The 241,653-nt window shown below is 50.4% G+C and overlaps 5 protein-coding genes across 10 annotated transcripts; 3 read left to right on the forward strand and 2 right to left on the reverse strand.

The window, feature by feature from the left end:
• Positions 1-37,040: 37,040 nt before the first annotated feature.
• Positions 37,041-52,877, forward strand: LOC144727422 (uncharacterized). The gene is made up of 4 exons (XM_078606244.1): positions 37,041-37,538; positions 43,619-43,908; positions 46,180-46,301; positions 50,334-52,877. Exons 2-4 carry the CDS (start codon positions 43,782-43,784, stop codon positions 51,693-51,695), a joined length of 1,611 nt encoding a protein of 536 aa, XP_078462370.1. The 5' UTR covers positions 37,041-37,538; positions 43,619-43,781; the 3' UTR covers positions 51,696-52,877.
• A 24,020-nt stretch (positions 52,878-76,897) lies between these two features.
• On the forward strand, positions 76,898-94,876 carry HHAT (hedgehog acyltransferase). Its single transcript, XM_078606252.1, is given in 13 exon segments — positions 76,898-77,003; positions 77,006-77,057; positions 79,362-79,666; positions 80,318-80,385; positions 80,570-80,683; positions 81,638-81,832; positions 83,621-83,914; positions 84,649-84,871; positions 85,482-85,632; positions 87,679-87,714; positions 89,579-89,783; positions 90,237-90,381; positions 90,929-94,876. Coding segments are annotated over 13 exon segments (1,983 nt in total). The 3' UTR covers positions 91,018-94,876.
• Positions 93,008-154,999, reverse strand: PPP4R4 (protein phosphatase 4 regulatory subunit 4). Of its 2 annotated transcripts, XM_078606251.1 has the most exons (25): positions 154,856-154,999; positions 154,247-154,386; positions 149,418-149,491; positions 118,586-118,688; positions 117,094-117,241; positions 114,935-115,008; positions 113,594-113,700; positions 112,430-112,537; positions 111,298-111,419; positions 110,494-110,616; positions 109,897-110,132; positions 108,993-109,112; positions 107,879-107,956; positions 107,193-107,267; positions 105,510-105,692; positions 104,377-104,482; positions 103,343-103,490; positions 102,564-102,708; positions 101,913-101,954; positions 101,380-101,451; positions 100,440-100,515; positions 99,784-99,898; positions 98,829-98,917; positions 97,647-97,797; positions 93,008-96,752 (listed from the first exon to the last, which is right to left on the reverse strand). In XM_078606251.1, the coding sequence occupies exons 2-25, from the start codon at positions 154,334-154,336 to the stop codon at positions 96,728-96,730; spliced, it is 2,610 nt and encodes an 869-aa protein (XP_078462377.1). In that variant the 5' UTR covers positions 154,337-154,386; positions 154,856-154,999; the 3' UTR covers positions 93,008-96,727. The 2 variants fall into 2 exon arrangements, with proteins under 2 accessions (XP_078462377.1, XP_078462376.1); XM_078606250.1 differs by having other exon boundaries at positions 154,247-154,999.
• A 251-nt stretch (positions 155,000-155,250) lies between these two features.
• CFAP70 (cilia and flagella associated protein 70) lies at positions 155,251-193,635 on the forward strand. 4 transcript variants are annotated; one of them, XM_078606248.1, is made up of 29 exons: positions 155,251-158,134; positions 158,541-158,623; positions 160,314-160,391; positions 161,095-161,281; positions 161,714-161,812; positions 162,134-162,216; positions 163,077-163,253; positions 163,682-163,864; positions 164,256-164,350; positions 164,686-164,785; positions 165,253-165,387; positions 166,069-166,206; positions 166,887-166,955; positions 167,580-167,671; positions 168,443-168,503; positions 168,630-168,824; positions 169,494-169,625; positions 170,168-170,293; positions 171,019-171,152; positions 171,843-171,958; positions 172,784-172,975; positions 173,499-173,747; positions 174,372-174,595; positions 176,280-176,432; positions 176,986-177,147; positions 179,760-179,849; positions 180,673-180,774; positions 185,406-185,453; positions 192,432-193,635. In XM_078606248.1, the coding sequence occupies exons 3-29, from the start codon at positions 160,314-160,316 to the stop codon at positions 192,510-192,512; spliced, it is 3,501 nt and encodes a 1,166-aa protein (XP_078462374.1). In that variant the 5' UTR covers positions 155,251-158,134; positions 158,541-158,623; the 3' UTR covers positions 192,513-193,635. The 4 variants fall into 4 exon arrangements, with proteins under 4 accessions (XP_078462374.1, XP_078462373.1, XP_078462371.1 ...); XM_078606247.1 differs by lacking the exon at positions 158,541-158,623; XM_078606245.1 differs by lacking the exon at positions 155,251-158,134 and having other exon boundaries at positions 158,356-158,623.
• A 22,164-nt stretch (positions 193,636-215,799) lies between these two features.
• Positions 215,800-230,844, reverse strand: DDX24 (DEAD-box helicase 24). 2 transcript variants are annotated; one of them, XM_078606253.1, is made up of 12 exons: positions 230,664-230,842; positions 227,609-228,404; positions 226,983-227,225; positions 226,531-226,653; positions 225,879-226,202; positions 224,677-224,830; positions 223,364-223,620; positions 222,599-222,875; positions 221,662-221,737; positions 219,916-220,104; positions 218,973-219,102; positions 215,800-217,945 (listed from the first exon to the last, which is right to left on the reverse strand). In XM_078606253.1, the coding sequence occupies exons 2-12, from the start codon at positions 228,171-228,173 to the stop codon at positions 217,659-217,661; spliced, it is 2,625 nt and encodes an 874-aa protein (XP_078462379.1). In that variant the 5' UTR covers positions 228,174-228,404; positions 230,664-230,842; the 3' UTR covers positions 215,800-217,658. The 2 variants fall into 2 exon arrangements, with proteins under 2 accessions (XP_078462379.1, XP_078462380.1); XM_078606254.1 differs by lacking the exons at positions 215,800-217,945; positions 218,973-219,102; positions 219,916-220,104 and adding an exon at positions 220,280-220,477 and having other exon boundaries at positions 230,664-230,844.
• Between the last annotated feature and the right edge of the window lie 10,809 nt (positions 230,845-241,653).

Genomic DNA, 241,653 nt, shown 5'->3' on the forward strand with positions numbered 1-241,653 from the left:
GATGACGATTGCTTGTGTTGCAGTCGAAACGTGAGAATTTTATTGTTTTATATTTTTATTACTTTATTGTTTCCCTTCTACGTGACTTTACCGAAAGAACCAAGAATATGAATCCCTGCAGTCACGAAAGCTTTACATCAAAATTCAACCCGCAAGAGTTGCCCTTTACGCAACCCACGACGATGAGTATGGTGGCGAATGGCGAAACATGCCCCATAGACCGAGAGAGGCCTTCATCCAGCAGTGGATTGGCAAAGGGTTGCAAGCAAGTGTTACATAACATGGGTGAATTTTGTCAGTCTTGTGCCTACGTTGAGAGGTGCAGCAGGAGCCCTGCACTCCAGATAATTTATCAACCTCGATTTAAAGCTTTTAAAGCTTTCGTGACTGCAGGGATTCATCTTCTTGGTTCTTTCGGTAAAGGCACGTAGAAGGGAAGTAATACAATAATAAAAATAAAACAATAAAATAATTCTCACGACGTTTCGGCCACAACGCAAGCAGCCGTCCTCAGGTGAAGACCAGGTCTGTCGGGGAGACAGTTTCAGACGCTGTCTCCCCGACAGACCTGGTCTGCACCTGAGGACGGCTGCTTGCGTTGTGGCCGAAACGTCGTGAGAATTATTTAATTATGTTTCATTTTTATTATTTCATTACTTCCCTTCTACGTGACTTTACTGAAAGAACCAAGAATATTAATGTATCCGCTTCATCGTGCTGGAAGATTTTGGTTAACTTGTTTTGTTACATTACCAATGTTTGCGCCAGCTTTAGGAATCGCAAGACTCGGGTTTGTTTCGTAACTTTTCTTTTCTCGGTCTCCGAAGCCCCCAGAGTCTTTTTGTAAATGTAAAAAAAAGGAGCGGACGTGGCAACCCGAGGCCCCTCGTGTGTATGGGGGGTTTTTTTTCTTTCTCTGACATGAATTTCTCCTCCCAGCTGATGTTTTAAGTCACGTCTTGTCACTCTCATTTCCCCTTTACGGAGGTAGCCCTTTGTCCCCCAGTTAAAGATGTTCATTAATATCAAGGGAGCCGCGGCGCGCTTTAACCGTTACGCGTTTGGAGATTCCCCACTCCGAGACCACGTGCAAGTGAGCTGGGCCTTCTGCCTCGTAACCAATCAAAGCAGACCGCAAGGAAACTCTTAAACCCGTTGGGTGCATACCTCCCAGCTTGGGAATGGGACCACGTTGACGGACTACGCCCAATAGCTGTTTGCTAAACCAAACCTTTGTTTTGAATGTGCGCGTGTGGGTGTGTGTGTTCGTGTACGTATGGGGAGCGGATCGTGTAGCGGTTAGCGCGCTGCGCTACGAACCCGGGCTAACCGAGTTCGATTCCCGCTCACGGTCAACACCAGTGACGATTATCTGAACCGGTCCTGGGCCGCCTCCCCTAGGTCGACTCGGTCTCAAATGAGTACTTGGTGCCGTGCGTTGTTAACATCGGACGTGGTTTCTGGCCACCCACCCCCTCGTGTGCCGTTCCGGCTTTCATAGATACTCGCGAACAGCACTTGCCCCAACAGTCTGTTAAGGCTATACGGGTGATCTTTGTCTTATGTATGGGGAACGGTTGTGTAGCGGTTAGCGCGCTGCGCTACGAACCCGTGGCGCCCCGAGTTCCATTCCCGATCACGGCAAAAAAATCCCGTGACGATTCCTCGGTCGACTCAGCCTCAAATGAGTAAACCTGGTGCAGTGCGTAAAAGAAACATCATCACTGGGGAGACAAAGGCGATCGGGAGTTTTTTTTATTTATCCTGGCCACCCACTCGTGTACCATGCCGGCCTTCATAGGTGCTCGCGAACGGCAACTTGTCCCAAAAGTATGTTAAGGCTACACGGGAGGTGGCGGGGTGGAGGGGTCTTTGTCTTTTGCGCGTCCGTGGCGTGGCGTCGCGATGTTCTAGCTGGAGTGCGATGCGGGCGGTTTTTTGGTCTCCGTTCTCTCTCTCTGTGTGTCTCCCGCGCGGTGTTTTAGGGAGGGAGGCTTCTCGTGGCATTCCGCTGTGCAAACAAGTCCCTTAAAAGCAAAAAAATGGGGAGGGGGGGTTGATGGTTACGGTATTAGCGAAAGCATTCGAGCTCGCAGCGTAGATGGCCTCCCCTCTTATTTCTTGCCGTCATGTATACGCTTACAAGCGCCTGTCCTCCGCAGTCTAGACGGTGAAATGAGAGTGGGAGGCAGATTTTTTTCTTTTTTGGGCCGCTGCCCGCAACACAGCCAACTTCGCCTCCCATCCCCCACCAACTCTTTCCCCCCTCGCTTTCCACCCAACCTCTGGCTTCCAGCTCCTTGTCTCTCTCTCTCCACTCTCTCTCTACCCCCTCCCCTGCTCCCCGGCTCTCTGCCACTGCACTCTTGCCGCACGCACGCACGCACACACCCCCCACCAACCCTCCACTGGCCTCCCTTTATGCAACATTACACTGGGCTATATACCTCAACAACTTAAATGGCCGAAAGTTCAGACGGCAGGGAGAAATTCCAGCAACTGCCCGCGTGCGCGCGTGTGTGTATGTTATATATTTTGTCATCTTAACCCTGCGTCTCGGAACTCGTGCGTATCTGCCGTAAATATTTTGGCTAATTTCCACGGTAACGAAATTACCGCAGAACGCGATGATCGCACAATGTAAGGGCATGCGTCACTTTTGCCGCTTTTATAGTTTCGAAATTATTTGTTGACGGGGGGTGGCGGGTGAGTGGTTGGAGCCGGTGGTTTAGTGCGCTGCGTTGTGCACTCTGTTCCTCTTGAGTTCAATTCCCGGCGATGGAGAATCATCTTTAGCTGAACCAGTCCCTGGGTCGACGCCTTCACCAAACGACACTGACCAACGTCCCATTGACCTACAACGGCTCACACAGCGATGGATTTACAGAGGGTTTTATAAATGGTCTTAACACAGCAGGCTGGGGAGAAAGAAAAAAAAAACCTCTCCATCTTTCTTGTGATATCCTTGCCGAGGAAAGATTAATGTAATGTACATTTTTATTTTCAACTACATTTGACATTGTGTACTGTTTTGACATGTTTTTTTCAAACCCTACCACAGCTTAATTTCTGCACACTCCGGTGGCCAAGGTGTGAAAGGTGTAATGCTGCAATGATTTACGGATCGGCGCCTCTCAACGTTGCTCACGTTTGCCGTTCTGCACGCTGATCGGTTGCGATGGACGACTTCCATAACAACGAATAACCCACCCACTTAGGAGTTTTAACGTAAACAGACATTCAGCTTCAGGACCACTAATGGGTGATAATCAGTCGTCCAACAACTTAGCATTGGGACAACTCCTGTTCATTAAAACAGAATCGTGTACATCGAAATTAGGCTATACACAATATGGAGTGGTATATACTATAGCGGAGTGATGTACACACGTGGACTCTTTGGTTCTTTCGGTAAAGTCACGTAGGTATTAAATAACATAAATCACGACGTTTCGGGCGCAACACAAGCGTCCGTCATCAGGTGGTAAAGCATGGCCTGCTGCTGATGCAGACTGTTTTAAAACTGTCTTTCCGACAGACATGTTCTTCACCTGAGAACGGCTGCTTGCGTTGTGGCCGAAACGTCGTGAGAATTATTTTGTTTTATTTTTATTATTTCCCTTCTACGTGACTTTTCCGAAAGAACCAGTCTGCATCAGCAGCAGGCCACGCTTTGATGCGGCGTCCAAAGGGGCTCTGCCGTGGCAGTGCTGGCGCGGTGTTTCGTGTAATGATGACACTCAGCCTAATTAGTCACTGAACGTGTTCCAGATTTGCCTGTAGGCGATAGAAGGGTGGTGCTTGACATATTTTCGTTGTCTTGGGTATGTACGTACCTGGCTAAAATCCCCCGCACCTCCGGTTAGCACCGTTGGCTACGTACGGCGCGAAAGAAGTTCAACGTACAGTGCATAAAATGAACCCACGCATACACTCCACGTATGTCGTCCACGCGTGCGTATTACACAAGAGCAGCACTGCACGTCTCAAATGTCTGTCACGTGATTTCAATACAGCGGTAAGTGTGCAGTGCTGCAATTGGCTTGTTCGTGTCCACGACCGGCGTCAGGGCCTCAAACTCGAGAGGGCCCCTCTAGGTCGAGTGTATTTGGCCTACTCGTCCGCGACGACGGGCAGACGCCTGGAAAGAGGTTCAAGCACCCACGCTCAACCTCACCAGGGCACTTGGCGACCTGCTCGCTGACACGCATCACCTTTCGTAAACTTACCTATTGTCTCGACTGCCCGCACCGGGGTTGGCAGGTGCTGGTGGTTGGTGGTGGGGGATCGAAACGGCGACCTTTGACCTTTGCAAGATCGGCGAGCTAAACCATTAAGCACAATGTCAGAATACACGATTTAAATATGAGGCGAGCGAGCGAGAGAGAGGAGATATAGCGGATTTACATAACTATTGCCATCGGGGACAATTTATTGTTCGGCAGTTACAACCGTGCCGTGCAAGCGAGTGGTCTCACTGCGGAATAAAGGTGGCCCCCCTCGCGTGCGCCCACCCCCCCTCCCGTCCCTATGCCCCAGATCTCCCAAACCCCTATGTGCGCCTCCCAAAGTTCCCGTCCCACCCAGCCCCACGGTCTGACAATCCCTGCCTTAACCCACGCGCTGTTGTCGAGTGCGAGCTCGGGGTGGTGGGCCTCTCTCTGTGTGTGTGTCGGGGGGGGGTCATCGGTGGGGTAGCGGTTAGCGCCACGCTGCGCTACGAACCCCGGACACCCGAGTTCGATTCCCGCTCACGGCCAACACCAGTGCTCGATTATCTAAACCGGTCCTGGGCCTCCCCTAGGTCGACTCGGCCTCAACTTAGTAACCCGGTGCGGTGTGTAAAAATCGCCACTAGGGAGACAAAGGCGGCCGGGCGTGGTGCTGGCCACCCACCCCCTCGTGAGCCGTGCCGGCCTTCATAGGTGCTGCTCGCTAACAGCACTTGTCCCAGCAGTCTTGTTTAGGCTATACGGGGGGTGGGAAATCTTTCTCTTCGATTGTCGCGTCGTGGTTAGCGCGCACACTGCATGCGCTCCGAACCCAGCGAGCCGAGTTCGACTCCCGGCCACGGCTAAACATGGGTCGTGGCTATTTAAATCTGAACTGGTCGCAGGCCTCTCCCTCGGCTGACTAGACCTTAAATTCGTTTTTGTTGTTATTGTTGCTACTGCTGCTGTTGTTGTTGTTAAACAGCAGCGCCGGGCGTTTTGGTGTCTTAACCACCATCGTTCCGTCCTACCGCCTTTTCGAATCTGTGCTCACTGAGAGAACTCGCCCACAAGGAGATCTTTGCCTTTGTACGGTAACATCGCCCCCCCCTCCTCCTTACTCCCTCCCCTCGCTCCCCTCGCCCCGTGTCTCGCCCTCATTTCTCCGTGGCCCTCCCCCCTCTTCACCACCACCACCACCCGCCCCACCAATCTGCCCGTGGAGGGCTCACGTGTACCCCCCCCTTACCCCCCCCCCCCCATTGTGGAACTCTTCTTTCGCACTGCGCGTGAATAGCAGCGTTGCGTTCAGCGGCGCTGCGGCGGCGGGGGCGGGGGGGTGCGGAGATGGATTTTTGAGGGTTCGATAGCCACTCCAGAAGTGGCGCGAGTCGATCTCCTCCAGCAGCCCCAGATACGAGGGGGAGGGAGGGAGGGGAGAGGCGGGGCGGGCGGGCGGGCGGGCGGGAGCAGGGAAACAGCGTCCCCGGTTTCATTCCTTTCACGAGGGCCCATGGCCAAGCACTCTCCGCCAATGGATTTAACCACCGTAAATGTACCCGGGAGACCAGTACACTTGCACAGATACACATGGACGCGCACATAGACCCATCCATAGACGTACTTCCACATACACCCAGACTTACGGAGACCCATATACACCCAGACTTACGGAGACCCATATACACCCAGAATTACAGAGACCCACATACACCCAGATTTGCAGAGACCCATATACACCCAGATTTACAGAGACCCTCAGACTTACAGAGACCCATATACACCCAGACTTACAGAGACCCATATACACCCAGATTTACAGAGACCCATATACACCCAGATTTACAGAGACCCATATACACCCAGACGGACGGAGACCCATATACACCCAGACTTACAGAGACCCATATACACCCAGATTTACAGAGACCCATATACACCCAGACTGACGGAGACCCATATCCACACATAATTACAGATACCCATATACACCCAGACCTACAGAGACCCATATACACCCAGACCTACAGAGACCCATATACACCCAGACTTACAGATACCCATATACACCCAGAATTACAGAGACCCATACACACCCAGACTTAGAGACTCATATACACCCAGACTAACAGAGACCCATATCCACACATAATTACAGAGACCCATATACACCCAGACATACAGAGACCCATATACACAAATAATTACAGATACCCATATACACCCAGACTTAGAGAGACCCATATACACACAGGTTACATTTAGACACAGACCCATCCAGTGTGCTTTCACAGGCACCAATAGACTTACCGAGTGGGCCAGATGGGCTGCAAGTGCTCCAGACGCAGAGCATTCATTGTACCAGGACCCAATGCATCCATACCGCGATGCTGCATTATATGGCAACGGGGCACGATTGTGGACACGTGGAGTATTGGGTGTATCGAGTAGGCAAGCGACAATGCATCATTGATTCGTGGCTCCAAATTTATTCTCACAGCTCGCGTGTACGAGCATGCGTGCGAGAATCGATTACGGTATTGGACACGTACAGTACGGTACATTTAAATGACGTGGTGATGTTATTTTTAGGCTTGTGGAGGGCGCTGCACAATTGTACAAATGGGCACGTGACAAGGCAGAGGAAACTACACGAACGAGAATGTCACGTGGAGACAAAAAACAAAGCTAAAGGTTCGAACGTTCAATCAAATCGGGACCCGAATCGTGACAATTCATGGAACTGCTATTGGGTGGCCCCAGTATCTTTGATGGTGGGGCCCTCTGCGAATGTGTGCATGGGGGCCTGAATCTTTACTGCAGCCTGCAACCCCCATTGGTTCTCAGAAAGGGCATCTCTCACGCCCACTGGGATGCGTGCACCCCCAGGTTAAGAACCACGCTGGTTCAAGTGAAAGGCGCGCTCTGTAATTCCTCACCGTTTTCACATTCGTGGCCATCGTGGTGTGTTTTTTTTTAGTTCTCTCCATTTGTGCATCGCGAGTCTCCAATCTGAGCGCGCGATACAATTTAGGGACGCGACGACCTGTGTTTGCAATGCTGCACATTTCGATTTAAAGCTTTCGTGACTGCAGGGATTCATCTTCTTGGTTCTTTCGGTAAAGTCACGTAGAATGGAAATACGTCGTGATAATTATTTTATGATGTTTTATTTTTATTATTTTATTATTTCCATTCTACGTGACTTTACCGAAAGAACCAAGAAAATGCTGCACATGTGTAGCGTCGCGAATCGACGTCGTCTCGAAGGCCCTCTCGCAGAAACGGTTCGGGAGAATATATATTTGATGGAGAAAAATCAGTCGGTCAGAGAACGGAAGTCTGTGGGTTCATCCGTGTGCTGGTGGGCGTTTGAGTCTGTGGGTTCCTCCACGTGAGGAAATGCTTCCGGTGACATGCGTCTATTGATCTCCGCCGTGACTCCACGCGTCTCTGTCGTGAGAAGGCGACGTGGATGTGCAAAGTGTACCATAACCATCGTATAGCTGCAAACGCGTCGTCGCAAAAAACGCCGCACGCAAATTAAGGGGGCAATTTTCACGTGTGAGATATGCATACATAAACCGGCCACTTATTGGCAGACGACCAACAAAAATGAACGTCTTAGAGGCTGGACTTGTACCAGGGGGCAGGGCATCGACAGCACGGATGACGGGGGTGGTAGCGGGTGGCGGGGGGTAGAACCCCAGTTGTGTTACGGTCGACGGCGTTCCATTGTTCACTCCACCACATCCCCCCCTCCCACTCATCCGCCTTTACCCCCCGCCAACCGCCCCCCCATGACTCCCCTCCCCCCACCGTGTTCCACCTCCACCGCACTGGGTCCCGCGGGTAACGGAGCCAGATTTCGAGCCATTCCTAATCGAGCCGCGGGCTTTACCTTGTAGCTCTGTGCTCGTGAACTGACTGTTAAGGAGCAGAGCCAACATGTGCCATAGCCCCCCCCCCACACATCACAACCCCCACCCCCTCCAGCAGCCGGTCCCTCCCCCCATCCCAACCTCCCATCACCTCCGCTCCCAACACCCCCCCCTCCCACCCACCCATCATCCTTCCTTCCCTCAACCTCCCAACATCCCCATCCCCCATGGCCACCCCAACCTCACCTTACATCCTCCCTCGCAGACGCAACCAAGCACCCACCCACGCACGAACGCACGAACCGACGCACACGGACCCACATCCGTGTATGTAGGTGCTGGTTAACAGCACTTGCCCCAAAAAGCCCCTGAAAGGCTATATGGGGGATCTTTGTTTTTGGACTTATATGGGGAGCAGTCGTGTTATGGTTAATGATGCGCTGGGTACCCGAAACCTCGGAGTTCGATTCCAGGCCACGGCTAACGTCAGGGGTTGATTATCTGAACCTGTTCTGGGCCTCCCCTAGGTCGAATCAGCCTTAAATATACACCTGGTGCGGTGTGTAAACATCAGCACTGGGGATACAAAGGCGACCGGGCGTGGTGATGGCCACACCAACCCCCTCGTGTGCCGCGTTCCGGCCTTGATAGGTGCTCGCTAACAGCACTTTCCCCAACAGTCTGCATGGATCCTTGTATATGTAGAGCCCCTTTGTCAATCCGCTGCTGGCTGCAGGCTTCCACACCCAGCGCGTCGAAGGGGGGGGGGGGGTTATTTGACCATACTTCATCACGCCGGTCAGTGTGGGCCTGGTGAAGGTGGGGAGCGTAGAAGTGCAGTACAACAGCGTGTGATTACGCAATCCCCCCTCCCCCCACCGTAGCCCCAGTAGCCTCGTCTGAGCATTGTGGTCGCCCATGCAAGCAGTATCCAGTTTCATATCTGCTTAGCTTTCGAGATCTGATGTAGTCGGGCACATTCCAGATGGCTTGGTCGTAGGCGCATTTATGTTATGTACGGAATAGCATGTTTAAAAGCATGGTCATTCATACACAAATCCAAACAATGCCACCATCAAAGACAAAGATCCCCCAGTGTAGCCTTAAGAGACTGTTGGGGCAAGTGCTGTTAGCGAGCACCTATGAAGGCCGCCACGGCACACGAGGGGGTGGGTGGCCAACACCACGCCCGGCCGCCTTTGTCTCCCCAGTGACGATCTTTTACACACTGCACCAGGTACTCGTTTGAGGCTGATTCGACCTAGGCGAGGCCCAGGACCGGTTCGGATAATCGTCACTGGAGTTAGCCGTGGGTGGGAATCGAACTCGGGTCGCCGGAGTTCGTAGCTCAGCGTAACATTAACCGCCTCACGACCACTCCCCACACATACAAAGACAAAGATCCCCCGTATAACCTTAACAGATTGTTCGGGCAAGTGCTCTTCGCGAACACCTATTAAGGCCGAAACGGCACACGAGGGGGTGGGTGGCCAGAAACCACGTCCGATGTTAACGCACCGCACCGGGTACTCATTTGAGACTGAGTCGACCTAGGGGAGGCGGTCCAGGACCGGTTCATATAATCGTCGCTGGTGTTGGCCGTGAACGGGGAATGAACTCGGGTGGCCGGGTTCGTGGCTCATCGCGCTAACCGCGACACCACCGCTCCCCACCATCACATGCTTCTGCACAAGCAGCCGATGAAAAGATACCTTTGCTCGACCCATTCGGATTGAGCCCTCTGTTGCCAAACCAGAGATGGTCATGAGCACACTGTCCAGGTACATGAACGCCTCGATCTTCTCTTTCTCCTACAAGCACACCATCACTCATGGGGGTTCAAATGGTCGGCGTGTTCGGTGCTACATTATCCGAGCAGATGTATTGTTTTAGTGGTTGCTGATGGTCAGGCGTCAGGTTCAACAGCAGAACCGCCGACTCCTCAGAGTGAGCATCGATTTACCAGACCATCAGCAAACGTATGATGGTTGACCCAGCATTGAATCCATCTCTCGACCGCACACGGGCATCCCATTGTTTCAGGTTGATTTTGTTTAACGCAATGCGAGAAATCAAGAGACCAGGATGAGTCTCATTTGCAAGAGTGACCTGGGGTCCACCAAATTGTCAAGCAAAGAACAAAAAAGGGGCATCAATAAATGTCCATCCGCCACAAATGATTTCTATGCGCGCCTCTGCTGACCCACTGGTAGAGCCGTCGAAGGCTTCTCGAAATACAGGGCCAAACGCATTTTTAAATTGTACGGGAGCCACGAGACATGAGGGTGGCCACCCCAAGATGGACAGGGAATTTGCTCAGAATCCCGGCCACGCAGCTTCATCTGGACCATCACGAACATCCTTCAATGATCGCGAGCAAGGGGAGTCAGGAGAAGGTCAAAGCAAGAGGAATAAACCCAAAGCCGCGGCTTCTGAATGTTATCGTAGACCTTGACCAAATCAATAATGCAGAGGTGCAGGTCCTGGTTGAAATTCCTTACACCTCTGCTGTAGCAGATGGACAGAGGTTACGGATGGCGTCTGTACAGGATGGTATCTGCCTGAAGCCACAATGTATAGGGAACACTTGTGGGATAGACAAAGACAACGATTCCCCCGTATAGCCTTAACCGACTTTTGGGGAAAGTGCTGTTTGCGAGCAATTATGACAGCCGGTTCTCGGTATACTCACCCACCAACAACACATCTTCCTCGCACAACAACAACCGCTTTTCGCCACTAAGTGGCGGTGATGTCACCACGGCGCCTGTGCCAGGCTACGTGCACTTTAAGGCCACGTGAAGTGTCGAACATCCCGCTGACAGGAAGTCACGGGACAGGCCCAGGTGCCATGGGCCGAATGATTGCGATGCCTGGCCTCGCATACTCCCCCCAGCCCCACACCTACCCACACAACAGACCACACACACACATTCACTCGTACATCCTGATCTCTGGACTGCAAATTGCACTACATCGCACTACCACACCGGTTTAAATATCTTATTTCTTTAAATACTTTATTTAAATAATATTTTACATTTTATAATTCTTGACTGTTGTTTATTTTAAGTCTATTACATTTTTGATTATTTATCTTGTGTTGATCGCCGATTGTTTATTGTTTATTTATGTCTGTTAATTGTGATTCATTTTTTTAATTGCTTGGTTGCACCGTGGGACCAAGAGAGAGGACTGTAATTTCATCTGTGTTGTATGTTATGCATGTAACACACTTGACAATAAAGTGACTTTTGACTTTTTTAAGATCCACCTTTTTGTTGGGGAAAGGGTTGTTAGCGAGCACCTATTGAGGCCCATTGCTGGTGTTCAGGCCCCGCAGCAGTCGAAATCGCGAAGGCTCAGTACCCTGTTTGCAAATCACTCACCACTGATGTTGACCATGTTTGAGAATCAGCAATGCGCTCACCCCTAGCCCACCATTCACCACATACCGTGCCAACCCTACACCACCGACACACACCTACATACGCACAAACGCACACATCTATACACAACCTACACGTCCTAGCCCCATATATATACACACATCTGTATATGTACACACCATCTATCTACCTACCCTTCCTCCACCACACCCCCGTAACAACACACACACACATACCTCCAAAGACATACACGTACGCACACCTACCCCCACCACCACCACCACCAACACACAACTATATACCACAACCACACACCCGTGTGCACACCAACCCCAACCCACTTAACCCAACCTACACACATACCTATCCACCCCACACACACACACATCTACCCACACTTACACACAAACCCCAACCCACTTAACCCAACCTACACACATACCTATCCACCCCACACACACACACATCTACCCACACTTACACACAAACCCCAACCCACTTAACCCAACCTACACACATACCTATCCACCCCACACACACACACATCTACCCACACTTACACACACACATCCCAACCCACTTAACCTCCCCTCCCCCTGCTCCGCACACAGATCTACTCCCACCACCCAAAACAGGTCAACGACAAAGATCCCCCATATAGCCTTGCACAGGCTGTTGGGGCAAGTGCTGTTAGCGAGCAGCTATGACGGAAGGTGCGATACACGAGGGGGTGAGTGGCCAGCACCACGCCCGACCGCCTTTGTCTCACCAGTAGCGATGTTTACACACCGCACCAGCTACTCATTTGAGGCTGAGTAGACCTAGGGGAGGTGCAGGACCGGATCAGATAATCGTGTTGGCCGTGAGCGGGAATCGAACTGCCCAATGCGCTAACTGCTGCACTAAATCTACCCCTCCCCCCCACACACATCTCCCTCCCCCCCACACACCCCACACACACACCCCACACACACACATATACACCCCACAAACACGTCTCCCTCCCCCACACACACACCCCACACACACACATATACACCCCACACACACATCTCCCTCCCCCACACACACACATAACTACCCCTCCCACTCACACATACACATATACACATATACCCCTACGCGCACACACACATATACATCCCACACACACACAACATCTACCCCCCACACACACACATCTCCCCCCATACCCACCCACACATCTACCCCTCCCCCACACACACACACCGCACACACATATCTCCCTCCCCCCCACACACATCTCCCCCCATACCCACCCACCCATACATCTACCCCTCCCACTCACACACACACATCTACCCCTAACACACACACACGCATTTAACCCCGCCCCCCCACACGTCTACCCCCCACCACCCCATATAAAACAAGACAAAGATCCCCCGTATAGCCTTAACAGACTACTGTGGCAAGTGCTGTTAGCGCGTATCTCTTAAGGCCGGAATGGCACACGAGGGGGTGGGTGGCCAGCACCACACCCGGCCGCCTTTGTCTCTCTAGTGGCGATGTTTGCGCACCGCACCAGCTACTAATTTGAGGCTGAGTAGACCTAGGGGATGCCCAGGACCGGTGCAGATAATCGTCACCGGTGAAGGTGGCCGTGAGCGGGAATCGAACTCGGGTAGCCGGGTTCGTAGCGCAGCAAGTTACCGCTACGCTACATCTACTACCACCACACACACATCTACTACCACCACACACACACATCTACTACCACCACACACACACATCTACTACCACCACACACACACACATCTATTACCACCACACACACACATCTACTACCACCACACACACACATCTACTACCACCACACACACACATCTACTACCACCACACACACATCTACTACCACCACACACACACATCTACTACCACCACACACACACATCTACTACCACCACACACACATCTACTACCACCACACACACACATCTACTACCACCACACACACATCTACTACCACCACACACACACATCTACTACCACCACACACACACATCTACTACCACCACACACACACATCTACTACCACCACACACACATCTACTACCACCACACACACACATCTACTACCACCACACACACACATCTACTACCACCACACACACACATCTACTACCACCACACACACACATCTACTACCACCACACACACACATCTACTACCACCACACACACACATCTACTACCACCACACACACACATCTACTACCACCACACACACACATCTACTACCACCACACACACACATCTACTACCACCACACACACACATCTACTACCACCACACACACACATCTACTACCACCACACACACACATCTACTACCACACACACACACATCTACTACCACCACACACACACATCTACTACCACCACACACACACACATCTACTACCACCACACACACACATCTACTACCACCACACACACACATCTACTACCACCACACACACACATCTACTACCACCACACACACACATCTACTACCACCACACACACACACATCTACTACCACCACACACACACATCTACTACCACCACACACACATCTACTACCACCACACACACACATCTACTACCACCACACACACACATCTACTACCACCACACACACACATCTACTACCACCACACACACACATCTACTACCACCACACACACACATCTACTACCACCACACACACACATCTACTACCACCACACACACACATCTACTACCACCACACACACACATCTACTACCACCACACACACACATCTACTACCACCACACACACACATCTACCCCCCCCCCACACACACATCTACTACCACCACACACACACATCTACTACCACCACACACACACATCTACTACCACCACACACACACATCTACCCCCCCCCCCCACACACACATCTACTACCACCACACACACACATCTACTACCACCACACACACACATCTACTACCACCACACACACACACATCTACTACCACCACACACACACATCTACTACCACCACACACACACATCTACTACCACCACACACACACATCTACTACCACCACACACACACATCTACTACCACCACACACACACATCTACCCCCCCCCCCCCCACACACACATCTACTACCACCACACACACACATCTACTACCACCACACACACACATCTACTACCACCACACACACACATCTACTACCACCACACACACACATCTACCCCCCCCCACACACACACATCTACCCCCCCCCCCCACACACACATCTACCCCATACCCACACACATCTCCCCCCGACATGTACATCTACCCCCCCCCCACACACACATCTACCCCCGACACACCCACACACATCTACCCCCCACACATACACACACTTCTGCCCCTGACACACCCACACACATCTACCCCATACCCATACACATACACGTCTACCCCCCAGAACCCCACACACACCCACACATCGAGCACACACACATACACATCTACCCCCCAGAACCCCACACACATCTACCACACACACATACACACACTTCTACCCCTGACACACCCACACACATCTACCCCATACCCATACACATACACGTCTACCCCCCAGAACCCCACACACACCCACACATCGACCACACACACATACACATCTACCCTCCAGAACCCCACACACATCTACCACACACACATACACGTCTACCCCCCAGAACCCCACACATACACACACACACACATCTACCCCCGACACACCCACACACATCTACCCACCCCCACACGCATACACATCTCCCCCCCACACACATACACGTCTACCCCCCAGAACCCCACACACACACATCTACCCCCACACACACATACACATCTACCCCCCAGAACCCCACACACACACACACATCTACCCCCACACACACATACACATCTACCCCCCAGAACCCCACACACACACACACATCTACCCCCACACACACACACACATCTACCCCCCCCCCCACACACATACACGTCTACCCCCCAGAACCCCACACACACACACACATCTACCCCCACACACACATACACATCTACTCCCCAGAACCCCCCCCACACACACACACATCTACCACACACACACACATCTACCACACACACATCTACCACACACACACACATCTACCACACACATACACATCTACCGCCGACACACCCACACACATCTACCACACACACACATCTACCACACACACACAGAGTCACGCGCGGCTGAACCCCCCCCCCCCGCAGGGATGTGGATGCTTGCTCGTTATCCCTCCAACACTCGACATCTGCGACATCGAGCACTCTGCAATACAGCCACCGTCGCAATAACACAATCACATTCAACCAGAGGCCATGTGATATTGACACCTACACGCCACGACTACGACCGGACTCGCCTATAATTCGTTGTATACAACACGATAATTAAAGAGACGGGGGGGGGGTCACAGTAGTTGCGACTGGTGGAAAATGCAACACGAACTCTAGACCAGTATTAGACAAAAACACAGATGTATAACGGACTCATAGAGACACACGGAGATACTCGAAGAGAGACAGACAGAGATGTAATTCTAGATTTGAAGCTTTCGTGACTGCAAGGATTCATATGCATGGGTTTTTCCGGTAAAGTCACGTAGGTAAAAAAAATTAAAATTAATAAAAGTAAATAAATAAATCATTGAAAATTTTAATTAATAAAAGTTAAATAAAAATAAAATAAAAATCAATTATTTTTATTTAATTTTTATTTTACGCAGAGACTCGTAGAGCAACATAGAGACCTCGTAGAGATACATTAAAGGCACAAGCCACGTGAATGCGATTGTGGCTATGCAACCCAAGCTACAGTAACACCACCCACTATGGTCTCAGCTCCTTCAGCGGAGGAGGAGGAACAGCGAAACGACACGACCTCGTGTCTCTCTCTCTCCGCGTGTGCTGAAGCCCTCTCATCGTGGCCAGCGGCAGACCTCCGGCGTTGGCGTTTAGTTCTTGAACATTTTGCCTTCATTCACAAACAGAATACGAATTAACAACAACAAACTCAACACATGCGTCGATGACACGCTTGTGACTTTAAAAAGAAAGATGCGGAAATAAAAAAAACAAATGTATTTTTTTCATAGCCCTTCATGTGCTATGAAGGTCCATTGGCCGAAACGTCGCCTATGGTATATATCTTTTTGTTTTCCTTTTAAGGCCACGCGGTGTTACTGTTTTTGCTATTTGTTTAATGTTTCTTGTCCAGCACTCCCAAAGCAACAGCACCGCCAAATAATTTATGCCACGAAAAGACAAAGATCCCTGCCAGTATTCGCCCGTTACCGAATTTTTATTCTTTATTTAGTCCAAGACGCACTTCCGCACCCACCGCCACACCCGATGCATTTTGAATGCAACACTCTTTGCTCGGCGCACCGCCTTGTAACCCGGCAGGAGTGTGCGAGGCCAGATTCGTGCGAGTGGCTGACAAACCCGGCGCGTCTTATTTTCCGCAACGTTTTTATAAATCCTGAGAATAAGAGAGAAATATGATGGGAGGGGTTAAATGCTACTTCGTTAGCGAGCGCCTGTGACGGTAGCGCCGTCACAGGCGCGCACAAACAAAAGGATAGGCCGTGTAGCCTTCAACAGATTTGGCAATAATTGTGTGCGAGCGCCTATTAAGGACGGAGCCGCGCATGTTGGAGGCGGCGTGGGCAGGACGCAGTGCGCACGCGGACTTTGTATATCCAGCGTGGCTGATGTTTACAGAACGCACCGGGTGATCACTCGTGGCTGAGTCGACCTATCGGTAGCCCAAAGACCCTTGTTCTGATATCACTCGCCACCGATGTTACGTTAATATATAGCATAGTCACACAGTATATGCAGTCTATGATTAATTTGTGTAGCGTGTGTAGAGTGTGGCGAGCGGTGGTGTAGCGGTTAGCGCACTGCGCTACGAACCCGGCGACCCGAGTTCAATTCCCGCTCACGGCTAACAGCAGTGACGATTATCTGAACCGGTCCTGGGCCTCGCCAAGGTCGACTCGGCCTCAAATGAGCACCTGGAGCGGGTGTGTAAAATATCGCCACTGGGGAGACAAAGGCGGTCGAGCGTGGTGTTGTCCACCCACCCCCTCGTGTGCCGTGCCGGCCTTCGTAATTGCTCGCCAACGGCACTTATAGCCCCAACAGTCTGTTAAGGCTATACGGTGAATCGTTGTCTTTTCGAGTGTGACGATCCACAATCGTAAAGAAGCTTTGTTTGAAAATACCGCAGCTACGAATGAAAGGACACAAATTGACCGACGCGTTTTTTTTTCATTTTGTTTTTATTTAATTTAATTCTCCACTTGAATGCGACCGACAACCCCCAAGTGGAACTCGGGTGGTCTGCGCAACAGTGGGATGTGTTCCTCATTACCCTGCGTATTATGCAAATATTAAACCGTATCCGTTACTGCGTCAGTTCAGAAGACCCTCACATGCCCGCCTCGCTACGCCCACCAGATCGTACCGGATCCCGAAAGCTAAGCAGGTTTTTTTTGGAACCTGGCCAGTAGCTGTACTTGTATGAGGCTAACGACCCCCAGTGCTTGCCAGGTGTTGTAGGCGTGTCGGGGCGGTGGGAGGGGGTAGCTAGCAAGGTGTGAGGCATCAGGTGGCAGTGCCTAAGTGTCACCCCCATCTCATTATGGGCTGGGTTTCGTTCCGGGTTCTCCCTCATTAATGCAATTGGCCACACACAGTCCACAAGGCAGCAGGTGCTTTGTAGCCTTTTGACAATCCACTGCTGAATGAAGCCGACTCGGTCGTGGGGGTAGGGGTGGGAGGAGGGGTTGGGGAGGGGTTTGACCATACTTCACCACGCGGGTGAGGGGGGAGGGGCGTGTTGGTGAATTCATAATGTAGAACAACTCTACGGAAGCAAGGATCTTGACAATCAGTGAAGGGGAAATAATTGGCATTGTAATTGGCTGTGCGAAACGCCGTCCATATGCGTGCAGTTTTGGCACAAATTCGCTGCCGGGTTAATTAATGTTTCAAAACGCAGTGTGGATAGACGATGTCTGATGATAATGATGATGAAGGCGACGATGATGGTGATGATAACGATGATGTAATAGTAATGCAATATCCTTTATTTAATCAGATGGGAACTCTTGATATTGATATCGCAGCTGGTGTTGTTTATCAAGAAAATGTTACGTAACTTATTTTTGCTTCGCACAAAAGCCCGAGCCTTGCCTGGGGCAACGGGAGAGAAGAACAAAAATCATTTAATGAGCCAAGATTTCGGGCAGTAGCCCCCCCCCCCCATCTAGAAAAGAGCAGGGGGACGGAAAGATTTGAGTCACATTTGGAGAAAACGACTCTTGATCTTGGTCATACATTTAAATTTCGATGTAAAGCTTTCGTGACTGCAGGGATTCATTTTCTTGCTTCTTTCGGTAAAGTCACGTAGAAGGGAAATAATAAAATAATAAAAATATAAAACAATACATTTATATATTTAGAGCGGGTGGCTCGCACTCGGGAAGGTTGCGAGTTCAAATCCTGGGCCCCGCGCTAAATGCTTTCAAGCTATATTACTATAGTACTATACTGCCTTCAACGTTTATGAACGACTGGGTGTTTAAGGTTAGCAATTTGTCGTATTATCTGGCTGTATTGCAAATGAAAAAATACAATTACTTTACTATGCAAGTAAAAAATTTGTGTTTCAATATGTATGTGTTTTTTTTTTATTTAAGGGCCCCTTTATAACATATGTTACAGGCCCGCACTAGCTTAGTCCGGCACTGCTCAGCCCATCATCCATGCACAATTGATAAAAAAAAAATTAGTACCACTTTTATGGTAGGGAACTCAATAGTGCCTGCCCTATGGATAAATTAATCTCAACCTGCCATGGGAACGTGGAATTTCCACCACTGGCTTAGGGATGTAATTAGAAAATAAGCACCGACTCAATGCTCACTTGAGCAGAACATCGCAGGCTTAAAGACAAAAAAAACACCAAAATTTGAGTTACTAAATGCCATTAGCCACAACGTTAGCTGTTGGGGTTTTTTTTCTTCTTCACAAGACCGTGTTTGCCAAAAAAACAATCGTGGGAAAATGTTTTCGTTGCGGCAATGATCGTCTCCATTAGTGATGCTCAAAACCAGTGGTGGACATTCCACATTCCTATAGCCCAGACTAGTCTGGTGTAGGGCAGTTGTTGTGCGTACCGAATGCAGTGCTTTTTGTTGTTGTTGTTGTGTATCACCGCCTTACTCAGCCGCCTGGGTTTTTTTGTAACAATAATTTGGCGTGTTCTAATTTTACATTGCCTTCCCGTATGCGAAAACACGTGCGGTGCATACGTAATGTGATACAAAGACACAAATGCTTACAGACACGCGCGCACAGACACACACACACAAGATCCCCGGATAGTATGAACAGACTGTTGGGGCGAGCGCCTATGAACGCCTGCGTGACGCACGAGGGGGTGGGTGGCCAGAACTACGCCCGGCCGCCTTTGTCTCCCTAGTTGCGTTGTTTAGACTCATTTGAGGCCGAGTCGACCTAGGAGAGGCCCAGCACCGGTTCAGTTATTCGTCACTGGTGTTGGCCGTGAGCGAGACTCGAACTCGGGTCGCTGGGATCGAAGCGCAGCGTGCTAACCGCTACACCACCGCTCCCCACCCCATTGACACACGCACACACAGACACACACACACGCTGACACGTACACAGAAACGTACACAAACGGACGAAGACACACACACATACGAACACACACGAATGCATATACACAGCCACAGAGAGCGACAAAGACATACACATAAAACACATTCATTCGCACAGCTGGATATACTTACATACGTAGAAATATACACACACACACCTATACAAGAATACACTCTGGCGCACACAAAGACACTGACACTCCTATCCGCAGACACACAAGAGGAATAACACAGACACAACGGCGTTGACACAAACATACACAAACACACCGACACAAAACGGTCATGCGCACAAGAGGAACATGCACACATCCCCCGTGCAGTCTTACAGTCTGTTTTGGCAAAGGCTCAAACTAACAAAGAAACACAGACAAAGATCCCCCGTATAGCCTTCACAGACTGTTGGAGCTGTTAGCGAGACCGGCACTTTGGCGCACGAGGGGGTGGGTGGCCAACACCACGCCCGGCCGCCTTTGTCTCCCAAGTGGCGATGTTAACACACTGCAACCAGATACTCATTTGAGGCTGAGTCGACCTAGGGGAAGCCCAGGACCGGTTCAAATAATCGTCACTGGTGAGCGGGAATCGAACTCGGGTGGCCGGGCTCATAGCCGCAGCGTGCTGACCACTACACGACCGCTCCCCACAAATAAACACACACACAGCACCAGGTATATAACAATGCATTGATTAATATCGTTTATTGCAAATCACGGCACAGGCAATGAAGTGTATTAAAGAGTCGATTATTTACGATTTACGCACATTTTGAGGCAATATAATTATATTATAGGCGGCCGGCCGTGTCGCCCCGGTGCTCTCGTTCATAATAGGTGCTCGCACACACAAAGACTCCCCGTGTAGCCTTAACAGACTGTTGGGGCAAGTGCTGTTAGCGAGCAGCAGCCGATATAGGCCGGTTCGGCACACGAGGGGGTGGGTGGCCAGCACCACGCCCGCACACAAAGACAAAGATCACCCGCATAGCCTCAAGATATTTTTGGGGCAAGTGCTGTTAGCCAGCGCCGATGTAGGCCGGCACTGTGGCACACGAGGGGGTGGGTGGCCAGCACCACGCCCGCACACAACGACAAAGGCCACCCGCATAGCCTTAATATAATTTTGGGGCAAGTGCTGTTAGCGAGCGCCTATGAAGGCCGGCACGGCACACGAGGGGGTGGGTGGCCCACACCACTCCCGCACACAAAGACAAAGAACACCCGTATAGCCTTAAGATACTTTTGGGGCAAGTGCTGTCATCGAGCGCCGTTGAAGGCGGGCACTGTGGCACACGAGGGGGTGGGTGTCCAGCACCACTCCCGCACACAAAGACAAAGAACACCCGTATAGCCTTAATATACTTTTGGGGCAAGTGCTGTCAGCGAGCGCCGTTGAAGGCGGGCACGGCACACGAGGGGGTGGGTGTCCAGCACCACGCCCGCACACAAAGAGACACACACACAAAACAAAACAAAATCTCACCCACATAGAGCAGGGCGCGGGCAAAACAATCACGGACAACAAAGAGCAAACAGCCGTGGCGGGGAGTCCGTGTTCGGATCGAGTCGATGTGTCTGCCAGGTCGGTCCCCTTGGCTCGGGAGCCGAGCCGAGGGTGGTGGTGGGGGGTGGGGGGTGGCGATCGCACCGCGGCTTCGGGGAGCCTCCGGCAGTGCTAATTGCCACCGATGGCGTGAGAAGCCGTCGGCGCTAATTGAACGATCGAAGTAGGGGTTAATTGATTAATTCGTTTAATTTGGGGGCCCCGCGGGCGCGTGTGAGAGCCAACGGAGAGCAATGGGCGCAGCTGTCCGATCTCTCTTCGCGCATGCGGAGGCAAGGTCGGGCACATCTACAACACTGGGGCATGGCGATGGTGGTGTCGGGGATGGGTGGAGCGGTGGCGCGGTGGTTAGCGTACTACGCTGCTCACCAAGTTAACTACCCGAGTTCAATTCCCGGCTCACGACTAACATCAGTGGCGAGTGATATCTCCACCGGGTTCGTCTCCACAGCCACATTTTACCAACCCGGCACTGACCGGCGTGGGGAGGTATGGTCAAACGGTCCACGTGACCGGCACGGCGTGAGCAGACCCTTCATCCAGCAGTGGATTGGCAAAGCTATAATTAATCGATTGAAAGTAATTATTATGAACACGGTGCAATGCGTCGATTCAAGCGTGAAATTTCATTAATTCGGGAATATTACTGCTGTACTGTACCGATAGATGACGTATATTGCTACGGGACCAAAATCAAATATGATTATTATTAAATCGAATCGTATCCTCAAGTTATCACAAATAATCGAATCGCGTGTCTGGGAGGGGTGACGAGGGATGTGCAAATTGAAGAACATCGCCGTCGATACTACGTGAATCCAGACAACCCATACTGCTTAATATGCGACGGATTTGGTGATGCTGCGCTGGCAGTGATACACACGCAAAAAATAAAACATTCGTTAATAACTCTAATATAAATATGTTGTAAAGAAGGGCCATGCCCCGAAACGTCTCATTATGCATATGTTTATCTTTCAAGGCAATGTTTTTAAATTTAATACGCAAAAGCCATACACTCCAGTTCCGATGTTTTCGAAAGATCCAGTCCGGCTTTCCGGGCTTACAGGCAACCGCGCGCGTGATGAGTCATTCCCCGAACGTGGGCTTCAATGGGAGACCTTGGTAAACAGGCAAACACGGAGCACGCGGAAACCATGGGAGTGGAGTTAGGGGAGGGGGATATAACGATGCATCGATTAATCGTCATTTCATATCTGTTTTTTTCAAGAGCAGGATACGTGGCATGGACTCACGCGTGTAAAAAATAATATATACGTTTTTAGATTCATGCTTATTTTATGTAACGAATTAACGAGACTTCTGCATCAGCTAGAGGCCGCTAAATCTACCTAGAAAATGTAATGACGTCTTTGATTATGAATCGAATCGATTGGTGACCAGGGACAGATAATACTTTTGGCCCCTTTGAGATGAGGCTTGTAACGCTTGGACAAATTGCAATCAATGTTCAATACATTTTATAACTTAATTAAAGATCGTACAGATGTGGCGTGTGTCTCACGCATGAAATCCAGCGTCAAAATTAACTCATGATACGAATCGAAAATCATCGACCTCTCATCAATCACGCGCCACACAATGCGTAAAGCATCGTGAGCGTAATCATCGATTCGCTTGGGATGAGCTGATATGGGGGAGGGGGTGGTGGGAGGGGGGGTTAAGGGTGGGGGGGAGGGGTGATAGGAGGGAGGGGAGGACGGTACGAATGCGGTAGAATAATTCACATCGGGAGGTTTGTGACGACTCACATGGAAGCAGGAGGAGGAAGGTCGGGGGTGGGGTGGGGAGGGTGGCTGGGCGGGGGGATGGGAAGGAATTGCTGGGGATCATTGTGGGGAGGGGGGGGGTAGGGAAGGTATCTCATTACCCCCCCTCCTCCTCCCCAGTTACCGTCCCACCGCGCGTGAGATTGCGAGCACAGGCAGCGCGCATCCCCATGCGCCTCTTGGAGCCACGGCGACATTCCTCCTTCTCCTCGTCGTCGTCGTCAACTCGAATCGCCTGCGAATTGCCCTCGCATCCGCACGCATTGCCCGTAAAGGTGCCCGATCTCGTGGCACGCTCGGATGCTGAAGCAGCAGGGGTCAAGCAGCAGGGGTCAATCCTGGCCAGGACTTGGACGAGTGACCACCGTCGAGGCTTGCCGGGTGTTGTAGGTGTGTGGGCAGCGAGCGGTGGCCAGATGATGGTAGCGCAGCGTGTCGCCGCCTCGTGTACAGCGGTTCGACGCTGGGTTTTCTCCGGTCTTTCCTACCACACGAAGACACAAACTCTCATGACCATGGAATTAGCCAAATATGCACCGCCAAATGTATGTGCGTTGAACTTCTTCGGCGCCGTGCGTAGTCAGCCGTGCTTATCGGAGGTGCGGGGGAAAGACAACAAACTAAACACAACGCGCAGTTACAGGACCAGGGCTGCATTTTTTTACGCGATATTCATGGAAACGCTGCTTAAGCTGGCTCTGAGTATGGATGTATAGGCGTAAGGCACTGCCACTGGATTACAATGTAGACTTATACATAATGATCCTTTATTACGGCACCCTATATTCGGATAATCATATGAACAGGTTATTTTTTTCTTTCATGGAAATGCTCGAATATCCACAATCCATGCGGCGTGCCGACACAATTTCCCACAACAGCGTTTCACGCAGCTCTGGTCCAAACGAAGCAGTGACCAGGACTCTTCACGCGCATCGAACACGGTGTATGTTCCCAGCAATACACACACACACTCTGTATGTATAAACAGACAAACACCCCCCCCACCCCACCCCCGTATAGCCTTAATAAACTGTAGGGGCAAGTGCTGTTAGCGAGTAGCACCTATGAAGGCCGACACGGCGCACGAGGGGGTGGGTGGCCAGCACCACGCCCGGCCGCCTTTGTCTCCCGAGTGGCAATGACACCGCACCAGGTACTCATTCGAGGCTAAGTCGACCTAGGGGAGGTCCATGACCGGTTCAGATAATCACCACTGATGTTGTTGGAATCGGAATCGAACCCGGGTCGCCGGCTTCGTAACGCAGCGTGCTAACACTACCGCTCCCCGTACACAGTGTGTACACACACACACACGCGTGTGTACAGGCTAGAAACATTATCGGCTTGTCAGACGTGATGGGCCCTTGTTTGAACTGTTTCACACTTTCAAACGGTTTCAGCTTGACATGAGCAACACTTTGTGATACACAGTAAAAAAAAAGATCAACCCACCACTCCACCCTAACCCACGCATCTTTACAGTTGCCAATCATCGTCACAAGGTCATGGCTAATCGACTGCTGGATGAAGGCCTCCCCCAAATCCGCCGTCACTTCTCAAAGTCCTTTGAAAAAGAGTTTATGAATACGCATGATGATTTTGATGATACTAAGAGTAATCCACCAAGCATCAAAGGCGCGGTGGTTCCCAAAATTCCAGCATTTCTGAATAGGGCCCCACATCAATAAACGCGACACGTGCAGTGTATTTTCGCCATTAAATATCGATAAATTATGTAAGATTTCTCGACAGATCTGGCTGTCGCCTGATGATGCTGGTTGCCATTACTGGCGAAACGTCGTACTCGGATTGTAAATGTTGTGGGTTTACTCTCCAACACACCGGTGTGCTGTACTCGTAACGAACGGGCATGCTCTGTTTACGTGACCCACCTTACTTAACTGGCTGTGTCGGGTGGTGGCGGGTTTACCGACACATATTTTCGCGATCTAGCTCAACAACCTCGATCATGGATCTATAAAATAGCCCATCGCCTCGCGCTTCGCATCCGTCACTGCTGAACCTAGCACCTGCGCGCAATATGATTTTATTGAATCGCTCCATCTCGCGCGGTGGATTTGCAGCCTATCTCGAACGCGTTCCGTCCCTGAGCTGCCAACTTCTTTGTGGCCATTCTAAGGACGCAGCAAATGTAGGAGGAGGAGGGGGGGGCACCACCGGATTTTGGAGGGGGCTCCCATATCTCCCCCCCCCTCCTCCTCCCACCCCCTGCCCACTCAACATAAAGACTTCAACAGCCACGCAATCTGGCAGCAGGGAGGAATCGATGGCGAGGTGTGGGTGGCACCAACAGCGTTCTCCATGATCACCTCGTTATTTTAAAAGTTAAGTGCTCCGCGAGCCGCTCAGAATATGTTCACAGCCGTCAGCCCACGCACGTGGCTTTGCCTCTGCGTGTCGCTGACGCCACTTGCCCCCCGCAACGCGTGGAGCCTACACGGGGCATCTTTGTCTGTTTTCGCGCGGCGTTGGTAGCGGCAGCTGCCCCACGAAACCGGCGACTAATACCGGTGACGGTTTTATCTGAGTCAGTCCTGGGCCTCCCCTAGGTAGTCTCGGCCTTGAATGAGTGGCTGGTGCAATGTGTAAACATCGCCACTGGGGGAGGGGGGAGACAAAGGCGGTCGGGCGTAGTGCTGGCCACCCACCCCCTCGTGTGTCGTTCCGGCCTTCAGAGGTGCTCGCTAACAGCACTTGCCCCTACAGTCTGTTAATGCTATATGGGGGATCGTTATTACCTCTATATGTTGCGTGCATGTGTGTGGTGCTTGGGGAGCGGTGGCGTAGCGGTTAGCGCTACGTTGCGCTATGAACCCGGCGACCCGGGTTCGATTCCCGCTCACGGCCAACACCAGTGACGATTATCTGAACCGGTCTTGGGCCTCCCCTACGTCGACTCCGCCTGAAATGAGTACCTGGTGCGGTGTGTAAACATCGCCACTGGGGAGACAAAGGCGTCCGGGCGTGGTGCTGGTCACCCACCCCCTCGTGTACCTTTCCGGCCATCATAGGTGCTCGCTAACAGCACTTGCCCCAACAGTCTGTTAATGATATACGGGGGATCTTTGTCTTTGGTGCTTGGGCAGAGGAGCGACGCTCACAACAACGAGCGGAGCGCCGGGTGGCTAAAATACAAGTTGGCACCGTACGTAGGAGGGTACAGCTGGGGCATCTACCGGTCACCTGAGTCAGACAACCCCATGGCACCACCTGGGTCTGTCCCGTGACCTCGTGTCAGCGAGCCCTCGGACACTTCACGTGGCCTCAAAGTGCACCTGGCCTGGCACAGACGCCGAGGCGACGTCACCGTCACTTCTTGGCGAACGGCGGCTGTGTTGGTATTGGTGCGTAGACAACGCACGTACCTCCACGCACGTGTACGTACTTTGCACGTGTACGTGCGGATACCGTCTGCGCCCTCGCCTCTCCCCTGTAATTGGTTTAGCTGCGCGCATCGCAATAAGCGGTGGGACCTGGGGAGGAGACGGGTAGAGGAGAGTGGGGCGGGTGGGCGGGGGGGGGGGGAGCAGGGGGTGAGGGGGAAGAGTGGGAGTAGGGTGGGGGTAGATGGCAGCAGGGTGGCAAAAAATTGGGAGCAGGGTGGGAGAAGAGTGGGAGCAGCGTGGGAGCAGCGTGGGAGCAGGGTGGGAGTAGGCTGGGAGCAGGCTGGGAATAGCGTTGAGGGCAGGGTGGAGACGGTGGGAGAAGAGTGGGAGAAGGGTGATGGAGGAGTGGGAGCAGGGTGGGAGCAGGGTGTGAGCAGTGTGGGATCGGGGTGGGTAAGAGGTGGGAGCAGGGTGAGAGAAGGAGGAGGGAGGTGATATGTGTAGCCTCGGCCGCTCAATGCGCGCATCCTGACTGTAAATTAACAGGGTTCTGATGCTGCCGACGTGACGAGGGAGGGAGGGGAGGGGGAGCGGGGGGTAGAGGGGTGGGGGGGACGGTGCGGGGGGTGAGCCCCGCCCCCCCCCCGAATCCCTCCTCGCCTCGCGCGCTTTGTTAATAGGGATCGAATCTGCCCTGGCGCTCACCACTGCGAGTGTCAGCTGATCATCATCATCATCCTCGATTGTCATCACCACGATTACCGCTGCTACGAATCATCATGAACATCATTATTATTAGTATTACTCGAATGCATTATCACGATCATCATCCTCATCGCTGTCCGAGCATTATCATAATCATAACAAGAACGCGTTGCTATTGACATGCATTAATCATCACCGCCACCATCACTCGCCTGCACCGCTAGTCGGCATCGACATCATCATTATCCCTGTAATGCATTATTATCATCACGGATTTGCATTAATGAGCCTCTTCAGGAACATGCGTCACCCCCCCCCCCCCCCAATCATCACGATCAGTATCATCATCATCACGAACTCCTCGCATTTTCACCACCACCACCGCCACCACCGCCACGTCTACCACCCCCGTCACTGCAACATCACGACAGAGGCTCCTCATTAGGGGCAAATCTGTCTCGAACACGGCTCCTCTCATAGTCCTCCCAGCATCATTCACGTGTGCACGTTGCATTACAATGATGCTTAGACACGGGGCTTAATTTATCACGGAATATTTTCACCCCCCCCCACCACCACCACCACCCCCGCTCCACCTCCTCCAACAGCGAGAGGGGAGTAAGGAGGGCGGGGGTGGGACGTTATTTTCCGGAGTTCAGCCCCGGGGCAGCTCCGGCTGAAATGAATCCCTGCTTAGGCATGGGATCATCATTACAACGATGCTCAGGCATGACTGGTCGTTATTCGATTGCACACGTGATGTGATGTGTGTGTGCGTGCGTATGGCATATTGGCATGCGCGGTTTGACCGCACCGTTATATTCTAGCCCTTGTTCCGTTATTAATATCTGGCTCTCGCAAAGCAGATGAGCACATGGCAATAGATTTTTTTTATCGTCACGCTCGGTGTTGCTAAATCCACTGCTGGATGGATAGCCCTCCCCAGTCTCCTCCTCCACGTCTCCTCCTCCGCGGGCGAAAATCTCGGACGCGCTCCACTCCTTCGCCGCCGTTGCGCGATGGACATCTGCGAGAAAAGAGCTTTGCGGCTCATCGGATTTATCCAGTAACAAATGTAAACAACGACAACAACAACAACAACAACAAGAAGAATCTGATTCTGTGATGACTCCTCGCCGTCGTCAGTCACCCCCCGCGTTGGCGACGTGGCCCTGCCCAAGTCGAGTTTACCCTTCTCGTCCCTTATCGAATGACGTGGCGTACATTTGTCTTTGTTACAAACAAACAACAAACTCAGGAACAGAATCCGGTCGTTGGTCTGCGACGGGCAACTAAGAAGAGGGGGCTATCAATTGTCACGCTCGACTCACTGTGCTCCAGTACTCGGAGCACTAAAAGTAATCTGCCTTAAAAAATATATAATGGTATCATAATACAATGCGAAGATGATGTGTATTGCGAGGATTTCACGAATGTAAAATGTTCTCTAGGATTTATGGAATGTTCTCGCGAAGAAATTGATTTGATAGGAGCACAAGTTGAAAAGTTTGGGCAATTGTATTCGTCACTCCCACCATTACTTCTTCTCCAGCACGTTTTAATTCAATTCCACATCTATTTGTTAGACGGAAAAATCCCGCTACAGCCAGCTACCCAGCTAGTTTCGGTGGCAACCTGCTGCAGCCCATTGACAACAACGGAGTCGCTGTTGGTGGTTGGTGGTGAGGAACCCAGCCAGAAGCCAGCCAGAAAGCTTGATGCAAAGATTTTCATAATAGTCGTATGTTGGTTTGATATGAGCATTGGCGCACTGGCTAACGCGCTAAGTAATAAACTAAAAGTATAAACTAAACTATTTCTTAGATGTAAAGCTTTCGTGACTGCAGGGATTCATATTCTTGGTTCTTTCGGTAAAGTGACGTAGAAGGGAAATAATAAAATAAAAATATAAAACAATATTATTTCCCTTCTACGTGACTTTACCGAAAGAACCAAGAATATAAACTATTTTTTATTTTACCGGGTAAGGCCCCACTGAACTATATCGCTCTTTTTCAGAATCGACCTGGCTATCACAAACGATCGCTCAATGAAGTGGCTTATCACGTGGAAATTCATAGCAGCCAAATACTCTGAACGAGTGATGTTGATTTTAAATGTGGAGCGGAAAAAAAACCGGAGGACCCTGGGAGAAAAATCCACGCGACCACGGAGAGAGAAAGACGTGACATCTCCAAATATACAGCAGCAGGCGTCAGGGACGGCATCGAACCCACGACCTCCTGTATACCAAGCGAGGTAGTTAACATCTCGCCACCGTGGCGCCCTCACCTGGTTACGAACCAGGTTACGAACCAGGTGACCTGAGTTCGATTCCTGAATAATCGCTGAACCCCTCCTTGCATCCCCCCCCCCCCGCTTTGCACCAACTCGTACGAGCCGCCCTCGACCTTTGGCCCCCGTCTCCTAGTCAAGTGACGTCAGCTCTCCTCTGGCCACGTGCGCGACCTTGAGATCCGAGTGTGCAGGCGGTGCAACTGCACCGGCACCCACGTGGCCAAACTGTCAAAGAGGGTGGGGGCGAGAGGGGCCACTATTGCATCCCTTGCACCACGGTCCATGCCAACCACGTGGCCCTATTGGCCTTACAGAGAGCTCCATTGCCGATGGGATCTTTTTTTTTTGCCGGTACAGGTGTCAAATTGATGACAAAAGAAGAAATTCCCATAGATACAACTGCTCAAGCCCAGCTAATAATGCTTTAATCTAGATTTGAAGATCTGCCGTGCTTGCGTCTTACTTGTTGCCTCCACTCCATACTTTTTGTTTTTTTCGGTAAAGTCACGTAGGTAAAAGCAAAAATTTGAAATGAAAACAACTAAATTAAATCACGATGTTTCGGAAGCAACACAAGCCTCCGTCTTCAGGTGGAACCGCCACAGCAAAATTGCTGTAGTGAATAAAGAGAGCTGTTTAGAGAATCGTGATTATACTCTCCCTACCCCACACCCCCACCCTCCCTGTCTCCTCCCCCCCCCCTTCTCTTACCTATATAGCCTCTTGTTGCAGCAGCCCCTTTTGCCCACTTCAGCAATTGTTTCTTGCTGTGGTTGTCCCACCTGATGACGGACGCTTGTGTTGCGCTCGAAACGTCGTGATTTAATTTATTTTATTTAATACCTACGTGACTTTACCGAAATAGCCACAGAGTAATAATGCTTTGCTCTGATATACGTGCGTTGACTTTGTGCTGTTCGCCGCTTAGGGGTTGTTCTCTGGTCTTAACACCGGTGGCGAGGCAAGGTCATATCAAAGCATGTCTGTTTGCACATGTTGACACAAGTACGTGTGGTTAATGCAAACTTGATGCCTTGCAATAGGTATCTATTTGGTGTTTGAACATCTTAACACCTCCTGTTTTATTGCCGGAAAGGGCTAAAGCCGATTATTTTTTTCTTCACCAATTTATTTGCAGAAAAACACGTCGACCTACGCACACACCCATGAAGCTGCGCAAAGACTCGCCGACTTACAACGTGAATCCATCGACATGCACAGACACCCATAGACCTACACAGAGCCTCATGCGCTTGCAGAGAAACACGTGTGCGCAGACACCCATTGACTTACACAGTGGCGTAACTTACTCTTAGGTTTTTTCGGTAAAGTCACGTAGGTAAAAATTAAAATTAATAAAAGTAAAATAAAAAAAATTCGATTTAAAGCTTTCGTGACTGCAGGGATTCATCTTCTTGGTTCTTTCGGTAAAGTCACGTAGAAGGGAAGTAATAAAATAATAAAATCCTTGCAGTCACGAAAGCTTCAAATCTAGAAGTAGCGTAACTGTCGAGTGTACAGGCGGTGCAACTGCGCCGGGTCTCATGCCACCGCGATACGCCACGAAGCCTCGAGTAGAGTTTGGTCTTCACGGGAATTTGAGGGAATCAGCGGCACCAAGGCCATTCGCCTGCCTTACATGCAGGGTGGCCTCTGTGACCACAGTTGGGGCATTTGGTTTGCGTTAGGCGCGTGAGTGCGTGAGTAGATGCCGGCTTGGTATGCGGAGTCGATCTCTGCGTGTGTGTCCACGTGGGGAGCGGTGGTGCAACGGTTAGCGCAACTGCGCTGCAGAACCCCGGCAACCCGAGTTCGATTCCCGCTCGCGGCCAACACCAGCGACGATAATTATCTGAACCGGTCCTGGGCCTCGCCTAGGTCGACTCGGCCTTAAATGAGTACCCGGTGCTGTGTGGGAGACAACGGCGGTCGGGAGTGATGCTGCCCACCCACCCCCTCTTCATAGGTGCTCGCGAACAGCACCTGCCCCTACAGTCTGCTGAAGGTTATGCACGGGAGGTCTGTCTTTGTGTGAGCGTGGATATGCGGTGGTGCGGTGTTGGTGTGCTGGGGTTGGTGGGTGCGAGTGTAAGGGGAGGCGTGTAAATGTGTCTGTGCCTGATGTGAGTTGGTGTGTGTGGTGGGGGGGGGCGTGAGTGGGTACGGGTGCGTGCCTGTGTGTGTTGACGTGCACGTTTCTTCAGCGAAGAAAAAACATCACTCCGGAAAATCATGGAATTCAGACTCCAAATAGGGGTTCGTCTCAGTTGAGTTCGATGCCATGCGGGGGCATTCATTCGGGGGTCCGTGCCCCCCTCTCCATGTACCCCCCCTCCCCACATCGCTCCCTATGCAGAGGCTGTTATATATCTCACGCCAGGTGTTATGAACACATTGTGGTTTATTGACCATACCTCACCACAATAGTCAGGGATGTTTAGTCATTTAACAGCCGTACGAAAGAAGGAGAATAAGTCATTTGACGCTTTCCAACACGAGGTATAAGATTGTGGTGCAATAATATGTTTCGATAAAACAACTTTGCACCACTATCGTGTTTTTGTACTGCTTGCTGTTGCAACGTTCTTGCCCCGTGCCCCCTACTGGACATCTGTGGGAAAAAAAAGCTTTATAGCTCATCGGATTCCTTCTGCAGTATAAATAAAATAATCAGATTCTGATAAGCCTCGTCGGCCAAGGTGATGACGTCACAAGGCGATGACGTCACACGTCACACGATACACGGGGAATGGCTTTCAAAGTTGTATACTCCTGCAGATGTAGATGCCACTGGTTCTTTACGTTCTGCAGATGTAGATGCCACAGGTTCTTCGCGTTCTGCAGATGTAGATGCCACTGGTTCTTCATGTTCTGCAGATGTAGATGCCACTGGTTCTTTACGTTCTGCAGATGTAGATGCCACAGGTTCTTCGCGTTCTGCAGATGTAGATGCCACTGGTTCTTCACGTTCTGCAGATGTAGATGCCACTGGTTCTTCACGTTCTGCAGATGTAAATGCCACTGGTTCTTCACGTTCTGCAGATGTAGATGCCACTGGTTCTTCACGTTCTGCAAATGTAGATGCCACTGGTTCTTCACGTTCTGTAGATGTAGATGCCACTGGTTCTTCACGTTCTGTAGATGCCACAATCTCCATCTATTGCGCGGCGGTTGAACTTACGACTCTCGGTCCGAACAGGCAACTAGACATACGGACAAGGTTTGTTCGTATTTCTGAAAGTTCGTAAGTCGAATTGTCGTAAGTCGAGGAGTCCCTGTACAGCACCTCCGAGGACAACACGCACGTTGGGACACATTATTATGAAAGTCGTGCGCACGCAATGATATTTCTTCCTTGCTCATCGAAAATCGCCACCAACCACCACCAGAGGCGCAGTGTAGGGCAGAACCATTAATCGATTTCAAATCTAAATTTGAAACAATGCGATTATCAAATCGCAAAGGCTGCGATTTGAAAATTCATCTTACTTTCTTATTGGAGTTGTTTTATTTTTAATTATTATAACTTTATTTATGTAACTTAACCATTGTGCTATGTTTGATTGTTCTATTTAAATTAAAACTTTTTCATAAGTACATCCTTGCATTAGAATAGATAGAGCAGTTCATATTTTGAATGGTATCACGTGGTAATGCTCCATCACATGTTTAAAATCTATTACACAGTGAATATTGAACTGAAGCTTGACTTACATTTTTTTATCGCAAATCAAATCGCAATCGCAATATCTGTCAGAAACATCGCAATTAGATATTTCCCTAAATCGTTCAGCCCTAGCATAGTAGCCGCAGTGCACTTTATTGTGCTGAACCGCGTTCGATTCCCGGGCACGGCAGATAACCGTCATCAGTGTCGATGATCTGAGAGCGCTTCGCTTCGAACTCGCACTTGAACCGGCGTGGTGAAGTATGGTCAAATTTTCCCCCCCCCCCCACCCCCTCCTATGTCAACCCTTCGAGTGAGGTGGATAATTGCCTCGAGGAGGCCGTGGACAATAATAGCTACCGCTTGGGGAGGCATTCATCCAGCAGTGGTCTTGACAAAGGAGCTGTAGATTAATAATATTCATTATTAAAATGCACGAAAAGACGACTGAAGGCCGTTGGCTTGGGGTTATGTATTTTAATTCGAACCGAAAGTGGTCGATAACGTTATTCCGTTACAGGGTTGGACGCGACTAGCAGTGCAACTGGGATGGTCCCGCAGACAAATGTCTTGGCTCGGTAATGTCCACGTTGTTTAGTTCGCTCTGTGACCGCAGAAGGCTGCCTCACCACCGATACAGTGCGGTTGGTCATGCGTGCAAGTCACATACGGAACCACGCCACCCACGCCGCCTCTGCGCCACCAGTGCTGATTCCCACCACCAGTTCCAGCACCAAAGACAAAGATAGCCCGTATAGCCTCAACAGGGCAAGTGCTGTTAGCTAGTAGCACCGATTAGGGCCGGAACGACACACGATGGGGTGGGTGGTCAGGACCACGCCCGGCCGCCTTTGTCTCCCCAGTGGCGATGTTCACACACCGCACCAGGTACTAATTTGCGGCTGAGTCGACCTAAGGGGGGACCGGGACCGGTTCAGATGTTCGTTCTAACCGCTACACTACCGCTCCCCAATCACCACCACTACCAGCACCACCACCACTGCCGCCCATATCGTTGTTATCACGTCCACACCACCATAATCATCATCATATCCTTCCATCTTCATCACCACCACCACAACCACCACCACCACGACTGCCCGTATAATCAAATATCACCACCATCATCATCATATATCACCAATAACTCTACCACCATCACCACAACCAGGACCTCCCATACATGTGCTCCACTCCATCAGCACCTCCAACATCACCACCAACACAAGCAACGCCAGGATTCCTCCGCACAACAAAGATGCCCCGTATAGCCGTTAACAGACTTGGGGCAACCACCACCACCACCACCATCAGAACGTCTACATGCACCACCACCCCTCCACCCTAACTCCACCACTAACCACACTTACTCCACCACCACCCTTACTCCACCACCACTATCACCACCCTTACTCTACCACCACCCTTACTCCACCACCACCACCCTTACTCCACCACCACCACCCTTACTCTACCACCACCCTTACTCTACCACCACCCTTACTCCACCACCACCCTTACTCCACCACCACCACCCTTACTCAACCACCACCACCCTTACTCCACCACCACCACCCTTACTCTACCACCACCCTTACTCCACCACCACCCTTACTCCACCACCACCACCCTTACTCAACCAGCACCACCCTTACTCCACCACCACCACCTTTACTCTACCACCACCCTTACTCCACCACCACCCTTACTCCACCACCACCACCCTTACTCCACCACCACCCTTACTCCACCACCACCACCCTTACTCTACCACCACCCTTACTCTACCACCACCCTTACTCCACCACCACCACCCTTACTCTACCACCACCCTTACTCCACCACCACCACCCTTACTCAACCACCACCCTTACTCCACCACCACCACCCTTAGTCTACCACCACCCTTACTCAACCACCACCACCCTTACTCCACCACCACCACCCTTACTCTACCACCACCCTTACTCCACCACCACCCTTACTCCACCACCACCACCCTTACTCAACCACCACCACCCTTACTCCACCACCACCACCCTTACTCTACCACCACCCTTACTCTACCACCACCCTTACTCCACCACCACCACCCTTACTCTACCACCACCCTTACTCCATCACCACCCTTACTCCACCACCACCACCCTTACTCAACCACCACCCTTACTCCACCACCACCACCCTTACTCTACCAGCACCCTTACTCCACCACCACCACCCTTACTCAACCACCACCACCCTTACTCCACCACCACCACCCTTACTCTACCACCACCCTTACTCCACCACCACCCTTACTCCACCACCACCACCCTTACTCAACCACCACCACCCTTACTCCACCACCACCACCCTTACTCTACCAGCACCCTTACTCCACCACCACCACCCTTACTCAACCACCACCACCCTTACTCCACCACCACCACCCTTACTCTACCACCACCCTTACTCCACCACCACCACCCTTACTCTACCACCACCCTTACTCCACCACCACCCTTACTCCACCACCACCACCCTTACTCAACCACCACCACCCTTACTCCACCACCACCACCCTTACTCTACCACCACCCTTACTCCACCACCACCCTTACTCCACCACCACCACCACCACCCTTACTCCACCACCACCACCCTTACTCTACCCTTACTCCACCACCACCACCCTTACTCTACCCTTACTCCACCCTTACTCCACCACCACCACCACCCTTACTCCACCACCACCCTTAGTCTACCACCACCCTTACTCCACCACCACCCTTACTCCACCACCACCACCCTTACTCCACCACCACCCTTACTCCACCACCACCCTTACTCCACCACCACCACCCTTATTCTACCACCACCACCCTTACTCCACCACCACCACCCTTACTCTACCACCACCCTTAGTCTACCACCACCCTTACTCCACCACCACCCTTACTCCACCACCACCACCCTTACTCCACCACCACCCTTACTCCACCACCACCCTTACTCCACCACCACCACCCTTACTCTACCACCACCCTTACTCCACCACCACCCTTACTCCACCACCACCACCACCCTTACTCCACCACCACCACCCTTACTCTACCCTTACTCCACCACCACCACCCTTACTCTACCCTTACTCCACCCTTACTCCACCACCACCACCACCCTTACTCCACCACCACCCTTAGTCTACCACCACCCTTACTCCACCACCACCCTTACTCCACCACCACCACCCTTACTCCACCACCACCCTTACTCCACCACCACCCTTACTCCACCACCACCACCCTTACTCTACCACCACCCTTACTCCACCACCACCCTTACTCCACCACCACCATCATCGCGCCGTCCACGCCTCCTCCTCCTCCCACGCGCCGCGTGGAATGCGCGCCCCGCACCCCACACACACACGCGCGCGCGCGCGCACCACTGACACACGGCACGCAGGACACGCTGCTGCTGCTGCCGCCGCCACCACCACCACCACTCGTGTGCTCATGTGCACGGGGCATCAACCCAGAGCTCGCGGCTGTGCTACAGCGCTGCGTGCCCGTTCGCGGGGGTCGGGGGGGGGGGAAACAATTACGACCAATTACCGGGCAGAAACGAACGCGATAGCGCGAGCATCATCAACACTCCAGTGTCGAGGTTCATCTTCGCGTGATAGTGCACCCCCGTTAGTTTTGCGTTGCGCTCATCGCGCTCGCGCACTGATACAGGCGGACAGAATGAGGCGCGGATGAGGGTAGAGCGAGCGGTCGGCGGCGAGTTTTAAGGTTGGGCTGCTGCGATTCATGAGCGAGCGTGCGTGGCTGGCGGTGGTGGTGGGGAGGAGGAGGAGGATCTCCGCTGTCGCCGGGAGAGAGATCGCATCGCCCGTTCGGGGAGAGAGCTGGGACCAGGGCTCAGCCGAGCAAAGGTCTCCGTCGATTCGCCGGTGAGTTCTGAGAGCCGCAGGTGAGACGTGAAGAGAGAGAGAGAGTGGGAGAGGCGTGCCGGGGATGGAGAGAATGGTGGGATGGGGATTGAGCCGGGTGGGTTACGAGTCGCGGTGTTGAGTCCCGGTTGGAGTAAAAAAAAGTGAGCGGCTCCATTGCAGCGTGCAACACGGTTTTGTGTTTGCGTGTAAGTGTGTGTTTGGTAGGTGTGTGTGTAGGTGTGTGAGTGTAAGTGTGTCTAGGTGTGTGACGTGTGTGATGGGTGTAGGTGTGTGTGTGTGGTGTGTGTGTAGGTGTGGGTGTGTGTGTGGTGTGTTTAGGTGTGGGTGTGAGTGTAAGTGTGTGTGTGTAGGTGTGTGGTGTGTGTGTGGTGTGTGTAGGTGTGTGGTGTGTGTGTGGTGTGTGTAAGTGTGTGTGTAGGTGTGTGAGTGTAAGTGTGTGTGTAGGTGTGTGAGTGTAAGTGTGTGTGTAGGTGTGGGTGTGTGTGTTGTGTGTGTCGTGTGTGTGTGGTGTGTGTAGGTGTGGGTGTGTGAATGTTGTGTGTGTGTAGGTGTGTGTGTTGGTGTGTGTGTGTCGTGTGGTAGGTGTGTGTGTAGGTGTGTGTCGTGTGTGGTGTGTGTGGTGTATGTGTGGTGTGTGTGAGTGTTGTGTGTGAGTGTTGTGTGTGTGGTGTGTGTAGGTGTGGATGTGTGGTGTGTGTAGGAGTGTGTGTGTGGTGTGTATGAGTGGTGTGTGTGAGTGTTGTGTGTGAGTGTTGTGTGTGTGGTGTGTGTAGGTGTGGATGTGTGGTGTGTGTAGGAGTGTGTGTATGGTGTGTATGAGTGGTGTGTGTGTGGTGTGTGAGTGTAGGTGTGTGTCGTGTGTATGTGTGTGTGTGTGGTGTGTGTGAGTGTTGTTTGTGAGTGTTGCGTGTGTGTTGTGTGTGTCGTGTGTGTGTAGGTGTGTGTGTGGTGTGTGTGAGTGTTGTGTGTGTCGTGTGTGGTGTGTGTAGGTGTGTGTGTAGAGTGTGTGTAGGTAGTGGGTGTGTGTATGTGGTGTGTGTGAGTAGTGTGTGTGGTGTCAGCATTCATAGGAGCTCGCTAACAGCACTTTCCCTACAGTCTGTCAATATGCACGGGGGACCTTTGCCTTTATTTACATGGGTGTATGTCGAGGCGTTCGTGGACGTGAATATGAGGAACGCAGACACCCAATTTCGATTCCCGGCCACGGCTTTACAGCGCCGCGTGAAATCTGCCTGGCCCTGTGCATCCCCTAGCTCGACTCAACCTTAAATGAGTCGTACCTGGTTCGGTGTGTTAACACCAGCGCTGGGGAGACAAAGGTGTCAGGGCGTGGTGCTGACCACACGACCGACTGATGCACCGTCCCGGCGTGCATTGTACACAGGGCTGTGTACACAGGGCTGTGTACACGTGTGAGTCGTGTACCCCGTGTACCTCTTGTGTCCATTGTTCTCTACGCGACTGCTACGTTGCCAACACGATGGCCAAACACTCAATTCGGCGTACACACGCACAAGCGTGCGTTGGTCTATCGTCTAGATGCGTGTATGTACTTACCCCCCCTTACACGTGCTAGCCTACGCGTAAACACTCATTACCACGGGTCCGCTCGCACGTGTCACCCTTTGTACGCAACTGACGTGTGAAGCCAACGTTGTGGTGGCGTGTGCCTGCAATCATTGGGTCCGACGTAGTGGCACTGCATCTCGCTTTTGGCTGCCACTCCGCCGTTAGTCGCGGCCGCTGGCAATCGTCCCTTCCGAGTTTGCGTGACGTGCCCGAGCACGAGCTCCTACTCTTCTCGAACACGCGGTCGATGTGACGATGTCTGTGACTCGCGTGCACGCGCTCTTCCAATCCACGTCGCTCATCTCCCTCCTGTCTGTCTGTCTGTCGAAGTAAATCCCAAGTTACGCCTTCGAGAGATGCGCGGCCCTTCTCACATTTGCATTTCGTGGTGGAAATGTTTCTGCTGAGACATGTCATCATTTAAAATTGAATGCGTTACAGGCCACTTTCGGACCCCGCTGCTGGATGAATGACGGCCTTCCCACGCAGGGCGAGTTGTGTTGGGGGTGGTGGGGTGGGGTTTGACCATATTTCACCACGCTGATCAGTGCGGGTTGGTGAAAGCGGGGAGCAAAGAGAGTAGAGCACAACAACGACTGATTGGCTTCCGAGATCTGTTTGCATTCTGGTTGATTCGGTCACGGGCGTGTATAGTACAGTACTGTGTTGTGCAATATTGAAAAATGCAGGTACTAGTATTTTTTATCAAATGAAGGTCCCAACTTTTAAGTGTGACAGAGTGCTTAATTTGATTGCACGGCCTCCAAACACACCGGATGCAACATTTTGGCAGCTGATGAACACCTTCACACGGTGTGTAACGTGAAGTGCATATACTAGATGCTGTGGTGGGTATCGTCTGAGTGAGAGCGATGTGGGTCGTGGCAGCGCAGTGCAATGCTAACCTAAGCGAGCCGAGTTTGATTCCCGGCCGCGGCTAGCATCAGTACCGAGTGGCATCTGTACCGGTCCTGACACTCAGTCCACCTTCCCTTCACCTACCTACATTGACCGTTGCGGTGAAGTATGGTCAAACAACTCCCCATCAGTGACAAGGCACAGGGAAGCCGTCTCCAGCAGGGGATTGAGAGAGGGCTGTAACTTCCCTATCAGTAAATTATAACTCTCCAATAATATTCTAAAGTGCAATCGTATAACACGGTGTATAGCCAATTATTGTTTTTGCATATTTGGTGTAGCGTTTCTGGCATTAGATAATTGATTTGGGATTACATTCGCTGGACAGCATAGTTATGGGATGGCTCAAAGTATTATTCCAGTATAGAAAATAGGTTGGTGACAGGCTGACTCTGCAGAGTGTGAGTCTTGCTGTCCTCGTATTTGTGGGGCTACTCTCTAGGCACTCCGCTCTCGAGATAAATAAAATACATCTGAAAAGCAAAAAAAAAGAGTCTAATTTTCCGTTGATCAGCTATGGAAGTTCCATATCGCTATGGCAGGGTGGTGTAATTTTACTGATTACAGAGCCAATGACATCAACAACCGTTGGAGGTACTTTCGTTGCACGATCAATAATTATGATTTATAAGCGGTTTCTTTGGGAGAGACCGCGAAGGGTACAATGTCAATGTTTTTTTTTTAACTCTCACCCTTCACTTATCCGACAACTTGATTTGATTGGCCGTGTTGGGTGCTGGAGGATTATAATTAAAGCGCATAAATATTATACTTACACAATATAACGCCAAAAAAACTGATGGAAATTATAGTAATCACTAATAGTATCCCTAATAGAGGTTTTTTTGGGTTAGATCGCGTAAACATAAATGTGTCGTTAAACACGCCACCACCCAACGCAACCAATTGGTAACATAACGTGCCAATTCGTCACTAGTACAGCACTAACTGGTGTGTTGGAGAGCAAATCCACAACATTTACAATCTGAGTACGACGTTTCGCCAGTAATTACAACCGGCATCATCAGGCGGCAGCCATATTTTCTGGAGAAATCCTCCTGTTCAGTTCCTTAAATAGAGGGATACATGTGACTACGTCACGTGTGATGATGACGTCATTAAACCTGCCAATAGTATCGTCGTCATCATCATCGTGATAAATGTATCACGTGTAATTCACACACTCACGTGCCAATGCGAATCATCCAGCAACACGTCCACAGTTGTGTTCTAGGAGTGGTGGCGCAGCAGTTAGCGGGTTTGCACACGGATGCCGTGAGCCTAACCAATTCGAAGCCTGGCAACCCGGGTTCGATTACCGGCCGTGGCTGAACGTGAGTGGCGTGGTATCTAAACCGGTTCTCGCCTCCACTGCGTGGTGAAGTTTGCTCGTACAATCTTCCTTCAATGGCATGGGGAGGCCATCATCCAGCAGTTGATTTTTAGTATCCTGATACGTTACCGCACTCGATAGGAGCCAATCTAAAGCGGTGAGGGTGACTAAAACTAAACTGCTCAAACGAAACAACTTGTTTTATTTTACCGGGTAAGGCCCCACTGAGCTATGTAGCTCTTTTTAAGAAGCGACCTGGCTCTTAATAATGACAGCTCAACGAAAGTGGCTGACCACGTGGCAATTTATAGCAGACAATTAACTGAGCACACGTTGGCTCTCAATTTGGAGGGATAAACCGGAGGGCACGGAGAAAAATCCAGGCGTCAGGGTCGGGATCGAATCGACGACCTCCTGTATACCAGACGAGGTAGTTAACATCTCCTAGCCACCGTGGCGCGTCTGATGATCCAGCACTCCCTAATTCGCTCCAATCACCCACTCATCGGTGGTTAGTTGCCCTCCTTATCACTCATCTATTGCTACGGCCATGTGAAGTTCGCTCATTAATTAATCCACTCACTATGTGCAACCACCATCGCCACCACCACACTGCAGGTCACAACAACGCACTTCCTCATGCACTCACTCGCCCACTCACTCATCCACTCACCCAGTCACTCGCCCACTAACCCACTCATTCACTCACCCACCTACTCACTCACTCACCCATCCACTCATTCGCTCACCCACTCACTCACTACACCGCAGGTCACAACGCCTCTCTTTCTGTTGCTTCACTCGCACAGCTCCACTTTGCAATTTCCCTGCAATCATTGTCTCTTTTCCTAATGTCTTAAAGCCTTGCGCAATTAAAAGAAGCGAGTGACACTGCTATCTATTGCGACTTCTTTAACAGTGCTGTTTGTGGCTAACCGATGGGCGTTTTGGGCCTGTGCTCAATCATCGCCCTGTTTTTTTTTAAGGGCTGTGAATTTTCATTATTAGAATTTTTACGAACAAATGGAACGACGTTATTTTTTACTGTAAACCCGCTGCAAGCTATTTCTTTAAAATGTATCGAATATAACTCGTTTAAAGTGAAGCCACGTTAAACATAATGCGTTAGACCACGACTAATACAATTGATAGACCCATGATGATAATAACTTTTAACGTATAGAAACAGCTACAAAAATACTTAAAGCACAGGAAATTCATCTTAAATAATGATTAACAAATATTTTTCCAGCCTGGTTTTTAAGGCAGGCACTGAGTTCGTATCACTGTCTCCCTTCCAACAGAACAATGTTCCACAGAAGACACGACAAGCGCTAACATACACATATATATAACATCATTTACCTCCAGCCCTTTGCAAATCTACTGCTAGTGAAACGGCTCCACACGCCATCATCACGATCTTTTGACCATACTTCACCACACTGGTGAGCGCCGTTAGTGAAAGGGGGGTGGTCAGCAGTCGCTCGCCGTTGATGCGAACCATGGCCAGGTCGCTGGGGTCATAGTGCAGGCCGCCGGGGTCATAGTGCAGGTCGTTGGGGTTATAGTTCAGGTCGCCGGGGTCATAGTGCAGATCGTTGGGGTCATAGTTCAGATCACTGGGGTCATAGTGCAGGTCGTTGGGGTCATAGTTCAGATCGCCGGGGTCATAGTGCAGATCGCCGGGGTCATAGTGCAGATCGCCGGGGTCATAGTGCAGGTCGCCAGGGTCATAGTGCAGGTCGTTGGGGTCATAGTTCAGATCGCCGGGGTCATAGTGCAGATCGCCGGGGTCATAGTGCAGGTCGCCAGGGTCATATTGCAGTGCCATAATCATTGGCCCCCGCCTCTTTGCGCAATTCTCAATTTAAAAAAAGAATGGCCATACATAGCTTTGCCGCACTTTTGTGAAGAGTCTTGAGGTTTTGTGAGGTTTTCCTGTATAAGGCGGGGGTGGGGTGGAGGAGGTGGGGTGCATGCATGCAGGATCCGTTCAGCAGTTACTCGGCCACTGATGTTATCCGTGGCTGGATATTGCACTCAGGTCGCCGTGTCAAGAATGTTATCCGTGGCTGGATATTGCACTCAGGTCGCCGTGTCAAGAATGTATTGCGCTCACCGCTGTGCTCGTCTAACAACAACAATACAAATTTGATTAGCATTCACAATGCCGATGCTAAGTACTAATTCTTAAGGCTCATCATTGCCGCCGCTGCTGCTGTTGTTGTTTGTTTTTTGTCGTCCTTCGCAGCTCAAAGCGGGACAAAGGAATCTCGACTTCTTGCTGCCCCGGGCAAGAGACACCAACCCAACCGGCCGCTTGAACCACCACCACCACTCCAACCTCGTGGTCTCCCTACCCCCACACCCTTCCACGCCGTGCCCTCGGGGGTGCGCCCCTAAACCGATGAGGAATGACCCTCGTGCTGCCTGTGAGCGGGGTCGGGGGACTGCCCGCAGAGCCGGCCCCCGCCTGGGAGGCCCCCTCGGAGTTCGGACAGCAGCCGTGCGAGCGAACGTACCCCGACGGCCACACTCCCGGTATGGCCACGTACGGCGCGAATGAAGTTCACCACGCATACACACATACACACGTGAGTCACCTTCTCATCACCCCCCCCTCCTCAACCCCCGACCCTGTAACCCGTGAGTCACACAGGATGTGCGATTTGCGTGCGCGATGATGAGTGCGGTCATTGGGGGGGGTGGTGGTGAGGAATGTGTGGGGGAGCTCGCGTAAGCAGTTGGTGCGCCTACGTATGGTGCGAAAGAAGTTCGACACATATACACACAACATACATACACTGTACTACAATGAACTCTGGCAAACCGGGTGACCTCCTTGGTTTGATTGCCAAAGACAAGGCGACACGAATTATTTAACACACCGCATTGGGTATTATTAAATGACTGAGTCGAGCTAGGGGAGGCCTAGGACGGGGTCAGATATCACTCGCCACTAAGGTCAACTGTGCTGGATTTGTAGAGCAGGGCACCAACCATGATGCACACGTGGACACACACGCCAAATAATTATATTGTTAAACCAGGGTTTGAAATCCCATTGAGATTAAATAAATATTAGGGTTGAGTTTCATATCTAAATATTTCAGGTGTAAAACATTTTTAGCAAAATTGGATATATTCTCCGAATTGTGGATGGTTTACATCGCATAACAATTTAACGTGGCAACAAAAGTGACGTCATCCGATGCCACGTGGCACCACTTTTGGAGGGAAAAGTGTGGACGCGACACACCATGTTAGTGATGTCATTTCCTGCGACGTTCCGTTATCGGATCATTCCGAGAAAAAAAGAAAATAAATTCCAGATAATCCAAAATGTTGGATCTAGGTCTGATTTTCAAATTATTGTTTTTATAAATCCAAAACTTTAAATATTATCACGAATGCAAGGCTTGCACTATAGTAATTTCTTCTTTGATAATGCATCACATCTACCACTAAATCTCTTAGATTCGTTCAGGATGTTTCTTCTTTTCAAAGTAAAGCAGAGTGCCAGGGGAAAGCCCCACACGTCTAAGGGGACAACATTCTCTATATATTAATAAATGTAACCTGCACACATACATATATAGACCACTGATACTTGTAGAAACATCTGGTTACACCAGCCCACAGTGGATTATTGTGTCTGTCCGTCCGTCGTGCAGGGAGGGGCTGGGTGGGGAGGGAAGGGCTGGGTGGGGAGGGGCTGGGTGGGGAGGGTGGGGCTGGGTGGGGAGGGGCTGGTAACCCCGTGGTGCCCTTATAAAACTCAACGTTTAACCTACTCACGCCGGCTTGTGCCCGCCCTCACAGTCGGGCATATTTGCGGAATACACCACGCCGCCGTTGACCCTGGCCACTGACCGAGCAACCCAACGTTCCTACCAGCTCCCTCCGCAGGAATGTGTTTTAACGTTGCAGTGCGAACTCACTACACTATGAACCCGGCTACCTGCATTTGATCGTTAACCATGGCTAGCATCAGTGGAGAATGATATCTGAACCAGTCCTGGGCCTCCCCTTGGCCGACTCAGCCTTAAAATAGTACCTCTTGCGGTGTCAAAATATCAGCACTGGGGAGAGAAAGGCGGTTGGGCGTGATGCTAACCACACCACTCCCTCATGTGCTGATGTTGACCTCAATAGATTAACAGCACTTGCCCCAACGGTCTAAAGGTAATAGGGGATTTGTTTGGATGTGTGCCTGTGTGTGTATGTATTCTGCTTGAATTGTGGGCAGCGGTGGTGTGAACCCGGTGTCCCGCTCACGGCCAACACCAAAATGAGTAGCTGGTGCGGTGTGTAAAAATCGCCACTGGGGAGACAAAGGCGGCCGGGCGTGGTGCTGGCAACCCACCCCCCTCGTGTGCCGTGCTGGCCTTCATAGGTGCTCGCTCACCGCACTTGTCCCAATAGTGTGTTCAGGCTATATGGGGATTTTTTGCCTTTTTAATGTACGCATATCTATGTGCATGTACGAATTGTGTGATGACCCTGTGTATGTGTGTATGTGTGTATCCACGTCTATGCATGCGTACGTATTGTATGATGACCGTGTGTGTGTGTGCACGCATCATTATCCATGTGCGTGTCCACGTCTATGCGTGTGTACGTGTTGTATGACAGTGTATGTGTGTATCCATGTCTACGTGTGTGTACATGCGTGTGTACGTATTGTATGATGACCGTGTGTGTGTGTGTGTACGCATCATTATCCACGCGCGTGTCCACGTCCATGCGTGTGTGTACGTATTTGTACGATGACCCCCCCGTCGTGTGCGGTGTTGGCTGCCCTCTCCGCAGAGTCGGCGTGCGGTGAGCGCGTGGCCGTGCCGCTTCAGGGCGCCACCGAGATCACGACACTCAAGCGGAAGCACCGAGACTGTGCCCACCACGAGGGACACATGCCGAGCTGGTTGCACGGGGTGCGTGCGCTACACAAATAATAACACTGGTCAACAAAAAAAAACTTTTTTCTGGCCTGGACTTTTTCAGGGTGCTGATTCCAGATCTGATCTCAGATTTGCTGGATCACATCTCATTTTTATGCTATCGGCATACCCCATTTTCATTGATTTTACCCGAAATTAACTCTGTCACTTATGATTGCAAGTTGTTGCGAGTCAGTGACTGCTTTAGTGTTAAAATATGGTGCTGTATTTTTAGGATAGTGTGTTTATAATAACATTTTATGTAGATATCCACATTTATTTAATATTTTTCTTCTGCAGTTTTTATTGAAAATGCAATATTTTATATCTCAAAAACCTGATGTGATAGACAAAAACTGATGCCAGATTTGGAATCAGCACCCCAAAATTACCTTAAAACCGTTGGAATACCTTATGCCAGAAAAAGTGTGTTGACCAGTGCAATTTATATGATTATTTTTCTATATATGCATATACGAATATGCGTGAATGTATGCACGGTACGCCATATGGCGCTATGATGGCGAGATGTTGACTACCTCGCCTGGTACGCAGGAGGTCGTGGGGTCGATCCCAACCCTGACGCCTGCAGCAGCAAGAAAAACTACTTTTTTCTAATTTTCTTGCGGTGGATTTCACACCTGATGATGATTGCTTGTGTTGCAGTCGAAACGTCGTGAGAATTTTCATTGTTTTATATTGGCATAATTTTATTATTTCCCTTCTACGTGACTTTACCGAAAAAACCAAGAATATACATAACATACATTTTTACACGTAGGCTTTCGCGACCAATATTATTTATAATGAAGGTTTTTGGGTTACATCGCGTAAGAATAAATGTTTTTGGCTTGATGCTGGATGTAATTACCAGCGAAACGTCAAACTCAAATTGTAAATGTTGTGTATTTACTCGGCAACACACCGGTGGGCTGAAGTAGTAACTAATTGTCTGTGTCGGGTGGTGGAGGGTTACGACACATATTATACTTACGCGATCTAACCCAAAAACATTTATTATGCATAACATACATGCTCACATACCTGGACCCAAGCTGTGACGCTGATCCCACGTGCATGGGAGAATCTACTGCCCCCACAAATTAATATCCAATCACAGGCCAATATTTTCATCCAATCACAGCTCTTTACTTGGTTGCACGTCCCCGTCTCATCCAATCACAGGCGCTCCGTTGGGTCCTTTACAATTCTCACTTCCCCAACCGACCAGTTGATGAAATGTGAAATGAACGCCACTACATTTAGATGTCGTGTAAGCTCAAGAGGTTATAAAGGCTTAAGCGTTACGGTTTAAAGGGTTACGCCAAGGGTTAAGGGTTTGAAGGTTTAAGGTTAGGGTTAAGGTTGGGATTTAGGGTTAGAGGATAGGCTTAGAGTTAAGTGTTAGGATGAGAAGTTTGGGGTTTAGGGGTTATGATGATGGCATGGTATTAGTGTTTAGGGGTCAGGATGATGGGTTAGCGGTTTAGGAGTTAGATGTATGGTTGTGGACATTGTACCTAAGACTGACTGACTTACCGTACATCTGTGGGGACGCAAGTCTCCGTCGAAGTAAATAGTGGTACACACACACACCATGTACATAGTGCAGACATGTACGTACATGCACGTACACACAATTACACCACAATACATACCTGCACAAAGACACATCCCCTGCGGAGCCTACATAGACAATTGGCGTAAGTGCTATTAGCGTCCAACCTATAAACGCTGGCACGGCACACACGAGGGGCAGTGTGGCCATAACTACGGGCATCCGCGTTCGTCTCCCCCGTGCTGCTGTATTACACACTGCACCAGTCACTCCGTTATAGGGGAGGCCCAGCACAGTTCAGACAATCACCACTGATGTTGTTCGCCTTGGCCGAGATTTGAAGCCGGGTCTGGTGAGTTTGTCACGCAGTGCGACGAACTCACCAGCTAAACACGCGCATACTTACAGACATCCATGCACATGCATATACACATATATGTAGCGTACAAGCTCCCCTGTATAGCCAGACAGACCGTCGGTGTCAGGGCTGTTAGCCGGCACCTATTAATGCTGCCAAGTCGCACGAGGTGGAGAGGGGGGTGATCAGACCCACGCCCCACCATCTTTGTCTCCCCAGTGTTCATTTTTCCGTACTGCACCGGGCACTCATTTTCAACCGAGTCGACCTATACATACATTAAAGCACACACACACACACGCGGTGCAGTGCCTACAAAGACAGACACGCGCACATAGGGGTAACCAAAATAACCCACTTCCTCGTATTCAAGCGAATATTTTTCACCAGTTAACGGCGGGCAGGGGAGAATTGAGGGTGGGGTGGGGGGCTTCATTTATTTAAATTTGTCCGCCTGTCTACGGTCCCACCGCCGTCGTGTCTCGTACACGAGGTATCCACAATGCACCGCGACACCGAGGGACGGAATTACGCGCACACAGAAGTTAACCGTGCGGAGCATCGCACCGTGGGGGGTTCACAATTTTCTCGGGGGTGGGCTAGAACCCCCCCCTCCCCCCATCCGCTGAATGGCCAGGGATAGGATTGCGTGCGTTATCGGGGTAGTGGTGGAGGCACCCATCTCTCTCCGACGCGTCCGTCTCCCAAACCCACCCCCCCTCCTCCCCGCCTGTCTGTCCTCCGCCGGCTCTTAAGAAAATAAATGCGCGTTGCATGGTAATGCCTCCGTGGTGCCACGCGTGTCGCGTTAAGCAGATGCCTATGCAGAATTCCGTTTTTGGGGCCTTCCTTCCTTCCATTCACCCTCCTCCTCCCTCCTCCTCTTACCGCACCACTTTTAATTTTAAACTCCTAGTGAGATGACAGAAGGGATGTCGACGATGTCGTGCGGATGAGAGAGAGAGAGAGAGAAAGGGGGAGAGAGGCGTCGATGAGAGGTGTGCGGTGAGATGAGAGAAGGGATGTGCGGACGAGATAGAGATGACAGAGACTAATTGGCTTTTTATGTTAATTAGCGCGCGTTAATTTATTTATTGGGGATTTGCATTTGAGCCGATGTTTGGGTCACCCGTATTTTCTTCACCAATTCCCGGGGCCCCTTGAGCTGCTAGGGGCCCTGAGCTCTCGCGTGCCTGGTTGGTTTATACCGAAGACAAAGATTCCCCCCACTCCCGTATAGCCTGTGTACACTGTTGGGTCAAGTGCTGTTTCCCTGCGTGGTGTGACCCGCACCTCTCTCCACCTTTGTCTCCCCGGTGCCGGCGTTCGCAACCGATAACAGCTCTTTAATTTATCTGATTTAACAACCGTGTTTAATTCATGCAGTGTTTTATATTTCGCACGTAACGTGGCCCGCTCAGCTCTCAATTTAGATTGTCTTTTTTTTCCTTGCCGTGTTTAGTCTTGAATCCTTTCTTTTCAATTTGGTGACCCAGGAGGTCACACAGCTGAGACTGTCCTGGTCTCAGCATGACATCGACGATGGTGTTGATGATAATAATAACGAGCATCCTTATTTGCGATCACGATTGATGATGATGATCACACCGCTAAGATGAAGATGATGATGATGACAGCTCTCATTGTTGATACTCGAGATGATAATGACGGGGGTGATTGTAATATTAATAATAAAGATAACGTCAACAAGTAGGGTGTTGGTGTTGCTGATGATTTCCGTTCCGCTTGGTCACCCAGTAAATCTCCACCAAGTCCACGACTCGAGTTTTCAGGAGATTCCTGCCAAGTGTTCGGGGCACGAAGCTTTGCCGTGTCGAGATTCCAACCCAGAAAATTTGCCGGCAATTAATGAGACGACTACGCAAACAGTTGCCTGCAATGCAGAGGTCGCAAACGGGTTTTGTTTCCTTACCCGTACCTGTACCCGGCCGCACCAGGGTCGCAAACGGCTACCCGTACCCGGCCGGGTACGGGTAGCCGGGTATCGGGTAGGGTACAGGTATCGGGTACCCGGTTGCGACCTCTGCTGCAATGACGACCGCCAAACTAACAACGATGCCTTCGACTCTACCCCCCCCCCCCCATCCAGGGCCTGTGCGTGCCTGAGGAGCGCCTGCGCCTGCACAACCTCTCCATGCGCAAGCTGCAGCTGCTCGATGACCCCGAGGCGCTGCTCCGCCGCTCCGTTCTCATCAACAACCTCGTGAGACGTCTCCGCCTGGGCGCCGCCGCCGCCGCCGCCGCCGCCGCCACCGCCGCCGCCTCCTGCTTCCCGCCTCCCTCGCCGGCCCAGGGCTGGCCGGCGCCCGCCGCTGGGCCCTTTGCCGGCGGCTGGGAGTCGGCCTGCCTGGGGCCCTGGGGGCCCGGTCCCTGGACGTCGCAGGTGCCCGAGGCCCACTACCACTACCCCGAGGCCCCGGGGGGTCTCGCCGTGTCGAGCAAGAGGCCCCGCGTGGAGGACGGGCCGGACGGGGCGGTCGGCGGCGGCGACGGGGAGGAAGACGCAGAAGAGGACGAGGAAGAGGAGGAGGTAGAAGAGGAAGAGGATGAGGAGGAGGATGAGGAGGAGGAGGAGGATGAGGAGGAGGAGGATGAGGAGGAGGAGGGCGGGGAAGGCGGTAGCATTTCGACATCCCGAGCGCAGCACCACCAACAACACCCACAGCATCAGCATCATCAACCTCATCAGCATCACCATCCTCCGCACATGCGCTTTTACCCGGTGCTCAATGCGTGCGGTGGCGGAGGAGGTGGAGGCGGACACTGCCCGGCTGCCAATCAGAACCACTACCATTACCATCACCACCATCACCACCACCATCACCACCACCATTACCAGCAGCAGCAGCAAGGGCGAGGCAGCCTCGCGGACACGGCGCTGGAGGACGGAGCGGGAGTTTACAGCGGCGCGAGCGTCGTTCCCGTGACGAATCACGGCTACGGGACGTGCGCTCCCTACACGGGGTGCGGATTCCCACTCATGTCCACACAACAGCAGCAGCAGCATCATCATCAGCAACATCATCACCAGCAGCAGCAACATCATCATCAGCAGCATCACCAGCAGCAACAGCATCATCATCATCAGCAGCAGCTGCCGCAACAGCAGGATGAACTTCGACTACAGGGTTTAGAGCATCAGTCCCGAGATAACCATCCGCATCATCATCACCACCATCCGGATCATCATCATCATCATCAGCAGCAGCAGCAGAATAACAACAATCATCATCAGCACCACCATCATCAAGATGTCCGCAGGCACCTCCGTGCTTACGCACAGCCGTCGACGCGGTGCGCTCAGGAACAGCACAGCGATGTGTGGCGCCGCGATTGCGTCCTTGACTGCTCCCGTGACGGGCAGGCGGCGGCGGCAGCGGTGGCGGCGGTGGCGGAGGAGGAGGAGGAGCCGCGCCGCTCGTTGGCGCAAGCTCCCGACCCGCGCCAGTGACGTGCAGGGCGACGGTCACGGAACGACGTCCGCGTCCGTTGCCCCTTGCACGCCGCGCGGCGCTGCGAGCCGAGGTAGAGGATCGCGAGTTTGATTCCCGGCCACGTGGCCACGTGTCATCGTCACATGACGTCGTCGAGGAATGAGCGGCGCCGGCGGCGGCGCAGCGGGGTTTTTTGCACACTGCTCCGCTGCTGCTGCTGCGAACACGGCGACCGGAGACTGATTGCGGGTCACAGGGTGACGTCGGTGGCGGGCGATGCCTGCACTGGTTCCTGCGCAGCGCCACCCCTGCACTGACCAGCGTGGGGAAGTATGGTCAAGTAACCCCCACGACCGACGCGGCGTGGGGAGGCCTTCGTCCAGCAGTGGATTGAGAAAAGGGCTCTTAATCAGTCCGTGTTTTCTATCTTTCACAGGGGACACATCACCAGCAATGGTTAAGGGATCATGTTAGTTGGCGGTCCTGAGCATAGCGGGCGGGTAATTCCACATTCCCATGGCGGGCCTCGGTCTCTCCGTGAGACGACCACCGTTTACATCCTGCAAAGTGGTACTCGTTTTATCAACCCCTACGGAATGATAGGCTGAGTCGACCCCTCGACTGGTCAATTGAAGTGGCAGCTTTCTGAACGCTGTGTCCAAACTGCATTTCTATGCTAATTCCATTTACATATTGCATACGTGTACATACTGTACAGACACATCAGTATAGACACATCAGTATAGACACATCAGAATAAATATCCGTTGATGGTGTCACGGCCGAATATCGCACCGGACTTGCAATCCAGAGGCCACCGTTTGAACTCGATCTCCAGGCGCGGCAGCTGCAACGATGTTGCAAGTTTCTTACATCCCCTTTCCCCGCCTCTGTCCACCCATCAGTATGGGGCGGGTCGGACCGCACCGAGTCGACCGATGGGTCGCTTGTGGTGGGGTGAAGTGTGGGTTCTCGTGCCAATGTCGAGACGGTCTGGCCAGCGTGGAAGAGAAGACCAAGTGACCCTCTTGATTGGAGCACCGGCTCTTCTTGCCAGCGGTGTGACGCGAGCAGGCAGTTGCGGGGCTGCGCCTTCATCTGTAGACACCCGGTGTCACGTGCGCGGTTTAGCACCACGCGAATGGCACTGCGGCAGAGGCAGGGGGTGGACTACCCCCAGACCGCAGAGGGTACCTTGAACAGGGTTGGGTTGGGGGGGGGTGCGGGGGGTGGGGGAGTATCCTGCCCCCGTACGTATCCAAGGCACGTGGCACTCAAAGTGGCGAGCGGTGACCGTCCACTGCACGTGCTCGCCGTCGTCCTCTGCCTACGGGGGTGGGGGGTGGGGACGTGGGTCACGTGGCGGCCGAGGCTGTTCCCTGTGGACGTCACCGTCCGTGGCAGAGGTCGCAAACGGGTTTTGATTCCTTACCCGTACCCGTACCCGGCCGCACCAGGGTCGCAAACGGGTACCCGTACCCGGCCGTACCCGTACTCTACCGGTACCTGGTAAGCAAGTCACTCGGGTACAGGTAGGGTACGGGTATCGGGTACCTGATTGCGACCTCTGGGATGAAGCCATGTTGCAGGCACGGGTGGGTTGATTCTAGGAACTTGAATTGTGAGAAAAGACAAGACGTTGAGAAATGAGTGACAAACGGTGACTCAGCAGTGACTCACGATCTACCCGTACCCGGCCGCACCAGGGTCGCAAACGGGTACCCGTACCCGCCCGGGTACGGGTAGCCGGGTATCGGGTAGGGTACGGGTATCGGGTACCCGGTTGCGACCTCTGGTCCGTGGGCAGAATCGCCGTCGGTCACGGCGGGCTCCACGGTGCAGTCGCGTGCCCTTGACGCGCGCACATTCTAACGGCTGCTTTGATTGAGTTCGACGTCAATGCAGAATGGGGGAAATCTTTGTTTTTGGACCGGAGGAAAAATCCGATGAGCTAAGAAGCTATTTTCTTTTGCTTGTTCCACGCCCACGCGTCCAGTATGGGGCGGGTCAGCGGGTTATAGAACGGTTAAACAATGGTAAGCAAGTCACTCAATATAAATAAGTGATACATAATTTCATTGCGGTAGTGGTATCGATGGAATTGTGACTTCGATTCATTAAAAAAAAAACTTTTTTTTTCTTTGTTAAATATATAAAAAAATAATTCAGGTGCATTGTAGCGCCTCTAGTGGCTGCAGGGTTCACGCAAACGTGCAAGGGATATGCATGGTGGCCCAAAAGTTAGGATACGTAGGGCTATTATATTTAATGAAACAAATCACGTAGGGTTATTGAATGTATTGTAATACATGTTCAAACTGACTTCCATTAACATGAATACACCATGCATGAATTCACGTTTGAAATTCATTTAGGATGTATTTTTTTTAAGATTACAAGTTGTAATCTTTAACTTGTAATCTTTGAGCATTCGTCAATTCTGTTTCGTCTCAATTAATTCAGGGTTCTTGGTTCAGTTTTGTAAATGTCATCTGAAAAGTAGGAACAAAAATGGATATTAATGGTGCGAAAAAATAAAATATTAGCTTAAAGAAGAGACAATTGAAATGTTTTAATGCTCGCGTTAAAATAAATGAGATAACCCTATGTGTCCTGACTTTTGGGCCATCCCGTATTAAAACGCGCCTCGAGAATGATCGATTCATGTGGTGGATCGATTAATCTTAAATGCGTTAGATGCTCGGTCCGTGGGGTCTATGTGCACAACTTATTCAGCCGAGATGTTTACGATTTTTTTTATTTCATTATCATCAGCAGAATTTCTGTCAATAGCTTTTCATATTTTGATGAGAATCTCGAGACACGAAAAATAACAACAATATTGTTATTATTGTTTTAATATTGGAAAATTTTAAATTGTTATATAAATGGGGAATTAAAAAAAAACATGTAGGTCGTTTTTGACCTGAAAAGTTTCGAGAATTTTTTTAAATATTCCGCGTGTGTCTGTACTGGGGGAGACAAAAACGGCCGGGCGTGGTACTGGCTACACCACCCCTCCATCTGCCGTGCTGGACCTTAATAGGTGCTCGCTAACAGGCACTTGCCTCAACAGGCTGTTAAAGGCTATGTTGGAGGAGAGGGGGGGGAATCTGTGTCTTTGAAGCACTGCGCTATGAATCGGGCCGCCTGAGTTCGATTCTCGCCCATGACGAGATGTCGCATCTCGTTTGGCAACGCTGTGTCGTACGTACATTCTTGCGGTGTGCTAACATATCCACTGGGGAGACAAAGGCGGCCGGGCGTGTTGCTGGCTACACCACCCTCGGCCCACACAAGTCCCCGTCTCCTCGTGTGCCGTAGCCGTGTCACGTGGTAGATCTTCCCCGTCCCGGCCTTAATGGGTGCTCGCTAACGGCACTTGCCCCAACAGTCTAAAAGGCTACCCGGGGTATCTTTGTTTAGTGTGTGTGTGTAGCGGTATTGTGGTGGTTCCCTTGCTGCACTGCAAACTCGAAAACCAGGGTTCGATTCCTGGCCACGCATATACCCCAGACGTAGCCCGTGCCTCAACTAGGTCTACTCAGCCTAAAAATGAGCGGTGGCCAATATCAGCACAGGGAAGACAAAGGCGGCCGGGCATGCATGGTCCTGGCCACACCATCCCCTTCAGAAACGTGACCGTGGCCGGCCTTAATGGGTGCTCGCAAACAGCACTTGCCCCGATAGTCTAAAAGACTACCTTGGGTGTCTTTGTAATACGCAGGCTACAGTGCATACTATACAATGCAGATAAGCCGAATGCTTCATGTAGCTGCATATAAATTGTATTAATAAGGTGACGTTTCGTGGCGATGACCCTTCTCCACGTTTTTTTTCCTTTTCAGCCTGAGCTTCAACAGCACTGCCCCACGCAGTGCCTGCAATTGTATACTGTATTTATCACAGTAATGTGTACAAAACGTGTATATACTGTACATAAAACAATACAAAGGGGGGAGAGGGGGGGTCGCATTTTGTAAAGACTCTACCTTGTAAGAAAGGTCATGGAACCCGAGGAGCTCTCGCGTCTTGAAATAAAAGGACGTGTATTGATACACACTCGGGTGTGCGTGCTTACTCACTCGCGGCAGATGCGGGCAGTGGATCGCTGCGCAGAGACAAACCGTGGAACGTCAAAAAACGTGTGTACGCCGTCTTTCCCCCAGCATCACCTCCTCCTCCGATGAGCACGACTGGGCAGTGTCGGGTGAAGCTAGTGCGAGGCCTGGAGCATTTGTTATAAAGGGGCCCTAAAACAAATATTAAAACACACATTTTTTTACTTGCATGGTAAAGTAATTGTATTTTTTCACTTTTTTTATCCAGCCAGATAATGACAAATCGCTAAACTTAAACACCCAGCCGTTCTATAAAAGTCGAAAGCAGTATAGTACTATAGTAATAGAGCAAGTGCAGAATCACTGAACCGGAATTGATAGCTTGAAAGCATTTAGCGCGGGGCCCTTGAAAGTACAGGGCCCGTAGCTACTACACGTGTAGCTGCTACACGTGTAGCTACTACACGTGTAGCTACTATACGTGTAGCTACTACACGTGTAGCTACTACACGTGTAGCTACTACACGTGCAGCTACTACACGTGTAGCTACTACACGTGCAGCTACTACACGTGTAGCTACTACACGTGTAGCTACTTGTGCTACGAGGAACTTGTGCTACGAGGATCATCCGGCACTGCGGTTGCGAAAGAAGTGAAACATGGGCACTCAACAGGCTCAATGAGCCATTCACAGATACGACGTGAATGGCGACGATTCATCGGTGCCCGCTACTCCTGGCACCATCATCTGGCTCATCAACCACCTCCGATGTAAAATCACGGCTGTGATTCTGACATCTATACAAACTCACACTGAGACCCGTAGACTCACACAGAGATCATACAGATTTACACTGAGACCCATAGACTCACACAAAGATCCATAGACTCACACTGAGACCCGTAGACTCACACAGAGATCATACAGATTTACACTGAGACCCATAGACTCACACAAAGATCCATAGACTCACACTGAGACCCGTAGACTCACACAGAGATCATACAGATTTACACTGAGACCCATAGACTCACACAAAGATCCATAGACTCACACAGAGATCCATAGACTCACACAGAGACCCATAGACTCACACAGAGATCATTTAGATTCACACAGAGACCCATAGACTCACACAGATCTATACAATTTCACACCGAGATTCATAGACTCACACAGAAATCATACAGATTCAGACTGAGACCCATAGGCTCACACAAAGATCTATAGAGATTCAAACTGAGACTCAAAGACTCACACAAAGATCATACAGATTCACATTGAGACCCATAGACTCACAGAGAGATCTATAAAGACTCACACATAGGCCCCTAGACTCGCACAGAGGCTTATACGAAGGAGGAGGCATCATCACCGGAGCGACGGTCCACTATTCCCGCTCCTCACGACGCAATCATCTGGCTCATCACCCACCTCGATATAAAATGACAGCTGTTGCTCTCCGTCGATATCGCCCACACGATGAAGCGTGCGTGTGTTTTACAAAATCAGTGTCGGAGAAGTTGGGGGTGGGGGAGAGAGGGGTTTAGGGGGTGACGTTACTGGAAGAAAGAAACAGAAACATACGACGCGCAGAGTACGCACATCCACACGTGTACCCGGGGCAATTATTCGCGAAGGTGGATACGGGATGGACGTGAATTATTATCAAATAAAGCAGGCGACAGCAGGACAGGAAGGCTTGACTTGCGTGCTCCTGTCCAACCGACTTGAATCGATCACATCAACAAAGCACGTTTTCAATCGGTACACAGTCTCTCCCGGCCGTGGCAAATACAGAAGGCGAGGCGACTGGCAAAAAAGTAAACACGGAGGGGGCAATCGAAAGAGGCGCGCGGGGAGAGAGGCGACGGGGAGGAGTGCGGCACGCGTGGGATGCCACTGGGCGACACGGACGGCGAACTCACGGATCGGGGGACAAAGACAAAGACCCCCCGTGTAGCCTTAGCAGGCTGTTGGGGCAAGTGCAGTTCGCGAGCACCTACGAAGGCCGGCACTGTGGCACGCGAGGGGGTGGGTGGCCAGCACCACGCCCGGCCGCCTTTGTCTCCCTCGCGGCAATGTTTCCACACCGCACCAAGTAGCCGACTCGTTGAAGGATGAGGCGACTGTCCCCCGCCCACACCTCCGATTAGCACGGTTGGCTACGTACGGTGTGAAAGAAGTTCAACATACACACACAACATACGTACACACACACAACATACGTACGCACCAAACGAACAATCACACAACATACATGCGCCCCGATCGGACGACCAACCGGATGAGATGGAGCGGCTGAGATTGGTTCTTTCGGTAAAGTCACGTAGGTAAAAAATGAATTTTAAATTAATAAAATAATTAAATGATTTTCAAATTAATGAAAATATTATAATAATAAAATATTACTTTTTTATTATTTTACTTTTATTAATTAAACATTTATTTTTTACCTACGTGACTTTACCGCTAAAACGACGAGTATGAAACCTTGCAGTCACGAAAGCTTCAAATCTAGAATTGGTTCTTGTGTGTGTGATAGGTCGTGGCACGGCAAGTCTGTTTAAAAGACGCCTTCATCCAGCAGGGGATAGATCACGGCTGCTGCGGCTGCTGATGATGATTCTGATGGTTTGAGTTTATTTAATTTCACGGAAAATCACGCCGCTCCATTCACACCCCCCCCCCCCGCTTATTTTACAAGGGGGGATAAGTGCTGCCGCGTAAACGCAGCAGCAGCAGTAGCAACAAAAACAACAACAACAACAACAACAAAACAAGCGACAAAACAAGAATCAGTTGTGCAGAGAACTGCAGCGTGGTCCTTAATGAGTATTGCACAACTAGCAAGCAAGGTGCAGGTAGTTAACGGTCGTGAACTAAACACGCGCCAATTAACAAACGAAACACTGAGTGCGAGTTTAATGAGAGCTAGAGGCGTCAGATTGACAACAAAAATCGAGGTTACAGGTGCAAGTAAGCGCTTTGTTTTAGTGGAACAGTCACGGAAACACGTGTGATTACAAACATCATATAACACACACACACAGTGTGATTACAAACATCATATAACACACACAGTGTGATTACATACATCATATAACACACACACACACAGTGTGATTATAAACATCATATAACACACACACACACGTGTGGCAACAAGAGGCGTGCCAGAATGTCTTTAGAAGTTCTTATTTACGTAGGTTGCGCATGTACACGTGTGTGTGTGTATACACGTGTGTGTGTGTATACACGTGTGTGTGTGTGTATACACGTGTGTGTGTGTGTATACACGTGTGTGTGTGTATATACACGTGTGTGTGTGTGTGTATACACGTGTGTGTGTGTATATACACGTGTGTGTGTGTGTGTATACACGTGTGTGTGTGTATACACGTGTGTGTGTGTATACACGTGTGTGTGTGTATACACGTGTGTATAAGCGTGTGTGTGTATACACGTGTGTGTGTGTATATACACGTGTGTGTGTGTTTGTGTATAAACGTGTGTATAAGCGTGTGTGTGTATACACGTGTGTGTGTATACACGTGTGTGTGTGTATACGCGTGTGTGTGTATACACGTGTGTGTGTATACGCGTGTGTGTGTATACACGCGTGTGTGTGTATGTGTGTATATATGCGCGTGTGTATATAAATACGTGCGTGCGCGCGTGCCCACACTGAGTGAGTGAAACTGGAGATATTTTGGCCCGTAATGGGTTTCCGTTAATCTGTTCGCTCCGAGGAGGAACCCCTCGCCCCCAGTGCGCGCGTGATAAGGGCCGGTCACGATTTACAGCCAAACCGAAACGCGTAGAGAATGACGTGTTGCGTGCACGATGTGTGTGTGTGCGCGCGTCTGTGTGTGCGTGTCTGCGTGTATGTATTCATAGATACGGGTAATTGTGTGTAGGTGTCTGTGTGTCTCTTTGTGGATGTGTGTGTATTTGCATAAATGTTATTATGGGTGTGTATATTTGCATCTGTGTGTGTGTATTTGTGCTGTACATAGTTCATTGTGTGTAGGTGTGTGTGTGTGTGCTCGCTGGTGTAGCACTACGAACCTGGCAACCCGGGTTCGATTCCCGCTCACGATTATCTGAACCGGTCCTGGGCCTCCGCTAGGTCGACTCAGCCTCAAATTAGTACCTGGCGCGGTGTGCAAACATCGCCACTATGGGGAGAGAGGCGGCCGTGCGTGGTTCTGGCCACCCACCCCCTCGTGTGCCGTGCCGGCCTTCCTAAGTGCTCGCTGACAGCACTTGCTCCGACAGTCTGTTAAGGCTTTTTTGCATTCAGGTGAGGCGGTAATGTAGTGGTTAGCGCACTGCACAACAAACCCGGCAACCCGAGTTCGAAAAAAAAAATTAGTATTCGTCAATGACACAATCCCTGAACCAATACTGGGCCTCCCCTAGGTCGACTCAGCCTGAAATGAATACCTGGCGTGTATTGGGGACAGAAAGGCGTCCAGAAAACGAGGAACAAATAGCAGGCTTCACTCCTCGCTCTGATCACACTGGTCAACACACTTTTTTGGCATAAGGTATTCCAACGGTGTTAATGTAATTTTGGGGTGCTGATTCCAAATCTGGCATCAGTTTTTGTCTATCACATCAGGTTTTTGAGATATCAAATATTGCATTTTCAATAAAAACTGCAGAAGAAAAATATTCAATAAATGTGGATATCTACATAAAATGATATTATAAACACACTATCCTAAAAATACAGCACCATATTTTAACACTAAAGCAGTCACTGACTCGCAACAACTTGCAATCATAAGTGACAGAGTTAATTTCGGGTAAAATCAATGAAAATGGGGTATGCCGATAGCATAAAAATTAGATGTGATCGAGCAAATCTGAGATCAGATTTGGAATCAGGACCCTGAAATTAGTCTAAAACAGCTGCAAAAGTCCAGGCTGACCAGTGTCATCCTTAGACCAAGCTTAATGATCATCATCATCATCGGCCAAGGTCAATCCACTGCTGGATGGAGGCCTCCCCAAGTCGTCGCCGCCTCACGCGATCCTGCGATGTGAACCACCTCTCTCAAGTGGCGGGTACTCATTCGAGGCTGAGTCGACCTAGGGGAAGCCCAGGCCCGTTATTAGCCGTGAGACGATGCTCGCCCAATGGTGATAGATGCTCCAAGCACGTAGCGTCTGCATCACGGTTTGGCCATGTTTGTTTGTTGTAGTACGGAGTTAAGACTGATTGCCGTAATCTAAGTTGTCTTGTGGTTGTTGTTGTTGTTTGACTTGCATCCCACTGGGATTTTTGCACACAGCGTTGGTGTACGGTGCTTTTTCTGCAACATTTCGCTGTCTTTTCTTGGATTTTCTGTTTACACATATTCACTTTAAGATGTTTTCTTGTTCATGTTTTTGTTTTTTGTTTGTTGCGGTTGCACCCGATTCAAGAGCCGAATGGCTCACAGGGCTATACCTAATAAATGAAACTGAAACTGAGTGAGAGATGGCAGGGGGAGGCCTTCATCCAGCAGTGGATTGCTAATTGCTTATTGCTGTCTGCTTGGTTCTTTCGGTAAAGTCACGTAGAATGGAAATAATAAAATAATAAAAATAAAACATAATACAATTATTCTCTCGACGTTTCGGCCACAACGCAAGCAGCCGTCCTCAGGTGAAGAACAGGTCTGTCGGGAAGACAGCGTCTGAATGACGTCTGAATGACGCTGTCTTCCCGACAGACCTGTTCCTCACCTGAGGACGGCTGCTTGCGTTGTGGCCGAAACGTCGTGAGAATTATTTTATTATGTTTTATTTTTATTATTTTATTATTTCCATTCTACGTGACTTTACCGAAAGAACCAAGAAGATGAATCCCTGCAGTCACGAAAGCTTTAAATCGAAAAATGCTTATTGCTTATGATGATGGTGGTGGTGGTGATTTCTCGCACGAATGAATGGACTCGATAGGCGGAGTACGAATGCCACGCGCCAACACGTGCCAGACTCATCACCCCGCGACAACATGCGCGCACCATTATGGGAGACGTGACATAACGGGTTTCTATCATAACAAATATCCACACCACCCTCTTACATACTGTGTAAAGCTTGATTATGATGCGCCGTATAACTCAACTATACTTTTAGCCAAATTTCAGATTTCTAAGCCCTTCCAGAACAATATCAAAATTCACACAAATTGACGTAAGCCACAGCATGTGACGGTCACGTGACGCTTTTTGCAGAGGTTCGCGGTTCAAACCCCGCAGGCCGCCCTGGATAACACCGCAGGTGTATTAATCGTACCAAATGCATCGCCTACTTCACAATGAACGTTAAAATATCCCCGGCGTCATGGCCCAAAGTTGACAGGAAACAATTGGGTTGGATAATAATCGCACCTCCGATTCGCACGGTTGGCTACGTACGGTGCAAAAGAAGTCCGACATACACACATACAATCGTCGTCCCCCCGTCGACTGAAACAACTTAGCAGGACCCTCTTGAATAAGAGGCTTAAGATTCAGACTTTCTAAGGTAAGCAAGCGTAATTACAGTCTAATGATGATTTTAAAAATAACGTATTAAACAGCAATATCCCGATCCCGATATCACCCTCCACTGATATTTTCCGTGGCCAGGAATCGAACTGAAGTCACCGGTTTGATGATTACATTTTTCAATCCCCCCCCCCATGGAAAGAGAAGGGGGTGCGGGAGCGAGTGTGTGGGAGGGAACGGGCCGGGCTTGTGAGCTCAGATTATAAGCACGTGTTCCAGGATGATTGATTACAGATGCATGGCGCCGATCCGGGGGGGGAGGGGGCGGTTAAGGGAGTCGGGGGGGGGGTAAGAGAGTTGGTGGGGGGGGGGTGAAAGGGGCGGGTAGGGGGAGCGGGGGGCAGAACATGTGGCGGAGGCCCAGCGGAAGGGATATTGCAGGAGCAGCACGTGGCTAGCAGTCGATAGAACCTGGAAGCCCTCGGTGGGTGGGTGGGCGGTAGGCAGTGGGGCGAAAAAATTTACTAAAAAAGTTCTCCGATGTTTGTGCCTCGCGTTGTTCCCCGCGATGTCCGACGTTTTGCAGCACGTGCCGGGAACTACTTCGGGAACTGAAGTGAAACAAGAAGCCACTCGTTCACGACCGCGACAACCGACATCGTCGCGAACAAAAGTTGGTTCGGAGGTTTTTTTTTCTGCGGCCCCCCCCTAAAAGTCGACCAGGAGACTCGGCGAGATTTTACTTGAACATTTTGCACGGGACACGGACGAGCGTTTCATCACAATTCACGATGTGTCAATTAGTGAGCCCCGCTCATTCATCAATTAGTCGGCCGCTTTATCGGCAAAGTGGAATAAAACAAAACTCATCGCTGAAAGAAAACCCCGTAAATGACTCGACAGCGAGGACAAATGTCAACATTTTGCACCCCTCCGTCACATTTGGCAGGACGCTCCTGCAAAGGAGTCTTGAGACTCAGAGAGCCTTTCCTGGGTTGGCACAGTTGGCTACGTACGGCGCAAAAGAAGTTCAACATACACGCATACAAAAACATAATCGATTCTTCCATGCTCGAATCGCGAGCTAAATGACGGAAAATTAATCGATAAATTATGCCTTTCTGGCAAGTTATCTATAATAGAGGCTGTGTCGGGTGGTGGCGGGTTTAACGACACATTTATATTTACGCGATCTCACTAAATCTGGCCTGGCAATCGACGAGGATGACCCGGTATGCATTGTACCTGGTGTTGCCTTGTGCCAGAGTGCAAACTCTTCCTTCAGGGTGACTCTCATTTCACGCGTCCAGCCCGAAGACAGTGGTGGAAACTCCACATTCCTATGCCGGTGGCTGTGTGTAATCGTAGGACAACCGCGACCGACTTGACTCGGAAGTGATACTCAATTTCTCGACCCCGGAGGGATGATGGTCCCAGTCGATATCCGTAGCAGGGAACTGAACTGGTAACCTAAACAATCAGATGTTGTGTGAACATTATTTGCCTGTAAGTGACCTTGTGTCTCTATGCCTTTATTCACTAAGCTTCGTCATGTATAAATGCTGCATTATTTTACTCGGTGCAATATTGTGATTGTTGCAATTATCATCGTAAATTTAAATGTGATGTTTCTCAGGGAAACTATTTTTTTGCCATTTGCGTTTTTGTGCCTTATTTGCAACATCTTGTTGCATCGTAATCCTCACTTTAGTTAAATGTTTAAACCATACGTTTTTAATATACTCTACATTATGTGTTTTGTTGCCATTTTTTCTTCATTATGCATTTATTTTTTTACGTATTTATATTGTTCCTGCGACCTGTTATGTATGTTATGTTTGCCAGGGAATCCATGCTTTGTGTTGATGCAACCCAGATTCAAGAGCTTCTTCTTAGCTCTGAGGGTTCTTCAAAATAAAATGAAACTACATCTAATGGTGCAGAGGATGTTCCAACCGCAAACTGGGATTTTGCGTAAAATGTTCCAGTTTCAGATGCGAAGATTCAATCGTCACTTCCCAACAACATTTTGTTTCAGTAGCAGACTCCAGACGAGTTTCAACTTCTCTGGGTCTCATCAGCCGCGTGTGTTGGCGACTCGACAATGATTTAAAGCTTTCGTTACTGCAGGGATTCATCTTCTTGGTTCTTTCGGTAAAGTCACGTAGAAGGGAAATAATGAAATAATAAAAATAAAACATAATCAAATACAATTCTCACGACGTTTCGGCCACAACGCAGGACGGCTGCTTGCGTTGTGGCCGAAACGTCGTGAGAATTGTATTTTATTATATTTGTATTTTTATTATTTTATTATTTCCCTTCTACGTGACTTTACCGAAAGAACCAAGAAGATGAGTCGACAATGATTGTTTTTGCACCGTGTTGTAGCTGCTGCTGCTTGCTGTACTGCACAGAACGGGGACCCCACAGTGATCATGTTAGGCGCTTACATGCATCACGATTGTCAGCCATTGTCTATCCACTGCTGGATGAAAGTTCCGCTGGCCGGACTGTCGGTTCGTGTCCCCCCCCCCCCCCTTTGGCTGCGATTGAACTCCAGATGTTAACATTTTAAAACGCGATCGCAGCGTTGGCAATGACGACGCAAATCACTCACAACACAATCTGCGCACGTTCCTCAATAGCGGCTGCCTTTAAATACCGAACAAGATACAAGAGACGACTTTCTGCACAACGGTAGGAAGCAGAGACAGGAAGGGCCCTTGCTCGAAACGTCGCCTATTGAATTGTTTTTTATATGGTAAGGTTATTGACGAATGTGTCGAGTTTTTAATTAATTTGCGCACAAATAGTTGTCCTTAAGGATGCATTCATATGAGATGATTATTAGGCCCATGTGTGCTGCACAAGAACACAAAGATCCCCCGTATAGCCTGAACAGACTGTAGGGGCAAGTCCTGTTAGCGAGCACCTATGAAGGCCGGCACGGTACACGAGGGGGTGGGGTGGCCAACACCACGCCCGGCCGCCTTTGTCTCCCCAGTGGCGATGTTTACACACTGCACCAGGGACTGAGTCGAACTCGGGGAGGCCCAGGACCGGTTCAGATAATCGTCACTGCTGTTGGACCGTGAGCGGGAATCGAACTCGGGTCGCCGGGTTCGTAGCGCAGCGCGCTAACCTCTCCATCACCACATACAAAGATAAAGATCCCCCGTATAACCTGAACAGACTGTTGGGGCAAGTGCTGTTAGCGAGCATCTGTGAAGGCCGGCACGGCACGCGAGCGAGTGGCCAGCACCACGCCCGACCGCCTTTGTCTCCCCAGTGGCGATGTTTACACACCGCAACATGTACCCATTTGGGGCTGAGTCGACGTAGGGGAGGCCCAAGACCGGTTAAAATAATCGTCCGCGGATTGTTGGACCATAAGCGGGAATCGAACCCGGGTCGCCGGGTTCGTAGCGCAAACCGCTGCACCACCGCTCCCCACACACGCGTTCGCTCGCTCCTCCAAGTCCAGAGCTGACGCAGGTGGGCGCCCGCATTCCAGACGGCGGCCCGGTTATTTTAATCGTTCCCGGCGGGGGGGGGGGCCCTCGTGTCGGCCGGTGGAGATGGGGGGGGGTAGCGACCGACAGCTCGGGCCAAAGGAAACCAAGCATCGGTTTACACCAATTACTGTTGAGCCGAGATGTTGCTGTTGCTGCTGCTTGCTGCTGCTTGCTGCTGCCCGGGTTATTAATGGATAGCACAAAAGGGATATTTTTTTGTTTGCATTCCACATCCGCAAGATCCGCCGATTCGACTCGATCTCTCGGAGCTGCAGTTTCAACCAGGACAGGGTTTCATAAGAATGAATTTAAGTGAACAAAAAACATTATATTCGTTTGATATCCAAATGAATGTAAATGACGGGAAATCGTCCACTTGGGTTTTTTTTTCCTCTTCTCCCAATGCAACCCGGCTCAGGGTTTATCACTCGATATATTTACTCTTTGGTTCTTTCGGTAAAGTCACGTGGAAGAAGAAAACAAATAATAGATCACGACTTTACCGAAAGAACCAAAGAGTATGGATTCCTGCAGTCACGAAAGCTTCAAATCAAGATTGAACTCCACATATAATTGCTGATGTTTTTATTGAACGCACGAGTTTTTCGCAAAGGACAAGTTTAAGGCACACACATACCAAAGACACGCTCACACACACGCAAAATGTAAAGTTCCCCTGTTTGGCCTTACAGAATCAGAAAATGAATACTGCAGGAACCCGGTGAACTTTACACCTCTTTTTTCACAGATGTCATTGAGCACCGATGCAAATCGGAAGCGGTGTAACACACCCGGCCGCCTTTGTCTTTTCACAGTGCCGATGCGGTTTTCGCAACGCACCAGGTACCAGGACAGACCCAGAACGTGTGACGCAAACACGAACTCACAAAGCAAAGCTTTATTCTCCTAATATTGCGTAGACTGTTGGCGCAAGTGCTGATAGCGAGCACCCCTTAAGGCCGGAACGGCGTACGCAACACGCCCGGCCGCCTTTGTCTTTCCACTGTGCTGATGTGATTTTTATTTTCAGTCAACGGTGTTTGTTTTGTTTTGTTTCAGTCAACCTCGTGGATGCCCATAACCAGTTACCAGAGGTGTGGACTCGAGTCATGTGACTTGGACTCGAGTCAGACTCGAGTCATGAATTTGATGACTTGCGACTCGACTTGGACTTGCATAACAATGACTTTGTCCCACCTATGAGATGTGGACTCGAGTCATGTGACTTGGACTCGAGTCAGACTCGAGTCATGAATTTGATGACTTGCGACTCGACTTGGACTTGCATAACAATGACTTTGTCCCACCTCTGCCAGTTACTCGCAAATACTGACTAGAGGGGGGGTGGAAGTTATGTCGGAATGTTTTGACGGCATAACTTTTATGAGCCGACAAAAAGCCCCTTCGAGCAAGGGCTTGGCGTTCAGATTCCTCTGTTGACATTTAGGAAGTGACATTTCTGCGAGGTCACAACGTACACGTGACCTTGAAGTCACAGACAGAATAAAAATAAAAAATAATCACGCGTCTCCACCCCCCTCCCTCCCAGCGCCGCGCGCTCATCTCTGCTTAGCGGCCAACGAGCCAGAGGTGGAAATTCCACGTTTCCACGCCGAGGCCCAGTAGATTAACGTACGGCCGGGAAAATGCTGATTTCTCCAGACGAGCTCAAATGTTCGTTTTGAGAACGTGATTCCATTTTTGGACTCGCCATCCCCCTAAATAAATAATAATAATGAATGCAACGTGTGTGCTAAATAGACGAAGACTGAGTATGGTCCTACCGAAGAGTCTCACTTAATATGTTTTTAGTTCGGGTTAAAGACATCCCCTAGCTTACACCTGGCTGTCCTCCAATTATATTGAACATAAATTAATTATAAGTCATCGCGCGGCTGATTGGCGCGCTGGGAATGCGACTCGATCAACGCTTTGTTGGGTCTGTAGAGCGCCTTAGCGCCTTGTGAATTGCCCTCGGACAATCAGGCGGAATTTAACGGCTTTCACCAAATCATCAGGAATGTGGCCCAATCTCGCCAGATCTCGGAAGCTAAGCTGGCTTGAGCCTGGATAGCGCTTGAACGTGCGACCACCAACATAACGAAACATTCTTTTTTTTATTTCACCAGGTAAGGCTCCACTGAACTATTTAGCTTTTTTTCAGAAGCGACCTGGCGACAAATGATAGCTCAATGAAGTGGACATTTATAGCAGCCAAATACTCGAAATGAATGAGTCTAAATGTGGAGGGGAAAAAAAACCGGAGGACCCGGAGAAAAATCCACGCGGCCACGGGGAGAGAGACACGCAAACTCCAAATATATAGCAGCAGGCGTCAGGGTCGGGATCGAACCCACGACCTCCTGTATACCAGGCGAGGTAGTTAGCATCTCGCCACCGTGGTGCAAACAACATCAGGTGTTATAGGCTTCTGCGTGGCTACGTTGCCATCAGAGGGCAACGCAGCAAACTCCAATGGCAATGCTCCCCGCCTTCACCAACCCACCCTGACCAGCGTGGTGAAGTATGGTAAAATAATCTCCCCTCGAGCCTCACGACCGTGGGAATTTCCCTCATCCAGCAGTGGATTTGACAGGCCGTGTACGTGTTCAACTCCATTTATCTCTGCAGAAATTCCATTGGAAAAAAAACAAGGAAATCGTTATTTTTGCGATCCACTGGAGCGGCGTATAGGCTTCCGCGGATTTCGTCAGCGCTGCCGCAGATTTCTATCGGCGCTGCCCACGTGTGATTCATTTGGCTGAGTCGAGTTCCGCGCCAGTTTCCAAAGTGAACTCGCAGCGAGGGAGAGGTGGCGCACTGTATAGCCTCTCTTGGAACCTCCCCAAATCCATCCCGAGTCTGCGCGTAGAGGCGGGGGTGCTGTGGGCCCCCCAAACCCCCTCCCTTAAGTCTGCCCCCCCCCCACACACACAGCCCCACTCCTCCTAACCCCTTCCCTTAACCATCCCTCCCCCCATAACCCTCCGCCCCTCTCCGATTCCCTCCCACGCACTCCATCGCTTCCTTTGGCTCCATTCCCCAACAAACCTCACGCGCTCTCACCCTCGTCTCCCTCCCACCATCCTCTCTCCGACCCCCCACCTCTATTCTCCCCCTTTCACCCTCCCTCCATCGCCCACCTCCATCCTCCCCCTCCCCCCCCTCCATCCTCCCACCCCCTCTATCCTCCATCCCCCCACTCCTTACATCTCACCTCTATTCACCCTCCAACCTCGCCCCCCCCCTCCATCCTCCATCTCACCTCCACCCCCCGACGCACAACTTCATCCTCTGCCCCCCTTCACAATCCTCTCCGAGGTGGCTGCCCTTGATGGGGGGGGGGTGGTGGAGGGTTCTCTATTTCAAAATTAGAATCGCCCACGTGACACCGAATCGTGGCAATTCATCGATTCCCTCGAGTGAGGCTGCATTTACAAGTGCAATGCAATGGGAGTCTATGCAGAGTTTAGACGCATTCCGCATCTCAAGAGGCCGTGTAGTAGAGGCAGTGGGGACACATTCATTTTCGGAGAAAGAGACAGTCAGCAAGAGGAGAATTGAAAATTTAAAAATTTTTGAGTCTGAATAAGAACAGTGGTCGGCAGCCGACAGCGCGGATGGCTGGGGGCAGAGATGAACAAGATCGAAGGTTGACAGGAGGCTTAGACAGAAATCCTTGGTTTTCTGAATCGAAGAGTGCGTGGAGGGGAGTAGAATGAGATGAGAAGGGAGAGGGAGGAGAGTGCGTGAAGAGGAGTTGAGTGAGATGGGAGGGGAGAGGCAGGAGAGTGCGTGGAGGGGAGTAGAGTGAGACGAGAAGGGAGAGGAAGGAGAGTGCGTGGAGGGGAGTAGAGTGAGATGAGAGGGGAGAGGCAAGAGAGTGCGTGGAGGGGAGTAGAGTGAGATGAGAGGGGAGAGGCAGGAGAGTGCGTGGAGGGGAGTAGAGTGAGATGAGAGGGGAGAGGCAGGAGAGTGCGTGGAGGGGAGTAGAGTGAGATGAGAGGGGAGAGGCAGGAGAGTGCGTGGAGGGGAGTAGAGTGAGATGAGAGGGGAGGGGTAGGAGAGTGCGTGAAGGGGAGTAGAGTGAGACGAGAAGGGAGAGGAAGGAGAGCGCGTGGAGGGGAGTAGAGTGAGATGAGAGGGCAGAGGCAGGAGAGTGCGTGGAGGGGAGTAGAGTGAGATGAGAGGGGAGAGGCAGGAGAGTGCGTGGAGGGGAGTAGAGTGAGATGAGAGGGGAGAGGCAGGAGAGTGTGTGGAGGGGAGTAGGGTGAGATGAGAGGGGAGAGGCAGGAGAGTGCGTGGAGGGGAGTAGAGTGAGATGAGAGGGGAGAGGCAGGAGAGTGCGTGGAGGGGAGTAGAGTGAGATGAGAGGGGAGAGGCAGGAGAGTGCGTGGAGAGGAGTAGGGTGAGATGAGAGGGGAGAGGCAGAAGAGTGCGTGGAGGGGAGTAGAGTAAGATGAGAGGGGAGAGGCAGGAGAGTGCGTGGAGGGGAGTAGAGTGAGATGAGAGGGGAGGGGTAGGAGAGTGCGTGGAGGGGAGTAGAGTGAGATGAGAGGGGAGAGGCAGGAGAGTGCGTGGAGGGGAGTAGAGTGAGATGAGAGGGGAGGGGTAGGAGAGTGCGTGAAGGGGAGTAGAGTGAGATGAGAGGGGAGAGGCAGGAGAGTGCGTGGAGGGGAGTAGAGTGAGATGAGAGGGGAGGGGTAGGAGAGTGCGTGGAGGGGAGTAGAGTGAGAGGGGAGGGGTAGGAGAGTGCGTGGAGGGGAGTAGAGTGAAACGAGAGGGGTAGATAGGGACAAGTCAATGAAGGGTCTTTATTGTTCGGTACTCAAATGTTTTATAGTCCCACGACCACCACCAGCACCACATTCCTGCATCGAGACCGAGACCGAGCAGCAGCAGCAGCAGTTGTTACCTTCTCCACGCTGTGGGGTTCGTGTCAATCAAGGCCAGACCCTGGCCACCCCAACCCCCTCGTCCCAAAGGGGGCCTCCTTCTCTTCGGTGAAATTCCAGAGGAGGTCGGTGGAGCTTAGAGCACACACACTCATTACATCCACTCACAAAAGACAAAGATGTCCCGTATAGCCTTTAACAGACTGTTGGGGCAAGTGCTATTAGCAAGCACCTATTAAGGCCGACACGGCACACGTCGGGGGGCAGTGTGGCAATAACCACGCCAATCCGCCTTTGTCTCCCCAGTGCTGCTGTTTTACACACTGCACAAGGCACTCATTTGAGGCTGAGTCGACCTAGGAGAGGCCCAAGACCGGTTCATGTACAGTAATTATCACTGTTATTAGTCGTGATCGGGAATCGAACTTGGGTACCCAGGTTCGTAGCGCAGTGCACTACCGCTTCCCCCCAACACACACACACACACACCCCGTGTAGCCTTTAGCAGACTGTTGGTGGCAAGTGTTGTTAGCGAGCACCTATTAAGGCCGGCATGGCGCACGAGGTTTAGAAGCGTGGCTAGAACCACGCCGGACACCGCTTGTGTCCACAGTACGTAACTTTATGCCTCTTTTAATTGTTATTGTGGTTTTTTTTTTATCCCTCTCTCTTGGAATTAATTAGTTTTGTTTTACTATAATTACAGCCTCGTGTCAACCGACACGGTGCGGTTATGGGGATTGTTTGGCCATACTTTAGCAAGCTGGTCAGTGCCGGGAAGGAAGAGCAAGATCTGTCCAGTTACCATCACTGGCCATTCATATTCGCCTGAGGTTGAAATCGAACCCTGGTTGCTGCGTTGACAATGCAGTGCTCTAACCGCAGTCCCACTATTCCCCGACAGAACCACACGTGCACTTTATCACCAATTATTTCTTCTATTGTAGTGTTTGAGTCAGGTCATGTGGGAAAGTGCCAATTTGGAATTCAGCTAATTGTGATCACTAATTGGAAGAGCGCGGTGCAGTGGATTAAATGTTTATGCTAATTATATGCAATTGAAAGAGAGATACAAAATCAGTAAGTCGCCAAGGAAATCGATCCTCTCCTAATGGTTAGAGAGCGGGACGCAGATTCAGCCAATTTTCTTTTCGGGGACGAGAAAATATTTACCACTTGGTGGGAAGTGTGCAGTGTTTGTGCTGTGGATGACTCGCCTCTCACCATAGGAATGTGGAATTTCCACCACTGGTTCAGGAATGGTGAGTTGCTCGCCACGCTCATATGGGCTAGAAATCACTTTTTTTTACTTTCAAAAGTATTTAACTCGCGTATATGCAGCTTAGGGATAGGGCAGTGGCACAGTGGATACAGTGCCGGATTAAGCTAGTGCGGGGCCTGTAGCATATGTTACAAAGGGGCCCTAATAAGAAAAAAATACTTAAATATTAAAACACAATTTTTTTACTTGCATTTTTTAATTGAATTTTTTTCAATTGCTATACAGCCAGATCATACGACAAATCGCTAACCTTAAACACCCGGTCGTTCGTAAAAGTTGAAGGCAGTATAGTACTATAGTAATAGAGCAGGGTTTAGAATCACTGAACCGGAATTGATAGCTTGAAAGCATTTAGCGCGGGGCCCCTGAAAGTGCAGGGCCCGTAACATATGCCACTGTTGCTAGCAGGATAATCCGGCACTGAGTGGATATAGCGCATTGCCACCCGGCCACCCGAGTTCGATTCCCAGCCACGGCTAACATTAGTGGCGTGTGAAATGATAGCACCCACCCATTTCACCAAGCACTATAGCGAAGTAGGGCACTGCACATCCAAGAAAAATGCCACGATCGACGTGACGTTGCGAGGCCTCCATCCATTGGTGGATTGAGAGTGGCTGGAATATATTTCACTGCAAAAACAATTTCACCTCTTTTGCAGTTAAATTTCGCCGATTAAAATACAACGAAATCAAAATCGTAAGAGGAGTCAGACACGGGGGGGGGGGCATCTCTTTTTGGCTTCTCACACACCGGGGCGTAGTGGCTGGCGCTAGGCGCGGTGCAGACGAAGCTTCTTCCCACGTGCAGAGGAATGCGCATTGCCAGCGAGGGGCCCTCGGTTTGCGTTAGAGACCTCGGCTCTGAGACAAGGTGGTGGGGGGTGGGAGGGGGACCTCAAAGTCTGCCCCCTCTTGCTGCTCTGCCAGGAATGCGGGCAGGCCGGTGCCGGCCCTGGGACAAAGGAGGGCGGCTGTGAATGGATGGATGTCACAGCGGGGGTGTACGAGTTGGTCTGCCCTCTCGGCACCACTCACCTCGACAAAGACGAGGACTCAACAATTATTTAAAAAATAATAATCCCCCTACGTATAATGGGGGGATTTGATCTGTCCACTGCTGGATGAAGGTCTATCTCGCGCCGTCGACCACCTCTCAACATCTCCTGCTACAACCATCAAGCCATCGAGTGCCTTCACACGAACTGATTTGTTTTCGACTTCATGTATAGAAAGGTAAAGTTGCGGTCAGAAGCACGACGCACTACCACGCACGCCCGGCCGCCTTTGTCTCTCCCCCCAGTGCTGATGCTTACACATCGCACCTGCTACTCATTAAGGTTGAGGCGACCTAGGGGAGGCCCACGAATAGTTCTGCTATCACTCGCCACTGATTTTGAGCCGTGACAGTCCATCAAACCATAGTTGGCGGTGTTGACGGTGCGGTGTGCCAACCACCGCGCCATCGCTCCTCCAGCTGGAATATTGGTCATAAATATTAGTGCCGATTAATACATACGACGCACGGGATCCACGTAGCATCTCAACGGGATCTCAATATTGTACCTGGTTAAATAAAGGTACGGTAATGCTTTGGCGCGTGCGTGTGTGTGTGTCTGCGTGTTCACGAAACGGTGGCACAGTGGTTAGCGCACTGTTTGACGATTCCTGGACACAGCTAATGTAGGTGGCAAGCGATATCTCAACCAGACCCGGGTCTCCCCTAGGTCGACTCAGCATCAACACCGGGGAGACGAACGTGGTCGGATGCCTCTTTGGCCACGCCACCCTCATCGAGCGCTGTGCCAGCCTCAGAAAAAAAAATGTGCTCGCTAACGAGCGCTTTGCTCCCAAGGTGCCGTAGCCTACACGGGGGATCTTTGTCTTTGTTAGAAGCACTGGGAGTCGATAGTCGGCGTGTTGTAATTGACCAAAGCGGCGCTCTGTGCTTTGTCGCCACCGTGTGGCTCCAAGTGCGGTCGTCAAGACGTCGCGAACGTCTCAACAATTTCCCCGCTTCCGAGGAACGGACGGTGGACACGAAATCAGAACCTCACCGCTACTCCGATTTCTCACAACGTCGAGTGTCTCACGGCCGTGCAATGAATTCGCGCGTGTGTTGGCGTCTTACCCCGTGTTGTAAATATCTCACTCGGCCCCGATGTTCTGCAGTGCACTGGCAGCTGCCGCTTACCGATGATGGTTCGGGTCTTTGTGCAAGGGTCGGGTTCCGCAAAACGTTACGAATCCATCTGCATGGCCTTTGAGACACGAAACATGAAGAAAAGTCGTGGGTCTCAAGGATATTCAAGGGCTAATCCTTGAGAACTTGACGCGTGTGGGTGGGTGGAAGGGGGGGCGGAGGGAGAGGAGGGGAGTGGTGCTGGCCCCCTCGTGTGCCGTGCCAACCTTCATAGGTGCTTTTCGATTCAAAGCTTTCGTGACTGCAGGGATTCATCTTCTTGGTTCTTTCGGTAAAGTCACGTTAACTGCACTTGCCCCCAAGAGCATGTTGAGGCTATACGGGTGATCTTTGCCTTTGGTGGTCGTGGTCGTACCACGATCCCTCTTCGACACAATGCAGTTACTGGTCTCTGTCTGAGACCACCAACTCTCCTGTAGTCCATGGGCCCAGGTCACGTATCAGTGCCGCCTGAGAGGGCATGGCAACAGTCGTGTCCAGTTCCTTAATGTGGCCAATAAGAGGGCGAGATGTTAACTACCTCGCCTGGTATACAGGAGGTCGTGGGTTCGATCTCGACCCTGACGCTTGCTGCTGCTGCTGTATATTTGGAGGTTGTCTCGCTCTCCGTGGTCTCGTGGATTTTTTCTCCGGGTCTGCCGGTTTTTCCCTCCACATTTTAGAAACGTGCGTTTAGAGTATTTTGATGTAGATTTGAAGTTTTCGTGACTGCAGGGATCCATACTCGTTGGTTCTTTCGGTAAAGTCACGTAGGTATAAAATAAAATTCAATCACGACGTTTCGGGCGCAACACGAGCGAGTCCGTTATCAGGTGGGACAACCACAGCAAAAAACAATTGTTTCATTGTTTCTTGCTGAAGTAATTGTTTCTTTATGAATTCATTGTTTCTTGCTGAAGTAATTGTTTCTTTATGAATTCATTGTTTCTTGCTGAAGTAATTGTTTCTTTATGAATTCATTGTTTCTTGCTGAAGTAATTGTTTCTTTATGAATTCATTGTTTCTTGCTGAAGTAATTGTTTCTTTATGAATTCATTGTTTCTTGCTGAAGTAATTGTTTCTTTATGAATTCATTGTTTCTCGCTGAAGTAATTGTTTCTTTATGAATTCATTGTTTCTTGCTGAAGTAATTGTTTCTTGCTGTGGTTGTCCCACCTGATGACGGACGCTTGTGTTGCGCCCGAAACGTGGTGATTTAATTTTATTTTATACCTACGTGACTTTACCGAAAGAGCCAAAGAGTAGTATTTGGATGCTATACATTTCCACATGATAAGCCACTTCGTAGAGCTGTTATTTGTGATTGGCAGGTCGCTTCTAAAAAAAAGCTATATAGCTCAGTGGGCATTACCTGATCAAATAAAAAAAGTCATAGTTTTAGCTTAATTTGAAATTAGTGGGTTATCAATTAAATTAAACTCTCAGCCATACAAATAACGCGGTAAAACTAAAGTTGTGTAAACTTAGGTGGTCCCACCAGAGGTCGCAAACGGGTCTTGATTCCTTACCCGTACCCGGCCGCACCAGGGTCGCAATCGGGTAGCCGATTGCGACCTCTGGGATGAAGCCATGTTGCAGGCGCGGGTGGGTTGATTCTAGGAACTTGAATTGTGAGAAGAGACAAGACGTTGGGAAATGAGTGACAAACGGTGACTCACCAGTGACTCACGGCCTACCCGTACCCGGCCGCACCAGGGTCGCAAACGGGTACCTGTACCCGTACCCGACCGGGTACGGGTAGCCGGGTATCGGGTAGGGTACGGGTATCGGGTACCCGGTTGCGACCTCTGGGTCCCACGGAGGACTACACTGGGAGACCAGGCTTAGTAGCAGCTGCCTGGACTCGAACCCAGGTTCCTCTCAGTGGCCTGACCTCTGAGCCAGCCGTCCGGCCACCTACTAAGCCGTCTGCTGTCTCTCGCTGTCATTAAACATTGCGTTACTCTGAACATGGTAACGTCGTCATCACCATGGGATTTTCATCACCACCGACCATCCCATTCCCTCCCTATCTCACTAAACTATCCTATCCCAACAAACGATCTCAAAGTTTGTTGTCCTTCCCCCGCACATCCTGCGTACGGTGCAAAAGAAGTTCAACATACAGTACATGTCCTCCCTACATATCATCCTCCTTGCCTCCTTCTCATCCCCCCCTCCCCCCCTACATCTTATCCCCTCCATCCCTCCCTCAATCACATCCCCTAGCCTCCTTCTCATCCCCCCCTCTCCATCTTACCCCCCCCTACTCCTATCATCCATTTCATTCCCTGCCACCATCCCCCAGCCCTCTCCCCTCTCTCTCTCCCGTCACGTCCCCGTGTCCCCCCTCCAATCCCTCAACCTCCCCATCCTCTTCCCCGTCTCGTGTCCGCGTCCTCCCCCTCCCGCGTGCGCTCCACGCGATGATCCGATCCGCGCGATGATTTGATCCGAGGCGCGCGCATCGCACCATGACGCCACTGCGCGTCCTGCGGTTTGCCGGACATCGCGACCACCACCAGCAGCAGCAGCATCGTCTCCAGCTGCCACCACAGATGGGAGGATATCTCGAGCGGTGAAGACAACAGGCTCGACGAGTGCGCTGGCCACGATGTTAATGACAAAGGGGCCGTGGCGTGGACACGAAGGCGAGTTTCATGCAATGTCAACGAACGCCCCCGTGTGTGTGTGTCTGTCTCGTGGCGGTGTTGTTGCGGGGTTAATTTAGTTTAGCGCGATTGTAGAGAACAAAACAGCGCGATTCGCATGGGAGGGGGGGGGAGGGAGTGATGAGTGGATCGGTGGTGGTGGTGGTGGGGGGAGCGGTGGCGCTGTGGTTAGCGCAACGGGCGGTCACGGACCCAGCCAGCAGAGGCCCCCTCGAGATCTCCGTCCGTGAAAGCGGCGATCCCTTCCGAGGGACAACTGGCAGCGGACCAGCGTGGTGAAGTATGGTCAAACGACCCCTTGCGTGACGGACGCGGCGTGGGGAACAGTTTGATTGACAACACAAAACGGGTGGGTGGGTGGGGGTGTTTAAAAGTGTGCGCTACTGACAATGAAACAGTTGCACGGCTGAATACCAAAGTAAATCAATCTCCGTGTGTAACAACTAAGAGGAGTTTGTGGTTTGTAAAGCCGCCTCGAGGTGCACCAGGCACAGGAAGAGGTACAGTACACGCGGCGCTACTACTTGTTGAGGTCCGTGTTCGTTTGACGTAGCGGCAACGTTGCAGCAACGTTCGCCCGTGGAGTAGTGGCGACACCCTGTGGCTGCAACTCGTAATAGCGACACAATTACATTTCGATTTAAAGCTTTCGTGACTGCAGGGATTGATCTTCTAGGTTGTTTCGGTAAAGTCACGTAGAAGGGAAGTAATACAATAATAAAAATAAAAATAATGAAATAAAATTATATATATAAATAAAATTATTTTATTATGTTTTATGTTTATTATTTTATTACTTCCCTTCTACGTGACTTTACCGAAAGAACCTAGAAGAGCGACACAATTCTTAGGTTTTTTCGGTAAAGTCACGTAGGTAAAAAAATTATAATTAATAAAGTAAAATAAAAATATGTAACATTTTTATTTTATTTTAATTTAACTTTTATTTATTTTAATTTTTTACCTACGTGACTTTACCGAAAAAACCTAAGAATATGAATCCTTGCAGTCACGAAAGCTTCAAATCTAGAATTAGCGACACAATGGTGGGACCTCTGTTGTTGTTGTTTGCCGATATCAAATGTTTGGAGCTGAGCTATGGAATGAATTCTCAGGATACGCGTGGCATTGCCCCTGTACTGTTCGCCTTTCGGAGTTGTTCTCTGGCCTGACGCTGCTAGTGAGACTCGGCCATGAAGAGCGAGGCTGTGTCCGGTGTGTAGGACAGTCTCAAAGACAATGCCAAATATTCCAGTGTTCCTGGGTACTAAGTGTTATTTTCTAAATGCTTATGCCTCAAAAGTACAGAAACTGGCTATTGTTCCCCACGAACTTTGCTTTTGATTTAGAAATTTACCAATTTTCAATGAGAAAACGTGGTGTGCTTTTGTGTCATTCCTTCACATAAAGTCCTGGTCACAAAAGCAACGTTTGTGGGGAATAATAGCCATTTTTGTACTTTTGAGGCATAAGCATTTAGAAAATAACACTTACTACCCAGGGACAAAAATCGTGTTGCATCGTGTTAACAGAGCATGTTATTTGCCTCTATGTTCACCACCAAGTACTGGTGTGGTTAATGCAGACTTGATTACTTTAAAGTGGTTTCTATTTGGTGTTTGAACATCTTGACACCTCCTGTTTTATTATTTCCAGAAAGGGTAAAACCTGTTCTTGTTTTTTTCATAGGTCGAGTGGGGAGAGGCGTCTTATCAACCAGTGTGTGTGTGTGCGTGCTCAGGTCTAGGTCGACTCAGCCTCAAACGAGTTACCTGGGGTGCGTGTTACTTTCCGCAGCGTCTTATAATCTGGAAAATTCGCTGTTTTTTTTTGTTCGCCAGCGTCACAAGGTCGTACGTGTCGTGGATTCTCTCTTTCTCTCGTTATCACACTCTTGTTTGTATTTCTCGTTTCGTATTATTTTTTTTTCAAGCATGTCACGTTAGCGTAACATCTTTGCAGAGTTGGACTTGAGATAAGTACGCGGAAAGTAAAAAAATATACGTGCCACAAGTTTGGCAAAATAAATAATAACAGCAACGACCATTGAAGGGGCCACAATTTGAATGCCGCTATGGAAATCAAGTTCATGTTGTTATTTCTCAGAGCTGGAATATTTGCCAATTAAGTGCAGAACCAACTTGCCAGCTCAGCACTGTGACCTCTTGAGCCACCGGGCCCTCCTTCCCTCTGCTCATTTTTTCCCTCCAACTTACATTTTCGCAGGGAAGCTTCCACTCGGGGAATGTCCGTCGCACATTTTTGTCAAATATTCTTGGCCGAGCAAACACCGCCACGGATATTGAGCCTGTACCGGTGAAGGACACAGATTCAGACGCCCTCACATTCCGTTCCCGACACCCAGGGCTGATTTTCTCACTGGAACACGCTGGTCGACTAGAGAAAGCGGCACGTATGTTGTATGTTTGTATGTAAGTTGAACTTCTTTCGCACCATATGTAGCCAACCGTGCTAATCGGAGGCACGTGAGTAGACATACTGGACGTGTTGCGCTTGGCATGGAAATATCCCAGTCACCGACCGTGCAAATATTAAATCACCCACTGTGCGGTGTGGTGAGCAGCGTGAGCAGCGAGATGCCAAGCACGGGGTCACAAGGTCACGGCGGCTGCGGTGGTCTCGGGGGCAGCACTGGGGGCAGCACCGGGGGCAGCAGTGGGAGTGAGCGGGCCCCCCGGAGCCGTCGCAGGACGCCCCGCCGGGGATCGGATCCCTTCGCCCGGGGACCCTCGGCGTCCCCTGTCGTGGTGCAGGGGTCCCTGCGCCACTCGGTGACCCCGCTGCCGGCCCCGGAGCGCGCCCTGTGCCTGCTGATCGCCATCGCTGGGCACGCGTACGCCTTCTACATCGTCCACCTGGTGTCTCGTGGTGATTGACGTCGGTGGCGTCGGCGTCTTCGTCGTTGATCATCTTCACGATCCGTCGTTGTGATTGTCGTCATTACAGCAGTCATTATACATCCACCGGCATAATTTTCAGCAGCTTTGGCATCGTCGTTAACAGTATTCAAGTCCCAATGGTTGAGTGGTGATGCAGTGACTGCAGGGATTCATCTTCTTGGTTATTTCGGTAAAGTCGCGTAGAAGGGAAATAATAAAATAATAAAAATAAAACATAATTAAATAATTCTCACGACGGTTCGGCCACAACGCTGTCTTCCCGACAGACCTGTTCTTCACCTGAGGACGGCTGCTTGCGTTTTGGCCGAAACGTCGTGAGAATTAATTTATAATGTTGTATTTTTATTATTTTATTATTTCCCTTCTACGTGACTTTACCGAAAGAACCAAGAAGATGATGATGCAGTGGTTCGCGGACTGTCCTATGAGCTCGGCGACCTGAGTTTGATTCCCAGCCACGGCTGACATCAGTGACGTGTGTTACCTGCCATAACCGACACGGGCTGGGGGTGGCCTTCGGTCGACAGTGTTTTGACACAGGGATGTCAATTATTTGCGCGTCATTTTTAAACAACGAATACAACCAAAATTCTCAACGAGACTTGTCATTCCGTTTCAGAGCACGAGGAGGAATTGCACGCCGAGTTTGAGCTGGAGAAGGGATTTTTCGTGTGGGGATTCAAGAAGGCAAGTGCGTGCGTGCGTGCGTGTGCGAGTGCAACCCATGGCTATGTACTTGCATGCACGTACGTCCTGCCTTTTAGGCCCGGGGTGAACTACAACAACAATAATACCATTCATCTCGAAAAAACCTCACTGTACTATGCTAACCCTGCTGACCACCCTTGCCATGTCGCCGTTGTTGGCCCAGGACCCCACGGACTTTGAGTGGACCTTCTGGTCTCACTGGGCCTCGTCGAGGCTGCTCTGGATGCTGCTGGGCCACGTGCTGCTCTCTCAGCTCTTCTCACACTCAGCCCCGCAGGTTCCCTCAACAGCTCTGCCTCGTTGTGCTGCTGCTGCTGCTGCAGTTGCTGCTGCTGCAGCTGCTGCTGCTGCTGTAGCTGCTGCAGCTGCTGCTGTAGTTGCTGCTTCTGCAGTTGCTGCTTCTGTAGTTGCTGCTGCTGCAGTTGCTGCTGCTGCTGAGGTTGCTGTACGTACGTGTACTTTTACACCCCCCCCCCCACCTGCGTACATACGCCTGACGCAACCCCCCCCCCCCCCCGAATCCTATAGAACGGCCGATATTAAGCAAACAGTCCACCGCCGGCTGCATTAATGAATTAAGTTGCGTACCTTGGCCACTTGTTTTTGCCGAGCTGCGTGATAGCTGCAGTCAGGGGCACGGTGACACACGAGTGACACCTCTCCCACAGTCCTACCTCTCCCGGCAGTACTTGTTGTCTGACAGCTGAAGACACTGAACTGTGGTTCATTTGAAGGCCAATGTAGACAAATTATTATCGAGGCTTCACCCCCCCCCACTCCCGTTTCCTATGCATACATCAGAGGTCGCAAACGGGTTTTGATTCCTTACCTGTACCCGTACCCGGCCGGGTACGGGTAGGGTACGGGTATCGGGTACCTGATTGCGACTTCTGGGATGAAGCCATGTTGCAGGCGCGGGTGGGTTGATTCTAGGAACTTGAATTGTGAGAAGAGACAAGACGTTGGGAAATGAGTGACAAACAGTTACTCACCAGTGACTCACGGCCTACCCGTACCCGTACCCGGCCGGGTACGGGTAGCCGGGTATCGGGTAGGGTACGGGTATCGGGTACCCGGTTGCGACCTCTGACATACGTACATTGTCAGTAGACCCCCCATACGCAAGCGTACGCATTTGTGTTAACCTCCCCCTCCTCCCCCCTCCACGCGCACGCACTGAATGGATGGCCCCTAAAGCTGCTCATGTCTCTGCCATGCGCCTGCCGCACAGCTGCGCCCGTGGGGCTGGCTGGCGTACGGGCTGGCGTGCTGCGCCGCGCTGCTGGGCACTGGGGGAGCGGCCGTGGTGCTGGCGCACGTGCTCGCCTCGTACGCGGCGGCACAACTTCGCCGGCCGGCGCTCTGCTGGCTCACGAGCCTGGGCCTCCTCGCCGGCCTGCAGGCCGCTCACTGGAGCCACACGCAGGTGGGGCGGAGGAGGAGGAGGTGGAGGTGGAGGAGTAGGGGGGGAGGTGGGACGAGTCGTCGATGAGGTTGATTGATTGGCTACAAGTTCTGATCGCTCACTGGAGCCACACGCAGGTGAGACGGAGGAGGTGGAGGAGTAGGGGGGGAGGTATTGTCTTAGAATGATCGCCAGAGCTGGGACGAGTCGTCGATGAGGTTGATTGATTGGCTGCAAGTTGTGATCGACCCCTCTCTTTTTTTGTGGTCGATCACTCAGGGCTTTCTGAAAATGGCGGCCGCCATGTCACATTCCTGTCAACCCCTGATCAGTGCTCTACCTTATTACAGACCAATTCAGACCTTATTGGTCACCACGTGCCCTTATAAATCTCAACGTTCATTCTACAAACAAATAGACAAAATTATTTTGCCTTCAGAGGCTGACTCCTTTGCCTCCTGATGACGACCGCTTGTGTTGCGATCGAAGCGTCGTGAATTATTTTATTTTATTTCTACTTACGTGACTTTACCGAAAGAACCAAAGAGTATAAAAATTATGTTGCTAAAATCATGTTTTTTTTTGCCCGTGTTGAAATGGCTGTACGACGTACGAACCCTGAAAACTCACTTTCCCTGTACAAGAATACGGGTGAATTGTATGGGTTGACAGCTATGGGTTGACAAGTATGCCATGACATCCTTCCTCCTGAAGGAAAGAACCCCCTTGGCGAGCCATGCCCTCGGCTGCAGACGCTCCACTGAGCAAAGCTGTTTTTAATGTAAGTAATCCATTTATCTATCACGTATGGCGTGGTTAATGGTGGAAATGGTGATGATATAGTTTCTGATGCAAACATTGAAAGATGACGATGTGGTACTTGTTATTGGAGACTAGAATAACGATGTGCTTGCTGGTGCCCCGATGGGAACAGCTAGGACAATTGGAGCTTAATTTCATCTGGGTTCTGTCTGAGTCCGTGACCCGGAAATTATTTCTGTGTCGAGCACAGCACATCATTGACATGCTAATTTCTCTGCTCCAGCAGACCCACCTCTCTCTCTCTCTGCCCCACACCCCCTCTCTCTCTATTTAAAGCCACGACAAAGAGGCATTGGGTCTCTGTGTGTTTATGTTGTGTGTCTCTCTCTGTGTGTCTCTGTGTTGTCTCTCTCTGATTGTGTGTCTGTCTGTGTGTCTATGTTGTGTCTCTTTCTGTGTGTCTCTGTGTTGTTTCTCTCTGCTTGTGTGTCTGTCTGTGTGTCTATGTTGTGTTGTCTCTCTCTGTGTGTCTCTGTGTTGTCTCTCTCTGCTTGTTTGTCTGTCTGTGTGTCTATGTTGTGTTGTCTCTCTCTGCTTGTGTGTCTGTCTGTGTGTCTCCGTGTCTGTGTTTTGTCTCTCTTTAGTTCTACCTGATGACTGCTTGTGTTGCAATCGAAACGTCGTACTCTATTTAATTTATTTTCTTTCTACGTGACTTTACCGAAAGAACCAAAGAGCACAGCACATCCATTGTGGTTCCAGCATGCCACGTCCCCATTTGTGATGTTGCACACCACATCCAGTATTCTTCCATGTCTGCTTTTGGAAATGTGGCACACCATATGAGATTCAGAATCTTTCTTCGGAATCTGTATTTATCCTGGAGAAATCCGATGATCTGTGAAGCTCTATTTCACAGATGCCCAGTGGGTTTTCACACATGTCGAGTAGATGCGTCCATCACAAACGGAGACACGCTTAAAATACGACCGACGATGGAGCCTGCACCAACGTCTCCCTCCCGCCCCCCCCCCGCACCCCAATCAGGGCTGGTACGAGTCCGAGAACGAGTACTTCCTCCTGCTCTTCACGCTCGCCATGACCAACCTGCGCTGCACCAGCTTCAGCCTTGAGCTGTGCCGCCAGGCGGATCCCCCGTGCCCGTCCGTGCCGCACCAGCCCCGTCCACCAGCGCCTGCGGAGCAGACGGACCCCTCGCCCTTTACGCAGACCGCTCACCCAGCCACTGGCTCCTCGCTCTTTTGGCCACTGGTCTACACTTTCTACTATCCACCGCTCCACAACGGCCCGATCATGAGCTACTGCGACTTTGTAGCTCGGGTGAGCTGTGTGTGTGTGTGCGTGCGCGCACGCGTCTCTTTGTCATTCATCTCACTTCACGTGGCCAGCGGCGAGACGTTGACACTCCACGTGGCCGCAACGTGCACCTAGCCTGGCACAAGTGCTGTGGGGATGTCATCGTCACTGAGTGGCGAATGGTGGATGTTGTTGTTGTGTCTCTTTGAGTGTGCCAAGCACACACACACATATACGGCTGGTGAGTTGCCTGGGTCATATAGCCGGCATGCCCAGCATGCCTTAGTAAATTTAGTTTAGCAATAGAGAGGCATGCTTTGGGCTTAAAAAGGCATGGCTTGGGCTTATATGGTACAGAAGGATGTGGAGCTGAGTGGACTTGCCGAAGACTGGTACCAGTGGTATCAATATTGGCCACTGTGGAGGAGGCTCGTGAAGGTTTCGGCGGGGCTGCAGTCGAGTGATTCAAGCACTGTGCTAAGCACCTGGCCACCTGAGTTTGATTCCCTGCCATGGATAACATCAGCAGCCAGTGATTTCCGAATCTATCCTGGCCCTCCACAGGGTCCGCTCAGCTTTAAATGAGCACCTGTTGCAATGTTCCAACATCAGTACTCGGAAGACAAGGTTGACCTGGTAACGTCCCGGTCACACCAGCTCCCATCATGCTCCACGCTGGCCTCAATAGCTGCTCTCGAACAGCATTTGTCCCAACATGCTGCATTGCTATCGCTGCATCTCTGTCATTCTTGTCTCAGTGTGAGCGGCCAGTGTCTCAGCCGGGCGACGTACGAAGCGGAGGCCCTCAGATGCCCCGACTGCCACTGCTGCCCCTGCTGCCCTGGCTGCCCCGGCTGCCGTGGCTGGCCGTGCGCGTGGCAGCCTGGTGGGCGCTGGCGGAGCTCATGCTGCACCTCGGCTACTTCTCGGTGCTGCACCAGCACGAGGAGCTGCTCGAGTCCCTGCCCAGCGCCACGCTCGGTACGGACGGCGCCGCGCGGCGGGAGGTGGGAGGCTGTTGGTCAATTTCATTACGACGGCCTACCCTCACGGGATCTCTCATGTCCACTGCGAAGCAGACCGCGCGGTTGTGTTTTTGGACGGTCAACGGACACGCGGTATTAACCAGGGCGGCCGCTGGATTTGAACCGTGATCCACCGCGACAAATGGCGAAGGCGCTACCGCCGGGCCTCGTCGCCGTGGGGGTGGAGGCTCGTGCCCCAGGGCGCACGGTAATCGCCGCGCCCACTCGGCGCGAGCGAACGGCGGCCGATAAGATCGTCGCGTGAGGCTCGTTCAAAAGAGTCGATTCAATTATCGCCAGTGTACGACGCCTCGGTTGTATTTTGAGGCAAGGATGAGCTTCGCGTGAGGTGGCCAGGAGATGGCAGCACCAGCGGTGGTTCACGGCTTGCACTGTTACCGCTTCATGCATGGTGGGTCTTCTTCCCCGTTCTCCGTTGTCCTCCGACATGAAAGCCGAATGCCCGCAAGTTAGGGTTGACCCAACGTCCCACTGGAGCGAGACCCTCCTGTAGACGTGCGCGTCGCTCAGCCCGGCAGCCCGTGTGGTTTGTTGCGTGCGTGCAGCCTGCCTGGCCATCGCCCACGTCAGCTTCTTCTACGTGAAGTACCTGGTGCTGTTCGGGGTGCCCAGCCTCGCCATGCACCTGGACGGCGTCCAGCCTCCTCCCCTACCGCGCTGCGTGAGCATCACACACGGCTTCTCCGACATGTGGAGGTGGGACCCGAGCCACCGTCATCAACACCAAGCCCTCAGCCCGAACCATAACCACACCACCATCAAGCCCCTTCCCCTAACCATGCCCACACCTGCACTGCAACTGCCACAACAGAAGCCTATTTGTTATTCCACTGCTGGGCGAGGGCCTCCCCCCACACCGTGAGGGTTATGTACTTTGACGCGGGTTTGGTCGAAGGCAGAGGGCACAGACGTGGAAGCATGAGCTGGTGGTTGCGGGGTTAGAGCGCTGAGTCGGCACTGCTGAGGTCCTGGATTCGAAACCGGGCTGCCACCCATGATGAATGAGGGTTCACAAGCATCGTGAGTTAATGGTCTCAGCCCGGTCACAAATGACCGCACAAAATAAACCACGATATTAAATTTAATTTTGAACTTTCGTTGGCTAAATGCCACCACTGCCTCTGATAATGTAAAATACCAGTTTGACTGTCGTGCAACAAACAATATTTCATAATAATATGATTATTGGCAACAAAACTGACACCTTTTTTACAAGGAGTCATGTTTGCATTGACCACAATACCTGCAGTCGGAATGCAAACAAAAAACACAACTCTGATAATGTATGCACTGTCCTTGAAGTTGATTGGTCCACACCCGAGACAGCTTTCCTTAGAGCCTAGTCTCACATGGTGTAAAAAAGGTGTCAGTTTTGTTTCCAGATAAAAGGGTAAAAAACCAATTATCATATTTTGCTTGTTTTGTTCAATAGAATTTAAAAAGGCCACGTGAAGACATTTTATGTAGACGTCCTGTGACAAATCTCTTCACCGAACTCACAGCCACAACTTGGTTTTAATATATTTTTGTTAAACCTTATAGAACAGTTCATTTTTACGTTTAATGTTGTGATGGTGCTTTGGATTGGCATATTTGTGCCAGAAATGTGCCACACGTTAACCAAAAATAAATTCACTTGACTCTTCTCCGACACGCACGGGGGATTTGGGACACGATGCGCTGCTCTGTGAGATTTCCAAATGGATTCCTCTTCTCGTCCCATGCCACCGATAGCGCAACGGGGATAAACCTGGGGTGGGAAGGCAATTTTTTTTAAACAATCGTCTATTCGGCGTTTCGTTTTCACTTGGCATGCACCGATATCAGCTTCGGAATAAATTGCGGGGGGGGGGGGGGGTGAGGAGAAAGACAAAATTATAATAGTAATTAAATAAAATGCGCACATTCATCAAAACACACCGCACTACACTCGCAGAAGTTTACACGCTCAATAAAGTTTACTCTTCGCTGCGTGGTGACGAGCAAGTTGCGAGCAAACGCGTGTGTGTGAGTGTGTGTGAGTGTGTGTGAGTGTCTGTGAGTGTGTGTGTGTGAGTGTGTGTGTGAGTGTGTGTGAGTGTGTGTGAGTGTGTCTGTGCGTCTGTGCGTGTGTGTGTGTGAATGTGTGTGAGTGTGTGTGAGTGTGTGTGAGTGTGTCTGTGCGTGTGTGTGAGTGTGTGTGAGTGTGTGTGAGTGTGTCTGTGCGTGTGTGTGTGTGAATGTGTGTGAGTGTGTATGTGTGTGTCTGTGCGTGTGTGTGTGTGAATGTGTGTGAGTGTGTATGTGTGTCTGTGAGTGTGTGTGAGTGTGTGTGAGTGTGTGTGAGTGTGTCTGTGCGTGTGTGTGTGTGAATGTGTGTGAGTGTGTATGTGTGTCTGTGAGTGTGTGTGAGTGTGTGTGTGGGGGGCGGTAGTGTAGCGGTTAGCGCACTGCGCTACTAACCCCGCGACCCGGGTTCGATTCCCGCTCACGGCCAACACCGGTGACGATTATTTGAACTGGTCCTGGGCCACCCCTGGGTCGACTCAGCCTCAAATGAGTACCTGGTGCTGTGTGTAAACATTGCCACTGGGGAGACAAAGGCGGTCGGGCGTGGTGCTGGCCACCCACTCCCTCGTGTGCCGTGCCGGCCTTCATAGGTGCTCGCTAACAGCACTTGCCCCTACAGTCTGTTAAGGCTACACGGGGGATCTTTGTTTGAACCTCGATGTCCTTTTCTTCCGTTGTTAAATCCCCCCCCAGGAACTTTGATGTCGGTCTTCACAGGTGGCTGCTCAGGTAAGGGGAGCAAGGACGTCGGGACCCTTCCCCTCGGAGCAATTTGAAGTTGTCACCCCAGACGGTCATCCACATTAATCCTCGCCCGCCCACGGACAGATGGATTAAAGCGTGACCATCGGTCTGACCATTAATCACAAACATTCTGTTTACGTTTCCGCTTATGTCTAATAAGACGTTGATTTATGCATCGCTTGCACCGATAGTATTGTCATCACCATCGTCACTTTTTTGTTTTCTTCATTGAATGCTTTGTTTGGTCATTTAAATCTGGCTTTGCTTTTCGTGGTAATTTGTTAACTTTCTATATGAATGGTTTTGTTTCCCTAATTCCTTTGTCTTTATTTGTCTTGAACTAAATGATTTCTCAATTGAAGTAATTAATTAGTAATGGAAACTTTTGTTCTTTGACTAATTGCTGTTCCCATGCTCTCGACTGATTCATTGTTTGCGTTTTAAATGTGCTCGTTTAAGGAATGCTGTTTGTTTAAAGCGTTGCTTTCACTCTTCGGGCTTCTGTAAGTGATCTAAAATCCACAGTTTGTGTTGATGTATGCGAAGTGATGATTCATGTTAGCCGTGGCTGTTTTTGTGTCTGTGTATGTCTTGTGCTAGTGTCTCTAGTGTATGTCTGCGTCTGACAATAGCGTCTCCTTATATTCGTGTGTGTGCAGAGAGAGAGAGAGGCGTGCCAATATTACTTGTGTCCGTATGTCTCACTCTTTGCCATGTTGGTGTCTTTTAAAAAAAATGTTGTGCAGCTTCGTCTGAATCGCTGTCTCTCTCTCTATCTCGTGTCTGAGTTTTTCTCTCTTCGTATCTTTGCAGCAATAGTGTCAACGACTACATTGCTTTGTTTGGTGTCTGTCTCTATGTTAACGTCCGTCTCTTTATATATATCTATGCATTTTTGGTGTTATTGTCAGCGCTTCTGCGTCTCTGCGTCTTTATCTCTATGTTGTCTGTTATTGTCTGTGCCTCTGGAGTTTATCTGCGTCCCATCTCCGTATCTTTCTCACATATGGGGCGGTGACATGGCCCAATGGGAGCGCTTTTGCTGATTGTTTCAGAGGTTCGCAGTTGCTGCCCTGACTATCACTGCCGGTGCAATATCCACACAACACCCGCCCATCTGCGTCAGGGTTTACATTAAAGATCCCCTGGCCTCATTTGAAACGAGGAGGCCGTCGCGTGCCGGCGTCATGGCCCAAATTTTCTCCACGTTCCAAAAATGACCCACGAATTGCTCAATTTGGATTTTCACAGAGCAATCATCGCCCCCCCCCCCCTTTCTGTGAAGCCACTGCAGACCCGTGCGCAACACAGCAGCACCTTCCCTCCGCGATAGCCTTGAGCCGTAAGATTTGCACGAACACCGAACGCGTTCAATTATGAATGATCGCGTTCCCCCCCCACCGCTCTTCCCCACCTCGCGTCCACCGTACCTCTCCACCAGTATTCCACAAGCCTCTCGCATCTCGCGCCCGTAGCCCAGATGTCGCAAACGGGTTTTGATTCCTTACCCGTACCCGGCCGCACCAGGGTCGCAAACGGGTACCCCTACCCGGTCGGGTATGGGTACCCGTACGCTACCCGTACCCTACCCGAAATGAGTGACAAACGGTTACTCACCGGTGACTCACGGCCTACCCGTACCCATACCCGGCCGCACCAGGGTCGCAAACGGGTACCCGTACCCAGCCGGGTATGGGTAGCCGTACGCTACCCGTACCCGTACCTGGCCGGGTACGGGTAGCCGGGTATCGGGTAGGGTACGGGTATCGGGCACCCGGTTGCGACCTCTGCCATAGCCCACGTTTCTGTCCATCAACCGCTTTTCGCTCACAAAGTTGCGTGCGCCCAGGTACGTGTACGTGCCGCTGGGAGGCTCGCAGGGTGGTGCGCTCCGACAGGCTATCTCGTGCGGCGCCGTCTTCCTCTACGTCTTCTTCTGGCACGGCGCCCAGGCCTACCTGCTGTTCTGGGCCACGCTCAACTGGCTCGGTGTCACCGTGGAGACGGGCCTGGGTCGTGCCCTTTCCTCCACTCCCGCAGAGCGACTCTCCCTGGTAGGCTCGCTCTCTCGGCGGCTTGCGGTTGTGTAGGTTGGCAGTGACATTTCACATTTAGCCCGATAAATACGCCATCCCCCCCCCACCATCCTGGCAAAAATACCACCCGTGGTTCCAGTAAACACGCAACGGCCCAACGCTTCACGTTTACTGGGCTCCCAGCTTCCACTTATAAATCCCAGTTTTTGAGCTAAGGGAATGGCAGTTTTTTTTTTAAATCTTTTTCTATCCCCATCTTTAGGGACCTCCGCCAAAAAAGACCCGGTTATTCCTGGGACACGGTAAATCGGCTCGCGCGAGAGATGGCGATGGCTTTATGGGGGGGAAAGAGGCCTTCATTCGAACATGGATAGAACGTGGCTGATGGTGACGATGGGCCATAGCTTGCGCGTGTTTGCGTCCGCGTGCGTGCGTGTGTGCGTGTGCGTGTGTGCGTGCGTGCGTCACAAGGGTGGCCGCCTCTCCCCGCTGGGCCAGCGTCGGCTCCTCGGCGTCATTGCCGGCGCCTCCACGGCGATGGTCATCCTGTCGAACCTCGTGTTCCTCGGCGGCACGGCCGTCGGAGCCGTTTACTGGGACAGGGTTTTCCTCCAAGGTACTGAAATGGGCTGCGATGTCTCCCTCCCCCACTCCTTACCCCACCTACCGCCCCCCCAGCCCCCCCCCCCACAATATTGCAGATGTGTCAAAAGTCAACCGCTGTGACTGGGGTTGTGGAAAGATTTACACGTCTCGTTTTGACCCACTCCATGTCCGTGTGCCTCTCTCCATGCCTCTGTGTTTGTCTCTTCATCAGTATTCATATTTCCATGTCTGTTTCTCTGTATTCATCTCTCTTTCTCTCTGCGTTTCTCGATCTGTCCGTGTGTTTTTTGTTTATCTCTATCCATGTATCTGGCCTCTCTCCCTGTCTGTGTCTGTTGCTCGATTTCAATTTTCCTGTGTTTCTTTGTCTCTCTCTGTGTTTGTGTCTGTTCCTGGGTTCGCTTTTGTCCATATCTCTTTGTCTTTGTGTTTCTCTCCGTTGGTCTCTGTCGCTGAATTTGTTTGTCTAGGTTACGTGATTCTGACATGCTTTAATGACTATGCCTTTTGTGTACTTGCACGGCACGTGCATTTGATATAGATTTTTGTTTTCGCAGGCTGGCCATGGACAACCCTTGGGGTGCTCTCGTTCCTGTATTGCTGCGCCCAGTTTGGGATGGACTGGGACCAAGCGAAGGTCCCTTAGGGTGGCTCAACTCTTCGCCCCATAAATGTGCACGACTTTACGCACGTAGTGAGTCTTCGATTCGCATCGATTCTTACGCTCGCGGTACGTGCATCGATTCGTGCAAGTAGCAATTGGTCATTTTCGATTTTAAGTTCGTTTTATGTCACCAGTTAACGCGCACCCTGCAGCCACGAAAGATAACCGATTGTTAAAATCGAATCACAATCCATGACTTAGGTCAATTAATCTGATCACGAGGCAGGGGAATATTTATATGCCTGACCAACACCCAGAAAACCTCTGCTCAGTTAGACTAAACTATTTAACACTTCTATTTTTTTATTTTACCAGATAAGGGCCCACTGAGCTATCTTTTTCAGAAGCGACCTGGCCACAAATGGCAGCTCAACAAAGTGACTTATCGTGTGGACATTTATAGCAGTCAAATTCTCCGAACGCACGATTCTAAATGTGGAGGGAAAAAACAGAGGACCTGGAGAGAAATCCACACGACCAAGGGAAGAACGTGCATACTCCAAATATACAGCAGGCGTCAGGGTCGGGATAGAATCCACGACCTCCTGTATACCAGGCGAGGTAGTTAACATCTCCTAGCCACCGTGATGATGATGAGAGAGAGAGACACCGCAAACTCCAAATATACAGCAGGTGTCAGGGTCGGGATAGAATCCACGACCTCCTGTATACCAGGCGAGGTAGTTAACATCTCGCCACCGTGGCACCCACCAAGAGATCAAGACGGAGCCGCTCCGGTTAGCCGCCTCTCTCAACGGCTTTCCTCACGTCACCAGCGTGCGGGCCTGGTCTCCCCTTTGGCGGTCACCGATTCCTGTGGCTTGGCTTCCGCCACTGTGGTCCTCTTGGGCTCCGTCATCTGCGCTGGCCATCTCCAAGCCTCCGCCGTCAGCCTCGCGGTTCTATACCAACGGCGTGGGCCCCACCTGGGCCTCCACAGCCAGGGGTCGCCTCGTGCACTTTGGGGCTGCGGACGCTGCACCTGGGCTCCCGTGGCGAGCCTGGGGCTACCCCTGCCTGCTCCCGGTGGCGCTCCGTGGCCTCCGGTTGCCGGCGCCGCCTCTGCCTGGCCTGCGGTCGCGGCAACTCGCACCTGTGCCCAGTGTGCACGACCCCGGCTGGGCCCCCGTGGCCTCTGCTGTTTGTGTCCGCCCCAGGATGGAGCTGCCCCTGCTCTGGAAGCCTCCTTAGCCTGGTGCCTGCCATCGCCCTTCGCTGGCCTGCTGAGGCCTGCCTTCCAGCATGCGCCCAGTTTCTTCGGCTCCGTTCCATTTTGGAGCCCCCCTGCATTGAACATCGGGCAGCTGAACTCGCGCTCTATCACCAAGAAAGCTGCCCTCCTTCGCAACCCCATCATTGACTTCTCGCTTTTGAGCTGCTGATCCTGCGAGTATTGAACCAGGCCCGACTACCGTGATGCCGTGTCGTCCATTGTCGCCCCAAATGTGGCTTAAATTTCATACGTGTACGGCGATCATCAGAGCCTCATAGAGGAGGCCTCGTCGGAGTCCATAGCGCTGGCATTGCAATTAAGCCTTGCTCTCTTCCGTCCCGGCCAACATCCTTCGACCTTCAGTGCGACTGTCCAAATGCGGGCAAACCCTTTTCTCCGTTCTCGTCTGGTACTGTCCACCCGAGGGCAACATGGACCGCTCTCTCAACCTCTTGCTGAAGTTAACCATCTATTGAAGTCGACCATCTATTGAAGTAGACCCATTGCCGAGACTCGATCCTATCCTGCTACAAGCTGGACGTTAATGGCGGCCTAACCTCGACGTCTGGTGCAGACTTCGTAAATCGTAAAAATATCATTCAAATCGTCAATCTGCGGCTCGAGGAAAAGTGTAACTGCTCTAATCAGTTCCCGAAGAAGCTGCCGGCATGTGGGGTGAAACGTCGGACATCGTTCGCGAACACAACACGCGGCGCAACCCTCAAGCGCATCGGAGAGAAACATGCCAAGATGCAAAAATGGGCGAAAAGAGGGAAAATATACACTTTTATTGAAAATGGATGAACCCGAAAACACAGTTCACATTAAAATTCTGACGCCGGTTAGGTAGCGGCCGATTTCAGATGCCGTACCATACCGTGTCCGGCTTTCATGATAAAACGCCTGGGTTTGATTCACGATTTTGAAGTGTTTTTACAGCCGCAAGTGCTGGCCGTACCACTGGGCTGTTCAGAGGTTGTAAAACATTCTGGGAAAATGCTACGATCTGTTTGACAGCAGACGCATAGCAACCAAGCTCATAAACCTCAAGACTTGAGAGTAACTCATGCCGCGTACGCTTTGTTAAAGCACCGTTCGTATTTGAGCATTTCAAAACTTCGGTTCGTTTGTTTATTTTGTATAATTTTTTAGAAGTGTTTTCGTTTTATGTTTTCGTTCTGCACGAAACACGATTGTGGTGGTGAGGACATTTGTCGCTTACAAAAAAAACTTGTAAATTTCTAACAATGTTTTTAAAATCTCTACAATGTACAAGATTGTTTTAGAAATGGAAGGCATGGCGCAGAACACCAACACACTTTGCGGCAGTCGCAAATTTCTTAGAATTGTTTCACAAGACACATTTCTGTGTGATAGTACGGTATGTGTGTGCGCGTGTGTTCAAGCTGTGGGGAGCGGTAGTGTAGTGGTTAGCGCCACGCTGCACTACGAACAAGGCAACCCAGGTTTCATTCCCACTCACAACCAACACCAGTGACGATTATCTGAAATGGTCCTGGGTCTCCCCTAGCTCGACTCAGCCTCAAATTAGTACCTGCTGCGGTGTGTAAACATCGCCACTGGGGAGACAAAGGCGGTCGGGCGTGGTGTTGGCCACACCACCCCCTTGTGTGCCGTGCCGGCCTTCATAGGTGCTCGCTCATAGCACTTGCCCCAATTGTCTCGTAAGGCTATACGGGGGGTCTTTGTATTTGTGTTCAAGCTGGAGGGTGGAGTGGTCGCGCTGTGGTTAGCGCAATGCGCTACGAACACGGCGGCCCGAGTCTCGATTCCTGGCCACAGCTAACATCAGTAGCAGGCTATCCCTGGATCTCCCTTCGGTTGACTCGCCCTCATATTCGTATCTGATACGATGCGTAAACTATCAGTGCTCAAAGGCAGAGTGTTGCCAGCCACATCACCCGTCCGCCCACCCACAGCACCGTGACAGCCTTAATAGGTGCTCGCTAACATCACTTGTGCCAATAGTCTGTACGACTATATTTTGACAAGCTGCTGGTGGGGAGCGGTGGAGTAGTGGTTAATGCACTGCGCGACAAACCGGGCGGACCTGAGTTTTGCTTCCCAGCCACGATTGACATTGGCAGCAAGTGGTGTCTGAACTGGTCCTGGTCATCCCCTTTACTGGACCCAGCCTTAAATGAGTACCTGGTGCGATGTGTAAACATCACCACTGGGAAGACAGAGGCAGCCGGGCGTGGTGTCCTGTCCACACCAACCATCTCTTGCGCCGTGCCGGCTTTAACAGGTGCTCGCTAACAGCATTTGCCCCAAGAGACGATGCAGGCAACCTTTGTCTTTCTTGGATATGCCGGTATATACAAGGTGCTTGTGGCCAGGCCCACTGGGTTTATGCTGTTGAAGCTGCTCACAAAGGTGAATTTGGACGTCTGTGTAAAAGATGCCCATCAGATTCCTCCAGTATCAATAAATATTCCGATTATGGATGAAATTTAGAAACCCAGAGCACGTTTCAATTGCGTGCACAAGTTTTGTACAACGTTGCATTTTTTTTATATCATATTCAGAAAAAAAGTGAATGATCTATTTTTTTATTAAGAGCTCATTGAAAAAAAAAAGTGAAAATAAACTTTAAGATAAAATCAAGTAATCTCGTGAATGCTTACTAACGCGCGGGTTTTTCCCCACTCCAAGACGCTCACTTTGATTTCCTGATGCACGGTAACAACAGCAACAAGAATATACACACATTTGTTATTTACACAGGTTTATGAAAAGCTTATAAATACTGCAGGTTTTTTTTGGTAATTTACACTTTGCACAGGCCTCGCCGCTTTATGAGTCACATTTGTAACATTTCCACGGTGCATTGACTTGTCATTCGATGTTGAGAGTCAATCCCCTCATTTGCCGACCCGAAGCATTTCGTCAATGTTGCCAGGTTTGAAATTCCTGGGAATTTTTAGAAGAAACATTTTTTTTTCACAACATTCCCTCAAGAGGATGGCGGTAACAAATCCCTTTTTAGTGGAGGCTCAGGCTCACATGAAGTGGGTGAAGCAATGTCCACACGTGGATCGGGGCGGCAGAGAGGACGAGAGGGGGGACACGAGAGAGAGAGAGAGAATGCTCCGCGCGACACAGGAAGACCAGCCAGACACTAAGGAGACACGGATAGCGCCGGACATGGAGACATGGGGACACGGTACACGGACAGGGATATGGAGAGACATTTTTCTGCTCCACCAATGACAGTGCGGCTGCTCACTTATTATTTCATCGATGTCAGTCCAAGGGGTAGCGCCCCAACTTAAAACAATTGCATCTGAACACTTGCCCAGGATTAAGTATGTATAGAACTTTCACCCTCGCTGTTAAAGCCACTACTCGCTTTTTAAATAAGTTATCGTTTAAACCAGATGAATGATATAGTATATAAAATAAAGTTGGAGGTGGCGTATCGACGCAGTGATTACCGCACCGAGCCATGAACCCACCGTCGTGAGTTCGATTCCCAGTCACGGCTAACATCAGGGGCGAGTGACGTCCGAACCGGGCCAGTGGCCAGAGCAGAGTACGGGCCAGAGAACTTCCATGACCGACGCGGCACGGTAAGGTTTCCATCCAGCAGTGGAGTTGAAAAAAGGGGTGGTAAATGATGACATGAAAAATGTGGATGGTGTGTTAAAGTACTATGCCATTTCTTGATTGCTGCACGTGAATATGTGTATGTGTGTGATGTCCCCAGTTGCTGTATTTGTAATGTAGTAATCAGGCACTGCATTTAGTAGTGAAGAGCACTGCTATTGGAGAACTGCGAGGCGGCAGGCAATCGGTGAGCACTGCCCAGAGTTGGTCAAAACTCCCGGGCAACTTTTTTAAATATTAAAAACGGCGCCGCTGTCACAGCCGTTTGTGAAATGTCCGGGGGGATATTTTAAAACGTCCTAAACATTCCAATAAATTAAATTACATAGGCAAGAAACTGTACACAACAACACCTTTTATTAAACGAGCGCTCGATGTGGGTGCTATTCTTTATCTTTTTAGTAACTAAATTCTCTGAGGTTGTTTACAAACGTCCGGGGTCGTTAACCGCAGAGTTCACGGTGGGGCGTGGGGGGCGGTGGGTGTAATGTTGAAGGCAGGCAGGTGGAAGGACGCCCTTGCGAGGATCCCGTCGATGACCCCTGTGACCCCCACACGGTGGCGGATGGAGACGCCGCCGTTGGAAAACTCCGGAATGTTTAAGGCAGCAACGTGGAAAGACGCCCTTGCGATGACCCCCCCCCCACCCTACCGTGACCCCCACACGGTGGCGGATGGAGATGCCGCCGTCGGAAAACTCCGGAATGTTTAAGGCAGCAACCTGGAAGGACGGCCTTGCGATGACCCCCCACCCTACCGTGACCCCCACACGGTGGCGGATGGAGTCGCCGCCGTCGGAAAATTCCGGGAATACAAAGTGGAGGTACCGGCGGTGGAATCCTTCGAGTGTCATGGCTTCACCTTTTTGGTGGCTCTTAAAACGGGAAGACAAGAGACGGACCGTTAAGAAATGTATTTTTTTGCGAGTGTGGCAAGCTGGACAGAAACTATTTTTTTTTACCAGGTAAGGCCCACTGAGCTAAATAGCTCTTTTTCAAAAGCGACCTGGCTATCACGTGATAGCTCAACGAAGTCGCTTATCACGTGGAACAGATGCCAAATACTCTAAACGCGAGATGCTGATTCTAAATGTGGAGGGAAAAACCGGAGGTCCGGCAGAAAAATCCACACGGAACATGCAAACGTAAAGTACAAATATACTTGCAGCAGGCGTCAGGGTCGGGATCAAACCCACGACCTCCTGTATACCAGGTGAGGTTGGTAACATCTCGCCTCCGTGGTACCCGACCGTCTAGGCCGCTGAACTAGCACGCACCTTTACATTTATACATCACGTGGTATATTCATTTGCAGATCAGCACGTACATGGTAAGCAAGTTGTTTGATGGTGCCATGTTGTCAGTGGTGCACAAGCAGAACAACAAAACTCTACATATCCATCATTCAGCACATTTGGCTACGTACGGTGCAAAAGAATTTCAACATTTTTCTATAACGCTGCGTGGCCCTTCCTAACAGCACGCAAAATGTGTTGAGTTTTTTTTATTTTTACATTGATGTTAGATCACCCCATATATTGTCGATCGTCAATGACCAGTAGTTGTTTTAGAAGTGGAAACGATTTAAGCACAAATGTGATTTGAAAATCGCCGCGACGCAGTGAACGTTTCACGCCATTCTCCGCTTTCATAGTCAACGTATTATTGACGATTGTTACTTACAGTAACTCTCTGAATAGTGACAGAGGCAATTTGAAACAACTTAAAGAAGTCTGGCTCCACTGCGTTGCACGTGTTTTGAAACTCACGTGCTGCTCTTCTCCGTCACTTTCCTCTGATTGGCGTCCCTGACGACTGCCCTCTTCTCCGATTGGCTCGGCGTTGTTCCCACGGTAACCGGCTTGGCCTGGCTGCGATTGGCCGCCGGGTTGCTATTGGATCGCGGCCGCCCGGGGTTCTCTGTCGGGGGTAGATAAAGGGGATAGAGGGGATTAGAGGGGCGATTCAGTCGACACATTATTTTGCAACGACACGCTGTCCGAGCGATGAGCGACAAATCCGGCGGCTTTCTATAGACGAGGACGTGATGCAGATTTCGGGGGATACCAGGCGTGTACTCGGGTTCCTCTATATCCCTCGCCTGGTGCGCAGGAGGTCGGGTGCTCGATCCCGACCCTGACGCCTGCTGCTGGATATTTGGAGTTTGCGGTGTCTCTCTCTCCCCGTGGTAGTGTGGATTTTTTTCTCCGGGTCCTCCGGTTTTTCGCTCCACATTTTGAAGCATGCGTTTAGGCTATTTAGATTATTTTGCTGCTATAAATATCCAAATGATCGGCCACTTTGTTGAGCCTTCATTTGTGGCCAAGTCGCTTCTGAAAAATAAGTTGATACCTCAGTGGCTTTTGCCTAAGTAGGATGGTTTAGTTGTATTTGTACAGTAAAACCGTGGATTGTGAGTAACTTGGTCTGCGAGTGTTTTGCAAGACGAGCACATTTTTTAAATAAATTTGAATTTGATAAACGAGCGAGGTCTTGCAATACGAGTAGTACGTGTATACGCTTTGTCTGCCGAGCGTCACGTGATCACAACTGATGTACGAGTGCTTTGATATACGAGTGCTTTGGATTACAAATACGTTTCCGGAACGAATTATGCTCGCAATCCAAGGTTTTACTGTATGTGTTTCGGTGATTGTTTTACCTTGTACTTTGCACGACTTATATTTTTGCAATGTTTGTTGTAACGTTCTCACCCGCCCCCTACTGGACATCTGTGAAAAAGAGCTTTACAGCTCATCGGATTCTTCCAGCATAAATCAAATATTCTGATTCTGTAACAGTCGACTTGCGTTCAACAGCGAACCGTCTCGTGACATTTATGATGACTTTAGAAGGTTCATTGAGGAGCAATGTGCAGCGACTACTTCACATTCTTTGACCGAGTTTAGGGAGTTTGCAGCACGGCACCGTCGTGTCTGTGAACGTTGCACCTGTTAACGGAGGGAAGAGGCTGGGCACCTGACTCCGCCCGCCGATCACCGGCGAATGGGCACTCCCGATGGAGCCAATGGAGCTCTTCCTACAGACCAATCGGGAGGGAGGTGACAAGGTCGGGCATCGTCACAGTTTTATATCGGTCAAAAAACGGCTCGCGCTCGCTCCATGATCCACGTGCTTCTCACCCTGCGAAAGCCTCATGTCTTGCGATGCAATGACCCATCTAGCTCCTGCACACGAGCCGATTTCATTGCTCCATCTCCGCGCTCTTGAGCGTGTTTCCCTCCTTTGGCTTGCACTGGCATTAGTCTCAACCAGCCGCCATCATCCCTGATAGTCGTGATGCGTCGTGCCCAAGCTTGTTATCTCAACGGTCAATATAATTATTCGCCTGACCTGTTGTTATTGCCATTAGAAATCCATAAAAAAATATCTGCGACGCACATCTGATTATCTGCTAATCGTTCCCAAATCTTCCAGCTTGAATGGAATGAATACATCTCGCTAACGAGTTGTATTATGTTGGCCCATTACCAGGGGTCGGCAAACCAAAGTAACAAGAAGAGCCATTTGCTTCGAATTTTGGAAGAAAAAACCCCTAAATATTGTACTGCGCGGTGAATACGAGACGGCGCTGGTCCTTCATAAATAAAAAACGTCATGAAGCAGTCCCTGAAGAGCCACCGCACGCGGCTCCGAAGCTGCAGGTTGCCCGACACGATCAATCTTGGTGGAGCCTTTCCCTCCATGGGCCCATCGCCCCGTGTGGAACGCCACGATGCCTCGTGCAATTGAGACAAAACGACTGCCGATTCGTGAATCAGATTTTTCCCCCTTAATAATTGTGACACACGTGGTTGGTTGGGTAGTCGGGTCGGGCGGGGTTCAGGAGGTCGACCCGTAACCGCTCCCCAGCGCCACACCCTCTCGGCGCCCCCCCCACCCCACCTGCTGCCCTTGACCGGTGGGGCCGGCGTTGGTGCCACCGGTTGCGCCGGGGCCTGCATGCTGAGCGAGTTGCTGCGGGACAGCTTGCCGATCTTCCTCGCCTCCTGCGCCGCTCCTGGAGGAGGGGATTGAAAATAAGACGACGAGTAATCGTGGCGTTGAGCTGCCACCGCTGAGATTCACCCGCCCCCTGTCCCCGGCTGGAATCCCGGGTTTCGACCGCCAAGTGACTTACACCGGGTTCTCAAGCGTAGCGGAGTTTATAGATCTCGGCCCGATCACCAATGATTGGGCTAAAAACACCATAGTTCGGAACGTGGGGTGAGGAACTCTGTTGCTCACCGAGGGCCAAAGATAACTTTTATAAAAACCTGCGGCAGGGGCGGCACTCATGAACCCAGGCCCCAGTCACCTCTCGTCACTTTCAACAACACGCCCACGTGGGCTTCTCAGATCGAGACACTCGCAGCGATGGATACATTCCGAGTGCGGGCCGGTAGGCCTCGTGTGGTCCGTCCGCAATGCTGTAGGCGTCTCACCACTCGTTTAGATGCCCTCTGAATGAATCCACGCCCGTGTTGGGATTGTGATGCTAAAGGTCACGAAGCCTCGGCGAGGCCGTGGACGGCCGTGACCTCGCGCTGCTGACATCTCACCTTTCTTCTTGTCTCCCTTGGGCTTCTGTTGGCTGCACTTGCTATCCGCGTGCTGCTTCTCCCTCTCACGCTGCTCCTGCAGCAAACAACAACAAGGGAGACGTCGACAGTAAATGCACATTTATTAATTTAGTTAAAAGTGCGTTGTCTTCTTCCCCCCCGCCCGCCACCCCGATTCTGTTCTTGAATGTGCTCTCGGCATTATATCACGTGATGAAGAATCCGTTAGGAACTCCCAAAGAGCAGCGTAACACCCCGTGTTAGAGAACAGTCCGCGGAAGTGTTTATAATCGAACTACTTCTGAGCGCCCGTCAAGAGACCTTTATCCACTCTATAGGACAGCACCTTCTCTTCCGCCTTGCTACACAGTAATGTTCATCGCATGCCAGTCAAGCCGATATTTTTTTTTTAATGAAAGTTGGACTATCGGCACATTAAGTGCACTAAATGACATTAGGTTTGATTTCCACTTAAGTTTTTGCCAAAGTTTCATTTTTTTGGGGGATTTTTAAACATTTCTTTGACTTTCACAAACATTGCTCTCGTTGGCAGAGCGGGTGGGGAAGTGCTGCCCCCTACAGCAGGGAACACAAGGCACTGAGAAGGGACCTCAGAGGTAGCTCTATGATATCCGCTTTCGTGGGCCGTTCACTAACACGAAGGGTTGCGCAATCGTGTTAACACCGGGGGAATATTTCAGGGATTCATCTTCTTGGTTCTTCTCGACAGACCTGCTCTTCACCTGAGGACGGCTGCTTGCGTTGTGGCCTGAAACGTCGTGAGAATTATTTTATTATGTTTTATTTTTATTATTTTATTATTTCCATTCTACGTGACTTTACCGAAAGAACCAAGAAGAACTGGGGGGGATAGAAACAGTTGAAAAAGGATCACAATTGTGAGACAGACAACTTCTTACAGCGTGACAGAACCCCTTACCTCCATCAACAGGTTCTCATCCTGCTCCCTCTGCTCATCGATGAGGTCATCCTCGCACGGCTTCCGGTGCAACTTGCAACGGTAAACGCAAGAAAGCAGAAGCACAAAAAACATTCCTCGCACAGGGACACAAGACAACCGAACCGGCACGCAGCTCTCCGCCAGTAGCCACACCCCGGGGCTGTGCATCCCGGGCTGCCCTGCGCCGGTTTGAATCTTCGTGAGCGAGAAAATAACGTTGATGATAATGTGAAGTCGCGATGAGCATGGTGCGCGACAGGGTGTTGAGGAGGTGCACCACCTCGGCTGCCCTGTCGTGTTGCTCTCTTCCCTCTCCCAATTCATCCTCGTTGCTATTAACTCTTTACAGCGAGAGATGCTTTCATTTTGCATGTGTGTAAATTGTCAAATGAAAACTGTGGCCTTCGCTAGAGGCCCGACAGCAATTTAGCTGCCTCACTTTTCCCATCTTGTTCACAAGAGATTCTGACCGCACTCTGCATGATACGTAACGGTGTCCGTCCGTGTCTCACCGAGTCGACTGCCACTTCTATGCGGTCGAGGGCCAACACCGCCTGGTGACACGGAACCAAAGACAAACACATCGATACCGTTTCAAATACAGGTCCATCACGTGTCATCCGTCTCAACGAAACGCTCTCACCACGTCTCTCTCAGTGCCTCCGTCACATCATGCCTTGTCCACCAAGTCTCCTACGACTCCTACTTTGTTTTTACAGGTAAGGCCCACTGAGCTACATAGCTCTTTTTCAGAAGCTGCATGGCTATCACAAATGATAGCTCAACGAAGTGGCTTATCATCGCGTGGAAATTGATATCGGCCAAATACTCGGATTGCATGTTGATTCTAAATGTGGAGGGAAAAACCGGAGGACCCGGAGAAAAATCGACGCGACCACGGGGAGAACATGCAAACTCCAAATATACAGGCGACACGCTCAGTATCGAACCCACGACATCCTGTATACCAGGCGAGGGAGTTAACATCTCGCCACCCACCGTGGCCCGTTCATTCGGCTGGCGGAGAGTCCTGGCAACTCGTGGTGTAGCCAGGAAGTGCCCTCCGCTGGGTCACTGCATGGTTTACGATCGTGGCTCATGTCTCACATTTGTCCGAGAATGCTAGGCCATCACCTTGCGACACGACCTCACGTTGGCCTCACCTTGCGCACGGCGGCCAGGGCGTCGGCGTCGCGCTCCTGCGAGAGCGAGCGCCGGATCGCCGCCTCCAGCTGCTGCTGCAGATCGTGGTCCCCAGGCAGGCGGAGCAGGGCCTTGAGGCGCGGCAGCAGCGAGCACAGCCGCATCCTGGGGTTGGGCACAGCGGTTGGGGGTCTTGCATTTTTTGTTGTTGTTGTTGCAAGGAATAAATATGATGAAAAAAGCGCCGATAGCGAGAATAGCACCTATGAAGTGCCGGCCACGGCACACGAGGAGGTGGGTGGCCGGCACCACGCGCAGTAGCCTTAGTCTCCTCAGTGGTGATGTCTACACACCGCACCGGGTACTCATTCGAGGTTGAGTCGACTTAGGTTTGGCCCAGGTGCGGTTCAGATAATTGGCCTTGAGCGGGAATTGAACGCAAGGAATAAAAACGACGATGAAAACGTTTGTTTAACGAGCACCTTGATGCACGCAAGTGCAAATTGGCAGCCTTTTGGATTCGCGCACCCTTGCACGGCGACTGCCTATGAAGCCCGATGGTTTGGGAGTCACACCGTTCCTGCGTAAAGAGCTCTGCCTCGAAATCCGTTGCACGTGCGCGGTAAACATGTAAACCAGGGGTATGCAGCCTCTGTGGTTTTTACTGGACCGCCAGCGCCAGTGGCAGTGTCCAACAGCGCGGTATCAAACGGAGCGGCGCAGCTCGGTACGGCCGTGGTGCCCTCCGTGCCTTGTGCCGTGACAGGCCATGCCGGGCCCTCCAGCCCGCCTGACCCACCTGACGTTGGCCACGGGGTCACAGGTGAGCGCCATGGCGTGCGTGAAGAAGGCGCGCTTCACGAAGGCGCGGGAGAAGTGCTCCATCAGGTACCCGCACGCGTCCAGGAACAGGACACGGCGGCGAAAACTACGCGCCCTGCACAGCTCTGCACGCGCGGATGCACACGCACGCGGACACACACACACACACACGCGGCAGTATGAATTCAGTCAGCACTTTTCATCTTGTGGTCTTGAGGTCCTTGTTCTAGGCCTCCAAGCTCTGGCTTGGCCTCCCACGTGGCTCGGCTCAGGCTTACAAAGATGCTCGAGCGGCTCAGCCGTGGCCTTGCGGCTCAGGCTCAGCTCCTGGAAATCTTGAGCTTTGGCCGGGCACCATGCTCAGAGCTGGCTCAAGTTGAGCGCATGGCTTCTGAGCCACTTGAAACTGAGCCAAGCCTGAGCAGTGACGAAGAATGGAGGGAGGCCTCAGAGTGGTCGGCGACAACCTGTGGAATTTGAGTGAAGTCCGTTGGTTTCATATCGTGGTTCTCTTTATCTTATTCTCCTGTCCTGTACGTTTGTACAGTATGTTGAACTTCTTTTGCACCGTACGTAGCCTCCCGTGCTGATCGGAGGTGCCACCAGCGTCTCGTCGACTGAGGAGGTCAAACATTTAATCCACTCAATCACCCCCTACCCCAAAATACAATTAGGTCGGCCAATCAGCAAACTCTTTAGATAATTATATAGAACCAATTACCATATGTTTGATCTTCCTTCATGCACTGCAGTCTCCAATCATGTTAGTCATCTTAGAAGTTGTCGTTGGCTTCACACTGACCGCTGCGGTCGTCACTAGCCATTGACATAGGCCCTGTCTACAGGGCTGTCCGGCATGAGTTTAAAACTTCCGCGCGCCGCCTGCAACACTCGACAGCCACGCTGCCGCCCCGCTGGCACCGACGGAGCGGGAGAGGGAGGAGCGGGAGAGGGAGGAGCGGGAGAGGGAGGTGGCGGGAGAGGGAGGTGGCGGCGCCACGCTGCACTCACGCGCCACGAGCTTGTCGCACATCTCCTGCCGCTGCTCGTGCCGCCGGTTGTGTCGGATGAGCGTGCACAGCGTCCGCACCGCCGCCTGCTGCACAGGAAGCACTCGCTGCAGGGGGGGGGGAGGGGCGGGGCACGGGGTGGGGGTGTGTGACACCGCGCGGGTTAGGCCCTCATCTATATCACTGCCTTGGTGGGTTCACGTCCACGTTCGGGTGAAGACGCGATCGATAAAAGCGCAGCTCTTCATCGTCAGCCACGCTCTATCCACTGCACTTCTTTTGGAAATGTGGCCCAAGATATGTCGGTTACCTAAACCCCCCAATGAGAGCCCAGTCCTGTAAACATGCCATCATCACGTGCACCCACCATGGATACCGAATGGAGTTTGCTGATAAGGACAAAACATGCTGCTTCTCACGGCGACTATTTTAGCGTTTTGCAATGCCATCACCTTCATCAGCCACGATCATAGCGCTAATGGGCGAAAGCCTGCCCAAGTCTTCACCATCTCCCGCGACACTGCGATGCGTGAATCCATCTGGCTCCACGAGCTCATCTCATCGCTCCATCTCCACGGTGGACGTACACTCGGGTGCTTTGGCTGCGACTCCATCATTGGCCTTGACTGCCACCCATCGTGCTTATAACTCGAGTCAAAAGATTACAAACTCGTTTTTTATATTTTGGCCCCCAAATATGTGAGGTCGATGATTGGTTTCATTCATGAATGCATTCCAAGATGTTCAAATTAATCCGAAAAAGAAACTAACCCTAGATACGAAACTTTAACTTCTTTTTATTTCACATTGGTTCTAAAACATGACGTCACATAAAGTGACGTCACTATCGCGACATCGCCCACCAAAAGTGATGTCACGTGGCATCGGTTAACACCATTCTGATAGCACAAAGACCGTGTTCTTTCGGCACATGTCTATTGAGGGAAAATCGAAAAACCCCCAAAAACTACACAAAGCCGTCCTCATCAAAAACAAAAAAATCCTAGATCTAAATAAAAAAAAAATACAAATTTCATCTCATCGTTCAGTCTCCGCGGGCGGTCGCGCTCCCGGGCCGCACACCCCGCTCTCCGGGTGGAGTGGGCGCGCGGCGCGGGACACACGTACACGTACGTGCGTGTCGATGATGCGGAAGGCCACGGGCACGAACTTGTAGTACAGCTGGTCGCTGGACAGCACGGCGGGGAGACCGGCGAGGCTCGCCACGAGCCGCTCGTGCAGGCGCCACTTGAGCGAAGCACCGGCGCGTGCCTCCGCCGCCAGCAGCGCCGCGATGAGCTCCGACGCCGGCGGAGCCTGCCCGGGACCCGGCAGCCATTAAACCGCCACAGCGTCGGTTAAACCGGTGAAACGTCAGTTAAACCGCCGCAGTGTCGGTTAAACCGGTGAAACGTCAGTTAAACCGCCACAGCGTCGGTTAAACCGGTGAAACGTCAGTTAAACCGCCGCAGCGTCGGTTAAACCGGTGAAACGTCAGTTAAACCGCCGCAGCGTCGGTTAAACCGGTGAAACGTCAGTTAAACCGCCGCAGCATCGGTTAAACCAGTGAAAGGTCAGTTAAACTGCCGCAGCGTCGGTTAAACCGGTGAAACGTCAGTTAAACCGCCGCAGTGTCGGTTAAACCAGTGAAAGGTCAGTTAAACTGCCGCAGCGTCGGTTAAACCGGTGAAACGTCAGTTAAACCGCCGCAGTGTCGGTTAAACCAGTGAAAGGTCAGTTAAACCGCCGCAGCGTCGGTTAAACCGGTGAAACGTCAGTTAAACCGCCGCAGCGTCGGTTAAACCGGTGAAATGTCAGTTAAACCGCCGCAGCGTCGGTTAAACCGGTGAAATGTCAGTTAAACCGCCGCAGCGTCGGTTAAACCGGTGAAATGTCAGTTAAACCGCCGCAGCGTCGGTTAAACCGGTGAAACGTCAGTTAAACCGCCGCAGCGTCGGTTAAACCGGTGAAACGTCAGTTAAACCGCCGCAGCGTCGGTTAAACCGGTGAAACGTCAGTTAAACCGCCGCAGCGTCGGTTAAACCGGTGAAACGTCAGTTAAACCGCCGCAGCGTCGGTTAAACCGGTGAAACGTCAGTTAAACCGCCGCAGCGTCGGTTAAACCGGTGAAACGTCAGTTAAACCGCCGCAGCGTCGGTTAAACCGGTGAAACGTCAGTTAAACCGCCACAGCGTCGGTTAAACCGGTGAAACGTCAGTTAAACCGCCGCAGCGTCGGTTAAACCGGTGAAACGTCAGTTAAACCGCCACAGCGTCGGTTAAACCGGTGAAACGTCAGTTAAACCGCCGCAGCGTCGGTTAAACCGGTGAAACGTCAGTTAAACCACCACAGCGTCGGTTAAACCGGTGAAACGTCAGTTAAACCGCCGCAGCGTCGGTTAAACCGGTGAAACGTCAGTTAAACTGCCGCAGCGTCGGTGAATCCGGTGCAGCGTCGGTATGAGGGAACACATTTTTTTATAACTTGGATGCGAATTTGATATAACGCGATTGAGTGAACAGAACTACGCCGAACGAGTAGGAGTAAGCGGTTGTGCGACTGCCTCGGCGTAGCATCGCACACGGAAGGATGCTGCTGGATGCTTCTAGATGTAACCAACGTGCCTCCAGTCTTTGTTCAGCCTGCGTATGCATCTCACGTGTAATCATGGACCGTGCTTTACCCTGCATTATGTATAATTCATTACAACGCGATTATTATTACCGAGCGTTTTAGGAGAACAGACCGCATATTGCAGCTTCTTTGACGTCTGTAAGTGGCAGAGCGATAGAAGCACGCGCAGAGCCAAGCGCTCACCTTGTTGTCGTGGCTGCCCGTCCGTCGCGCGAGCAGCAGCACCTCCGTCAGGTTGTCCACGAGGGCGTCCAGCACCTGTGGGGGAACCGCAGCGGCCGAGGTCAATGGGCGCGACCCCCGCGCGACCCCCGCGCGACCCCCGCGCGACCCCCGCGCGACCCCCGCGCGACCCCCGCGCGACCCCCGCGCGACCCCCGCGCGACCCCCGCGCGACCCCCGCGCGACCCCCGCACGAGCGCGCTTTGTTATCCAAATGCACGGCGGGCACCTTCCACCTTCTGTATACACGGCAAGTCCCCGCTTAACGCGCCAGTGTTCACGCAACTGTTGCCTTTCATTGTTGTTACTGTACCAGGTAAGGCCCACTGAGCTATGTCGCTCTTTCTCAGAAGCGACCTGGCCACAAATGACAGCTCAGCGAAGTGGCTTATCATCGTGTGGACAATTATAGCAGCCAAATACTCTGATCGCACGTTAATTCTGAATGTGGAGGGAAAAACTGGAGGATCCGGAAGAAAAATCCCAGCGACCATGGGGAGAGAGACATGCAAACTCCAAATACACAGGCATCGTCAGGGTCAGAATGAAACCCACGACCTCCTGCATATCAGGCGAGGGAGTTAACATCTCGCCACAGCAAGGCATACGAAGAGTGGTGTACGCGAGCGTTTCCCCGAGCGACGCACCTGCAAGGACTCGTCCTGCAGCAGTGACAGCAGCTCCTTGTGAATGAGGTGGACTTTGGGGGCCAGAAGCTTCGCCACCTGAAAAATTGAACGGCATCATAACGACAATTCACGATGATGGACAGGGTGCTTCAAAAAAATGTGAACACTTCCGAAAATTTTAAACAATGTGCCTGGAGACCACCTGGAAAAGATTCCAGGCACGTGTTGACAATGATGGTGAACAAGTGGAAACTCTTATCCGTTCTTTTTCCATTAGAAGCGATAGTCCCACGTAAGTGTTAACATTTTTTTGAAGCACCCTGCATATCCATTATTGCACTGCCACAGCGGTGGTAATGGTTGGCCATCACTGGACCTGCAATCCAGAGGTCGCCAGGTCGGCTCGTTCTCCCGACGTGGCAATTTCAACAATGGGGCAACGTTTATAAAATCACCTCCCCCGCCACCTTTGTCCACCCAGCAGTGCAACCGGGTGCAACCACGGTGAGTCGATCGGTCGGCCGGGGTGAGGTGGGGTAAAGAGTGGGCTCTCCCACCGCTTCAAACAAGTCTGGCCGTCATGGAAGAAAGACCACGGGCAAGATGCCCTCCCGAGGGGCTCCCTCGATTGTGAGCCGCTTCTTCCAGCAGCAGTGGTGTAAGCGAGCGATTGCTGCGCCATATTCTCCAGATTAAAAGAGGCACTCCTTTCCCCTGTATTTTAAAGCAAAGGTGCGTGTGTGTGCGTGTGTGCGCGAACAGATTTTGTATAACTTCACTGACACCGGGGCACACGTTTGTGGTGCATCGAACCTTCCGGAGCGGTCTCATAACCGCGGAGAATGCGGTAAAAATGCCACTACTTCTCCGGCACGATTTCCCCCGGAAAACATCGCCCCCAAAACCGTCGCCGCGAGTAACTTTTGCCAAAAAGCGCGGCCAGTCTCCTTGCCACGGTCCCCAAATAAGCTTCCTTGGCCCGTGGCTCCCGCTGAGCGGAGGCCTCTGCATGTGCGCGTGCTCATGAGATGCGTGCTCATGAGACGCGTGCTTATGAGACGCGTGCTCATGAGACGCGTGCACATGAGACGCGTGCTCATGAGACGGGTGCTCATGAGACGGGTGCACTGACCTCGAGGAGGCTGCTGGCCACGGTCGCCCGCACGCCGGCGTCGCGGTCGTGGCACATGGCGGTGAAGGCGGCCCGCAGCCGGCTAGGAAAGTTCTCCGGTTGGGCGAACTGCACCATGGCCTGCACACACACACACACAAAACAAAGATCCCCCCCCGCCCCGCCGTGTAACCTTGAACAGGGTGTCAGGGCGGCTGCTCTTTGCGAGTGGCACCTGTGAAGTCCGCGCACGATACGGCACGAGGGGGTGGGTGGCCAGCGCCACCGCCGGCCGCCTTTGTCTCCCCCCAGTGCTGATGTATAACACACCATGCCCTGTACTCATTTATGGCTGAGTCGACCTACAGGAGGCCCAGGACCGGTGGGAATATTCGCCTCTGTTAATGATCACGAACGGAAACGTAACTCGGGTTTGCCAGGTTCGTAGCGCTGTGCACTGACTTATACGTATGCAAATGAACATTTAATCTCGTTTCTTGAAATCGGTGTTCCGTCATGAGACAATTTATTAATTCGGAACTTTTGCAGAACCGTGCAACCTTCTTCGTGGGACAGCGGTCGATAGAAGCGGCTATCTCAGCGTTCCATCTGGATTCTCTTAAAGTCACCTCTGACCCACACTCTAAGGGATGGATATCAAATGGATATGAGATGGAAACACAGAAATGATAGAGAGACACATACAAAGACACAGAGATGGCGGCAATGACAAAGAGATGCAGACACTAAAAGAGACAATCTAGGTAGACTACATGGGGGGATCTTTGACTTTATCTATGATCGCTTGTATGGGTGCGTAGGTGCGTGGGTGCATGTATGAGTGTGTGGGTGCATGTGCGGGTGCATGCGTGGGTACGTGCGTGCATGCGTGAGTGCGCGGGCGGACGCGTGTGTGCGTACGTACGGGCAGGTTGTACGCGCAATGTCTACGGCACTCCACTTGTCGCGCCGATCGCTCGCCGCTGGCACCCGGCGCCAGCTGCTGCTGCGCCACCCCCATGTAGACATCGGCATCGCGACGCGGCCCCTCCGTGCCGGGGCTGCCACCGTGGCCGTTGCCGTTCTCCATGGCGGCGCCGGCGCGGCTCAGCCGGCAGTAGTGCTCCAGCAACGACCAGCGCTGCTCCTCGCTCAGTGTGGCTGCATTGGTGGCGGAGGTTGGGGGGGGCGGGGGGGAGCCAGAGGGGAGATGGGGGGGGAGAGAGAGGATCTACGACCGGTCTCCTAGCGATCGCGAGCTCAGATCGCGGGAAACGCGCCGCCCTGCTTGACGGTGCGATCAGATCAAACTCATTTGCGGGAAGAATGCTCTACGGTGATGATGATGATGAGGACGATGTTGTGATGACCGTGATAATGGTGCTAATGATGAGGGTGATTTTCGTGATAATAACGATGATGGGGATGAGGACGATTATAATGGTGGTGATGGTGATCGTGATGATCACAATAACAATGCTGAATATGCTGCTGATGATGATGATGCTGCTGATGTTGTTACCGGAGAGGCTGTGGCAAAGGCGGCCGAAGTTGAGGGCGAGGCTGGGCATGGAGTTCTCGTCTCCGGCGAGCGCCCGCTCACAAAACCCCTCGACCAGCGGCACCACCGTGTGCCGGCACGTCGCTACGTCACACACACGTCATCATCAACATCATCATCAACATCGTCAACATCATCATCAATATCGTCAACATCATCATGGTCACCATTGTGTGCCGCACGTCGCTACGTCACACACACGTCATCATCAACATCATCATCAACATCGTCAACATCATCATCAACATCATCAACATCATCATCAACATCATCAACATCGTCAACACCACCGTCATCAACATCCACATCATCATGGTCACCACCGTGTACCGGCACGTCGCTACGTCACCCACACGTCATCATCAACATCGTCAACACCACCGTCATCAACAACATCAACATCATCATGGTCACCATCGTGTGCCAGCATGTTGCAACGTCGCCCACACGTCATCAACATCATCATCAACATCATCAACATCATCAAAATCATCATCAACATCATTAACATCATCATGGTCACCATCGTGTGCCGGCATGTCGCTACATCACCCGCACATCACAACATCATCATTGTCATCAACGTCAAAACATCATTATCATGGGAGGGGGGGGGGGTCCAGGTGGAGTGAAGGGGGGAGGCAGAGCAGTGGAGCTAGAAGGAGGGGTCTAGTGGTTTTAGGGGTCGGGGTGGCTTGAGGAATGGGTGCAGGGTGGTGCAGTGGGGGGAGGGGGGGTGGGTTCACGGGCAGACGCTGCACCCACCAGAGTCCAGCATGGCGATGGCGTTGGTGAGCGTCTCCAGCGCCGCCGTGCGTACCCCCCCCTCCTCGTCCGCCGCCAGCTCCAGCAGCTCCGGCAGCACCGCCACGCGCGTCTGCTCCAGCCTGGTGTCGTCGCACACCCGCGGTTACGCGTGAGCGTGGCGCATCTATGTATGTACGTTGAACTTCCTTCGTACCGTACGTAGCCAGCCGTGCAAGTCAGAGGAGCGGGGGAAGGACAACAAACTAAACACAAAAAAGCACGTGTGCACGCATGCGCGCGTACGAGACCCGTGCATGCGTGTACGAGACCCGTGCATGCGCGCGTACGAGACCCGTGCATGCGTGTACGAGACCCGTGCATGCGCGCGTACGAGACCCGTGCATGCGCGCGTACCAGACCCGTGCATGCGCGCGTACCAGACCCGTGCATGCGTGTGTACGAGAGCCGTGCATGCGCGCGTACCAGACCCGTGCATGCGCGCGTACAAGAGCCGTGCATGCGCGTGTACCAGACCCGTGCATGCGCGCGTACGAGACCCGTGCATGCGCGTGTACCAGACCCGTGCATGCGCGCGTACGAGACCCGTGCATGCGCGCGTACCAGACCCGTGCATGCGCGCGTACAAGAGCCGTGCATGCGCGTGTACCAGACCCGTGCATGCGCGCGTACGAGACCCGTGCATGCGCGCGTACGAGAGCCGTGCATGCGCGCGTACGAGAGCCGTGCATGCGCGCGTACCAGACCCGTGCATGCGCGCGTACAAGAGCCGTGCATGCGCGTGTACCAGACCCGTGCATGCGCGCGTACGAGACCCGTGCATGCGCGCGTACCAGACCCGTGCATGCGCGCGTACGAGAGCCGTGCATGCGCGTGTACCAGACCCGTGCATGCGCGCGTACAAGAGCCGTGCATGCGCGCGTACCAGACCCGTGCATGCGCGTGTACGAGACCCGTGCATGCGCGCGTACGAGACCCGTGCATGCGCGCGTACGAGACCCGTGCATGCGCGCGTACGAGACCCGTGCATGCGCGCGTACGAGACCCGTGCATGCGCGCGTACCAGACCCGTGCATGCGCGCGTACCAGACCCGTGCATGCGCGCGTACAAGAGCCGTGCGTGCGTACGTACCCCAGGCCCCGGGCGACGCTCTCCAGCTGGCGGCACATGGTGGCGCGCACCTCCAGCTCCACGTCCTGGCACAGCGCCCGCACCAGCGGCAGCACCTCCTTGCCGATCCTGCACCGCGTCCATCGCCGGACGGGGGGGGGGGGTGTTAAACGGGCCCAACCGGGCGGCTCTCACGGTGATGGCGATGATGTTGGAAACCGTAAACAAAAAAAATAATGACCACCGCATGTATGTGTGGATGTTGAACTACTTTCTCACCGTACGTAGCCAACCGTGCAAGTCAGAGGTGCATGGGGAGGACAACAAACTAAGCACGAAAAGCAGTTCTAAAGAAACTAGATTTCAATCTAGATTATGATTTAAAGGTGCATATCTCTAGTGGCTTGCTAATATCGGAAGGAAGAGCATTCCAGAGGGCCGCATAAGCGCATCCGAAAGCACGTGATGCAGTGACCGTCTCTGGTCGATGGCGAGCCACAAAGACTCAACACTGCCCAAAGACTCAACACTGCCCAAAGACGCAACACTGCCCATAGACTCAACACTGCCCATAGACTCAACACTGCCCAAAGACCCAACACTGCTCATAGACTCAACACTGCTCATAGACTCAACACTGCTCATAGACTCAACACTGCTCATAGACTCAACACTGCCCATAGACTCAACACTGCCCAAAGACCCAACACTGCTCATAGATTCAACACTGCTCATAGACTCAACACTGCTCATAGACTCAACACTGCCCATAGACTCAACATTGGCCATAGACTCAATACTGCCCATAGACTCAACACTGCCCATAGACTCAACATTGCCCAAAGACCCAACACTGCCCAAAGACCCAACACTGCCCAAAGACCCAACACTGCTCATAGACTCAACACTACCCATAGACTCAACACTGCCCAGGGCCGCAGAAGCGCATCCGAAAGCGGGCGATGCGGGGACCGTCTTTGTTCGATGGTCAGCCAAAAGGCCGCCGCGCACTATGGCCCTTGAAAGGCCAAGTATACAACAACAACAATAACAACAACAACAATAGCGGACGACGTTTCGGGGGGGCCACGACCCTTCCAGTGGCACGTGAACGGAGAGGCCCAAAACCGAACGGGTTGTCGCGACGACGCGCACGATGGCTGCGGGGTCTGCGCCGCCGCTCACGTGTAGGCGTCGAACTTGGTGGCGATCTTGCCGAGGATCTTGCAGCAGACGATCCGCGACGGCACGGCCTGCGACAGCTGCCCCTTGGCGGTGGCGATGCCCAGCACCTTGCGGGAGATCGGCCCAGAGCAGACGTGGGGTTAAAATCGAGTTCACCGTGGCAGAGGTGAAGACAGCAACGAACGTCCATTCTCTATCCGCTGCTCGGCTAGGGCCTTAGCCTGTCGAAAGCGTCGGCTTTCACCATTGCCCTGATTGCGTTTTTGATCTGTTGTCGTCACTATCATCATCATGGTCATTGGCCATGGTCTATCCACTGTTGCGTGAAAGCCTCCCCCATCATCTCCCTTCTTTGCTCCGATTTATACTTCTCATTACGTCGTTAACATCGTTGTCATTATTATCAGCGTGATTAATTTTATGATCATTACCATCATCATCAGCCATGGTCTATCCACTGCTGAGTGAAGGCCTCTCCTTGTTTAAAGTGTCATCTGTCTGCTTTGTGCTGATTAAATGTATTATTATTACCATCATCGCTACTTGTCGGGTATTTATTGGCTGACCAGGCTCAACTATATAAGCCGTGCATACACGTGAGTTGCGTAACGCTCTCCAACGTGTATTTGTCCTCGACGGCATTTTTTAATTACTCCTTTCCCGTTCTGAGACGTCTGCAAGTTGCAGGGTTCACTCTGAATCTCGGAACGCGCAAACGGCTCAGCGTTGATATTATTTAGAAAGGCGTAGCGCCGTTGATCTTAAAGACATTGCACTCACCGTAGCGACACGACCGCACTCTATGATAGCTGGCGCCATAATGTGCCACATGCCCTCCAGCATGGACTTGTGGGAGCCTCGGTATCGATAAAGTTATTTTATTTTAGTTTTTCTCTTACGGTCTCGTTTTGATGATGTACACGTACGTCATCGGAACAGAATCGTAAGAAAAACTGATGACGTACACGTATGTCATCGCACGTCATCGAAACGGAAAAGGGTTAATCATCATGGTAGCGCTCATGGCAGGCACGCAGGGAGCCATACATAGGCCCCGATGAAACCACAGCGCTCGGATAGTAGCTCTACCCAGGAAGGCACACCCCGACCGGCAGGTCGTGGATCCTTTTAGCTCCGGTTCCAGTTCCGGACACCCCTTTTGATGAATGTATCCAGATTCCAATCGGGGTAAAGTCTCATTATTGGATCCCATTTACCAGAGTTATTTTGCCCCCCCCTATTGCAGATGGCCGGATGGACGGACAGACAAGAGCCGATGTGTAACCCCGCTTTCAGCCTCGCGTAAAAAACAACGCCGAACGTCACTTTTTAAAAATTCACCTCTCTCTTCACGAGGTCCTTGGGCATGATCTCGATGGCCGAGAGCAGCGTCTGTAGCCAGGCGTTGGCAACCGCTGCCGGGAAAAAACACACAGACGCCGACGGAACGGATCTACGTCATTCACACAACATCGCGGCCAAAGCACACCGGACGTGTAGCATCCTACGCCAGGCTATTTCCACTGCTGGATGAAGGCCTGCCCCCATGTTGACAAGCAGTTCAAGAAAACGCTGTGCAGCTGTAATCCGGTATGTCGCCGAAAGACGGCATCAGAGACCGATCTGTCAGCGAACCGTAAATATGATTTGACAAGCTGGTCTGAACTAAAGAGATGCCGAGATAACAAGGTAATACCCATATATATACAAATACTGTGTTCTTGGAATTTCTCTCACTTGATACAGCTATCGTGCTGTGACGGTTCCACCTGAAGACGGAAGCTTGTGTTGCCTCCAAAACGTCGTGATTTTTATTTTATTTTTATTTTACTTTTATTAATTAAAATTTTTTACCTACGTGACTTTACCGAAAAAACCTAAGAATATGGTCTGAACGAACCCATCAGTGACAAGTATGTCAGTCTGTTGTCTACAGGGACCATCAACTCACGACACTCATGAAGCCGGCTCAATCACAGTCAAGCGATGGAGCCCGGATTCCCAATTCCGGACCTCAGCGGTGCCAGCTCAACACTCCTGACGTGACCATTATGAAGCCCCCCTCCAAGCCCCCTTGCTCGTCTCATCCCAGGCCAGGATTAGTACTTCCCATCACCCTCGTGCAACCCTGCCACTCTACCCACAGACCGACATCCTAGCCAGGGCTGTAGCTGGACATTTTGGCTGGGGGGCGAGGTGCCATGCGCGTATGTATGTGTGTATGCAGAACTTATTTCGCGCCGTACGTAGCCAAACATGCTAATCGGAGGTGCGGGGGGGGGAAGGACAATAAACTAAACACAAAAATTATGTTGGTCCATGTTAGTTCATGTTGAACCATGTTAGTTGGTCCATGTTGGACCATGCACGTACGTTGAACTTCTTTCGCACCGTACGTAGCCAACCGTGCTAATCAGAGGTGCGGGGGAAGGACAACAAACTAAACACAAAATCCCCCCGCTCCCCCGTCCACCCCCCCCCCGCCCGTGGCTGCTGCTGCTGCACCGTCATCGCCGCCTCCACCACACGCTGGAGCCACCGGCCCCTTCATTCCCCAACAATTTGGCGGCACTTTAAGGACGGCGCTGCCTTCGGGAGGGCCGGCTGGTAAATGTCCACGTGATGACAAGCCACTTCGTCGGGTGTATCATTTGTGGGGCCAGGCCGCTTTTGAAAAAGACAAGCTGTCCCGCTCTTGTGGCGTTCCCTGGTCTGACACCGGTGGTGAGACGAGACCATAAAGAAGGCTGCCATCTCTGGTGTGGACCAATCGGTTTTACGGACATTGCGTAAATATTATTAGAACACGTTTGTTTGCATGTTTTGCCACAAGTACTGTGTGTGGCTCATGCAGACTCGATGCCTTGCAAAACGTATCTGGTGTTTGAACATCTTAAGACCTGTTTCAGTGTCAGGAAGAGTAAACACCGCGACTTTATACCAATAGGTTTTATCCTTTATGGCAATAAAACAGGTGTTAAGATGTTAAAACACCAAACAGAATACATTTTCAAGGAATCCTGTCTGCAATAACCACGCGGTACTTGTGGTAAACACGCAAACAAAAAACATGCTCTGATAATATTTACATTGTCTTTGAAACCGATTGGTCCACACCAGAGGTCCCATACTAATCAATGCCGGATTATCCTAACAGCAAAAATAAAATATGTTACGGGCCCCACACTTTCAAAGGCCCCGCGCTAAATGCTTTCAAGCTATAAATTCCGGTTCACTCATTCTGCACTTGCTCTATTACTATAGTACTATACTGCCTTCAACTTGTATGAACGACTGGGTGTTTCAGGTTAGCGATTTGTCGTAATATCTGGCTGTATAGCATATCAAAAAATACAATTACTTGACTGTGCAAGTTAAAAATGTGTGTTTTAACATATTTTTTTTTTATGGCCCCTTAATAACATCACGCTACAGGCCCCGCACTAGCTTAATGCGCGCCGCCGTTGACGCCGTCGAGGCCCCTGGCGCCAGCTGCCTACCGGGGTCGCGGTGCTCCACGTTCATGAGCACCGCGGGGAGGAATCCCTGCGCGAACACGGCCGGCGTGACGAGGCCCCCGCGCAGCGACGCCAGGAACGACTCCGCCGAGGCCAGCTGCGTCTCGGGCCCAGCAACGTGCAGCACCTCCTGTGTGTGTCCGTGGGGAAGCGGTTAGTACACTGCGCGACGAACCCCGGCGACCCCGAGTTCGATTCCCGCTCACGGCTAACACCAGTGACGATTATCTGAACAGGTCCTGGGCCTCCCCTAGGTCGACTCAGCCTCAAAGAGTACCTGGTGCGGTGTGTAAAAAACATCGCCACTTGAGAGACAAAGGCGGCCGGGCGTGGTGTTGGCCACCCACCCCCACGTGTGCCGTGCCGGCCTTCATAGGCGCTGCTTGCTAACAGCACTTGCCCCAACAGTCTTTAAAGACTATATGGGGGGATCTTTGTCAAACCCAGCGACCATCATCGGTGATGGATATCTGAACCAGCCCTGTGCGCTCCCCTAGGTCGACTGAGGCTTAAATGACTACCAGGTTTGGTGTGCAAATATCGGCATTGGGGAGACAAAGGTGGTCGGGCGTGGTGTTGTGGGTCGTGCCGCTATCAGTCACTGCTCCAATAGTCTACATGACTACATTGGGGTTATTTGCCTGCCGTGGTGTAATGGTTATCACACTGGACTTATGATCAATAGATCGCCAGTTGAAAAATTGGCATGTTTTAGAAACTCCCCCGTTCCCCCCCCCACACCCCGATCGCCCCTCTGCCTTCCCCGAGATGTACACGGGTACACACCACAGCCCTGTCATTGCTTGCACTTGCCACGACGAGCGTGAGCTCTAGGGAGCCCCTCTAGAGGGAGGGTGCTTGGCCTACTCTTCCACGTTGGCCAGATGTTATTGGAGGAGGTGAGAGCACCCACACGCAGTGGGGTACAAAGCCAGATCAAGGCAGACGCAGGCCAGGCGGCTTGGGCAACACGAAGCCTGGCAGCGACAAATCGCGAGGCCACGGTGGTGTCGTCCATCACACAGGTTTGGTCAAACCCTCGCCGCATCGCTCGCCTGATCGTGTCAAACCAGGCGAGACTTTATCTCCCTCTCCCTGGGTTCGATCCCGACCCTGACGCCTGCTGTATATTTGGAGTTTGAATGTCTCTCTCTCTCCCCCGTGGTCACGTAGATTATTCTCCGGCTCCTCTGGTTTTTCCCTACGCATTTAGAATCAGCGTCACGCGTTTAGAGTATTTGGCTGCTATAAATTTCCACACGGGAAGCCACTTCGTTGGCCTATCATTTGTGACAACCAGGTCGCTGTAATCTGGGCCTTCCCTGGTAACATAAAAAAATAAGTTTTAATAGTTTGTTTTGTGTCATCTCCCTGCCCCCCCCCCCATCCTCCCCTCCTCCCCCTTCGTGGTGTTGTTGCTCTCCCGTCCGTGCCTTGGGCCACGCCGGACGCGGCCGGGAGGAGAGACACTCACGCGGACTTTGGGGAGGACTCGCCGGAGCGCTTCGGCTGGACTCCGCTGCAGCAGCTCGGGGAGGCTGCACGCGACGCTGATCCACTGCACATCCTGGCCCGAGCTGAACAGGGGGGGGGGGTGGGGGGCGCACGGGGACACATGGGGGGTGGGGGGTGCGGGGGGTGGTGGGGGAGGATTTACGGTCTTGGGTCAGGTCCTGATATGCTCGAGTGGTCACTTACCTACCGGTACGCTCAATAACCTGCCCGCTCACTCACCTCACAATTCACTTATCGGGTCCACCCGCTCACTCATTCACCCACACAGCCACCCCCTTCAGTCATCCTCTCCCTTTCCCAATCACATACCACTCACTCACTCACATCCCGCCCGCCCGCCCACTTGTGAGTTGAATTTTAATGTGCAATTTTATTGATGGACTGTGTGTTGTCTTGGTGTAGTCTGAGACTGTTTTTGCTGTTGTTCTGGTGCTGCCTTGCCCAAGATTGCATTTGGTGTTGGAAAATAGGCAGGCATTGATGCACTTATGCAGTTTGCACTCATATACTTTATTTATTTTTATTTAGTCACTTTTTTAGCTTTCTTATATTTTGCACGGCTACCGTGTGTGTTGTATTGTTTGTTGTTGTAACGTTCTGACCGACCTCTACTGGACAGCTCATCTGATTAGTCCAGTCAAAATAAAGATTCAGATTCTGTTGTTTTTCTCACGCATCAAACAAATGCACTCAAGCTGCCCACGTTCATTTCTGTCTCCATCACCTTCACAGCCTCTGTCCCTCTCACCTGTTCAAACAAATCCCGGCAATGCTGAGCGAATACATCTCGGCAAAAAAAAAGATTCTGGCACACAATGCCTCGGGCCTGGCAAACAGCGACGCCCGGCAAAGTGGCGCCGACTTCTCAAACACCGGGCCCCTCGCCCCTCGCCGGAGCCGTTGCCGTCTTTCCTCGTTTGCCAATCTTTTTTTTGCTCCATTCAAATGCAAATAAAGCCGTTGGACACTGCGCCGCTCGCGAGGCCCACCAGCCCCCCCCCCCCGTGTTAGGAATTGGAGGGAGCCCTCTTAAACCTCCCCACTCGGTGGCCAAAGTGATTTCCGGCTCACGCGCGTGTGTCTACGTATGTTGAACTTCTTTCGTACCGTGCGTCGCCAAACCGTGCTAATCGGAGGTGTTTAGAGCCCTGACGCTGGTGGTGAGAAATTCCATGATTCGATGGCTGGAGCGAGTTTCATCCATGGGGCAATCGCTTTTGACTTGGTGCGCCGCGGTGGTAAGACGTTAACTCCCTCGCCCGAGTATACGGGAGGTCGTGGGTTCATGGGTTCGATGCCGACTCTGACACCTGCAGTAAATTTGGAATTTGTGGTGTCTCTCTCCCCGTGGTTGCGTGGATTTTTTTCTCCGGGTCCTCCTGTTTTTCCCTCCACATTTAGAATCAACATCACGCGTTCAAAGTTTCGAGCGTTTGGCTGCTGTAAAAAAAATTCCACATGATAAGCCTTACCCGTTAAAATAACAAAAATTGTTTAGACTTCCCGTACAAAAGTTGTGCTCATTGTATCGACGACCACGACGGAGGGCACGATGAGCCGAGCAAACCCCCCACCCGGCCACCCGCCTCAAACCAGAATGCGAGCTCGCAGCCTCACGCTCGCCGTGCCGCCAATGGCGTGTACCCCACAAGCCCTCGCCGCGTTCGTGGCCCGCTTCCACGGCGAGTGGCGGCGCCTCCGTAATTTTCGCTCGCTCGCTCCGCTCCGTAACCCCCTGTCCGCTCCACGGCGGCGGTGGAGACGCTCGGTGACGCTCGGTGGCGCGCGGCGCGTCGTTGCGACAGCTTCTTGACATTTCGATGAGAGGCGACGTAACGCGCCGGGGACTATTTAATAAAAAGAAACGAATAACAACAACATTCCGCGACGGACGTACGGGGGAGGGGAGGGGGCTGACTGATGTTCCCTCCGCGATAAATGAAGGAAGCGCAAACAACAAAACCAACTTCACCTTCTTGGCACTTGCCCAATATTTATATTAAATTACAACCCTCCCCCACCCTGCAAAAAAAAGCCGAGGGCTACGTCGATCACGGGCCAGCGTTTATTTCGTGAAGTCAAGCGTGGCGGAAAAGGCGGCTTTCACTGCCAAGCGTTAAGAATCTCGAGGTCGCACCGACCTTGAGTCATCGAAGTCCAGGAAAGCGCCGTTTTCAATGCATTCTCTGGATGCGCAGCGGATTACCCGGCTGTTGGCGGTAGTGGTGGTGGCGGAGGTCAGTGCGATTCAAAACACCGCTGACCACATTTCGAGCCGAGCGACGTTTAATTCGTCAATCCGTAAAATTCGCGTGTTCGTACCTGTCGACATCCATTCGGATCGTGAACTTGAGATCGCCATGGCAGAGCAAATCGATTCATCGATCAATATCAATTCTTCGGCTCACGATAAATCATGTGCATTAGAATAAATGTGTATATACGTTATACTGTGATGGGTTTCCTTCCGTGAAATCCCTCCAGTAGTTCAGGGGTCAGAGACACTGAGCCGGTACCGCTGAGATCCTGGATTTGTGATTAAACGGGTTCTCAAGTTCCTGGACCAACGTGTGAATCGAGGCTTTGAGAATTCACCTTAAATGCTCGGCAAAAGGCTCCTCAGCGGTGTACGAATGCATTTTGACTTGCAGACGAAGTCGAGTTGTTCGAGGCAAGTGCGGTCATCGTCATCGTCATCATCATCTCCGGCTGGTGCTTGCCCCCTTTGAGGTTCAGAGTGAATCACTGCGAGGCGATTGCGCATTCACCAGAAGCGGTGGAAATTGTTGGTAATAAACGAGGAAGTTAGTGATCGTCGATAATAGATAAGGTGGAACGAAACGGCTTTGGCCATGATGAGATCTTGATCTCGAGCCATCTCGTTGCCGAAAACGCCGGGATCGGAGGTGAAGGAGGACGCGTGCAGTGGCTTGCCCGGAGCTCGTAAACACCGCCGTAAAATCATTGCCCCGCTCTTTAAATCCAGCGGTAAAACAACCTCCTGAAGCGGGGCGAGAGGGCGGTAGCTCTGTTACGGGGCGTTGTTTAAACGGGGAGGTGGATGGGGGCCCATAAAAAAAAATCAGGGAGGGGCGGGGGGCACCGCACAGATCAACGTGAACCAAACTTTGCAACGAACGTGAAAACGCTCAACGGAATGAGCTTGTTGCCTGTCGTGCATTTCACCCCCCACCTCTAATGATTAGCACAGTTGGTTACGTATGGTGCGAAAGAAGTTCAACATACAAACATGCAAATACTGCATGTTCAACACACGTGCATACACATCTACATTAGATCCTCGACTCTACCCCCCTGCCCGTGGTGGAGCCACGGGTTAAACAAAGTTGCTCGTGCAGTAGAGCGACGATGATTATCGATCACTGCATGGGTGCATCAAAAGACCATTGCCGTACAGGACTTCACACGTGGAAAGGTGCAAGAGTGGCGCTATCCGTTGTGCACGTGGTCAACCGCCATCTGCTCATCACATCACCGACCGCTGCCCATTGCAGGCATCAAGCAACTCCTGATGTATGCGTGCGTAGTTGAACTTCTTTCGCACCGTACGTAGTCAACCGTGATAATCGGAGGTGCGGGGCAAGGACAAGAAACTAAACACGAAAAGCAGTTCTAAAGAAATTAGTTTTCAATGTCGATTTAAAAGTGCACAGCTCCCAAGTGACTTCCCAATATCGGAAGCGTTGCACACTTGTACAGCTCTCTCTGTCATCGGATGCACCGTCGGACTCAGCGAGACGGTTGGAATGTTTTGCCAACGTGAAACAATTCATACGAAAGTTGCGCTGCACTGCTATGCTGCCGCGTTTATGCTCCCTGCCGTCAACAACCCGCGCTGACCAGCGCCAGTGGAGTACGCTCGAATAACCCGCGCGGCGTTGGGGAGCCTCTCATCCAGCGGTAGATTGACAGAGAGAGCTGTACAAGTACGTGGTGGTGGTCTACACGGTGGGGGTGTCAGCTTGTGGATAGCACACGTGGCACCACCCCCCCTTGCCCACCACCGCACCCTCCCACGCCCGCTCCCCTCCTCCGTGACTCTCAAATCCATTTTCGAAGACGTCGCTCGCCACTGATGCGAGCCGTGAATGGAACTCAGACCGTTGAGTTTATGGCGCGGCGCGCTAACCACTGCACGACCGTCCCCGGCTGCTCCGCACAAGCACACGGACGCACACGGATCACGCAACATGACGTCACTCGGATTGCCGTCTTCGGTCAACGTTTTCTCCACGTGCTTCGCTTCCGTCACCGCACGCCCAACCGACTCAACCGTGGTGTGACAATTTATTCGCGCCGGTCAAGGCCCTTTTGCCTGAAACGTCACCTATTGCAGTATGCATATGATTTGTAACGTAGTGTTAGTTCATCACGTAGTGGGCTTTCGCGACCAATATCATCCATGGTACAGGTTTTTTGGGTTAGATCGCGCAAATATAAATGTGTCGTTAAACCCGCCACTACCCTACACAGCCAATGAGTAAGGTTTGTCACATGAACAGAACATGTCAATTCGTCACTAGTACAGCACTAACCGGTGTGTTGGAGAGCAAAGCCACAACATTTACAATCTGAGTACGACGTTTCCCCAGCAATTACAACCAGCTTCATCAGGCGACAGCCAGAGTTGTGGAGAAACCCTCCCGTTTCGTTCCTTAAATAACGTAGTGTTTGTTATTGATGAATGTGAGAGGGGTTTTTTTCCCCCCGTGTTATTTCTGCTGGGTTGACAAGAGGAGAGGGCGGCGGGGGGCTACGCGGGTTAAAAGAACTCGCCCATTGTGTTGACTTTTTTGCGTCGGCAGATCCAACCGGGCGACCTCTGGAGAGCAAGTCCAGCATGCGCCGCCCTCACTCCTCCGGCATTCCTTGTTTGAACGGGGAGACATTTTCAAATGGCGTTTTTTTTTTTGTTTTGTTAAAAATCCCGTCTTGCCCGCTGAGAAAACATCGCCGTGCCCACCACCCCCCCCCCTGCTGGGAATATAAATTAACCCCCCGGATTCATCTTCTTGATTCTTTCGGTAAAGTCACGTAGAACGGAAATAATAAAATAATACAAATAAAACATAATAAAATATTTTATTATGTTTTACGTGACTTTACCGAAAGAACCAAGAAGATATTTTATTATGATTTATTTTTTATTATGTTTTATTTTTATTATTTTTGTATTTCCCTTCTACGTGACTTTACCGAAAGAACCAAGAATATATTTTATTACGTTTTATTTTTTATTATATTTTATTTTTATAATTTTTTCATTTCCCTTCGACGTGACTTTACCGAAAGAACCAAGAAGATGAATCCATGCTGCAGTCACGAAAATAAGTCATTGATGAATTCAAAGTACCAATTGCCAAGTGGTCGCTATGCAGGATGAAGTCCTGCCCACGCCGTGTCGCACATTTCACAACACACGCCGCTCATACGCGGGAGGAACACAAGACCAGTTCAGATACAATATTAACAACCTTGTCGGCCGTGCATCATGTTAGCCGTGGCCGGGAATGAAACTCACGTTGCTGAGTTCATGACACTGTGCGCTAACCACTATCACCCTGCTCTCTCCAATAACTATGAAAATAACCTCAGTTTTATCCAGTGCAATTTACAAAAAGCCTCAAGTTGCTTTAAATAATGTCTAAGTTATGGAGAAAGCCAGTAAAATCAGGTGAGATTTAAGACGCGATTTAAAAAGTGGAACAGAGTCCCTGATGGACTGAGGAGAAAGAGGAATTCCACAATCGTGGAGCCTGGCTGCAAAAAGCTCTGTCTCCCATCGAACAAAGCCTGGTGTTTGGAATAATGAGCAGGCCAGAAGCAGCAGATCTAAGTTTTCACAGTGGAATATAAAACTGAAGCAGTTCAGTGAGACATGAGCCAACTCATGTATGGCCTTGAACGTGAGAAGAAGAATCGAGTGTTTGGCTTCATGTGGGAGAAATCTAAAAGCACCCAGAGAAACCCCACGTCTAAGAGGGGATGAAAATCTATGCTCCACACAGATCGATACAATAATAATCCATCGCTGTAGTGCCATTTCCTGGCCTTCTCTCAGCCCAAGTCTCTCATCATAGGCACTAACCAGGCTCAACGCCGCTTAGCGTCCAATAAAAAAATAAACAAATATATCTCGATTTTTCTGCTCACGTTTGTAGCAATCACACGAACGTTCACGGTGCGTGCGTGCGTTGAAGCAATGCCACTCAACCACCCGTCAACGCCCTCTACGCAAAACAACACCACCGGGCTAAGAGGGGCACGAGTCTTAAGCCAACACGACGATCGCCCTCGAGAGTAACCTCAAATTAATGCCGGTAGGGCGGAGAAAATAGTAACGGGGCAATTAGAATTCACCTGAAGAGCAGCTACGGGCAAGTCGAGACTTTTCCGGCGGCGAGCGGAGATTAGGAGGGTGGCGGTTTTTTTTTTTCTCTCGAGCCGGACGCACGACATCGGTGCCACGGCGCTTTTGTCCGCGAAAATATTCGCGCGGACGAAATAGGGAACGGAAATGTTGGTGACGCCGCATTTCTGCTCTTTCTTTCGCGAGAATCCATTGTCGGATTTTACTTCTGCTCGCGTGCAAACAAAGGGAAAGACTTTACCCCCGTGTAGCCCGAACAGCAAGTGTTGTTGGCGAGCACCTTTGAAGGGCCGGAGCACGAGTTGGTGGTGTGGTAATCAACCCACGCCCGTCCGCCGTTGTCTTACCACAGTCCTGATATTCACCACACCCCACTACTACCCATTTAAGGCAGAGTCGACCTCGGGAGGGCCTAGAATTGCTTCAGATATTGTTAAACTGCTTCAGATATTACTCGCCACTCATATTAACCATCGCCCGGCGGCTAATTCAAGTGGCTGGGTTCATGCTTCATAGCACACTGTGCTAACAACAACAACAGCCGCCATTTGCCACGAAGTAATGGTGACGTCACCACGGTGCCTGTGCCAGGCCAGGTGCACTTTGAGGTCACGTGAAGTGTTGAAGGCTCGCTGACAGGTCACGGGACAGACCCAGGTGCCATGAGTTGACTGAGATGACTGGCAGATACACAACCTGTGCCCCCTACTGTGCTGCCGACTGCTTACATACACATACAGACCCCACACATGGCAATATTGTTAAGGTACGAGGATATATTTGCCTGTGAATTCCCCAACACATTTAGAGGCCCTTTTAATGATGCAGGTTGGACTGAGCAAGCAAATGGCTAGGTGGATGAGCGCATGAGCAAATGAGCGGGTGGGCGGGTGGGTGAGTGGTTGAGCGGATGGGCGACTGAGCATTGGGCCAAAAGTGAGCGGGTGAATGAGTGGGTCGACGAGCGGGCGAGCAGGTGGGCGGGCGAGCGGACAGAGTGAGCGAGCTAACGAGCGATCCAAAACAGGCGAGTTGTGGGCAAACGAGCGAGCGCGGGCGAGCGAATGCAGGCACGACCGAGCGGGCAGGCAGGCAGGAAAATGAGCGGCCGAGTCGGGCGGGAGGGTGGCATGAAGTGGCGGCGCTGGCCTCTCGAGACACGCTCGGCTTACGAGGGCCCCGCCCGGCCCGGGGGACCGCGGCTCCGTCGCGAGCTCTCAAGGGGCGCCATTCGCCCGTGTACAGCCCAATTTTTCCACAATCAAAATGCTCTCGAACCCCCTTACTCCACGGCGCGCGCTTGGATTTTTTTTTCGTCACAATGTACATTTTTTGTTCCCTCTCCCCTACATTTCTCTGTTCCCTTTTTATGTTTGTTCTCTGAACGCGATCGCGGCTCGCAAAAGCGTTCGGAAAACCACCGGGCGAAGACGACGGAGCTTTCGGCGCCGTCGCGCCAAAGGGCCGCTGCGCTCCCGTCGTCGGATCGTGCGCGCCGTGCGACGCGGTCGAAGTGGAACTGTCGTCGCGGTCTCCACCGTGGAACCGACTCGTCCTGCGGCAGCCCCAATATTCACTGCCCCCCCTCCACCACCTCTGTGGAAGCACCGTGGCGTGCTTGCGTGCGTGTGTCTCTATGGGGAGCGTGTTGGCCTACGGACCCGTCGAGCCGAGTTCGATGCCCGCTCATGGCCAAGAGCAGCGACGGTTATCTGAACCGGTCCTGGGCCTCCCCTAAGTCGACTCAGCCTCAAATGAGTACCTGGTGCAATGTGTATAAACATCGTCACTGGGGAGACAAAGGCGGTCGGGCGCGGTGATGGCCACCCACCCCCTCGTGTGCCGTGCCGGCTTTCATAGGTGCTCGCAAACAGCACTTGCCCCAACAGTCTGTTATGGCTACACGGGGGATCTTTGTAATCGTAGTAGATATTTTAATTGCAGTTGTAGGAGATTGAAAACGAGTCTTGAGATACATTGAGGCCTTCCTGGTAAACGTGCATAGTAGTAACAATAATAACAATGGAATCTCCATTTTCAGGCATCTGTAAATCTACTGCTAGATGGAGACCTTCCCATGCTGTCTTTGTCATGGTGGGCTGTCTGATAATACTTCAGCACGCGGGTCAGTGCGGGTCAGTGCGGGTCGGTGAACAAGTGGGCTGCCTTGACTGTTCCAGATGTCACTGTCCACTGACGCTCGCCGTTGCCGGGAATCAAACTTAGGACGGCGGGTTTATCATGCAGTGGGCTAACCACTGCGCCACCGCTCCACCCCTGTCTGTACGCGTGTGTACAGTATAGATAATATGCTGGGCATGCACGACACCGGGGGAAATTGGAATCACAACCTGGCCTGGCCCTCCCTTGGGTTCACTCAGCCTAAAATAACGTGTACTCATTAAATATACAGTGGGTGAGCATCAATACAGTGGAGACTTAAGGTGGCTGGGCGTAGTGCTTGAAGCCACTCGCCTTATATTTGCCGAGTCATGCTTAATAGGCGCTCACTAAGATGTTCCAATACAAAGAAGTGTCCACTGAGATGTCTCTTGGAGCTGTGCGTCACCCTGTGTTGGAGAATGGCCTGCAGAAGTTGATGTCACAGAACTGCTTCTGAGATCACTTCAAGTGGCCTCTTATCCGCACTACGGGTGCTGCGCTTTCCCACACCCGATGATAGAGGTTGTTGTTGCTGTTGCTGTTGTCGCATGCCAGTCAAACCAACACATGCAATTACCAGAACTGGAATTATCTTGCCAATTTAGGTGAAAAACTAAGTTTAATACAATTATATTGTGGATTCATTTATCACCGGGCTGAGACTATCAACTTGCTTCACTTGAGAATTCAATTTATTCCCGGATGGCTGAAACCCAAGTTTGAATCCAGGATCTTATCAGTGCCAGTTCAACCCTGGCCAATATATCTCCGAATAATTTTCACATTCAAAGAATTGATAAATGTTCACCCTTACCTCATCCGTAATTGCCATTTCCAAAGAGCAAGCGAATGTCACGCAAACCTTCGGCTAAGCCACCGCACAGAGACGGACAATGCATCGCGCGCGCTTTCAGATGCGCTTCTGCGGCCGTCTGTAACACCCTTCCTTCCGATATTAGGAAGCTACTGGGAGCTGCCGCTGCTACTACCCTTCATCAAAATTGAAAACCAATTTATTTAGAACTGCTTTTTGTGTTTAGTATTTTGTCCTTCCCCGCGCACCGCCGATTAGAACGGTTGGCTACGTACGGTGCGAAAGAAGTTCAACATACACAGAGACCTACCCTCTGTGGGCGTAAAGCAGCCACATTCTCTTGGCACGACCAAACTCAAGGGCCGATTTCATAAAGCCACGCAAACGAAATTACCCCCGAGTTTGAAATCTAAACCAATGCCACTTCGTGGAAATTCAAGGAATATTCCCTCGGACATTTTCAGTTGTCCGCCTTAAAGAGAACCCCAGCAGCCAAGATACTGGCAACAAGGGCAGCATGCAGACACGTGACTGACCAGTTGCATCTCGGATGGCGAGTCAGCGGTAGCGCTGCCGCCACCTCTTCACAACAAACAAGTAGAACCCGTAAAAACAAAGTTTTTCACTATAAATCCTTTATATGCGTGGCGGCTAGAGTCCTCTCGTCCTCTGGCTTGAGATGGCTGCCATCTATGGGTCAGATGATTGCATGACAGCATTAAGCAATTGGTAATTAAATATAATATTTTTGTTCTAAAAAGTGTAAAATTTAGGAAAAAAAATTTCACGAACATTAATTGTCACGCACAACGAGTCAGCTCGATTGGATCACGGGAAGTGGTTTAAAAAACGACCGAAAGATTTGCACGGTCCTAAGCAAGCAAGCAAGTGAACTTAATATAAAGGATTTAAAAACAACCTCTGGGACGTGTGAGAAAGAGAATATCTCACAATAGCAGAAGAGGTGGAGAGGTGGGGGGGTGAGTACATGTAAACACATTATCTTTAGCAGCAGCGGTGTGTTACTTTTCAACCGACAAATAAACACGGGGCATTTAACGTCCAGGGAAAGAGAGAGTTCTCAGGACAGCGGCTCCCTCAACATTCTGCCATACTCCAGTAAATTGGAGTACGGCGGAATGAATGCGTCTGTTCAGGTCTCACAACTATTGCTAAATAACATCTTGCGTGTTGTTGCAATCACGTTCAACACGCGTCACAAGGACACTGTGTTTTTCTTGGTACGTTAGTTAAGTCGCTCTGCCCCCGCGCAGTGGCCCTGGTGGTGGTGGTGGTGCTGAAGCTGCTATTGTATATCTCGATTTGTGACGTGGAGCCGGTGGTAGCGATACAAGGGAGTCTGTTTACAATGCCGTGAAATGCTTTCATGCAGAACTTTCGCAACTCGGCCGACCTCTCAACACCCTGTACCCCCCCTCCAACCTTCATTCAGCGGCGTGGCCTTGTGCGTGGAATTAATATCGAGACTATGTGCTGCTTAACATTCTCTGCCGCTGCTATTACCCTTGGGTAAGATGACACTGAAGTCTCAGCTATTTATAGCTCGGTTGGAAGAGTTCCCAGTTCAAGTCCTGAGTAGGGTTAACCAAGGATCAGCTTTGTTGTCGTCGCTATTGCAACCACCACCGCTGCTACTGCCGCCATCCGCCACCACCACCGTCGCAAAAACCACCACCATGACCATCGCCGCTAACACGTTGACCGCCACCAGCATCACCGGCATCAGCAGCACCACCACCGTGGCCAGCACCACCAGTGGCACCCATGCATGGACCTGGTTCTCAATTGTGGTGCGTTGAAATGGTCTCAGCCTGGTCAACAACCATGCTTGCCCGATGAAGCTGATTGTAATTATCAGCGAAACGTCGTACTCAAATTTTAAAAAGCTGTTGATTCTCTCTACAGCACACCGGTGGGCTAAAGAAGTGAATTATTTTGTCCTTTGAAAAACGTGACACATTTTTTACTGTTTGGCCGTGTCGGGTGGTGGAGGGTTACGACACATTTATAAATAACGCGATCTGACCCAAAAACCTATATCATGAATAATATTGGTCGCGAAAGCCTACGTGTTAAATTGGTCAACAATGTCTGCACAAAAAAAAGACACCACATTAAATTATTATTTTTACTTAACGTGGCTAAATATCATCTCTAAAGAAATATTGTTCGGTTATTACCGTATTGCGAGGAACGCTTTGGCAGGGCGCGTGGGAAAGCTCTGTACCCATAACTGGGGTGACAATAGGTTCCTTGATTGGTTCTCAGAGGAAGCTCTGTGATATCTGCTTCTGCGGCAGAGGTCGCAAACGGGTTTTGATTCCTTACCCGTACCCGTACCCGGCCGCACCAGGGTCGCAAATGGGTACCCGTACCCGGCTGGGTACGGGTACCGGGTATCGGGTAGGGTACGGGTATCGGGTACCCGGTTGCGACCTCTGTTCTACGGGTCGTTCTCCAACATGGAGGTGATGCCCTGCTCTCTGAGATCCCCCAATGGGTACTTCCGTCGCAATAGAGCAATCGGAATAAAAAATATGTTGGAAAATATCTCTTGGAATGCTAAATAAAATAAATAAATAAATCTCTCTCTCTTTTTTTACGTGAAACAGCCGCGCTCCTATTTCACGACCGTTGCTCGTTCCCCATGTCCGCTGGTCGCCAGTTCTTGCCTTCATCTCCGCCGCCCGTAATTACGCGGCTATGCGCTGCGGTTGCGCTATCGGCAAAACCTAAAACCTCCCCGTGGAAATGTTACCTTTTGAAATAAAATAAAAAAAACTAAAATTCCCACGACGATCTCCGTTGTCCCGCGGTCGAATTTGCCAAGAAACCGCTCAAAGAGATCCGCGTGTTTTTTTTTTATTAACGAGCAACTCACAAAGGCCCCTTTGTGAGCCCTTAACCCCGTATGAGAAATACTTTAATGAATGAACAAAATTTCACCGCACTTCCCGGTTCGAGCCGCGTTAAACGTTGGGCAATTTTTTTTTTCTTTCACCCGTCGTTTCGCAATGTAGGTCAGCTGCTACATCATTCGCGTTGGGGGGGGGGGGTGGTGCAGCGGGGTGGGGTTGAAGTGCAGGTGCCTGTGACGAAATCACCCGGAATGCACCTCCACATCCTAACCAGATCTCGAAAGCTAAGCAGGTTTGAGCCTGGAGGATGCTTGGATGGGCGACTGTCTGCTAGGCACGCGTTTTGTAGGCGTGGGGCCGCGGGGAGATGGCGGTGCCTAGTGCTCCCATTCGGGACCCAATGAGGCTTTCCTCAGTAAATAAGTTGCATTAATATTGGTGCCTGTGTGGCTGGATAGGCGGTTGTCTCGTGGCTTGCTGGCTGGGTGAATGAGTGAGTAAAGGTGTGGATAGCTGAATGTGCGGTTGACTGAGTAGCTGAGTGGCCAGGTGGGTGTCTCAGTGAGTGAGTGTGTGGGTGACTGGGTGGACAGGTGAGTGCGTGGACAGATGGGTGACTGGGTGGTGTGGATGGGTGTGTGAGTGAGTGGGTGGGTGAGAGCGCGTGGCGGTTAAGTCGGGCGGGAAGAGAGAGCCAGGACGGCCCCACCACTTTCCATTTAGCCTTGACAGCGACGAGATTCGCAAACTCGCCCCCCCCCCTAACCTACCTGCAGCAACCCTCACGCCCCCACCCTCTCTACCCTGCCACCAAGCAAGCAAGCTGTAGATGCCACAGTTGCTGTGGCAACCGGACGGCCGATTCACAAGCTCTCGAGTAGGACAATTGACGGCAAAAAACCCGACACAATCGCCGGGAAATAACACCCTCCACGTCTCTCTTTGCTGCCTTGAGCCCGTGAATACGTGCTCCTGAAAAAGCTTCCAGAGCGTGCAGCGAAACGTCGGACATCACGCCGAAGAACACACAGCACAACCCGAAAATGAAATCGCGAAAATCCGCACGGTCGTATAACGCCACACTCCCTGGACGCAAGTAATACACGTGCCCAGAACCTCCAGTGCATTTTCATACAGGGTTCAGGTTATGAATTGTAGTTGTGTTTGCTGCCCGGAACACACACACACACACAAAGCTGGCAGCCACCCCTCCCATGTCTCCCCCATTCAGGTTAAGTGGCCTCTTCAAAGCCATTTCCTCCTCCTCCGTCGTCTGGGTTAAGTGAGCTAATGCAAAAAAAGTAAATTCTCCTGCTTGGACTGGGCAGGTACGGGCGGCGATGATGCAAGTGCAGCATGTTGTGTACGCAACCTCGTGACGACGCGCTGCAGAAGCATGCGACCATTGGCCTGGCATGGTCGGCACGAGTCTCAGCAGGAGGTATGAGATGCCCCCCCCCCCCCCTCTTAGTAGCTCAGGACTTGGGCCCCTCCAGCCCCGTTGGGCCCGGGTGCAGTTGCACTGCCTGTACACTCGAAAGCTACGCCACTGCACTGAACACTTCGAAGATTGCTAATTGTTTTTTACCCTTTTTATCTGGCAACCAAACTGACACCTTTTTTTTTACAAGGAGCCATGTTTGCATTGACCACAATACCTGCAGTCGGAATGCAAACAAAAAACATAACTCTGATAATGTATGCACTGTCCTTGAAATTGATTGGTCCACACCCGAGACAGCTTTCTTTAGAGCCTAGTCTCACATGGTGTTGGACCAGATGACGCCAAAAGGCGTCAGTCTCAGTCCTTTACACCGACAGCTCTTGGTAGCCTCAGTCTGCCCGTACGAAGCACGACAATGAACACTTACCACAGTGGCGTAGCAGCCAGCACGGTCGGCATGGGCCTTGAACACAAGGAGTGCAGCAGGCTCCGCTATTTAACTTCTCCCCTTCGTATTACGGTGCCCCGGTTCCTCTTGCCCGTGACCACCGGGCACAGGTGCGCCGCCTGCGCGCTCGACCGTATCCAAAATGAACCGCAGGTGAGCGGTTCACCAAATGTCCCTGTTGCTGGGTCTTGAACGTGCCCTTACCACGCGGTAGCCGCGCACGGTGGCACATGCCTGCGTTCGCAAACCGCGGCATAAATTCAGCTGGGTCTGTGTGGGTTGGTGACCCAGAAAATATTTTCGCTCCCTACACACCACATCTACTATACCTCTTCGGGACCGCCCAGAGGGGGAGGGGGCCTCAAAAGGAAAAAAAGAGAAAAAGAGGGCTTCACAACGGGCCTGGTATCTTTTTGGGAAAAATAATTGGGGGGGGGGGGGGGGGGGGGGCACGTGGCAGTCTGCCTCTGGGCCGACAATAACCTCCGGAAGGCCCTCTACTGGCTACAGCTTCAGCTACCAGCGACCCGGAAAAGATTCAGTGAGAAATTAAGCCGCGGATCCAATTCTCTGTAGGCGAGGGTTCGTGGATCACATGGGGATTTGTGAAACTTATGGATCTGCTGAGCTCCTAGATGTTCGCACCACAAGTGGATTAAGTCCAGCTCTACAGAGCTTTGAGTGCATGTCTGATGGGATTTCTCCGCACACTCTGGCTTCCTCCGACATGTAGCCACACTCTCATGATTGGAATTAGCCAAACATCCCAATGTAGCAAGGCCCTCTCAAAAATGGTATTGTGACTGAGTGAGCCTTTCCTGGATAAACCAAGGGCAGTAATATAATTATTTCTCAGTATTTACTCCAATATTCTGTTATTATTGTTGGAGGGAGCAGGGTCACAGCGATTCGTTCATTGGGCATCCTAACCCAGCCTCGTCGTGGCTTTTCTGAACAAACAAACGGCATTATCATTATTAATATTGCTGTTATAGTAAAACAAACTGTTGGAACGATGGGATGTGGCTCAACCTGCTGGAGAATGTTTCTGAAATTGCCCAAAACAAACTGCTTAACCTTTACTACTAAAGAAAAGCAAGCTAAAAACTCAATCCGTTGGCTTGATGGACGAGTGATTGACGTCTTCTCTTGTTGGGGAAGAAACAGGAGCGTGCCTTGTCACGGCGGAGCTGTCAGCCGACGATGGTTGCGATAGCGCACACTTAAGACTGGGACGCGTGCGCAGTGGCGCGAGGCAAACACAAACTAGGCCACGGTGGCTAAGAGATGTTAACTCCCTCGCCTGGTATGCAGGAGGGTGTGGGTTTGATCCCGACCCTGACGCCTATATATTTGGAGTTTGCAAGTTCTCTCTCTCTCTCCGTGGTCGTGTGGATTCTTCTCCGGGTTCTACGGTTTTTCCCTCCACATTTAGAAACGTGTGTTTAGAGTATTTGGCTGCTATAAATTTCCACTTCGTCGAACTATCATTTGTGGCCAGGTCGCTTCTGAAAAAGAGCTATATAGCTCAGTGGGGCTTTACTGCTAAAATAAAAAGTTTAGTTTGGTTGAGGCCAATGCTTAGGGCCCAAAGGGCCCCCAGATTCATGGGGATTTTTTTTTTTTAACGAGAAAGGGTTAAGTAGCCCAGAATCAGATGCCTCACGATGCATCAATTCATCAATGAATAACGATCAATAGGTGCACGATACACACATCGGATTGTATGAGGAAATTGAACGATTTTCTCTGCGTATACACGTATGATGCTTATAAAGGTTGGTGCGATTACATTGTTTTTGCTTTGAAAAATCTACGCGTGGCAGGCAAGAGGATTCGGAAACCGTCGCTTCATTCGGTCGGTCGGGGTTGGAAAGCACGGGGGTGCATGTCCAGTTCACGCTTCTCGCGAGCCGTCGTTTGTCGCTGTGCGCTAACCCCCGGGTCACCTGGCAACAACGCCCATGACCTTTACTCTGTAGGTTGAATACGGGTGATGTAGAGGTGACCGATTAAACATGCGCCCAGCACTCTTGTATCACCTGCGCAATCCAAGGTCAGCGTATAGCCCGTAACACCTTGTTGTTTGCCGAGCGATGATAGCGGCGGGGAGCTCGCAAACAAGCTGCGTGATGGAGGTGGGCAGGCGGGCGGGCGAGGAGAGCTGATTGCTGCAGCCACTGCAATTAATCGATTGAGTTCAGGGCTTAATTTAACCCAGGTCGGTGACCCCAGTAACAACGTTTCCACACGCGGAACACCACCACATCGAGTGTACCGCTCTCCATGGCTGTGCCTACTACTAGTCGTCACCTGCCACCTCTCGCCTACCAGCGACCCGGAAGGCATTTTTACAGTCGCCACACCGCATGCAGTAAACCTCTCGCGACGGCCGTGGCTCCAATCTACCAGAAACTTGGAAAAGTGAGAGATGAAGCCCACAAAGGTCTTTGTCGATTCATCACCATCATTCTGAAGGCCTCCAAGCTCTTAACGTGTCTCATGGCCTTGTGATACAGCAATGTATGTATGCACGTTGAACTTCTTTTGCGCCATATATAGCCAACCGTGCACCTGCACACGAGATGATTTGTGGTGAAATAACCCCCCTACAACTATGACATGTGGAGGCCTCCATCCAGAAATGCATCGACAAAAGGCTTTATATTTCTAATTGTACCCCATCACCCCTTTTCCCCCCACCCCCCCAAAACCATCCACAATCTCCGGCCCCCACCCCGACCCCCCCAACGTCTCCCAGCCCCCCCCACACCCCTCTCCCATCACCATGTGTGTCTTATCTCCCAACTCAGACCGTGTCCGGCTAGCCGAGCGCCGGCGCGACAATGGTGCCGCTGAAAAGGTCGCTCGTGAAATATTAATGACGTCAGGCGGAGAGCGGCGGGAGATAGCGCGAGCCTTCATCGTGCGGAGCTCGGCGCAATCTCCCTGGACGCGGGCGCCGACTCTTGCCGGCGCCCCACGAAGCAAAATTATAAAAAAAATCAACTCACCGCGCCGCGTCATCGGAAATATTAACAAATGTTGGTCCCGAAGCCGAGAGCAACAGTTTGGGAAGAGAATTCTCAAAGAGGAAAAACTACCACGCCTGACGTGCACTACGTATGTAGTTTGTTGAACTTCTTTCGCACCGTACGTAGCCAACCGTGCTAATCGGAGGTGCAGGGGAGCACAACAAACTAAACACAAAAAGCAATTCTAAAGAAATTAGTTTTCAAACTAGATGATTTAATAGTGCAAAGCTCCCAATGGCTTCCTAAAATCGGAAGGAAGAGCGTTCCAGACGGCCGCAGAAGCGCATCTGAATGCGCTCGATGCACTGGTCATCTATGTTTGATGGCCAGCCAAAGGCCGCTGCGAGGATGACCACAGTTTGCGTGATGGTTTATGCTCCTTGACGAGATCCGCAAGGTATTGTGGTTCATTTGTGGCGAGCACTTTGTGTGTAATGAGTGCGACCTTACAATTTGCATCGTTGCGGGAAATATATTACCTTACTTGCACTGTTTCATCACATTGTTTTCACTCCATTGGGTGAGTGCAAAAACAACTCCACGCACTGTCAATGGCCCTTTTGTGCACTTATATATAGAGCCGCCCTCTGAACCTTAATCACCTGGAATGCCTCCGATCTCGGAAGCTAAGCAGGTTTAAGCCTGGATTATCGTGCTTGGATGAGTGCTGAGCAGGTTGCTTTCGACTGCCGTTTGCTACGCTGTGGGTGGCAAGGGGGGGGGGGGTCAGTGCAGCAAACCCCATTGTTGTGTTGTACTTCAATCCCACGGGAGTGCTCCCCACCCTCGACGGAGCAGAACCCGACTAGCGCAGTGAAGTTACGGTCACATAGTGATAGGTTTTTACCCTTTCAACTGGTAGAAAAACTGACACCTTTATACAAGGCATTATGTTTGCAATAACCACAACACAAGCAGTCAAAATGCAAACAAAAAGAAACAACTCTGATAATAACATGCAACTGTCCTTGAAGTTGATTGGTCCACACCCGAGACAGCTTTTCTTAGAGCCTAGTCTCCATTGGTGTTGGACCAGATGACGCCAAAAGGTCACATGACCTGCACAATCCGCAGGGCGTGTGGGAGTTCCCTCATCCAGCAGTGGATTGAGAAAGAAGGGCATGCAAGGTACCAATAACGCTACTGAGTGATAGTGATGTCACCGCGGCGTCCGTGCCAGGCCAGGTGCACTTTGAGGCCACGTGAAGTGTCGAAGGCCCGCTGAGGAGGTCACGGGAGAGACCCAGGTGCTATGGGTTGACTGACTGAAATGCCTGGCAGATGCACGAGCTGTGTCCCCTACTGTGCCAACTTGGCGTAGTTTAGCCACCTGGCGCTCCACTCGTTGGTGTGAGCGTCGCTCCTCTGCCCTCCGTTGTTGTTGGAGGGTGACTGCCTCTAACTGACCAGTAGCCTCCTTCACGAGCCTCCTCCATGGATCTTGACACTGCCCGTACCAGTCTTTGGTAAGTCAACTCAGCTCCACATCTTTTTTCTACAAACAAAATGAAGCAGGCGATCACACTCTCTCTCTATTTGCAGGAGAACTACAAAAGGCTGAAAAAAAAACCACCACCACCTTCTTCACAGTCCAAATAACGGACTGCCGGTCCAAATTATTCAAGCAGCACCCAATCACCGCCACCCTTTCCACAGCGGGCAGCAGCCGCTCCATCGCCTCAACGCACCGTTAAATGTCACAGAGCGAGGGGGAGCGCTTAATGAAGAAAGACACGATGTTCGATTGTTTGGTCCGGGGGGGGGGGGCGGTGTGTATGTGTGGGGGGGGGGGGGGTGCTGGAGTTGCCCCCCCCCCCACGCTGCCAACTCACAAAACGCGACGCGCGTGTGGAAATCGTGGTGGCAACGGCAAGGACGGCCTTTATATCGCGTGCCCTTGGACGATTTGCTGCGGTGGGCGCCACTGCTGCCAGCCACCGGGGGACTATTTTAAGGCTACGATTTTGGCACAGAGCAGGTCCATAGGGAAATGGTGCATTTGGGTGAACTCCGTCAAATCGCTGGAAAACGAACTGGACTCTTATTTTTTTGTTCCTGTTACGCATTAGTTGGAAGAATTGCTTCTTTACTTGTGTAGAAGTGTTTGGGGCCGGGGGGGGGGGTAGAGGCACCCCTCCCTACCTTATTCCGCACTCTGAGGGAGATTTGGTTCCCCCTCCTGCCACCCCCCCCCCCCGCAACTTGGCCGTGAATGTTGATATAATAATGACCAAATGACAAAGAGACTAAACACACGCGTCAAAAGACTAAGTATCTTTTCAGTTTTGTTGCCAGAAAAAAGGGGGAAAACCCTATTATTATTATACTTTGGTACTGGCAAAGGAGGTCTAATGATGTAGATGCTCACCCCGAGCCCTCATTACTTTGATAGTGCATTGTCTTTGAGCTGTACGCCTTTTGGCGTCCTCTCGTCTAGCACCAATTGAGACGAGGCTCAAAAGAAAGCTGTCTCTGGTGTGGACCAATCAGTTTCAAGGACAATGCATATATTATCAGTGTGGTTTTTTTTGCATTTTGATCACAAGTATTGTGGTTAATGCACACATGATTCCTTGTAAAAAGGTTTCAGTTTTGTTGCCAGAAAAAAAGGGGGAAAACCCCTATTATTATACTAAGTATCTTGTTTAAGTCCACATCGTGTTATTGACCAATGTGTTGATGTTTTATTATTATTTGTACTTGTGCACCACTGCCATTGCGGCAGCATCGCCAAATAACGGCGCCAAACTAGTAGCCTTCGTAGTCGCGTGAGTAGATCGCGCGGAGCAAGGGGCACGACACGAGCTGCAATCTTCTTGGTTCTTTCGGTAAAGTCACGTAGAAGGGAAGTAATAAAATAATAAAAATAAAACATAATAAAATAATTCTCACGACGTTTCGGCCACAACGCAAGCAGCCGTCCTCAGGTGAAGACCAGGTCTGTCGGGGAGACAGCGTTTTATTTTTTTATTATTTTATTACTTCCCTTCTACCTGACTTTGCCGAAAGAATCAAGAAGATGAATCCCTGCAGTCACGAAAGCTTTAAAACGAGCTGCAATGTCGGACACGGGGCTGCCGCGGTCACGTTCCTATTTGACCATTGACCGCTTTGTAGATGTCGTAGATGGAACGCCGACCAAAGATCTAACGCTCATCGTTTTGACCGTCGCAAATCCGTTGAAAATCATCGGCCACTGCCGGCCACGGCTGATTTACCAACCAAAGCCCCCCCCCCCCACCGACCCCGCTGCTCTCCCAGGGTTTTTAGGAGCCCCTTACGTTGCCACGGAGATGTCTGGGAGCTGTCTGGAGCGTCTGTTATCAGCCGAGTTTAGCGTCGTGAATGAAGGCGGCGACGCGACGCACCTCCCGTAAATTTTCACGACCCCCCCGGCTTCCCCGGATTTGCCCCGCGCACGCCTCTTGCGCTGCACGCAGCGCTGGCGTCAATTGCTAAAGCGCTTTCTCCGTGAAGTTATATGTGTAGCAAAAAAAGTGGCCGTCGATGATTTACGATAATTCCCCCTTTTGCTTTTTGACAATCTTGTAATTGCCCGCGGTATCTCGTGTTTCAGTGGAGACACCCGAGACTCTGAGACCCAAAGTGAGTCACGTCGTTCGTTTAATAACAACAATAATAGTGCCAATTACTCACCTAGGCAAGCCTAACAAATACTATATAGAGGAGACAAAGATCCCCCATACTCTAGGGCCAAGTGCTGTTAGCGAGGACCTATGAAGGCCGGCATGGCACACGAAGCGGTGGGTGGCCAGCACCACAGCCTGCCACCTTTGTCTCCCCAGTGACGATGTTGACACACCGCACCAGGTAGTTATTTGAGGCTGAGTCGACCTCGGGGAGTCCCAGGACTGGTTCAGATAATCGTCACTGGTGTTGGCCGTGAGTGGGAATCGAACCTGGGTCGCCAGGTTCATAGCGCAGCGCGCTAACCGCTACACTACCGCTCCCCACAAGACGCCTACTATAATCACCCAGAAATATGTCCTTAACGCTCGTGACGTCACTCTACATCGACCAGCCCCCCTCATTAATAATCATTATAAGGTGACGTCCTCCAAATGGACACCCCCCTACGTAAATAATAATTAGCGGGTTGACGTCACTCCACATGGGGGGGGGCGAGGCGCCTTCTCCCCCCTCCTCGGCGTCAACTCACAAACCTCACTACAAAGGCAGAACCCTCACGTCACGTGATCTCCGTCACGCTGTTGAGACATCGAAGTAAAAAGGACGTCGTGATGAACAAGGGATTATAACCTTTAAATGAAATAGGTCTGTGTCACACGAATTAATGCAATGAATATCACGTCGCGGTCTGCTTTTCGCTTGCAAGTTTCAGATTTACTACAATACACCCGTCCTTGGACGGGCAAAAGGCGAGTAGAGAAGAATGTAGATACACATTTGTGCGTACATTCGTGTAAGTGCACAAGTAACGTGTATGTATCATCTAGTGTAATTCATAGTTGTAGAGCGTCTTCACTCAATGCGATTGACATAGTTTACAAAACGATGACAGAATGGGATGATATAGTTGACAGGGGCTTGCTACAAGGATTAAGGAATGAGTGACAGCGATTGAGGGGTACTTTGGGATCACAAAAGGGTAGGGGAGGGATGGGAAGGAATGGAGGGGCGAGGGGAGGGAAGAGAATGGGAGATGGAGAAGAGGTGAGGGTTGCAGAGAGGAACGGAAGGAGGTTAATGAGAAGAACTGCTCAATTTACAGGGGAAGTGTTGAGTCTATGGACAGTAGTAGTAGGTTTTTACCCTTTTAAACTGGTACAAAACTGACACCTTTATACAAGGCATCATGTTTGCAATAACCACAACACAAGTAGTCAAAAATGCAAACAAAAAGAAGCAACTCTGATAATGATAATAATATGCACTGTCCTTGAAGTTGATTGGTCCACACCCGAGACGGCTTTCTTTAGAGCCTAGTCCCCATTGGTGTAGGGCCAGATGACACCAGAAGGCGTACAACTCAAACACAGTGCAATATCAGAGTATTGAGAGCTCGGGGTAAGCATTTACACTATGAGACCTCTTTTACCAGTGGCAAAATATAGTAGTAGGTTTTTACCCTTTTAAACTGGTATGGGCAGTGTTGGGTCTTTGGGCAGTGTTGAGTCTATGGGTAGTGCTGAGTCTAATGACAGTGTTGAGTATATGGCCAGTGTTGAGTCTATGAGCAGTGTTGGGTCTTTGGATAGTGTTGAGTCTATGGGTAGTGCTGAGTCTATGGACAGTGTTGAGTCTATGAGCAGTGTTGAGTCTATGGGCAGCGTTGAGTCTATGAGCAGTGTTGAGTCTATGGGCAGCGTTGAGTCTTTGGGCAGTGCTGAGTCTATGGGTAGTGCTGAGTCTATGGGCAGTGTTGAGTCTTTGGGCAGTGTTGAGTCTATGGGTAGTGCTGAGTCTAATGACAGTGTTGAGTATATGGCCAGTGTTGAGTTTATGAGCAGTGTTGGGTCTTTGGATAGTGTTGAGTCTATGGGTAGTGCTGAGTCTATGGACAGTGTTGAGTCTTTGAGCAGTGTTGAGTCTATGAGCAGTGTTGAGTCTATGAGCAGTGTTGAGTCTATGGGCAGCGTTGAGTCTTTGGGCAGTGCTGAGTCTATGGGTAGTGCTGAGTCTATGGGCAGTGTTGAGTCTTTGGGCAGTGTTGAGTCTTTGGGCAGTGTTGAGTCTTTGGGCAGTGTTGAGTCTTTGGGCAGTGTTGAGTCTTTGGGCAGTGTTGAGTCTTTGGGCAGTGTTGAGTCTTTGGGCAGTGTTGAGTCTTTGGGCAGTGTTGAGTCTTTGGGCAGTGCTGAGTCTATGGGTAGTGCTGAGTCTATGGGTAGTGCTGAGTCTATGGGCAGTGTTGAGTCTTTGGGCAGTGTTGAGTCTATGGACAGTGTTGAGTCTTTGTGGCTCGCCATCGAACAGAGACGGCCACTGCATCACGTGCTTGTACACATCATCATGATGATGTCATTGCCATCATTTTCAGGAATTGTAAACAATCAATTCTTACATTATCAAGCTGGTGTTATTTGATTATATATTTGCCCAGGAAACCCAGCCTGGGCAGTACCGTCGCCCCCCCCCGCCCGCCCGCCCCACCGTGTGAGTGAGTGAGGTCCATTAAGAGATATTTGCCGTTTCACGGTGCCCGTATCTCGCATGCACAGGCCGTGCCGCCGCCAAATGCTCGACAGTTTGCTTTGGCCCGCGATTCCGTGTCAATACGTGGCGATGTTTGCTCGGAGCTGATGCCTTTTTGTGTGCGTGTGTGGGACGTTATGGATGGAGAAAGCCGGGCTGAGGGAAGGGGGGATGGGAAGAGTAACAAAGGGAGTGGTGGTGGATGATTGCGTTTTCAGCTATCATTTGTGGCTTGCTTGCTTTCGAAAAATAAGCTAATAGCTCAGTGGGCATTACCTGCTAAAAAACAAAAAAACAGCTTATTTTTTTCTATAGTGATTCGCTTACCTTCCCTATATTTCGCACTCCTATCGTGTTTGTTGTATTGTTTGTTGTTGTTGTAACCTTCTGACCCCGCACCCCTTCTGGACATCTGTGAAACAAAGAGCTTTACAGCTCATCGGATTCCTCCAGTATAAACACTGATTCTGAAGGCGCGGTGGGTTACTGTTCGCATGGCGAGGCAAGGGGAGCGAATCGAGACCGCTCGTGGCAGTTTGGGTGTCGTCGTGTTTCAGACCATTCGACGCTTGTCCACGTTGATGCGTTTCTAATTTTGTATTGTTCTTCAGATATTTTTTTATATTGCAACTCAACGCGAGCCCGGTACAGAGAGCACCGGATCACACAACGAAGTGGGGGGGAGCTAGGGGAGGAACAAAAATTTCGGTGCCTGAAAGATCAATGAAGGGGAGAGATTTGGGGCTCGCTGTCCCACCCAGATGGGAACCACGAACGAAGTCATGGAAGTTCACATCGGGTGGAGGAAATGGGTAAGGGGGGAAGATAACTAACATCGTGGGGAAAGAGAGGGGCAGGCAAGGCACGTTGATGTGTTCATGAAAGTAGGTGGCTTCCCTGCTATACAATCTCATCGCCACATGTCCCCCCCCCCCGCTCCCCACGTCGTAATGCACGTGTGTACACGCCTTCTACCAATCCGCTGCTGGATGAGGGCCTCCCCATGCCCAGCACATCGTTCTGGGCGTTACTTGACCGTAACACCGTCACCGCTGGTCAGTGCTGGTTTGGGGAAGGCAGCGAGCATGGAGGTGCAGACCAACAATGGACTTTGCTGCAACTACCCACCGTTGTCCACCATGTAGCCCCACACAGTCTGTAGCCAAGAGAAAGCTGTCCGTGCGTGGTCGTCGTCCATTTTCGAGCGCAACCTTGCTTCGTTTGCGAGATCTGACCTCACAGCTGTCAACCCGACAACCACACCACCCCCAGTCTCCACCAACACCGCTGCGCGCAAGGCCCTATCAGAGGTATCCCTGCAAAACCGAGGGCCCACCTCTATTATGGCCGGGGTGTTTAGGCCAATGTAAGGGCGGCTTAAGTTGACTACGCAACTTCAAATCGCACACGATGACACTACTGTGTTGGCCAAACTCGGATGATGATGGTGGGGAGAGGGGGGTAAATAGTGGCTGAGTCGTCTTGTTTGACCCAACACGGAGGCTTGTTGTGAGCCCCAGAGGAATCTCAAGTGGCCCCTTGTAGCGCGACTTTAATTACAGAATGCATATCTGTGGCTTAGTGCTGCGGGCCCATCCATTATTCACAACGGTGCCTGTAGCTCGCTGAGTGTGGAGCCCGCTCGGAGGGCACGGCTGAAGAGTCGGCGGCCGCTCCGCGGGGACCTTGCGGTCGTGCCGCTGCGGTTGCTACTCCCAAGGCTTTATCGGATTGTGTGTGCGGCACGATGTCCGACGTTTCGCTCAACGTGCTGCCAGCTTCTTCAGTCGCTGACTTGAGCCGCTCACTTTCCCATTTAGATTATAATATGCAGCCCCCCCGCCCCCACCATGTAGTTATGTATTTCAAAGCGAAAGTTGGAGGAGCGTTACATCATCCGGTCGGGGTGCGTCTGTGCGTTTGACGAACATTGTATAACTTCATTTTACTTTTATGACCATGTCGATCAGATGCAACTTGCAAACGGGCCCGTGTATCGGCGCCCAGTTCTTACCTGGTAAAACACAACTCTCTTGACACTGGGGCGCAAGTTTCTGGAGTGCGTCTTACTTTCCAGAGCGTCTTACTATCCGGAGAATCTGGTGTGCGCCGTGTAGCATTTGCCGGCTGCTGCTGGTGTTGCCGGCTGATCTCTCTTGTCACAGCTGTGTGCAAGCACGATTACTCAGTCCGTTGAAGGCGATAACGGCTGAAGGGACTGCGCCTTCACGTGTGCTGTTTTTAGCCGCCGCTCAAGGTGTCGTGTAAGGCATAGGCATAAGCATACACGCGCATCAGATAAATGCGCTTCTCTGTTTACACTTGCAGGCGTTTATAGGAATTCGAGTATTTTATCGCTCAGCAAAAAAATATATAACGAGAAATGGAAAGTTCCGCGCGTTAACAAAAAAATCTGCTCAATTCCGTCGGCCGTGATGATTCTCTAAGGCCGTCACGTGCTGGACAAAGATGGGTTTCACCATCGCAAGGGATTATATCAGTGAGCCCGTGTCCATCCAGCCACGCGCTGCCAAAGATCTACTGGACATCTGTGAAAACTCCTGGACATCTGTGAAATATAACTTCATAGCTCATCTGATTCCTCCAGTATAAAGATTCTGATTCTGGAACATCAGAAGTGTGGGTGATGCTGCTCAAAGCAGACAATCTGTGCACCAACCTGATTCAGCCCTCACCGCAGTAGCGGGCTTGACAGAAAGACTGAATATACAAATTACTGCAACGATCCAAACCCTTGAGTGATATGTGTGTGTGTTTCTATGTGCATCCTTGCCAAACCTTTGGATACCAGGAATAGGTAACTTAATATTCCAATGTAAAAACTGTTGCTTTGGAAACATCCTTATAATTAAATTGAAACTAAAACTAAACAGTGACATAAAGCTTTCATGACTACAGTAATTCATATTCTTCGGGTTTTTCGGTAAAGTCACGTAAATAGGTTAAAAAAATAAAATATAAAAATAGTTATATTTTTTACCGATCTACTGAACTTTACCAAAAGACCCAAAGAATATTGAACTAAACAACTGTTTATTTTAGCAGGTAAGGCCCACTGAGTTATACAGCTCTTTTTCAGAAGTGACCTGGCCACAAATAATATCAACAAAAGATGGCTTATCAAGTGGAATTTTATAGCAGCCAAATACTCTAAATGCATGTTTCTGAATGTGGAGGGATAAACAGTAGGAACCCGGAGAACAATCCACACGACCACGGGGAGAACACGCAAACTCCAAATATACAGCGGGCGTAAAGGTCGGGAAAGAACCCATGACCTCCTGTATATCAGGCCAGGTATTTAAAAATCTCGCCACCGTGGCACCCATGGTATAAAGTGCAGTGTCCACCTCTTTTTATCCACTCTATCTCTCTGGCATGTCTATGCATGTGCTATGAAGGACCATTGCCTGCCATGTCACCTATTACACTGGTCAACATACTTTTTCTGGCATAAGGTATTCCAACGGTTTTAAGGTAATTTTGGCGTGCTGATTCCAAATCTGGCATCAGTTTTTGTCTATAACATCAGGTTTTTGAGATATCAAATATTGCATTTTCAATAAAAACTGCAGAAGAAAAATATTAAATAAATGTGGATATCTACATAAAATGATATTATAAACACACTATCCTAAAAATACAGCACCATATTTTAACACTAAAGCAGTCACTGACTCGCAACAACTTGCAATCATAAGTGACAGAGTTAATTTGGGGTAAAATCAATGAAAATGGGGTATGCCGATAGCATAAAATGAGAAATCTGAGATCAGATTTGGAATCAGCACCCTGAAATTAGTCTAAAACAGCTGCAAAAGTCCAGGCCAGAAAAAAATATTTCTTTTGCTGACCAGTGTTATATATTTCGATTTAAAGCTTTCGTGACTGCAGGGATTCATCTTCTTGGTTCTTCTACGTGACTTTACCGAAAGAACCAAGAAGACAGTGTTACATATACAAATTTCCCCTTTTAGAGCCACAACACAGTGTTATTGACACACGCGTTGAGTTTTTAGTTTTTTTTACTGTGCTCTGCAAAGCAGCGGCAACAGTAGCAGCAGCATCACCACCAAAAGAATCTGCTGCCTCAAATCAGTCCGCTTGGCAGACGCGAGGTGCGTGCACTACGACAATTGAGCGCACGCGTGCGTGAGCTCGAGTCACGCGTGGCGCGTACAGTGAGTGAGTGTGAGTGTACGTGCGTCCGTACGGGGAGCAGCAAGCAAGGGCCACCGTGTGGTTTGGTGTTGGGGAGGGGGGTGGAAACGTGACCGCATCACCAGGGAAACGCCACGAGACGCCGCAGTCACATGCAGAGTGGCGGACAGGAGGGGGGAGGATGAGGGTTGGACGTGTGCATACACACACACACGTGTCTGTGTGTGTGTGAGTGTTTATGGGGAGCGGTAGTGTTAGTAGTTAGCACGCTGCGCTAGGAACCTGGCAACACGGGTTCGATTCCCGTTCACGGTCAACACCAGTGACGATTATCTGAAACCGGTCCTGGGCCGCCCTTAGGTCGACTCAGCCTCAAATGAGTACCTGGTGCGATATGTAAAACATCGCCACTAGGGAGACAAAGGCGGCCGGGTGTGGTGTTGGCCACCCACCCCCTCGTGTGCCGTGCCGGTCTTTATAGGTGCTCGCGAACAGCACTTGCCCCTACAGTCTGTTAAGGCTATACGGGGGATCTTTGTCTTTGAGGGTATGGTTGAGCAGTGGTAGTGAAGAAATCACAAAGGGTAGGTGGCTGGTGAAGCGTTGGAGGGGGCGGGAGACAACGTAGGGAATTGGCGGGGCCAATAGGGGTTTCAACAATGCTTTAACACCTTGTTTATAAATAATAATAAAAATCAACAAATAACAACCTCTTCGTAAGTCCACGACTGGATGTAGGCCTCGACTATAGTGGTTGTTTGACCATACTCTTTGGATTTTTCGGTAAAGTCACGTAGGTAAAACAATCAATAAAATGAAATTAATGAAAACAACTAAATTAAATCACGACGTTTCTGAGGAAACACAAGCTACCTTCATCAGATGTCTGACCATACTTCACCATGCAGGTTGGCGAAGGGGGACATCACAGGACTGATGTACCGACATCACACGCTGCTGGCACGAACTGTGGCTGGGTTAATGTGGCATGCAAACCACTGCACCACCTCCCCACCACCACAACACATTGGTTATAAACAGGTCCCTGCGGGGTGGGCTGGTAGGAACGAACAAATGAATGGCTATAATAAAATGAAATGGCAGGAGGGTACGATACGAAGGGAGAGTTGGAGGCCTAGTTCTAGGCTTTAGGCCTAGCTGTAGGCTTTAGGCCGCTGTGAGTCAATTTTTAATTTAAATGTTTTAATTAAAAACTATCTCAGGGAATTATAAGGGAATGTTACACTTGTTTAGCCAGGAAAGCCTCACTGAGTCTAAAGGTTTTTGTAGGGTCCTGCCAAGTGTTTGCAGTATGGGGCGATGTTGCTACACCTAATCGGACATCGGACGGACGATATAATCTATTGTAGGCTGGTTCACTTCGTTCCTACCAGTATAAACATACACAATACTTATGAGCTAAGTTCAAGACCCACCCAGAGTTGACTCAACCATATCATCATCGACAAGTTAATCATTATTATGGTGATGTGGTCAGGGTGCAATTTCAGCCATATCCATCTGGGTCAGCAACTTGGAAAATATTTCTGCACCCGACACGCCACTTGCAATGTGCCTCTCCCGATGGCTGTGGCGACTGATCATGCGCTACCTACTCCAGTCCATCAGCGAAAATAGTTCGTGAGAAATGAAGAACTGATCTTGATGATGATCATCATCATCATCAACGCTCTGTGGTGTGTTAATTAAGCACCAGCTGGCGAGGCTGCTGCACCACTTGATGGGGAAATTAACAGTAGAGGCTGTGTTGATACAATTCTCCCCACCATGGCACTGTGGAATTTCCACTGCTGCCCATAAGTGAAGATGGTCAGTGATGGCAGCTTATTTTGAGCATGAGCATGCAATAACTTGGCGTTGACGTTTGTTTGATGTCCAAGTGGTGGTCTCACCAACAATGAATTATTACTCCACTGGAGTGCTTCACAGAATTAGCTTAGACTGTTCCACTCGGATGAATGCATCTTGTGTACGCAACCCTTAGCAAGGGAATTGCTTTCACTGCATTGCCAAATGTGTCATTATCCTGCGCGGTAATTTAGTCATTCTTCTGCAAAGTAATTTTCTAAGCATGTAATGATTAATTTTGCAAGCTACATAGCACGACCGTGAAAATATACATAGTCGTGATGATCCCTTTGCTCGCAACGCATGCATCAGCTCGTACCTCTAAGCATCGATTATAATCTATGATTTCTGCAAATGATATACGAATGCCTTTAAGCTAATCAAACGAACAACATGAAACATATCCGATGTAATATAAAAAAGTGACTTCGTTCAAACTAGATTTTCAAAATGATTGATTCTTGAGTTGATTGGTGACCCTGAATCATGACAATTCCTCAAATTACCTGGGGAGTGAATCATTGCATTCCTATAACATATTCTTGTTAGCTTCGAAGTGGCAATGGCATGGGTACTGGTGCAAGAAATGAAATTGGTGGTGGAGGGAGTGCCATGTTCATCATCCCCCCCTCCTCACAGCCTGGCGCCTGGCAGAGGTCGCAACCGGGTACCCGATACCCGTACCCGGCTGGGTACGGGTACGGGTACCCGTTTGCGACCCTGGTGCGGGCGGGTACGGGTACGGGTAGACCGTGAGTCACTGGTGAGTAACTGTTTGTCACTCATTTCCCAACGTCTTGTCTCTTCTCACAATTCAAGTTCCTAGAATCAACCCACCCGCGCCTGCAACATGGCTTCATCCCAGAGGTCGCAATCAGGTACCCGATACCCGTACTCTACCCGTACCTGGCCGGGTACGGGTAGGGTACGGGTATGGCCGGGTACGGGTACCCGTTTGCGACCCTGGTGCGGCCGGGTACGGGTAGACCGTGAGTCACTGGTGAGTAACTGTTTTTCACTCATTTCCCAACGTCTTGTCTCTTCTCACAATTCAAGTTCCTAGAATCAACCCACCCGTGCTGCAACATGGCTTCATCCCAGAGGTCGCAATCAGGTACCCGATACCCGTACCCTACCCATACCCGGCCGGGTACGGGTAGGGTACGGGTAGGGTACGGGTACGGCCGGGTACGGATACGGGTACCCGTTTGCGACCCTGGTGCGGCCGGGTACGGGTAAGGAATCAAAACCCGTTTGCGACCTCTGGCGCCTGGGCCCCCTCTGGCGTGTGGGACCCGGTGCAGTTGCACCGCCTGTACACCCACTCGATAGCTACGCCACTGTCGAGGCAAGAGTTATTTTAACGACAGGTTCCTGCACGTAAGTTCCCACCTCAGCAGATGCACCGCACGTTCGATGTCACTCAGTCCTTCGTCCACGGTCAGCCGTTCAATCTCTTCAGGCGTCTGTGTGGGTGGGGGGCCACATAGGGAAGGGGCACGATGAGTGGATTGCTTGGCAGTTCATGCATTAATTAAGACGTGCTGCACTCGTGGGCAAAGTGCGCACAGAAGCGTGGACAGGTGCACGCTTGGAATTACGCTGGGAGACGGGAATAAAGGGGGGGGGGGGGAAAACACACGTGGGGTTAGAGGACATCCAAAAGTTGAGACGTCATATTTACCGTTAAAGAAAATTGATTCTTAGCAGGATGCGTCGATGCAAAGGATGAAGGTCCGCGGTTGAAACTAACGACAGAGTGGCAGCAAAAGGGGCGAACACGCCTGAGAGAACGTCCACCGTGGAGATGGAGCGATAAAATCAGATGGCGTGCCGGAGCTAGATGGATTATTGCATCGCGAGACCGTGATAGATGTCGACGGTTTCAGGAGGCCTTCATCCAGCAGTGGATAGATAATGTCTGATGATGATGAAACTCACGTGCACTGGGAAGGGGTTCGGGGGTTAGTGCTGGGCATCAATCAAATCTGTAATCGATCGCTCCACGAAAACCCATGGGGATGTTGCAATATTTAGTCTGTAAAGGAGCCACGGTGGTGTGTAAGTCATGGATAGGTAACTTAATATCGTGGCTTTGTGGGACAGACACAAGCTCTATCTGCGAGCAGCCAATCTTTTATCTTTTGCTGGCTTCCCGACCCCTTCTGGCTTTCCATGCCACACAAAAAATATCGACTCACCAGCCGACACTGCCCTTGCCATTTAACTCATTAATTGACTCAATTCACATGGTTACTTTATAAGCAACCTTTCAGCCTGGATAGCACTTAGATGGGGCAACCACCGTGCATGACAGCTTTCTTTCGGCTGCTGTGAGACTACCTGGAGAGCAATGCAGAAAAATCCATTGTTGCACTGTTTGTTCTTCTGTGCTCCCCACCTTCAACGATCTGCCCTGACCAGCGTGGCGAAGTATGGCCATACAACTAGTAAGACCCGCAACGGCATGGGCAGGACCTCGGCGAACGGTGGATTGTCAACGATTTGCACTGTTACTGGCATCGACAGATCTACCCGGTTACTTGGCCGGGTTCCTCTGTTTGGAAAGTTTGAGCGGAATAGTTGTTGTTGTTCAACTCGTGTTTCTGCCTGACCCGAGTTAATTTCACTCCGTGTTTGCATTGTGCTATTGTATTTGTTCTGCCACGTGAGTGCGGGTCGTCTGGGTTTGATATATTTGGCATGCTTTGGTGAAAGTCGTTTGACTGTATTGGATTGTTGGATTGTCTTTCTGTTGATCTGCCTCGGCTTGCGAGTCAGGTCTAGGGGTGAACGATTTGGGGAAAATATCTAATTGCGATTTTTCTGACAGATATTACGATTACATTTTTTAAAAGTCAAGTTGCAGTTCAATAGTCACTCTGTAACAGATTTAAAACATGTGATGGAGCATTACCACATGATACCATCTAAATATGAACTGCTCTATATATTCTAATGCAAGGATGAGAACTTTAAAGATATTAATTGGTGCCAACATGCATTTATTAAAATGTTTTAATTGAAATAGAACAATTAAATATAGAACAATTGTTAAGTTAAATAAATAAAGTTATAATAATAAAAAATAAAACAATTCCAATACTAAAGTAATAGGACTTTTCAAATCGCAGCCTTTGCAATTTGCCAATCGCATTGTTTCAAATTCTGATTTCGATTTGAAATCGATAAATCGTTCAGCCCTAGTCAGGTCTTCTCACGCTTAGGTCCAGGCAACCTTTGCGACAGGGACGCGATTTCTCCCCAGTGTTATAGGACATTCTACATTCCTGTGACAGGATCAAGTCTAACCAGTTACAAATATAGATGAACAAAAGTAAACGTCACACTTGTTCAACACGTTGCGCGATGATTAACGATGTTGTCAGGAGTCCTAGCTCAATTATTAACCTTTAAATAAAATATTAAGTGGCGCTGTAAGCATGCCACACAACATCACGTGGAGGCGAGAGATTGGTGGATGTTGAGAAAACTCTCTTCCCATGGGCATCGAGGTGCCATACCCTGGCTCGCCAGGAGGAGGCAGTACAGCAAGTTGACTAATCGCCACCCGTTTCCATCGCGCGTGCATTGTCTCCAGGTGATCAGGCGTCCTCCCACGTGTACATGAAACACTCATCATAAATTGGCTGCAAACTACTTTAAGTAAAAAGAACCCAATGCAGGACTCTCCTTAAAAATAGGACAACACCTCGATGTGGCTAGCCTGGGTAAGAAGAGTATTAGACGCTACATATACAGTTATTGAATTGTTTCGACTCATGCAAGGACCCATAGACTCGCGCAAAGAGACATGACAGAATGACTATCAACCATACAATATATCCCTCCCTGTTACTCTACAGGCGTTTAGAGACGCGGTCAAACTTAAACAAAAATGTTCTTTCACCAGATAAGGCCCACTGAGCTATATAGATATTTTTCATATTATTAGCAGCCAAATACTCTAAAAGCATGTTTCTAAATGTGGAGGGAAAACCCGGAGGATCCGGAAAAAAATCCACGCGACCACGGGGAGAGAGAAAGGCACGCAAACTCCAAATATACAGCAGCAGACGTCAGGTTCGGCATCGAACCCACGACCTCCTGTACACCAGGCGAGGTAGTTAACATCTCGCCACCGTGGCCCCCTTAGATGTTACGCAATCGCATGTTGCATTGTACAGATACTTCATACTTCACCACGCTGGTCAGTCGGTGCGGAAGCATAATAGACGTGACAGCATGGAGCACACAGTACAGTACAACAATTGATGTTTTTGCTGCCCATTACCAACATGTCACTTTCAGAGGACCAGCTGTCTCAGGAGTCAGCAACACAAAGAACAAGTGCCATTGTGAAATATCTGGTCTAACACCATGTGAGACTAGGCTCTAAGGAAAGCTGTCTCGGGTGTGGACCAATCAACTTCAAGGACAGTGCATACATTATCAGAGTTGTGTTTTTTGTTTGCATTCCGACTGCAGGTATTGTGGTCAATGCAAACATGACTCCTGGTAAAAAAAGGTGTCAGTTTTGTTGCCAGATAAAAGGGTAAAAAAACAATTATCATATTGAGGGTTGTTTGACCTATTTTGAAAACAGAGCCCCCAACGCACTGACCTGTGCGGTGAATACGAGACGGACGTTCCTTAATAAATAAGCAGCAGTCCTTCAAAGACCCCACAAAGTTGCCGACCCTCCTGAGCTAGATATACTATCGTTGTACACATCGTTGGTACCGTTTATTTATCGTGGGAAAAGCCTCACCGAGTCTCAAGACTCTCTTTCGAGAGGGCCCTGCTACGTTCGCGGAATGTGTGGCCAATTCAAGCCACGAGTGTTTGACTTCGTGCCACGTGAAACCAGGGATGGACATCCACGCAGACGTATTAAAGGGGCTTGCACTCAAAGCTCCACACAGATGGATTCAATCGCGAATTTGATCGACTGCTATTTCATGGACCACCTCGCAGTCTCTATACATACAAAGGCACCCCGTATAGCTTAAACAGGATGTTGGGACAAGTGCTGCTGTGAGCGGCAAGAACGCACGAAACGTGTCACGGTGTGGTCAAGACAACGCCGGCCGTCTTTGTATCCCCAGTGTTGACGTAGCGATAGTGCGCTAACCACGGCGCCACCGCTCCCCACACAAGTACACACACGAGGTATGTGACACACAAACTGGTACTTACACACACGTACACACAAGAGGTATGTTACACACACACAAAGATACGTACACACAGACACGTAGACACACAAGGTATGTTACACACACACAAAGGTGCGTATACACACGTAGACACACAAGGTATGTTACACACAAAGATACGTACAGACACGTACACACACGAGGTATGTTACACACACACAGGTACGTACACACAGACACTATACACACGAGGTGTGTTACACACAAAGGTACACACACACGTAGATACGCAAGATATGTAACACACACATACAAAGGTTAGGTAGACACACAAGGTATCTTACACAAACTGGTACATACACAGGCACTATACACACGAGGTATGTTACACACAAACTGGTACGTACACACACACGTATAGACACAAGATATGTAACACACACACACAAAGATACGTACACACACGTAGATACACAAGGTATGTTACACACAAAGATACGTACACACACGTAGACACAAGATGTAACGCACAAAGATGCGTACACACACGTAGACACACAAGGTGTGCTACACACAAAGACACGTACACACACGTAGACACACAATATGTAACACACACAAAGATACGTACACACACGTAGACACACAATATGTAACACACACACAAAGGTACGTACACACAGACACGTACACACACGTAGACACAAGATGTAACACACACACACACAAACTGGTACGTACACACACACACGTAGACACACAATATGTAACACACACACAAAGGTACGTACACACAGACACGTACACACACGTAGACACAAGATGTAACACACACACAAACTGGTACGTACACACACACACACACACGTAGACACACAAGATGTAACACACACACAAAGGTACGTACACACAGACACGTACACACACGTAGACACAAGATGTAACACACACACACACAAAGGTACGTACACACAGACACGTACACACACGTAGACACACAAGATGTAACACACACACAAAGGTACGTACACACAGACACGTGTGCACACGAGGTGTGTGTACCTTGAGACACGGGCGTACGTTCTTCTCGATACCAAACTCCTGCAGGTCTTCTTCGATTTGAGCCATCAGGTTCATTGCGCTTAGATCCATCTCGGCGAGCTTCACCACGAAACGGGGAAGTCTTTCATCAAACCCCCTGTCTGTTAGTAGCGACCCAACACCACCACCATCACCACCATCAGCAGGAACAACAACAAAGTATGAACAAATCCAATGGACAAGTCGCGGTCTGGGAGTGTGCGGGTTTCAGCCCCGGCCACTCTGGCGTTTGTCGTCAACTGCTCTTGATGGAGGAGGAGGAGGAGGGGGAGGAGGAGGTGGTGGAAGAGGAGGAGGTGGAGGGAGAGGATGTGGAGGAGGAGGAAGAGGTGGAGGAAGAGGAGGTGGTGGGAGGTGGAGGAGGAAGAGGATGTGGAGGTGGATGTGGAGGATGAGGAGATGGAGGAAGAGGAGGTGGAGGATGTGGTGGAGGTGGATGTGGAGGAGGATAATGGAGGTGGAGGAGATGGAGGAAGATGAAGCTGTTTGCTTTCGCCTCAACGTTAACAAGGACAACAACACGGAGTCTCGTGACAAACCGCCTCACCCAACACCACCACCAACACCAACCTCGCGTCACATTCCACTCCTCTCTCTCTCTCACTCAACCCCCTCCTCCTCCCCTCGCCTCTCTCCTCGCTTTAAAAGCGATTTCCTTCGCTGAGTAAGCGTGGAGTGAGGAGGAGGAGGTGGTGGTGAGGGGGGGAGGAGCGGTGGTTTGTGTACAGCAGCAGGCGGAGGGGATGGAGTTTGTGTTGGTGGTGGTGGTGATGATGGTGGTGATGATTATGATTATGACGCTGTTGATGATGGGTAAAGATGTTGTCGCAGAACCGCTGTGTTGTAGGGCAGCCTTAGCGCACGTGGGAATGGAACGTTGTGTGTGTGTACGTGTTGTGTGTGTACGTGCTGTATGTACGTTGTGTGTGTACGTGTTGTGTGTGTGTGTACGTGTTGTGTGTGTGTACGTGTTGTGTGTGTGTTGTGTACGTGTTGTGTGTGTGTATGTTGTGTGTGTACGTGTTGTGTGTGTGTACGTGTTGTGTGTGTACCTGTTGTGTGTACGTGTTGTGTGTACCTGTTGTGTGTACCTGTTGTGTGTACGTGTTGTGTGTGTACGTGTTGTGTGTGTACGTGTTGTGTGTGTACGTGTTGTGTGTGTACGTGTTGTGTGTGTGTACGTGTTGTGTGTGTGGAGCGTGCTGTATCGGCCTTCACGTGTTACTTGCTAACAGCACTTGCCCCGCAAGTATGTTAAGGCTATACGGGGGATCTTTGTCTTTGTGTGGGGAGCGGTGGCGCAGTGGTCATCGCACTGCGCTCACCCTTCGAAATCCGCCGCTCACAGCGCATTTGACCCGTTCCTCTGCGCCCTCTCCTAGGTCGTCTCAGCCTCAAATAAACGCCAGCGGACGGGGAGACAAAGGCGGCCGGGCGTGGGTGTTGGCCTCCCACCCCCTTCATGTGCCACAGTGCCTGCCTTCATAGGCGCTCGCAAGAGCCTCTTTGAGGCTACATGGGGGATGTTTGTCTTGCTGTGGTGTCATCATGGGGTGCGTCGTGCGAGCCAGTGGCCCATGACGCCACTGCCCTCTCTTTAGCACCCACAAACTCGCACATAAACACAAAGGCAACGACACCCACCAACACCACCCCCCTCTCTCTCTCCAACTTCCCATTTATTAGCTGTGTGTATGGACTGTTGCTGGGGTGAAGTTGTTGTTAGCGGGCACCTATTAAGGCCAGAACAGCAAACGAAGGGGTGTGGGGGGCGCATGTGACACTCCCGGTCGCCTTTGTCTCCCCATTTGTCAGAGAGTCACACGCCACTTGCCACTGTTATTTATCTTTATTTGAAGATGGTATTCATACCGGCGGCCGGGAGTAGTCGAATTCGGGTAGCCAGATCAGGGTCAGGTCTAACAACAGTAGGGTTAGTTCATGGAACCTCCTTTGCCAGTACCAAAATATACTAATAGGGGTTTTCCCCTTTTTTCTGGCAACAAAACTGACACGTTTTGCAAGGAATCATGCTTACATTAACCACAATACTTGCAGTCAAATGCAAACAAAAAACAATACTCTGACTTTACCGAAAGAACCAAGAAGATGAATCCCTGCAGTCACGAAAGCTTTAGATCGAAATTTAATACTCTGATAATTTATGCATTGTCTTTGAAACTGATTGGTCCACACCAGAGACAGCTTTCTTTAGAGTCTGGTCTCATATGGTGTTCGACCAGATGACGCCAAGTATTGTGGTTAATGTAAGCAAGATTCCTTGCAAAAGGTGTCACTTTTGTTGCCAGAAAAAAGGGGAAAACCCCTATTATTAGGGTTAGTGTCAAGGCTATGATTCACGTTATGGTTAGTGGTGTGGCTGGTGAGGGCGAGTGTTGCTGCTTGCGTTAACGTTAGTTTTATTGATATCCATGGCAGGAGATCGAATCCAGGATCGCATGGATTCTAGTAGCTCGGTGCGCTAACCACTTCGCCACCGCTCCTCACGTACACACGCGTCTATTGTGTCTCCATGGGTCCGTTGTGTCGTATCCCTTGTTTATGAGCTGGGTCATTTATCAACAAACACGTTCTGCCCCGCCCTCCCCACCCCATCTCGCTATGTAAACTTGCGGTGAGGATAAAAAACATGTATAACTACCCGTGGCCCATAACCGCACGCCGTGGTTGTTGTGGGGTTATTTTAATCAAACTTTCAATAAGGCTACTCAGTGTGTGTTGGTAAAGACGGAGGGGAGCACAATACACTACAACAATGGGGTTGACAGCCCATCCGAGGTCTATCCAGACCCAACACCTGCTTAGCTTCCGATACATGACGAGGGGTCATTTGGCCACAGCCTTTTCGTGGTTAACTTCAATTTAAACCGGCTTAATTGAGCCCTTAGCCAAATCTCGACCCAAAGAACAACAGCAAATCACTTAAAGCACGTGGCTGGGCCCCCCCCCACCCCCATTGTCTGAATATGGAATCAATACGAACCCGGCAGGCCGCCTTGCTTCAGTGGAGGTTTAAGAACCTGTGAGGTCATTCGCAAGAGGAGGCCATTCATTGTGTGCCGGTGTCACGGTCCAAATTTTTGAAAAATTCCTGCAACTTACTCGATTGGAATCTACATAGCAACATCGCTCCCTTCTGCGAACACTTGGCAGGATCCCTTTTGATGGAGATTCACTAGACTGCGATGCTTTTCTGCGTCAAAAAAGCACAATAACTAATGCCACTGAAATTGTGACAAATATTCATAATTCCACTTTTAACTCGAGAACCAACGTACATTTTAACCATCAATTACGCATAATCAACGTTTTTGGGTTAGATCGCGTTATTTATAAATGTGTCGTTACCCTCCACCACCCGACACAGCCAATCAGCAAAAAAGCGTCACGTTGACAAAAGACAAATAGTTCACTGCTTTAGCCCACCGGTGTGTTGAAGCGTGAAACCACAACATTTTAATTTTTTGAGTACAACGTTTCGCTGGTAATTACATCCAGCATCATAATTTACGCTTCAAAAGGTTCCTTTCGCCCGGTGACATTTTCTACTCGTTGCTCCAACTTGCCAAACGACCCATATTTAATGAAAATAATCGAAAAGCAAATGTTTTGCGATATTTGACAATTGAAAATTGAGATACGGTGAAGCCAAAGCCACCACCAGAGGGCCCATTGGGGCAGGGGGCGCCGTGGCTGCTGTCACCGTTGCCAGGGCAACAGCGACGCCGGCCTAGTTGAGGCGTCAAAGCCCGCCGCGTTCGAACCAAAAACGAAGCCAAACTCGCTCGAACTGACTGACAAAGTTGGACATCACCTTTAATTGCTGCGGTAAGTACGGCTCTGCATTGATAGCGCTCACGAATCGCGCTGGGAGTGTCTTTAGAAACAGCAAAGAAGGACTGACAAACCGCTAGATTGTGTGGTGGTGGTGATTGTAATATTTCGATTTAAAGCTTTCGTGACTGCAGGGATTCATCTACTTGGTTCTTTCGGTAAAGTCACGTAGAATGGAAATAATATATGATATTATAATATGAATTTATTATGTTTTATTTCTTCATTTTATTATTTCCATTCCACGTGACTTTACCGAAAGAACCAAGAAGATTGTAATATTATTGTTGTTAGTCTGTAACGTCTCACTTGTATTATACTCGTTGTTTATGCTGTCTGTGTCTGATATACGATGGTGTTATATACAAGAGTGTATTAACGCGCTGCGCTATGACCACAGCTATTGATTCCCGGCTAACATACAGTGGCAAGTCATCTCTGAACCGGACCTCACCTTCAACCCACATTGACCAGCGTGGTGAAGTATGGTCAACTCCCCCCCGCCCCCACGTCATAACCGACATGGTGGGCTTGCATTGGGAATGGCTGTAATTTTGATCGCGTCAAGTCTAGGAAGCTGAGCAGGGCTTAAAGCCTGGACCGTGCTTGTGTTGGTGACCACCATGCATATCAGGTGCTATAGGCTTCCGTGGCTGCGCTCTACGTATTAGGGCAACAGAAGACAGTGGTGCAAAATCCATTGCACTGTGTTTTACTTTAACACTTCCACGTCTAAGCGCTCCTTACGACCCGCAAATGCGTAGGGAGGTCCTCATCCTGCAGAGGGTTAACCAAAGAAATGTGCGTGTCACATGTCAAAAGATTGTCATAAGTATTATTACACGAGCTCGTCGGGGTGCACGTGGAAATATGATAACATTGCTGAACTGTACATTGTAAGGTTGTGTAACAGTGGACTGTCGTGTCATTTTGACCCATCATCATGGGCCATGGTTTATCCACTGTTGAATGAAGGCCTCCACATCTGATGATTATAAACATCATCAGCCAGGGTCTATTCACTGCTGAATTAAGGCATCGCCATTACTGCACACGAACTGCTTTCATTGTTCCATCTCCATGGTGGTCATCCTCTCAGGCACGTTCTCTCCTTTCATTTGGCTGCAATTAAATCACTGGTCTCGTCCATGAGCCGTAGCCATCTTCTCTCCATGCAATATGTCCTACCCAGGCCTATTTACTTTTCTAAACAGTGAACGTGATGTCTCCGAATCCCATGTGTTCCCTGGTCTATGTGTGCTACTGCTGTTTATGCATTTTTTTTCGTGTGCTCTCCTTGTTGGATGACCGTCAATGGGGGTTGTTTGACCATACTTCGCAATGCTGGTGATTTACTAGTTGACGTGGAAGGGCCCAGGACTACTTCAGGTATCACCAGCGATGTTAGCCGTGGCCAGGAATTCAACTCAGGTCGCCGGGTTCATAGAGCATTGCGCTCTTCCAGTACACCCCCTGGATCTCCTACTTACTGTACTGTATTATAGGTTTGAGATCACAGATCCGACATGTTTTGTCTATCGTGGTCCAGGAATTTAGCAAATGTTCAGAGCAACCTTTATAACTTTTATGTGCTTGTTTATTTTGAGTTGGGGAGGTTGGGTACACAGCTTACATTTTGCACCACCTTCTCTTGAGTTGTCGAAACACTCTAATTATTTACGTAAACCTGTGTATTCTGTACTGGGTTTGAAGTTAAATTTGTTTCTATACAAGGTAATCTATGTATACTGTCGCGGCTGGGAAAACTCTCAGTTGGCACAGCGCAACAGAGCTGCCACTTGTGAGGTCGCCAGTTCAAATCCTGGTGAGGGTCAACTCTATCATCACCAACATCATAATCTTCAGCATTATCATCATCACGTGTGATTGAAATAAGCAACACTATGTGATGCCGCACCACCTGATTGGAAGTCCAGTAAGTAAACAGTTGTTGTGTTGTGCATACATTTTTTTTGTATAAGTAGAATATAGATATTTCACCACTGGCTTTGGACCACCTCTCGAGAGGAACGCGGGCCAATGACCATTGAGACAAGAGGGCATGATGACTTTCTGTGTATAAACACTATTCAATTAATATGTTACTGTATACTCTGTAGTTTTTTTCATGTACACATATGGTTGGCTTTAACAACAGTCTTTTTACCGACAGATGGAGGCGTCCGAAGTTGAGCAAAAGTTGCTCCGAGCCATACCAGTTCATGTAAGAGTGGAGCGTGGTATCAACTTGGTAAGCTGCCTGCTGTATTCAACATGACCCATATGAGGGTATATCATCATCACAGTAATGGGGATGGGATGCAAAGATGTTGGATTCCTGCATCACGAAATGGCCTTCCTAGGCATTAGTAAAGCAAACCTCAAGTTTAATAAATTCTGTAGTAATCTGCAAACGGTACAATTTAGATTAATGTAGCCTCTAATTATGACCACATCTCAAGATGAATTTTATCCCCGTAGTGCTATCAGTGTCATGTTTTGAGACGAAGGATCCATTTGGAGCACCACAGTCCATTTGGATCCTCCGGCAGAGCAGTGCAACCCTTTGTGATAGAGAATGGCACGTGGAAGTGGATATCATGAAACCACTTCTGATCTCTTCAAGTGACTCTGGTCCAAAGAGTAGGGGGTAGCACAGACCCATCTATCCTGCTACATAGAGTAACATCGCTTGACAATCAAACTCATATTTTGATTCACAAAGCTAAGAATTAGCCAATTTAAGTACAAATCCCAGTTTAATCACAGATGACTTCCTGTATTCAACCCCAGGGTTTCAATGGTTGCTAGCTCAGGTCAGTACTGTGACCCCTGAGCCACTCGGCCACTCTACATTTATGACTGCACACAAGGTGAGCAGCCTGCCTACTTTCCAACACTCATAGCTGCGTGTGTCCTTCTCTGTTCCGCATACGCGTTGACGGTGAGAGCAGCGCGGCAGCAGAGGCGACGCGATGGTGTCACTCGTGCGAGCCGAGTACGGTGCTGCCATGCTGGGGGAGTCGGCGCGTGTGCCGAGCACTTCTGACAGCTCCGCAGAGTACGACTTCAGCACCACGTTTGACTGCCCGTCCGATGGCGCCACTGGTCTGGACGACGTGGCTCACAAGCCAGTGCTCCGTAAGTCATTTAATCTCACAGTCATTATTAGGCAGAGGCCTAAACGCCTGTTACAGAAAGCAGCCAGAAATGAAGAGCACTAAACACGTTATGTGGAAGTGTTCATCCAGCAGTGGATTAAAATATTTACGATATTAATATTGACAGCTCTTTGTCATTCCATTGCTGGATGAAAGCCGCCCCAGGCTTTGTTTGTCAGGGCGGTTCTACCGTTTTTTTATTACGCTGGTCATCGCAGGTTGGGGAAGAAGTGGTCCAATACCAGTTCAGATATCACTTGCCACTGATGTCAGCTGTTTCCACATCGAAATACAATAACCATTTCGCCTCTGCTCCGCTACAGTGTCATCATCACCACCGTTATATTCACAATGTATTTAAATTCCAAATCTAACAATAAGAACACAATACATTATTTCCATTGCCTTGCAGTGATGGTGATTGAAGTGCTCCCTAAAGAGAAGAAGCAGAAAGAAGATAAGACTGTGGTGCTCGGTCAGGCCACAGTGGACCTCTTACCGCTTGTGCAAGGTAAGAGCCTGGACCTGTCACTTCGGATTTTCACTAATTCTTAGGGTTCAATTCAAGTACTACATTACTTTACCTTTCTAAGTTAAGTGGCCCAAGTATAGTTAAAAAAAAGTCGAAATCTTTAGAGTTATATGACTTCTTTAAAAACAGCAAGGGAATTTGTAAGGTCATTTAAATGAAAACTGAATACTGTAGTACGTTTTTTTTATTACGGTTATGATACCAAAATAATTACATAGCGTCTAAAATGCGACCAAATCTCAAGACACCACAGAGACGATGGGCATACTTATTACTGTTCCCGCGTCATGTCTCGATTAGGTCAAACCAAGTACAGCGCAACCGTGAAGGTCTACCCAGTGGCTGGGTCATCTTTGGAGAATGTCTCATCTGAAGCAGACTTGGTAAATCCAACAATTACTGAACCATAACAAACCACAACAAATGTCTAAATGACGTTACTGTTGTTGAGTCGATGAGTCTGAATCAAATTATTTACAATTTGTATTGTTAAATGTTTTTCAATTTTTTTTATTCCAACTCGCATCATTTTTCTTAGCTATGATATCGAGTTTGATTTGCATGTTGGTGAATATTCCTTTTTATCTGAATTCTGGCAAAACGTTAACCTTGGTTCCATCACCAACAGTGTGGTAAATTCACCCAAAAGATGTTGCATCGTCAAGCTGTGAATCTGATTCTTAACTTATAAAAAAGTAACTTTTTATTCTCATGAAAACAGTTCCTTTCTATCGAATTAACTCGGACAAAGTTTTAAATACAGCCCATTATGTTGAGAGATAGTTGTCATCATTGTTAAATAGTTTCACAAGTTCATCATCATTAGCCATGATCTATTCACGACTAGATGAAGGATTCCCCAAGTTGTTACTCGTGTCCTTGCATTGCAACAATCCACCTAGCACCTGCACATTAGCTGCTTCCGTCGTACCATCTCCACAGTGGAAGCCATCTCGGGTGTGTCCCCCCAATTGGCTGTCACTCCGTCATTGTTTTTAACAATAGGCCATCATTCCTGCGAAAGACGTGACCTGTCCGAGTCCGCTTACTTTAATAACAGTCGATATGATGTATTTAACTGGTGTGCGTTCTCTAATCCATGCCTCTCAGTGTAATTCCAAGCACATAGCTCCCCCATGCTTCACCGTGTACTTTGCAGCTTTTATTTCACAAGTTAAAATGTACGAATCAAAATCACAATTAATTTATGCGTTTTCTCGTGTGCTGTTGGTACTGTGAGCAGCCCAGCCTGGAGGTCTCCGTCTCAGCTCCAGAGCCTTTGCTGTCGGCCGAGCGCTTAGCCGAGAGCAACCTGCTCCGGATAACGGTGGAGTCGGCCTACGGGGTTCCGGCCACGTGGGCCTCTGTGGGACCCATGTGCAACTACACGGCCAGCCTGCCTGTGCCCATTTCTGCTGAGGTCTGCCTTACGTTGACGCTAAAATCGATGATAATGAGAGGCAGTTTTATATGCTTGTATAATTTCATTTGTCAATCCATTGCTGGAGACCATACGGTCGTGGGGGTGATTTAACTATACTTCATCACGCTTGTCAGTGCGGGTTGGTGAAGGTAATAAGCATAGACGGGGGAGCATAGAAGTACGGTACAGCAATGAATATTGCTGCGCTGCCCTCAACATAGCACTGCAGCCCATAATGCCTCAGTTGATATTTAAACAAGATACATTCAGTACTTGACCCTCACACTTAGCAGTATCCACGCAGTCATTAACTCTGCATAGTCTACGAATGTGCGTATGGCTGACGACGCTGAGAGCACAAAGTATCTGATAACAGTATATGTGACGTGTCGACTTTGTGCGTCGCCCCTATGTGTTTCATCCAGAAAGAGCACGTGAACGTGTTCGCCAACGGAGCGTTACGGCCGGCCGCTGAGAAGGAAGCGTCTGCCCGGCCAAAGCGGTGGCCTTTAGCCCACGTGCCTGTCGGGGGCCTCCCTTGCATCCCGGGTGCCATCATGCGGCCCAGCGCCTATGAGGAGGAGGACGGGGAGCTCGCGCACAAGGAGGTGACCGGGCGGTAGTGGGGTCGGGAGTGCGAGGGGGGTCGCGACCTTCAACAAAGGCAGTTTCAATGTATGAAGCATTTGAATGAAACTGCATCTCACATTGGTTTAAAAAAAAAAAACTGCAATAGAGTGGAAAGGGTTATGGGTGAGTGGAGGAGGGGGATGGATCAGAGCAAAGCAACCGGGGTTTGGCACCAACAGCAACAATCCTCAAGGACAACTGGGGCAGCTATGGCAGAACCAGGTACCGAGTCCCAGTGGCAGCAGGGGCAATGGGGGTATATCACCAATGAGACACTAATTGTGGATACAGTGGCAGCTGTCTGCTCCACTGGTTGGACAGGAAGGCCTTCATCCAGCAGTGGATTGCTTTGCTGTTTGTGTTGCTCAGGACTGGGATTTCCGCATTGAGGCAGAGAATGAGAAAACTCGCGTGACCTGGGACATGGAGAGGCGCTGCTACATGGATCCAGGAGCTGTGGCCACGTGAGTAAAACTTAAGGCAGTAGCCAGGCGAATATAATCACCTTATGGTAGCGACCATGATGGAGTGGTGGTGCAGGGGTTAGTTCACCATGCTACAAACCCAGCAACCTGAGTTGTTTTCCTGGCCATGGCTAACACTGATAACGAGTGATATTTGAACCAGTCCTGGGCCCCCCTTCACCAATGAACAATGACTAACGTGATGAAGTATTACCAAACAACCCTTATGACCAACACGGCGTATGGGAAGGCCTTCATCCAGCAGTGGATTGACAACATTGTAAATTATTACTATAGATGTATGTGGAATGCGATATTCTCTTATTCCTGTGCAGCTTTCAGAAAAAGATAGCCGAGAGCCGGTTCTGGCCTGTGGAGGTTGCCAAAATCCAAATCCCCATGGCTGCAAAAGGAGGAAGGAGCAAGAGTGAAAAGGTTTGTAACGTGTTGTGTCTACGCCCGGGTTCTGTAGCACTTTCCAGCATGCGTTTATCCTTAGAAGTATTTAATTGGCGATGGTAACATTACATTCCGAACAGCACAACGACACGATATCACGTGGCGCATGATGTGTGATGCCACGAGATGACGTCACACGTAATGATGTGATGACGAGGCGAGGCACGTGCACGGTATGTGATACTATCACCATGGTCGCGAGGGCTTCTCTATTCAGCGCTGGTTTTTCTCACCAAATTAGTCCCTGTTTTCTAGAGAGTAAGTTCCTTTTAGCAGCACGACATAATACTAAGATTATTTTCATATTGGATCATCTTTAAGAAAGTTATAATGACCCCCCGCTGTATACAGATATGGACAGAGCTCATGCTATTGCTTGCAACCTTAGTTGGAAAACATAAAAAAGGACTGAAATATTTTGTATGCGCCGTGGCTTCATTCAGGTTGACGAGGACTCTCAAATAGGCTTTCACGGCGTCGCCTACGTTAACCTGGCCCCGCTGCTCTACCCCGGTGCCACGGTGGTGCGCGGTGCCTACCGAGTGCACCCCTACAGCGACATCGAGATGCTCGCAAAGGTTTCACTCTGCCGGGTGCCCGGCACTTACTTCTACGATGAACAATGCAACGGTATCTCTGACCCTGGGTTCGAATCCAGGCAACCGTCTGTCGACTAAACTGGGTTGTCAAGTTTAGTGAGGTGATGGTCTCAGCCCGGTCAACAATTATTTGTGACAAAATCTCTAATACAATTTTGTTCTGCACTTAATTTGGTTCACTTTCAGGTCTGAGAATGAAAAATATTGGTTTTACTGTCATGCAACAAACATTACACATAGTGGAACAGAGGTCGGGAAAGTGCTATCCTCTTGTGTGGATAAGAGGTCACTTTAGGAGATTTCAGAGATAGCTCTGTGATATTCGCCTCCATGGGCCTTTCACTAACATAAAGAATCGCACTTCTACAAGAAACTCAAATGCATCCTTCATCTCACGACATGTCACCGATAGCTCAGTCAGGATAAAATTAGGGAAGGAGACAAAACTAAAATAAAATTATGACTTTGTATGGCCATTGAAGAGCAACTATAATAGATTTAGTTCTAAGTGATTTAGCTATTAAATTACACTGTCTGAGAGGTGGTGAATTGCTGATACACCACCATAATTTTTACCTTCGGGGCATTGTGGAGTCACATAGTCTATGGTCTTGTCACAATGATCATTGCCTCTGTTGCGTTGGGGTCGCTCGTGTGCAGACCAAGCGGACTGGGTTCGTGGTGCGCGAGGCCGCACGGCTGGTGTGCAGCATCGGGAGGGGCACAGGGCCCGGCAGTATCGCTTCCCCGCACCCCAAGCCAGCGCCCAGTCGCCTGGGAAAGGAGACCATCAAAAAGGTGCCCATTGGCGGTGGCCAGCCATGGTCATGTCTTGACACAGCTAGCGCTGCCGAGATTCTGGGTTCAAATATGTGCGGCCAGCACTATTATATTCGCGTGAAAATTCAGACTGCATTGTCTGTAGGGTGAGTGGTTATGACACTGTGCTTTGAACAGGGTGACCTGAATTCAATTCTTGGCTTTGGCTCATATCAGTGATGAGTAATATTAATTGGGTCCTAGGCCCCCCTTCACCAACCTGCACTGACCAGCATGGCATGGGGAAGCCTTCAGCAAAAGAATGACAAATGGCTGTAAATGTATATTATTTTTTAATGACGTCACAAGTTTAATGATAAATTACAGTTATGTAGAACTTATACCCACACTATCATATGAATTAGATATCGAGTCAAGGTCCACTAAATTATTAATCGTCATTGTCATCATGATCATCATCGTCATCATTTATCAGGGTTACTAACATGAGAACCACTTGGTGAAGCTGCTTTACTTGATATCGGCAAGTGTAGAGTGGTGGGTGTGTTGCATGTGGAAGAGTCCCAGCCATATGAATGTACAATGTCCACCACTACATGAGTCATGAATAAGCATTGTGTTATTGGTATAAACTAACATCTGACCTTATTAATTTCAAATTGCTGTTTCTAACAAAATGCTAATAATTATTTTTTCAGAGTTCAACAGTTAAGCATGTGGTCGACAACGAGTCTGAGTCAAGCATCATTCAGAACGCAGAGTCACAGGTATGCACTGTCCTTGTACATCCTTTCTAAATAACACAGCAATCAAGGATTTTGGCTAGCCATCAAACGAAGACGGTCACCACATCACACGCTTTCGGATGCTCTTCTGCGGCCGTCTGGAATGCTCTTCCTTCCGATATTAGGAAGCCACTGCAACTATGCACTTTTAAATCTAGATTAAAAACTAATTTCTTTAAAACTGCTGTTTGTATTTAGTTTGTTGTTCTTCCACCGCACCTCTGATGAGCGCGGTTGGCTACGTAAAATAAGTTCAACATACATAACCTGCACTGTCTAGCATAGTGAAGTATGGTGACGCAACCCAGATGACAGTCACGGCGTGGGTAGGTCTTCGTCTAGGAGGGGAATGGCAGTAAATTATCATTGTTAACGATAATAATTAGTGACACTACATTGCTTCAAATTTTACATGTATAATCACATTGTAGTTGCTCGTGTATATCTTGTTAAATTAATAATTTTGGTTTGATTGATAATAAATACAACAGCTAGGGCCTGTTTTACCACCATAAATAGCGTGGATTGATGATTTAATTGAGATATGCAAAATCGTGGCAGAATCGTTGGTTTTGTTCTTGATTCTCACACCATATCTGTCTATAGCAATACCTGGAGGCTCAAACTTACATTGTGCTCGAGTTCTGTCTGGAGAAGCCACTCATTCCTAAAAGGAAGCCAGAGGAGCTGGCTAAGAGGTGAGTATATGTGTATATATATACTGTATGTACCGTATTATACTGTACGTATTACTGTATGGGGGAGTGGTAGTGTAGCGGTTAGCGCGCTTCGCTACGAACCCGGCAACCCGAGTTCGATACCCGCTCAAGGCCAACACCAGTGACAATTATCCGTATCGGTCTTGGGCCTCCCCTAGGTTGACTGAGCCTCAAATGAGTACCTAGTGCGGTGTCTAATCATCGCCACTAGGTGGTACTGGCCAGACATCCCATCGTGTGCCGTGCTGGTCTTCATATGTGCTCTCTAACAACACTTGCCCCAACAGTATGTTAAGGCTATACGGGAGGTCTTTGTATGTATTATGGTTGACACCTGTCTGGGTTTGACTTGCACGTTTTGACCCAGACCGTCTGGGATTTGACATCTGGGAATTGGTATCTGTGTTTTGGTGTATGGAATGTACTTGTACCAAGATTAGTGCTAATTGTGTCGAACCTTATTGCAGTATACCACACAGTTCAGATAGACCTAGGCTGACTGAGAAATATGTCTGGGTTTGATTTGTGGAAAGGTTATTCTAAGTTTATGAGTGATTGGTGTTAGGACTTTGCAGTTTTCATGAAAACATGTAAAGGGTCCTCAAACAAAGAGATGGACTTGATGCTTCTCAGGCATAGCAGTAACCTGCTTACAGGAACCCTTAAATCGACAACGAAAACAATTGTGATGTACAATCAACGTCAAACCACACGTGTAAAGTGTGACCGTCGTCTCGTGTCTCACCGCAGGGTGGCAGATCTCATTCCGCCAAGACCACCGATGCCTCGCAGGATTGCCAGTGCGCAGCAGGTGCTAAAGCAGCAGCAACGGCAACTTCGATGCACCCGTTGCCAATTCAAAACCAGAGACACGGGTAAGGGTGGCGATGAACTGTGGACATGACTTCGGTTCTGGCGTCCGCTCCGCTGCACGCAGGCGGTGAGCGACTATCACGACCAGGTGGTGAAGGTGGCATCGATGGTGCTTGATGAGTTCCGCGCAATGTTCCCCGAGTGGAGTGGAGTCAAGGGGCCGCAGGATGATCCCGAGGGGCAGGAGAAGCGCAAGCGCCGTCTCCTGTACGAGCTCAACTCTTCGGGAAAGTACTTCGCCTTCAAGGAGCAGCTCAAGGTGAGGAAGGGTGGCCGTGTAATATCGTCGTTTTTCCACTTTTGCGTACATGTGGATGTGTGTTTGTTGTTTGTAACTAGTGGCAATGAGTATGGGCATAGCAGCCTTTTGTTTAGCAAGTGAAATGGTTTACGGATGCATTATGAAGCATTCGTGTAATCGCCAAGACAAGGGCATGGATCCCTCGTATTACTATAATAGACTGTTGGGGAAAGTGTTGTTAGTGAGAACTTATATTAAGGCCAGTATGGTGTACGAGGTGGTGGTGTGGCCAGCACCATGCCCACTTGCCTTTTGTTCCCCCAGTTCTGATGTTTACAAACCAAGCAAGGTAATCATTTGAGGCTAAGTCGACCAAGGGGAGGCCCAAGACTGGTTCAGATATTCACCACTAATGTTAGCCATGGCCGGAAATCAAACTCATGTAGCCAGATTCGTAGCGAAGGTGTACTAACCACCACCCCACCGCTCACACATGTATGAATCACATAGCAGATAATAAAACGACAACAAATGACAAGGTTATTACCAGAGGATAAATTATGCCGACAGTATTTTTTCATCCAGGAAGACACTCATGCTCAGGCCGGGACTGACTGAATGAATGTAAGAGTGAATAAATGAATGAGGTTTGAGTGAGTTAGTGAGCTGATGTTCTCATCCGTGCAGCAAGCCGTGGTGAATATCGTTCGTGAAAAGTACTTGAAGACGACGGCGTTTGAGGACCGAGATGAGCTGCAGGCCTTCCTAGGGGAGCTCTACATCTTCCTCATCGACCAGATGCACGTCTCTCTCAACAAGGTGTGGCTGCCCATGCTGTGGCAGCATGGTCACGCTTGCGACACTTACATCATTATCATCGTCATCTTATATATTTTTTTGGTTTTGGTAGCATTTTACCCCAATTTTATCCCAAATGTGCCATCGGTGTTATGTCATGAAAGCGCCGCGACATCCAATGTGTAAACGCATACGACGTAACAAAATAGAGGTTCAGTATCCTTCCATTTCCTCATACAATGCACACGAGTCATTGTTCACAGCTGGGACAAAGCCCATCATGTGTACAAGTGGGTGACATTCAAAGCTCCGCAGTCAAAAAAGTCATTATTGTATTTCCTTTTCGTGGCCACCTCAGTGGTGCTGCTCGTCACGTGTGCCCAGTGTGCCAGTGACGCTGCGTGGTTGGCATGGGGGGGGGGGGCCCTTTCTGCTTCCCCCTTCTGTGTAGCCCGCCACCCGGGCTCCTCCGTCCGGTCCAGTTGCACCGGCCTGCATACTTGCTACCTGCGCCACTAACATGTGACCCTCTGCGCACCATCACACGACCATCCCCTCTGCAGGTCATGTCGACCGATTCCGCATTGTTTGTGCCCGAGCCGCTTACGGACTCTGTAGAACTGCGGAATTACGCACGCGAAGCAGAGCTCAACGGAGACTCAGCGCTGGCGACCAAGTACTACCAAGAGGTGAGCCGATTCGGTGAGACGCGTGTGGCGGCAGCGCAGCTTGTGTGATCCAGCAACTTTGGAGGTAGGGTCGGTGGATGACACGAGGACAAACGCTTTTGCTGACGTTCCGCAAAGTGGAAATTCATTTTATGAACAAAGACTGGCTGAGTCAAGTTTCCACCTGGGAATTAGTTAGTTAAAGGACTTACTCCCCCAGGTAAGGAAGAGCTTTGGTGCAGTGGTTAGCACACGAGTGATGTCTGAACCGGTCCTGGGCCCCAACTACATCAACCTGCACTGACCAGCTCAGTGACTGACCTAACATGGGGAGACCTTCATCCAATTAGCATGAAGATCGGATTTCTAATATTTTTGTTGTCGAGGGTCAGTAACTCATCGCTCATGGGACCGCGAACACGTCGGCAAGTGAAACGATTACTTCAAGAAGCGCGGCTAGCTACGTACTGTGCAAAAGAGGTTCAACATACATACGTACAAAAAGCAATTAAACCAGAAGACACATTCAACGTCTTCACTCCCATTCTACATAAGTAAACAATAAAAATGCATTTGTTAAAAGGTCAATCCGCACCCTACATCAACGTGCTGACAGCCATTTGTCCGGTTTTGTTGCCTAATTTAAACACATTTTACAGTTATCCATTACCCTCATGAATTGAGACTTGACGGTAGTTGGATCGCGGGGGGAGGAGGTGAATCGTTCCGGCGTGCGTGACTCGCAGAGGCTGGCTCGAGACAAGAACAACCCCGACCACTGGTTTGACTACGGCGCGTTCTGCCTGCGCTCCGGTGATTCCATCAAAGCCGAGGAGTGCTTCCACGATGCCGTGGCACTCGACCAAAGACACCTGGACAGGTTCGCTCGCCTGGGTTGGACTTCGGCCTGTGGGATGAGATGCTGCAAGTTATTTCCGTTTCCTCACAGTTTGCTCTGGTTTTATCTTAAGTGGGATGTGAAGGCATTGTCACTCCGTGATATTACGACTACTGCATGGATAGCATGGCCATGAGCAGGGCTTCATTCGAATTGGGGTCTGTCTGGGTTGGCGACGCGGAAAATCTGTATGCACCCGGCACATCACATCCAGTATACCACTCACTATGGCTGTGGCTACTAGTTGCGTGCCTACTGCTGTCTAACCAGTGATAACTTAAGCCCGGCTTATGTGCTTCGTTAGTAGTTGTGCAATGTATTAATAGCGTCTGTTTAAGGTAATGAAATTGTTCAAATGTTTATATTCAGATAAATGTGTTCGTATGAACGTGAAAATAAAATGTTATATTTTGATTATTGGCAACAGTTTTCAGACGGTGTAAAAAGGTTGCTTACGTTTGTTTACATTTTTTTAAGTGCTTCCAAGTGTTAACTCGGTGAGGAAAATATCAATAAAACAATTGTCGATACCACTAAGTAAACCTAAATACCGAATAAAAGTAAACAAACTGATGATGTGGTTGAAATCTTGGCGGCAGCCCGCTCACTGAATAGAGTGATGCAGCTGTGTGCATGCTCCTCCGCCTGTGTCTCGTCTCGTCGTCTCGGCAGCTTAGTGATGTGCGGCGTGATGTGCAACAAGAATGAGGGGTATGACGAGGCAGAGACTCTCTTTGAGAACGCCACCTGCGTCCACGCGAGCAGCTCTCTGGCCTGGACCATGCTCGGTGAGGAACCATCGTAGCATGATCGTCATTGCTATCATCATTTTATTTTATTTTTTATTTGACCTATTGGAAATCCGACGGTTACAGGCGAGAGAACACTCGGTCGGAGACGATCTGTGGATTGTGTCCTCTGGGCTCGTGACTCTTCCTCTATGGTGTGTGCTCACACGAGGGGGGAACATTTTGTGGTTAAGTGGATGGTGGCGGTGGGTGGAGGGGATGGGCGGTTGGGGAAAAAAAGGTTCCAGGGCTGGCTACGAGGTCTAGGTGACCCTATTCTCAATCACTTTCCCCCTGGCCTTGTCATCATGATTGTTAATATAATTGTCACAGCTGTCATCATTGTAGTCGGCGTTGTCATGATCATCTTCATTGCCACCATCGTCGTCATCGGCATCGTTGGAATAATTTTTCTCGCCATTATTATCCGTCAACGATATCATTGCTGCAATCATTGTCACCGTCATTATCATCGTCACCAAGACGTTCATTGTCATCGCATTCTTTGTGTCATTAAAATAGGTATCTTAATTTACTAAACTAGAGGTACACCTTGATATCCCCTTCAAGAAGTATTTATCATTTAACAATCAAACTTGAAAATGTTAATCCTCAGAGCTAAAATAATACAAATCAAGTGAAAAATCTAATTTAATATGGTTATTGTTTTGTGCAGCCATTGTTGACCAGGATGGGAGCATTAACTCACTGCTAAAACTAAAAATTATAACCCAAGATCTCAGCATTGCCTTCTCAGCGCTCTGACATGATATGAGCTTCCTGATTTACCCGGCCACCTCATGTTTACGTTACTTTCAACAACAGGGCTGTTTTACGAGGGACAAGGAAATGACATCCGTGCGGACAAGGCATTCTTGGAGGCTCAGCGGCAGAGTTCTGCATCTGTGATGATGGTGAGGATGGGAGGAAGAGGAGAGACGCCGCATGTGCAGGAGTCAAGCCGGCATCCAGCTGACGAAACTGCACTGCTCGAGGGCACCTCTGTCAATGTCCCACGTGAGACATTCTCAATTTTACATTGATGGCACTGAGAAATGTTTGCAGCTACGGCCTAACACGAGTGACAAATAATGGTACACACTTTTTAGTTTTCAATAAAAACATTTTCGATGAATGACCGTTGTGTGAATGAAGGAGCTCAAACTTAAATTGTCCTGTTGTAGTCGTTTCAGAATGTCAATGTTAGCTGGGCAACTCTATCTGATGCAATTTTCCAATCTTAGCTGAAGGTTTGATTTCTGGAGATACGAAGAATCACACTCTCATAATTACTGGCAACTCCTCCTCTGTGATTGAAAATGTTACCACTTTTCTGAAGTATGGAGTTCACACTACTTCTTCTCACCTCCCTGACGCCAACCATTTCCCAATTAATTTCTCTCAATTATGTCTCCAGTTCGACATGGTCTGACTCTTCAGACAATGAAGGAACTTCATTTAAAATGTGGCTGTACGCAGCCACGTCACGTCACTTGTTTAATAACCAAAAATGAACTCGAACAATGTTCCCGAGGCACAGAGGAGGAGCCGCAGGGGCCGATGGAGCCGTTGCGAGGGCACAGCTCTGCCACCAGCCTCCTCACACGGACCCCGTCGCTCGACCCCGGCAACACCAAGCTGACCGGCGTTGGAGGCGCAGCCGACGAAGAAGCCACCACCGCGGCCACCGCAGCCGGTGGCACAAACGCGGGGCGAGACGACTTCAACGATGACAAAGCCAACGGCGGGGCCAGCGCAACCGATGGAAACACGCCGGTCATCGCCGCAGGTGCCGAGCAGCCTGGCCTTGAGCCGCCCCCTCTATTCCACCCCCCTATTCCGATGGCACCGATTGCTTGCGTTTCCCTCCGCAGTTTCAACGCGCCTTTTGGCGTCATCTGGTCCAACACCATATGAGACTAGGCTCTAAGGAAAGCTGTCTCGGGTGTGGACCAATCAACTTCAAGGACAGTGCATACATTATCAGAGATATGTTTTTTGTTTGCATTACGACTGCAGGTATTGTGGTCTATGCAAACATGACTCCTTGTAAAAAAAGATGTCAGTTTTGTTGCCAGATAAAAGGGTAAAAAAAAACAATTATCAGTTCCAACGATGTTTTACTCGAGGGGAGCTTGCATCGCAGGAGCAATTCACTGTTGGTTGATTCGTGTAACTTTCACAATCCTTATGAAGGTGACATTCTGCGTGGTGACAGGAAGGGCTTGTCCACATGAAGCCCCTGATGCACAAGGCAACAATATTGGCTATACTATATTAATGAGTCCTCACAAGCGGTGGGAGTTCTCGGGACGAAGATAAGTAAAGAGTCTATTGCAGGAGGACGTCGCTGTAGACAGGTTGAGTAATTGAATGACCGTGACAGGCCCTCTAAAAACTGACTCTCGTCCAGCAGAGGGCAGCGTGGGCATGCCTCCCGGTCGAGAGTCGAGCGCCACACACGCTGCTCCGACCACGTGTGGCAGCGAGCAGGAGCTGGCAGAGGTGGCAGTGGTGCGGGAGATAGGAGCGGGAGCTCCGAAACCTACGGCTTCTGCTTCCACCCCAGCAGCGGCTTCTACCAGCTCCATTTTTATGGAGGCAGCTTGCTTTCTCCTGGATGCTGGCGCTATCCAGGTTACCATTTTCAGCATCATTAATGTTACAGCCATCGTTATTGTCATCTTTAATATCATCATCGCTTTTTTTTTTCTTGGTTCTTTCGGTAAAGTCACGTAGAATGGAAATAATAAAATAATAATAAATAAAACATAATAAAATAATATAATGTAATGTTTTCTTTATTTTATTATTTCCATTCTACGTGACTTTACCGAAAGAACCAAGAAGATGAATCCCTGCAGTCACGAAAGCTTTAAATCGAAATCATCATCGCTGTCAATCATTATTGTGGTCACCATCATAGTTGTCATCGTCATCGACATCATCATTATCATCCTCATCATTAATAACATGATGATTGTAATCAGTGTCATAATATAATCATTCATAATTATAGTCGTTTTAGTTTTTTAAGTGAATTGCCTAAAATGAATATGGTAATATTTACCTACGAATAATTATATAAAGAGGCAGTAGGATCATTTTTGGAAAACTTAACTTAATACTGAAAAGCAACCAATGTTCCTAAAGAAGAAATGTTTTTGTCACCATTCTAGACACATCTGTGACTCTCTATAAATGATGAAAAACGTATCAGAACAATAAAGCATGTGTATTATACACCCAGTGTGATGATGAAGGGGAGCAGTGGTGTAGTGGTTAATGCAGTCATTAACCCACTGAGGTATCAACCTTGCTACCTCAGTTTAATTCCAAGCTTTGGATAGCAAAAATCAATGCTTATGATATCCGAACCAGTCCTGGGTCTCTTCCCCCACACCCCCCTCTCCTGTCCTCCCGCTTCACCAACCAGCACTGACCAACTTGGGGAGGCCCTCATCCATGAGTGGATTGACAGGAGCCTGTCAATCGAATTGTATTTATTATGGTGATGACACGTGGCATGCAAGGCATGGTGGATGGGAAGAATCCTACGATCACATTCTTCCGTTTTGCTGTATGTAAGTTTAACTTCTTTCTCACCGTACGTAGCCAACTGAACTAATCGAAGGTGCGGGAACATTTCACCAACATTCCGGGCAATTGCTGCTGTTAATTGTTTTTTTGTATTACAAGCTGGAAGGTTTCCACGCTATTTCACACCACGCAAAGTCGTGTGCCTTCTGCAATGCACTCATTCACACCGCAACTGAAAATTCCCAGTACTGTCGGCAATCACAAAAGCGGCAAGTGAGTTGGAATTGCGTCCACTGTTTTCAACTATAACTATTTTGCTATTTACAGGGTGATTCCGTTTATAAATGCCATCATGATTTCTTCGAATAAAACTCTCACGTTCATCTCATATTGATAAGTCACCTTTTGCGTTGTCATTATTGTGCTCTTCTTACCGTTAAACAATCTAAACGCATTTAGAAACATGCGTTTAGATTATTTTGCTGCTATAAATTTCCACGTGATAAGCAACTTCGCTCAGCTATCATTTGTGGCTAGGTCGCTTCTGAAAAGAAGCTAATAGCTCAGTGGGCTTTACCTGGTAAGATAAAATAGTTTATTTATATTTGTATATTTTTTTAAGTGATGTGTTTACCTTTCCTATACCGTGCACTCCTATCGTATTTTTGTTTTGTTTGTTGTTGTAACGTTCTGATCCCGTGCCCCGACTGGACTTCTGTGAGAAAGCTTCACAGCTCATCGGATTCCTCCAGTATAAATAAATATTCTGATTCTGTTCCAGCTCGCGGAGCGTGCCTTGGCGCTGGAACTGGTGAGTGCCGGCGGGCGGGAGAGCGGACGCTACTGTACGGCGCTGGCGCGACTGCTCATGCTGCGCGGGGAGGTGAAGGAGGCAGAGGTGGCGCTTCGTGACGCCGTGCGGTTAGACCACCAGGTGATGTTGAAACACGTCCCGTTTAGCTCCGACGCTGGGTTTGGCTGTTTAAGTTCTCTCATCGCAGCTGTCGGAATCTGTCGTATGTTGGTGTATGTTGCTGAACTTCTTTCGCACCGTACGTAGCCAACCGTGCTCATCGGAGGTGCGGCGAAGGACAGCAAACTGAACACAAAAAGCCATTTGAGGCCAATTGGGATCATCTGAGATGCAGAAAGGGGAAACAAAAGCTCATGTGTATAAAGAAGCATAGAGAAAAGCATGCTGGGGATTGAGAGACACGGACAGGAAAAACGTAAATCACTGAACAAATACAAATCAGACACTTAGTGAATGTTCATAAAAGTAAGTGAGTTTGGGCAGGACACGTCGCGAGAAGAATGGATGATGATGCCCATTGGTCGAGACTAACAACAGAGTGGCAGCCGAGGGAGGGAAAGCGCCCGAGGAACTTTTAAACTTGCGTGACATCGCCGTGAGTGGCCATTGTCTCTTTCCCCGCACCCCTCTCTCTCAACCCCTCTGACCAACTCACGCTGTGGTCCCTCCACAGGACCCTGACGGCTGGGCCCAACTGGGTCACGTGTGCTTGTTGACGGGGCGAGTGGGCGAGGCCAAGGATCATTACCAGCGCACGCTGAGCTTTACGAGCGACGCGTCGGACACGCGCGCCGTGCTCATGCGCCTGGCCTCCATCTACACGCGAGACACACAGGTACTTAACTAACTAACATTTTTTTATTTCACCAGGAAAGGCCCACTGAGCGAAATAGATATTTTTTCGAAGCGACCTGGCTATCACAATGATAGCTCAAAGAAGTGGCTTGTCATCATGTGGGAATTTATCGCAGCCAAATATTCTAAACACGCGTTCGAAATGTGGAGGGAAAACTCGGAGGACCCGAAGAAAAATCCACGCAACCACGGAGAGAACAGGCGTCAAGGTTGGGATCGAACCCACAACCTCTTGTACACCAGGCGAGGTAGTAAATATCTTGCCACCGTAGCACCCCTGGTGATGGGGCACAGCTCACCCACCCATTATCGTTCCGCCCACTGCCCTTTGCTGCTGGCTTGCTCCTTTGCCTCTCCTTGCTAACAAAGCAGAATATGGAAATAATAACAAGCAAAGGCACGCTGCTCACAAAGAATAAGAAGGCATGACTCCCATTATGCATTGTGTGAGTGTCATGTGACCACCACATTGCATGTATAATGCTGTCAGCCTTGTCTAAACCACTGACTTAATGTCGCTGAAAGTACGGCTGAATTATTGTGTAGACCACCAGTTCATAAGAGTTGGTAGTGTGGCCATTCCAGCCTGCACTTATTTTTCTATTGTGATGAGTTATTTCATCATTCACAGAATGTGTTTGATTTTAATTGGAGCACGGTGCAAAGTGAGTCCACTCAGAGGTGATTAGCTCGTTCTGAGAGTGAGCCCCCCTTTAGGACGGCGCGTGTAAAGCGTGGGGCACCTCGCGGGCAATGCGACCAACGCACAGTTCCCCCCTTTGTCATGCAACGTAGATTACAACCCTTCCCTTGGCGCTGTATAAAAACATTCCTTACATTAACGTATAAATCCGCGCGTGCTTTCGCATTGACGCCGCCGTTGTCATCTCCGCGGATGGCGACTTAATGTGGATTTTTTTTTTACCCCCATTTTTGCACAACTCCCGTGGCAAGGTGACCGAAGCGACATTGTCCCATTCAACCCGCCGCGGCAGTATGACGAGATTAAGCCTGAGCCTGCACCCCCACTTATCACGGCGGCACGAACATCTGATTTTTGAATCGCAAAACTGTTTACCGCGGGGCGTCCGTCGTTAACATTCCCGCGAATGTTTAGCCGGGTTTTATATATCCGTGGATACGACTGCCTTTAGAAGGCTAGGAAAGCGTATCCCCCGATGAGGCCATCACCCCAGAAATAGCGCGCTTGCCCGGCGGCCAGGCATGTGATGTCACTCGAAACCGAGAGGGGTGATCAGGGTGATCGCACGCCGGTCCCGATGTCCCGCAGCCATCTCCACCGCTCCCCCCCCATCCCGTGGCCTCGGCAAGCCGACCCCGGGCGCGCTGGCGACGTGGTAACCGTAACCGGGCTGCGGAAGAGCCGGGTCACCCGGTCGCACGTCGCTTGCATGCCTATGGATGTACGGTTGTTAATGATGGCTTGGGGTTTTATGGTCCTGCGAAGATGCGCGCACTGCCGCCCGTAGCTGCCCCCACTTGCTACTGAATTAGTGTTGCCACCTCGACTAAGTAACCGCTGTGTTTATGCATTTAATGCAGAGTGGTTTTTATGAGCAGCGACCAATTAGAAATGTTTGGTTTATTTCAAAATGCTGCTAACTTATTGATATACCCTTGACCTTGCTAAAAACAACTCTTGTTTGAAAAAAGTGTTGAGTAAAGCAGTGAAGCTCTATAAATATTATAAATAGTGCATGACGTGTACTGAGTTAGGTATAATACAATATAAAATGATTATGCACTGTCTTGGTCTATTATGAGTTATAAAGTAGCATTATTTCGTCAAACTGAAGTATCCAGGGTTTGTCCATCACGAGGTTGTAACTTATGACCGTCTCTATCTGACTAAACAATTCTGTACTCTTAGGTTTTTTCGGTAAAGTCGCGTAGGTAATAAATAAATAAATAATAAATACTGCTTTATAGAAATAATAATACAAATAAAATAATAAATCACAACGTTTCGGAGGCAACACAAGTCTCCGTCATCAGGTGGGACCGTCACAGATTTACTGTATCAAGTGAGTTATTTATTTTTTACCTACGTGACTTTACCGAAAAAACCAAAGAGTATGAATCCTTGCAGTCACGAAAGCTTCAAATTTAGAAATACAAACAATGCTGCTAAATACATTGGTCTGGAGGGCCTGGTTGAATGTTTGGCATTCGCATTTAAACGCACCCTTGCCTGTGGATTTCTTCATGATTAATATAATGTAGCGTGCTTACACAAATATTAGGTACAAAATTATGAAATGCTAATTTACGATATTTTCCTAATATTCTACCGATATATTACCATTTATAGTCTCTACGTTTTGGTTGGGGGGGGGGGGTATATGAGAAGCTTTGTACAAATCCATTGTTCTACTGTAGTATGCGAACACAGCTACACTCCCTGCCTTCACCAACCCACATTGACCGGCAGGATGGAGTATGGTTAAAACAAATCCCACGACTCACACGGCGTGACGAGGGCCTTATCCAGCAGTGGACTGAAAAAAGGGCTGCAGATGTACATGTGCGAGGCCTGGGTGACTCACTTTGTCGGTATTGTTTGTTTCACAGTTTGAGGAGGCCAAAGAAGCGTATCTCCGTGCCTGCAAGCTGTCTCCGTCCTGCTTGTCTTGGCTGGGTGTCGCCATCTCCTGCTACAGGGTCAGCCACAACTTTTACGCTTCTTGGCAACTCTTTACATTAATCTGATATACGCTGCAATAACCCGTCCTTCCTTCCTGCCTCGATCCGATCACAGACCGCGAGATCGACTCTTCTATGCCACAGGGCTCTGTCTTCGGCAATTATTGAACGCCACGGTGACAAGATGCTAACAAGCTTGCCTGGTATGCAGGAGGTCGTGGGTTTGATCCCGACCCTGACACCTGCATATTTGGAGTTTGCCCGTTCTCCCTGCGGTTGCATGAATTTTTCTCCGGGTCCTCTGGTTTTCTTCTGCACATTTAGAATCAACGTGCGTTTAGAGTATTTGGCTAAACGATAAGCCACTGTTGAGCTATCATTTGTGGCCAGGTCGCTTCTGAAAAAGAGCTATACAGCTCAGTGGGCCTTACCTGGTGAAATAAAAAATAGTTTCGTTTTTAGTTTTATACCACTGCTATCCCTTTTCCAATGTCCAACTGAACCGTGACGGAGCCATGCCGGGCCAGCTGATGCGGTTCAGGAATCGGCAGCTTGTTGTTTTTCTGCCGCAAAACCCAATCGATGCCACCAACGTTACGCACAATTAATGAGCATAAAATGAAAATGATTTCTCCCTGACCCTACTTTTCCCCCGAGCCCGATTCATATGTCTTGTGAGGCCAGAGTTTCCCCAGTATGATTGAAAAAATAACCTGTACTGACGGTCCTGCTCCAGCGCAGCTCAGATGTACCAACAGAAAAGGGACATTATAATTCCCATGCCCTTTACGTTGTGCCGGGAAATTTGACTTGGTGGTTCCCCCTCGTGTGCCGCTGGCAGCTGGGAGAACTGACCGAGGCGGAGGACGCCCTGGCTGAGGCCAACTTCCTCAACAACAGCAATGCGGAGGTGTGGGCCTACCTGGCGCTCGTGTGTCTACAGGTGAGCTCCTACTTCTGTGGCTCTTTCAGTAAACTATGCCATGCGGGTCGCGGTGGGGGAGGGGAGGTTATTTGACCATGCTTTATTGTACTAAAGTTAATTCAACTTATGAAATGCATTCAATTTTTTTTCTTAAACCTCGGAGCCGCAGACTCGAGTTGGCTCGAGAAGTAAACGCAGTATGGCGTGGACTTGTCAGATTGATGGTGCCTAATTGGCCTCATTAAATGGCCCTGGGGTGGGATTGGACCCTGACGCTGCCAAGATTCAACCCCAGGCGCCCCCATGACGCCACTGTGCACGCGACCAAAACCTCCGTTGTGAGCCGCCCCGCTCTCCGCTGTGCCGGTCACTCGCCCTGCATTTTACGATCTCCCCGTGCGATGCCTCTAATTGCCCCGATGATCTCCGGTCATCTGTCGGTCGCTTCCCTCAATCTTTATCAGCCTTTGTTGGCTTTAGTCTCTGTGCCTCTCTACATGAATCTTTCTATAGATATAAAACATTTGCTTTGATTTCTAAAGAGAGCCTTGCTGAGTCTGAAGACCCATTTTGAGAGGGGAATTGTTTTGTTTTCCTGTCAATTCGGCTTTCTCTTTGCCCATATGTCTTTCTGTCTGTCTACTTGCCAGTCCATCTATCTGCCTGCATGTCTGCCTACACAGCCAAACATTTAGCTATTTCTCCCTCCCTCACTCTCGTCAACATTTGTTTTCATTATACTCCCAAGTGCATCTTGTGCATCGACACAAACGACCATCTGTAAAAAATGTGCACGTGTGCACCGCAACGACGACGATAACGGGAGGTGAGTGAGGCGGGAGGACAGGTAGCTTCCTCCTCTCCCGCGATCAGCGGCGGTGGTGGTCCTGCTCCGCGTTTTCCCGCCTCCGTCAAATGGGATTAGGCCGCTTCCTCGGGCGTCTGTCAACAGCGTGGTCGGGGGTCCCCGTGCGCCCCTCCCCGTGCGCTGCACGGCCGTCGCTTTCTCACCGAGCGCTGGCCCCTGCCCTACCGCTCGCTGGCTCTGGAGGCCTCGGCACCATGGGGTTTATTTGGGGGATGAATGAATAAACGAGGGCTCTAGGCTGCGGGAGTGCTGGTGATGATGGTACGGGGGTGAAGAATTTGCAGGAGCCCAGCAGTTAGCTCACTCGCCAGTGAGCCAATTTGCACGGGGTTGATGGTCTGATTGCTCTAGCCTGCCCGGGATATGCTGCCGGGCGCTGTTATCACTGAAGACCACCTTCTGATCTGACACGGGCATTTCAAAGTCCGCGTGATGTCTCCTGTGGTGTTCTGGGGTTGAGTCATGGCTCAAATCTCCAATTATAAAATTGTCTCCGACTATAATAGTAATGCCATTGTCTCGGAAAAAACCCCACAACGAATCTAGAGACTCGTTTTCATGAGCCCCTTGCTGCATTGGGATGTTTGGCCAAAACCATTAATGAGAGTTTGAGGAAGGAAATTGGACTACCCAGAGAAAACCCATCATGCATACGATAAGAGGGTTACCCTCAAATCTCCACACGAATACATTCAAAAAGTGCATTACTGTACTGCCATCACCTGGCCACCTCGCAGCCCAAGCCTGCAACACTTATTGTCCCCAGACAATCTCCCATTCAAATATCTAGGATCAGTCCTTCTTGGTTCCTGAGATCTGAGGATTAATTGATTAATTCTGAAGTGGGAGAGTAGGCCAAGTACCCTTTCGAAGCACTTTCTTGAGCTTCCTTTAGTTAAGGCCCTTCCGCCAGCAGTGATGTGAGCAAGTAATTGCAGGGCTACACCTTTACCTTTCTCTAGTATAATGTGTATTCGGCCAAGGATTTTTTTTCTCTCTCTTTCTCAGATGGTAGTTGGCCATTGTGTGCCGAGCACATCTCTTCTCCACCGCCTGCCCCCTCCCCGTAACCCCACCGCTAGGACCCCACGGGTTGCCCTGACTCCCTCCCCCACCGCCCTCCCAACTCCCCGCGCCCGAGGGCAGGCCCGGCTCACACGTTGTCGCCAGGCCCACTTCTCAGAGCCAGATTAATGAGAATAAAGCGACGCGCCCGGCGTTCACCGCGACGCTTTTCAATGCCATCGCCGCGCCCCGTTGCCGAAACGCTCGCTGCCTAAAAGCAAAGGGGTGGCGGGGAGGGGAGGGGGTGGGGGTGGGGTACGGAACGTTTCGGGCCGGCAGGCAAGACGCGACTCTATTTCGTACGGCATCGTGGCCACATGGTGCCTGCCACTTCAAAAAACAGCACGCAAATTACATGCTGCCGACGCGGCGAGCATCATAGCCTGCACTCGTTGGGGTACTGGAGAGGAATATTTCCGAGCTTTGAAAAAATACCGTTTCGAATATAATTGTTTTTTTTATTGAACAAGAGGCCATTTACAAAGCACGAGCGATCGGGCAAAGGGGTACAGCGTTTGAACGCGCGCTTCGAAAATGACCGAAGCGTGTTTTAAAGTGTGACCCGCCAAACGTTTTTGAAAGTCCTATTTGGTCCTCATAGTCCATGGTCCAGAGCAGATATTTCGGTGCCAATTCAGATAGCAGAGCTTTAGTAGTTCCAATGTATGTATACGGCCATTCATTTTAAGTCGTTATCACATAATTCACTGTAATTGGCCACATCAAGACATTGGAACCACAACAGCTATGTACCGACACGCGATCTATCTCTGTCTGGGTAGAAGGACTATGAGCAAGAAAAAGGTGTCCTATTCTTGTGTTGAAGGCAGGCACAACCCAAAACTACAAATAGTTCTGCCTTACAGCCACGCACCCAGGCTGCGTGTCTCAGACTTGCCAACGTGAGCATGAAGCTTCGTGAATGAAAATTGAGTGACTTTCACGTGACTTTTATGTGACTTTCATGAGCCGTCCAGCTGAATCGCATGTCCCTGCAGTGCCATTGCATGAAGAGATTCAGTGGTTATACGGCAGTGACATCGCTAGTGCACTAATAATAATTATACACCGTTTCTAATGCACACATTTCACAAATCAGATACATTGTTCGAACGAAAGCTCAAAGCTCCTTGTGTGACTTTGGCCTTAAAGTATATTTAAAATATTTGTTGTTTTCATTTTGTGGCCATCCTTGGACCAGAGGTGGAGATTCCATATTACTATGGCAAGGCTCGTCTTATCCTAATATTATAATGACTGTTGACTTTACACGATGAGGTGCAGTCTGAACAGGTGGTTCTCATTTTTCCAACCACAAAGGGATGATGATTGATAATGGAGTTGAATTGAACCTGGCCAGGATTTGATTTTTTAATCCTACAACTGGATGTATCTTAATTTTTTGTTATGAATAGCATGTGGAGTTTATTTTCCTTTACTGTTTATATTATGCCATTCAGATGCTAACAAGCATTGCAGATCAATTTATATTAGTTTATTAGTTTAAATTAACAGCAAATTAAGCCTAATGCAGTGTGTACAGATGTCAACAAAGGATAAGCAATAAAAAGGTTGTGTGCGTTTATTAAACATGCACTCTCACTTAGCGAGTATATAAACACAAGTGCTGCACATTAGCCTTGCACTAATAAAGCCCCGGCTTGTTTATATCTTGCTGACATAATTCAAATTATTAAAACACAAACGTAAATATTTTTTCAAAGACAAATACCAAAACATCCCAAACACGAGATTGCATCGCCACCCTCTCTAAACGAACTCACCGTCGCACCCCATAATTGTAATTAGGTTGTTCACCAAATCTAATTGGCACCAATTAACAAGCGAGAGGCAAAACGTTGAATGAGCCGTCCAGCTGAATCGCGCCCTTTGTGCTGTTCACCTATGGAGGGGGGTGGGAGGGGTGGGTGCTACTCACGTACAGCTGTGGGCGACGCTAGCGAGGGGGCTAGCTGGAGGAGGGATGACGAGACGGGGAGACGGGAAGACGTGGGGGATGGAGGAGGAGGGGGTGGGGTGAACGAGACGCACAGCGCTGGTTTGGGATAGAGGCTAGAAATCTGGGGGGTAGGGGGAGAAAGTTGGGGGGGGGGGGTGCTGAGCGTTGGGAAGGCCTCTCCTTTTAGTTTTTTTAAAGAGCTGTTTAGGGTGGGAGTCATTTACACCGCGGGTGCGTCTGTCCATTCTGGCTCTGTCAGCAGCTGCCAAAGCATTACCACGGCAGCCCTACAACCATGTCACCGCCACTGTGTCAGGGCTCAATGAGGGAGGACCCCAGTCCCAACCCCATCGCCGACCGCACGGCAAAAATAAAAGCCCCTTCCTTTTTCTTTTCTTTTTTTTGCGGCCTTCTTTTTTCTCCCCCCCCCCCTTTACCCCTACCCCCCATCCCACTACTCTCGCACGCCTCCCTTTCCTCGCTTTTTGTATTGGCTCGCTGAATAAACACTCTATGGCCGGACCTTCACAGAGACCGAAACAACGCGGGGTTGTGTTTTGTTTTGGTGGGAAAAGAGCTTACTGATGTTCTGTTACTGTGTTTAATTTTTTTCTTTCTCTTTTTTTTTTACCAAAATAAAATGCGCATGCACGCACCCACGCACGTACCGACTGCCTGTCCGCCACCACCGCCGCTGTCTGTCTTTCCCTCTCCGTGTGTCTGTCCGTCCGTTCGTCCATCTGTCTGTCCGCGAAGACGGGGCGGCAGCTGGAGGCGGAGCAGTCGTACAAGTACGCCGTCAAGGTGAGCTCCCTTGTCGACTCGCCCACCTGTGACACGGTGCCTCTGCCACTGCCTTCCACAACCCAGTGGACGGTTGAGGGTTTGGGAGATGGAATGGGGTGGGGGGGCTTGGTCGGATGCTGGGTGGGGAAGACAGCTGCCGTCCACACTGACCTGTGGAGGTCATTCGATGGAGAGAAAATAAAATCCTCAGTCAAACAACGATGATCTCCTGATGAAACCCACCGCGTAGTCGTCCTTTTAAAACAGCTGCTTCCACTGTGGACGTTGATTGGCCGTACCTCTGGGGAGCTCCAAAACGGTTGGCTCCTAAAGGAGCGTTACTCTGTAGATTTGTTCGCGGCTTCGCACGATGCGAATGTTTATCGTTCCTCAGCGGTGGAGTGAAGTACCGCTGTTTGCGAACATTACCGTGGGATCTCGTGGCACCTGGCTGAGCGGAGGGGATGAGAGTGCGTGCTGTGTTTTTCCCCCCCAAAGGCCTCCGCTCAGTCCCTGTGTTTGCATTTCTGCATTGCGGCCCTTGTCGCACAGCTCGTGCTGGGAATGGGTTAACTTTGGACATTTGAGATGGGACCGCCACCCCTGAAGCCGCCCAGCCTCCGCGCCCTTTAAATCGGGGTCCACTAATCTGGCCACACTGAAAGCTGTCAGTCAGGCCCCCCTCCTCCTGCATTAGCTTGAAAATTGAGCATTCGTCCATTTACCTATTCGACGCGTTTTACTTTGCCCATCGCAGGGTAAGAGTGCTGCGCGGAAGCGGGCAGTGTTGTCTGTTCAGTGCAGTGCTGGGGTGAAGTTAGGGAAACAGCTTTAATCACAGAGATGGCTGCACCAATGTGGATATGTGAAGGGCATTGGTTGACCACATGAATGGGGTCCCATGGGTTCACGTATGCTGATGAGCTAAATGCACCAGCAGATGGGACCCCGACCCGGCTCTGCATACCGGCACATCAAGTCTTATAAGACGAACGTAACTGCTCCAGTGAGTTTTTCTACATTCGGAGCCCGAGTCTTCGCCATATCGACGTAGAAACTTGAACTTGAAAAGTAAATGTCCACACGTGGAGAGCAAAGGTCACGACATCCGTGTGTAGCCTATGTAGGCTGTTGGGACCGATGGACGAGACTGCTGACGAAAAATTACAAAGGAGAGTTTATTTATTTATTTTTTCACTTATAGCCCTGTTAGCCATTCGGCTCTTGAATCGGGTGCAACCGCAACAAACAAAAAGATGAACAAGAAAACATCTTAAAGTGACTAGAGAACGCACGCCCAAGGAGGTGATCACTGCGGAGACGAAGCAATGGCCTCGGTTCATGGACATTAGCGAAATGGATTGTGGTGTCGCAGAACTGTGAAGGGTGGTCGGCATGGGGAGGCCTTCATCCAGCACTGGATCAGCAATTGCTCATGGTGAAGATAATCACGGTGAACGCGATGATCGTTCCGCTTCAAGGTGGCCCCATATAATTCCATTCCCGTCATCCTCCCCACCCGTCCTGCAACTGCTGTTCACCCGACAGCAGCAGCCCCTCCCCACCGGTCCCCCGAGACCACCGATCGGCCGAGACCCACAGTGACCCACCCTGCTCGTGGCACGGCCGCCCCCCTTTGTGCTGCACGCTCGCGCCCGCCCGCCCGCCTGCCCGCCCGCCACGATAGATGAGGGTCCTCCCATATTCTTAGGTTTTTTAGGTTAAGTCACGTAGGTAAAAAAATCGAAATTAATAAAAGTAAAATAAAAATATATATACGGGGTAGTATCCCTTGGAATCTCTCATTTACTTGATTACAGCAAGCGTGCTGTGACGGTTCCACCTGAAGACGGAAGCTTGTGTTGCCTCCGAAACGTCGTAATTTTTTATTTTATTTTACTTTTATTAATTTGGATTTTTTACCTACGTGACTTTACCGTAAAAAACCTAAGAATATGAATCCTTGCAGTCACGAAAGCTTCAAATCTAGAGGGTCCTCCCGTGTCCTCCCGCCGGCTCTCCACACACACGCAAGCACCGCACGCCACTCCACGTCCTCCTGCTCCCGTGTCCTCCCGCCGTGCCTGAAACCACTACTGACTTTTAGAGCAAGTGCTGTTAGCGAGCAACTATGAAGGCCGGCACAGTACACAAGGGGGGGTGGGTGGCCAGAACCACGCCGCACCGCATTTGTCTCCCCAGTGGCGATGTTTACACACCGCACTAGGTACGTATTTGAGGCTGAGTCGACCTAAGGGAGGCTCAGGACCGGTTCAGATATTCGTTACTGGTGTTGGCCGTGAGCGAGTATCGAACTCGGGACACCGGATTCGTAGTGACGTGCGCTAACCGCTACATTACCGCCTCCCTCCCCCCAAAGACAAAGATCCCCCGGATAGCCTTAACAGACTGTAGGAGCAAGTACTGTTAGCGAGTAGTACCTATGAAGGCCGGAACGGTACACGAGGGGGTGGGTAGCCAGCACCACGCCCGACCGCCTTTGTCTCCCCAGTGGCGATGTTTACACACCGCACTAGGTACTCATTTGAGGCTGAGTCGACCTAGGGGAGGCCCAGGACCGGTTCAGATAATCCTCACCGGTGTTAGCCGTGAGCGCGAATCGAACTCAGGTCGCCGGGTTCACAGCGCAGCGCGCTAACCGCTCCACCACCGCTCCCCCCACACACACACAGACACACGCATGCACACCACACGCCACCCCTCGCCCTCCTCCGTCTCCTCCTCCCTTTGCCTCCTGCGCACCAAATGCCTGGACCGCTTGGCAACGGCACCCCGGAAACGCATTCTGCCCATGCTGCTTAATTATGTATAATTACATCATCTGAAATCCATTCGCCCGCCACGGACGCCATAATGTGTCTGTTTGTCCTTCTCACTGCCAGGGGAGAGAGCCCTTTCAGGCACGGCAAGCCTGTCCGAGGCGCCGACCACACGGGCACTTGCGTGGAGACGGGCAGAGGAGGGCAGGTGGGCAAGGCAGGCGTAGAAACCGGCTTAGAGATAGACTTAGACACGAGCATAGCGGCAGTCATCTTCTTGGTTCTTTCGGTAAAGTCACGTAGAAGGGAAGTAATGAAATAATAAAAATAAAACATGATAAAATAATATATTATTATGTTTTATTTTTATAATTAATAATATATTATTATGTTTTCTTTTTATTATTTTATTACTTCCCTTCTACGTGACTTTACCGAAAGAACCAAGAAGATGAATCCCTGCAGTCACGAAAGCTTTAAATCGAAATTCATAGCGGCAGTCTTAGAGATAGACTTTCAACACGAGCATACAGGCATGAAGATATAGCACTCGGCATCGAGGTAGGTTATTGAGACAAGCATAAACGGGCCGTCCATAAATGACGTCATGCACCTAGTGGGGGAGGGGGAGTTCAGACATTTGCGACGATGTGTGACGAGGGGGGGGGAGTTGAGAAATGTGACGTCACATCAAAATGCGCAACTTTAAATAAAGATAGACAATACGTTCTACTTAATTAAATACGCACTACAATGACAATAGTTTAAAGCGATTTGTAGCACATTGTTGGTTCTTTCGGTAAAGTCACGTAGAAGGGAACTAATACAATAATACAAATCTCCGAAAGAACCAAGAATATGAATCCCTGCAGTCACGAAAGCTTTAAATCAAAATTTTGTAGCATGTTTTATTTTTTTTTGGGGGGAGGGGGGCAGAGCTGACTTTTTGTGACGCCGTGTGACTAGGGGGGGGGGGGGTCAAAAATCGTCCAAAATCGCGTGACGTCATTTATGAACGGCCCCAAAGACAGGCATAGAAGTAGGCATAGAGGCAGGTATAGAGGCAAGCGTTTCGGGAGGCAGAGGGAGGAAGGCAGTGGATGACACAGAAGTCGTCGTCTTCATCATTATTTGTCATCTATCCACTGCTGGATGATGGACTCCCCATGCCGTCGCCATCCCATTGTCTCGCAACACAAAGAGCCCATCGAGCCGCTGCACGCGATCTGATGTCATCACTCCGTCTCTGCACTGGATGACCTCTCGGCGAGTTCCCTGCTTTGGCTTCCCACTTCTGTGTTCGTCACTTCTTGCAATGGGTCCTGGCCCAAGTACGCTTATCTCTACAATTAATACAACAAGTGCGCCTTTTGGCGTCATCTGGTCCAACACCATGTGAGACTAGGCTCTAAGAAAAGCTGTCTCGGGTGTGGACCAATCAACTTCAAGGACAGTGCATACATTATCAGAGTTATGTTTTTTTTTGTTTGCATTCCGACTGCAGGTATTGTGGTGAATGCAAACATGACTCCTTGTAAAAAAAGGTGTCAGTTTTGTTGCCAGATAAAAGGGTAAAAAAAACAATTATCATATTTTGCTACTGGCAAATGAGGTTCCAATGGTGAATTAATACAACGTCACTTAATTGCACATTTTCTCTGATCCACGTGTTTCTATTTCTGTCTCTTTATGGCTCCCAGTGGTATTCCAAACGTACCATGCTCCCTGTCCTTTAATGACAGGCGGCTTTCCAGGATTTGAACCCAGGATCTCAGCAGTGCTTGCTCAGCGCTCTGACCTCTGACCTCTAAGCCTCCTGGCTACCTCATCAAACGTCACTTATTCGATTTGGTTCGGAGATCACTGTGGACACCGTGCACATCCACACGTCCCCAAAATTGTCTGAAGTCAGTCCACAGGTGAAGACCAGGTCTGTCGGGGAGACAGCGTCTGAATGAAACAACACCATGCTTGGAGCGTATATTTAAGCTGGGTTGGAAGGGGGGAAGGACGCCTTGACAAAATAATTTGCATATCAAGAGGAATTTAGCATATTTATGGGAATGCAGGTATGTGATTAGTACTACTTCTTTTGTCATGGCGCCCTTCCCCCCTTCCAACCCAGCTTAAATATACGCTCCAAGCGTGGTGCTGTTTAATTCAGACGCTGTCTCCCCGACAGACCTGGTCTTCACCTGAGGACGGCTGCTTGCGTTGTGGCCGAAACGTCGTGAGAATTATTTTATTATGTTTTATTTTTATTATTTTATTACTTCCCTTCTACGTGACTTTACCGAAAGAACCAAGAAGATGAATCCCTGCAGTCACGAAAGCTTTAAATCGAAATTCAGTCCACAGCTCGCACGCTAAGCGCTGCGTGTCTTTTTTCCCCACATTCCCTGACAAAACCCTCAACGTCCCTCGTCCATCCACTCTTAGAACGGGAGACGCGCGTGCCACGACAATCCCCGCTCGGCCGCGCGCACGTCCGCACCTCGGCGATGAGATACAAAAGGTCAAAGGGCGGGCACTGGCGGTTTCCTTTAGCACCGCGATGGCAGCGGCAGACAGGACAGGGCACGTGCACGCCCTACGTTGGCGTCGAGGCTGGCGCTAGAGGAGAAGAATGCTTCCCCGGATAGGTGCGGAACGACAGCGGTGCGCGGAATGCGGTCGCTGTTGGCGCGAGCTCTAACAGCCTGACTGAGCGGCTGACGGGAGTAGAGCCGGAGGTCACCAGATCGGCTGTGTGCGTGCGCGCGCAAACCATTCGCGTGCAAGCGCCGTCGATGGGGGACGTTCGTAACAAGGTCACAGCCAGCTCCGGACCAAAGCTGATGGATTACTGTGGCAAAGTTGTTGCACTGTGTTGTCTGTGTGCGTGTGTAATGTCTCGCTGTGTTATCCCCCAGGTTTCGCTTCATAAAGAGACTCAATTAGGCTCTCAGCTGGTTTGTGCCATCTCTGCAGGGCATCCTCCAACCAGCTTCATTTGGTCAATAATGTTTGCCGTTTGCATATCATCACATCACCCAGAACGCACATGGTTCGGTGTCAGAAACTAAGCAGCTGTGGAGCCTGCATAGTGCTTGAACGGGTGACACCCACGCATAATCCAGGTGTTGTAGGGGGCTGGGGGGCTGCTGTCTCAGCAGAGGGCAGTGCAGCATAATCCATTGTTGCGCTGTACTCTGTCCCAGTGTCTGTGCTCTCTGCTATCGCTATCTGCACTGCCCAGCGTGGGAGGTAATGATCAAACAACTCCCGTGGCTCGCGCGGTGCGGGAAGGACCTTCATCCAGCAGTGGAATTATAAAAAGGCCCGTACTTGTATGTGCACATTTCCTCGTTATCGATGAGCGGCATGAATTGAGCGCGTAATGTACACCCGGCGAGGCCCACGAGCTTGTTGTAACGTGCTTTTGCCTCTTCTAGTCACTGGGATAACTCAATCGCCCCTCCGATTATACGCGCAGTCCGATTTCCAGGCAAATGCCTGCAAATTTGCCCTTGCCATAGCATTACAATTTTCTTTTCTTTCTGCATGAGCGTTAATCCGTGTCGGTGCATTCGACGATTTAGAACGTATACTTTCCACTTTGAGGTGAGTCTTTAATTAACCAAAGTAACACAAGCACGTGTGTGATTTACGGGGTGTGCGCGTTGCCGACTTTGCAGCCCGGAAGCATGTGAGTGACGAGCGCAATGTGTTGGCTATCGCGTGTCCCAAGCGCCCTCGTATAATCCGCACTGGGCCAGGCAGCGATTAACCCAATGCCACCGCGACCACCACCACAACTGTTAGCACTGCCACCACCACCAAGCGCTTAGCCTGCTCTCCTTAACCTTTTTCTCACCCCACCCCCCCCCACAACGCCCCAACGCCATCACGTCCCCAACTCAAATCACCATTATAGCCCGCTCCGTGTCAGCCTTTTTGGGCACGTGCTATTTCCACAGTGACTTCATGTCAGTGGGTCTCGGATTTTACTGCGAGAACTCCCCCTTCCCCCCCCCCCGCTCTTAACGAGACAGCGGGTCCCGTGACGCCGCGGCACGCTGTGCACTCGCCCGCGTCTCACTTTTCGCCCGCACCGGCCCCAAGAGTTGGATCATTTGGCCCTCTTCATTGGTGAACGGGAATACCGCCGTACGGGGGACGATGTCCGTTTTGACCTGTCGGGCCCCGCTCGCTTGTCTGTGCGTTTGCATTGCAGCTCAACCTGCAGGACGAGCTGCTCTTGAGCGAAATCCACGAGGGGCAGCAGCTGGCAGGGTTCGGGAACCCGTCCTTCTGAGCTCCGCGGTTGCCCGCGCGCCACCGCCGCGTTTGCCAAGTGATCGTAAAGCGGCGTGCGCACGCACACACACGCTCACAAACGCACACACACACACACGCTCACACACGCTCACACACGCTCACACACGCGCCTCGTGCGCGTTTAAACGGCGGCAGTTCGCCCACCACGTGATGCCAACACTGAAACTGAACGGCGGGCAGAACGTGAAAAATTGTTTCGATAGTATGCTGAAGGTGGGATTGAGGGTAGTGAGATGGCTGGTACTAGTGGACGTTTGGCTAGTCAGTTGGGGTTAGGAGTGCGGCTCGTAGTAGTGGTAGGTTGGCTAGCGGGTTAGGTGTAAGGATATTGTTAGGGCCAGAGGGAGAGCTCTATACTGTGCTGTTGATTAGGGTTTGGGGTGGGATAGTTTTTAGTTACTGATTGGCTAGTCAGATGTAAAGCTATGGTTAGACGTAGGGATAGAGCTAGTGCCGGTGGCTGGTTAGCTAGTTGGTTAGGGTTCGTAGCAGAGCTAGTACTCGTGGTTGGTTGCTTAGTTTAGCGGTAAGGATAAAGGTTAGGGGTAGGACTAGTACTGGTGGCTGGTTGGATAGCGGTAAGGATATTATTATGATCAGAGGGAGGGCTAGTATTAGCAACTCGTCAGATAGTCAGTTATGGTTAGGGATGGTGCTAACATTGATCGAGCTTTCGCACTCCGCTCCAAAACCGCTTGCATCTCTTCCCATTTGCAGCGTATGGACTTTTAGCTTTTGGCCGCGTTTTGTTTCTAGGGTTTATAGTTTCGTCATCTCCTGCTCGTGCAGCATCCATCACTGAGAGCAGCTGGTGGTAGCAAGAGTCGCTGCGCTGGAGTTGAACACAGCGGCCAACAAGTGAAACACGAGCTCGCAGCCTCGAATAGCGAGCAGTGTCACGCTCCAGCTTTGCAGCCACGTCGATGTACTCTATTGACAATAAACATTCGTTCTTTAAAATGAATAATAGTTTCCAGGTTTCCAATTTTTATTTTGTTTTTCTGTTCAAGCGAATGCCTTTTTATTTCATGCGGCAAATTAAGGAAACGTGTAAGTGGAGAAAAATGTATGCATTAAAACAAGTTGTATCGGTTTTCAAATGCATGTTTTTATGGTTCAGTGAGTGTGAGACAAACTCATCATCGACAGCACCAGCCATGATCAATCCACTGCTGGATGAAGCACTCCCCACGCCGTCGCCTTACTTCACGGCTTGCGTCGTAAGCGTCTGGCACCTGCACGCAAGCTGATATCACCACTCCATCTCAGCGGCGTTCGTATCTTTCTCGCCAAAAGAGAAACATGTTCTGTCCGTGATTAAACCCATCCGACTGCAGACAGCCGTGGCAAGGATGAGACTAAACACTGAATTAAAAACATTTTTACCAGGTAAGGCCCACTCATATATATAGAGAGAAGCTTCCTTGGCCACAAAGGATTGCTTAACGAAGTGGCTTATCACATGGAAATTTATAGCAGCCAAATACTCAATGCATGTTTCTAAATGTCGAGGAAAATACCAGAGGACCCGGAGAAAAATCCATGCGACCACGGGAAGAACATGCAAACTCCAAATATACTACAGGAATCAGGGTCAGGATCGAACCCACGACCTCCTGTATACCAAGTGAGGTAGTGAACATCTCGCCACCGTGGCACCCCTGAAACAAAGCATTGATCGGTCCACCGACACCAGTAGGCTGTAGAGAATAATTCCATTTTGAAAAATGAAAAGTTACATTTATACGAATTTTTATATTATTATTTCTCCTATGGCTGAATTAAAACCCAGTGAGTGGTATCAAGGATGACCATGTTGCCGTGATGTAATGGTTAGCACACTGGACTTGCAATCCAGAGGCTGTCTGTTCGACTCTTAACTCCCGACGTGGCAGTGAAAACAATGGTGCAAGTTCATTAAATCCTAAAAGACCCCTGGTTTTGATGTTCCAGGAAGCTCATGGTCCACCCTAAAACGCATCCGTACAAACCATGGCAGACGTGCGACTGTGGTCATCCAGAACATAGCATACAACATATAACGACGCAATGCCCCGATCCACAAATTCGAAGGAGAAATCGGAGCGATAAACTCCGCTACTCCTGACGCGGTTGTCTGTGCTTGACCACCTGAATGTGAAATTGTAGTTGTTGCTCTGCGTCTACATCAGCCGTACGACACAAAGAAGCCGATTAAATCCCTCCCACTGCCTGTATCTTAACTAGTAGTTTAAATTGGTGAAAAACAGTTAAGTGGATCGCCATGGCGCGCATGCCGGGCTAAAGTGTGGGGGGCCCCCACATCTCTTGAGCTCTTTCTAGTGGACCCCTTCCACTTGCACCCACGTGAACTGGTCATTGCAGGGCTGTACCTTTACCTTTCACTTATTGAAACAAAACAAACAAACAAAAAACTATCTCAAGTGCGCTTCGAGAACGGGCATAAACAATACACGTGACTGGTTATGGCAGATCCAATTTTTTTTTTTTCCCAAAACAGCTTCGGGATGTTGCACGGTATGTGCTGGCAAAGACTCCGGCTTCATCCGCCTGGACTCCCACACATGCGAATAGCAGTGGAGAACACTCGAACTCGACGCGGATAGGTCAGTGACCCGTGTGTGCGCGATGAGACGCTTAATTGAGTTAGTGGGCGCATGCCTCGCCGGCCAGAGCAGATTTCGCACAACGGCAGCAAAGGAATGTTTACAAAGAGACCCGAAGCAGGACTGTGACTTCATGCGATCGTCTTCTCACTGATCTCACCCCGACTAAATTTGTCCCGACACCGGACCCCTGCTAATGGCCCTGATGTCCCTCTCCGCTTCCCAGAGCCAGATCAGCTTTTAATATCTTGATGGGTTTTTTTTACTTTGCGCTGTCGCACCGCCGCGTGTGCGCGTGTGCGCGTGAGTGCGCGCGTGTGTGTGTGTGTGTGCGTGTGTGTGTGCCTGTGCGTGTGTGTGTGTGCGTGTGTGTGCCTGTGCGTGTGTGTGTGTGCGTGTGTGTGCGTGTGTGTGTGCCTGTGCGTGTGTGTGCGTGTGTGTGTGCGTGTGTGTGTGTGCGTGTGTGTGTGCCTGTGCGTGTGTGCGCGTGAGTGCGCGCGTGCGTGTGTGTGTGTGTGTGCGTGTGTGTGTGCGTGCGATAGTGTAGCGGTGGTGTAGCGCGCTGCGCTGTGCACCTGGCGACCCGAGTTCGATTCCCGCTCACGGCCAACACCAGTGACGATTATCTGAACCGGTCCCGGGCCTCCCCTATGTCGACTCAGCCTAAAATGAGTACCTAGTGCGATGTGTAAACATCGCCGCTAGGGAGACAAAGGCGGCCGGGCGTGGTGTTGGCCACCTACCCCCTCGTGTGCCGTGCCGGCCTTCATAGGTGCTCGCTAACAGCACTTGCCCCTACAGTATGTTAAGGCTATACGGGGGATCTTTGTCTTTATCTTTGTGTGCGTGCGTGTGTGCGTGTTTTTTTTTGTTTTTTTTCATTGCTTGCGCCCAACGCGTAAGGCGAGCCCTGCGGAATGCCACGCGCACATGGCGCTAAATGTTGAGCATCAATGGTGTCAATCATTGGCGTTGCTGTTTGACACCGCCGGATTCCCGCCGCTTGCTCCCGCTCTGCTGACGAAATGATTTCTGTATTAACGGAGATATTTTTATGGGTTCGCGTGTAAAGCGCTCTGAGATGCCCTGGCGCGCAGGGCGCTCGATCGAAAACAAATGATGAGTGTTATTAATCTCCACCTTCGTCCGATCATCAAGTTACATTGTCTCCATACGCAGCAAAACTAGCGTTGGTGCGGTGTGCGTCTTCGCTGATGGAACGTAGCGGTGGAAATTCCGCATTGCCATCGCGTGAACAAATCTATTCGTTGGATAACCACACTGAAGGCTTGCAATAAAGCGGTACACATTTTAACCGACCTCAAAGTAACTATGGGTCGGCGGCCCCTAGCAAGGATTTGCTTTTAATTGCAAGTAATTTTTTATTCGTTTTATCACACTCGTGTTAGTGAAGCTGCGGCCAACATTAACGGAGATCTCGACTGAAACTAAGTGATCTTGATGAATACGTTTTGTAAAACAATGGGCAGTGCAGACAGAATCCCCTACACGATGGTCCCACGACTATGCTTGCCGCCTTCGCCAACCCGCACTGACCAGCGTGGTGTGGTTTACAGTCCACGAGCTCCTATCAGATATTTCACTTGAGCTGGCACAACCTTCGCGGTTCCAATTTCTGGATGTGACCAATAACGGTGAGTTATGTGATAACCATTTCAAGCGAGTGGGATCATCAAGGCGATGTCACTCTCATTAGCCGTGTAAATACATCGGCAGCATTAACGTTTTGCTACCTTACGTGGCACTAATTTCTGCTCTGGCCCGTAAACAATTATGGCCAAATATCCTCCCACGAAAAAATGCACAGAAATGTTTTGTAACATTTAAAATAATGTTAATTATATTAATTTTTCCCAATGCCTTTCAACTAAACATGAAAGCATTTATGCTTTAGCTCTGCCGTCTGCCTGTCCGTAACGAAGGGGGTGGGCACTGTGACTCTTATAAACACGATCCAATATGAACGAACTCGTGGTATAATGTTGAGGTGTTATTCGGGACTCGTCCTATTGAAAACCGGCCAAATGTTTCGTGCAAACGACTAACACAAATCTCTTTAACAGTGCCTATTTATGATAATTGTGTTTTTACCCTTTTATCTGGCAACAAAACTGACACCTTTTTTACAAGGAGTCATGTTTGCATAGACCACAATACCTGCAGTCGTAATGCAAACAAAAAACATAACTCTGACTGCAGGTATTGTGGTCTATGCAAACTTGACTCCTTCTAAAAAAAGGTGTCAGTTTTGTTGCCAGATAAAATGGTAAAAAATCAATTATCATATTTTTTCTTCTGCCTATTTACTTCGGTTATGAACTCTTACAAAAATCTCTAATAATGCCAGTCGACCCCTTGGTCCACTCAGCCTTAAATGTGTACTGGGAGAGACAGAGTTAAACGGGCATAAGCCCTGGTCACACCACCCTCCCCCCCCTTGTGGCTCGTGTTGGCCGCCACAGGTGCTCGCTAACGTGAACGATCACAAAGCCTCCGATGGCAGGCGTGGGTGTCTGAGCACCTCTTGGGTGAGGGTTATCAGCTCATCGGTGTGCGGTTGTCGGCGTGCACTCTCGCACGCGCACCGTCAACGCGTGTCTCTGCCGTAATGACAGGCGGCAGGAGTGAAACGACATGAGTGGCTCTGGTTGAATGGCTGGGTTGGGTGGACGGGTGAGTGAGAGGTTTGCTTCGTGAAAGATTGAGTGAGTGACTATGAACATTTGAAGAGTGAATGAGTAAGAGATTGAGTGAGTTTGTCGGTGATTTAATGATTGGGTGAACGAGTGAATAAAATATTGAAGGAGTAAGATTGGATGACGGGAGTGAAAAATCACGTGAATGCATCGGTGAAAAAGATTTGGCGAGTTCGGGAAAATTTGAGTGAGTGAGTGAGCGAGTGGCTGAGTAAGTAAGGTGGTGAGTGAAAACTTTGACGACTGAGATTTTGGTAATTACTGAGTGTGTGAGAGGGCTAGTAAATAACACGGTTAGTGAGCAAGTGAGTGAGAGATTGGTAATTACTGAGTGTGTGAGAGGGCTAGTAAATAACACGGTTAGTGAGCAAGTGAGTGAGGGATTGCGTGAGCAAGTGAAATATTTTGTGAGTTTAATGTAATATTGTTAAATTAGCGCGTGAATACAATGAGTGAGTGGGTGAATGAGCGAGTGAATGACTGAACGCTGGAACACAGCCGAGCCGGCACACAAATCACCCGTATTTCTGGGTCCGCACAGGTGTGAGGCTTTTTAAATGCGTCTCGCGTGATGTTTGTGGAGGCAGAGATATTCCCGTTACAACTGGGGCAGACACACCACGTGTTCGTGTTCGTGTGTGTGGCGGGAGTAGTGGCGCAGTAGTTAGCGCACTACGCTCTACGAATCCCGGCGACCCGAGTTCAATTCCGGCTCACAGCCACCAACACCTGTGACGATTATCTGAGCCGATCCTGGGCCTCCCCTAGGTCAACTCAGCCTCAAATGAGTACCTGGTGCGGTGTGTAAACATCGCCACTGGGGAGACAAAGGCGGCGGGACGTGGTGTTGGTCACCTACCCCCTCGTGTGCCGTACCAGCCTTCATAGGTGCTACTCGCTAACAGCACTTGCCCCAACAGTCTGTTAATGCTATACGGTGCATCTTTGTCTTTGTGCGGAGGATAGTGGAGCGGATTACCACCCTGCGCTACGAACCCGGCGACCCGCGTTCGATTCCCGCTCACAGCCACCAACAGCAGTGAAGATTGTCTGAGCCGGTCATGATCTCCCGCCAGGTCGACTCAGCCTTAAATGAGTCCCGAGTTGCGGCGTGTGAACATCCAGCCTGGTGGTGGTGCTAGCCACACCACGCTCCCCGTGCGCCGGTGTTGGCTTCCATCGGTGCTTGCTAACAGCCCCCTTGTCCCAACAGTCTGCTCAAGGCTACACGGGGGATCTCTATCTTTGTCCATGCGTGTGTGTTTTTAGACCTTGTGAGTCGCCTCCTCCCGCGAGTTCGACGTTGGTGGTCGGTCTCTTGTGATCAACATCATCATCATCACCATCCATCATCCTCACTGCTACTGCTGCTGGCCTACATCACTCTCTCGTCGTCGTCACCATCATCATCATCTTCCACATCTCTTCCCTGTGCTCCCTCATTCTCACGTTCGTTCCCTGTTACAACATAAAGGAGTATATCTCTCTCTCTGTTCATGGGTCATGATCAGTCATCAATCATCATCTCTACACTCCTGACATGCATCATCACCATCATCATCACCATCCTCTTCTCCCCCCCCAACTTCTCCCTCCCTCCTCCTCCCCTCTGGCCTCTCTCCCCACGCCTCTGCTCACGGCTGCTTTCCTGCGTTCTGGCCGCGCTCATGGCGACGGAAGTGGAGTGTGCTCGATCGGTGTCTTTGTGCGACGCGGCCCGCCTCCATGGAGACCCGCGACTCAGAGAGGAAAAAATGCCCTCGGCACTCCTCCCGAGGCCTCCCTCCAGCGCGCCCTGTCCGACTCGGTGCCCTTTGTGCCTCCCACCGCGGTCCGCCTCCTCCTCCTCCTCCCCGCGCCTCCTGCTACTTGTCCCTCGGCTCTCCGCTCTGTGGCTCACTCGCATGGACGCGAACGTCAACACGCACGCCAGCCCCATCAGCACTGACACTAGCCCCGTCTATACGCAGCACTGGCTCTGACACTTGCTCTAACATCAGCACTGACACGAGCCCTGACAATCCATAGCACGAATACTGGCACTAGCCCTAACAATCCACAGCACTAGCATTTACAATTCGTAGTCCCAACAACAATCCGAACACCAATGCTAAGACGGCACATGCGGTTGTATTAAAGCCCAATCACTCGCAATGACGCCAGCGTCCGCATTCGAGCTAACCATTGCAATATTCCCAACTTTAACCCTAAAACTAGCCATAGCGCTAACCATTGCACTAGACCTCACAACAACCCTAAAACTAGCCATAGTGCTAACCATTGCACTAGACCTCACATCAACCCTAAAACTAGCCATAGTGCTAACCATTGCACTAGACCTCACATCAACCCTAAAACTAGCCATAGTGCTAACCATTGCACTAGACCTCACATCAACCCTAAAACTAGCCATAGTGCTAACCATTGCACTAGACCTCACATCAACCCTAAAACTAGCCATAGCGCTAACCATTGCACTAGACCTCACATCAACCCTAAAACTATCCATTGCACTATACCTAACTTTAACCCTAAAACTAGCCATAGCGCTAACCATTGCACTAGACCTCACATCAACCCTAAAACTAGCCATAGCGCTAACCATTGCACTAGAGCTCACATCAACCCTAAAACTAGCCACAGCGCTAACCATTGCACTAGACCTCACATCAACCCTAAAACTAGCCATTGCACTATACCTAACTTTAACCCTAGAACGAGTCATAGCGCTAAACTGGCGACCTGAGTGGAATTCCCAGCCCGGTTTCACATCAGTGGCGATCGGTATCTGAACCTCGCCAGTAAACATGGACCGTTAAGGCAACATTGGCCCAACGTTTCGTGTTTACTGGGTCTGTCGCCGTCAATAACTTTTGCGGAAAGAATGCCTCCTCGTCTGACTTCGGTTTATGAGAGCTTGAATGACTGCATCGATTTCCACTGCATCACGTGCCTTTTTCACGTGGCATCTACAGAGGCCAACCGTGCGGTGGTGGTGGTGGCTATACACGTTGCTGCCTGCTACAATCCAGCAGTGTGGAGGCTGCAGCGAGGGTAGGTGGATCACCAACTGATGGCGTAAATCTCCCTTCCCCGTGGACGGCGAGGAGGAGGTGGAGGTGGTGTCATACCCTGGCTCGCTATAAGCAGAAGTCGGTACAGGAAGGTGCGGACTAATATCATCTATTACTTGTGTGCACCGCTGGATGTTGAACGTCTTCCGTGCTGTACGTAGCCAACAAACTGAACACAAGAAGCAGTTGAGTTTTCTCCGGGCACCCAAGTTTCCATCCACGTGTTGATCGTCTGAAAGCACCCGGATATATAGAGGACTGCAGAGCTCGGGTGATTGTTAGGAGCACCGCTCAACGCCTGGCTGCTGAATTTGTATCCAAAAATATACGTCCGTATGTTTATGTGTGTTCCCGTATGCGTATACAGGGTGCTTAAAAAAACTGTCAACACTTATATGGGACTGTCGTTTTTAATGGAAAAAGAACGGATAATAAATAATACTCTGTAACATGATAACAAATGTCGAATGTTAATAGCTTCAACAAGTCAGAGTTTCCACTTGTTCGCCATCGTTGTCAACGCGTGGCCTGGAATCTTCTCCAGGTGGTCTCCAGAGCTCGGAGGCGGCACATTTCTTGTGGTTTTTGTTGCAAATTCTCAGAAGTGTCAACATTTTTTTGAAGCACCCTGTATATCTGTACGCCTTCATAAGTTGTTTTTGTATGAATGTCTGTGTCTGTAAACCCATACGTCTATGTTAGCCTGTACGAAATGGCCGTGCCTGTAAGTCCACGTTTGTATATATATCTGTGCGTGTCTGAGTATGTTAAAGCTCTCGATGTGTGAGTCTGTGTGTCCCCGAAGTCTTTTAATCTGCGAGTCTCTATGTATACGCGTGTGTGCGTGTGTGTGTGTATGAGAGGCTCAGCTCTCTCACTCTCACATCACCCCCCCCCCCCTTCCTCCCGTGCGGGGCTGTTTGATTACAAACGCGGCTTGCGCGCGCGAGTCTCTATGCTATTGTAATGGTTTTCCAGCGGGCAATTCAGTCCATTGTGCTACTCAATTGGGAAGCAAACATAAAGACAAGATTTTTGTGCGCACTGCCGCAAGTACCATGGTTATTTGCGGGACCCCCCCCCCACACACACTCTCTCTCCTCCCCTCTCCTCCTCCTCCCCTCTCCCCCCACTCTCTCCTGCTCCTCTGTCCTCCCCTCTGCTCTCTCTCTCTTCCCACTCTCCTTTTTCACCCTCTCTCTTCCCCCAATTCTTCCCCCCCCCCAGCTCTCTCCTTCCTACTGCGGCCGCTCGCGAGCTCCCCCCCCACCTCCATCGCCTTTGACGTTTTGACCTGAAAAGAGAAGAGAGATGAGAGAGCGAGGGAGAGGAAACAAGAGAGGGAGAGAGTGTGGGGAGAGGGAGGGAGAGGGAGGGAGGAAGAGAGAGAGTGTGGGGAGGGAGGGAGGGAGGGAGGGAGAGCTGGCCACTCAAAGGATTCGCGACTCGAGAAACAGTGGCGGTGTTTATGCGGCGCTGTTCAGGCGTACGGAGTTGACTGCCTCTAAAAAAAAAATCATCGAAAACACTCCGGGGAGGAGCTGGGTGGGTGGGGTGGGTGGGTGGGGGAAAGACCGCTGGAGTGTTTAATTGCTTAATTGATCAACTCTGCTGTTCAATAAAGTTTGCACGACAGCCGCAGCGATGTGACCGATGGCGAACGCTGCGATCTCTGTGATTGCTCGGCCAACGCGAGTTTGGTGGTCACAATCGCAAATTTAAAATAAATTAATTCCAGCCATTCTCTGTCCACTGCTGGATCAAGCCCCCCTCCCCCTCCCCTCCACACCAAGTTGGTCACGCGGTTTCGTTTGTACCATTTATTCAGGCTGCGCTTCGCCGATACACACACTTAACGAAGATGGTGAAGTATGGTCAACCCCCCCCCCCCACCTCCTATGACTAACGACACACACTTAACCAGCCTGGTGAAGTATGATCACCCCCCCCCCACCTCCTATGACTGACAACACACACTTAACCAGTCGGGTGAAGTATGGTCACACCCCCCCCACCCCACCCCACCTCCTATGACTAACGCAGCGTGTCGGTTAAGCCTTCATCCAGCAGTGGAGTATGTGTTGCACAGGCACAGAAGGAGTGGGGTTTGTTCAAGACCTTTTTGTTTCGTTTTTGAGGTTTTTTTTGTTTGTCTCGCTGCGCCCTCTCTCTCTCTCGCTCTCTCTCTCTCGCTCTCTCGCCCTCTTTTTTTTCTCTCTCGCGACGCAGTTGCCAAGGCAACTTGTCGCATCCTCAAGAATTCCCCTTTCGATTCGACCACCTAAGAGACCCGCAGCCACCGTGGTGCAAACCCTCGCTCCGCGCGTCGCGTTGGCTGGGAGACGGAACGAACGGCACGTCCAGGGTAGCAGCGCTACGATATCACTCCACGCCGTCTCCCTCTCTCTTTTTTTACGATCAGTGGAAACAAGAAGATGCTCGGTGTAGTCGGCACTTTGCTTCGTTCATCATTTCGTAATTTTTTTTTTACATTTTTAAACTTTGCTTTATGTAAACCCCCACCTCTCTCTCTCTCTCACCATTTTTTTTACGATCAGAGGAAACAAGAAGATGCTCGGTGTAGTCGGCACTTTGCTTCGTTCATCATTTTTTAATTTTTTTTTTACATTTTTAAACTTTGCTTGGAAAACCCCCACCTCTTTCTCTCTCTCCCTTCTTTTTTACGATCACAGGAAACAAGAAGATGCTCGGTGTAGTCGGCACTTTGCTTCGTTCATTTCGTAATTTTTTTTTACATTTTTAAACTTTGCTTTATGTAAACCCCCACCTCTCTCTCTCTCTCCCTTTATTACGATCAGTGGAAACAAGAAGATGCTCGGTGTAGTCGGCACTTTGCTTCGTTCGTCATTTCGTAATTTTTTTTTTACATTTTTTTACTTTGCTTTATGTTAACCCCCACCTCTCTCTCTCACTCTCCCTTTTTTTACCATCACAGGAAACACGAAGATGCTCGGTGTAGTCGGCACTTTGCTTCGTTCATTTCGTAATTTTTTTTTTACATTTTTAAACTTTGCTTTATGTAAACCCCCACCTTTCTCTCTCTCCCTTTTTTACGATCAGTGGAAACAAGAAGATGCTCGGTGTAGTCGGCACTTTGCTTCGTTCGTCATTTCGTAATTTTTTTTTTACATTTTTTTACTTTGCTTTATGTAAACCCCCACCTCTCTCTCTCACTCTCCCTTTTTTTACGATCACAGGAAACACGAAGATGCTCGGTGTAGTCGGCACTTTGCTTCGTTCATCATTTCGTAATTTTTTTTTTACATTTTTAAACTTTGCTTTATGTAAACCCCCACCTCTCTCTCCCTCCCTTTTTTTTACGATCACAGGAAACAAGAAGATGCTCGGTGTAGTCGGCACTTTGCTTCGTTCATCATTTCGTATTTTTTTTTACATTTTTAAACTTTGCTTTATGTAAACCCCCACCTCTCTCTCTCTCCCTTTTTTTTACGATCACAGGAAACAAGAAGATGCTCGGTGTAGTCGGCACTTTGCTTCGTTCATTTCGTAATTTTTTTTTTACATTTTTAAACTTTGCTTTATGTAAACCCCCACCTCTCTCTCTCTCTCCCTTTTTTACGATCAGTGGAAACAAGAAGATGCTCGGTGTAGTCGGCACTTTGCTTCGTTCATCATTTCGTAATTTTTTTTTTTACATTTTTAAACTTTGCTTGGTAAACCCCCACCTCTTTCTCTCTCTCCCTTCTTTTTTACGATCACAGGAAACAAGAAGATGCTCGGTGTAGTCGGCACTTTGCTTCGTTCATCATTTCGTATTTTTTTTTACTTTGCTTTATGTAACCCCCCCCCCCTCTCGCTCACGCTCTCACTCTCTCGCTCACTCTCTTTTTTAACGATCAGTGGAAACAAGAAGATGCTCGGTGTATTCGGCACTTTGCTTCGTTCATCATTTCGTAATTTTTTTACTTAGCTTTATGTAAAACCCCCACCTCTCGCTCACTCTCTCGCTCACTCTTTCGCTCACTCTCTCGCTCACTCTCTCGCTCGCTCTCTCTCGTTCTGCACGCTTTCCTCTCTCCCCCTCTCTCCTCGTTTCTTCCCATCGTCGCTTCACTCCTCTGTCCCTCTCCTCTCTATTCACTCTCATTCGCTCTCCTCTCTCTTCTCTATACGGCACCCTCGTGTTCACCTTCTGAAGCGCTCGCTCGTCACCAGGCGTGCGCGATGAACACCACCACCACCGCCACGTGACTTTTCTTTCGTGTTGTGCGCGGTGCATTTAGCGCCACAGCGCGTGGATTTGTAGCGTTTATTTTCATTTGTGTTGCTGGTGACTTCGTGTATTTCGAATCGAAATCGCCTCCAGTGCTGTTGCTGCTGGCGGAAATAAAAGTTGTTTAAAAGTCAAAAGTCTTCTCTATTCTCTCTCTTAGTTCCCCACTTCTTCACGTTTACACCATTGGAACCTCATTTGCCAGTAACAAAATATGATAATTGTTTTTTTACTCTTTCATCTGGCAAAAAAAGGTGTCAGTTTTGTTGCCAGATTAAAGGGTAAAAAAACAATTATCATATTCTTCACGTTTTATTTCTTCTCTCTTTTCTCTCCCTTCTCTCTCTTTTCCCTCTCCCTTCCCTCCTCTCCCTTCTCTCTCCCCTCTATCTCCCTTCTCCATCCTCTCGTCTCTACTTTTCCACTTATTTTTTCGTCGTATCACTTGCTCTCAACCCTGCACTCGCTCCTGCACCCTTATCCACCTCCCATCACTCTCACCACCCACCTTCCAAGCGATGCACGTCCCATCGGATTCCCTCTGTTTAAGTCTGACGAAGGAGCATGGCCTGAACCGTTGAATTTGCCCAGTGTTCTTGGTTTGCTTTTTGTTGACGATGGAAATGTGGCATGGTGGCTGCTTGCCAGTGGGTTTGGAGAATCGCGTGTCGTGATGCGCGCTGAAGTTGATGGTCGTGCTGAGATGATTGATGGCGGTGGTGATGAAACATGATTTTTACACTCATTTGAAATATTATGATGATCATGATTATGTATATAACGTAGGATTGCTGCTGCAATAATGTTTTTTTTTTCCATGAAAATTAAGATAACGGAGTTTTCACGATGATAACAAACGGTGTTGATCATGCAACTGCTGCTCAAATTGGTGCTCCTGATCATGATTCTGCTGCTCCTCATGATGATGATGCTGCTGCTGATTATACCGCTGATGATGATGATACTGCTGCTGCTGATGGTGATACTGCTGCTGCTGATGATGCTGCGTGCTGCTGATTATGATGATGAATCTGCTGCTGATGATACTGCTGCTGCTGATGATGATACTGCTGCTCCTGCTGCTGCTTATGATGATGAAACGCCTCCCGCGCTAGTAGAACCGAAGAGGAAGGATTCGGGACCGAATCTCGGTTTATTCTCGGGTATCAGAAGATGCCTCCGGTAATGCAGGGAGCTGAGTAATGCATGTTGCGTGTATGTTGAACTTCTTTCGCACCGTACGTAGCCAAACGTGCTAATTGGAGGTGCAGGGGAAGGACAACAAACTAAACCCAAGCGCAGTTTCAAAGAAATGAGTTTGTAAATCTAGATGATGATTTAAAAGTGCGCATAACTCCAGTGGCTTCCTAATATCGGAAGGAAGAGCGTTCCAGACGGCCGCAGAAGCGCATCCAAAAGCGCGCGACGGAGAACAGCAGGCGTCTCGTGGCTTAGAGATCGTCGCTGAGAGGTGCGGGAGAGGTGTGGGGAGGGAGTCGCAATTCTCAGAGGAAGCGGTCGGAGCCAAGTGGTGGGAGAGGTGAGATGAGATTCGGCAGTGGTGGCAGTGGTGGCAGTGGTCAATCTCGACAAATGATAATCCCGATCCTGGCCTCTTGGAGTTGCGACCTGGTTAAACAGAATCTACTTGAACTTGGGTGGTCGTGGCGCTTTGGATTGTTGTTGGCTGCAGTGTTGGTGGTAGTGGTTGGTGGTGGTGGTGGTGGTCGTAAAGGCGGTATGGGTGCTGTTTGTGCTGATGGTGCTACCGAGTTTGTGACGTCGCAAAACGCAGAATGATTGTGCCCGGTTTATGCTGAGTGTGCGTGGCGTATAATGACGATTCTGATGGTGATAATAATGCAGACATCTAGTTTATGATGCTGTTATGCAGCACATGGTGTCTAGTTTATGATGATAAATAACGAACATGTATGATCGTCACGTTGATGATGATTGTTATCATCATAATTCTCATACTGCAACTACTTTATACTACATCACGCACGGTTATCGTGAGCGTCATATCTGGCGGTCCTTGACACGCTCCGTCAACATCACACTGCCAAATCGCACCACGCTCCTCCATCACCCCCCACCACCACCCTAACCCCTACCCCCCACCACCACCACCAGCAGCAGCCACCCACCCAACCCTCCCGCACCCCCCGACCCACGCGGCAAACTTTGTGCGCGCGCGCGCGTGCGTGCCGTGATCACCAGGGGGGTGGTGGGGGGAGGGCAGTGGGGGGGGGGGGGTCGCGTGCCCGCGCGCGCGCGCGCGACACCGCAGAGAAATCAACTCGGGTCGCGCGCGCACGCACGCGCGTTGTGTTCACTTGCGCGCGGAGCTCCACTTGCCCTGCTCGCTCCGTCTCCTTCGCCGCTGTCCTCCTCGCTCTTCCTAATCGATTTAGAATTAACCACCCCCACCCCACCCCCCATCCTCCTCCCGATTGTTTTGCTTATTAGTTACGACGTCGTTGCGAGTGTTTCAAGTCCGCAGAGCGATGACGTAGCCGCGTTTAGTGCCTTCGCGCATTTAGGAGAGATGTCCCTTGCGAGAAGTTCGCAATGCAACGACACTCGTCTCGGCTCGCTGAGAGCACCGGCGCAGTCTGCGTGAGACGAACGGCGAGATAGGTGGTGGGGGGTGGTGGGGGGTGGGGGAGGGGGGGGGCACAGCGAGCACAGCGATAAATCACGCGTCGCGTTTCGCCACCCACGACCCGCTCACTCCGGCGGTCACCGCGCGCCTTCGTGACTCCTCCAAACTCTCAATCGGAACGGGAACTTCAACATCCACTGCCTCTGTCCGTCGACGATAGCGCTTTGCTCTTGGCCGGGGGAGTGGGGGGGGCGACCGCCACGAGCCACCCGCGGTTCCAGCAGGCCGAGCCATGGCGCTTCAGTGCGGCGGTGACAGCGACGTGAAGACGCTCCTGAACTTCGTGAACCTCGCCTCGAGCGACATCAAGGCTGCGCTTGACAAGTCGACGCCGTGCAAGCGATCCGTGGATCACCGCAAGTATCTGCAGAAGCAGCTCAAGCGCTTCTCGCAGAAGCGCGCGATCTACGGAGCGTCGGGCTCCGGATCTGGAGCTACCTCCGCGGGGGGCACCCTCTCGTCATCCTCCTCGTCGTCGTCTTCGTCGTCGTCCTCTGCCTCGGGCGCAGTCTCCGGGCGGCATCCGACGCCGTGCGGAGGCGACCCTCGCTCCGCCTCGCTCCCCGCATGCTCGGCGCTCTCATCGTCGGCGGAGAGCAGCGACGGGGAGTCGAACGCGTTCGCTCTCATCCCGAGTCCCTTCCCCGGCGCGTCCGCTGCCTGCGCCAGGCTGAAGCAACCGCCTCGCTTCTCGGCCGAGGAGGATGAAGACCGCGAAGACGACGACGACGAAGATGACGAGGAAGAGACGACGAGGAGGAGGGGGAGGAGGGCAACCGCAACGGCGGCGGATCGTGGGGACCAGAGGATGTCTTTGTCGGCACCGCTAGCTGCTCGTTCGAGGCCTCCCATCTCCCACCACGACCCCTCGCGCAGGGCCACGGGGGCCGCGCCCGTGGCGTTCCGCGCCCTCGGCGCAGCGCAGCAGCAACAGCAACAACAGCAACAACAGCAGCAGCAACAGCAGCAGCAGCAGAACGTGCCGCTCAGGAAGCGACAGCTGCCCGCGTCCTTCTGGAAGGAGCCGGAGCCGGCCGAGAAGAGACCTCGCGGCGAGAGAGGAGGCGCCCTCGGCGCGTCGCTCGTCGCGCCGGGTGACCACCGAATCCGGGCGATGATGCGCGACGCGACGCGACAGTTCGCGACGCGCGCTGGAGTTGGACAACAACAGCAACAGCAGCACCACCACCAACAACAACAACAACCACTACTTCCCCCGCTACCACCACTGCCACCGCTGCCGCCACAGCAACGACAGTCGCCGCAGCAGCAGCAGCAGCAGCAGCAGCTGCTCCTCCTCCAGGGAATGGAGCCGCTCGTGCAGATGTCGAAGGGCCACCTGAGCTTCCTGCAGGGGCCGCCGTCTTGCGCGGACGCCGCCGCAGCCGCCGTAGCGGCAGCAGCAGCAGCGTGCGCCGCGCACCCCCCGACTCGGCCGTACTGCGGTGCCGCCTCGTACGCGGGAGACGCGAGCGGGGCCTCTCCCTGCGCCTCGTGCTACGCGGCCGCCGCTTCCTACTACCCAGCCCCAGCGCGGTACCTCGGCTCCCTGCCAGCACCGCAGCTCGGCCACGTCGGGCACATCGGCCCCGCTTCGCCAACCGCGGCGGCGGCGGCGGCGGCGTCGCGACTGATGTCCGCCTACGACTTTTGGACGCGCTTCGAGGCGCGAACCCTGCAGGGCACGACCGAGCGGGGAATCGAACCTATGCTGCTGCACGGGGAAGGGATGGCCGGGCTGAAGGCGGCGGGGCTTTTGCAAGCGAGCCCCGTGAAGCCCATCGTGTGGAAGCCGATTCCGACGAAACCCGCGCTGCCGTTCCCGTCGTCATATGCGCTCGTGGCTCGCCTCGACCCGAATGCGTACACGGCGTGAGCAGGAACTATCAAACAACAACAACGACAACAACAACGGTGCCCAGTCCTTAAGGCGCTATTGGGCTGGCTACGTGCACTTTGAGGCCACGCGAATTGTCGAAGGCTCGGCGGCAAGAGGTCACAGGAGGTCACGGCACAAGTCCTGTTCTAATGGGCACACACACACACGTGGACACACACACACACTGCGGTGGCGCTTTAGAACAGATTACGTGCAGCCAGCACCGATATGCACCTGTGACGCTTCTTTAGCAGCACGATGCTGTAATCCGTGACTGATTTATTTCGGGATGAGCACGTGGCGGATCTGCTCCACGGGGAGGATGCTTCTCAAGCACGTGTCGCGGCTGCGCCCACGTTGCGTCTCTTGGAGATACCCCCCCCCCCCATCGTACCCACAGCACTCTCTCTCTGAGAATGGCACTTTCCAAACCGTCGGTCTTCTCGTCACTCACGTGTAGAGGACACCGTTTATTGCGCAAGAGGACGATTATTGTTATTGTTTGGCACCTGCGATGATTCGATGATTTGGGGGTGGCGGGGGGGAGCTGTCCAAATTTGTTCGGACGCATCGCTAAAAGAAATCGTGAATGGGGACGATTCTTCCGGAGCTAAACTTAACCCAGCACATAAAACGCAACTTCGGACATCGTGCAGAAGAACACGCGGCCACGACCAGCCCCCCCCCCCTCCGCCCCCCACCCCAAAAAAATACATCGGAGAATCTCTCCAGCGGCATGCAGCCAGCAGCAGCAGCAGCACGGGCGCGATCATCCAACGCAGACTGCAGCACCTTGCTGTCCTGAACGATGTTGAGAGGCCCCGTTATATCCATGACATTGAGCGGATAGTGCCTCTCACGTTCAAAAGGAAGAAAGAAACACACGCAAGAGACTGGAAGAAGAGGGGCCTTCTCGCCTACAGCAATCGGGACGTGCCCTGGCAGTCTGTTGATTGGCGTGGCTCAGCTGATGAGCTCCTGTGAGAGCGAAGCGCGGTCGTGTCTACCGCAAGTGCCCAGAGGTGTCGTTATCGAAGCGCTGGTGTCGCTGACGTTTGCGCGGGGTGATGTTTCAGAGAGTGGAGACTAACACGTTTAAATATACATATATATTTTTGTAACCGAGAGAAAAGCGAAACTTTGGTAATTTATATGTACATAGAGTGTCGTAGCAACACCGTCAGCAGAATCGATAGTATCGTTATCTTCAAGTCATCGTCAGTAGCAGCTACATCAACAGCAGCATCATCAACATTCATCAATACCGTTGCTAGCAATATCATCATCATTAGCAGCAGCATCTCATCATCAACAACGTCGTCGTATAAGCATCATCAAAACAGCGTAATCATCACTTTGCTTCTGATGCGCAACTTACCACCCAGGTCCTTAATGCGTGACCTCCACACACATATGGAAGGGCTGCTTTGTGTAAGATTCCGATTGCATCATACGCAATCAGCATTGTTGCAAGATACAAGACATGGGCCATGTTAGTAACGCTAGATATTGGTTAACTTGCGCTTCCAAGTGTTAGACAATTTAAGGGTTGCACTATAACCATACAATGGACACAACCCGTTGCACCACGATTGAATATCGCTTGACTTCTGTTCATCATCGGCCATGGTGTATTCACTGCTGGATGAAGGCATCCCCACGTGCCCATCGCCTTATCACGTTGGACCTTCGATGGCCGAAACCCGTCTCGATCCCGCGACACGAGCTGATCTCATACTTCCACCTCGACGGGGTTTGCTTCTTCCTTTGCGCTGCCACCCTTCCGTCACCAGTCTCGACCCTCAGCCGTCGTCCCTGCTTGCCATGCTGCGTCCTGTCCAAGACCACTTTGCTTGTTTTTTTTAGAGCAGTCAAATGTGATGTCTCTATAAGGCTGCTTTCCTCTCTCCGTGTCTCGTTGTCGTTCTCAGCGTGCAATCTCTCCGTGCTTCTTTGCGCACTTTTCAGCTTTTGGTTCACCTCTTTATAATACAGGTCGGTTTTTTTGGGGGGAGTTAGATCGCGTAAATATATAAATGTGTCGCTAAACTCGCCACCCACGCGACACAGATAATTAGTAAGGTTTGTCACGTGCACAGAACATGCCAATTCGTTACTCTCCAACACACCGGTGTGCTGTACCAGTAACGAATTGGCCACCACATCTACGCCTCTATATAAGGAACGAAACAGGTGGACTGTTCCACAAGTCTGGCTGTCGCCTGATGAAGCTAGTTGCAATTATTGGCGAAACGTCGTACTCAGATTGTAAATGTTGTGGCTTGCCTCTCCAACACACCGGTTAGTGCTGTACTAGTACACTACACTATACACTACTCTACACTATACACTAGTGCTGTACTAGTATACTACACTATACACTACATTATACACTACTATACACTAGTGCTGTACTAGTATACTACACTATACACTACATTATACACTACTATGCACTAGTGCTGTACTAGTATACTCGCTATACACTACACTATACACCACTACTATACACTACACACTAGTGCTGTACTAGTGACGAATTGCCACGTTCTGTTTACGTGACAACCCCTTACTAGTTGGCTGTGTCGGGTGGTGGCGGATTTAACGACACATTTATACATTCACGCGATCGAACCCCAAACCTCTAGTATGGATATTGATCGAGAAAGCCTGCCGCGTGTTAAACTGTTTCCCCTTTCTTCGGCTGCGTCCACGTTTCCGATGCACGTGTCGTAGCCCGCGACGCACCGATTTCAATATTTCTTCTTTCAGCCTTCACACGAGTCACCAACAGGGAGTGCAATCTATTTCGTAGAGCGCCGACCTCCCACCCTTGACCACGTCCTCGTGGCAGATCCCATTCACCTCGCCCTGTCTTGCCAAATCGTCAGGTACTGGCTTGGAGATGGAGGGGGGGAGCGATCATCGTCTGCGCCGTTGAGTGTTTAGAGTCGAACGCCTTTGGCTGTGCATCTCTCCACAGTACTCGACTCACTGGCGCGTTCCAGCTAAATTATTGGCTCAATATCAGCTCTGTATGTGGGAACTCTCGCTCTCATCTCTCTCTCATCTCTCTCCCCTGTCCTTCTCACCTCGCTGCTGCCCACAATGTGCCCACGTTATGTCTCTCCGTCCCGTCTCCAGTTCGTGAAGGGTTTGAGTCCTTCAGACGTCGCGTCCCTACCCCGGCGCTTCCTCCTCACACACCCCCCCCTCCTCCTGTGATGAAGAAACCACCTAAACCTCCCACCCCCCCCCCCTATCCGTGATCAACGGGCAACGGAGAGGCCTTCCTCTAGCAGTGGATTGACATACTGGCTGTGATTTAAGAATTTAAAAAAAAATAGTCCGGAGAAAACTCCAACCGAGACTAAACTGGGCTGGACGAGGTTTTTGTTTGTGTGTGGCCACGTGCTGCGTAAGTGCACGCAGCGTGTGTGTCGTGTGTGTGTGTCATGTGTGTGTGTCGTGTGTGTGTCGTGTGTGTGTCGTGTCTTGTGTGTGTGTCGTGTGTGTGTCGTGTGTGTGTCATGTGTGTCGTATGTGTGTGTGTGTGTCGTGTGTTCTACAGGGCGATCCGTTTACAGAGACCACACTCAAACATGTTTGGAGGAACGTATTCAGGAAAGGACGATTTTACTTGCAAGCCTCTGGCACGCGTCACCCACCAATCTCAAAACGTACACCTGGTCGATATTTTGTGTTGTTTAAACCCTCGAAAGACACGAAGGCCCATCAATCTCACAGAGTCCTATCGGCACATTGGGAAGGAAGTGAAGGCAGGTCGTGAGAAACCGGTGAGGTATCTATAAACGGATCACCCTTTTCGTTGTGCATATTCATTGTTAATGTTATACGATCGAACGTGATGGTTAAATGTCGATCTAAAATATGTATATATTATTTTTACAAGCGATTCAGGCACAAAACGTTGTTTTTTTTATATATATAATACAATAATGTAAAGCCTTAATAATTGTATTGTTAATGTTAACATACATGTGCGTGGAGGGATGATTTATTGCTCAGATCTCCACACCTTACTAAGTGTGTGCGTGTGTATACACTGCTAGAGAATAGATGTAAATGCACTTCCACGTCACAATATGAGCACAATATTTATGAACGCTTCGCGAACGGCATTTCCCGCGGGTTGTACACGTGCTTTGACTTGCTAAAGTAACACACACCACACACACACAACACATACACCACACATCACACCGCACACACACCACCACACACACACCACATACATCACACCAACCACACACACATACACCACACACACACGTTCAGGAGAATCGCCTGGATATCATTCAGGCCGTCGTGGGACAGAATCAGAGTCCACGTGGACGCACCAAAAGCATTTCATTGACACTGCCTGATCATCGCCGGGGGTCAGTAGCCACACGGGTAAATGAGCATCCCTCTCCTGAATCGTCCCGCTCACGCCACTGCTGTCTCAAGTGACGTCCACGAGAAGGGGAGTTCCCCCAATGAGCGTATTTGGCCTACTCTTCTTCTGATTGAACGTTGTCCGGACGTCTCGGAAGAGAGATGGGAGTACCCACGCTTTACCCGCCACCGCACGTGACCTGCCGCTCGATCGGTGTGTGTGATGTACCCTTTTAGCCGGCTGGGTTGACCGCAGTGCGGTGGACTGGGGAAGGAATCGAGACATTTGCCAATGATTTGAACTGCCGCGCCTGGAGACTGAACCCGTGACCTCTCGAACGTGCGAACCATGGCACCGTGTCAGCATCGAGGCCCGAACATTTGAGAAACAAGTCTGGCCGAATTGCGTAGAATGTTGTCCCTCCATAGCCAGAATTTCTAAAATGTATTTCGAGTGCAAGGGATGCATGCGCAGTGTTTGTGTTGGCGTAGTTCGTCGTCATTAAACCGTTCGCGTCTCACGGTGTGAGGATTGTGTCGGAGGCAGAGGAACTTCTCAGGGACAAGGGAGACCCCCGGGGGGGGGGGGGAGGGGTGGGGGGGATGTGACACAGCCGGATTGTACTGCGGGAAGGAATGTTGGGTGGCATTTGTGTCTAAAAAAAATACCAATATCGTTTTTTTTATATATATGAATAATAAAAAAAAATGTTTCTTTACAAAATTTCACAGCCGTGTTGGTCCTTTGTGAAAGAAAATAAAAAATAAACTATCTCGAAATAATTAGTGGCGCTGCGTTTTGAATTTCTTTAACACGTGGCTGGCTTTCGCGACCAATATCATCCAGATCGCGTAAAAATGTGTCGTTAAACCCGCCACCACCCGACACAGCCAATTAGTAAGGGTTGTCACGTCAACAGAACATGCCAAATCCCCCCCCCCCCCCCACTTTTCGCAAGAGCGCAGAATCGTGGTCACCACATCTACGCCTCTATATATAAGGAACAAAACAGGCTGACTTCTCCACAAATCTGGCTGTCGCCTGATGAAGCTGGTTGTAATTACTGGCGAAACGTCGTTACTCAGATTGTAAATGTTGTGGCTTGGCTCTCCAACACACCGGTTAGTGCTGTACTAGTACACTACACTATACACTACTATACACTAGTGCTGTACTAGTATACTACACTATACACTACACTATACACTACACACTAGTGCTGTACTTGTGACGAATTGGCACGTCCTGTTTACGTGACAACCCTTACTAGTTGGCGGTGTTGGGTGGTGGCGGGTTTAACGACACATTTTTACGCGATCTAACCACAGACAAATAATCCCTGGTGGGCAGTGTGGAACTGTTGCTCCTACCTTGTATAAACAACTTGGGAAATGAGACGATTGGGAAGCGGAACTCGAGGAATCAGGCAGCGTGAGGGGGGGGGGGAGGAGAAGGGAGCGTTTGACGGTGGCCTCGGCAGCCACTGGAGGCGCTGCATTCACATTCGTGAAAAAAAACTAAGTAAAAAAAGCTAAGTAAAAAAATTAAGTAAAAAAACTAGGTAAAAAAAAACTAAGTAAAAAAAACAAGTAAAAAAAAACCACCCTATCGGCCATCGTCACAATGACAAAACACCCCGAGGAGGAAAAGAAAACCCGTACATAAATTCATGTAAGAGAAAACAATTATATTTGCTCCACATTCAACAAACGTGTACGCGCGCCGAAATAAAACAATCGCCGCAAACGCCGGCTAACGGTGCGAAAACCAGCGTGAGAAATAACAATTGTGATCGTCTTACCTTCAGGGCCAATCATTTCGGTTGGGATCAAACAATGACTAGTCGCACGCGCAAGCACAACTGCCTTCGATCTCGTCACATCGAAATGAAACATGTGCTTCAGTCCACCAAACCATTATCGGTTTGCCCATCCCAACATTATCAAGCATGAATTGCTTGAGCAAGCAAACACTCTGGAACTGGTGGTTTCAACTTTCTGGGACTCATCGGCCGAAGTCTGGACTTGTTAAACAAATGCTGCCGTTCAACCAGACGTGACTGGCAGGCGTTTGTGAATGGCGCGATGGACGTGGTTCGACTTTTAAGGGCAATGGTTGGGAGTAAAAACGGTCGCGCGGCGCATTCGAATCCGCTTCTGTGGCCGTCTGGAACGCTCTCTTCCTTCCGATATTAGCAAAGCCTCCCCGGACCTCCGATTAGCTACGTACGATGCGCGAAAGACGTTCAACGTTCGTACAACACAACGCACGCGGCTCGCCGGTGGCCAGTAGAGACCGCCATCGCCCTCTAGCGGCGAAAACACGGGCAACGCCTGCCGCTGTTCATCCCACGAACTTCCTCTTGAACGGGGGTGACAGATTAACGAAGAGGTTTTCCCTTCGTGGGAATGTCAACAACGACCGTTTGCCTATTTTTGAACGGTCCGCCACCGTTTCCCTGCACCTCCGCCAACAGGGAAACGGTGGCCAGCATCACATCACCGCAAAAGGGATTAATTAGCATCACGCAGCCATTTCAACTGCACTGTTCAACTTAAAAAATTTTTTACCAGGTAAGGTCCCACCGAGCTATATATAGCTCTTTCACAGAAGCGACCTGGCTATCACAAATTATAGCTAAACAAAGTGGATTATCACGATCCACTGCCGGATAAGGGGGGCATCGTTGTGGGTTGGTCAAAGTAGGGGAGCGATATGGGCGCTGAGCACAGTAAAACAATGGATTTTGCTGCACCGCCCTCTGCTGAACACAACGAAGCCCCCAGCAGCAGCATACAGCACCTTGTTGTACACCGCGACCACCCACCCAGGCTCTCGGGATCGGACAAGATGGGGTGCATTCTGGGCGATTTGGACATGGGCTGAGACCATCGAGGGCAGATAAACTATTTAGCGACTTGGAACAACGCAAAGGTAGAAAGGGAGGCCAACACGGGGAAGTGAAATGCTTACATTTTAAAGTTTCCCACTCACACCACCCCCCCCTACCCAAATTACATTCTAAATTGTACAACTTGTATTATTGTTCTACTGGTATTATTGCACCATCGGTGTTATTGGGTTCTTGGTATTAGTGCGCTATTGTTATGATGCGCTGTGGTATTATTGGGCCATCGGTATTACTGGGCTTTCATATTACTGAACTATCGGTATTACTTTTACGATTGGTTTTATGTCACAAGGCAAAAACATTTCCCATTGGCAACTTGAGCAGCCAAGCTGCTGCTGTTGCAAGCAACAGACGGCGTCACGAAGCAGCCTCTCTCGAGTTCCTTCTAAAAAAACCTCTCGGTCCACGCGACCCCTTTCCATCGGACAGCTTCAACCGAGTCTCGAGTGTATTCCCCCGCTCACAGGAGGGGCTCCTTGCTCGGGGCGCTCACACCCGGGCAGGCCGACGCCACGTTCACGGCAGCTAGCAGCCGGGCTGCCGTTGATCCGCCAAACCCGCCCCCCCCCCCCAGTGTCCGCGAGCCGACGTCCTCGGCCGACGACGACCGCCGTCTAGCTCGCGGCGCCGGGCGCCTGCGGCTTCTTTTTCTGCTTCTGCTTCCCCTTCGCCGGCTTCCTCCTGCCGACCCTCCCGTCGCGCAGCGCCGCGATGGCCGACGCCGGGACCCGTCCGTCCGCGGAGGCCGCGGGTGGCGTCGCCAGTGCCCCGAACTGCGTGGGGTAGCGCGTTTTGCTGGCGGCGCGGAACACGGGCTGCGCCAGCAGGTGCGCCAGCTGCTTCCTCAACGACTGCAGGCGCCACTGGCGCTGACGTTCGCTGTCCTCGGAGCGGGCGCCGCCTGCAGGAGAGGAGAAACGCGGCTGAGCTCAAGTCCAGCCCCGAGTCTCGGGCAGAGGTCGCAAACGGGTTTTGATTCCTTACCCATACCCGGCCGTTCCCTACCCGTACCCTACCCGAAATGAGTGACAAACGGTTACTCATCAGTGACTCACGGCCTACCCGTACCCGGCCGCACCAGGGTCGCAAACGGGTACCCGTACCCGTACCCGGGTAGCCGGGTATCGGGTAGGGTACGGGTATCGGGTACCCGGTTGCGACCTCTGGTCTCGGGGGCTGAAGCCTGAAGTCGTCTGGGACGACGATTTTGTTGCACGGGATTCGCCTGAATTCACGACGACAGAATTTCGGCCGAGTGGAAGCAAGTCGGGGAGCCAAACGTGCCGCCACCAATATCGCCGCCGGAGGTGGAAGGAGCATTCCATTTCATACTTTCATCATAATCGAGGCGTTTTTGGGTTAGATCGCGTGAATATAAATGTGTTGTTAAACCCACCACCACCCGTCACGTGAGCAGAACGTGCCAATTCGTTACGAGTACAGCACTAACCGGTGTGTTGGCGAGGAAATCCACAACGTTAACGAATTGTAAATGTTGTGGATTTGTGAAGATAAATGTGGTTAACGACACATTTATATTCACGCGATCTAACCCCAAAATAACTATATTATGGATGATATTGGTTGCGAAAGCTTACGTGTTATTACTTTTAATCTGACGACGTAACATTCTTATCAGCAAGGCGGCCTTTTTACTCGTAGGTATTTCTGCTAAAGAGCTGCTCAACTCGCGCGACAACGCGAGTGGCCGCGATGATAACAACAACGGCGACGACGATGGAAGTTTGTCCATCATCTCGAATCCTAGGGGTCAAATCCGACCCGACTCGAGTTGGCTCGACGCGTGACCTCTAGTCGGCTGCCCACGGAGGCGACGCGTGCGCGGTGGTCGCTCGAGCGAGCGGAGGATATCTCCACGGGGGCAGAGGAGCCACGTGATCGGGCGCTGTAACGGCGCGAGGGCTCACCCATGAGCATGTCGTCCTCCAGCTCGATGTCCATGGCGTCCGCCGCCTTCTGGAACCACGAGTTGTGATGCTGCGCGCGGCTGTGGTGGTACAGCTCCTTCTCGATGCCGCGTGCCAGCGCCACGCGGGCCTGCAGCGCGCACGCACGCGGAGAGGTCACGGGGTCACGGTCAGCAACGCGCGGAGCCATCGGCGGTGCGATCAACATCAGTCAGCGGGACCGCAAACAGCCAAACCATCAACCCGTGACACAATCATCACCGAAGACAACTATCCCCCGTTTGTGAGCACCTATGAAGGCCGGCACGGCAAACGAGGGGGTGGGTGGGCAGCACCACGCCCAGCAGCCTTCGTCTCCCAAGTGGCGATGTTTACACACTGCACCGGGTACTCATTTGAGGATGAGTCTACCTCAGGGAGGCCCAAAATCAGTTCAGATAATCAGCCCCGGTGTTGGCCCTGAGCGGGAATCGAACTCGAGTTGCCGAATTCATTGCGCAACATTGCAACATTACACTACCGCTCCCCCCATAACCATCACCAACATGATCAGTCCTGTCGCCACCACCACTACCATCATGTGCATAACTACTGCCAAGACTGCCATCAACGGCACAATCACTGCCATCAGAAACAAACAGCCTCCACCATAAACGTCACTACCAACACCACGACCGTCACCATGTCTCCCCCACCACCCTCGCCACGCTCACCACTACCCGCCCTCTCCCCAATCCCGATCACTCTCACCCCCATCAGCAACACTATGTCTGTATGTTACTGTACATAATCAGAGGCGCGGCGGAAGGATAAACTAAACACAGAAAGCAGTTCTAAAGAACTGAGTTTTCAATACAGATGATTTAAAAGTGTAACGAGAGCGTTCCAGGTGGTCACAGCCCCCCCCCCCCCACCGGCCACACCTCTGTTGTACGACGCTCACCTTGACGGCGGTGAGGTTGTGGGGGTCCACGGGGAAGCAGGGCAGCTCCTTGTCCCCACGGAGCGTACGGCAGATCTTGCGGTAGGCCGGCACGTCGCCGGGGCCCACGAGGATGAGGCTGAGGCCCTCCCGCGTGGCGCGCGCCGTGCGCCCGCTCCGGTGCACGTACGTCTCGGACGTGCGCGGCAGCTGACGATGGAGCCACGACGACGACCATCGCGGTGGTGGCGGCCACGAAGGTGATGATGGTAACGATAATGGAAATAATGACGACGGTGACGAAGAAAACGACGGTGAAAATACGGGGAAAACCACGATGACAATAATGATAACAATAACAATGGCGACAGTGGCAAGATGGCGATGATGAGAACGATGAAGACAAAGATGACAATTGGGATGCGAAAAGACAAGGGAGGGGTGGGAGGAGGTGGCACAGACCATGCACTCAACATTAGCACGAGGTGTTTGAAGGCAGCCAAAAGATACATTTTGGATTCTTCGCGTTCAACATGATGGATGACTCAAACTCAAGAGGCAGAGCGAAGAGCGGCAAGACCGCCTGCGACCATTCAGGGTGACAGGAGGACGGTGAGAAGCACGCTGGATGCATTTGCACCACGGTGGCTAGGAGATGTTAACTACCTCGCCTGGTACGCAGGAGGTCGTGGGTTCGATCCCAACCCGGGAGCCTGTATATCTGAAGTTTGCACGCTCTTTTGCGTGAACTTTTTTCTGGGTCCTCCGGTTTTTCCCTCCACATATTCTTTGGTTCTTTCGGTAAAGTCACGTAGATAGAAACATTATAATAAAAATAAAGTGAATAAAAATAATGAAAATAATAAAAAACACTAATGTAGACTGTAGCCTGGTTCTAAATCGGAGTGAGTATACTGGCAATCTATAATGTAGACTGTAGCCTGGTTATTAAGTTTGGTGAGTGTATTTGTAGTCTATAATGCAGATTGTAGCAATGGTTATTAAGCTGGGTGAGTAAAGTATTCTCTTGTGTGTTTAGAGAATTCGGCTGCGATAAATGTTCACGTGATGAACCACTTTCGTTGAGCTATCATTTGTGACCAGGTCGCTTCTGAGAGCTACATAGCTCAGTGGGCCTTGCCTGGTATAAGTATAACCCGTAAAAACAAAGTTTTTCACTATAAATCCTTTATATGCGTGGCAGCGAACTTAATATAAAGGATTTAAAAATATATTCGCCTGTGGAGGATGCGGGGATCGATCCCGCGACCTTTGGCATGGGAAGCGAGGGCGCTACCAACTGCGCTACTCCGCCACGGCCTGTGGAGGGGTTACGCTCTGGGCTCTTATACTGTGACGTTCAGCCAAAGCGATGAATGAGTTCTTTTTGAATATATGTAAAATATTTTTTTTTTGCCTAAAAAGTGTAAAATTTTTGGAATTTTTTTTCACGAACATTAATTGTCTGGCACAACGAGTCTGTGTGGAAAATGTCAGCTCGATTGGATCACGGGAAGTGGGTTAAAAACGACCGAAAGATTTGCACGGTCGTAAGCAAGCAAGTACGCAAGCAAGCAAGCACGAAAGCAAGCAAGCATGCAAACTTAATATAAAGGATTTAAAAATAGAAAAAAATGGTTTATAGTTTGATTTGCAAACAGAAATGCGTTTTCATCACGATCAGCAGTCGTGAGCGGTGGTCTATTCGCTGCTGCGTGAAATCCGCCCCAAGTGGACGTGGACGGACGGACGGGCAGCGCCGCGCACCTGGTAGTGGATGACGTTTTCCACGTTCGGGATGTCCAACCCACGGGCCGCGACGTCTGTGGTCAGCAGCACGCAGCTGCAAACGAGAACGCACTTAGTACGTGGGGGAAAAAATACCACAAAGATCCCCCCGTACAGCCTTAACAGGCTGTTGGGGCAAGTGCTGTTCACGAGGACACACATCATGCATCGTTTGGACGATGCCACCACATCACCACCTTCGTCATCATAGGCCGTGATCTATCCGCTGCTGGATTTGCCACCCGAGGGCACGCGAATCGAACTTAAATCCTCATCAAGCGAAAATAGAGTTTCACGTGGGCATCGCCGGACGCAGAGGCATCGAGAGAAAAATCGCAGAATTTCCCATAAGGAAATCCCGCAGGAGGCTTTCACGGCGCCACACACGGCACAAGGTGGTGCACGGCTCATGGCTTGGGATTCGCGACGAAGTCTTCGTTTCAACCACCACCAACACTGTCACATCGCCACCACCACCACCACCATTTTCTGCACTTCCGAAAAGCACGTTTTGGCTACGTACGGTTCGAACAAAGTTCAACATAGTACATCACCACTGCCGCCACTACCACCACCACTTCTATAAAGAGCAACAACAACCGCCATTCGCCACTAAGTGGCGGTGACGACACCACGGCGCCTGTGCCAGGCTACGTGCACATTAAGGCCACGTGACGCATCGAACGCCCACCGGCAGGAGGTCACAGGGCAGACCCAGCAGATGCCACGGCCCGAATGACCAAGATGACCAAGCCCGACGCACCACCCGCGCCCCCTACAGCGCCATCTTGCTGCGCATCTAACCGCCCGGCGCTCCACCATCGCCACCGACCAACCGCACGACCACCGCCGCCACTACTACCTACCCCACCGCCGGTGTTGCCCCCCCGCCCCCCCCCGCCCTCCCGCGTCTCACCTCTGTCGCTCGGCGAACCTCTCGAGGTTCTTGAGCCGCTGCTTCTGGTGCATGTTGGCGTGCAGCGGCAGCGCCTCGCAGGCGAGGGCGCCCAGCAGCCCGGCGAGGCGCTTCACGCACTCGATGCTGTTGGCGAACACCATGGTGCGACCCGGGTGGCGCAGCAGGAAGTAGTAGAGGTAGTGGTCCTTGTCGTCGGTGTCGCAGTGCACGCGCGACTCCATCAGCGTCTCCGCCGTCGCCTCGCGCCGCGTCAGGTCCACCACCTTCGGCTTGCCTGGGGTCAGGGGGTAAGGGTTGTGTGTTAGGGGGTAAGGGTTAGGTGTTAGGGGGTAAGGGTTAAGAGTTAGGTGGTAGGGGTAAGGGTCGTGTGTTAGGGGTAAGTGTTAGGAGTAAGGGTTATGTGTAAAGGTTATGTGTTAGCAGTAAGGGGTTAGGGGTGATGGTTAGGTGCTAGGGGTAATGGTTAGTTGCTAGGGGTAATGGTTAGGTGCTAGGGGTAATGGTTAGTTGCTAGGGGTAATGGTCATGTGCTAGGGGTAATGGTTACGTGCTAGGGGTAATGGTTAGTTGCTAGGGGTAATGGTTAGTTGCTAGGGGTAATGGTTAGGTGCTAGGGGTAATGGTTAGTTGCTAGGGGTAATGGTTAGTTGCTAGGGGTAATGGTTACGTGCTAGGGGTAATGGTTAGTTGCTAGGGGTAATGGTCATGTGCTAGGGGTAATGGTTAGGTGCCAAGTGTAAAGTGTTTGGGCCGAGGTGTCACCTCGGATGCCGATGCGCTGAATCAGCATCTCGAGCTTCCCGCCGGCGTCTTGCTGCGACGGCGCCGCCTGCTTCTTGCCCTTCTTGAAGGGCAGCGGCCGCTTCCCGGCGGCGCCGGCGAGCGTCAGCGTCGCCGAGAACACGAAGGTCTGGCGGCGCGCGTTGAACTCCGTGCCGGCGAGCAGCTCCAGCAGTTGAGAGAGCTCGGCAAAGTGACCGCGCTCCACCATGCGGTCGGCCTCGTCCACCACCAGGCACCTGGCAGAGCGCGGGGGAGCCGGCGCCGTAGCGGTTAGCGCGCTGCGCTGACGGAACCCGGCGATCCCGAGTTCGATTCTCGCTCGCGCTGCGCTGACGGAACCCAGCGATCCCGAGTTCGATTCTCGCGCTGCGCTGACGGAACCCGGCGATCCCGAGTTCGATTCTCGCTCGCGCTGACGGAACCCGGCGATCCCGAGTTCGATTCTCGCTCGCGCTGCGCTGACGGAACCCGGCGATCCCGAGTTCGATTCTCGCTCGCGCTGCGCTGACGGAACCCGGCGATCCCGAGTTCGATTCTCGCTCGTGCTGCGCTGACGGAACCCGGCGATCCCGAGTTCGATTCTCGCTCGCGCTACGCTGACGGAACCCGGCGATCCCGAGTTCGATTCTCGCTCGCGCTGCGCTGACGGAACCCGGCGATCCCGAGTTCGATTCTCGCTCGCGCTACGCTGACGGAACCCGGCGATCCCGAGTTCGATTCTCGCTCGTGCTGCGCTGACGGAACCCGGCGATCCCGAGTTCGATTCCCGCTCGCGGACGACAACCAGAGTTCGATTCTCTGAACCGGTCCCGGGCCGTCCCTTCCCCCTAGGTCGACTCAAATGAGTACCTGGTGTGCGGTGTAAACGTCGCCACTGGGGAGACAAAGGTGGTTGCGGCGTGGTGCTGGCCACCCACCCCCTCGTGTGCCGTGCCGGTCTTCATAGGTGCTACTGGCTAACAGCACTTGCCCCAACATTCTGTGAAGGCTATACGGGGGATCTTTGTCCATGTGCGCGTGGGTGTAAATGGTGAGCGGTAGTGTAGCGGTTGGCGCGCAGTGCTACGAACCCTGCGACTCGAGTTCTTTGTGGTGTAGTAGGTGAGCGTGGGGGAGGGTAGAGTTATTGGAGTGGCGGGACGAGGGGGTAATCCGAGTGACGTGGGTGGAGTTGGTAAGGCTGGTGCGGTTACTGTGGGCGGTGCAGGTAAACCGCGATGCTACAGGTGTCACAGGTGGCTCGGTTGACAGAGTTGACACAGTCATCCCCCCCCCGCCCCGCTGGTGCTCACCTGAGCGAGCGCATGTGGGTGAGGTGCGGGTGCCCCTCGCGGATGAGCTCCCAGAGGCGCCCGGGCGTGGCCACCACCACCTCCGGGTGACGGCTCAGCACTCGCTGCTGCTTCTGCTGGGCCATGCCGCCCACCACCACGGCCGTGCAGATCCCTGGGGGGGCACGGCGCCACACGCAGTGGGGGGTACGACGGGGGGCATAATGTTGATTAGATGCGGTTCGCGCGCCGTTCAACACGTTACCACGCAGTGCCATAATCAGTACGGCCGTTATATATTGCAGCTTTCATTGCAATTCGATGAATGTCAACAATTTTTACCACTCTCAGATGGGCAAAATAAATACGCAAAAAACAAATGACATCTCGCTGCGTTTCAATGCGCCGCTGTGTAAGGGCACCACCGCCGGCCTCGGTCGCGCGATACGATACGTCTGCCATCCAGTGGCAAGAGCTGGAGAAGAAGAAATATCTGACGCGAATACCAGGGTTATGGCCCTGTTCATTCTGGCTTCCACGTCCAATGTTGTGATTCAGAATTCGTTTATTTTGAATTAGATCGTCGCGTAGCATCCAATGCCGATTTTCAACGATAACCTCTTGCCACCCCGCAGACCCTAAAAAAAGTCAGAATCTTTTTCCTTACTTTTCAAATCAATCGGCACATCTGCCCACACGCGACAAACTTTGATTGGCCTTGTCTGGTAGCGGAAAGTATAGCTAAACATTGGCACTATCCCTCCCGGACGATCTCACCCAAAAAGTTATTAATGAGAATTTGTATGTTTTTATCGTGGTATCAAGAGACCTGTACAACGCGCAGGGACAGAAAAACGTGGTGCGAGGGAGGACTCAAAGCCATACTTACATCGGTGGGGGGGGGGGGGCCGGTGATGTTATCTCCACAGAGTGCTTCAAAAAACTTTAACACTTACATGGGACTATCATTTTTAATGGAATAAAAACGAGTAATACACTGTAACATGATAACAAATGCATGTCAATAACTTCAAAAGAGTCTCCACTTGTTCACCATCATTGTCAGCACGTGCCTGGAATCTTCTCCAGGTGGTCTCCAGAGCCCAGAGGCACATTTCCCGTGGCATTGTTGCAAATTCTCGCAAGTGTTCACATGTTTATTTTTAAGCACCCTGTATATAGGTTTTATCTTTTTTACCTCCAACGGGATCAGGCGAGCGTACCTGTGTGCCGTGCCGCGGCGTCCAGGTGCTGCTTCACCTGCACCGCCAGCTCCCTCGTGGGCGTCACCACGAGACCGAGCAGCGGCTTCCGTGGCTGCCAGGCCTCGCGCTTCGAGGTGACGGCCCCCGGCGCGCGAGAGTCCGAAGTCGGGTCGAAGTCGAGGGGGATGTCGTCGACGACGCGGACGCAGCCTCGGCCCTGCGAGTCGAGCACGCCCGTCTCCGGGCCGATGGCAGCGTCGTCGTCGTCGTCAACGTCGTCGTCGTCGTCAGCAACGTCGTTGTTGTCGTCGGCAACGTTGTCGTCTTCTGCGACTTGGTCTCCTTGGGGATGAAGAAGTTGGTTAGAATTTTCCCGAGATATTAAATCTGGGGCGCTTTGGAAGCATGGTCAAGTGAAGTCAATAGACTTATTCCAGCAGAATTGTAATAAAAATATAAAACATTCGGTTACCGAGTACAGAACCAAAGGCTTAAAGTGGCCTGCAACAAAGAGCACTCCTGAAGGTGTCAACGATGGGATTGAACAATTTTCTCGAATTTGCACGAGATGCTTCGTTACAATACGAACTCAATATGAACGCAGGCGTTTAGATATAGGACATCACAGGCGACCTCCAGTCACCCGTCTCTCCCTCTCTCTGCGGGTTACCTTCGTGCGAGTTGCCCGTCTCTCCCTCGGCGCCGTCGTCTGCCTGCTCCGCCTCGCGGCTCTCCCTCCACTCAAGGATTCGCTGGATCATGGGAATTCCGAAGGCGAGGGTTTTGCCGCTGCCTGGGGAGAGAGGAGGATGAGGCTGCAGCGCGAGTGGCGAAGACCCCCCCTCCCCACTCTCACACAACGAGCAACGGAGCACACGAAAACAAAGATCCCACCCCCCGACCCCTATAGCCTTCAACAGGTTGTCGGGGCAAGTACGTTTGCAGAATTTCTTTCGCACCGTACGCAGCCATCCGCGCGAATCGGAGATGCGGAGGAAGGGCGACAAAATAAACACAAAAAAGCAGTTTGACAGAAATGGGTTTACCGATCTAGATTCAACCCGCGCACGAGCGCGTGCGGGTTCAACGTGCGCACACACAAACACGCGCGATTGCGCTCACCGGTCTCGGCGGCCCCCAGCACGTCGCGCCGGTCCCGGATGGCTGCGGGCAGCACGAGCGCCTGGATGGCGGTGGGCGCCGTGTATCCCATCTCGGCGAGCGCGCACAGCACGGGCTCCGGCACGTAGAGGCCCTCCCACGCGGACACGTCGGCGGCGACGCCCCCCTCCAGCGCCTCGCCGTCCAGCGCGACGGTCGTCCACGGGCGCTTCTTGGCGCCGCTCGTCGCCTTCTTGGGGCCGCCTGCGACGAAGGAGAAAGAGGAGGTAGGGGAGGGCGGAGACGGCCCGGTACAAAGTTTTACTCCGCGCATAAATTTGTTCAATTCCATCTCGGAGAATTTAAGTCACAGGCGTGACCGTCATGTGAAGATGGTGGGAAGGTGCTGCCCACGACCGTGTGGACCAGAGGCCACTTAGAAGAGATCTTCAGAGGAAGCTCTGTCCGTATCCACTGCTGTTGGACGCTCTTTATCATGACAGGAGATCCGATTGCATGTTAAGTTTCACGAGGTGACACGGAAAAGCGGAATCGGGATAAAATAGAAGGAAATTCCAGTTAACTTTTTTACAAAACCAATGAAGGCGACACCAGAGTTCTGCCAAGACAAACGAAACGGCCACTACCTTCGCTCGCCGGCGCTTGCTTTGCGGCACCCTCCACGATCTTCTTCTTCTTGTTCTTCTTTTTCTTCTCGTTCTTCTTCAACTTCTTGCCGCTTCCGCTGGTGCCGCCCTCATCCTTCTCTTCGCCACCCAGGGGCTCCATCTCCTCGATGGCCTCATCACCGTCGTTGCCCTCATCGTCGTCGCCCGCGTCGTACCCAACGTCCACGCCGGACTCGGCCGCCTCCTTCTCCAAAGCGGCTTCCAACTCCATCCACTTCTTTTTCTTCTTACTCGTTTTCTTCGTCTTTTTGTTCCCCTCCTCCTCCTTCTTATTCTTCTTCTTCCTGGCCTCTTTACGAATCGCGGCGGCGTCGGCGTCGTCGTCGCCGCCGCCGGCGGTGCCATCATCATCCGCCGATTCGGCCGGCTCAGAGTCCGTGTCCTTTCTCGGTTTCTTAGCCGGGCTCGGTCGGGCCGCAGCACCTGCCGCCGCCGCCTCCGCCGCCGCCTTGCGCTTGTTCCTCTGGTCCTCCTTCTCGATCGCCTCGGGCCGCACCATCGTGTAGTCGTGCAGCTCCTCCATGCACACGAAGCCGTCCAGGTCGCCGCTCGCCAGGAACTCGGGGTCAAGGGTCACCTGCTGCCACTGCCCGACGACGCGCACGCCGCGGCTCTGTCCGCGGAAGAGGCCGCCGCCTCCTCCTCCTCGTCCACCGCGGCCGCCGCGGCCGCCTCTTCCGCCTCGGCCGCCACCCCCGCCACCCCCGCCGCGGCCGCCACCCCCCGCCACGGCCGCCACCGCCCCTCATCGCGCCTGGGGAACGGACGAGCAGAGTGAGCGGCACCCGTCAATTTATATATATATATTTTTGTAATCGCGGTCGCCAAGCGCAGGCCCAAGGCCGATAACGCCACACAGCTAACGACAAACAGCACCGCCGGAGGTGTAAATAGTCGAGAGTTAATACGTTTGTCGAATTGAGCGAGGTTGGGGGAATTTTGGAAAAAAGAATCACGGGAGGGAAGTTGAAAGTGGAGAAGAGCAAGGGCAGAGGCGGTAGAGAAGTGTCATCACCTGCAGTGTGGCGAGTAGGTTAGTGTGCGTGGGTGAGCGTGTGAGTAGGTTGATTAGTGGATGAATGAGTGGGTAGCTGTGTGCTTGAGCGTGTTGTTGTGAGCTGCAGTGTTGCTGGTGGGTGGAACGCAGCGTGGATGAGGAAACAGTCAGCCTCAACGTGGGTGGAGGAATTAGTTCGTGGAAAGTGACTGTGGTAGTAGCGACACTGCTTTAAAAAAAAAATCACACGTGGTAATCCTAGTTGTGTTTCTCGAACTTTCAGTTATGACAATCTCAGATAAACATCTTCACCAATCATCAGGTGCGTGCAGTATGCTGCGTGTTAAATGTAAAGTTGCATTGTGGGGATGTCGCTCTTACTGCATTGAGAAATTTTAATGTACCGCCGTCACTTCTACAGGACCGTAACATCAACAACTCAAGAGACGGCCTTATTAGAGGTATTGGAAATGTTGTGGGTTATTTTTAACTCTACGACTTGCATCTCTGTTTTTTTATGTTCCGATTTGAAACCTCATATTAGGTGTTCTAGTTCAGAATTCATAAACTGTGTTATGGATTAATGCATGTATCTGTGAGGAGCTTTGAGTAGGTAACCCCTGATATTGGTCTAGGGCAGGGGTCGGCAACCTACGGCTCCGGAGCCGCATGCGGCTCTTTACGGGCTGCTTCTTGACGATATGTACGTATGTACAGTATGTACATAGATGCATTGCGGCTCTTGAAATACTGAATTTTGTACCGAATTGGAAAGAAATGGCTCTTCTTGTTATTTTGGTTGCCGACCCCTGGTCTAGGGGTTTTCTCCCCACACCGATGCCAAATACAGATGAATGGAATTGGTCAAACATCCCAATGCAGCAGAGCCATGGACAAACTGTAAAACTTTATAAATGCATTTTCTGTAGTTTACAATTCAGATAAATGTAATTAATTTGTTAGTTGTGGAAGTAAAACTCCGCCTGCGCTGCAGGGCCCGTCTGAATAACTCGATAAATAAATCACATTATAAGCACTACCTAGAGCTCTCGTTCGAACACAATGCTTCACACTTAACAATTTGCTAACCACGGGCTTATAGGTTACAACCACTAATCGCACACACGACTCTTATCGATTAAACCCGCTTGGCTACATCACGACGTGTTCGTTCGACGTATATCCTGGTCTCGGCCATGGCAATGTGGAGCTTCCATCGTCAATGGGGATAAGCGCCCCCACCAATACTCGCTTGATCATGGAGACAATTTCACTTGAGCTGTAGCTTATAGGTTCACCCACCTTCCCAGGTCCTATTATATTGTAAAAGTACCGTATAGGTCAGGGGTCGGCAACCTACGGCTCCGGAGCCGCATGCGGCTCTTTATGGGCTGCTTCTTGACGATATGTACGTATGTACAGTATGTACTCAGATGCATTGCGGCTCTTGAAATACTGAATTTTGTACCGAATTGGAAAAAAATGGCTCTTCTTGTTATTTTGGTTGCCGACCCCTGGTCTAGGTGAAGTTCACAATTCACCTACTGACTCCGATTCCCGTTAGATTCGCCGCTAAGATGTACGGAAATAAGTTCACACATCCCAACTTCCAAGGAGGTTAACCGCTGATCTTTAGAGTTATAGGCTCGCATACTGCCCTGGGTTCTGGGTAGACTCACTTCCGAGCTGTAAAAGTTCAAACACCGCCCCCTGTTAACAGGAGTTTATCCCCTCGTGTGAGGTGTACCAATACCGGTTCGCGTAGTGCCCCGGGTCCGAAATGAACTTGACCACCGATACATATTACATTCACCACTATGGTCACACACACGCGCGCGGCTTCTCGTTATGTCCACCTCTCGGCTGTGCAAAATGCAAGTTCCCCCACACTGTACCCGGTTCTCATTAGGCTCAGCTCTCCTCTGAGCTGCACGTGTATAGGTGTACACGCGACCCCAAAGCTTGCGGGCGCGTGAGTTGTGTTCCCAGGCATCGTACCTTCGCGGTGAACCTTACCTTGGTAGGAGGTTGGAGGTCGGGAAGTCGGGTATATAATAACAATAAAGGGACTCAAACGCAACGTTTAAATGAGAAACGCGTCTGCCGAGCAAAGGCTACACGAGACGCACACGTGTTGCCCTGCGCGCAGCCATGACAGTGGGCGGGCTTAGCCAAAGACGACGCGCCTCATTGGTCGAGACGTGCGCCCGCGTGGTCCGACCCGGCCGAGGATCTTAGCTCGCTTCCGATTGGTCGGCGTAACTGACGTCACTCGAGTGAGGTAGGCGTGGTTTGGATATCGTGGGGTGAGGCTGAGTCACTAGGGGCACGCCCAGTGCATTTGGTATGTGACCAGAATAGTGAAGTATGGTCAAACAAACCCTCGCGAACCCGCTACAACTCCACTTCGTATACTTATGTCTTACTGATGACAATACTATATTCTATCATTAAAATTAAAAAAAATATTTTATCAATCTTTTTACACGCTTTCTATTAACTCACTCTGTCTGTTGTTGTTTGTCGTATCCTCAAATATTGTAACTCAATTTTAACCCACTTCCCAATGTGGTATCGACTGCAAACTTGGTAGACTTATGGCATACTGATGACAATACTATATTATATCATTAAAAATTAAATATATATTTGTAAACATAATTTTTTATATGTTATGTTTCGGCTTGGGTCTAATTGTCCACGCTCAAATGACGTTGGCTGTAAATGACCATGGCCCCTTACGTTGTGGCAAGCCTCTGGGCCACTTTCTGAAGTCGTGGAGTTCTGCCATTACTCATGCGGTACATTCCATTAAAGCGTGTTTTTTAAAAAGTATTTTTAAATATTACTTATGTTTACTTCGGGTGCCCCCCCCCCCCCACCCTTGCACTAGGGCATACCGGACCGCTCTACACGCGACAAAAAATTGTTTTAATTGATAAATAAATATACGTGGTAATTAAAACAATTGATTTAATTGATACATAAATGTCATTTTAATAATTGGTTGAAATAGCTTAAAAGACAAGAGTTAAAAATGCAATATTTTGTTTTTAGACAAATAAAAACCTTCAACAATAAAGGGGGTGAGAGGGGAAGGAGGAGGGAGAGGAAGTTGGGGGGAAGGGGATGAGTGGAGAGGGAATTGGGGGGGTCATGAGTGTGGTGGTGGGGGGTTGGGGAGCGGTGGTGGAGCGGTTAGGGCGCTGCGCTCCGAACCCGGCGACCCGAGTTCAATTCCCGCCCACGGCCACCAACACCGATGACGATTATCTGAACCGGTGCTGCCCCTCCCCTAAGTCGACTCAGCCTCAAATGAGTACCTGGTGCGGTGTGTAAACATCGCCACTGGGGAGACAAAGGCGGTCATGCGTGGTGGCACAACCCAGCCCAACTCGTGTTCCACAGTTCCGGCCTTCATAGGTGCTGCTACTGGCTAACAGCACTTGCCCCTAACAGTCTGTTACCGTATTCTTTGGTTCTTTCGGTAAAGTCACGTATATAGAATTGTTTTAATACTTTTCTCTATATTTTTTCTATCTACGTGACTTTATTATTAGAAAACAATCTTTATAATAACAATTATTAGTTTTAATTATTATAATTAAACAATGTTTCTATCTACGTGACTTTACCGAAAGAACCAAAGAATATGAATTCCTGCGGTCACGAAATTTTTAAGTCAAAGTCTGTTACCGGCTATACGGCTGTTGGAGGGCGGGATGGGGTTAATCTTTGTCTTTGTGTATTTGATCCGTGGTGTCGTATCGCATGAAACAGCGCCGAGGGCCGTGTTACATAAGCGGCTGTAGCACGGCAGGAGGGACCTTGGGAGGAGAAGAGACGCATTGCAGTGGAGCTCAAGGTTGGGACTGCGTGCAACTTCCCCTTCGGCTGGGCTGCCAACCTGCAGCGAGGCATTGTTCTTTACGAGCTCTGCTATGAATGTTGTAAACATAAAACCGCGACTCGTGCTGCCACTGAATTCCTGAGGATTGTTGTTATTGAACAATGGAGATGTGTTGTTGTCCATGAAGAAGACGAAGGAAAAAAAAACAAATGTTGTATTCGACCGGATTATAAGACGCTCCGGAAAGTAAGACGCACCCGAAAGCTTGTTCCCGGCGTCAATATGATTATACAGATCGGGTAACGCGTGCACGCCGACCGGATTATAAGACGCAACCCCAACTGCTTCTGTTAAGCACGAGGGTAAAGGTGCGTCTTATAGTCCGATAGAAGCATAAATCCCTTCTGTCTCCACATAAATGGAATAAAAAATATACAGATCGGGTAACGCGTACACACATACCGGATTATAAGACGCAGCCTCGACTTTTTATGTTAAGCACGAGGTTAAAAAAAGTGCATTTTATAGTCCGATAGAAGCAAAATTATCTTCTGTCTCCACATAGGAATGGAATGTTAAAATAATGTCGTCCATCGGCGTATTGGCTTCCCAGACCAATATTATCCACTCGGGTTCGCTTAAGCAAGCAAACTCTGGGCTGGTTTCAGACCTTCTGGGTCACATCAGCAGAGCGCGGGCGTGTGATACAAATTTTGCATGGTTGCCAGATGAGTTTCCCATTCAGATCTTGAGATTGTTGGGTACTGTCAAATCACTCTGTGGGTGGGGAGGGGGGGTTATTGCTTTGTTTATACCATAATAATAACACTGGTCAACAAAAAAAACATTTTTTTCTGGCCTGGACTTTTGCAGCTATTTTAGACTAATTTCAGGGTGCTGATTTATGCTATCGGGCATACCCCATTTTCATTGATTTTACCCGAAATTGCAAGTTGTTGCGAGTCAGTGACTGCTTTAGTGTTAAAATATGGTGCTGTATTTTTAGGATAGTGTGTTTATAATATAATTTTATGTAGATATTCACGTTTATTTAATATTTTTCTTCTGCAGTTTTTATTGAAAATGCAATATTTGATATCTCAAAAACCTGATGTGATAGGTAACAACTGATGCCAGATTTGGAATCAGCACCCCAAAATTACATTAAATCCGTTGGAATACCTTATGTCAGAAAAAGTGTGTTGACCAGTGTAATGATTGGTGGGACTATTGTAGAGTCATACTCTTAGTTCTTTCGGTAAAGTCACGTAGGTAAAAAACGAAATTAAAATTGATAAAAAATAAAACAATAACACTGATTTTTATTGTTTTATTTTTTATAAATTTTAATTTCATTTTTTACCTACGTGACTTTACCGAAAGAACTAAGAGTATGAATCCTTGCAGTCACGAAAGCTTCAAATCTAGAAATATTGTAGAGTCACCCACACCGTGCCTGCCCCGGGTGCATTGGCACCGCCACGCCGCTGCCCCGTGACCCTTGCCCGTCCCGACAAGCCCAGGACCCTGCCCACTCGGGAGTTTGCATTAAACAAACTGCACACGTCCGTATCAAACCCATCATCATCATCATCTTCCACGACTCGTGGGCGCGGTCAATGTAGGGTAGGGGGTTTCGCGTAAACACGCGCATCTTGATTAGGAGCTGTGTTTGCGTTCGGAGGCGCTCATTAAGCCGTTCCCACAATAAAATCCATGAAGTGCATCGTCATCATCATCGCGATCACTGAGACGTCGCGAATGATGAGGATGGAATGGACAGCGACCCCCTTTGGTTCGTCCCGCTGCTGGATCGGAGCGCACCTCACCACGCCGCTCTCGGTCGTACGCACTGCACCGTTGAACTTCTTTCGCGCCGTACGTCAGTCAGCCGTGGGTGGGTGGGTGGGGGGTTGTTTGACCGTACCTCCCATCACGCTGGTCAGCAGAGGTGTGGACTCGAGTCATGTGACTTGGACTCGAGTCAGACTCGAGTCATGAATTTGATGACTTGCGACTCGACTTGGACTTGCATAACAATGACTTTGTCCCACCTATGAGATGTGGACTCGAGTCATGTGACTTGGACTCGAGTCAGACTCGAGTCATGAATTTGATGACTTGCGACTCGACTTGGACTTGCATAACAATGACTTTGTCCCACCTCTGCTGGTCAGCGCTGGGTTGGGGAAGACAGGAGGAGGAGGCAGGGACGTGGGGGCACAGTTTCGCGTTAGGACAACAGCGGATGTGTTTCTGTACCGTATCGCACTTGTGACACGCGGGGCATTGCAGAGGCCGCGCATCAGCCTGTGCAGAACGGCAACGGCGTTGGGCAATCACTTCTCCCGGGCTCAAACCTGCTGAGCTTTCGCGAAAGCGACAAGGTCGGGCGAGATCCGGGTCAGGCCAGTCCAGGCCGATTCCACATTAACCGGCGTCCATTCTCACTCCGCTGCTGGATGAAGGCCACCCTCCCATGCACCTCCCAACACCCATTCGCTATTCAACAACCCGCGGTGACCAGCGTGGCGAAGTATAGTTCAGACAACCTCCACTACCTCCACGGCGTGGGGAGACCAACTTGCATGGGTGCCTCCGAGTTGCATTTCTCTATACCGTACTCTCCAACTGATCACGCACCTTCCTTCCCCCACCACCCCCCCCCCCCCCCAAATTTTAAAGCAAAAGTTGGGGGCACGTCTTATAATCAGGTGTGTGTGTTCGACAGAGAGAGAGAAACCAGATTTGTATGACTTTATTGAAACCGGCAAACGACTTCGGGCAGCATTTAACTTTCCGCAGTGGTCTTACAATCTTAATAATTCGACAAATGAAGACAGGGCGCTTCCAAAAAATGTTAACACTTACATGGGGATTATTGTTTTTAATGGAAAAATAACGAATAATACACTGTAACATGATAACAAATATTTTTTTTGGTCTTTCGGTAAAGTCACGTAGATAGGTTCAAAGAAAATAACAAAAAAACGACGACGTTTCGATCGCAACACAAGCGTTCCTCTTTTTTCTTCCCGATGATGAACGCTTGTGTTGCGATCGAAACGTTGTAGTTTTTATTTTTGTTTATATTCTTTGAACCTATCTACGTGACTTTTTACCTAAAGACCCAAAGAATATGAATTCCTGCAGTCACGAAAGCTTTAAGTCAAGATGATAACAATTGTAATGTTAACAGCTTCAAAAAGTCAAAGAAGTCTACACTTATTCGCCATCATTGTCAACACGTGCCTGGATTCTTCTCCAGGTGGTCTCCAGAGCCCAGCGGCAGCACATCATCTGTGGTATTGTTGCAAATTCTCAGCAGAAGTGTGAACATGTCTTTTCGAAGCACCCTCGTACTATGCTGCAGTGCACGCGGCGCTGTGATCGAAACTTCCGCGGATTTCGCTCCCCTCTGAGCCGATGCCACCTGGCCACGTTTTGTGTCTCTGGTGCTGCTGATGATGATGCTGTCTGGCTGTTTGTCCCAAACTCAATATATTTGGCCACGTGGAATTACTTTTTTTTAAGAACGTGGTTCAGAATACGGTACCACGTGTGCATGTGCAGGCCTTTCTCATTGCACTGCTGGATGAGGGGGGGGGGGGCTCCCCACACAGTGCAGGTCAGGGGTGGGGAGCGAGGGGGTCTATTTGAATGTAATATCAGCTGGAGCTGTCCGGGACTGAGCTCTGGAAAAATACATCAGAATCTTGACCTCCATTATAACAACTGTTATCAAAGATGCGTGGTCCGTATGGTTATGGGGTGGTGGTGGTGGGGGGGGGGGGGGGGGGGCAGAAAAAAATTAAATGAGAAATTAATCCCTGACCATACTTCACCACGCTGGTCAGTGCGGGTTGGTGAACGCCGGGGAGCATTGCTGTCTGAGGATACAGTACAACGATGGCTTTCTTCTGCTGCCCAACAGCATTGCTTCGGAGCAGAGCCTATAGCACCTGCGACGCATGGTGGCGTGGTCACAGGCGAGAGTCACCAGGTCTGTGATTTGAGTTAGGACACTGGATGGGTTTGTGCATCGAACGATACATGGATGTTAATTTAATTGCACGCATTGTTGGTACGGGAATGCATCAGCACAAAGCACGCGCCTGATTTGAGGGATGGAGCGAGTGCCGGTGCGGTGGTTAGCGCCCTGCGCCATGAACTCGGCGGCCCGAGTTCAATTCCCGACTACAACACGAGTGTTGACATCAGTGGCGAGTAATATTATCTGTACCAGCCCTGGGTCTCCGCTAAATTCACCTTTCACCAACCCGCATTGACTAGCGTGGTGAAGTATGGTCAATTGACGCCCCCCTCCTCCTCCCACTGCTGTATTGACCAAAGACGCATTATTTATTGGGATTATATTTATCACATTTTTGTTAATCCCACCAACTTAGTCATGAGCCATCCCTGGTTAAAAAAAAACATGTACAGTGTAGCAGAAACTCAAAATAATCAACAATTCGTCGTATTCACATCACCGTCTCTTCACATGCAAAAAAGTATTCCTGACACAACAGATCAGCCGCGCGGCCCTCTGGGAGTGTATCATATCAACAGCATTGATTTCAAAATAAGCAAAACCCCGAACGAGTTTTGTAATGCGGTGTCTCATCAGCAGCGCCAGGGTTGCTGAAATCAATGCTGGCGAACTGCGGATCGTACAGGTCGGAGCTGGTTTCGACATGCAGTGTCTCATCAGCAGACTCAGAGTTGCTTGAATTAATGCCGGTATCGGAGGGAGCCTTCCTCTACGCGTCGTACAGTCCAGTAGGTTATACTTCACCAGGAAAGACCCTGTTGAGGCATCACGTGTCTCTTACAAGCTGGACCTGGGTTCGCTTTAAGCACTGCAGATGTCAGATCACACTGTGGGCCCGTGGGAAGCACCTGGGTATATCTGTACGTTGAACTTCTTTCGCACCGTACGTAGCCATGCGTGCGAGCCGGAGGTGCGGGGGAAGGACAACGAACTCAGTTATAAAGAAATGAGTTTTCAATCGAGATTGAATCAAGTTACGGATGAAGTTGACAATGGCAAAGTTTGCAATTGAGGTGCTATGGACGCATGATCAACTTACACGAACACAACACAGAATGAAAAGGGGCTTAGTGACCGGAAATTAAATCCGAGTTCATTTCGTGCTGTTTCTCCGCTCACGTTTGCTTAGTGCGTAACGTTTCGCGCCCATCCCCTCCTTGCGAATCAATGGGATTGTCGGGAATTTGGGGTCGCGACTTTTTCGTTTGTTGAGAATCGATGTTTGTGTCATTACATTGCGAATATTGTAGCGGCCTCCAGCGGCTGGATGTTGTCATATTGCACGCAAAGGTAGGTACTGTGGATACAGCAATACTCATAGCGTCTTACGCGATGTGATCTGGGCTTTGACCGAAGCCGCCGGAATATCCAGCAGTTGATTGATAACGAGCACCGGCCACAATGTTACGCAGTTGATTCGATGCACGTACCCTGAGCCTAACCATCGATCTTTATCGATATGGATCGACGCGTCGTTCGAGCCTCACTCGACATCAAGAAACATCGACGCATGAAAGAACTGCACGTACGTCATGAAAATAAATAGTTTGACTAAGTAAAGAATAAAAACAAAACGGAACGGAGCTTCCGCGGATTTCTTTCCCCGTGGCGCCGCTTATGGGATTACACGCGCGGGCGCTTAGGACACAGTCGCATTAGCGAGGGACGCGCTTTGTCCGCGCAGAGGACGCGGTGAATTGGCCCGGATAGAATCACGGACGAGTGGTGAGAGCTGCGTGCGTAGACGAGTGGATGGTCACGCCAGAGAGAGAGAGAGAGAGACGCATTCACGTTTACAAAAGGCAAAGATGAAGATTCCACCCCCCCTCCTCGTCCGCCATATATAGCTTTCACGAGACTGTTTGGGGGAAGTGCTTGTTAGCGTGCGCCTATGAAGGCCAAAAGTGGGGGGTGGGCGAGTGGCCAACACCACGACCGGACCGCCTTTGTCTCCCCAGTGCTGATGTTTACACATCACACCAGGTACTCATTTGAGGCTGAGTCGACCTAGGGGAGGCTCAGGAACCGGTTCAGATAATCGTCACTGGTGTTTGCCGTGAGCGGGAATCGAACCCGGGTAGCCAGGTTCGTAGTGCAGCGCGCTAACCGCTACACTACCGCTCCCCAGACACAAGACAAAGACCCCCCGTATAGCCTTAATAGACTGTAGGGGCAAGTGCTGTTAGCGAGCACCTATGAAGGCCGGAACGGTACAGGAACGAGGGGGTGGGTGGCCAGCACCACGCCCAGACACACACACACAGACACACACACAGACACCCACGGTCACAGACACAGGGCTTGTACAGGCAACACAACCTCTGTACGGTCACAGTCTGTACCGTCCTCACTGAGGCCTGGCACCTGCACGCCCTTGGCCGTGTCCCTGTTGGGCGTTGGCACCAAAGATGTTTATTATTCCGTAAGTTAACGCAAGCAAATCGCGTGTTCCACTCACTCATCCGTTCCATAATAAATTATGTATCATGTGTCATCATCATGATGATTATTGTTATTGTTCTAGGTCTGTTGGCAACTCTACTCGGAACGTTTTGGCAGCACTTGAATGTCCGTGGCTGCAATTCTACATTCCTATCTGGAATTTCATCCTCACTCATGCCCCCCCCCCTAGGTCGACTCAGCCTCAAAATTAGCACTGTACCCAGTGCGATGAGTAAACATCGACAACTCGGGAGACAAAGGCGGCCTAGCGTGGTGCTGGCCACCCATCCGTCCGTGTGCCGTGCCCACCTTCATGGGGTGCCCCCAAACAGCACTTGCTGCTACATATGTAGCTGCTACATATGTAGCTGCTACATATGCTACATATGTAGCTGCTACGGGCCCCGCACTTTCAGGGGCCCCCGCGCTAAATGCTTTCAAGCTATCAATTCCGGTTCAGTGATTCTGCACTTGCTCTATTACTATAGTACTATACCGCCTTCAAAGTTTATGAACGAGCGGGTGTTTAAGGTTAGCGATTTGTCGTATTATCTGGCGAAATGGCAAATGAAAAAATACAATTACTTTACAGTGCAAGTAAAAAAAATCAGTGTTTTAATATTCACGTGTTTTGATTTTATTTAGGGCTTCTTTATAACATATGCTACAGGCCTCGCATTAGCTTAGTCCAGCACTAATTTGGGGTGGTGTGGGGAGTGGGGGTCTTATCGTCCGGAGCGTCTCTTACTCGGCAGAATACTTTGGCGAATCTCTATCCGTATGGGGGGGGGGGAGTAAGAGATCATGGGAAAAATGCGAACGACACTCACTCTCTGTCTGTCTGTCTGCTCGGGTGTTCACCCGCGGCGCGGCTCATCGTCACCCACCGCCACAGAAGAAGGGGGCCTCGTCCCGACGGACTTGACAAACCTTCCTCAAGTGGCGACCGGGAACCGCCGTGTTTATTATTGGCGATGTTGGAAGCAACGAGTAATCACGAGTTTCCAAGAAGCCATTCCGCGCAGGGGCAGGCTTTTAGCGATTATAGCCCCCGAATTAAGTGCTGTAATTTGTTTTTTTTTGTGATAAAGCGACCTCATTCCTGTTACAGCTACACTGGGAGCGTGCCGAAGTGTGTCTTTCGTTTTACATCGATGGTTGAACTTCTTTTGCATCGTACGCAGCCCGCCGTACTTAATCGGAGGTGCGACATGTGTAAGGGCACCCCCGGTGACAGCCGTCCCTGTGCGGCAACAAGGTGACCTCACCACGTGGCCTGCGAGTGGGCGCGTGGGCAAGTAGGGGAAGGGGGGATGGTTGTTACGTTGAATGCAAAACGAGTGCTGGATTGTCATATGGATGGGAGCGGTGGCGCAGCGGTTAGCGCATCGCACGATTAACCGGGTGATCTGATTTCGATTCTTGGCCACAGCTAACATCGCTGCACTGCCGTATGTGTATGACGTTGTCTCTGTGTCTGTATGTAAATGTGTTTATATGAATGTGTCTGTCGGTGTGTTTGAATGTATGTATATGTGTTTATATGAATGTGTCTGTCGGTGTGTTTGAATGTATGTAAATGTGTTTATATGAATGTGTCTGTCGGTGTGTCTGTATGTAAATGTATTTATTTGAATGTGTCTGTCGGTGTGTCTGTATGTCTGTATGTAAATGTGTTTATATCAATGTGTATGTCGGTGTGTCTGTATGTCTGTATGTAAATGTGTTAATATGAATGTGTCTGTCGGTGTGTCTGTATGTAAATGTGTTTATATGAATGTGTCTGTCGGTGTGTCTGTATGTCTGTATGTATATGTGTTTATATGAATGTGTCTGTCGGTGTGTCTGTATGTCTGTATGTAAATGTTTATATGAATGTGTCTGTCGGTGTGTCTGTATGTGGGTGTCTGTCTGTAGTGGGGTGGCAAGGCGATTACTACGCTGCGATTCCCGCTCACGGCCAACACCAATGACAATGATCTGAACCGGTCCTGGGACTACACTAGGTCAACTCAGCCTAAAATGGGTACCTGGTGTGGTGTGTAAAAAAACATCGTCACTGGGAAGACAAAGGCGGTCGGGCGTGGTGCTGGCCACCCACCCCCTCGTGTGCCGTTCCGACCTTCACAAACACCAACGCTTCCCATGCACAGGTGCTCTTTAACAGCACTTGCCCCAGCAGTCCATTAAGGCTACAACTGGGGATCTTTGTCTCGTGTGTTTGTGCTCGTGTTTATATGAATGTGTGTTAATTGCCGGCGTGTAGTGGGAGTGGCCGTGTATCGGGTGCACCACCGCACTGTGCTACGAACCCGACGACCTGATTTTGATTCTCAGTCGCGGCCACGGCATCAGCGGCGAGTGGTATTTGAACCGGTCCATGGGCCTCCCCTAGATTCTAGATTTGAAGCTTTCGTGACTGCAAGGATTCATATTCTTAGGTTTTTTTCGGTAAAGTCACGTAGGTAAAAAATTTTAATTAATAAAAGTAAAATAAAAATAATATAAAAATCACGACGTTTCGGAGGCAACACAAGCCTCCGTCTTCAGGTGGAACCGTCACAGCACGATATATACAAGGACTGTTTTCTTGGAATTTCTCTTACTTGATACAGCTATCGTGCTGTGATGGTTCCACCTGAAGACGGAGGCTTGTGTTG

Source organism: Lampetra planeri, chromosome 25 (genome assembly GCF_965212315.1).
Source record: "Lampetra planeri chromosome 25, kcLamPlan1.2.h2, whole genome shotgun sequence".
NCBI classification, from domain to species: domain Eukaryota; kingdom Metazoa; phylum Chordata; class Hyperoartia; order Petromyzontiformes; family Petromyzontidae; genus Lampetra; species Lampetra planeri.

Bases quoted from the DNA above. Each gene is read 5' to 3' on its own strand.
- LOC144727422 (XM_078606244.1), top strand. From the start codon at position 43,782: ATGACCCTCGTGCTGCCTGTGAGCGGGGTCGGGGGACTGCCCGCAGAG. The intron at 43,909-46,179 runs GTATGGCCACGT...CCCTCTCCGCAG, and splicing joins CCCCGACGGCCACACTCCCG to AGTCGGCGTGCGGTGAGCGC. The intron at 46,302-50,333 runs GTGCGTGCGCTA...CCCCCCATCCAG, and splicing joins TGCCGAGCTGGTTGCACGGG to GGCCTGTGCGTGCCTGAGGA.
- PPP4R4 (XM_078606251.1), bottom strand. From the start codon at position 154,336: ATGGATCTAAGCGCAATGAACCTGATGGCTCAAATCGAAGAAGACCTG. The intron at 149,492-154,246 runs GTACACACACCT...CCACCCACACAG, and splicing joins ACGTACGCCCGTGTCTCAAG to ACGCCTGAAGAGATTGAACG. The intron at 118,689-149,417 runs GTGGGAACTTAC...CCCCCTGTTCAG, and splicing joins CGTGCGGTGCATCTGCTGAG to CTCGGGCCAGGATGTGCAGT.
- CFAP70 (XM_078606245.1), top strand. From the start codon at position 158,531: ATGACCACAGCTATTGATTCCCGGCTAACATACAGTGGCAAGTCATCT. The intron at 163,865-164,255 runs GTGACCGGGCGG...TGTGTTGCTCAG, and splicing joins GGGAGCTCGCGCACAAGGAG to GACTGGGATTTCCGCATTGA. The intron at 174,596-176,279 runs GTTACCATTTTC...ATTCTGTTCCAG, and splicing joins TGGATGCTGGCGCTATCCAG to CTCGCGGAGCGTGCCTTGGC.
- DDX24 (XM_078606253.1), bottom strand. From the start codon at position 228,173: ATGGAGGAGCTGCACGACTACACGATGGTGCGGCCCGAGGCGATCGAG. The intron at 221,738-222,598 runs GTGAGACGCGGG...TCTCGTTTGCAG, and splicing joins AGGTTCGCCGAGCGACAGAG to CTGCGTGCTGCTGACCACAG. The intron at 219,103-219,915 runs GTGAGCGTCGTA...TGCGCGCTGCAG, and splicing joins ACAACCTCACCGCCGTCAAG to GCCCGCGTGGCGCTGGCACG.